The sequence below is a fragment of the Parasteatoda tepidariorum genome, chromosome 9 (genome assembly GCF_982258835.1).
Source record: "Parasteatoda tepidariorum strain Cologne lab strain chromosome 9, Ptep-v5.0, whole genome shotgun sequence".
NCBI lineage: Eukaryota > Metazoa > Arthropoda > Arachnida > Araneae > Theridiidae > Parasteatoda > Parasteatoda tepidariorum.
The window spans coordinates 103,551,239-103,839,596 of NC_141763.1; the positions used below are offsets into that span (position 1 = coordinate 103,551,239).

A 288,358-nucleotide genomic window follows, 5' to 3' on the forward strand; every position below is an offset into this window, starting at 1 on the left:
GATGTCGAGATGACCTGCTGTGCGGGTAGATGATCTAAAATTATCTGTGGATGTCGAGATGACCTGCGGTGCCAGCTGATGTGGGGGAAGGTTTCTGTGACCAGGCAAACAATCAAGTTCAGTTTTAAAATTTCATAAACTAATAAAAAAACGTATACCTGTTACAAGAACATTGTAGACCTGTTATAGAACCTATAGGTACACGGTACATGTTTAATTACAGGTCCATTATTATACATATATCATTATAGACCTGTATAGGCCTGTTACTAGAACATTATAGATCATATATACCAGGATGGGGAGCATGTCGAGGATCATTTAGGTGTCAGATAGACGACGTAATTAAATATAGCCATTTTTAAAGCCAGATAGACGCTACATTTTACTTGCTAATAGTGACTACTCAGCTATTATAACTATGGTCGATATTATCCGAGACAAAATTTTTGATGGTTTTCCTACGATGGACCAACATGAACAAGATGGTTGCTATCATAAGCACCCATCAAAAACCATTTAACTTCATGATGGTACCATCAAGACTGTACATCATTCCATATTAGGAATTGGAACAACTTTATGTGAAGCCAAGGAGTTTGATGGCCCAACAAAAACAATCTATCGTGAATCATCATATTTTAATGATTTCCATCTTAATATCCCATCAAAAACCATCTTATTCTTTGATGGAACCATCAAGACTAACTATCCATACAAATTTTTATATTGTTACGAACTTTACACATTACTAGAGCACTAATGTGTTACTTGAATATTGCAATTAATCATCCCCATGGAGTTAAAAAAAAGAGGAATCAAGGTTGACCTTAGAAAAAGATAGAAATTTTCTCATTGCCAAGATCTCTATGTATAGTTTCAAACAATGGTGGTCATTGTACGGAGTTTTACGTTGTTCCGAAATTTACGAGTCTGTTACAAATATTTAAGACAGTTTATTTAACATGTTATCTTTATCGTGTCTTTGTGTTATTTCATTAATAAATGTCGTGCGGTGATGCGTGATAATCTCCCATCTTTACTGATGGCATGCGTATGTAACATATCGCTAATCACGACGCGACAATCCCAATGTCCAACTGTTAAAACAAATATTCGATGGCTGTCTAGATTAAGACAGAAAAAATTCGGAATCATTTGCACAGCTCATATTTGGCAGCATAAAGTCACGATTTTAAGGTTTGGGTGATTCCATTTTAGTTATCTCCTTTCTGTACAATATCGTGCGTCATAAAAAAAAAATTCTTAAAAGCACCTTTTTTTTTTGAGATGGCGATAGTGTCATTTTATTGACTCATTTAAAAGGGAGTTAAGTATAATAAAATTTATTTCAGAAATATGCGCTTTACCATGACTACTAAATTTGCTCGGAGGTGAGTGGAACTTGTTTTTAATTCCATGGAATACAAATTAGAACAAATAGATAAACATTTAGAAAGAAAAAAAAATTTTTTTTCAAATTTCAAAACATTTATATTTATAAATGCTTATATAATTTTACAACACATTTATGTTCATTATGTTTTTAGTTAGTTTTCATGACATTAAAAGTCATTATTATAGATCATGAGTATAAACATTCATGTATATATACAAAATTTTCCAATATATTTGGGCTCAATAATTTCATGTTAAATTTATTTTTTTAATTATGACTAAAATATTTTTAATACAGTAAATATAAACATTCATGAATAAAAATTAATACTGTTGACTTTATTTTTATTACTATGAGTTTCAATCCCTACTTTCTTTCGCTCCCCAAGATTGCTTCTCAATAATTCTCGCTTTGCGGCAATAAATAGATAAATAAATCAATAGTTATTCCATTAAAATATTTTATTGCATTAACAAATATTTATTTCTGCATATTCAGTTTCCAATTCCATTTGGATAAATTTTTAAGTCAATAAATTTGCTCGTTTATCATCGCAACTTTATACGCAAGCTTGTTTTTCTTAAAATTTCTTATTTAATTTTTAGTAGCAGTAACCACTCATTATAAGTTTATAACCCAAGATTATTTAGAAATAGAGCAAACATTTAATTTCCACTTTTTCTTTCCAATTTTAAATATTTTTTAATTGTATAGGTTTATTGCATACAGTCATCGTACAAGTCACAGTATGTAACATAATATACAGTACACACAGTAAACAATCTGCACACAATATTAGGTATGCACATAGTACAGGTGACAGTCAACGTAAAACATATTGCAAAAAAGTAAATATATATCTTATCAAAAACTAAACATAAAAATATTTACTGTCTGATGAAAAATGACAAAATAAGTAAGCTAAAAATATATAATAGTTAAAAGTAGTTGAGTATTACTTTAACATACATTAAATGTTTTTGTAATCAAAACAGAATGGAATAAAAGTAATGTTCAAAAAGAGGTAAATAAATATTTTACTAGTTAATACCATAATTATTTTTATTAATGTTATGTTGACGACACTCAAAGATTTCTAAACATTCCGGTTAATTATTCAGGATAATAGTTAATTCCGTAAATAGACTAAGGAAACGATCATATAGTTTTATTGTCCAATCAGAATGTACCGTCGATAATGAACTAATTATATATTTTTTTTAAAAATATATTATCAAGAGATAATAAATAATTGCAAAATCAAAAAAAAATTTAAAAGAATAAAAATTTTATGATAATCAAAAAAATTATGATCAAGAGATCAAAAGATCACAAAAATTTGAAGGGGAAAATTTTTTTTATTGGACCAAAAAAGAGTAATGTTCCTGAAGATAGGTTACAATGTTAAGCTTTTTCTGTTGTGTTAATGAATGTTTATCGTGGAATATATTCAGGAGTGATACAAGAAATTTCGTGGAAGCCGGGGTGAAATTCGGGAACATAATAGGTCTTTGCGAATGAACTTTGAACGTTCCATACTATTTAAAATGTAACAAGGCACTGTGAATGAATGAGGCAGCGTTGGCTCATCGGAAAGAGGATATATATATATATATATATATATATATATATATATATATATATATATATATATATATATATATATATATATATATATATATATATATATATATATATATATATATATATATATATATATATATATATATATATATATATATATATATATATATATATACCAGTGGCTGTGTCACGCTGTCGTGCCACTGGTTCGATCCTTGGGCCGGGCAAGGTTGACTCAGCCTTTCACACAAGTTATAATTTTACTGTGTGAAAAACCATTTTGATGCATATCTGAGAACGTTATTTAAAAGGGAATACAAATATAGTATACTCTCGATAACCTGGTTATGTGAACAAAATTATTTTTCCCCTTGTCATCCATCTAATGTTATTTAGAATTCCAACGGTTTCGTCTCAAAACCCTGCTATGTCGAATTTTCGTCTGAAATAGAAAATGAATTTTTCTGAAAAATCGCAAAGTAAGTTCATTGCAATACAATTTTTTTTCTCTTTAATGCATAATTATTTTTTTCTTACTCTTAAAAATAAAATGATCATTGTTGTATTTAGACTTATAGTCAACTATCATTACATACATTTTTATGAGTAGTCATACTTACGTTTCATTATTCTACTTTTTAGAGTAGTATTTTAGAATTTATTTTTCAACTTTTTGGAACATATTTAGTTCTGAACTTGTTATCTCAAAACTCGTTATTTAGAAATTTTTTTGCGTTCTTTCAACTTCGAGATATTGAGAGTATACTGTATAGTGTGAAATATAGTAGTAAATATAATATATTGAAAATATTTTAGTCCTAGTTATCCATTTTTAAAATAATTTTTCAAGTATTTAAGTACTTTTTTTAAGCTTTTTTTAAGTACTTCTTTTAAGCTTTTATTAAATATTACGGCAACAAAAATGCTAGATTTTTACATTTCAAGTGTAAGATTGCCCTTCAACTTCGATACTTTTTTCATAAATTTATAAGATAATTTCACGTCTTAAACTACAATGAAAAAACTTATTCTAGTGTTGTTTTTATTATTGTTAGCATAAGTAGTGAAATTTCGTGCGTATAACATAAATATCTGTAGAATTCAGAATTCATTGCCATTTGCGATTTAGACCCCCACCTTTTATAAAGTGTCCAATAGGGGGCATTTTTTGTCAAAAAAATTGCATTTACATCTGAAATATGTCAGTACCAAATGTCAAAGTATAAAAATAATTTCAATCATTTTCATAAAAAAAGCAGCATAAAATCATAATTATCACTTCACCCCCACACCAAGTTATTATGACAGATGTTACAAAAAAAGTTTAATTCTAATTTTAATGTTTCGAGTATAAATTTCTGAAAAGCATCCTTTCACCAATATCTGTAAATTGAGCCATCGTAATATCAGTGGTCGGAAGTACTACGCTACTCTTTTTCGTAGTCTGTAAGGAGCTACTTCTTAAAAAAAAAGTAGTGTAGCGTGTAGTGCAATACAAGAAAAAAACAATAGTTTGTATCGGTTTCTGGCAACTACTTTCAAAGTTTAGTAAAGAAACAAAGTTCAAACGCAAAACATTTTTCGAATCTGATTTGTGCAAATCCTACGCAGGTCTTTCAACTCAAGCAATGCGAGTGCCTTTGTGGCAAAGCTTTAATAATATCTACGTTTGATGCTCCAGAAGAGCAGATTTTATTTATCTATTATTTTCATCTTGGTTGGCAGCAGTTATTTCTTTCATATTCTTAAGTTATTTCGTTCATTATCATTGGAAATCTTGTAAACAAAGGAATCATTAGAAATCTAACCATTTAAGAATGAAATAGAACGTGAAGATCCGATCATTAGTTAGATATAAAGTTATTCAGGGTGCTTCGTTTTTTTTTTTTTTTGTGCACTTAACTTAATTTCTTGGAAGATGTAAAAGAACATTAATCACTTAAATGGCTGATAATTTCTTAAATTAAATATTTACTGTCAAGAAGAGGAGTTTGAAGGTTAAAAGAACAAATTCGTAAAAAGTACTTTAGAAGAACAAACTGTCTCATGTAAAGATGAATATACATTTCTTAATAACTTCTCATGTTTAACTATGTCAATTTTTTAAATTCAAAACCATTTTGAACATTCGTGTGAATTATTTTCTCGAGTAAAGTATGCATGTCTTCTAAAAGTAGTAACTATATTTCGAAAGTAGTTTGTAGTCTCTACATTTAAAAAAAAAAGTAGTTGCAATTGTGATAAAGTAGTCGTAGTTAACTATAAAGAAAATGTAGTTTTTCCGACCGCTGGATAATATAAGGTAAATTTGCTGCAGCCTTAAAAAAGGTTTTAATTAGAGTCATTCAAGTTTCACCGCTTAATCTAGCTTACCGATAACATGGTTCGATTTAGCATCGTATTAAGGTTGCAGCAAGCATGAAATGATAAAATAGGGATACTACAATATTTTAAACAGCGTAGTTTTAAGCCTCGATGCTAAATAATTTATTTTATTTTTACATGCTTTTAGTTTCATCTTTGTTATTTTATTGATTGGAGTTTCATCAGCAAGTGTTGAAGGTAAATAAAATTTTGTTTAATTCTTTTAAGAACTATTTTTTTCCGAGAGTAAAATTTCTTTATATCTGTTTTACAACACTAAACTGTATTCAATAATCTGTTTAACGATTATTTAGTCTGTTTTATCCTGCTAAAACTAAAAATTCATTTTTTTGAAGATTGTTTTTTGCAACATTTTTGAAATAGTTTCATTGAATTAAATGAATCGTGTATGCAAAACGTTTGTTCAAAACTCTCTTAACAATTCAAAGAATTTAAAATTTGATTCTCAAAAAATTTATATAATTCCTTATAACATCTATAAGACTTAAATGGTCAAATTTAAACAGATTGATTTAAAAAGTTTTCGTTTAACTTATAGATGTATTGCTAAAACATTGTGATACTTGATGAAATAATTTTTGTATATTTTTCATATAAATTATAATAGCAGTTTACAAAGGCTAGCAGTGAAGAAATTCGAATTCTCTATAAGTTTTTCAAGGTGTTCAATCAGTTAAAGGCGAATTTTGAATAACTTAATAAATTGTTTTTATCTTCAATTTTTCTTTTTAATTAATGCTTCAGGAAGAAACACATATGAGACAAAAGTTTACGAGGGGAAAAAGCAAATTATCTTTATTTAAAAATTCGAGTTCATTTTATGAACGAGTTCTACTGTATAATTTTTTCAGTTATCAAAAAAGCGAAAGCTACTATTTTTGTTCATAATTTTTTTTTAATCTTTGCATATATCATTTATTTTATTTATTAATTTCTGATACTTCATAACATGACTGAATCTTTATGTATAGCAAGACGGAAAACACGAAAAATCTGAAAGATAATCATTTCCTCCTTTCGAGAAGAATCGAATATCCATAACATTTATTATAGGATAGTTTTCTTTCACGATATAGTGGTGGATATAGTTTATAATTTAGAACATCTATATGTTACTCCCCTAGAGCAGTGTTTCCCAAACTTATGACTTTTGTGTACCCTTTCTAAATTGCTCGTAACGCTGCGTACCACTAATAAAAAAAATTAGTGTATTTTTAGAATTAAAAAATTGCGCAAAATTTAAAAATTACAACTAGCCGTGACACTACTAAATATTAACTGTTAACTACGTAATACGTAATTGTAAATTTTCATGGCTAACTTTGTTTTTAAATAAAAAATTTTGAAATTTTCGTTTGTTGCAAGATATTTCGCATAAGAACGCGTACCCCCTCTAAACTGCTCCCGTACCCCTGGGGGTACGCGTACCACAGTTTGGGAAACACTGCCCTAGAGCAACGGTTCCCAATTTCTTTCGGCTGTGGAACTCTTAAATGATTAGCATTCTTCCAACGGAACCCCAACCTGAAGTGCGAGGGTTGTTTTTTAAGTAAGGGGCCGTTTGAAAATAAAAACCAAACGAAATAAAATTTTCAGGAAGCAAATTTATTTTCAGATTCTACATACGTTTCTATTTTTTTTCAGCATAGTTGCCAAGTTTGTTTAAACATTTATCATACCTTACAACTAAATTTAGAATACCCTCTTCATACAAACTTTCCGCCTGCTCCATTAAGGGCCGTTTTCACGTATTCTTCATCGTTGCAGTGATTACCACCAAAATGATGTTTGGAATATCGGAAAAGATGAAAATTACTTAGTGCAAGGTCTGGGCTGTAGGAAGGGGTGGTCCAAAACATCCCAACCAAAAGAGTCCAATAAAGCTGAGATCTGAGCTGCGGAGAAAGTCATTGTCATAGAGTAGCAAAATTCCCTACCAGCATGGCAAAAAAATTCGCTACTTCACAAATCTACCAGTATATGAATGCAGCAGACAGGTTTTTTGAGGACTAAAAACGCATCACTGACCATATCTCCTGCATGGCAAGCGATTTGTTGAATTTGAACATTTTAAAGACACAGAACTGATCGTACAGTTTACCTACTCAACTGCAACTGAGCGCAGTTGTTTCCGAGGAATGCCGTGACACGATGCAAGCACTCGTTGCGACGTACGCGTCACTAATTAAGATACAGAACAGAACTGCTTTTGCTTAAAAAACAACCCTCGTATAGCAAGACAATTGTGCGCGTTTTAACATATTAAAAACTAAAAATGATGTAATAAGAAGAATGGCATTTTTTCCACATTTTATCATTAATAATCTTGAATTAGGATTTATATTCGGCTGTTGTATTCACAGTCCTGTATCTGAATATAGTCTTGTTGTGAATTTGTTTTCGGTGTATGAATAGAAGCTGAAAATGATTAAAATAAGCCAAATTATGGTTTTCGTTGAAAAGAAAACTAAAAAAATTGCTATAAACGTTGAAAAATGCTAGTAAAGAAACATATTTCTTTATCAGCAATCTAGTTATTGTCATTTTTTTTAGATTTAAAAAGCTCGTTGGGTAGTACTAATGCAATATTTTATGCGTGTATGCCCTTTTCACAGCTCAGTGTGAGGTTCTATGTATTCCTATTTTAAAAAAATTATGTATTTGCTCTTTTCTTTTTCAAAAAAATTTGCTATTTCTATTTTATTAGCATTTTACTTTAAATAATTATCGTAAAGGCAACCACAATATTAAGTAAAATGGATAATTTTCTGAATCTAAATGTAAGAAAAGGTTTAAAAAAATATTTTAAAAAAAGTCCAAATTATGGGAACGCTTTTACCACCTCACCTTAGGATTCCAGAGAACACCATTTGGGAACAGCTGCACTTGAGTATGTTAATTAAATGGTTTTTCTTTCTTTTCCGTCTTGCTTTTAGCCCAGCTGCTTCACAACCACCATAAATTGTTTGTAATCGAAAAACTGTTTTAAAATATTATGATTTACTAGCTTTTTCATTTAACACAAAACAGGAAAAATGGTAGTAAAGCCTGGAAGTATTGTAAAGTTTAAAGTACCAATATTACCTGAAATTGAGAACTTCTCTAACCAGGAAGCGAAACTGGAAGACATTACAGATAGAGCACACCAGTAAGCATGTTTATTAATGTATTCCCCTATTTGACGGCACGTGTATAGATATTTACACGTGCCGTGTGTACAGGATTATAGTTATAGATTCGTGCTGTGTATGTGTGTATAGATATTAGGCACGTGTATGTATAAGCTTCATAGTATCAAGTGCAAACCAAAGATTGAGTGTAAAGATGGGAAACTCGCGAAAGTCGTAACAAAATTTGGCTCACTGCCAGCGATTCGTGTACGGCGGAGAAGTTTGTCTCCAGGGGCGCAGTGCAGCGCATGCGCAATATCATCCTTAGTTTTGTAAGGAGAGTTTGGAGAGAGAAGCACATAAGAAATCTATCAATGGCGGACGTTAATTTGACAATTATCCCTCACAAGTAAGTGCGCTTTGTATAACCTATCTTCTGTTGATTTTTTTCTCCTTGTTTTCAGTTTTGATAAAGATTGTAATCCTCTTATTTTCTTTCAATATTTTTCAGTGATTCTTCTGTGCGCAAAGCAAAGAATTATGATAGATGTGCTTACTGCAATGTAAATAGAGCGGGTTATCCAAATTTGAGATTGTTTCGCTTTCCTCAAAATATCGAAATGTAAGTAAATAGTTAAGCATTTTCGAAGATTTCGGTAAATTATCTTTCAATGATTGATTATATGAACCTATTAGATAAGACTGACTTAGAATTGTAACTAAATGTGTGACTAATTTATAGTGTCTGACTTTAATTTAATTTTATTTGGTTTCTAAATTCTGTATAATTCCATAAGTGCGTTTATCTTTTTTGGTCGGAATTAAATATTTACAAATGAAATTTATGTATATAAACTAAGTAAAAATGTAAATGTTGTTCAAGAAATGTGAAAAAGATCGATAAATCTGACATTTTAAATTTTTGAAAGTTCATTATATATATACGAAATTATTTAAATAGTGTTTAGTGTAAAAAGTGTTACTTTTTATTCATATAATATTTATAGAGTGGTTTATAGTAATTATATATTTTTTTCATCTGTTAGCTCTAAATGTCCAGTAAACAGTACCGTCTTTACTTATAGGCACACAGGGAAATGCCTGGGGACTCCTTTTTTTCAGAGGACCCTAGAGAATCGTACTTTTTTGAAAAATTGCATTAAAAGAAATTTAAGACTAAAAAACATTACCTTATATATTTTAAAAATTTTTTTTTTTCATAAAGTATGCATTTTTTTCTACAAATGGTGATTGCTTATCAAACACCAATAATTGGAGTAGTTTATCACCAAGAAAACTTAAAAAGTCAACCGAAAACTATTTTTCTTATTTTATTATATGAGGATTACAACTGGTTAGCGCATCAATTTTTTTTAAACTATGCATAGTTTAAAAGTACTTTATTTGAGTTTTTGTGGTAATCAAAATTAGTTAACATTTTTGCATTATACAGTCCCTGGCCAAATTATTAGACGCACTATAAGATTCTATGTAAAATCTCAATTACTCAGGTGATACTTTATTGTATTTACGCTACTGAAACCGGTTTGTACTTGTTTACATTTGTGTAGCAATTGGTTAAATTGGGCGATATGTAGTATAAATTCGACAAAATGTAATAAAAATACAGATTATTTATTGTATCAGGTACTATATTATTATATTATAATAATTAGGTTAAATTAATAGGCGCACTGTAGTTTTTTCATAATGACATGATTTGCACGAGTTTACATACTATACTTCTATAATTAAACATACGCGTTAATTTATTAATATAATGTATTTAATTATAAAAGTATTAATATACATCTTAATACTTTTATAATTAAACATACAAATGGAATTTTATTCAGGAGATTTTTCATTCACCTCCTATTTGTATTTATTTTTAACGTATTTCATTTCAATGTTAACCAACTGATACACTAACGTAAAGAAGTGGAAACTGGTTTCAGCTACGTAAAAACAATAAAGCTGTATAGTATTACCTGATAATTATAATTTTACATAGAATCTTAAAGTGCGTTTAATAATTTGGCCAGGGACTGTATCTTAAAAATGATTTATTTTTTGTATGTGAAGTTTTTTAGTTTGTTTTTAAACATTACGACACATTATAGATCTAAAATATTTTTGTGCCCTGGGCCCCAGCATGCTATGAAGATGATAACATAAATTTAATTGATTTTGTTACTTAATCACCCAATTTGTTATTAAATTTCCTTTCTAAATATTTTCCTTAAACACTGCCTGCTTTTTTAAAACTATTTAATAAAATATTAATACTTAAGAAAAATAATACAGATAATTTATTAATGCCATACATTTTAAGTTCCGTTCTCGAATTAGACAGCATTCTTATGTCATATTAGCACTTTAATCTTACTGTGTGATTTTTTTTAATAATATTAGGAGCAAGAAATGATTAGAGGCCAGCTAAATTGTATCATTACGGAATGTTGATACTGACAGACACAACAGACATTCTAAAATTAAAGATTATGTATCAGAAATAATGCAGACTTGTTCCTAGTGCAGTTAACCAATATTGCATCTTTTTAATTTTATGTTATTTTATTTCATGAACTTGCTCAAATATTTATTTATTGTATAAAATGTATGCAATTTTATTTGTGTGATTTTTATAGCATTGAAAAGTATATTCTTAAATATATAACCAAAAATAATTTTTTTAGATAAGTTTAATAAAGATAAAACAAATTCTGCAACAAGTGTCTCGTTTATTTTTTTAAAACTCTAAGTACATATAATTAAAAAATTTTAAATAGGTATAGCACATTTCTTATATATATACACACATGGAAAATTTAACAAATCGAAAAAGTTTCTTTTTCAAGGGGAAATGAATTCTACTCAATTTTTTAAAGTTTCAATGAATTTTTATATTTTAATAAAAATTACTTTTGTTAAATAAATATTTACTGCTATAAAATAAATTATAATCCTGCTAAATTTGTGAACTGAAAAATATTTGAAAGCAAAATCGATTATAATTCACGGAGAAAATATGAGTACAAAGAGAGAAAGTCAAATGATCTGCGCCCGTTCTTCAATCGCTCTTGTCGGTAGCTTTCCTGCATTACACCTTCAGCGCCCAATTTGGGGCGTTGAAGATCGTTACTACTTTGCATTGATAGTATAGGAAGTTTCCCTTCTTTACGCGAAGCGTATAAGTTCTTTGTGCAAACCATCAAGTATTGAGAATTAGTGACCAAGAGCCTGGTATTCTTTTTTTTTTGTATTGGGTACTAAATCAAAGAGATGTTATAAATTTAATTATTTACATTTAAGGAAATATTACTTTATTTCGAATGATAGTTATTAATGACTGAAGAGATATTTACATTTGATGAAGATTGTATACATGTAACGTATTTGTAATCATTTTATAAATCAACAAAAACTAAAAAAAATCATTTATTACATAAAAAAAAGCATTTGAAACACGTGAAAATTTGACAAGTTATTGATTATAAGAATGAAAAAGAAAAAAATATTTTAAAAACAAAACTGAAATTTTAAAAAAAACCTGTTAAATGCATATAAATTTTTATATTCTTCTATTTCGATGAATGGTTACAAACATATGTATTACTATTTCATGAAAAGTGGAAAAATACTTGATCATACGCAATGAATCATTTTAAAATTAGGAAAATCAATAATTATTCAGATCCGAGTTGAAAGAAATATTTAAAATACAATGTTGTAAAAAAACAACCAAAGCTTTTTATTTTAACTTTTTATTCTTCGAAAATTTATTATTTTCAATTAAAGTATTTGTCAAACATATTTATAACGATTTTAAGAATCAACATCTAAATACAAAAAAATACAATGGTTATAAAGATTACAATGGTATATACAATTGGGTATAATATAGCATACGTCACAGGTTGTGTTGTTCCTACTAAATTTAACCCATGAACGGCATTTTCTGCGAGCCTAACTTCAAGCCAAAAATAAACAAACGAAGTGTTCGATCGTTTAAATAGCTGCTCGCCAGATTTTATTGCATTATAAAGAAAAGTTATTGAAACTAAATACAACTAAATAAACAACAACAACTAAAACAAATAACAACAACTGCTAATAACAATAACTAAATAAACAACAACTAAATTCCATTCGTTTAGCATTGCGTCATATGTTGTTCCTACTAAATCGAAGTAGTTGTGTTTTTTTCATATTATACCCAATTAGTTATAAAGATTGTATAAAACGAAATTAGTAAAATATTTTTTTTTTCTTCTTCGCTATATTATGTAATTCGCGATCGCAACGAACTATAGGGGGCGTTGTTGTATGAGACGCATAACTGCGATTTCTATATGAACCGTCATTCAGTTACTCTGGAGACGTCGTTAATGTAGCGTGTAGCATTGCAACGTTCCTTCTTTAATGTGGCTTATTAAATTTAAAAAGGAAAAATGCTTGATCTTCTTTCTTGTACAACCGAAAACAAAATGGTATCTCTTTTTATTAGAGAAGGAACATCCAAAACACATCGGAAAAATATTTGTACTTTAACAGAAAAAAATATGTATATTCTTATAAGAGTTAAAACCTAATGCCCGAGAAACAGTATTACTAAATTTAATGATATAACATGAAAGGCCCATTTAAACTTTACATTCTATAGTTTTAAGAATCATATTAGTTCAAAAATTAAAATGAACAAAAAGTATACATAAGCCTCATAATTTTATGAAATTTAATTTTGTAAACAACGTTTTTTGACAACAATTTTTATCAAAAAATTTCAAGTTTCAATAAAAATCATTATTTAGAAACTAAGAAACGTAAAATAAAGAATGCTGACGAAACAAAAACAAAAAACAATTCTTTTTTGTCGCCATTTTTAGTGCTACGAATATTCGTCTTTGGGATTTGCCAAAAACAAAACAAGATGCAATTTTATTTTTTCTGGAGGGAAATATTTTACCGAAAAAACGAAAATGTACCAATTCCCACAACATAAAACTTTATCTTGGTAAACGTACGTTTTGGAAATGTTATTTCATTTGGAATCTTATTCATCAGAGTTCATATGGCGATATGATTGTTTTGAATCTATGCTAAACTCTATATCGGCTCATTTTCCACCGAAATCCGATTAACTATTTTGATTTTAAATAAAGTGTTTTATTTTACGAATTGTCGCAAAAATTTTAAGTGTAGATTGGCGGCACTTAAAAACCGCCAAATCTGTAGCGGCGGTGGCGTTAGTACCGAATTTTTATTCCATACTTTTCTGAATCATATTATTTCAAACATTGGAATATACAAGAAGTATACATAAAAACATAATGTTATACCATTTAATTTTTCAAAAGTATTTTGAGAACAATTTTTATCAAAAAATTATAAACTAAAAAACGGAAAATAAAGAATTCTTAGGATAAAAAAAACGATTTTAAGAATTCTTAACATTGAAATAAAAACTTTCATATTGTTTCTTTTTTTATTATTCTTATAGTTCTTAATCAGACGTAAAAACCATTCTGTAGAGAACCATCATCAAATGAAAAAAAAAATATTTACAAGCAAATTTTTTATTGTAAAAATCATTGCACTTACCTGATATATGATTCCCGGAGAATTCCAAAATGATAAGTTCCTTGTTTGAAAACTTTATTCTCAAATAATAGATACATAGTTTATACCTTCATTACTTTTAGATAACATACTACACAGCAAAATTTTATAATTGATATGAATTTGAATATGTAGCTAAAAACAGAATAGCTGAATTCTAGTTGAACTTATTCTTTCAAAATTAAAAAAAAACTTACCAAGAAAACGATTTAAATTAATTAAGAATCAGCACAAATGGCACTATTTCAAGTAACTTGGATAATTTTTTATTGTTGTTTTCCGAATTATATGGATACAGAAATATATACTATTCTATAACGAAGAAGAATATGCTATAACTATTACAATTCTGTATGTTCTGAATTCATATTTATTCACTGGAATGACGAAAGCAATGTTGACTTCACTTTAATTCGTAATGAATTGAAGACAGAAGAAATGCATTTTACCTTAATACACACATCTGTAACAGTATCCGAAATCGGAAGTCATCAGTTGCAAGTTTGTTGATAATAGAAATTAAAAATTATTGAGGAATTTTTCTTCAAATGTTTGGCGTGTTCTGTTCCTGAAAGATTTACTAATATTCTGGAGATTTTTTTCAAGTTCTTCGGCCTTTTCTTTAGGGAAATTTTGTTTCTTATTTGCTGCTAAGAAATGGCGTCTGATTCAGTCAATGACTTTGATGGAACTAAATGAAAACGTGATAAATTAATGTCCGATATTTACAGGCTCCCGCTAGACGGCGTACTCGAGCGTTGCGATCGCGAATTTATTTTCACTAGAGAAAACCGATTAAGTATTATACAACCATTTCAAACACGTTAAGAAAATTCAGCGTATTTTTTAAAATATTATAAAGAACGAAATTTTAATGTCATTCTAAAAATGGGATACCTGCAAGTGACGTAGTGTGGGCATCTCGTTGCTGATTGGTTGTTGAAACGCGGCTTTTGTTTACGTCAACAACTGTTCTTTCCATTCTATTTCGAGTAGGCCAAGCTCGTCTTGAACCAATTTTCTTAGGTGACGCTTTTTATATTCTGTCACAAAAATTTCAATTCTTTCACTACATATTTCTTACTTAACACAAAGAGCAGGCACGAAGGACGTAAACAAACTAATTATGGATCGGAGTTGCCAGGTACACAAACTAAAATATGTCACGGTTAAAATAAAATACATAAACAAATAATAAACCTAATTCAAGTCAAAGACGTCGATGATAAAGAATAACATTTCAACACATTCGATGTGCAATACGGAGCTGTATTTAATTCATTTCACGTTAACTAACATTCTAACTTATGTGGAGGACCTTAGCTCTACTTTAACACGCCATTTTGCCTATAAACAATCAACTGGCACTGACGTCATAAGTCACATGATCTTCTTCTTGAAGTGCAAGTATCCAATTCCGATACCAGTGATTTTACCAAGTGTATCTATCACCTGTGATACTTTGCCCAATAGCCACAATCTGAAAAAATTAAAGAGTGGTGACGAACTTTTCTCAAGAGTACTGAAAATTTCATAAAGTTAACTTCCAATTTAATTTTACAAAATCGGTTTTGAAGTTTTCACACTACTTTAAATTATTTTTATCTGATATGAGTATTATGCATATTTGTCAAAATTTAGTCAAGGCTTGAAGAGGAGATATTTAATAAAAGGTGATACTAACACCACCTATCTCGTTTTTGCACGTTTTGGACAAAATTAATATATAGAGTGTGTAAAATTGGATGGCACATTGGAGCTAAGCTGTTCAACTCAGAAATTGTTTGCTTTAATCAAGATTCATTGCTTAGTTGTGCATCATTCCTCGAAAATCATTGATGTACCCTGTATAACTTTTGATCTAATGATCTGATGTTCACGTTCTGGGACTCAATCTTAATGGCTCGAGGGGTTTACACTAATTAATAAGCGCAGACGATATTTTAAGTAGCAAAATCAGACACAAAAAATCTCAGGAAAAAAACAGCAGACATTTCTATTTTGCATGAAAATGTAAGAAAGTTTTGCGTGTAATTTACATGTGATGTAGTCAAGGCCACACTGAAAAAGGAGGAGAAGAGTACAGTGCCCGGGACTGCTGAGTGAACACCAAAATTTTTTTACAAAAAATATAGTGTTTATTAATTAGCCTTCTTAAAAGAAAATTGCAAAGAATTTCCTTATATCTTTATGAAAACTACTATTTTATATAATGCGCTATGTGCAATTCTATCTAAAAATTCTACAAAATATGAAAATAACGATTTTTGTGCACATTTTTGAGATTAGGGCCAGCAATATATTTTGCCTTGGTACTCGTAAAAACTTTTGTTCAGCCTTGAATATAGTTATATTCCTCTTTTGTGGGCCCACCATACAGAGTTGGCCGTTGATTACAGTAATCGATTACAACTGTAATTGATTACAGATAATTACAGCTATGTAATCAATTACTTGTAATCACGATTACAAGTAATCAATTACTTGTAATCGTGATTACAACTTTAAAAAAATTTTGATTACAGCTGTAATCATGATTACAATTTTGATTACAGTAATCAATTACTTGTAATCACGATTACAAGTAATCAATTACTTGTAATCGTGATTACAACTTTCTAAAAATTTTGATTACAGCTGTAATCATGATTACAATTTTGATTACAGTAATCAATTACTTGTAATCAAGATTACAAGTAATCACAACAAAAACGATTACAAGTAATTATGATTACAAGTAATCAAAATATATGATTACATGTAATCATGATTACATGTAATTTGATTACATGTAATTGTGATTACTTGTAATCAAACTATACGATTACAAGTTATTACGATTGTATACTATAGTCAAATTTTTTATGTAAGTATTCATGTGTTTACATATTTTTATGTACATAGAATGTACGCATGCATGAACGTACAATTTGCGATTCCTATACATACAATGTATGCACAAACGTTGTTTGTACGTTCAATATTCATAATTATATTGTTATATACTTAATGCAATGCGCATATGCTTAGTACATATAATTATGCATTTATGATACATGTACGCATGTATGTTAGTTTGTACAAAAAGGCAATGTTTTGTATCTTTGTATACATAGACAATGTATGTATGAACGTATATGAAAATAATGTTTATGCGTTTGCATGCTTTTATGTATTTAAGTGCATATATTGTATAAATTTACGATAATAGCACGTATATACAATGTACGTTTGTATATAAAATTTTACGTATTTGCGTACAATATGTAAGAATGTTATTTAAAGGTACAATATATGCACATAGTTGCGTAAATAAAATGCGTACATGTATACATGCATATTTATATGTACATCGATATATGTACATCGATATATGTGCACGCAAAGTATGTACAGTCCGCAAAAAAAAAAACGAATCACCCTGAATAACTTTCGTTCTAATGATCGGATTTTCACGAACTAAGTCTCAATCTTAATGGTTCCTGGGGGTGACCTCAAATATGCTAATTAATTAGTGCTAACTACTAATTAAGTTACGAAATCAGACACAAAAACGTACTTTCTCTGAATAAACATATATTTTTTTTTACATATTTGGAATCTAGACACTTGAATTAGGGGGGGTAGACAAAATTTTAAAAAAATTGGGTGGTAAATTGGGTAGCAATAAAGGTTTATATATTTGGCGATAGTCCAGAAAACCGCCAAAAAAAGTCGCCTGCGCAAATGAATATCTTAAGATAACCCATTGACTAATTCAAAAGAGGAATGCGTAATTTTACTAGGTTGCTAGGCAACCACGCTCTGACTGTAGAAAAAATTGAAATAATGTTTGTGATTGCTGGCAGAGGTTTAATTAATTGTTAATAGTAAATATCTCAAAGTTTCTAGGCAATAGACAATTTTTAAGCTGATTTCTGTCCAAAAAGCAAAAAAAAATTTTTTAATCCCCTTTGAAAAGAAAATTTGTATCGATTTATAAATTATTTATGATTTTCTAAGTTTTTAGAATTTAAATACATGAACTTTTTACCGATATTATATAGATTATGCTGTTTTTGCTATATTTATTCGAGGATTTCATACTAAAATTAAATTAACATAACTTATTATAGCTAAATACAAAATTTTAGGGATAATCATTTTTACAGCTTTAATCGAGTCTTCTAAGCAAGAAAGTTTGAAGAAAAAAAAAGTACTTGAAAAATAAAATGTAGATTGTATAGTAATTCTAATGCACATTTACAGGGTTTTCTATAATTTACGATATTTCTTTTTTCTATAACTCAAGGAATTGCTGAATGTTTAGCGGCATTTTAAAGACATTGAAATATGTTTTGTTTAAGAATAAGATATTGAAATAATATGCTGCATATTGTATGATTCTTTGTTTATAAAATCGATTCATTCTGGTAGATATTTAGGTTACATGGTTTTCTTTGGATAAAGATGATTAGCAAATAGCATCCTCGTGTTTCGATACATTCTGAAACTTACGTTCGCAAATTCACCATACAATGTCGCACAGCATATTCTTGAATTACGATAAGCTACATTTACCACCAAATACTGCTACTATGATTATTTATGTTTTATTATATATATCTGATACTCTGCTTTTAAACAGAGCTAGTAAGATCTTTAAGTTACTGAAATGGGGCCCAAAAACTTAAAAGATAAAATATTTTATTTCATTAACTCAAAATATCCGGTGTCAAAATTTTAATTTTTTAGTTAAATATAACTTTTACAATATTGATGCTCTTACGTTTTTAAAGACCACATGAATCCTGTTGAAATATTAAAATGCATATGTTTACTTTAACGAGTGTAAAATCCTTATCAAAATAATGATCAAGACCCAAATGTAAAACAGTATAATTGACGATAAAAGCTCAACTGGCTTCAAAACATATGAAGAGGGAAGTAAAAGTCGACATGTTTCGAGCGTTCAAATATAATCGCCCATTCTCAAGACTTGTCAGGCTAGAATGACTTGTGACTTTCACTATTGGACTCTCAAAACATGTGTACTTTTATTATCATCTATTATTTTTTTAGAGCAATGAAGTTTTCATATTTTCGATTTAGTTTCTTGGGATTATCCATCTAGTTACACAACATATTAAATTATTTCACTCGATATTAAAATAAGTTTTGAAAAGGTATTTTTTATGTATCGATGCCAAAGTTTATTCTATATATATTTTAGGGTATGCTATCGGAGTATTTTGATCGAGTTTATTTTTACACCCTTATTTGCTTAAAATTATTAAATAATTTGCTTAAAATAAATTATTCAAGCTATAAGATTTAATGCATTTATAGTATAATAGTAAACTGGGCTTCCATCGCATATTCTTAACCTTAATACCTGTATTATTAAATAAATGGAATAAGCTTAGATAAATAATAAAAGCTAATTTTTTCCTCGTTTTAATTTTCAAGGAATAATATGTTTCGATCAAACAGATTTCATTCTGGAAATAGCGAAATTATTGAGTAGGTCCCTTGGAGCAATATCATTCTTATCCTCTTTTGACGAAATATAGGAAAAATTAGTTTTCACAGTTCCTGTAAAAAGTATGTTAGCCTTCTTGCCACGGTTTCTTTTATTTATTTTTTTATTGAAATAAGTTCGGAAATTGCGTATTTTTTATAGCATTTTTTTAAAATCAGATGACTCTAAAATTGGCACGGCTTCGGAACCTTCTTACAAATTTCAATTTTTAGTATTTCCCACTTAACAAAATAAGGCATTTTCCTGATAACAAATTATACTACAATAATATATTGGGAATCGCGCTAAAGTAAAAAAAATAAACAAAATAGTTTAGTATATTATCAGGAAAAAAATCTACTTGGTATCATAAAGAAAGAGTAAAAGATATAATGAAATAATTAGTGAATCACACGTGATCAGATAATTAAAAATTTAATTTCACAACTAGGATGTTAGGACGGCATTTAAGATACTGAGATATTTTAAGACGCTTAAAAATTTGGCTGCGTATTCGACAGCTTTTTGTGTTCTGTATCTTTAAACTCTTTGTAGTGGCTTATAAAACATCAAAACTATTTTAGATAATCTATGTTGAAGTCAAAAGAAACAACAACAAAAAAAGACAATTAATAATTTATACTCTTTCTTCAAAAAAATAGTATGCTTAGTAAATAATCAGCTGTTTTGCATTAAATAATTTTAAACAGCGGAATGTTTTTAATTTCTTAACAAAGTTTTATTCTTAGCTAGCAGACAATAATTCTTTTTAAGAAAACTTGACTATAATTTAGAAAGGAACTTTACTTTAAAGAAAACCTAAATTAAAGAACTAAAAGAATTGATTAGTATATTAATAAAGAAATAATAAACGTGAAAGGGCAAAGAATAAGATTCTTAAAAATGTCAAAATTTACTTAAATAACTGGTAAAATAGTTCTGCGAAACATTTGTAAAACACTTCTAGAAATTTCTATTAAGATTAAGGCGATATAAGGTAAGCCAACCAGTGATGGAACACACCCCAGTGAAGGAACATTTCATAGATATTTTTTTAAAATAAGATTTTAAACGTTTTAATTTAGATTGATTTGTAACAGTAGCTTACTACCTAACAATAGGAAGTTATCTAACAATGCATTGAGTTACCTGGTCTTAGAGTCTTCTCTGGAAAAAATTTTGAATTTGTTAGTATCTGCTCAACGCCTTGTTTCTTTGACACAATTATAAGGTCAGTGGTGCTAGTTATCCGTTTAAAGTAAAATTAATTGCATATAATAATGCTTTTTTTCTCATTGTGAAAAAGTTGTTCAAAATATGGTTATTGAAGTTACGTTTTATTTATTTCAAGCATCATAACATAAGCAGGTACTGAGATTAGGGGGTACTTATTAACTGGATTACCAAACGATGAAAAACCAATGAATAAACAAGTGTTCCTTTATTGGGATATTTTCAAGTTAATGAAAATAAAAGAAAAATTTTAATCTTCTTGTACCTTTTGTCATATTATAAATCAAAATTATGTTAGAAATTAAAAAAACAACTTCTAACCAGTGAAGGAACAGGCATGTTCCTTCACTGGTTAGAATAGATTTCCCAGTGAATGAATAGTAGGAGTGAAATATGATTTTACATGGATAATTAGTAGTTCAGCGACATAGAGGACTCCTAAAATTCAGTTAAATGTTGTATGAATAGTTCCTGGTAACAACTGGTAACAACTGAAGGAATAGTAATACTGGTGAATGAATAGTAGGAGTGAAATATGATTTTACATGGATAATTAGTAGTTCAGCGACATAGAGGACTCCTAAAATTCAGTTAAATGTTGTATGAATAGTTCCTATAACAATTTCATTTAAATATGCAAATTTAGTTGCTAAATTTATTTAAAGAATTATAATAATAATTAATTTATTATTTATCTTTATAAATGTAGTGATTAGTTATTACATCATACCTTAGACACCTTAATAAACTATGTTTATTTACTAAATATAACAACTAAATATAATAATAAAAGCTTAAATGGAAAATTTCTTTGCAGGATTTTGTGCCAATAATTAGCTAAATTATTATCTTATTGCCGTCATTAATGTCCTAACGGGAACTGGTAGGAAAAATCCATTTAAAGACAATTATCTAGGTGAAAAATGGGTGAAGTTTTTTTAAGGCGACATCCACCGATAACTCAGTGCAATGAGACGATAATTTCAAAAGGCAAAACTTCCCTTAGAGAATAATATTTAAAATACTGGTTTTAAGAACTTCAGAAGAATCTTTAGGAGGGAAGTAGCCCTGGCATCCTTTTATAGAGTGATTGCATTTACAATGCGAATGAAACAAGAGTTGAATACTGCCCTTAAACGGGAAAACTCTTCGGCCTTAAAAATTATAAGGATTTATATTCTAAAGTACCTAGGAAAGAAAAAGTTCCTCCATTGGTTGTTTTTCCTTACAGAAGAAGTCGTTGAGATATTACAGAATCAGTCCCTGCTACATATTTCATTGGAAAAAGCTGTTCATGAAATGAAACGATGACTGCAGCAACATTTTACAAATATATTGCAAATGTTTCTACTCATGGCTAATTAAAAATGCAATCAAATTCCATATTTTGCTTCTTCTGGATAGGTATAAATCTCATATCAATTTGAAACTGAGCAAGTTTTGTTCCTCAAAACAAATTTTCTGGTTTAGTTTTCTACCTAATTCATGGAAATCTCTCGTTAGATCTTGAAAACAAAAGAATTGTAAAACAATATGTCTAGAAAATTTTGCATCCATTTTTAAATAAGATTTGAGGCATCAACTGATGAAGTTAAAATGCTTTTATGAAATGCGATATTTTTCCATTCGATGTAGAAAACGTTGACTGTAACAAATGCATGCAAAACAGACACCAAGAATTAATGAGCAAGACAACTTATCAACAAAACACATGCTTCGAGAGTAACGATGCGCTATTTCTTCAGAAGCTTGAGATGGAAATCTCACAAGTTATGTTGCAAATTTTTAAAGGAGCATTGACAGAAAAGTTTAATCTCCCAAATATCCAATAGCCTGTGCTTTTCTCAATATTGAAGAATTTATTTCAAAAAGAACAATTGTATAATCAAATTTTGGCTCTGAAGCTGAGACAACTAACATTAATAATGAAAGTATCTTGAAAACTGATTTTGAGATAAGTCCTCTTGAGGCATTATTAGTTGCAAAAACAATTGGTTTCATAAGTAACTACTAGATATAAGTCAATGAGAGATGGGTTTTACTCAAACTTCGAAACTCCTTATTCTCATTTATTATCCAGTGAGGAATTCTGGAAATGGAACTAGAAAATCAAAAGAAATTTCGAAATTACAAATTTCATTGGCCAAAAATTTGGAAAAAAGAGGAAGGTTAAATCAAAAGAAATAAATTACTCATGACGAAGAGAAAAAAAATACTTAAAAAGATTTTAAAAAAAGCTTTAAAAATATGGGGAAAAGAGTAAACAAAAAAATGATCGAATTATAATAATAAAAACATCATCGGATTACACAATGATAAACATTCATAATTTAGAACGGACTATTAAACTGTGAGAAAAAAATGAAAAACATTTTTTTTAAAATTATGTATTCAAACATATTTTACTTTCTATTCAATGACTGAAAAAAAAGTAATATTTTCCACATTAACTATGGTTAGATGTCGTAATTCCAAGAAAAATCTTGTTTTTAGACATTTGTGTGGCCTATGGACTCCTAACGAGCATCAAACTTTCTCAAAATTAAGTGTTCATTCACTGGAAAATTTAGTGTTTATTCACTGGTAAGAACTGTTCCTTCACTTGGTCATCTTACTACTTATTATTTAAAGCACCAAAAGCTTAAAACAATATTATGAAAGTTATCTAACTTTTTTTTTACATAATTTGCATTTAATAACAAATATGTCGACGCCATCATTTAGCTAAAATTACAAATTTTGAAATTTTTATGAATTTTTTTTAAAGGCAAGCTAAGCTTAAGTGTTCCTTCATTGTTTAGTTTACCCTATAAGACGTTGAGAAATTTGCGATGTTGTGAGAGATGTTTAAAAATGTTGACTACGTATTTTTATTAATATTTATAAAATATGTATTCAAGAAATTGATAAATATAGTATTCCAAATCTATGCATACGTATGCATATTATTGAAATTGTATCAGTTATTGAAAAACAAAATAAAAAAAATAAAAAATAATCAAATTAAATAAGCACAATCTGGTGTATTCTATCAGAAGCACGCTTTTTTAAAACTAGACATTTGTTGAATAAAGTGTTTTTTATTCAAAATTCTTTTCTAAATTGCAAATAAATTATTAAATGACTAAAAAAGAAACATCGTATTTTATAGTGTGAAAGAAATAAAAATAAAAAGATTAGCAAACGATTATTAGCGAAAAAAATATGAATGAAATTTTAGGCTACGCGCGCGAAGTCAAGTTCCTCTCAAGTTTATCACATTTTAATTTTAATCGCCCCAATTAGTTATTTCTTTATTGTCGCCAAATTAATTTTTTAAAAATAATTAATTTTAATTTTTCTCAGCTTCTAATAAATAAAAACAGTTGAAACTTTAGATTTTTCAATTGAAAAATATGTAGATTAATATGGTATAAAAAAATTCATACCTTATAATTCAATATTTTTTCATCCTCACTTTAATTAAATAATAAAAAATAATAAATAATTATTAAAAATTATTTTTTGCATGAAATTATCTTTGGGTAAATGAGTTTTATGAGTGGGCGCAATTTTTTTTTGAATTGCTTTATTAGTTTTGAAAATATAACTGAAAACGCAAAAAGCGAAATTAACATTAAGGGGTACGAACTTTGAATCGCTCTCCTGACTATGGGGACCACATTTCCCAGATTGCGGCTACCCCCTATATTTTGAAGATAAGAAATCCAAATATGTAAAAAAAAATACATGTTTATTCAGAGAAAGTACGTTTTTGTGTCTGATTTCGTAACTTAATTAATAGTTAGCACTAATTAATTAGCATATTTGAAGTCACCCCCAGGAACCATTAAGATTGACACTTAGTTCGTGAAAATCCGATCATTAGAACGAAAGTTATTCAGGGTGATTCGTTTTTTTTTTTGCGGACTGTACTTGTATAACTACATACTTTGTTAATGCTTATGCGCATGTAATGCATGGATATACAAAAAAATAGTTATATGCACAATGTATGCATGTGCATACAACGTATACATGTACATAATTGCAAGTAATGTACAAATACATGCGTACATTTAAATATATGTAATTACAATATAGACATACATTGTGCATACATTAAAAAAATTTATATGAGTAAAGTTATTAAAATTTGTTTTAAAATTTATTCTAAGGCATATGAAACTCGACCTCATATTTTTTAGAAAGCAAACGATAATTTTATTTGGAATTTCTAAATATTAATTCCACACATAAAATTTACCGTTTTTCTTACCATTTAAAAAATTTCTATGAATCATGCATTATTTCATAAAAAAAATAAATCTGTAAATTCAAACATTTCATGAAAATACCTGAAAATAATTTTTTATTCAGAGAATTTTAAAATGATATAGAACAATTAAAGCAGAAAACTAAATTTAAATATCGTTTGATTTTGTCATTTAACTTGCTTGAGTCATTAAAAGTTAACTTACATGCATTTTATTTATTGCATTGTACACATATTTAGACATAAATGTAATGTACAGTCCGCAAAAAAAAAAACGAATCACCCTGAATAACTTTCGTTCTAATGATCAGATTTTCACGAACTAAGTGTCAATCTTAATGGTTCCTGGGGGTGACCTCAAATATGCTAATTAATTAGTGCTAACTATTAATTAAGTTACGAAATCAGACACAAAAACGCACTTTCTCTGAATAAACATACATTTTTTTTCACATATTTGGATTTTTAACCTTCAAAATATAGGGGGTAGCCGCAATCTGGGAAAAATGGTCCCCATAGTTTGGTCAGGAGAGCGATCCAAAGTTCGTACCCCTTAATGTTAATTTAACTTTTTACGTTTTTAGTCATATTTCCAAAACTAATAAAGCAATTTAAATAAAATTGCACCCACTCATGAAACTCATTTACCCAAAGATTATTTCAAGAAAAAAATAATTTTTAATGATTATTAATTATTTTTTATTATTTAATTAAAGAGAGGATGAAAAGATTTTGAATTATAAGGTATGAATTTTTTTATACCATATTAATCTACATATTTTTCAATTGAAAAATCTAAAGTTTCAACTGTTTTTATTTATTAGAAGCTGAGAAAAATTAAAATTAATTATTTTTAAAAAAATAATTTGGCGACAATAAAGAAATGATTAAATGGGGCGATTAATATTAAAATGTGATAAACTTGCGAGGAACTTGACTTCGCGCGCGTAGTGTAAAATTTCATTCATATTTTTTTCGCTAATAATCGTTTGCTAATCTTTTCATTTTTATATCTTTCAAACAATAAAATACAATGTTTCCTTTTTAGTCGCTTAATAATTTATTTGCAATTTAGTTATATTCGAATAATTAATATTATTAATTTAATATTATTCGAATTATTCGATTAATATTATTCGAATAAAACATTTTGAATAAAAAACACTTTATTCAAGGAATGTCTAGTTTTATAAAATAGGATATGATATGATCTTCTGATAGAAAATGATTATACACCAGATTGTGCTTATTTAATGTGATTATTTTTTATTTTCTGATTTTGTTTTTCAATAACTGATACAATTTCAATAATATACATACGTATGCATAGATTTGGAATAATATGTTTATCAATTTCTTGAATATATATTTTATAAACATTAATAAAAATACGTAGTCAACTTTTTTAAGTATCTCTCACAACATCGCAAATTTCTCAACATCTTATAGAGTAAATTAACGAATGAAAGAACACTTAAGCTTAGCTTGCCTTTAAGAAAAAGTCATGAAAATTTCAAAATTTGTAATTTTAGCTAAATGATGGTGTCGACATATTTGTTATTAAATACAAATTATGTAAAAAAAATTAGATAACTTACATAATATTGTTTTAAGCTTTTGGTGGTTTAAATAATAAGTAGTAAGATAACCAATAAGTAGTAAGATAACCAAGTGAAGGAACAGTTCTTACCAGTGAATAAACACTAAATTTTCCAGTGAATGAACACTTAATTTAGAAAATGTTTGATGCTCGTTAGGAATCCATTGGCCACACAAATGTCTAAAAACAAGATTTTTCTCGGAATTACAACATATAACCACAGTTAACGCAGAAAATGTTACTTTTTTCCGTCATGGAATAGAAAGTAAAATATGTTTGAATACATAATTTTAAAAAAAAATGTGTTTCATTTTTTTTCTCACAGTTTAATAGTCCGTTCTAAATTATGAATGTTTATCATTGCGTAATCCGATGATGCTTTTATTATAATTATAATTAGATCACTTTTTTGTTTACTCTTTTGGTGGTTTATTATTTTTGGTGGTTTATTTTGGTGGGTTTGGTGGTTACATTTTTTAAGCTATTTTTTAATCTTTTTAAGTATTTTTTTTTTCTCTTCGTCATATTTTCTGCTTTAACTTTTTTTTCTCAGCTCTTTCAATCTCTTTAAATTTTCGTTCTTTTTCTGAAGTTAATGCAAAAAAGTAATTTTTTTCTTTTGATTTAACCCTCCTCTTTTTTCCAAATATTTGGCCAATGTAAATGTATCTTCGAAATTTCTTTTGATTTTCCAATACCATTTCTAGAATTCCTCACTGGATAATAAATGAGAAAAAGGAGTTTCGAAGTTTGAGTCAAATCCATCTCTCATTGACTTATATCTAGTGGGTCTTCAGCAGTACTTACCATTTACTTATGGAACCAATTGTTTTTGCAATTAACAATGCCTCAAGAGGACTTATCTCAAAATCAGTTTTCAAGATACTTTCATTATCAATGTTAGTTGTATCAGCTTCTGTGCCAAAATTTGATTAACCAAATGTTCATTTTGAAATAAATTCTTCAATATTGAGAAAAGCACAGGCTATTGGATATTTGGGAGATTAAACTTTTCTGTCGTCAATGTTCCTTTAAAAATTTGCAACATAACTTGTGAGATTTCCCTCTCAAGTGTCTGAAGAAATAGTGCATCGTAACTCTCGAAGCATGTATTTGGTTGATAAGTTGTCTTGCTCATTAACTCTTGGTGTCTGTTTTGCATGCATTTGTTAAAGTCAACGTTTTTTACATCGAATGGAAAAATATCGCATTTCATGAAAGCATTTTAATTTCATCAGTTGATGCCTCAAAATCTTATTTAAAAATGGATATAAAATTTTCTCGACATATTGCTTTACAATTCTTTTAAGATCTAACGGGAAATTTCCCAGAATTGGGTAGATAACTAAGCTAGAAAATTTGTTTTGATGAACATAACTTGCTCAGTTTCAAATTAATATGAGATTTATACCTATCCAAAACGAGCAAAATAGGGAATTTGATAGCATTTTTAATTAGGCGTGGGTAGAAACATTTGCAATATATTTGTAAAATGTTACTGCGGTCATTGTTTCATTTCATGAATCGCTTTTTCCAATGAAATATATAGCAGGGACTGATTCTGTAATATCTCAAAGAATTCTTCAGTAAGGAAAAACTACCAATGGAGGTAAATTTTCTTTCCTAGGAACTTAAGAATATAAATCCTTATAATTTTTAGGGCCAAGGATTTTTCCCGTTTAAGGGCAGTATTCAACTCTTGTTTCGTTCGCATTGTAAATGCAATCACTTTCTAAAAGGATGCCAGGGCTACTTCTCTCCTAAAGATTCATCTAAAGTTCTTAAAACCAGTATTTCGAATATTATTCTTTAAGGGAAGTTTTGCCTTTTGAAATTATCTTCGCATTGCACTGAGTTATCGGTGGATGTCGCCTTAAAAAGAAACTTCACCCATTTTTCACATGCATGATGGTTTTTCAATGGATTTTTCCTACCAGTTTCCGTCTGGACGTTAAAGACCGCAATAAGATAATAAATTAGCTAATTATTAGCACAAAGGCTTTTATAATTATTATTCAAGCTTTTATTATTATATTTAGTCAGTAAACATAGCTCATTAAGGTGTCTAAGGTATGATGTAATAACTAATCACTATATTTATAACGATAAATAATTAACAAATTATTATTATAATTCTTTAAATAAATTTAGCAATTAAATTTGCATTTTTAAATGAAATTGTTATAGGAACTATTCATACAACATTTAACTGAATTTAAGGTGTCTTCTATATCACAGAACTACTAATTATCCTTGTAAAATCATATTTCACACATACTGTTCATTCACTGGGAAATCTATTCCCAGTGAAGAAACATGCCTGTTCCTTCACTGGTTAGAAGTTGTTTTTTGTACTTTTAACATAATTTTGATGTATAATATGACTAAAAGTACAGGAAAATTAAAACTTTTCTTTTATTTTCATTAACTTGAAAAAATCCCAATAAAGGAACACTTGTTTGTTCATTGGTTTTTCATCGTTTGGTAATCCAGTTAATAAGCACCCCCTAATCTCAGTACTTGCTTATGTTATGATGCTTGAAATAAATACAACGTAACTTCAATAACCATATTTTGATTTCTATTTTTCAGAATAAGAAAAAAAGCATTATTATACGCAATTAATTGTACTTTAAACGGATAACTACCACCACTGACCTTATAATTGTGTCAAAGAAACAAGGCGTTGACTAGATACTAACAAATTCAAAACTTTTTCCAGTAAAGACTCTAAGACCAGGTAACTCAATGCGTTGTTAGATGACTTCCTATTGTTAGGTAGTAAGCTACTGTTACCAACCAATCTAAATTAAAACGTTTAAAATCTTATTTCTAAAAAATATCTATGAAATGCTCCTTCACTGGGGTGTGTTCCATCACTGGTTGGTTTACCCTACATCGTCTTAATCTTAAAAGAAATTTTCGGAAGTGTTTCGCAGAACTATTTTACCTATTATTTAAGTAAATTTTGACATTTTTAAGAATCTTATTCTTTACCCTTTTACGTTTATTATGTCTTCATTAATATACTAATCAATTTTTTCAGTTCTTTAATTTAGGTTTTCTTTAAAGTAAAGTTCCTTTCTAAATTATAGTCAAGTTTTCTTGAAAAGAATTATTGTCTGCTAGCTAAGAATAAAATCTTGTAAAGAAATTAAAAACATTCCGCTGCTTAAAATTATTTAATGCAAAACAGCTGATTATTTACTAAGCATACTATTTTTTTTTTGAAAAAACAGTACAAATTATTGATTGTCTTTCTTTTGTTTCTCGTGACTTCAACATAGATTATCTAAAATAGCGTTGATGTATTTTAAGTCAGTACAAAGAGTATAAAGATGCCGAACATAAAAAGCTGTCGAATTCGTAGCCAAAATTTTTAAGTGTCTTAAAATATCACAGTATCTTAAATGTCGTTCTAACATCTTAGTTGTGAAATTAAAATTTTAATTATTTGACCACGAGTGATTCACTTATTATTTCATTATATATTTTACTCTTTCTTTATGATACCAAGTAGATTTTTTTCCTGATAATATACTAAACTATTTTGTTTAATTTTTTACTTTAGCACGATTCCCAAGATATTATTGTAGTATAATTTGTTATCAGGAAAATGCCTTATTTCGTTAAGCAGGAAATACTAAAAATTGAAATTTGTAAGAAGATTCCGAAGCCGTGCCAATTTTAAAGTCATCTGATTTTAAAAAAATTCTATAAGAAATACGCAATTTCCGAACTCATTTTAATAAAAATAAATAAAAAAAACGTGGCAAGAAGGCGAACATACTTTTTACAGAAACTGTGAAAACTAATTTTTCCCATATTTCGTCAAAAGAGGATAAGAATAATATTGCTCCAAGGGACCTACTCAATAATTTCGCTACTTCCAGAATGAAATCTGTTTGATCGAAACATATTATTCCTTGAAAATTAAAACGAGGAAAAAATAAACTTTTATTATTTATCTAAGCTTATTCCATTTATTTAATGATAGCGGTATTAAGGTTAAGAATATCCGATGGAAGCCCCGTTTACTATTACAATATAAATGCATTAAATCATGTAGCTTGAATAATTTATTTTAAGCAAATTATTTAATAATTTAAGCAAATAAGGGTGTAAAAATAAACTCGATCAAAATACTCCGAAAGTATATATGTTGTGTAACTAAATGGATAATCCCAAGAAACTGAATCGAAAGTATAAAAATTTCATTGATTTAAAAAAATAATGGGTGATAATAAAAGTAGACATGTTTTGAGCGTCCAATAATGAAAGTCACAACTTATTCAAGCCTGACAAGTCTTGATCGAGAATGGGCGATTATATTTGAACGCTCAAAGCATGTCGACTTTTAGTTCCCTCTTCATACGTTTCGAAGTCAGTTGAGTTTGTATCGTCAATTATACTGTTTTACATTTGGGTCTTGATCAATATTTTGATAAGGATTTTACACTCGTTAAAGTAAACATATGCATTTTAATATTTAACAGGATTTATGTGGTCTTTAAAAGCGTAAGAGCATCAATATTGTAAAAGTTATATTTAACTTAAAAATTAAAATTTTAAGTTCATGAAATTAAATATTTTATCTTTTAAGTTTTTCAGTATCTTAAGGATCTTACTAGCTCTGTTTAAAAGGAGAGTATCAGATATATATAAGAAATCATAAATAATCATAGTAGCAGTATTTGGTGGTAAATGTAGCTTATCGTAATTGAAGAATATGCTGTGCGACATTGTATGGTGAATTTGCGAACGTAAGTTTCAGAATGCATCGAAACACGAGGATGCAATTTGCTAATCATCGTTATCCAAAGAAACCATGTAACCTAAATATCTAGCAGAATGAAGCGATTTTATAAACAACGAATCATACAATATGCAACATATTATTTCAATATCTTATTCATAAACATAACATATTTCAATGTCTTTAAAATGCCACTAAACATTCAGCAATTCCTTGAGTTATAAAAAAAAGAAATATCGTAAATTACAGAAAACCTTGTGAATGTGCATTAGAATTACTATACAATTTACATTTTATTTTTCAAGCACTTTTTTTCATCTTCAAACTTTCTTGCCTAGAAGACTCGATTAACCCTTTCGCGCTGACTGTCACAAATACGTGACAGCATAAAACAGTATCTACCAGGGTAAAAAGATAAAACTAGTAAACAAAGTAATTCTTTAGCAGTTTATTTGTGGGCGGGGTTATAATTGTTTGTTTTATTTAATTCACCATTACTTAGTTCAAAATAAAATTATTTAGTTATACTTTGAACTAGCATTGATTATATATATGATTAAACTAACAATAATTAAATTCAAGGCAGAGTAAGTCCGTGAAATTAGCAAAGCCTGCATTTAAGCTACCGTTTTTTATTTATTTACATCCTGATTCTGATTTTGTATGAATGCTTTCATGAATCACTGTCCCCAAGGGGTTAAAGCTGTAAAAATGATTATCCCTAAAATTTTGTATATAGCTGTAATAAGTTATGTCAATTTGATTTTAGTATGAAATACTCGAATAAATTTAGCAAAAACAGCATAATCTAAGCAATATCAGATAAAAAGTTCATGTATTTAAATTCTAACAACTTAGAAAATCATAAATAATTTATAAATCGATTCAAATTTTCTTTTCAAAGGACATTAAAATAATTTTTTTTTGCTTTTTAGACAGAAATCAGCTTAAAAATTGTCTATTGCCTCGAAACTTCGAGAGATTTTCTATTAACAATGAATTAAACCTCTCTGAGGAATCACAAAACATTATTTCAATTTTTTTACAGTCATAGTATGGTTGCCTAGCAACCTAGTAAAACTAAGCATTCCTCTTTTGAATTAGTCAATGGGTTATCTTAAAATATTCATTTGCGCAGGCGACTTTTTTTGGCGGTTTTCTGAGCTATCGCCAAATATATAAACCTTTATTGCTACCCAATTTACCACCCAATTTTTTCGAAATTTTGCCTACCCCCCCTAATTCAAGTGTCTAGATTCCAAATATGTAAAAAAAAGTATATGTTTATTCAGAGAAAGTACGTTTTTGTGTCTGATTTCGTAACTTAATTAATAGTTAGCACTAATTAATTAGCATATTTGAGGTCACCCCCAAGAACCATTAAGATTGACACTTAGTTCGTGAAAATCCGATCATTAGAACGAAAGTTATTCAGGGTGATTCGTTTTTTTTTTGCGGACTGTACATATGTATACGTGTAATGTGTGTACGCATGTACAATGTATGTACATACATTCATGTATTGTACGTGCATATATAGTACATATGGACATGCATACATGGAACATACGTATATTGTACATGTGTGGATACATTCATTGAACATATATATAGGGGATATGCATATGCATAGATAGGGATAGCATGCATGTACAAATGTAAAATTTGTACGAAAGAATTATGCCCAATATATTATATTTATGCACATATGTACTGTATATGTACACACATATGTACATTATATGAACATTATATGTTCATTTCATCATATGTACATTATATGAATATACATCTGTACGCTATATGTATATACATCTGTACGCTATATGTATATACATCTGTACAATATATGCATCTCAAATGTGTGTATGTACGTACGTTATGCATGTCGAATGCATGTATGAATATATGTGAAATATAAATACGCCAATACAAATGTACGTACAATCGTACACAAATGTATTATGCATATTTGGATACTTACATTGAGCATGAACATATTATGTACATGTACATAAATACACTGGACATGCATATCATGTACATGCATACATACATATATTGTACATCCTACAGATATACCTATATTGTACATGCATACATATATTGTACTGTTCATAAATAAATTGCACATACATGCATGGGACATACATTGTACAGACAATGTATGTATGTTCGTACAAACACAAGTACTTGTATATACATGCGTACATGAACATAGATATACAATTTACATACACAAATATTTGCATAAAATGCATATATTCATTGTGTATAAATGTACTTGTCTACATTGTTTGCACATACATACGTAATTATTATCTATATACATACGTGCATATATTTTATACCTACAATATAAATGTATGTACATGTGTGTGAAACTAAAATGTCTGAACATATGCACTAGATAAAATCATATGTACATACATTTTAGTTACATTCATTTGTACGTATACAAATACGTACAAAATGCAGTACATGTTAATACGTGCAAAATGTATCATTATAAAATACATTCTACTATCTACTGTAAAATATAATCATTTATAAGAATACAATAGTCTTGTAATCGTGTAATTAGATTACATGTAATCATAATTACATGTAATCAAATTACATGTAATCAAATTACATGTAATCATATATTTTGATTACTTGTAATCATAATTACTTGTAATCGTTTTTGTTGTGATTACTTGTAATCGCAATTACTTGTAATCATGATTACAAGTAATTGATTACTGTAATCAAAATTGTAATCATGATTACAGCTGTAATCAAAAATTTTGGAAAATTGTAATCATGATTACAAGTAATTGATTACTGTAATCGACTATGTAATCATGATTACAGCTGTAATCAAACTTTGTAATCACGATTACAAGTAATTGATTACTGTAATCAATATTGTAATCATGATTACAGCTGTAATCGAAATTTTTGAAAATTGTAATCATGATTACAAGTAATTGATTACTGTAATCAAAAAATGTAATCGATTACATTTTTGGCCAACTCTGCCACCATAGGCTCACATGAAAGGGGGAGTGGGGGGCAAAAGCCGGTCTTATCCCGAGAGTGGTGGAGGTTGTCTTAAAAGAATACTGGGCCAAATTTTTATTCTTTCGCTATTCTTAATATTCGTTTCGTCGAACTGGAGCTTTTGTTTCCCTTTTGGCGTGATCGTGGTGCACTCAATCTTGCGTGGCTCGGGACCTTATGCCTGTGGTCCACTTCTGCTTGGTACTACCGTGCTATGTGGGGTTGGTCTCGTGACGGCTGTCTTCATTGTAATTGGTGGTATGGGCCCCCTGGGCCTGGGTCACCGAAATTAATTCCCTTATGAACTTATAAGATGGTCTAAAATAATTTTTGTTACTGTAATGACCCATAAATAAGACTAGTTTAAAAACAATAAACTATTACAAATAGCAAAACAAACTTGTTTACTTTGACGCCGTGAATTAATTAACAACAGCATGCCATTCTTCTTAATGTAATGTAGTCTAAATCGGAGCTTGTTCACTATATAAACAGTTCGACGCAATCGAGGTCTCACTCCACTCTCATCTATATTCTTAACGTTTAATAAATAAATACAGATAATTCATTGGGCTTTAGATTTGACATTCATTCCCTCTCTCACTTATATTCTTAAAGTTTAATAAATAAATACGGATAATTCATTGGGCTTTAGATTTGACATTCATTCCCTCTCTCACTTATATTCTTAACGTTTAATAAATAAATACGGATAATTCATTGGGCTTTAGATTTGACATTCATTCCCTCTCTCACTTATATTCTTAAAGTTTAATAAATAAATACGGATAATTCATTGGGCTTTAGATTTGACATTCATTCCCTCTCTCACTTATATTCTTAAAGTTTAATAAATAAATACGGATAATTCATTGGGCTTTAGATTTGACATTCATTCCCTCTCTCACTTATATTCTTAAAGTTTAATAAATAAATACGGATAATTCATTGGGCTTTAGATTTGACATTCATTCCCTCTCTCACTTATATTCTTAACGTTTAATAAATAAATACGGATAATTCATTGGGCTTTAGATTTGACATTCATTCCCTCTCTCACTTATATTCTTAAAGTTTAATAAATAAATACGGATAATTCATTGGGCTTTAGATTTGACATTCATTCCCTCTCTCACTTATATTCTTAAAGTTTAATAAATAAATACGGATAATTCATTGGGCTTTAGATTTGACATTCATTCCCTCTCTCACTTATATTCTTAACGTTTAAGAAATAAATACAGATAATTCATTGGGCTTTAGATATGACATTCATTCCCACTCTCACTTACATTTTTAACGTTTAATAAATAAATATAGATAATTCATTTTGCTTTCATTTTCTTAACTACCAAATTTCTGAAATCTATAGAGCCGGAATCACAGAAAAGCTTCTTCAAAACCCTGAAGTGCAAACAACGATTGAAAGATGCAAAAACTTCTACGTTCCACTCGTCTGCAGTGACACTCCATATCGAAGTATGGATGGATCTTGCAACAATTTGAACCACCCCTACTGGGGGAAGGCCGTCACCGAACAGAGAAGGCTTCTTCCGCCCAATTATGAAGGTAGTTATAATAACTTCTAATTATAATGACTAATAGTTGGTGATTTTCCACAAACGCTACTGGAGCAGAATTTTTTGTAAATTTTAGATGCACGTATTAAATTTTTTTTTGGAGTATTGCGTTCAGGTTTCTCAAAAATAATATTTTATTAACTCAAAAATAGGTAAAAAAAATTTAAATAATCCTGTTCACATTCCTTAATTCTTTTTTAAAGTATTTAAGCCACGTGTCTCTTGCAAGACACATTTTAAGCCTAGTTAACCCTTTATTAGGCTATTTATTTCTAGTAAACGCATGCTAAAATATTTTTGGAATTTATATTTTTAAAAAACATTTATTTAGCTTATATGATGAGATTAATTTGAATTTTTTTTTCTTATTTTAATATTTTTTGCAGTTAGTGCAGGGTGTTTAAGTTTTGTCAACATTTTAAGACTTTCACTAAGAGAGAACATGTGCAAAAAGGCTTTTATGTAGAATTTTTAATCACTCACACCAAAATAAATTTGAATCAAATTTATAAAACAATGAATACATTAAAACATAAAACTTAGCTCCACCCATTTGGTGTTATAAAAAAAGTGAATAACTGGATGTTTTTTATTTATTTTCATTTATTTTTATTTCTAAAATAAATTTTATTGATACTACAAACAGCAAAAGGAATTGTACAGTAAAACTTTTCATACTTTCTCCAAGAACTGGCATAGTGTCACCAATTTAATTAAAACGTACTTCATCGAAGTTGAAGTTAATATAAAATAACAAACCCAATTAAAAATGTTGACAAAATGGGTGATAAGTATACTTACCTCGTTTTTAGAAAGAGGTAAACATGTAAGTTACATAATGTATAGCTCAGATGCAATTAAACTATCCTTTAAGCGTATAAGTCGGACACTGCGTCAGTTCACCAAAAAGAATTTTTTTAACATTAAAAGTAGTCATAAATTTTGCAATTTTATTCGTGTACACAACGACCTATAGGAAGTTTAGTTATTGGAGATTGCTAGAAGAACAACAGGATCATCAGTTGAACTGGAGACGTCTTCAGTGTAACGTTCCTTCTTTATTGTAGTTTATTAAACTTAAAAAAGAAAAATGTTTGATATTCTTTCTTATTCAAGCGAATACAAAATGGAATCGCTTTTTTTAGAGAAATAACATCCAAAGCACATCGGAAAAATATTTGTAAATAAACGGAAAAAAATATGTATCTTCTTATTAGAGTTGAAACCTAATGCTTGCGAAATCATTTTACTAAATTTAATGATATAACACGAAAGGCCTATTTAAACTTTACATTCCATAGTTTTATGAATCATATTACTTCAAACAATAAAATATGAACCGCGATGGCTCAGGGGACAGAGCGTTCGCCTTCCAATGACGTGAACCTGGTTCGAATCCCAGCCATAGCTGGTCGATACGAATTCCGCATCCGGCTTGCACCGACTACAGTACTGACGTGAAATACCCTCAGTGGTAGCCGGATCATGGGTTAGAGCTTCCTTGTAGTCAGGCTTACCGTGGGTGATCCTCGTGGTCTTCTTCTCCATGTAACGTAAATGCGGGTTAGTTCCATCAAAACAATCATCCACGAAGGCAAAGTTTCTCCTAATATTTGATCCAGGAGTTCCCTTGTCTTCTGGATTGAGTTCAAAATTACAAGGTTACGGAGTTGAGCATTAGTAGTCATAAACCCAAAAATTGAGTCGGCTTTTCAACGACTGTTACAAAATAAATATATAAAATGAAACATTAAAATTTGTAAAAAAATATGCATAAACCCATAATGTTATATCACTTAATTTCGTAAAAAAAGTTTTTGACAACAATTTTTATTAAAAAATTTTAAGCTTCAATAAAAAAATCATTATTTGTAAACTAAAACATGTAAAATAAAGAATGCTTACAAAAAAAAACAATTCTGAAAATGCATCACATTAAAATAAAAACTTTCATGTTAATTTTTTTATTCTTAATTAGACGTAGAAAACCATTCTATGGAGAACTATCATCAAATTAGAAGAAAAAAAATTATTTACAAATAAATTTTTTATTATGAAAATCATATTACTTACATGCTTTATAAATCCGGAGAATTCCAAAATGAAATGTTCTTCGCTTTAAAATTTTATTCTCGAATAATATATGCATAGATTATCACTTCATTACTTTAAGGTGGCATACCACACAATAAAATTTTATAATTGCAAAATCTCAATATGAATTTCAATATGTAACTTAAAAACGAAATAACTGAATTTTAGTTGAAATTAATCATTCCAAATTAAAAAACACTTACCAAGAAAATGATAAAAATTTATTAATAATCAACACAAATGATACTATTTCAAATAATTCGGATGATTCCTTATTGTTGCTTTCCAAATTATTTTGATACAGAAATATGTAACATTCTATGAAGAAGATTAATATTCTATAACTATTACAGTTCGGTACGTTCTCAAATCACATTTATTCATTGGAAGCAATGTTGACTTCACTTTAATTTATAATGAATTGAAGACAATAAAAATGCATTTTACCTTATTACACACATCTTTAACCGTATGCGATCATGAAATCGGAAGTTATCAGGTGCAAGTTCGTTGATAATAGAAATGAACAAATTATTGAGAATTTATTCTTCAAATGTTGGGAGCGTTCTGTTTACCAATGTTCTGGGTCGTTTTTTTTTCTCTTGCTAAGTTCTTCTGCCTTTTCCTTAGAAAAATTTTTCTTCTTATTTGCTGCTGAAAAAAATAATGGCTCCCTTCTCTACCAATGATTCTGATAAAATTAAATGAAAACTTAATAAATAAAAGCCGGAAAAAATCTTCCCCGCTAGAGGGCGTATTCAAGCGTTCCGATCGCGAATTCTTGATTTAGTACATTTGGTTTATAATGATGTTAACCACTACTATATGTAATAAATTTAAATGAAGATAATAGACTTGTAAATAGAGTAGTAAAGTTTCTAAGCGCTGTCAAAATTAATCTAAAGGAGACAATTTTAATTTTTTGTTTTGCTGTTTTCAATGAACGTGATTTACAATGATTTGTCTACCACTCTATACAAACGATTTCAATTAAGATGCTAGAACTGATAATATTTACATTTGAAAACTTTATATTTAATGTTTCAGCAAATGCTTTATTCTTATTTGAATAAATGCGATTTAAAATCATTTTGACTACCATTACATTTACATATTTGAAACATATGTATTGTAGGCTCTCTAAAAGTTTCCCTTCCTGGGTCTGTTGCTTAAAACAAAACCAGATGAAGAAACTTGAAGTAACCCAAAGTAAATTACTATCTACGAAACACAGCAATTTCCTTTACCCTTATCCTCTACGTGCCCTGGGCACTTAAGGCCTCCAGCATATCCCTCCAACGCCTCCTGTCTTTAGCAATAGATCTTGCTTCCTCCCAGCCAGATATTCCACATTCTTTTAATTCGCCCAAAAACATGCGCTGGATGGTAAGTTTGGGTCTTCCTCTTGTTCTCTTACCATCAGGGGCCCATGTAAGCGCAACAGTTGAAAATTTTTCTTTGGGCATTCTAAGGATATGTCCGAGCCAGCTCCATCTTCGTTTTTTAATTTCATCTTCGATTGTTTTTATTTTAGCTTTCTTTAATAGATTTTGATTTGATACTTTGTAAGGCCAGAAAATTTTAAAAATAAATCTTAAACATTTGTTTTGAAAGGTTTCTAATTTTTGTATTTCGATCTTAGTCTGTTTCCAGGTTTCTGCGCCATATAATAGTACTGCTCGAACAATAGCTTTGTAAACAACTATTTTTGTCTTTATTTCAATATTTGACTCTCTCCAAAATTTATGTAATCCCTTAAAACATGTTCTTGCTTTGATTATTCTCTGTCTAATATCTTCACTACTTCCACCTTTTTTATCTACAATAGAACCTAAATAGCTAAATGACTCTATGTCATCTATTTCGTGATTTTCGATTTTAATTTTGTCATTTTTCTTTTGATTTATTCTCATAACTTTAGTTTTCTTCTTGTTCATGAATAAACCTACACTATTTGAATATTTGTTGAATTTGTCTGTTTTGAGCTGAAGGTCTGTATATTTGGATGAAATAAGTACTATGTCATCAGCAAAATCAAGGTCTTCTAAAGTAGTTGTGAAATTCCACCTTATTCCTCTTTTTTCATCTTTCAAGCTGTTTCGCATAATCCAGTCTATCACCAGTATAAATAAAAATCCCGATAAAACACATCCCTGTCTCACGCCAGTTTTTACTGAAAAGAATTCAGTTAATTCTCCATTTACTTCTATACATGCTTTGCTGTTATCATACATATCTTTGATTATGTTAATATATTTTTCTGGTATATTATAAAGTGATAAAATTTCCCATAATTTCTCTCTCTTAACTGAATCAAAGGCTTTACTGAAATCAATAAAGTTTAAATATAAAGAGGTGTTAAATTCTAAGCTTTGCTCAATGATATTTCTAAGTGTGAAGATTTGCTGCATTGTTCCATTTCCACTGCGGAAACCTGCTTGTTCTTCTCTTAAAATTCTATAAATTTCATGTTTTAGTCTATTCAAAATTATTCTTCCAAATATTTTTCCCGGTATGGAAAGTAGGCTAATGCCCCTCCAATTTTCGCATTTTGTTAGATCGCCTTTCTTGGGAATTTTCACTATTACTGCTTCTTTCCATTGTTCTGGTATTCTTTCATTTCTCCAGATTTCATTGAAGAGCTTTTGCAACTGTCTTGTAGCGGTTTCAACATCTGTCTTAAGCATCTCTGCCACGATTCCATCTCTCCCTGCAGCCTTCTTTGGTTTTGTGGCCCTCAGGGCACTCTGTACCTCATCCAGCGAGATATCTTCCAAAGAAAAATCTACAGTAGATGCTACATTTAATGTAACATTTGGGAGTTGCTCAGAATTTTCAACATGGTGTGCGTTAAGCATATCTTCAAAATATTTTCTCCATCTTTCTTCGATTCTCTTATCCGTAGTAAGTAACTTATTGTTTTTGTCTCGTACTGCACATTGCGAATTTCGTTTATTTCCTATTATTTGTTTCACTTTCTGATAGAAAGTACTTATTTGTCCTTTTTGCGCTGCATCTTGAGCCTCAGTGGCAAGGTCTGTGAAATATTTCCTTTTGTCTTTTCTGGCTGACTTTTTTACTTCTCTATCAATTTGACTATACTGCTGTCTATACCGATTAAATAATCTTTCAGACTTTGTAGTTTCCATCTGTATTTTCTTTTTCCTTCTGCTTTCAATTAGTATTAATGTTTCTCCCGTAATCCATTCTTTGCTTTTCTTTCCTTTCTTTTTACCCAACACTTTTTCTGCTACGTCGCAATAAATGTTTTTGATATGTTCCCAAGTCTCTTCAACTTTTTCTTTTACCTCATTTTCTGATTGCTTAGTGTTGCCATGATTTTCTTCTTCCTTTAACAGCTCAAATCTGTTTTTCAACTCGATTGAAAATTCTTGTCTGCACTCTTTGGCTTTTAACTTAGCAATGTCATAGCTTATTCTTTTATGTCCCGTCTTCTTTGGTGATTTTCTTAATTTTAGTTTTAATATTGCAAGAATCAAGTAGTGATCTGATCCAACGTCGGCACCTCTCATCGCTCTTACGTCTCTTAGTGAGCTCCTGAACTTGTTATTAATTGCAATATGATCTATTTGATTCTTTGTTCTTCCGTCTGGTGAGGTCCATGTACATTTATGTATCTCTCTATGCTTGAATCTACTCCCACCTATGTTCAAACTATTTAGTTCGCACAGGGAAACAAACAGTTCTCCATCTTCGTTCCTCTCGCCCGGTGATTCGTTTCCCATGGAGGTTTCATCATCACTAATCCGTTTTCCAACTTTAGCATTAAGGTCTCCCATAAGAATTATCATGTCATGTTTTGGAACTCGATTTAAAAAACATTGTAGTTGATCGTAAAATGTCTCCTTTTCCTCCTTATCAACATCATTCGTTGGTGCATACACTTGAATAATTGATAGTTTAATATATTTTGAATAAAATCGTGCTCTTAAAATTCTTTCACTGATTGGTTCCCATTCCAAAAGACTCTTCGCTGTTTCTTTATTAATGATTAGCGCCACGCCTCTTTCGTGCTTTTCTTCAGCTCCTGAGTACAAAATGATTTGTTCACTTCCAGTTTCAATCTTGCCAAAACCTGTCCATCTAAGTTCTGATATTCCCAAGATATCCAATTGGTATCTATCCATTTCCATTGATACCTGTCTACTTTTTCCACATTGGTACATAGTTCTTACATTCCAAGCACCAATTCGTAACTTGTGTTTAGGTTTCATCAATGACTTCTTCCGCATCGAAGGCTCCAAATGGCTTTCCCTTCGACACTTCATAGGCGTGATTTCCTCATTCCAGGTTAGATAACTGTCATTTGGAATTTCACAAGTCATTGCTTCCGCCAAGAGAATTTGGCCCGATATGCTTTTGGTTTCTGTAGTCAGGGATGTTTTACGGGGTAGAGGGACTAGCCCTACGCCCAACCCTCCTCCTTTATCCAGGCTTGGGACTGGCGCACGGAATAGCCGAAGCTATCCATGTGGCGGAGAGCAATTAGAAACGACTTAAAGTTTGATACTATTAGTGAATATATTAATATACTAAAATCTACTTTTTACAGCAAATTCCAAAGAAAAAAAACCAGCCTTGCAATATCCTCATTTGAGACTTAATCACTGATAAGAAAAACTATAACCCCATAACTTCATTCCTCTTATCAGATGGTATACTATCCAAACATTACAAATAACCCCTAATTTAGATTTATCAAAAAACAAGACAAACTGCATACTCTGCCGGGAGGAGGGCAGAGAATATGCAGGGAGTCACTCCCTTAGAGCTTATAATAGTAATTTTATTGTAATTTTCTTTTAAATAGAAGTAAGACGATAGGTTCAAATTTATTGTCTTCAAATTTACTTTTCTCACACTGACCATTGTTTACAGCTTGTATCTCCGTTTGCCCAAGGACATTACTACAGTTGAAAGAGTGAGGTACTCTGTATGCAACTTCAAGTTGTCTGAAAATCACTTTTGATTAAATCTTTTACATTCTAAATAGTCACCATAGCAACCACAAAACTCTTCTCGTTACCATCTATAAACTGATATGCTCATCTTATTTTTTGATAATAAATAAATTATTTAACAAAAAATAAGATGAGCATAAGCACATATTATTTTACTCTTTGGTTATTTCAGTTTCCGTTCTTAAAAGCGCTATATGCTGAGCCACCACAGCTTGATTTGTCATGTGACATTTTTAGCTGCAATCATTGGTCGATTTCCTTGCGTTGCCATTCGGGGAGTTGTAATGAGGCTTTTTTTTATCGCCGTATAAGAGAAATATATATATATAGAAATAAATTATTTAACAAAAAATAAGATGAGCATAAGCACATAATATTTTACACTCTGGTTATTTCAGTTTCCGTTCTTAAAAGCGCTATATGTTGAGCCATCACAGCTTGATTTGGCATGTGACATTTTTTTATCGCCGTGTAAGAGAAATATATATTCGCGATCGCAACGAACTATAGGGGGCGTTGTTGTATGAGACTAATACCTGCGATTTCTATATGAACAGTCATTCATTTACTCTAGAGACGTCGTTAATGTAGTACGTAGCATTGCAACGTTCCTTCTTTATTGTGGCTAATTAAATTTAAAAAAGAAAAATGCTTGATATTCTTTCTTATGCAAACGAAAACAAAATGGTATCTCTTTTTATTAGAGAAAGAATATCCAAAACACATCGGAAAAATAGTTGAATTAACAGATTAACAGAAAACACAGAAAACAGAGAAGACAGAACATTAACACAGAAAACACAGAACATTAACAGAAAAAAATATGTATATTCTTATAAGAGTTAAAACCCTAATTTCCCGAGAAATAGTTTTACTAAATTTAATGATATAACATGAAAGGCCCATTTAAACTTTACATTCTATAGTTTTAAGAATCATATTACTTCAAAAATTAAAATGAACAAAAAGTGTACATAAGTCTCATCATTTTATGAAATTTAATTTTGTAAACAAAGTTTTTTGACAACAATTTTTATCAAAAAATTTCAAGTTTCAATAAAAATCATTATTTAGAAACTATGAAACGTAAAATAAAGAATACTGACTTTTGGAACTTGTATTGTTACTGAAGTTAGCATAAGCATATCGGGCAACAGAAGGAGAGATGATTTTGGTGTTCTATTAAGTTTGTTGACATTTTATATGATATTAAGAATACGAAATAAAGTTTAATTATTATTATACGTTTGTATTACGTTTCAGTTACTTAAGATTACGATAAATTAGATCCTGTATAAGCAGCGATTAAGAATCTTTATTGAGTAACAACAAAGTGGCGTCCGTTGATTTTGAACGAACTAAAATGTCTGACGACGAAGCGAAAGCAAAAGATGCAGAGGTTGCATTAGGAAACGACAAGGTTGAGAAATTGCGGAAAGAAAGAACAAATTTACGAAGAATATTTACCACGACTTGTAATAAGTTTGATACGAAAAAGAAAGAAGAAAAAGTCGAAGGTAAGGAGATTTCCTCAATATTTAATAAGTTAGCAGATAAAGCCGAGCTTTTATTCATAGTTGATCGTCAAATATCAGAATTAAGTGATTAATCAGATAAAGACTATGATGAAATCGAAACTTATAGAGAGCGCTTTATCGAAATAAAAACTGAGTACGAAGACTACTTTCTAGTAAATAAGAGTCATTCTGTACTATCTGATACAGAGCCAGGTGGGAAGTTGAGACTTCCAAAGATAGAATTAAAAGAATACGACTTAGTGCCACGTACTTGGGTTGCCTTTTGGGCACAATTTAGTCGCATTGACGAAGATGCAAGTATACGAGAGGAAGATAAATTTCAATATCTTCTTTCATCTTTGAAGCAGAGTTCAAAAGCTCGCAGTATTGTAGAAAGCTATCCACCTTCTAAGAACAATTACATTAAGGTTATCAAGCATCTCAAGTCAAGGTTTGGCAGACGTGATTTATTAATAGACGTGTTTATAAGGGATCTTTTAACCCTGGTAAACAACCGAGCCAACATTAAGCTTTCTGAATTGTACGATAAGCTCGGTTCATCTTTGAGAGCTCTAGAAACATTGGGCGTAACTACTCAAAACTATGCTGCCATGTTATACCCAGTTGTTGAATCGTGTCTTCCAAGTGATGTATTAAAGGCTTGGGATAGATTTTCATTAAACACTGAGGTGGAGGATGAAGAGACAGCTCAACTTACGAAAGAGAAATTGTTAGAAAAGTTGATGTCCTTTCTTCGTCTCGAGGTAGAAGGGGAAGAGCATCGGGCGTTAGCCGAAAAGGCTTTTGGACAGCCTTCAAAAAGTAAAAAGGAATCTTCTAGCAGAGAAGAACCAACAGCAATGACTTAAACATCTTCCTTTGAAAAGTTCAGTAAGATTGAGTGCATATTTTGCCAGAAAAGACATGCCAGTCAAGACTGTCATAAGGCTGCCTCAATGAAGCCAGAAGAAAGAAAATCAATTGTTCTACGTAAACGCTGTTGCTTGGTATGCTTGAAGATTGGACACTTGGCGAAAAATTGTCGCAGTAGCGTTCACTGTCTGGTGTGTGGAAGGCAACACTACGTAATTTTGTGTCCGGAACTGCCTAAAGAAAATAAGGTTCAAATTCCCGATGAATCAAGAGTGGAAATGAATACGTCTACGTTATTTACGAAACTTATGCCTCAAAGGGTAATATACTTGAAAACATTATTGCTACGTTTAAGAAATGGAAATCAAGAACGTTACGTTAGAGCTTTACTGGATGGCGGATCACAGCGATCATACTTAACCAAAAATTTAGTTAAAGAGTTACGATTAAATCCTTCAGAAACAGAGTTATTGTCCCAAGGATTATTTGGAGGTACGCAAACTTCCGAAGTCAGACATGGTCGCTACGACATCACTGTTGAGAGCATCAATAGAACTTTTTCATACAACATATTAGTTTTGGATCAGCCCAAGATTTGTTCATCTTTACCTCGCATACGTGACCTAAATCTGATACGAGAATTGAAGTCTCGAGGTATTGAGCTTACCGATGTTGGTCCAGAGATTCCTCCAATTGAGATGCTGATTGGTGCCGATTTTCTAGGAGGAATATTGACAGGAAGAATAGAATTTTTGCCGTCGGGAGTCACAGCCATAGAGACGAAGCTCGGATGGAGCGTTTTAGGCCAAGGATAGAAAAGCACTATAAATATGGTATCCTTAAGTATGCATCTTTCGGAAGTACACAAGCTATGAGACTTAGAGTCCTTGGTAAAGAAAAACAACTAAGGAGCTAGACGAAGAAACCGTAACCTTTTTCAAAGAGACAATTCAAAAATCTAGTGACAGGTATGAGGTAGCACTTCCATGGCTAACAGGACATCCTCCCCTGTATGAGGGATATGTCCAAGCTGAAGCAAGACTACGTACGGTCACTAAGCGTCTTTTGAAAGACAATAACTATGAACTGTATAAAAATGTTTTGCAGCAATGGAAGGATGACAACATCATAGAGGAAGTGACGGGAAGCGAAATATCAAGTTCTAGAGCTTGTCATTACCTACCACATCATCCTGTTATAAAATTGTCAAGCTCTACTACTAAGATCAAACCGGTCTTTGACGCATCATACAAACGTCTGGGGTATGCCTCTTTGAATGAATGTCTAAGCACAGGACCTAGTCTATTACATCAAATACCTCATCTAATAAGTAAATTCCGTTGTGGTGCCATTGGAGTGATTGCAGACATCAAGCTGTCTTTAATTCCCGAAGATAGAGACTACGTTAGGTTCCTTTGGTGGGAAGACAGGGAGCATGTTAAGCTGAAATTTTACAGACATTGCCGTGTTGTCTTTGGTGTTTCGTCAAGCCCATTTCTTCTGAACTCAACAATTAACTTCCATCTAGAGTCTCAGGAATTCCAAACAAAAAACCTAGAAAAAAGTATCAATCGTCTGAAAGAAGGATTTTATGTTGACAACTTAGTCACGAGTGTGGATACCTGCGAAGAACGGGAAGAACTGCAATCGCAAGCTATAGAAATAATGAGAAAAGGTTCCTTCGAATTAAGATGTTGGGCCTTCAATGGAATACAAGACCAGAAAGACCAGAGTGTACTTGTACTAAAATGGAATACGTATACGGATGAACTCTATTGTGCTGGTAGTCAAGCATTTTTCTCAGAAGATAAAGTCCTTTCAAAGAGAAAACTTCTTTCTATTGTCAACAGCATATACGACCCAATTGGATTTACATACATACTGACGAAACAAAAACAAAAAAACAATTCTTTTTTGTCGCCATTTTTAGTGCTACGAAAATTCGTCTTTGGGATTCGCCAAAAACGAAACAAGATGCAATTTTCTTTTTCAGGAGGGAAATATTTTACCGAAAAAACGAAAATGTACAGTCCACAAAAAAAAACGAATCACCCTGAATAACTTTCGTTCTAATGATCGGATTTTCACGAACTAAGTGTAAATCTTAATGGTTTCTAGGGGTGACCTCAAATATGCTAATTAATTAGTGCTAACTATTAATTAGATTACGAAATCAGACACAAAAACGTACTTTCTCTGAATAAACATATATTTTTTTTTTTTACATATTTGGAATCTAGACACTTGAATTAGGGGGGGGGGTAGACAAAATTTAAAAAAAATTGGGTGGTAAATTGGACCGCAATAAAGGTTTATATATTTGGCGATAGTCCAGGAAACCGCCAAAAAAAGTCGCCTGCGCAAATAAATATTTTAAGATAACCCATTAACTAATTCAAAAGAGGAGTGCTTAGTTTTACTAGGTTGCTACGCAACCAAGTTTTGATAGTAAAAAAATTGAAATAATGTTCAGTGATTGCTCGGAGAGGTTTAATTTATTGTTAATAGAAAATATCTCGAAGTTTCTTGGCAATAAACAATTTTTTTAGGGGATTTCTGTCCAAAAAGCAAAAAAAAAAAATTATTTTAATCTCCTTTGAAAAGTAAATTTGAATCGATTTATAAATTATTTATGATAGTTTTTAGAATTTAAATACATGAACTTTTTATCTGATATTATTTAGATTACACTGTTTTTACTATATTTATTCGAGGATTTTATACTAAAATCAAATGAACATAACTTATTATAGCTATATACAAAATTTTAGGAATAATCATTTTTACAGCTTTAATCGAGTCTTCTAGGCAAGAAAGTTTGAAGAAAAAAAAAGTGCTTGAGAAATAAAATGTAGATTGTATAATAATTCTAACGCACATTCACAACGTTTTCTATAATTTACGATATTTCTTTTTTCTATAACTCAAGGAATTGCTGAATGTTTAGTGGCTTTTTAAAAAGATTGAAATAGGTTATGTTTAAGAATAAGATATTGAAATAATATGTTGCATATTGTAGGATTCATTGTTTAAAAAATCGCTTCATTCTACTAGATATTTAGGTTACATCGTTTCCTTTGGATAAAGATGATTAGCAAATAGCATCCTCATGCTTCGATACATTCTGAAACTTATACGTTCGCAAATTCACCATAAAATGTCGCACAGCATATTCTTCATTTACGATAAGCTACATTTACCACCAAATACTGCTACTATGGTTATTTTTGTTTTCTTATATATATCTGATGCTCTCTTTTTAAACAGAGCTCGTAAGATCCTTAAGATACTGAAATGGGGGCACAAAAACTTAAAAGATAAAATATTTAATTTCATTGACTCAAAATATCTGGTATCAAAATGTTAATTTTTAAGTTAAATATAACTTTTACAATATTGGTGTTCTTACATTTTTAAAGACCATATGAATCCTGATAAAATATTAAAATGCATATGTTTACTTTAACGAGTGTAAAAGCCTTATCAAAATAATGATCAAGATCCAAATGTAAAGCAGTATAATTGACGATAAAAACTCAAATGGCTTCAAAACATATGAAGAGGGAAGTAAAAGTCGACATGTTTCGAGATTTCAAATATAATCGCCCATTCTCAAGACTTGTCAGGCTTGGATAACTTGTTACTTTTATTATTGGACGCTTAAAACATGTCTATTTTTATTATCATCTATTATTTTTTTTAAATCAATGAAGTTTTTATATTTTCGATTCAGTTTCTTGGGATTATCCATTTAGTGACACAACATATTAAATTATTTCACTCGATATTAAAATAAGTTTTACATATGTTATAGGCACAGGTTCTTAGATTGAAAAAATAATAACTCACAACTTCGTAAAAAAATCAATGCAGTAAGAAAAAAAAAATTTTTTTTTGCTGCAAGCCTTAACATTTTAATTTAAGGTCTTAAAAAAATTCCGTTTACAATTGAAATTTCAAAAGTCGAATGTGAAAATGGAATGTCCCCTAGTACCAGGAATTGAAATTAAATAGTTACAAGGACAACTTTTTTAAACAAGTTAGCTTTTCCGTCCTACTCGTTTTCCGTCCTACTCGTTGTTTGAAAAGGTATTTTTTATATATCGATTCCAAAGTTTATTCTACATATATTTCAGGGTATACTTTCGGAGTATTTCGATCGAGTTTAATTTTACACCTTTATTTGCTTAAAATTATTAAATAATTTACTTAAAATAAATTATTCAAGCTACATGATTTAATGCATTTATAGTATAATAATAAACGGAGCTTCCAACGCATATCCTTAACCTTAATACCACTATCATTAAATAAATGGAATAAGCTTAGATAAATAATAAAAGTTAATTTTTCCCTCGTTTTAATTTTCAAGGAATAATATGTTTCGATCAAACAGATTTCATTCTGGAAATAGCAAAATTATTGAGTAGGTCCCTTGGAGCAATATCATTCTTATCCTCTTTTGACGAAATATAGGAAAAATTAGTTTTCACAGTTTCTGTAAAAAGTATGTTAGCCTACTTGCCACGTTTTTTTTAAAAAATTTTTTATTAAAATAAGTTCGGAAATTGTGTATTTTTTATAGCACTTTTTTTAAAAATCAGATGACTCTAAAATTGGCACAGCTGCGGAATCCTTACAAATTTCAATTTTTAGTATTTCCCGCTTAACAAAATAAGGCATTTTCCTGATAATAAATTATACTACAATAATATCTCGGAAATCATGCTAAAGTAAAAAATTAAACAAAATAGTTTAGTATATTATCAGAAAAAAAATCTACTTGGTATCATAAAGAGTAAAAGATGTAATGAAATGATTAGTGAATCACACATGGTCAGATAATTAAAAATTTAATTTAACAACCAAGATAGTAGGACGACATTTAAGATACTGAAATATTTTAAGACACTAAAAAAATTGGCTACGTATTCCACAGCTGTTCGGTATCTTTATCCTCTTTGTAGTGACTTATAAAACATCAACACTATTTTAGATAATCTAAGTCACAAGAAACAAAAAAAAAGATAATCAATAATTTATATTCTTTTTTCAAAAAAAATAGTATGTTAAGTAAATAATCAGCTGTTTTGCCTTAAATAATTTTAAACAGCTGAATGTTTTTAATTTCTTAACAAGGTATTATTCTTAGCTAGCAGACAATAATTCTTTTAAAAAAACTTGACTATAATTTAAAAAGGAAACCTAAATTAAAGTTCTAAAAACATTTATTAGTATATTAATGAAGAAATAATAAACGTAAAATGGTAAAGAATAAGATTTTTAAAATGTTAAAATTTAATTAAATAGTTGGTAAAATAGTTCTGCGAAACACTTCCGGAAATTTCTTTTAAGATTAGGATGATATAGGGTAAACCAACAAATGAAGGAGCATTTCATAGATATTTCTTAGAAATAAGATTTTAAACGTTTTAATTTAGATTGATTGGTAACAGTAGCTTACTACCTAACAATAGGAAGTCATCTAACAATGCATTTAGTTACCTGGTCTTTGAGTCTTCTCTGGAAAAAGTTTTGAATTTGTTAGTATCTGTTCAACGCCTTGTTTCTTTGACAAAATTATAAGGTCAGTGTTTGTTGTTATCCGTTTAAACTACAATTAATTGCATATAATAATGCTTTTTTTTTCTCATTGTGAAAAAAAGAATTCAAAATATGGTCATTGAAGTTGCGTTTTATTTATTTTAAGCATCATAACATAAGCAAGTACTGAGATTAGGGGGTGTTTATTAACTGGATTACCGAACGATGAAAAACCAATGAATAAACAAGTGTTCCTTTACTGGGAATTTTTCAAGTTAATGAAAATAAGAGAAAATTTTAATTTTCTTGTACCTTTTGTCATATTATAAATCAAAATTATGTTAGAAATAAAAAAAAACAACTTCTAACCAGTGAAGGAACAGGCATGTTCCTTCACTGAGAATAGATTTCCCAGTGAATGAATAGTATGTGTGAAATATGATTTTACATGGATAATTAGTAGTTCAGCGACATAGAGGACTCCTAAAATTCAGTTAAATGTCGTATGAATAGTTCCTATAACAATTTCATTTAAATATGCAAATTTAATTGCTAAATTTATTTAAAGAATTATAATAATAATTAATTTATTATTTATCTTTATAAATCTAGTGATTAGTTATTACATCATACCTTAGACACCTTAATAAACTATGTTTATTAACTAAATATAACAACTAAATATAATAATAAAAGCTTGAATGGAAAATTTCCTCGCAGGATTTTGTGCCAATAATTAGCTAAATTATTATCTTATTGCCGTCTTTAATGTCCTAACGGGAACTGGTAGGAAAAATCTATTTAAAGACAATTATCTAGGTGAAAAATGGATGAAGTTTTTTTTAAGGCGACATCCACCGATAACTCAGTGCAATGCGAAGATAATTTCAAAAGGCAAAACTTCCCTTAGAGAATAATATTCGAAATACTGGTTTTAAGAACTTCAGAAGAATCTTTAGGAGGGAAGTAGCCCTGACTTCCTTTTATAAAGTGATTGCATTTACAATGCGAATGAAACAAGAGTTGAATACTGCCCTTAAACGGGAAAAATCATCGGCCTTAAAAATTATAAGGATTTATATTCTAAATTACCTAGGAAAGAAAAAGTACCTCCATTGGTAGTTTTTCCTTGCAGAAGAATTCGTTGAGATATTACAGAATCAGTCCCTGCTTTATATTTCATTGGAAAAAGCAATTCATGAAATGAAACGATGACCGCAGCAACATTTTACAAATGTATTGCAAATGTTTCTACCCATGGCTAATTAAAAATGCAATCAAATTCCATATTTTGCTTCTTCTGGATAGGTATAAATCTCATATCAATTTCATACTGAGCAAGTTTTGTTCCTCAAAACAAATTTTCTGGTTTAGTTTTCTACCTAATTCATGGAAAACTCTCGTTAGATCTTGAAAACAAAAGAATTTTAAAACAATATGTCTAGAAAGTTTTACATCCATTTTTAAATAAGATTGGAGGTATCAACTGATGAAGTTAAAATGCTTTTATGAAATGCGATATTTTTCCATTCCATGTAGAAAACGTTGAATGCAACAAATGCATGCAAAACAGACACCAAGAGTTAATGAGCAAGACAACTTATCAACAAAACACATGCTTTGAGAGTAACGATGCGCTATTTCTTCAGAAGCTTGAGAAGGAAATCTCACAAGTTATGCTGCAAATTTTTAAAGGAACATTGACAGAAAAGTTTAATCTCCCAAATATCCAATAGCCTGTGCTTTTTTAAATATTGAAGAATTTATTTCAAAAAGAACAATTGTATAATCAAATTTTGGCTCTGAAGCTGAGACAACTAACATTAATAATGAAAGTATCTTGAAAACTGATTTTGAGATAAGTCCTCTTGAGGCATTGTTAGTTGCAAAAACAATTGGTTTTATAAGTAACTACTAGATATAAGTCAATGAGAGATGGGTTTTACTCAAACTTCGAAACTCCTTTTTCTCATTTATTATCCAGTGAAGAATTCTGGAAATGGAACTGGAAAATCAAAAGAAATTTCGGAGATACATTTACATTGGCCCAAAATTTGGAAAAAAGAGGAAGGTTAAATCAAAAGAAAAAGAAATAAATTACTCATGACGAAGAGAAAAAAAAATACTTGAAAAGATTTTAAAAAAAAGCTTAAAAAATATGGGGAAAAGAGTAAACAAAAAAATGATCGAATTATAATAATAATAAAAACATCATCGGATTACACAATGATAAACATTCATAATTTAGAACGGACTATTAAACTGTGAGAAAAAAATGAAAAAAAATTTTTTTAAATTATGTATTCAAACATATTTTACTTTCCATTCCATGACTGAAAAAGTAATATTTTCCACATTAACTATGGTTATATGTCGTAATTCCAAGAAAAATCTTGTTTTTAGACATTTGTGTGGCCTATGGATTCCTAACGAGCATCAAACATTTTCAAAATTAAGTGTTCATTCACTGGAAAATTTAGTGTTTATTCACTGGTAAGAACTGTTCCTTCACTTGGTCATCTTACTACTTACTATTTGAACCACCAAAAGCTTAAAACAATATTACGTAACTTATCTAACTTTTTTTTACATAATTTGCATTTAATAACAAATATGTCGACGCCATCATTTAGCTAAAATTACAAATTTTGAAATTTTTATGAATTTTTTTTAAAGGCAAGCTAAGCTTAAGTGTTCCTTCATTGTTTAGTTTGCCCTATAACATGTTGAGAAATTTGCGATGTTGTGAGAGATGCTTAAAAATGTTGACTACGTATTTTTATTAATGCTTATAAAATATATATTCAAGAAATTGATAAATATATTATTCTAAATCTATGCATACGTATGTATATTATTGAAATTGTATCAGTTATTGAAAAACAAAATAAGAAAAATAAAAAAATAATCACTTTAAATAAGCACAATCTGGTGTATTCTATCAGAAGCACGCTTTTTTAAAACTAGACATTTGTTGAATAAAGTGTTTTTTATTCAAAATTCTTTACTAAATTGGAAATAAATTATTAAATGACTAAAAAAGAAACATCGTATTTTATAGTGTGAAAGAAATAAAAATAAAAAGATTAGCAAACGATTATTAGCGAAAAAAATATGAATGAAATTTTACGCTACGCGCGCGAAGTCAAGGTCCGCCCAAGTTTATCACATTTTAATATTAATCGCCCCAATCAGTTATTTCTCTATTGTCGCCAAATTATTTTTTTAAAAATAATTAATTTTAATTTTTCTCAGCTTCTAATAAATAAAAACAGTTGAAACTTTAGATTTTTCAATTGAAAAATATGTAGATTAATATGGTATAAAAAAATTCATACCTTATAATTCAATATTTTTTCATCCGCACTTTAATTAAATAATAAAAAATAATAAATAATTATTAAAAATTATTTTTTGCATGAAATTAGCTTTGGGTAAATGAGTTTTATGAGTGGGTGCAATTTTTTTTTTAATTGCTTCATTAGTTTTGAAAGTATGACTGAAAACGCAAAAAGCGAAATTAACATTAAGGGGTACGAACTTTGAATCGCTCTCCTGACCAAACTATGGGAACCACATTTCCCAGATTGCGGCTACCCCCTATATTTTGAAGATAAAAAATCCAAATATGTAAAAAAAAAATGCATGTTTATTCAGAGCAAGTACGTTTTTGTGTCTGATTTCGTAACTTAATTAATAGTTAGCACTAATTAATTAGCATATTTGAGGTCACCCTTAGGAACCATTAAGATTGACACTTAGTTCGTGAAAATCCAATCATTAGAACGAAAGTTATTCAGGGTGATTCGTTTTCTTTTTTTTTGCGGACTGTACCAATTCCTACAACATGAAACTTTATCTTGGTAAACGTACGTTTTGGAAATGTTATTTCATTTGGAATCTTATTTATCAGAGTTCATTTGGCGATATGATTGTTTTGAATCTATGCTAAACTCTATATCGGCTCATTTTCCACCGAAGTCCGATTGACTATTTTGATTTTAAATAAAGTGTTTTATTTTATGAACTGTCGCAAAAATTTTAAGTGTAGATTGGCGGCACTTAAAAACCGCCAAATCTGTAGCGGCGGTGGCGTTAATACGTAAGTACCGAATTTTTATTCCATACTTTTCTGAATCATATTACTTCAAACATTGGAATATACAAGAAGTATACATAATGTTATATCATTTAATTTTTCAAAAAAAAGTATTTTGAGAACAATTTTTATCAAAAAATTATAAACTAAAAACCGGAAAATAAAGAATTCTTAGGATAAAAAAACGATTTTAAGAATTCTTTACATTGAAATAAAAACTTTCATATTGTTTCTTTTTTTATTATTCTTATAGTTCTTAATCTGACGTAAAAAACCATTCTGTGGACAACCATCATCAAATGAAAAAAAAATATTTACAAGCAAATTTTTTATTGTAAAAATCATTGCACTTACCTGATTTATAATTCCCGGAGAATTCCAAGATGATAAGTTCCTTGTTTGAAAACTTTATTCTCAAATAATAGATACATAGTTTATCCCTTCATTACTTTTAGATAACTTATTACACAGCAAAATTTTATAATTGATGCGAATTTGAATATGTAGCTAAAAACAGAATAGCTGAATTCTAGTAGAACTTATTCTTTCAAAACTAAAAAATACTTACCAAGAAAATGATTAAAATTAATTAAGAATCAGCACAAATGGCACTATTTCAAGTAACTTGGATAATTTTTTATTGTTGTTTTCCGAATTATATGAATACAGAAATATATACTATTCTATAACGAAGAAGAATATGCTATAACTATTACAATTCTGTATCTTCTGAATTCATATTTATTCACTGGAATGATGAAAGCGATGTTGACTTCACTTTAATTCGTTATGAATTGAAGACAGAAGAAATGCATTTTACCTTAATACACACATCTGTAACAGTATCCGAAATCGGAAGTCATCAGTTGCAAGTTTGTTGATAATAGAAATTAAAAATTATTGAGGAATTTTTCTTCAAATGTTTGGCGTGTTCTGTTCCTGAAAGATTTACTAATATTCTGGAGATTTTTTTCAAGTTCTTCGGCCTTTTCCTTAGGGAAATTTTGTTTCTTATTTGCTGCTAAAAAATGGCGTCTGATTCAGTCAATGACTTTGATGGAACTAAATGAAAACGTGATAAATTAATGTCTGATATTTACAGGCTCCCGCTAGACGGCGTACTCGAGCGTTGCGATCGCGAATATAGATGTTAGTTTAATTTGTCTATATGCAAGTAGCGGTTAATATCATTTGGAAGTAATTTATCTGTGCAAAAACGGAACAAAAAGGAAAAAAGTTTTTTCTGTCACTTACGATATAAAATAAATTCTTCCGCAAAATCGAAAAGAATCGTCAGCTGTGTAAACGTTTTAAAATCCTCACCATTGAAGTTCGAAAGACCCGTAAGAGCTCTGCAGAACTTCCATTTGTTTCAGTCCTTTTATACCAAAAATTTTTTGACAAGATTGGATCTAGTGCATGAAAAATAAAATTTATTAAAAAGAATCCTTATCTTGAATATATCATCACGAGCACACAATGCTAACCAGTACTCGTAAAAAAAACCTATCACAGATGGTTGGTAATCTAATTCACACGTTATTTCCTTTTTGAGAAATCAGTTAAAATTAATGATCCGTAAATTTTCTTAATAATTGCACAATTTTTATTAATTGCCCTTTTTTTAATATTTGCCTTTTTACGATCTGCACGCTTCTCCTACACTAACTAGAAAGACTGAACCTATATTGCCTAAAAAGCAGACAAAATGATTGTTTTGTTTTTCCCAATGCCCACCTGAATAATGACCTAGGTCATACAGGCATCTGTAGGGCAGATTTGTTGGCCACTCTTTCAGGGGCAGCCTATTAGGTGGGCCAACGTTGCTCCCACAATAAGGACAGATAGTACAGAGAATGACAAAACATCCATGCCATTTCCGGGATTCAAATCCAGCACCTCTCTGATGCAAGACCAGTGGACTGGATTGTGAAAGAATGAAGAAATTTGTTTAAAATTAATATTTTTTATATTATTTACAGTTATATAACAACTTATTAGAAAATATTAATAATAAAAAAATTATATATTGTGCAAACAGTCACAAATTTCTAAGAAATTGCGTCATTATATACATCATTGTTTTTCTAATTGAAATTAAAAAGCATTCAAAATGACTTCCTTAGGCAATCTAGTGTTAAGGTAATAGTATTTTAATGATTTTGATATTATTATTATGTAATAATATCAAAATTTACATGTGTTAATACTCTAAGGATGGAGAAAAACTAACATGATTCGCATTACAGGGACCAATGGAATTCGGAAATCAGTAAATGGTAAGGATTTGCCATTGAGCAGACGCATATCTCTGTCTGTGAGAAATATCAGTAATTCGTCTACTTTAGTGTCTGCTCTCTTCACCTTCTTTGGACAATTCATCACTCATGACATGACTTTAACTCCAGCGATGACAGGTCTTTATCATTTTTCATCTTTTTCCAGCTAAAATGTTTCTTTTTGACTAATGAATGATATGATTTTAATGAATTTCGTGAAATAAAATCTTAATGAGCAGGTAAAAAACATGCCAATGGCGTACTTCAATCGAGAACGACTCATCTTTTGCAGTAAAAATAAATAAGTATAAGTAAAGTTAAAAAAAAATCTAAAAAACAGGGCTTAAAGGTAAGACAGAAAAGCGAGAAAAAAAAACATTTTTTTTCTCTCTTTTTTCGTAGTTTCGTTTTTATCTTGTTTTAGAAGGAGTAAAGTCTGCAGCGAATCGAAAAAACAACGAAAGTGCTTCACTATTGATTCAAAATTGGCTTGACAACTATTTTCCTTCTGTTGCTAATGCTATGAACATTATAATAGAATGTCAAAAAGATTATAAAACAAAACAAAATTTATTTTTGTAAAAAAAATTATTTTTGATTTGTGTAACTTACCCTACAAAGATGCCAAATATATAAAAATCTCAATTTTGATTTTTATTTTATTTTATTTTTTTTTTTTTGTTGTTGCTGTTGTCGCTCAAATTGCTTTTTCAATTGTAAGACAGAAATAAAAGTGACCAAGAGGACATATAGTTAAAACATGGAATCTGAGTTAAACTTGACCTCTTACGGTGCATAGCTTTAGTGGTTCACTTAGACAGGAGGTCAACTTAAAGAGGGGGAGGAGTTAATTTTTTCTTATATAAAGTTACTCTAACGTGTATAAAAATAACGTAAAGGTGAATGAAAAGCTTTTGCAAAGTGTTTGTTTTACGTTAAGCGTGACACTAACTTCATTTTTTACCCTTTAGAAACATAGTAATTAGAATAGATAATTTCACGCGAGCGCTATAAAGTCCAAATAGCGTTAACGTTATAGTTAGTAGGAACCATAAACCAGCGCAAAATCTCCCTATCAATAGTTTTCCTATAATTTTAACTCGTAAGGTGGTTTATGTTGGCTCTTGATATTATTTTAGCAATTCAATGAAATTCTAATATATAGCATTAAAATATATAGAGAAAATTTCCTAGAAAGTTTTTCATTATCTATAGCTAAACTTACAGAAAATTTAGAGTCCTAAGACATATTGTGCTTATTCCAGTTGTTAACATTTAAGATAGATACTTAGTTCATCTTATAAGTAGTTCTTCTATTAAAAAGGATAGATTTGGTACTTAATTTAAAACTCATTAAAAGAGTTGAACTTAAGCGTTCGGTAAATTTGACAGGTTTCACTGTAAACAGTGAGTGAAAACATCATTGCAACAATTCGTCTATTTCCAGTTACTCAGTAGTAGTAAAATTACGACAAGCAGTAATTAACAATAGATCTAATGCACATGGAGACCCTATTCTTAGTGAAAATTTTCATTAGCGAATTTATGTGTTATAAATATTAATAAGTTGTCGTAGACTAGAAAATTTTATTTTTCTATCAAAAATTAAAAATGGAAAGGAAATGTTCGATTACAAATGTTATCTTTTAGAGCTGTTTAAATATCATTTCAAAAAGTTCTCAGATTAATAGAGAGTAATATCATATAACTAGGAGGCTTCGCCCCCCTGCTCGCTGGCGCTCACCAACCCCCGGAACTGCTTTCACAGATCATTTCGGATTGCTTCGCAATCCAATGCTCGCTTTACTCGCTCATTGGATACGTTCTTAACGTCTAGTTTTTGTATACTTTTTTGAGTACTGAAGTTCTGAAAACTTTTCACTGTAGAAAATTCTAAACCTGTACATTTCAATATTAATTTGAAAATGCAAACAGTTCACATATTTTTCTTAATCACACAATTCTAAATTTCAGTTGTTGAGAAAAGTAACTGTTGTAAGTTTTGTTTTAAAGTCTTTCCCACCAGAGGGCTAAAGCCATGTGTTGTAAAGCAATATGAAATAGTAGTCTGCCACTGAAAGTCGGATGTAAAGCATCGGCTTTGATAAAGATAGTTTTGTATTTTTAATTCTCTGAAGGGCGCCACCTTAATAATATGGAATTTGTAAAATAAATGCATATATTTTTGATTGTTGATGAAGCCCATCATTTTGTGTTTTCATCAGTTTTCAGAAGCAGAACAGTTTTTTATTTTATCACAAAAAAATACAATGTATAAAAAACAAAGAAAAGAGCAAGAAAATGAGTATAGTCATAGAAAAAGTTAAAATTATAATATAGTATTTGTCAGTTAAAATAAAACTTTTTGTTTAAGTCATTGCTAACAATTCAAATTTCTCCGAGGCAATTCTAAAGTATAAATTAAGGTAGTATTGTTAAGTTGAAGCACAATATTTTTAATTTTGATGTCAACAATACAATTCAATTTTTCACAAAAACGATTGTTTCCATTGTTAAGTTCAATGTCAACAATTCAAATTTTTCTGAGGCAACTCTTAACCTCTAAATATATTTTTTTTATGTGCACAGTTCTAAATGTCGGTATTCAACCACAAAACAACTTAAAGTCCTCAAATTTAGCATAAGTTGTAAAATGTAATGAAAGAGGGTCATAGCAATAATGAAAGTAGAGGTAAAGTTAGTACTGTAAAATTAAAACAATATTTTTAATCAATGAGCCAAGTTCTTCAAGAAGCAGTTGTAGAAGTAGGTTGTTTATTTAAAACTTTTTATAGAATTTCTTTAAGAACACAATTGTTAATTTGGGCATTTGGCGATACAACACTTTTAGAATTGAAGGATTTGTTACGTCAAGCGCTCAGGTATCATAATTTTGATCTAGTTGCGCTTCTGTGTCATTATGATTTATGTTGCTAAGTTACCTTTCAAAAAATTCTATGGCTGGCAACAGCATTTTTATTTTTTATGTTGTTTATTTTTATTTCTTTTAGAATTCGTTATTTTTTTAGCGAAATGTTTTTTAACCTAACAGAATTCTTTGCCGACTGTTTTCTCTATGAATGAAGAAAATAAAGTAAATATTTAACTGTTGTGAAAAGAATTTTATTTAGTTGTACAAAATACTTCAGCCAAAATTTGGGAGCCACGTAAGAGAATTATATATATTAGATCAGAAACACATCATTAAAAATCAGAATGCTTTGGTGTTTTCAAAACAAAGCAAACGTTGCCACCTGCGGAAAAGAAATACAGCCAAAATTTGGGAGCCACGTAAGAGAATTATATATAATAGATAGATGTCCTAGTCAGTCTCTCTTATAAATGTAATTTGATGGCTTTTCCTTCTACAATAAAACACGCTTTTACGTGTCATGTTATTTTATAAAAATCTACTTGCTTTTGCATAATTTTTTTTAAATGTGCTGAAATAGTTATTAATTTACTCTTTATAATGAAAAATTGTTAAAAAGAAACACTGAAAAGTAGATTTTCGGATTTTTAGAAGAAATCCTTAGGAAAATTTGCCATAGAGAAACCTATGGTAATCTACGGCAACCTATGGCTACCATAGAAATTTGCATGGCAAGATACCATACGCCTATGGTTACCATAGAGATTTGCTTGGCACAACCCCATAAGCCTATGGCTACCATAGAAATTTGTATGGCAAGATACCATACACCTATGGTTACCATAGAAATTTGTATAGCAAGATACCATAGGCCACTGGTAACCATAGAGACATGTATGGCACTTATATGGCACGTCACCATTCTCCTATGGCAACCATAGAAATTCGTATGGCGGTATACCATAGGCCAATAGTAACCATAAAGATTTGTATGACAGTATATAATAGGGAAAAGCTGATCTAGATCCCTACCAACGAAACAACTCCTATGAAGTCCTCAAAAACATCTTCTAAAAGAAGGAAATGTCCATTTTTTCATCCCGAAGTTAATCAATTCAACATGTAATCCCACAAGGCATTCCTGGTGAGTCTGTTCCGGCCTCCGGGTGGCCAATTTTCCAATTTTTGAGTGTTTGAAATTCGATGTTCCATTGATCTAGGCTTAGAGTATCAGACCACCATATTAACGTGTCATCCACTACAAGTGGAATCTTTCGCTAACTTTGGCTACTTATTTTAATATTTTTTCGATCTCATTTTTGGTCAAAAACATTTTATTGTAAACGCCTATGCGATTATCTATCTGAATTTATTAAGTTTTTAATTTCCGGTGGTCTGGTACATTTATTGCCTGTATCTTTTCAAAATATGTCGCGATTGGGTATAGGTTTTCGCAATGTTAAATTTTACCACTTGTTAACGCTGACTTTGTACACTTTAATTAATATCTTACTGTATATATTTTTTCAAATTTTTATATTTCTTTCTCCCAACTGTTTCTGATTAAACGACATCTTACTTTTTATTTTATCCCCTCCCCCTGATTTTATATAAATTTTTAAAGTCACATCACTTTTCCATTATTAATGGTGTTCTATTCCCCTTAGTAATTTATAAACAATCTTCATGATGAAAAACGCAGTTAAGTGCTTAATCATCAAGCCAGATCCATCATTTCTTTAATAATTAAAATTTTTTAATTCTTCTAACTTGTTCGGTGACAATTTCATTTTATTGCTGTCATATATCAATATCAAAGTCAGTGTTTCCATTCTCATTAGTTTTTTATTTTAATTCCACTTAGGTTCTTGCAATGCCTTTTTACTATATCTTACATATGTTAGGGTTTTATGTTTTTATTTTGTGTTTAATTTTTGATAGCCATTAAATTGTTTTTTTTATCATGTCTCTGTGTTTTACTATCTTACAACTAACATTTCTTAAGTATCCACATATATTTGTACAATGTTCTGTTACATATTTATACATAGCTTAGGGTCATCATTTAACTAGATTTGCTGGATTACTTACTAGATTTGCTGTAGACTGGTTGACAATTGTTTTGCTTGAATATCATCAACGGGACAGTCCCTGGTCAAAAAATCATCTGCCGCTGTTACCAAAAATGCTTTTAACAATTTAATCTTTCCTTAAGTTTACAACTTTTTCGTCATAGCGATTCCCTATACCCAATTAATTTTTATTTACTATCCCTGACCAAGTGTCAATTTGTCAATAGCAATTATTAATTTTACCAATTTTAATCCTGTCTTAAACATGTTTTGTATTTACCAATGTTTCTATAGTGCGTTCTCTTTTCTAACTGTGCTTAACACAACTCAACATAAATTTCGAGTTTTATATCCCTCACTAGTAGGGGATCAACTAATTAAGCCTGTTTTCTATTCTTAGCTTTTCATAGTCTAATACCATCTTTTTTATAGATAAAATTTTGTTCACATGCCATCACTGGTTGCATCGTTACATATTCGGCTTTTGTCCCGTTTGGTCTATTTTAAACTAATTTCGCTTCGACCACCGGCCCCACTCTTTATCTTTTGAATTTTCATAGTACTCTATTGTTTTAGTAGACTGTTTAATTTTTAACTTAGTATCACATATCAAAATTTGAAAAATTTTCATACTCGCTTCGACCATCGGACCATTGTTTTCGCTTTCTTTTAGGTTCCTCAAACATCTGACGCTTATCTAACTAATTATGATACTAATCAATCAAATAAACTTATTTTATACTCGCTCCGACCTCCAGACCCACTTTCTATTTTCTTGTTTTTTACAGCTTTAACAAATATTGGTTGCCTGTACTCAATATATTTTGTCCCTAATCAACATAACCAATATTTTCCACACTCGCTCCGACCACCGGACCCATTTTCTAACGGTTAGTACTAACCGTTTAAAATTTATTTGAATAAGAACAGCAATCAGAAAGGATTCTGCAAGTAAAACAGGGGAAGTTAATCAAAGAAATTTTTAAAAAAAGCTTTCTGGATATATATTTATTCTACAATTATTAAGATTTGCATTTTTAATATCCATTGCGAAAGATTCTTGTAAGTAATTATTTTTCGATGTATGGTAAAATGTCAACGAGAAATGTTGCCATAGCTGTATGGCAAAGGTGTACCATAGCCTATGGAAAAATATTTCTTCATAAGCTGTAGCACATCTTAGTTTTATGGCAAAAATTTGTCATATAAAAAAATGCCATAGGATTATGGCAAAATTCTGCCATACACTTTTGCCATACGTATATGGCAAAAGTGTATGGCAGAATTGTGCCATAGGCAAAGCCCCATAGGAATATCCTACGCATTTTTTATGGCAAACCTATGGCAAATTTTCCTAAGGGAAACAAATTGGAAATTAGACAGTTAAAATAAAATTCTCATACTCTCTTTATTGATAATACATGCATATACTGAAAAAAGAAAAGAAAAATATCACCGTGAATAACTTTTGTTCTAATGATCAGATTTTCACTTTTTAGAAATCAATCTTCATGTTTCAAAGATATTAACTATCATCAGTTAACTATTAAAATTTAGTTACAGAACTAGACAACAAAAACCGCACTTTCTCGGAATTAATATACCTCTTTTTTTTCAATAAAATTGAGTTCTTGACCATCAAAATATAGGGAGTGGGTGAAATCTAGAAAATATGGTACACGGTCGAACACAGGAACACGGTCGAAAATTTAGGTTTTTATTTTATCATTTATCTAAAACTTTTTGACAAATTTAATTCACATTTTATTTCATATTACTTAAAATTATATAGTTTAAAATATTGTAAAAGTTTGTATGCATGCAAACTGCTCTACATTTATTAAATTAACTATTGAAATTCTAACTATTTTCTACATTTATTATAAAATAATACAAAATAGTAAGTAATAAGTTAAAATTATTTTTCTTTCCATGAAATGATCTTTGGAGAAACGAGTTTCAAAAGTAGGTACAAGAATTTTTAGAATCGCACGTTTAGTTTCAGATTTATAACCAAAAACACAAAAGTTGAGCCTTAAGGTTTCCTAGCTTACGGTCGATCTCCTGACTAAACAAATGAGACCTTATTTTCCAGATTTCTGTTCTTTATTCGTAAGAATGCAACCATTTGAATAAAAGTCATTCAGAGAGATAACTTTATATTGCCAATAAATACCAACATCATTGCAATATTATATTAAAATTTATTTTACAGAAAACGGTGTGCCACCCAGTTGCTGTGATCCATCAAAGAAAGGTGATCCATTTTGTGTGGTTGAAACCATACCACCTGATGATCCATTCTATGGACAATACAACGTGACCTGCCGAGCCATCGCAAGAGCTGCTCCATTTCCAAAATGCACTTTTGGTAAGGAATATATATATATATATATATATATATATATATATATAAATCCGTGTTAAAATTATCTATTGAAAAATTTTTTCTTTAATAATTTAAATAATTTTTCTATGTGCTAATCCATATTGTGCAAATCCGCGACTAAAATTATTTGCAAAACAGGCAATTTATCTTTCTCTTTTCTTTTTTATTTTTTTTTTATATTCTTTCTTAAATAAACATCTATCTTTTAAAACTATTTATGATCAATTTTTAAAATTATCCAGTATAATATTACCTTGCGCACATCCATTTCGGGCCCATCCTTGGTAACTAACAAATCAAAGCTCAGAATAACAAATCACTTCAGCAGTGCAGTAAGAACGACACTTTAAAACCCTCTTGTTACACTCAATTTGCGCTTTTGTTTTCATATTTTGTAATCTGGCAATCTTTCTGCGAAAACATTTTTAAATCATTCTTGAAATATTTTCTGTCCTTGTAAGTTGATCTGATTTTGCTACTCGCTTTATAGTCCCATTTAAATGTTTTTTTATTTTATTTTCTGTTTTTAGATGCTTTTTTACTTTTTACTTTTTGTGATCTTTTTTATTTGTTGTTATTTTTATAAAAAAAATTTTGAGTGCTCCTCACACTATTGTATTAATATATTTTGCTTTGGCTGTATTGATACAATATCAGAAAGCACTCTGTTTTACGGATATAATCGTGTGGGCTGAAGAAAAGTTTATATCTTTTTTTTTCGGTTTTATTTTTCCGGTTTTTTAAATGAAATTTCTTTTTTTTTTATATTATATATATATTTTATATAAGCTGTTGTTTGTTATTTTTTACTTATTATTCCCCCCCCCCTTTTTTTCATTTGTCTTTAATTTTTCTTTGTTTTATTCTTCATTTTGAACTATATATATATATATATATATATATATATATATGAGCAAAGAAGAATTATAAAATTTTTATACATAGAAATTTTTTTTAACTGGAACACGGAAAGATTCTCTTCAGAGCGCATTCCCTTACGATGATAAATGCGATATTTCAAAATAACGAGTAATTATCCTAAGACAAAAATTACTCTTTATAATCCGTCTATGTCGCTAAAAAATAAAAATGCAATTGAAAATGAGTTTGAGATCAAAGGAGGCAAAACAAAAATTTACTGACTTGGAGTAAAAGTTAAAATGTCTTAAAAATTGAGAGACTGCTCTAGCAGTTTAGAAAAATTTGCTAAGAAGAAAAAGATGTAAAATAGTGCTTATAGCTTAAATAGTATAAAATAATTTTTAAAAATAGCATATATGTACACCGAAGAGCCATTACATTATGACCACCCTCCATCTATAACAATGGGCTCGTCCAGGTTACATGGTTTCTCGCCCAGGAACAATGTTTTCATGGGGCACATTAGGACCCACAATCCTCATAGAACAATCCCTGACGTCTGTAAGCTACTTGAACATAGTTGCAGACCAGGTTCACCCAGTCATGGCAACAGTTTTTCCAGCAGGGGATGGTGTTTACCAACAGGATAATGCACCATGTCATGAGGGTCTAATCGTTATGGATTGATTCGAGGAGCATTCCAGTGACTTTCAAGTCATGTCTAGGCCCCCAAATTCACCTGACCTTAATCCAATAGAGCATTTGTGGTCCTACTTGGAAAATCGAATTCGTGCTACCACGCTACCCCCTCGAGGGAATTGCAGGACAAGTTGGTGGGCGCTTGGTACCAGATACCTCAGACTAACTATCAGCACCTTGTGGAATCAATGCCACGGCAGGTGCTAGCAGTTTTGAGTCAAATTTGCTGCCTATTGGACCATGGAAAATTTGATTTTTGTAATATATTAACATTTTCCAATAATTAATTAGTGTAGCCTTAAACTTTATTCATTGTAGTATTAAAAGTTCAATTGTGCAGTCATTTTAAATAAATACTTTTTTCTTCTTTTTTTTTTTGGAACTTCAGAAAAATATCTGTTTTTTAAACACCATCATTCCTACGCTCTAAGAGATTTGAAACTGAAGTTACCAATATATTGGAAACCATAAATTTATTATCGTACTAAAACAGCTGAATTAAAAAATAATTTGAAAACATTTAAAAAATCTACCTTTTAAAAGATATCGTCAGAAAGATGTACATAAAGTTTGTAGATTCAGCCCCCAGAACCTTATTTCAGTTATGATGTATAAAGAAAGTTAAATATAAAAATGTTGCATTTAAAACCTTTTCAATGGATTAAAAGCTGTCTTACTTATTTTTAACAATAATGTTAACCACTGAAATTGTAATAGTTTAGGTATCTTAAGCAATTTTGACTTTAATCAACCACTTTTTTTTTTTGAAAAATGTAAAGGCAAAACACAAATCATTTCATTGCTGTCATCATACGTGCCAACTTCCTTCGCTTTGCGTAAAATATTAATTTAATGGTAAAAGAAATTTCAGTACTTTTTAGTTTAGTATTTTTTATTTTAAGTAATTCTTAAAGCACTACATATCAAAAATTCAAAGTGTCTATGAAATGCAACTTTATTTCAGTTTTTTATATTTTTAAAGAGTAGGCGTAATTATTCTTATTCTTCAAGGTTTCTTATTTAAATCGATTCCAATTTATTAAAACTTTTGCTGAAGGCGGAGTAGTTGACATCCCTGAGTAATGCGTATGATAAACAAAATTGTCTTGGCATCTCTTGATTAAATTTTCTTATTAATTTTTCTGCGTCACAAAGCGTAAACTTGCAAAATCTTGTGCAACTCTTTTATGAAAAGTGTCTTATCTTTTTCGTTTTTTTTTAAATGCCTATTAATCTGAATTTAATTGTAGTATTAAGAAAATTTCACCGACAACCGAAGCATAAGTATTTATGCTAGAGAAAAATATATCATATGCTATTGAAATTCCCCTCTCCGAGACACCTTATCAGAAAAAAAATGGTATTGTACCAACAAGTATCAAAAAAGGCCCTTTTTTAGGTAAACTAGTCATACAAAATTAACATTTATTTGCATTTTGACATTCGTTATCACGTCGTGATCTTATAACAGTTTACACTTAACAACTTAACATCACAATTATAATGTGCACTTACGTTTTTAATTCACTTTAGCCGTCATAATATCTCTCCTTATTAGTAGCGAGTTGCTTACAGAAACATCTTTATTTGAAGAACACTACAACAATCTTAAGCTATACTCAGTTAAGAAAAGACCATTGCGGTACAGGATTAAAGTAGTAATCATCCTCTGCTGCATGCAGTTCCGTTTTATTTCGTTATCAAATTATGCAAACATGCTTTCAAAACAATATAAAAGTTTAACACGTCACACAGAAACATAACTCGTGCTCACTTTTACGATATATATCATAGAATTTTTAAAGATTGAATAAATAAATAAAAGTGAATTGAGTTTCTACCTTTTTTTAAAACATTTTAGTCACCTTGAAGAGGGAAAAAAACATTAACATTCAGTAAATAGTTTGAGAATTATAAATATAGTAAGTGGTAAAAAAATACAATGCTGTGGCCCTCAAAAAGGCAATTGCAGGACTGAAATTTGCCGTGCAGAATAATATATTTTTATTAATACGCTGAATGCCCCCCCCCTTAATTTTACATGTCTTGCCCGTCTGACCACACGGTAAATAACTACACACTAAATTTGCAAATATTAGACATATTTTTTTAAAAGGTTTAGCGTGACATATCTGATCGTTCGTTGTAGTGGAAGTGGGTGTCTTTGCATGAAATATCTGAAAAAAGTGGTGAATTATATAAGCCTACGAATTGTTTAGTGGTGGATAAAAGTCTACTGAATTGAATTTATTAAACCAAGAATCACAATTGATAAACTACCACTTGAAAATATTTATTCGCTGTCCGGAGCAAGTTTGCATCTCTGTGTATATAAATAAAACTATTTTTGTGTGTTCTATATTGCATTCATTTCTTCAAACCATTTCAATAACGATAATAATACAAAAAAAAATTAAAAATTTACTCGAATTATGTGTTTTTAATAATCTTGGCTTCGCCGGTCACCGGTGACCCCCATGGCATTCAACGTGTTAAGAACAAGCTAGTTATTTTTGTGAGCATTTTTTTTAATATTCCAATTTGTTTGAAAATTACATAATTTGCCATACATAATTACATAATACATTTTGTCATAATTTGCTTTCAATAACAACTTTTGCTTAAAAATAAATTTTGATGTTAGGTGGAAAAAGAGGAGTGGTTAACAAAAAGTCTTCTTTCATCGATGCTTCACATGTTTATGATAATACTGATGAACATTCAAAGGAATTGAGAACGAACGACGGAACAGGTGAGTCATTCAAATGGAAAAACTCTCTTTATTTTTTGCTGGTTTTTTGTGAGGAGGGAAATGAACCCTTTCTAAACTTTTCATCAACACTTTTTCTCGGTTATAGAAACAGATACATTTTATAACTGCTTAAAATTTCTCGGTAGTCATAGATATATTTATTAAAACAAACTATAATGAAAGGAATTATTAGTTTTTGCTGTCTCGATACTTTCAGGCGGAGAGAGTGTGAGCGAAATAACCTTTGATGGGTGTATAATTGAAATAACAGTGGTAATAGTCATCCATACTAGCTTTTTTTGTTTTTCAATAAACCTGAAAAAATGTAAGAATCGATATTCATATTTCTGATTGCTCCATGATGAATAGGACATGTTTTTCATTTTATTTTATAATCGTCGTTGAACAGCCGACCCAATTTTTTTTGAGGTTTAAGACTACTCATGCTCACCTCCATAGCCTTGTAATTTTGAACCTAATCCAGAAGACAAGGGAACTCCTGGATCAAGTATTGAGAGAAATTTGCCTTCGTGGAAGACTTTTTGATGGAACTAAACCGCATTTGCGAAGACCTCCCACGGTTAGCCTGACGGTAGGGGAACTTTAACCCATGATCTGTCTACCACTGAAGATATTTCACGTCAGTACTGTGGTCGGTGCAAGCCGGATGCGGAATTCGTATCGACCCGGGATCGAACCCCGGTTCACCTCATTGGAAGACGAAAGCCCTGTACCCTGATCCATCGCGGCTCAATAGGACATGTTGAATAATGTCGTTTTTTTCCATCACATCATTTTTATCAATAGAATAAAAGCATCTCAAATCTTAAAGTATCTTAACCATTATAAGCACTGAATAATTGAAAAATATTTAGTAATTCTCACTTATATCTTTAGCTACAGAATAACAAAGATTTAAAAACCTTTTAAAATGGCTCCTTACATACAATTGCAGTTATGGAAACATTTATTATCGCCAGTAAATATAGTAAGCAATGAACCAAACTTGCTTTATTGTTATTTAAATTGAGAAAAAAAAAATAATTCTCTAAAAAAAAAAAAAAGAATGAGTTTTATAAAAATCCCGTTAACGTAAAAAAAAATTATAAAAGTTACGTTAACTTAAATAGAAACGTAAATATCATGTCATTTCGTTAATCTGTATGCATAAATCACATCATCGTAGAAAACGTGAATTGATTATTAGTCAGCAATGACATTTATTGGCAAGCAATGACAAAACAAATCCAGCTGCTATTCTACAGCGAAAAAACTATTTTTATGCCTGACCGTTCGTAAAATTCTAAAGAAATGAATTCTATAAAAATAGCGTTATCATAACAAAAATGTATAAGTCAGGCCAACATAAAAAAAAAGGGTAAACATCATGTCATTATAAATAACGATAAGAAATTTAAAACGATTAGAAATATAACGTCATCATGAAAAACTTGAAAATCGCATCAAAATTTTTCTTAAAAATTCTGTGAGCTTATACTTTTTTTTTCTTTCTTTTCTGTAATCGTGATCACAAAAAGAAAAAAAATAGATAAAAATATTTATTAAAGGCAAAAGTACAGAAAAAGCTCTTTTGGAATTTTTAAAATTTATTCATAATAGTATTGCTGAAAATAAGATAACAGTAACTATATTTCTTGATATATCAAAAGCTTTCGATAATGTCAATCACACTCTTTTAATCAAAAAATTAGAATTTGCTGGTTTCAGAGGAATTATTTTAAATTGGTTTATTTCATATCTTTCAAACAGAGAATATAGAGTTAAAATCCGAAGTAGTTTTAGTAATTATATTTTTTCAAACCGTGGTGTTCCTCAAGGATCTATTCTAGGACCCTTATTGTTTATTATATTCATCAATGACTTTTGTCAACTCAAACTTTTTGGCAAGATAATAGCATATGCAGATCATTCCGAAATTTTGTATTCTTGCACTGATTTAAATCAACTAATTTTTAAAATTGAATCTGATTTACGCGTAATTTCAAAATGGTTTACATTAAATGACTTAAATTTAAATCTAAATAAAACTAAATATATTTATTTCAGTTTAAAAAAATCAGAATTAAACTTAAATTTAAAATTTCACTCTCTCTCCCCTGTAAAAGTACGAATGAAAATTGTCAATGCTACATTCTACGATCTGAAAATAATATCAAATATTTAGGACTATATATCGATTCTAATTTGAAATGGAAAACACATATTAACAATTTAGTTAAAAAATTGCGTTTTGTTTTAGTTACATTTTATCACCTTAATAAAAGTCATTTTAATTTTGTGAAAGCACTCTATTACTCCTGGTTTTTTCTCTAATGTGTCTGAAAGGAGACCAACTGAAATATATGAGATTCCCCACTTTACAAAATACATTTATTGATCAGTAAGGTCAGATTTAAGATCAGTAAGGATCACATCGGTAGAATGTAGGCCACTGCAGACTCAATGGAGGCCATTTTTGTGTTTCACAGGGTAACGAAGTGAGTGGAACAATCCATTGATGTTGATGTTGGCCTTCTTGGGTGACATTAAATTGTGGGGAATTCTTCCGACTTCACCTCCGAAATAAATGAACCTAACCATTTGAAATGGAACACCTAGATTGCAAACGACTTTTCTAAATACATTTATTGATTACAAAATAAGTAAAAACTAACATATTAGACTTTATTTATCGTAGATAAAAAAAAAATTGTGAAATTGAATAAGAGTAAGGTTTATTCAATTAAACACGTCTCAAAACTTTCGCTGCGAGCTACAATTTTTTTCTTCCAATTTTCATTCAAAACACTCAAAATGTAATAATTAAGATGTTAGTGTACTCTTCGTCCTAAGTAGTTTGATTTTCTTCCATATTTCTTCCGTTGTTTCAATAATCAAAATACATGGACGCAATAAAAATATATATATAATATCTGCATGTTGATTAGTTAATCAGCTGCTAAATCAATTTATTCGACTTCTTCTTCTTTATGAATAAAACTTAAACTCTGGATACACATTATATACAGTAATTGTAATCTAAAATCCTAATCAGTGAATAAGTTGTTCACCAATTTAGCTTTCAAACCATAAAAACCTATTTTAACAAAATATTCGATATAATATTTATTTTGTAAAAACAGTTTTGCCCAAATTTTAAATAACGACTCTCAGATTGTAGTCGACAAATCTGTTCTTAATTTTTAGATCCTTTCAAATGAATTTCCATTTTATCCCTTCTTCACACAGCATCGGGGCTAAAACATAATTTATTGTCGAAAACCAAAAAAAAGAGAAAGTTTGAAAAACTAGGCTGTTTAACTCAGAGGTGCTAATTTTTCGTAAATGATAAAATACAGGTAGTAACACATCATTAAATGTTCGCTTTTTTTTTTTTTTCGTTAAATTAAGTTATCCCCGGTTTGCACTATTTAACAATTATATATATTTTAAAATGCAGCTGGATGCTGGGGTTATCTCGGCGTTTGGCGCGAAGCTTCACTAACCGATTCATCGATTCTGTTTTGTCGTATTCTAGGAGGTCCCAAATATCTTTGAAGTTGTAGTATGTTGTAACAACAAATCAAGTCCTTAAGGAAGCAAATCTTTAGTTTTGAAGTGAAAATCATCTTTGGAATGGGGAGATCCCCTTGAGTAGAGTTGTATGATAAAGTTAATAGTATATTTTAAAATGCAAGTAAACATGCATATTTTAACTACTAATACTGTTAATGAATACTGGTAGTCACAAATAGTTCACTTCTTTTGAAGTAGAGGTTAACCCTTTCGCGCCGACTGTCACAAATACGTGACAGCATAAAACCGTATCAATCAGGGTAAAAAGATAAAACTGGTAATCAAAATAATTCTTTAGCAGTTTATTTGTGGGCGGAGTTATAATTGTTTGATTTATTTAATTCACCATTACTTTGTTCAAAATAAAACTATTTAGTTATACTTTGAATTAACATTGATTATATATATGATTAAACTAACAATAATTAAAGCAAAAGCAAAGTAAGTCTGTCAAATTAGCAGCGACTATATTTAGGTTACCGTTTTTTATTTAATTACAACTTGGTTCTGATTTTGTACGAATGCTTTTCTGAATCACCCGTCCCCAAGGGGTTAAGGGCCATTTAGGCCTCAGATGCCCAGTTCTACAACAACGAACGATGAAGTAGAGGTAAAAATGATATGTATACTCTCAATACTTTATATTGGCATCTCTGGTATAAATTTATTTCAACTCTACATTATTTTAATTACATCATGTGCAGTTATAAGAAACCAGAAATGCCGACTGCTCCGTTTTCTGGAAAAGTTTTAATGCATTAGTAGCGATTTAAATAGTAAAACTTGTAGAACTATGCCCACTTTTTATAAGAGGCTGTGATAGCCTGGTTGGTAGGGCGTTGGACCTATATCCAAGAGGTCGTATAGTTTCGATCCCCAACGGTCGAAAGACTTCCCGTGTAGTAAATGGTGACTGATGCAAGTTAAATCTGTCTGGTCACAAAAGTCTCTATGTTCCCATAACAAATTACAACTCTGAGAGTATTGAATTGGAGATGGCTCGTTCTCTGGTTCAGGTCAAAATTATGATCTGTGAATGAATGAATGGGTCCGCCCTATAAACGGGCTGTGAGGTGTGTGTGGCTGAAATCGTATTCTTGTCCATAGATGACGCCACTGAAAAACAACAAACTCACCCTCTGCCTTAAAATTTGCTTGGTTTTATTAATCAGGCTTGTTGATATTGGCAAGCAGCATTTACACGTTTAATGCCCTGGGGGTCACCAGTGACCGGCACTGAGTTTGTTGGTAGCCCCACGAGGGTCACCGGTGACCGGTGAAGCCAAGATAACAAATAATTCGAGTAAATTTTTTATTTTTTTGAATTATTATCGTTATTAAAATGGTTTGAAGAAATGAATGCAATATAGAACACACAAAAATAGTTTTATTTATATACACAGAGATGCAAACTTGCTCCGGACAGTGAATAAATATTTTCAAGTGGTAGTTTATTGATTGTGATTCTTGGTTTAATAAATTCAATTTAGTAGATTTTTATCCACCACTATTTCTAAACAATTCGTAGGGTTATATAATTCACCATTTTTTTTTTCAGATATGTCGCGCTAAACCTTTTAAGAACTAGCAAAATCTGTCTAATTTAGTTTATAGTTATTTATACCGTTTGGCCAAACGGGCAAGCCAAGTAAAATTAGCGTGGCATTCAACGTGTTAAAAACCCTTTTTAAAAGTGTCACCACAAAATGACTGCTATATAGTTGCATTTCACAAGATGTTTTTAATTTTTGATATGTAGTGGTGGAAAAATTACTTAAAATGAAAATTACTAAACTAAAAATAACTTTCGTTAAACTAGAAAATGTTTTTTTTTTCTTTTACAAAGTTTAGCAAGTCGGTATCTCTGAAAATCTCATGTTTTGAGTACTTATTCCTAAGTTTGAGATCGAATGAAAAGAAATATGCTTTCTAATAAAATCGGCATCAATTTTCGAACTTTTATAGGATGGTAAGCACTTTGATATTACGACCCACTAACTGATTCAGAAAATAGTTTTTTTAGTGGATGCGAAAGAAATGTAATATTTGATAAATTTTAACGGAAACAAATTTGCCTAATTTCAAGCAAGTCAGAAAATCGAATTGCAGAGTTGATACGCGGGACTAAAAACTAATTAATTAATTAATTTTTTTCTAGCATATTTTTTCAGTTTCCTGTTGACAAATGAATTTCTTTATTTAAATAAACTGGGCATCCCATTCATCATTAAATTACATACAGTAAAGTAAAAAATACATTAATTTGGCAAACATTGTGGTAGCCATAAAAAATCAAGCCGTTTGCATGTGAAATAATAAAACAATGAAGAAATTCAATATGACAAATTGAGGTTTTTACATAACATTAGAAATATTGATTGTAGACTTAAATTAAAACATGATTTGATATGTACAGTCCGCAAAAAAAAAAAAGATATCACCCTGAACAACTTTCGTTCTAATGATCGGATTTTCACGATCTAAGTGTCAATCTTAATGGTTCCCGGGGGTGACCTCAAATATGCTAATTAATTAGTGCTAACTATTAATTAAGTTACGAAATCAGACACAAAAACGTACTTTCTCTGAATAAACATGTATTTTTTTTTACATATTTGGAATTCTGACCCTTAAAATAGGGGGGGTAGACAAAATTTCGAAAAAAATGGGTTGTAAATTAGGTCGCAATAGGGATTTATATATCTGGCGATGGTTTAAAAATATGCCAAATTACCTCGCCATAGAAGGGGGAATAATTTATAACAACCATAAAGAAACTGAATGAATGACAAGATGGGAAAAGATAGTGCTTCTCGTTGCTAAGCAACCAAAAGAATTTTTCACGTTGCTTTCTGGGCTTTTTTTTCTTTTTTTTTTTAAATCTCCTTTAAAAAGGAAATTTAAATAAATTAAGAAATTATTTTTGATTCTCCAAGATTATAGAATGTTTGAATTTTTATCTGACATTATTTATTTTTGTAAAGCTGTTTTAATGTAATTTGTATGACAGTTTTGAATTAAAACCAAATTTTCATAAGTTATCATAAATTTATGAAGAGTTGTAGGGTTAAATGCTTTTGCCCCGCACTTCGAGTTTCTTAGGAAAGGAAAAAAAAGTGATCAAGCAAAGGTGGACCTGAAAAAAGATAGCTATTCTGATGCATAATCGCAAAATTTTATAGAAATCACGGTATTTATTTTCGATAAAATTGTAAAACTTAATAAATGTTATAAGGCATTTTAAAAGCATTTTGATATATATATATATATATATATATATATATATATATATATATATATATATATATATATATATATATATATATATATATATATATATATATATATATATATATATATATATATATATATATATATATATATATATATATATATATATATATATATATATATATATCATAATAAATAAAAACAAAAAAAACACGAGGAAAATTACGAAAAATAATAAGTTTTATTCATTGCGCATAAGCTGCAAGTAAATAGAACTCATAAAATAAGTAAATAAGTTCAAAATGTAGAAAAAACTTGGGAAAAATTACGGAACAATAAAAAAGGGGGAAGAAAAATAATAATAAAAAATAAAACAGCAAGAAACCGGAAAAAAAATTCTAAAAATATCCGGAAAATAAAAGATATAATCTTTTCATCAGCTTACACGATTATATCAGCAAAAAAATAGTACTTTCTATTATTGTATCAATATAGCCAAAGTAAAATATATCAATGCAATAGTTTGAGAAGCACTCAAAAAAATTTTACAAAAAAATTACAAACATAATGGAACACAATAAGTAGAAATATCAAGCGAAATCAGAAAATTAAGTATAAAGAAGAAACAGAATAAAACATGAAACGAAATCTATAAAGCGAGCTGCGAATTCAAATGAACTTATTACATGAACGTGAAATTTTTAAAGAATTATTTAAAATATTTTCGAAAAAGATTGCCACATTACAAAATATGAAACCAAAAGCGGAAATTGAGCTAAAAGCTTAAATAGAGGGGTTTTGTATTAAAGTGCGTTCTTACTGCAGTGTTTTGGTTAAACCTATTTTATATAATGTGATTATAATGCTTTTTGAATTTATTATTCTGTTTTTATCGGAGAAAATAGTAACTTCGTTAAATCATGAAAATTCTTGGAATTAGACATGAAAAGTTATGAATTTGAAAATCTAAAATGTAACAGATACCCTGTATTAAGGAAAATAAAATATTTCATTTGAAATCTATTTTTTTATTCAACATTATTTCATTTTATGCTTTGCAGAATATTAAAACGGTGCGGAGATCAAGGAGGTATGTAAATAGGAAAATATATTAAAATCCATATCTTAAGTTCAGAACCTTTTTTCATGGCACTTGTTAACCAAAATGCTGTAATGATATTGTCAGCATTTCAATTAAAAGAACTAATTCGTTCTGTTTAAAACTATCTCTATCACACGACTTTTTTTTTCCGAATGTCGCATACCTCCCTTAACTATATCCGTACTTCTTCAACTACGATTAAAATAAAACTTTATTTTAAGGAGCAAGTCAAGAATTTGTACTTCTTAATATTTGCAAATGATATTAAGTAAACTTAGTTTGCAGTAAAAAGAGTTGATGTTATTTACACACTCCTTTCGTTAGTTCTTTAAAAAACATGATTAAACGAAAATTAGGTTTATAATACCCTTAATTAAACAAGAGTAACAATTGTTACAGTTTTTACAATAATTTTTCAACTCTGACACTCTTTTCATGAGATAACTTCTTTTACCAACGATTTTGTCCCTTTTTTTTTGTTAGTTGAAACCAGCTTACGCATTCTTGTAATTTTTACATTTTATCTTTGAAATTTCAATCTCGAAAGACATGCATGAAGTGACGCCTAGTCCAAAGAATCTAAGTTAAATAGTTGTAAGGCCGATTATTACGAAAACAATTAACTACTCTGGTTCAATGAAACAATTACAGTAAAACTTGGGTAAGTTGACCACTTCATGTGCATTGTTTTAGTGGCCAACGTAGACAAGTGGTCAACTTATAGAAGGGGTGGGACATTGTTTACTTTTTCGTTTCCTACATGTTGCTATACATTAAAATTTTTTTTTTTACTTGACTTAAAAATTTGATTTAGCAAATGGCCAAATGAATATCTCAAGAAATGTGTTTAAACCTAAACGAACTTCAATTTGTTACACAGAAATAATTTTAATATTTAACTAACTTTTAAAAAAAAATTATTTTGTTATTTATGCATGTGAAGTGTTTAATAAAAATAATTTCTTAAAATATCAGAACACGAAAACATTGAAAACTTTAACAAAACAAAATTATTTTAACACTTTAAAATTTATTCTGTTATTACTACGCATACAAGCCTATTTGCTCACTATTGCAACTGGAAGAGCAACTTTTAACCTAACACACCTGTTTTCAATGAATGAATGAAAGAAATGGTCAAAAGCTGACTCCCTACAGTTTCCCCAGATGGTCAACTCACAAAAAGGTTTAGATTAGCTTTTTACACTATTTCACCAAACAAGTGAAATATTAACATACATTGCGAAATGACAGATTATTTTCTGAATTTTTTTTTTCTGGTCAATTTATGAGGGTTTTAGAACAGAATTTCATAATACTCCTAGACAAAATTAACTTATTTCAGTGGTCAACATACAAGATAGACAGGTGGTCAAGTTACAAAGGTTTTGCTTCTTTATTATGTAGGAAAATTTCCGTTCTTGATAATTGAGGTCAACTTATTCAGGTGTAAAACTTACAAGTGTGGTCAACTTGGCAGGTTTCACTGTATAAATAAATCATTAATATTCTTGTTTTTTTATTACGAAATATTAGGAGAAATTTGTATACATAATTTCTTCGAAACGTGTGTTAAAACTATGATTATAAGTTATTTAAGAAGAAAAAAGTCAAATGGAGTAAAAGAACAATTTTTGAGATGATGATTCTAAAAATAGCACATTTTTCAAATCTTTTTGCAATTTTTTATTTTAGTAGTTGTTTAACAAAACAAGGCATATCGAACATTTTCCTGATATAGCAATATTTTTTTGAACTGTGCAAAAGTTGAGAAATTATACAAACAACTTTTAAAGAAAATATTTTCAACTTTTTAAGACAAAAGGGTGACTTAAAAGGGTTAGCGCACAAGATTAACTTTGAATGTTGAATTAAAATTGCATGCCCGTAGTTTTTTGTTCATTTAAAAAACAAAACAATCTGTTAAATTTTTCCCCTGTGCGCACATACGCATTTACTTTTCATTACTCGAATAAATAAGAAGTAATAAAAAAAAAAATTAATAATTTATCTTCATTTTTCGTAAACAATAGTATTTTTAGTAAATAGTCAGCTGTTCTGCTTCGAATGATATTGAGTGTGATCAGTAGAATATTTTTAATTTCTTAACAAAATTTAATTCTCAGATAGCTGGCAATAATTTTAAGTTTTCTTTCAATAAGAACTTAGCAATAATTTAAAAAGTAATTTTATTTTAAAGAAAAACATAAATTAAAGTACTTAAACAATTGATTATATATTATTGGAAAAAAATATACATAATAGAATTTTTAAAAAAATTGCATTAAAATTCAATAAAAAAGTTAGAAAAATAATTCTGCGAAACACGCATAGACAGGTAATTTACAAATTTATTTTAAGATTAAGGCGATATATAAGATATAAAGAAGTTTTAAAAAACTCTACTCTAAACTCAGCTGCACGACAGCCCATGGAGGGCCAAGGCCTACTATGCCCATCTCAGTTTTCTGAACCTAGGGCTCTGGGGTGCAGGAGCAGATGTTCCGGTCAGGTGATCAGCCGAACTCGGAACCCCCAGTGTTTAGTTCCCAATCATGCTTGGTACTTATTTATCGACCCACTGAAGGGATGAAAGGCTGAGTCAGCCTTGCCCGGCCCGAGGAACGACAGGGCGAAGCGCTACCGCTCAGCCACCGGGGGAAGTTTTAAGATGATTAAAAATGTTGACTACGCATTCGTATTAATAATTATAAAATATATATTCAAGAAATTGATAAATATATTATTCCAAATCTATGCATACGTGTGTATATTATTGAAATTGTATCAGTTATTGAAAAAGAAAATCAAAAATTAAAAAATAATCACATTAAGTAAGCACAATCTGGTGCATAATCATATTCTATCAGAAGCACGCCTTTATAAAACTAGACATTCGTTGAATAAAGTGTTTTTTATTCAAAATGTTTTATTCATAATTTCTTTACTAAATTACAAATACATTATTAAATGACTAAAAAGAAACATCGTATTTTATAGTTTGAAAGAAATAAAAATAAAAAGATTAGCAAGCGATTATTAGGAAAAAAATATGAATGAAATTTTACACTACGCGCGCGAAGTCAAGTTCCTCGCAAGTTTATCACATTTTAATATTAATCGCCCCATTTAATCATTTTTTTATTGTCGCCAAATTATTTTTTTAAAAATAATTAATTTTAATTTTTTTCAGCTTCTAATAAATAAAAACAGTTGAAACTTTAGATTTTTCTATTGAAAAATATGTAGATTATTATGGTATAAAAAAATTCATACCTTATAATTCAAAATTTTTTCATCCTCAATTTAATTAAATAATAAAAAATAATTAATAATTATTAAAAATTATTTTTTTCATGAAATTATCTTTGGGTAAATGAATTTTATGAGTGGGTGCAATTTTTTTTGAATTGCTTCATTAGTTTTGAAAATATGACTGAAAACGCAAAAAGCGAAATTAACATTAAGGGGTACGAACTTTGGATCGCTCTCCTGACCAAACTATGGGGACCACATTTCCCAGATTGCGGCTACCCCCTATATTTTGAAGGTTAGGAATCCAAATATGTAAAAAAAAATACATGTTTATTCAGAGAAAGTACGTTTTTGTGTCTCATTTCGTAACTTAATTAATAGTTAGCACTAATTAATTAGCATATTTGAGGTCACCCCCGGGAACCATTAAGATTGACACTTAGATCGTGAAAATCCGATCATTATAACAAAAGTTATTCAGGGTGATATCTTTTTTTTTTTTTTGCTGACTGTACAATAATTGATTCTTGAAAAATGAAAAACATAATTGATGAATATAGGTAAAATGAAAGCAGAGAATGTTTCTGGCTTAAATATTCATAAGTTGAAATGAGAATCATAGTGGTAGTTACGATTGAATAACGAAATTATAAATAAATAAAAATGATTTTTAAGTTTCTACCACTTTTTTACATCTATAGTAGAGCATGGTATCCCTGAAGTTGCCATCTTCATAAGTTCAAATAAAAAATTTCACCCAAAATTCTTGGAATTTTGGAAAATTTCTTCCTTTAATACTAACACTAGTAAAAACATTTCGCAAAACTTAAAAAAAAGTGGAGATTAACGCAATAAGTAATAAACTTTCGATAAAAAAAATATTTACTTTTTTTTTAAAATTAACAATAATTTCATTTGTATGAAATGGAGCTTTATTTTGAGAATTGCTTAAACAATTAAAGCGCTAAGCAAATGAAAAAAAGATTGAAGGAAGTGAAAGTATCAAAATCAGAAAAATGAGGGTCACACCAAACCATCGAAGGTTAAATGTGAGGTAGGTAGGACATAAAAGGTGACTTGTAGGTCATAAAGAAGGGAGAAAGGAAGTGGATGATGACACGGTCACTAGATTCAGATCTAGGCCGCCTCTCTATTCATTTTATTTGATCAGAAGCCCCAGCGAAAGATCTAAATCAGTTCACTAACTTAAAGCAAACCATCGTGTTACTGAGTCATTTTTGTTATAAAGGACTTTTAATGAGGAAGCGAAGATAATACCAAATACTGTGCTTTCTGCAGAAGTTTTAATAAATGGGTAGCGAATTAAATAGTAAAACTTGTAGAATAAGAATAGTTATACCTACTCTTTAATAGTGTCTCCACGAGAAAACTTCAATGAAGTTCATAGATACCAACTTACTCCGTTTTGTCACAAATATTTTCAAATGGTAACAAAATTTAAGTTATTTTCATTTTAAGTCATTTTTCTGCTCAACCTATTGTAACGTATCAAGCTATATAAATAATGTTTCTTATAAAAAAAACTTTTATTCACAAACAGTAACAAATATGAAGTACCCGTAACAGTTAAAATATTATAAAACAAACTAGAAAAACCCGTAACGGGTTATATGAAAACTCAAATGCCAAAACTAAACTAATATCTAAAAAAACGAACAACTTTCTTTTGTTCAACAAAAAGTCTTCTAATTTTATCGTCCGTTTTTATTTTATCTCTTCATGTGTTTATTTTATTTTATTCATGCTTTTGCTAGCCCGTTATTTTTTGATATTTTTACTTTTATTCATGCTTTCGCTAGCCAATTATTTTTTAAATATTTTTAGACTTTATACTATCAAAAATTTAAGTATCCCATCAGATGCAATTTTTAATTTTTGCAAAAAGCGAAACAATTTGCATCCCTTAAAGTTGCATTTCGAATGATAGTTTGAATTATTTTATGTTGAGCTGGAAAAATTACTTAAAATGAAAAATACTAAATTAAAAATACTTAAATTTCGTTACCACTTGAAAATATTTTTTGACAAAATGGAGCAAGTAGTCATCCCTGTAAGTGTTTCGTTCTTGGTTTATTCCGTCTGATTCAAAATAATTTTGACTACCACTACATAGAAATAACTAAAACGTCGTCGAAGGATGTTGCAATCATTTTAGATCTACTATTAGATATTGACCTTACTGAGGACAAAACTAAATTCAGCTCTGCTTTCTTCCTTGGCAACATTGTGTAGACAAACCCCTCACAACGCTCTTTTAGTGTTAGCTCACTACACACACAAAATAACATACACAGATAAACGCAACAATTTATTGGCGCAGTAACCCGTAGGGGTAGCGGAACTTAGCGCAGAATACGAGCATTTATAACCGGGATTCCTCACTCTAACAGACGACTTAGTAATTAGTTACTGGTTAATTACTATTATTTCATAATGCATAGATATTTATATTATTTTTTATTTATGCTTATTACTTTGTAAATATCTCATATATCCTTGATTACATAATTCGTATAGAATTACGATCCCATATTTTTCGTATCATTATTATTGTTTGCCAATTGGAACTTTATTATAATTATTCGCTGACTAACCCTGATGTCACGACTCCTTTTCTTGGCTGCTCCCCCCCCCCCTCCATTTTATTTCCTCATCGTAATTCTCCCGACTCATTAAAACTGACGAATCGGTGAATGGTGTGCTGAGGTTCGCTGTATTTCCAACGGGAATTTTGGTGTCAATTTTATAACAATAAGAGAAGCTAATTGCACCACTGACATAAACAAATATTTGAAACACCATTTCTTATATTCAAGTAATTCTTTATGTATGTGGGCAATATTTTGTGGCTGGGCATTAATGGGGTAAATATGGAAAAAAAACGTTCCTTTAGGATGATACGAATAGACACGCAAGGCCATAAAATGCGAACACATATGTACTGTTCTGTTCGTTTTAACCTAGCTGGGCTCCTGAGGTCAATAATGGCCCTATTCTCCTTCATCCTGTGATGAGAACTTGAGCAAAAACAATAGACAGATTACATGAAATGCAACAATTAAATGGCACATATTAAGGAAGAGAAAAAAGAATGGCACTTTGCCATGGTGATAAGAAACATATAATTGAATGTATAGAAAAATACAATATATATATTTACAAGTAGGGGAACAATATTTACTAATTACAAAATACGAGAAGAAAAAAAAATTCATTAACAAAAAACTCTGTTAAAGTAGAGTCCTGGTTATTACCACCACTCGTGTCGGATTTATCTCACCCTGATCAGAGTTGTTCTTCCGCAGGGTTTCGACTGTCTGTGTGTTTTTTACTCAGTGCATGTTTTTAAGACTAGCGTACTGCTCAGGGCTGAAAGTCCTAGTGTTTTGATTTTATAGGGCACCTGGGCCGCGAAGCGGGCCCTATCCCATTCATCTGGAATTTTAGAACAGTTTTGGATGAGCAATGAGGTAAGCAGGCAATGGAGTTGCTTTTATGAATGTTTCAAGCTCTTTGCTTGAATAACTAAAAAGGAATCAAAAATAAATTGAGCAGCTTGCTCTAAACTGTGTTTGTTTGATTTTGGAGTTGTTCAGAATTGTATCAGCATGAGTAAACGTTATTTTCAGAAAAGTTGATGAAATTATTTGTTTTGATAGTTATGATATGAGGCGTTGGAGGTGAAATGTGCAGCTATTGGTCTGTGGTTTTTATCTTTGATATAATTTTCAAATTTAAAGATTTCATTAAAATTTGCTGCTTTACATTCTATGGCTTTATCGAAAAAATCTGCGTTTAGCTTGTATATATGCTGTGATAGAGTTGGTATTTTGAGGTCTGCATGTATATTGGTATTCCGGATGAACCATCTTGCACAGGTTATTTTTCTAAGGATCTTGTTTTGGTATTGGTTTAATTTCTTCAGTAGATGTTGAGGTATCGTTGTCCAGGCAGGTGAGGCATAGGTAAGTATTGGGCGGATCATTGCTGTATATAGTAGCTTCTTTAGTTTAAGTGACATATTCTGATTATATATTAATGGTTGTATGGCTATTATTGCTGCATTTGCTTGATCTATTGTGCTTTTGATGTGATCATTCCAGGTGAGTTTGCTATTGATTATAAGGCCAAAGATAATTTGCTTTTTTAACTAGCTCAGGGCTGAAACTTAACGGAAAAGTAGTTTCATCAAAACGGAAAAGAGTAAAAACTGGTAACAAGTAAATTTCACTTTTAGTTTTTTTTCGGGTATAATAAAACATCCATAACTACCAAATTTTTTCAACGGATACAATTTATATATCGAATTGCTTCTTCCTCGAGAAAAAAATTAGCACTAGTGAATTGTTTATTGTTAAGAATAGATTTACTCCTCCCGAAAATTATCTGTTATTGAAATAGTTCTGCTACCACAGAGATGCCAACTTCCTCCGGACAGCAAATAAATATTTTAAAGTGGTAATTTATCAATTGTGATTCTTGGTCTAATAAATTTAATTTAGTAGATTTTTATATACCACTATTTCTAAATAATTCGTAGGCTTATATAATTCACCACTTTATCAGTTCAAGTAGGATGACTGCCTGATATGTAGGTCGGTGATTCACGATCCTGATATTTCATTCAAAGGTGATGCTCTACTGATGTCCTCTTCTCCCTTGTGATGCCGGTTATGTTGAATTGATGCTGATTATCCTGAACTTTACAAGGTGAGTGATACTGATTTTGATCTCGTCAGATTCTGGAGTAGGAAGAGATAATACTGTCAACTAGCCATTTTGATGTCTGGATTTTGAGCCCGCCATTTTGTTTTTTCAAGTCATGCCGTATCATAAAACAGCTCGTGGTGGAAAGGTCTCATTCTCTGGTCGTAATTCACCGTCGCATTGCAAAGAATCCACGTCATTAGAAGAAATCATTGCTATCTGTGGGATATCAAAAAAATACTTTCCACCAGTTGAACATGAACATATTGACGATCTCGTAGAGTTTTACACTCAGTTTGATACAGAGGAACTGATTCGTTTAGATAAATTATTTAGCAAACTGCTCATTCAAATAAGATCAAGTTACCCTGGAGACTACGAATACAATTACTTCCTAAAACTGACAAATGCAGCTTATCACGTCAGATGGAAGAGGAAAATTCAAGCAGAAGAAAACATGGAGATGAATAAGAAATCCATCCAAGTCGAATCAATAATGACTGAAACTAATCCAAGCACTGGCGACATAACCATGGAAAATAAAGATGAGAACCTGAATACAACACCAAATACAGAAACTGACACGGACATCAATATCAACAATAATACAGAACCACCAACAAAGAAAAGAAAAAAGAAGAAGAAAAAGCAAAATGTAGTCAAAACAATTGTAGATAACTCTACACTCATGTCTACAAACAGCTGTCCTTCTTCTAGCCAACATAACTCAACACATGACGTCACTATCTTGCCGACAACAAAACCTAAGGAGGATACCGACAAAGTACGGGATCCGCCCAGCAAACCTGAAATAACACCGCAAGCTAGATTTATTAAGGTTTTGGTCCGCGGCCTGCCTGTGGACTTTGATACAGATGCCATCAATACAGAATTACAGAAAAACAACGTTGAAACCTTTAAAATAGTGCAGTTTAAGAAGAGAATGGGAGAGGCCTATCGGTTCCTTCCACTCTTTCTCATAATCCTAACATCAACGGCGAATCACCAAAAAATATTCGAAGTCAACAACATACAGCAGATTCCGATCAAAATCGAAAGATTTCGAGGAGGTCGAGGACCTACACAATGTTACAACTGCCAAAATTATGGACATACGCAAAGCCGCTGCAATGCGCCTGCAAGGTGTGTAAAATGCGCTGAAAACCACAGGACTCATGAATGCAACAAAGACAGAACAACACCTCCAAAATGCTGTAATTGTTACAAAAACCACACAGCCAACTATACTGGGTGCGAGACTCGCCCCAGCAGAAGGAGCCCTCGAGCAACATCAAATTCAACGCCTAAACTTGCTCACCGATTAGTGTCATTAATCAAAGAATTACAGGAATTGCTCAAAAATGAAGAAGTGCTACGTCTTCTGCGGGATATCATCGGGGAAACATCTCAATCACAGTGAGTTCTATTTTTATTTCCAAGACTCTCAAGTTAAATTCACTGAACTTTTCACAGTAGACTTTTACTTATGTTAAATTAAATTACATAAAATTTTATTTTCTGAAAATATAGCCAATTAATGCATATGTATTTATCAACTTATGCACGTTAAATTCTTTTGCAAATTCTATTGTATTTAAGGAACAATATTTCTCTGATAAAATATATTTACTGCATTTTCTCCAAATATGTTATTTTATCATGAATCAAGGTATAATTTATCTATATTCATCAATTATGTTCTTCATTTTTCAAAAATCAATTATTGTACACATCAAATCATGTTATATCTTTATTTTAAATTACCTTCTACAATCAATATTTCTAATGTTATGTAAAAACGTCAATTTGACATTTTGAATTTTTCATTGTTTTATTATTTCACAAGCGAACGGCTTGATTTTTTTTTATGGCTACCACAATGTATTCGAATGAACTTCAATGTATGTCACAATTAAATATGTGCTAGTTAAAATATTGAAATTTAATTAGTGAAATATGTATCAATTTATGTTAATATTTATTTATGTCAACTTACGTATATATATGTCAAATTATGTTTATATTTATATATGTCAACTTAGATTCGATGAATCAGATATTCAAATGTTATATTTACTCAAGCAAAGTGCTTGTTTTTCTATTAGCTACCACATCGACTGCTAAATTCAAAATGTTATTACTATAAATTTTCTGTAAATTTCTAGATGTATGGGATAGGGGCCGCTAAGAGGCCCAGGTGCCCAATTTTTGTAAATAAAAAAGAAAAAAGAAAGTTCAAGTAGGATCAAAACAATTGAAGATAATTCTACACTCATATCTGCAAACAGCTGTCCTTCTTCTAGCCAACATAATTCAACAGATGACGTCACTATCTTGCCGACAACAAAACCTAAGGAGGATACCGACAAAGTACGGGATCCGCCCAGCAAACCTGAAATAACACTGCAAGCCAGATATATTAAGGTTTTGGTCCGGGGCCTGCCTGTGGACTTTGATACAGATGCCATCAATACAGAATTACAGAAAAACAGTATTGAAACCTTTAAAATTGTGCAGTTTAAGAAAAGAATGGGAGAGGCCTGTCGGCTCCTTCCACTTTTTCTCATAATCCTAACATCAACGGCGAATCACCAAAGAATATTCGAAGTCAACAACATACAGCAGATCCCGATCAAAATCGAACGATTTCGAGGAGGTAGAGGACCTATACAATGTTACAACTGCCAAAATTATGGACATACACAAAGCCACTGCAATGCACCTGCAAGGTGTGTAAAATGTGCTGAAAACCACAGGTCACATGAATGCAACAAAGACAGAACTACATCTCCAAAATGCTGTAATTGTTACAAAAGCCACACAGCCAACTATACTGGGTGCGAGACCCGTCCCAGCAGAAGGAGCCCTCGAACAACATCATATTCGACGCCTAAACTTGCTCATCGATTAGTGTCATTAATCAAAGAATTACAGGAATTGCTCAAAAATGAAGAAGTGCTCCGTCTTCTGCGGGCGATCATCGGGGAAACATCTCAATCCCAGTGAGTTCTACTTTTATTTTCAAGACTCTCAAGTTAAATTCACTGAACTTTTCACATCAGACTTTTACTTAAGTTAAATTAAATGACATTAAGAATTATTTTCTGATAATATAACCAATTTATGCATACATATATATCAACTTTGCATGTTAAATTCTTTTGAAAATTCTATTGTATTTAATGAGCAATACTTCTCTGATAAAATATATTCACTGCATTTTCTCCAAATATGTTATTTCATCATGTATCAAGGTATGATTTATCTATATTCATCAATTATGCCTTTCATTTTTCAAAAATCAATTACTGTACATATCAAATCATGTTTTATCTTTATTTTTAATTTAAGTCTACAATCAATATTTCTAGTGTTAAGTCAATTTGTCATATTAAATTTCATTGTTTTATTATTTCACAGGCAAACGGCTTAATTTTTTTTATGGTTACCACAATGTATTCGAATGAACTTCAAGTATGTCACAATTAAATATGTGCTAGTTAAAATATAGAAATTTAATTAGTGAAATATGTATCAATTTATGTTATTATTTATGTCAACTTATGTATATATATGTCAAATTATGTTTATATTTATATATATCAACTTAGATTCGATGAATCAGATATTCAAATGTTATATTTACTCAAGCAAAGTGCTTGTTTTTCTATTAGCTACCACATCGACTGCTAAATTCAAAATGTTATTACTATAAATTTTCTGTAAATTTCTAGATGTATGGGATAGGGGCCGCTAAGTGGCCCAGGTGCCCAATTTTTGTAAATAAAGTAAGTAAAGTTCAAGTAGTTAAATAGCCGATCGGCAAATCACGAGCTAGCATCCAGGAAGCCACACCTTCTTAGCTTTTTGTAATTGCAGCTTGCTGTGATATTTTTCTTTAACAGATTCTCTTAGGAGCGGATTGTGCCAGAATCTTCATCATAGATCTATCCAACATCCGATGAATCGGTTAAAGCCGCTGTGTACAGAGCTACATGTAGTTTCTAACGTTCTAAGTAGTTAAGTCATGCTATACATTTTAAAAAGCGAGCAAAAAATAGTCAAATATTTGCAATATTTAGTTTGTAGTTATTTACCGTTATTTGAATTATTTTGGCATCTCTGCTACCAGTGTTCTCTCTTTTCCGTCTCGCTTTCACGCCTGCAACTGTTGTAGTTAACTCATTCCTTGCTGAAGAGGCGGATTTCTTCGTATTGATTTATATTTTGAAAAAAGTGGTGTGTTACTTATATTTAAATGGATAATTTAGAGCGTTAATCACCACTTTAGTTTTTAAAAAATTGGGATTTTCATTAATGTTAGTGGATGGACTCTCTTAAATGATTTCTAAGAAATTTCAGTTCTTTCTAATCTTTATTGATTTGTAATAAAAAGGAGTGTTATCGGTTTCGAATGGGTTAGAAGACGCAAATTCAAATACAACCTTATTCGTTACGTACCATTGTACAGAGAGCGCCAACAAAAGGGCCACCCTCAATTACTTTTAATCTAATGATCGGATCTTCACGTTCTGGGATTCAATCTTATTGGCTCGAGGGGGGTGACTTCAAATTAACTAATTAATTAGTGAATACGATATTTTTAGTTACGAAATAAGACACAAAAATGTACTTTCTCTGAATAAACATAAGGACACAAGAAGATGGAAAGTAACACCATCATCAATATTTTAATTATACATTCACACATCCATTTTTACAATCATGAGTAACAACATAACATTTTTTCTAAAGTAGAAAGTAACTTAAAGTTTTACCCATTAAACTGATTGGGGTAAAACGGGTGTCTCTTCTTACGTCATCTCACTTGGTAAGAGTCAGAACGATGATTATTGTTATTGTTTTTACGGATAGAGAGGTAGCGCCATCTGTTGCTACGAATTAACTATCCGTTACACATACCTTTTTTATGCTGAATCTCATAATATAAGGGATAGTCTCAATCTGGAAAATAGGGTCACCATAGTTCGACCAGTTCCAAAGTTTCGACCCCTTTTCATTTTAAAAAATGAACTTTTTATATGGCAATAAAATTCTAAGTTTGAGCTAAATTGGTCAAAAAATTACTGGGAAATTGAATTTCAAAAACGTCAGATATTTAAAATTCGATTTTGTAAACTCTTAGTAGTTGCATCCGTTTTTTTTTCTAACTGAAAAAAAAAACTTTGAGTGCTGATGATTAAGCTTATTTCATCTTCTGTAAAATCAGTCAGTTTTGAAGCCATTGATGTTTAAAAAGATTTAAAAATAAATCGACTTTTTAAAAATAAGAGATTCCACTAACGAGACTCAACTTAAAAACAACGTCTTACTAACTTGATTAATTAATATTTTATTTTATCTTATCACCGTTGTTAAACATTTGACCCAATTCTGAGTCTACGACTATCAAGTAGTATCAAGCTCATTAGACTTGTAATTTTAAGCCCTACCCAGAAGACGAAGGAATTCCTCTGGATCAAGCATTAGGACAAACTAGACTTTGTGGAGGAATTTTAATGGAACTAACCCGCATTTACGTTACATAATGGATTGAAAAACCTCCCATGGTTAGTCCGACAGCAAAAGGATTTTATCCCTTTATCCGTCTGCTATTGAGGATATTTTACGTCCGCACGGTGACAGCCAGGAGCAAAATTCGTATGAACTAGCCGCCGCTGATATTCGAACCTGGGTCACCTCAAAAATTCAATTTATGTGAAAAAAGGGTAAGAAATTACAATTATACTTAAAATTGTTCAAAATTCAATTTTTAATATCAAACAAAATAATAGAATATTATTGACTCGTTCAGCTTCTCTTAAAGAATAACAGAAAAGGCTAAACGCAAAATGCATCCGATTTCTTTATCTAATATCTTTGAATACCAAACCCCTCTCCAACAAATTTGAAATCGCATAATGAAACTTAATTGGTTACTAAACTTTCTTACTTCTTGATTTCAGAAATTGCATCATTATCGCATGGTTGCATTTGGCGTTAAAAATTTCAATTTTCAATGTACCTTTATAAATGAGCTGCCAATTTTTAGGCGATGGACTTTCTATCAGTTCTTTTACTAATCGAAGTTTGGAAGCTTTTCCTCGTTCATTATATAGCATCATAGTTTGAACCCAACTCAAAAGACAATAAAACTTCTTAATCAGAAAACGGAACAAATTGCCCTATCTGAAGGACTTTTTAAGTGAAGCTTAACCGTTCGCATTGGAAAATACTTAAAGCAAGAGCCATGGAAATTTCTCACCGTTAACCAGATGGAAAAATTTATGAAATAAAAACTACACGTTGTTATAATGTTACCATAAGAGCCCGAAGTCTGGTCAATTATAGATATTACCGGTAAAACCTGTCTTTCACCACAATGTCTAGGTTCGAAGTATGTTTTATTATGAATCCATTTCGTCCTATTATTTGCCGAGACACTTTGATGAAAGCAAGGGTTTGCAAGTAAAATATTGGATATACCAGACTAACATTGAACTATCGTTTGTATGTACTAAATAATTTGCTTTGTATTACTATCTGTTTATTTTTCTTAGGTAAATTAAGGAGTCAAGATACAAAGTTTGGGAAATTGTTACCGAAGAATCACAGAAAAGAAACGTTATATTGCCCAGTTCCTAACATTGAGAAATGCTTTGAAGGAGGTATGAATAAATTTTTCTTCGCAACGAATTTGTGAAACTTAAAATATGGAGAAGGAATGCAATCTAGAAAATATGGTCTTAATAGTTTGGCGAAGAGAACGATTTGAACCCTTTCACTTAATGTGCGCCCTCTCAAAGAGATCATGTTTTAATATTTTTATTTCTATTCGACTGAATCATTTAAAATATTGCAACATGCAATTACACAGAATAACAGGCTAGTCCAAAAAATGTGTATACCTTTCAATTTAAAATATTTCAACAATAAGTAAATTCAATAATGTACTAAATAATTTAATATCTTTTTACTTAGAATTTTTTTCTTCGAATGAACTATTTTTACAACTTTGAACACAAACTGTGTGATTTGCTAAGAAAGTTTAGGAGACGTGGGGAAATGAGTAAAAAGAAAAATTGGAAAATTAAGGGTATAAAGCAAAAATAAAGGAAAATATGAAATGAGAGGGAAAAAGCAATGAGGAAGAAAGTGATAAAACCAGTAGAGGATTATAAAAGAAAGGATATAAGAAACAAGTGTAAAGAGGTTGGACCCCAGGGTCTAAGGTATAGAAATTAAATTATGCTTCTAAACATTAGGAAAGACAAGAAACGTTATTAACTAAATTATTAGACTTTTTTAAAGTGGGAAATGATTTTCAGAGATCAAGGTTGGTAAATGAAGGACAATGACATTTTAGCAAAAGAAAATTTGAACTTAAGACTATGGACATACGTGTCATGTTCTTTAAGGATACGTTTGCCCAATATACGATAGACCACAATGACAAGTATGTCACAAGTAACCACAATGACAAGTAACCACAATTATGATCTTGAAGGATGGTGAAATTTAATTTGTTTACAAGAGATGCAACTACTTTAAACTCAAAATCATAACAATTTTTGGCACTGATTTTCATATAATAAGGTAGAATAATCAAATTGCTAACTACTACGTAAGAGGAATTTCCACCACCCCAGGTAGCTTTCATTCTAATCATAGATTTGAGTTTTCTTTTGCTAAAGTCATTAAACACTTCTCTCCATTTACCGACCTTGAATTTTGGGAATCATTCCATATTTAAAAATAATTTTACCAATTTATCCATTGATCTTTCTTGCTACTCCTAATGATTTGAAATCTAATTTAATTTCTAAATCTTTCCCACTCCACCCCCTTACACTCGCCTTTTGTTTCCCTTCTTTAATTTTCTTGTTGAAGATTGTTGAAAATGCCAACATATTTTTTGTAAAAGGCAAATTATGTAAAAAAAAATGGGAAGGAATGTACAAAGCCTTTTTTTATGTTTTTGGTATTTAGATAATAAGCAGTACGATAACCAAGTGAATGAACAACTCTTTCTTGTGAAAAATTCCGCAGTTAGACAACATTTGATATTCTGACTAAGTTATAACTTTTACAATGCTGAAAAAATTTTGCACTAGGTCAGGAAATGTCTAATCCATGGAATGACCAAATGTTAATCTTACGCTATGTCATATAATGTATGTAGATATCAAAAAAAAAGTTGATTAAAAAAAAGAAATATTTAAATTTTTTTTTTAAACTTCGTTATTTCGTAAACTAAGTCAATTCTAGAATAACAAGAACAAGTTATGGAAAATTGATTACAATATTTTCAAAATTTCAATTCCAAAAATTTTTTCTTCGTGTGGAATCAATTTTTAGTTCAGACCTTGTGGGCCACTAATTTTCTGTGTGCATACTCCATTTTGTTTTCAAAATTTCATTTTTCCTCATACATCTCGAGCTTTTCTAACTACTCTGGAATATCAGCTTCGTCAAGATTTGTCTTTTAAAATTTACCCCAGTATATGCTGAGTTATAAATGGATGTTGTCTTAAGAAAAAGGCTTCGTCTTCTACTATTCATCTCATCCATTTTCTGTAAATAAATTATTCCTTTTTGCGAGTTATTCTTCATAATTTTGTTGCCTTTTGGAATATTGAACTGCCTTGATGATTCTAGAAAAAAAATTTCTTTAGTACCTAAACCCATACCTGCCAACTTTCACTCTTTCCGAGAATGGATTTTCAGAGTGGTTGTAAAACAATAAACGAAAAACAATCTGACTCAAAAATATATTTATATTTTGATCCCGTTGAAATTCGCTTGGGCAAGGATTACTATGCTTTCATATATTTATTGTAATTATTTATATGTAGTGGTGGTCAAAATCATTTATAATTACCATTATAATTCAAAAAGTTAATAACCTGAGTATTGCTACCACTTTAAATATGAAAATGAAATCTTCCGGAAAATCCGAAAGAGTTGGCAGGTATGTCTAAACTTCTCATACTTTTTTCGCTGTATATTTGGCGAATTTTTTATCGAAAAAAGAATAATATTATCTTGTTTTTGAAAGAAAACATTTATAGACAAATACAAAAATCATTTAAATATTTGTTTTATTTACTTTAGATGTGTCTTATAATAATTTTAAAAACAAATTTAAGCTTAAGTACTTATTCATTATAAAGGACCATGTTGACTTTTCAGAGTTTTTGACTTCTTAGTTAGTGTAAACTGTTACATAATTATTATTTGATATCTGCTTCCTAATTTAAACGGGTAATTTATTTTTAAAAATAATGCAATTGCGTTGTCATCATTATGAAAACAATGAATGGACAAAATTGTTATTTCTTATTGATATTTAAATTATTTTAATATATTTGAAGTGCAAGTAAACGCGTTTTTTAATTAGCTTAACCCAGACTTAATGTAGTTAACTACCCCATTTAAAGATAATTTATAAATATAAACGAACTTATAATTATTTTTATTACATGAATTTGGCTACTGAATTGGTTTATTATGATGAAATTATTTTGACAATTGCTTATGCTACTCTTAACGCACAATATTTGGTTCCTTCTGTTTTACAGAATTATGTTAAAGGTATATAAAGCTGTTCTTTCACTAGGAAAGAAACATTCCTCTTCAGTTACTTTTCCTTTACATTTAATAGAACTTAGAGACATAATATGAAAATCTTTTATATTTTTCTTTTATTTTCAGCAGTGAAAATTTCCCTGTGAACAAAAGATCGTTGGTTTTTGAGGACATGCTTCGCCAGTAAATAAACGTCCTTTAAACTCAAAATTTACTTATTCTGCAATAAATAAAAATTTAAAAAAAAGAACATACAGGTAAATAGCTTCAACTTTATTTAATTTCGCTAAAATCTATTAAAGACTATCTATTGTAGTAAAAACAAGAATCTATATAACATTCAGCTTATAATTTTAGCAGAAAAACAAATTCTCCATTTTTTTTTTCAAGCGTAGACAATGCGACCAGGTAATTCCACACAGTGTGAAATATGACTTCCTGTTGGAATTAGCTACTGTTTCCAAAAAATCTGAAGAAAAACTTTTGAAATATTATTTTTAAAAAAGCTATTCATTCACTGGCTGGTTTACCCTAAAGGAGTTAAGCATTTCAATTTACTTCTCGATTGTTATCAAAAAAACGTTGGTTATAAAAAGGTTCGTTATTACAGGAGATGACCGAACAAATCAACACTCCATGTTAATCACACTTCAAACCATGTATCTTAGGTTGCATAACAAAATAGCGGACTCCCTCCATCAGCTGAATCCAAATTGGAACGATGACAAACTTTATCAAGAGTCCAGGTTTGTATGATTTACTTTTTCCACGAAACAATTCATGGAGTATAAACTCTTACCAGACTGTACAAACGTTTGTACAGTAAAATAACATTTTCATTACTATACATTGCAAACAATATAAGTATAAGTATACTGATTTTCTATTCTCTGAAATTTACCTCATTTCATGCAGTACAAATACTATAACAATAAAATAATATTTCCTGATCCCTCCCCTCATTGTAAGTAATGTAAATATGAATTCGAAAATTCCGTATTTATTTAGGGGTGTCGGTAGGGCTAAAACCGACCATTTTCAATGTACCTTTTCTAAGAAACTTCTTATGATATCGCTTTGAAATTTATTATTTTTTGGGGGGGAGGGGGGGTATTTGAGATTATATCAGTTGTATGCTATGATAATGTTTTAGCGTTAACAGAAATACTTTTTTAAGTTATAAAGGATTTTTTGCTCAAAAATGATTAAACTTTTATAAAAATTTATAAGGTCTAAGTTCATAATTTAAACAAAAAGTTCTGCCAAAGATATGTATTAACAGTTATCAGAGTATAAACATTCATAAGCAATTTCTTGATTAGATGCTGAGAAAAGGTACATCGTAAAAGATCAGTTTTAGCATTATTGGTATATATGCCCAACTGACAGCATTTTTAAACATATTTTTCTTTCATTTTATTCATTATAATGTATTTTACGAAAATAGCTGACAAATTAAAATTTTTATGGCTTGAACATTTTTTTAAAGTGACTAACCAGGATTGCTACGACCCGTAAAAGAATAGTAATTTGTAGCAAAGTTTTCTCAAATCTTCTGAAAAAGGATTCACTTTAGCTTCTATACGAGATTTTGAATCTAAGGTTTTTGGCACCCATGCGGCAGGTACGAATAGCCCTCTTCAAAGAAGATTTTTCACCTAGTGGCAGTGACAGTAACCCCTTCTTTTACATTTAGTCCATTCATCGAAACAAGTGACGTAAATCTTTAATATGTTTGCTTAAATTACTTGAACGTAACGGTCGTTAAAATCATTTTATATCAAATTTATTAAAACAGGAATCGAGTTTGAATGATCTACGAGATCACTGTAAAAATACGATCTTCCGATAACCCATTCCTGGTAACTTACACTTTTCTCAAATAGAGATTTAAAAAATAATAAATGCTTTCACTTTAAATATTAAAACAAAAAATTTCCGAAAATCCGGAAGAATCGTTAGTTGAGGCTGCTTAAGACCCAATACTAAAGTATGGGACATTACCGGTTATTTACTGCATTTTTGTTCTTTTTTGGAGAATAGAAATTACCTAGTATTCCCTACAGTGATGTTTTTACGCTTTAGAGCCCTCTCTGCATTTGTTTATTAATGCCAACCCTGATGTTTTTTTTTTTTTAAACTTAAGGATCGCTATGCAGTTGACCGATCTGTGCTACCTTATCCTTGCGTTTTTCTTCCCTCTTCTGATATCATTAGCATCAAATATTAAGTTTTTAAATAAATTAATATGGAACCGAATAGTTGAGACATTCACTTAAAAATGTGGACATTTTCTGTATTGCAGTTACTTAAGATGCAATTATTTTGTAGGCGGATAGTCATTGCTTTGCATCAATATATCATCTATGAGGACTACTTGCCGTTTCTCATTGGTTCGGATAACATGGTGAGGTACGATCTCTACCCCAATTTCCAAGACGGATCTCTCTACAATGATGAAGTGGATCCTTCCATGCTGGTAGAATTCAGTGGAGCGGCGTTCCGTGCTCACAGCACTGTGTCTCAGTATGTGAGTGGATTCATGCCGCTATTGAAATTTCGCAATACCTACTCCAATGTGCAACTGATACACAACGGTTGGATGAATCCCTTGTTGACGGGCGCCTGCGAATTGCCATCGGAAAAAAATGACGAGTTTCAAGCGGAAGATATCTCTGATTATTTGTATAAGTATGGAAATAATATGCAACCTAATGATTAAAATATACAAATTGGAAAAACAATCGACATCTTTCAAGCTCTCAAAAACAAGTGCCCATTTTCCACACTTCCCAGACATAAATGAGAAGAAAAAATTATTTGAAACATAAAACGTAAAGTTGTCAAAAAAAATATAGAAAAAAAAAAGGTGAGAAACAAAACTAGAAAAAATCACAGTATCCTAGAGAGAAAAAGAGAACAAGGAAAACCACAATGGCCGAGAGAGGCAAATCGGGAAAAAGGGAATTTCCACGCACTGTGGTGATGAGAAAAGGACATTCATGTGAGCAAAACAAGATTCCAACAATGTACAGTAATTGATGATTTCTCGCATTCTTGATAACAGACTTATCTATCAGGTTTTTTTTAGGTTAAAATTTAGACTTAAGGAATGCGATAGATATGTCCGTTATCAAGAATACTGCAAACAAGCAAAGTACGCGCCTATGCTGCGTTAAACGAGCAACATCCATTGCACGAGCAACTTCACGTTTTATAATTCAAATCACTTTTATTTCTTCTCATTCACGTCTAGAAAGTGGATGCCTGTTTTAAAGCGCTTGATACGTGAGGACTGTTATTTCCAATTTGTATATTATTGAAGTGAATGAAGTTTTTCATCGATTAATATCTTCAGTTTCTTGGGATTATCTATTTCATATGTAAGCTATTAATGATTATCTTTATTTGTTTTAAAACTGAGAAATCGAGAAAGCAGATTTGGAAGTACGTTAGATTAATTTATAAATGCATTGTCTCGCTAAACACGTCACGCGTTTACATTGAAATCTCTTTCAGGCCACCGCTGTACAAAGCGTATTCTGCTAAGTACTCCCACCGATATTTTAGTTGTATCCGTTGCTTCGCATCTGTTTCTCATCTCTCCACTTTACACGATCAGTTTGAATCTTTGCCTAGTAAAGAGGAGTATAACTTTACCCCTTATTCGTCGAAATTTCAAAAAAGGAAAACTTATTTCTTAGTGAGTCAAATAGCAGCAAACAAGAAAGTTTTTACGAGGCTCACAATAATTTTCTTAGTGTATCATTTTTGTATTACTTTTATAACAATTCAATAGTTTTGTTACTTCCTGTGAAATATCTTTTCGAATACATACACGTGGGACGGGTGACGCTGCAGTCAACGTGTGTTAAATGAGTTTTAACAAACACTTGTACGCACCTGGAAAAATGAGAAGAAAAAAATTTTTTATTAATATTAATCTGAAAATTTTTATTTCATTATGCAACCGGATTCTAAAAATAGAAGCTGATGTGGAAGTTCGTAGCTGTTTATTACAATTTTGATATCAGATTCCGGGTGCGTTTAAGAAACATAATTAAAAAATTGCAGTAATGTTAAATTAAGTGATAATTTGAAGTTTAAAAAAAATCGAAAAAATGCGGAACAGGCCTGAAAGGTAAAGAGGGAAAACTGGCATTTTATTTACAGTTGATTTCTGGGAAGGCACACATTTTGTCTCGGGTAAGAAATTGGTCCTGTCATAACTGTTAGACTCTTCCCGAAAACAAGCCAATAATGAAAGATTTGAATTTTCTAATTTATGTTGCTAGGGGTCCCGGTGAAACGTATGGTGGAGATATGACTGCAACAGACATACAGAGAGGAAGAGACATCGGCCTGCCATCCTATACTCAAATGCTACATTTCTGCTTCAACGGATTACAAATAAACGATTATTCCCAATTGTGGAATTCAGGTTTAATGACTGGAAGGAGCGTTCGAGAACTAATGGATCTTTACGAGTAAGTTCTTCATACCTTTTGCTCTGCTTTTCTTCCAAGCTGTAGTAGCAGTGGTTAAAAATCATTCAAAATGAAATGCATAAATTCAAGAATGAAACTGTTAATGCTTTAAATACCAAAATAAAATGCGAAAAAATAGGCAGTTATGGAGTAGAGATGAACACCAATCATCAGTAATACTGTAAAGTCTCACATCTTGAAATGATATTTTGCGTAGCAGCCGACCCAATTCTGAGTTTATGATTATCAAAGTACATCTCCGTAGCCTTGTAATTTTGAACCTAACGCAGAAGACAAGGGAGCTACTGAACCAAGCATTGGAACAAACTAGCCTTCGTGGAGAATTTTTTGATGGAACTAACCCGCACTTACGTGACGCGAGTGCTATCGCTGGGATTTAATCCTGGGTCACCTACCCAATGGGAAACTAATCATTGCATCTTGAAATGATAAAAGAAATTGCAGAAGCAAAATTTCTGTTCTATATACGGTTAGTTTACTTTGATTAATTTTGCCCGCATTTAAAATCTTTTCTGTAAATTAATAGAAATTTTTATGTATGCTTAAGTTGTTTGTATTTGAACAAATCTGTTTGTTGGATAAAATCATTCTAAATTAAATTAATTAAATCTATATTAATAAAAAAATATGAAATTTACTACCATTCTAAATATTAAAATAAAAATGTTCCGATAAATGGGAACAAGTTATACGACCTGATATCCCTGTAAAGGCAAGTAAACTATTCGTAATCATCACTTTTTTTGTCATTTATAAACAGAATGATTGCTTGTGTAATTTCTTGCGATGTTAAAAATTGCGCTTTGACGTTTCATTTCTTATGAATAAGTTATAAAATGTAATAAGTTTTGAAGGAAATTTGTAAGGAAAATTTGTTTCTCTTTCTGAAAAGAAGTTGGAAAGAAAATGTTCTTTTACCAGTTTTTTCATATCTTGAAGTTGTCTGAAAACAATTTCATTAAAATTTTTGGAGTGATAAGGGTTAAATCATTTTTGTAAAACTTACTTTCTGCCGAAGCAGCATCGTTTATCTTTTTAATTGATGTAAAAAGCGTCTTTTCGAAAAAAATTCACATTTTATCTAATTTTAGGGATACTAAAAATGTAAGAAATGGTCAAAACTCATTTTTTTAAATTATTTAATCGCAACTATACCACCTTTCATACTTCGTAAATTATTCATATTTAAAGAGAAAGCATTTTTTACGTGTTTTGATAGTGAGCTGAAGAAAATATGCTAAAAAACTTTGCTTATTTCAATCTCTTTTAATAGTTTTTTGTTTGTTATAAATGACCCTGTTATGAAATTTTAGTTGTCCGTGGCATCCTTATTATTAAGAGTTAACTACTACATTAATTTTTTACCTGATTAGATATGAATATGAAAATAGTTATTAAATAAATACAACTCTTAATATTCTTTTGATAAAATAGACAGTAGGAGACCAACTGCTCCGCTTTCTGCAAAAGCTTTAATAAATTGGTGGCGAATTAAATTGTAAAACTTGTAGATTAGGGAGATTCTTTAAAAGAGTCGTCACGGAGAGGGGGGGGGGAGAGAACTCCAGAGTCATATTATTGGTCAAGCCTTTTACCTTTTCATCTCAATGTGTGAAGTAGTGGCGTAATTTTTATTATGAGTTTCGAAAACAGAAAGAAAAATTAAAGGAAAAATAATCATAGAAAAAAGTAAAAATAATTTGAACTATTTGCTGCATTTGCAACAACGCCATTGGCTGAATCGCGGCACCAGTAAGAATTCAGAGTTATGAACAGTTAGATAAACGACGGCAGCGCCAATCGCTTGAAGAGTTAATTACCTCGGCCTCGTAATAAACAGCAAGCTCACTTGGAATGACCATATCAAAAATATCATAGATAATGCAGCAACAATAATAATACAACCACTCATCTACAACCAGAATGTTTCATTAAAACTAAGAAAACGACTGCTGTATTCATCAATGATCAGACCAATTCTCACACATGCTTCAGCTGCCTGGATACCGAAACATCTCATGAAAAAACTCAACCAATGCCAGAACAATATGCTCAGAAAAATCACCTGTGCCAGACGATTCTTCAGAAATGCAAAGATTCACAAAGACCTTAAGATTTCCATTCTATCACAATATATTTATAAATTAAATGCAGATTTCTTCGACAAGGTCAAAAATTGTAGTGCAGCAAATTTTAACCAGATACTTAACTCTTTGAAAATTAAAAATACAGATCAAAAACATCTCACTTTACACCAGACGCCTCATATCACAATCATCAAAATAAATAAAAACCTCAATAAATTAGTCACATATCCACTCATAGCGTCAGATTCAACTACAATGATACTCGATCAAGCGTTTCCCCACGTTGACCATCAATCCCCATTCAAAGCCCCACAGCAAGCTGCTTCTTTTAATTTACTCAAGCAAGGTGCTTGAATCCTGTTAACAGCTACCACATAGACCACAAAGAACTAATTCGAAATAGAAAAATGCATGATGGATGGAATCCAGCTCTCAATTCAAGACAAGCTTGCAGAGTTATAATTTAAATTTATAAATTAAACTATAAGTATCAATATAAAAGTTTGAAAATAGTGATGAATAGTAATATTTCGCAGGTTCTTTTTCAGACCTTTCAATGTGAAATGATTTCACCATAAACCTTTCTTGGCATAAACGATTTTATTTAGATGCGTACTTATGCCACGGAACAAACATGAAGTATATAGAAAATAATAGTAATTAATCACATAATCAATGAAACTTCGCGCTCCATCATAGAACATTCCAGTCTTCTCTCACCAAGCTAGCGAACAGTCCCCAGCTTCTTTTTTTTTTCTCAAGTTTTTTTTGTATCTCGCAGCGCCATCTATTGTCGAGGATTCTTACAAGTCCCCCCAAAGGAAGCACATTCGTCACCTTAGAGACAATGCTGCTGAGAGAGAGAGAGAAAACCTGAAAAATACAATAAAAAAAAACAGCAACCCAGCTTCTATTCAGGTGATGAAATTCAAGTGAGAGCTCCAAAATATGCAGCTCCCAAAAATCATAAATATATATATAAGTATATAAAAAAAACTATATTCCTTGTGATAAATAAAAACATAAATACAAACAATTCAAAATATTACAAAAAAAAATTATTTATTTATATATTTTTTTCTTTTACACGTTATCAATGTAAAAAAAACACTTTTTTTTTTTTTTTTTTAAACAGCCCTGACATTTAAGTTTTGTTCCGAGTTTAAGACAAATATATATACATGATTTCTTTAGGAATTAACTGTTAACCTTGATAATGCGTCGGCATTTCCATGTGAACTGCCCTTACGGTATGTTAAAGTCATATTATAGCGTTGTAATGCTAAGGCCCACCGAGAGAGTTTAGCCCCATGAAGGGTACTTCGGGTCAGGTAAGTAAGGGGATTATGGTCTGATACAATTTGTACCTTGGCACCGAAAATCCAAGTATCAAACTTTTTCAAGGCTTCGATGACACAAAACGCTTCCCTCTCAATGGTTGACCATCGTTGTTGGCAAGGATTTAGTTTTTTGCTAAAAAATGCGATGGGCATCTCTTTTCCTTGTTCATTATTTTGAGCTAAACATGCTCCAATTGCAAACGCAGACGCATCAGTATAGAGTTGAAAGGGTTTATCGATGTCTGGAGTATGTAGTGATGGCATTTTAATCAGCTCTTGTTTAAGTTTGTTGAAGGATGCTTCTGCTTTCGAGTCCCATGAAATATTATTTGGAACATTCTTTTTAGTAAGGTTCGTTAAAGGTAGAACTATTTCAGAAAAATTTTGGATATATTCTCTATAATAGCTCACCAGCCCTAATAGACTTCTAACTTCCTTTTTGGTGGTAGGCTTAGACAAATTTTGGATGACTTCTACTTTTTCAGGATCTGGAGAGTGAGTGCCAGAACCTATTATATGGCCTAAGAACTTCACGTGACTCTTTCCGAAATCACACTTTTCTAGATTTGCGGTTAGACCAACACTTCGCAGAGTTTGAACCACCTGGTCGATGTGGTAGAGATGTTCATCCCAAGATCTAGAAAATATCGCCACATCATCAATATATGAGCGACAGTAGCGTCTATGGCGAGCTAGTACTTTATCCATGGATTTCTGAAAGGTACTTCCAGCATTCTTTAAACCGAACGGAAGGACCTTCCATTGGTAATGGCCAGCATGAGTGACAAATGCTGTATATGGTTTGGCGCTTTCCTTCATCGGGATTTGCCAGTACCCTTTCGTTAAATCGATTACTGTTATAAAGTGGGCTTTACCTATTTCAAAAAGTAGGTCTTTTGCGATCTTCATTGGATATGCGTCAGGAACTGTGAAGCTATTCAGAAGTCTAAAGTCAATGCACAGTCTAACGCTACCATCCTTTTTTGCAACGCATACCACAGGATGTGCCCATTCACTGTCACTGGGCTCTATTAGATCCCATTCTAGTAATTCTTTAACTTGGCGATCAACTTCGTCTTGTAGCGAAATAGGGACACGATAGGGTTTTAATCTCTTCGGACTGCAGTCTGCTGTAACTTTTATGTCATGACCATCGACATGGGCTTGACCTGGTTTGCTACTAAAAACATCGGTGTATGATTTTAACACATTGAATAGTTCCTTTCGCTGGTAATATTTTAGGTCACCTTTCATATTTTGCAAGTGGGTCCATAAGTCTTCAGTAGATTTGTCCATAAGATCCGCTGGTGCATAGTGGATATCTCCAAAGTCTTCATCTTGGTCGAAAATGATACCAATATGATCCACTCGAACAATATAAGGCCTTAATTTATTTATGTGGAGTTCCCTTATACTCCCGTTTTCCATTTCGACTTTGGCAGAGTGAGGTCTGGTAAGTTCGATTACAGTAGCTGGTCCTTGCCAAGTACTGAGCAATTTGTGAGATGACGATGGGATTAGCACGAGGACTTTGTCCCCAACATTCAAAGTCTTATCCTTAGACCGTAAGTTGTATCTTGATGTGTATCCGTCTTGAGAGATTTTGGAGTTTTCAGCTGCAATGTCATGAGCTTTTCTTATTTTTCCGATAAGATCATGTAGGTAAGTTTCAATTGAGCGGGATGCAGTGACTGGAACGCTACGTTCGCCTGTCCAGATCTCTTTCAATAAGGATAAAGGTCCCGGTGGCAGTCTTCCATACACCATCTGGAAGGGAGACAAACCAGTGGTGCTATGTGGCACTTCCCTGTAGGCAAACAGAAGATAGGGAAGGTGTAGGTCCCAATTTCTTCCATGTTCCTGGATATTTTTATTCATCATTTCTTTTAAAGTCCTATTCCATCTTTCGACAGCACCCATACTCTCGGGGTGTCCGGGAGTGGAAAATCGGGGACATACGCCAAGTAAATCTTCAAAAGATCGTGTGAGTTTGGCTGTGAAATTAGTTCCCTGATCGGAACAAATCATTTTCGGAAATCCGGTTTGAGAAAAAATCTTCATCAGGACGTTGCATGTGGTCTTTGCACTTATTTCTCTAACAGGGATGGCTTCTGCCCATCTAGTGCATAAATCAATTGCACATATCACAAACCGATGACCTCTTCTGGATGGTGGTTCTAACGGTCCAATGCAATCAACACTCCATACTTCAAAGGGTGTTTCTGGTCTGACGATAGGTTGGATTGGAATTCTATCTTTATATGTGATTGTTCTCTTCAATTGACATTCCTTGCAGCTTTCACAGAACTTCTTAACGTCTTGTTTGATAGTAGGCCAGAAGAATGAATATTTAATTCGTTGAGTTGTCTTTTTCTCACCGAGGTGACCAGCAAGAGGAATTTCATGAGCCATTCTCAGAACTTCTGTTCTTTTCTCTAAGGGTAACACAACTTGTTTGATGTTTTCGCCACAAATATTCTCCGAGTGAAGTAGAATTTCGTTTTGAACTGTATAAGCATTTTTGTTCCTTTTCGCCCATTCAAAGCATTTTGCTAGACTCTCATCTTGTTCTTGAAGAGTCTTAAAATCCAATTTAGTGTCATTTTCCATTCTTGCATTCTTAATGTCTTTTTGTGAAATTTGGGTAATGACAGCACAATTTGAAGTATTTTCTTTCAATGGTGATGGTTCGTCGCTAGAGTCTTCCCCCTCTGAAGAGGTATTCCATTGAAGATTACTGTGACAAAGCTCAATATTTTCACACAGTATCTCATAAGCTGAAGAACTTAGCAGCAAATCGGTTACCAGCTTCTTTGAAACAGCACAGGTGATAGGTACACTACCATGAAGTTCGTCATTTATTTTCATTTGGAAAATTTTCAGTGGAGTGACTTCGCTTTCTCCGAAAGCAGAAGATATCTCTATTTTACTTTCTCCTTCAGAAGGTATGTCGGCGACTAACTTCTCGCGGACTACCGATATCTGGGCTCCTGTGTCTACAATGCCATTTAGAACCACGTTTCCGCATTTAACTCTGACGAGTTTTAAATCATCTATGTTTCCAGATATATCCACGGATTTTGAGACAGGAATAGAGATCTTGGCAGTTAGCACTTCTGGTTTTTCTTTTTCTAAAGGGAGTGGTGACGATTGGATTAGATTGTTTTGGGCAGTTGTAGGAGTGTTTCTAGGTTGCCGATTTTTAAGGCAAAATCTGGATGTATGGCCTTCTCTTCCGCAAGTATAACAAGATAGTTTGGAAAACGACCTCTGTAGTTCATCACTCTTACGGGGTGTATATGCGCTTGATGAGCCCTGTTTGTAGAATGATTTGTTTCTTGAATTTCTTTCTGAAGGTGGGGAACGAGGTCGCCACTTTTCATTAGTTTTGTCTTTTGAGGGAATTCCAGTTGTTTTCCTTGAATCATTACGTACACTGTCATATTCGTCAAGCTTATCCGCTAATTTGGTTGGAGAAACGAAATTTGCCCACTCATCAAGAAGGTGGTCTCTTACTTCATGAGGTACCTTTTTCTTAAGTTGATCAGTGATAATGAGATTTTTTAAACTGGCAAAGTCTTTGATTTCAAGTCCATCAATCCACTCTTCGAAATAATTCGTGATTTCATAACAAAAATCCCTCCACGATTTTTCAGCGCTTTTCTGGTGCATCACAAACTTTTTTCTAAAACTTTCAGGATTCAATTTAAATCTCTTTAATAAAATGGTCTTAATGTATTCGTAGTCTTCAAATTTTTCTTCAGATTCTCTACCAATTAGTTGAATGATTTCAGAAGGCAATAAAGTTAATAAACATGACACCCAGTCTTTAGAATCAATCCCTGTTCTTTTAGCCTGTCTTTCAAATAAAGATAAATAAATCACGATATCATCATCCCTTAACTTGAATTTAGGAATGAGCTTAATTAAGTCAACGTTATGTTGTCCGTTTCCATTGGGCGATGAAGTTTGAGTTAGTTGAGTACGGGATTCAATTTCAAGTTTTTTCAACTCAAATTCCATTTGTTCTCTTTTCTGCTGAGCTTCGATTTCGTCCTTCCTTCGCTGTTCCTCAATTTCTTCCTTCCTTCGCTGTTCCTCAATTTCTTCCTTCCTTCGCTGTTCCTCAATCTCTTCCTTCCTTCGCTGTTCCTCAATTTCTTCCTTCCTTTTCCTCTCTTCCACAATTGAGAAAAACATTTCTCTGGCAAACGCTTCATCATATGTGTCATTTTGTGTTATTTTGTTTTTTAGTGTTATAATTTTCATACTTGGATCCACATCAATTTCTAATTCGGTGGCCAACGTTATCAAATCCTCCTTTTTACCCTTTCCCAAAAATGCCATGGCTTAAATTTAATAATTCTCAATCATAAAAAAAAATTAACGGAAAAAATTGACTACTTCCTAATTAATATTCCAATAATTTCTTAAAAGAAAACACATAAATGAACATCATTCACAAATCTATAGAAAATGTCTATTTTTGACAACCTCAAAACGAAATTAACAACCTCAAAATACTGAGAATACTTTGTAATATTCAGTTATCTACTTGTTATATAATAAACCTTATATAATAAACCCTAACACTTATGAACATTTTAAATCAATACTTTGTTTACACTAGATATAATATATACTTTCCTACAAGTTCACAAATTCAAAACATAAAAATTATTTTAACCAAAATAATTATTCTTAGAACAAAAATCAAATTCTACGTGAGAATGAAAACTTTAACTGAATATTTTAAATCATTAAATGTGATAAGAAATTCATAAATAACTTTCGTATAAATTTCTCTTTAAAATGTACGAAAACAAAATATATCATATGTATAAAAAAAATTCAACAATGATACAATTCAATATCAAAATAATCAAATAGAATAAAACAAACTCAATTTTGTATTTTTTTCTTATTAAAAGACACTTGCCTCTTCTTTCAGAAATAAAAAAAAACATTTTATACAAAAATAAAAGAACCAAAACAATCGTTTTAGAATGAGACTTCCAAGGTTGGTTGACGCCAAATTATATTCCGTTATTCGATACAACCTATGCTTTTTTTTGTTTGGTTTAATAAATCTTAGTTGATATAAATAATAGATCATTCAGCATTCTTTATTTTTCGAAATACGATTGCAATGTTATATTTTATGCTGCTTCCAAAAATTTCCAAAACAGAATTTAAAAACCACAATAAATTCAATTTTATCAAATAAAATTTTCAATTACGATACCACGCTATATGTTGTGCACTTGCGTGCTTCCAACAATTTCTAAAACAGAACTTAAAAACCACAATAAATTCAATATAATGAAATAAAATTTTCAATTATTTGGGACGAAAACCAAAACAACAAGAACAACCAAATTCTTTTTAGAAATATGCTATCTACGTACTCTGGCGAGTAAAAGAATTCACTTTAGAACACTGGCGTGTTCGTACTCTGACGAGTAAACTAAATTAATGTTCCATGTCGGAACACAAACATTTAATTTCCATTTTGTATAATTTTCGCCCAAATAATTATAATTACTTATTTATGGGAGCATACATTTACATATATAAAGTGAGCTCTCACCTGGTTTTTGGTTCTGCATCATCTTCGGCGGCTGCGCCAGTAATTATTCGCAGGTTCTTTTTCAGACCTTTCAATGTGAAATGATTTCACCATAAACCTTTCTTGGCATAAACGATTTTATTTAGATGCGTACTTATGCCACGGAACAAACATGAAGTATATAGAAAATAATAGTAATTAATCACATAATCAATGAAACTTCGCGCTCCATCATAGAACATTCCAGTCTTCTCTCACCAAGCTAGCGAACAGTCCCCAGCTTCTTTTTTTTTTCTCAAGTTTTTTTTGTATCTCGCAGCGCCATCTATTGTCGAGGATTCTTACATGAATGAATTGAATTTATCTGATAAAATAGCATCGCTGGTGAAAAAGTGGGCTAGGGGTCTGATTTTGGAATCTTCAGTTAGCTTTTCTACTTTTAAAATAGTGTTGTATTTGTATCTTTAATTTAAAATCTCTATGTCTATCTTTGTTTCGAATAAAAAATGGGACTCCACGCGTTTTTCTCAGTTATTTATTTTGGAAGACATTAATTTTTTTAGAATTTTCATTACTGTATTGGCAAAATTCAGGGGCATTTATAAGTATCAGTAATTATAGGTTTGATATATGGGAGGTATATGGATCGTTTGTTGTTATGTGAGATTTTGGAGTCGGGACTTAGTAATTTATTGTATATTCCAGTGGCTTTAGCTGTTATCTTCTCAACATGATCATTCCAGTTAAAATATTTATTTATTGTTTGGCCCAGATAAGTGGCCTTATCAACAATAGGAATATCATTTCTAAAGAAAGTTAATTTATTATTAATAGTAAGTCGTCTATACTTTTTAATAATGAGAAGGTTTGATTCTTGGGCATTCATTCCGAAAAATTCCAGTTTGAACATCAGGTTTCAAAATCAGGTATTTTTGTTTATAGTTTATTAGTAGCATTTGCATAACTGCCAACTTTTAATCCCTTCCATAATGATTTTTCCCAGTGGTAATAATATGTAATTAAAATTTCAATTTCAAGCAAAAAGATACGTGGCATTTGAAAATGCTTAAGACGACGACAATGATGGTAACACATATTAATATTATATGCTTAATTTTCTTAAGAATAGTGGTGATCAAAATTATTTAAAAATTAAGTTTATAAAAGAAAAAATAGTATATATTTACTACCACTATTTTACTGAAAATAAAATTTGTAAAAGTTGGCAGGTATGCATTTGTAACAGATCTAGATTCGGCTATAATCCCTGTGTGGGGAGAATAGAATTCGACAAAAGGTACATCAAGATTGAATCAAGTTAACTTGTAAACTAGTGAATATATATCTTATATACCAGTGAATTGATGTTTAATAATCGTAGTGGTAGTTACGCCACAATACTCCCCTACCAGAATTTTATCAGGATAGAATTCGAGGAACGGATACCGCTAGTTGCTGTATTTGTGAAAGACCGGGAGAGCTGGATTAAGGTCACCAGCTTTTAAGCTTTAGCCATGAGAGCTATATTAAGTTCATAGTTGTGTGTGTGGTCACTCCTGTGTTGCTATTAGCAGTCGAGTATGTGCAGAAACCAGTTGTGTGTAAATGAGACTGAGAAGCAACAGCGTGAGGAGGACGATGACGCAGTCTCAATTAGCAAGTCAACTATTCAACGTGAACCATCCATCGAAGTAGGCTTGATCATATCACGTCCTTAGGTCACCAATGTGGGGAGAATAGAAATCGACAATGCCAACCTTCATTTTTCAAAAGGTACCTCAAGATTAAATCAAGTTAGCATGTCTTATAAGCGACTGAATTGATATTTAATAATCTTAGTGGTAGTTACGCCACACCCTGTATCATCCGCAAAATATGCAGTGAGGCTGTTCTAGTCATTTCTACGGGTGGGAAAATCATAGGTGTAAATTATGTATAATATTGGGCAGACCCCGGCTCTTATTATTCTATTGGATAAGAAAATATCGTTCATTTTAATTTTAAAAGATCTGCTTTTTAAGTAGTTGTTTATGAGAAAAATTAAGGCAGTTGGAATATTTAAGTTTATTAATTTATAAATTTATTTATGACTTTAGGTAGGCTTCAGTAACGTCTAACATTAGGAAGGCCGAAATATGTTTATTTCTAATCCCCGGCCCAATAAACTCAAAAATTCGCGTTATGTTATAACGAGCCCCCTTCTGAAAACCTATTGAGGTGGGGTTTAAGTCTGTTATATATGAAGAGTTCAAATATTTCACGAAGTGTTGATAATAAGCTAATAGGCCTGCAATTATGGGGCATAACTGGATCTTTAAGAGGTTTGGGTATAATGATAGCTTCTTTCCATTGTTTTTGGGAAATAGCAATTTTTAAGACATGAAATTATTATTATTGTAATGTGGTGAATATAATTATCAGGAATCGCTTCGATCATTTTGTTGGTAAATTTATCTCCACCCGGTGCTTTTTTTAAGTTTAGGTTTTTTGTTTTTATGATGTTTAGTCATAGTTTCAAACCGTTCCTGTGTTGTCTTTCTTTTTATCATTAAAATATCACCCCATTATGGGGCATCGATTGTCGGCGCCTAATATTTTGAATTTCTGGCCAGACGGTCAAGTGGTTAGCGTGCCTAACTGCGAGGCCAATGACTGCGGATTCGAATCCCGCTTTGGGCTTAGATGTTTCTCTCTATGTGTTATCATCTGTTGTGTGTGACCCAACATATGAACGTGTATTTGTGGCAGTGTGGCGTGGGTAGTGTTGCTCGCCTCCGTGACTTAGGTTCACAGGTGCCCACTGGGTAACGTTAAAGGAGCATCTTCCAAGGTGAAGAAGGAAACGCTCAGTACCAACCGTTATAGAGAAAAAAATATTTTGAATTTATAAGTCGGTGCTTTTTGCATTTTTAGTCGCCCGTGTTCTAGTTAAATCAAGGCTCGCCATAAACGAGTTCGTCTGTATTTCGCTTTTTGTTTTATTTATCTTTAACAATTTTTAAATGATTTTCAGTGATGTGCGTGATGTTGATTTGCTTATGGGAATATTGAGAGAAATACGTGATGACAGATCAGTATTCAGTCCTACTGCCATCTGCATAACCGCCATCCAGTTCTATCGTCTGAAGTTTGGTGACAGTTTCTTCTTCACGCACACCAACGGAAGAAATCCTTTCAAAAGAGGTATTCCTTCGTTTTTCTTTTTAAAAAAAAAACTAATATCTTGAACATTTAGTTTCTACTCTTTCCACTGTCTTGGCTTCTCCTGAGACGGCATCGCGAATCATCGTTTTTAATGTTTTAAAATGAGTTTTAAAATATTTGTATTTTTATATTTACGAAGACTGAGAGACAGTTTGAAAATAAAAATTTAATTAAAAAAAAAATAGTGCGCGTAAGAAGTTAAACTTCGTAATGTGAAAATGAAAATAGGAAGGGGTAGAAATTGATTTTGAGTGCAATCATATTGTTTCTTTGAGACAAGCTTTATCAACATTGTTTACAATTCACAACTGATCGCATCTTTTAATTATCATTTTCGAGTGGAGAAATATCCAAATCTATTACATTTATAATGGGATTATGATAACTAAGATACGAAATGTTTCAAACTGAAGACTCGGGAAATCGCAAAGATATATATGGAAAAATGCACGGCGAGTATGATGGGAAAAAACTTTTACTCCAACCATTACTAATTATTTATCTTCTGGGAAAATCACGTGACCTTTAATCTGAGTTAGAACAAAATATTGAATTTGACGAAATGTTGAATGCAATGCATTGAAATTTAACTTTTTTTTTTAATTTGGTAGAAATATATACAATAACGTAATTTTTTTGGGCTACAAAATTTTCGATTCCGCTACTTTTTAATCTTAAATTCTGGCAACACTCTGATTTGTTTTTCTTAAACTAATGTCATCCCCTCGGCATTGCTATTTTAATACACTCTCCATTGTCTCATTTATCGTCCCCTGAATTATGAGGTTTTCATCATTCACATTCTGTCATCCGGATGCTTGCATCATGTTGACCTTTGTTTACTTCTCTTAACATGTTTACATTCTCAGTTATGGAGCCAAAGATGTGTAACCAGTTAGGATTGATGATTTCAACAGCAGAGAGAGCTGTACTCGTTCCTTCAGCACTCGGTCTACTCTCTCGCCAATTGACTAGCCTGCGTTTTGCTGTTTATTATTTGAGCTAGCAAAATTATAACTGAAAAAAAAATCCTTTCACTAAAGCAATACGTGTGAGATAAAAAAAATAACCTAGCTCTACTATGTACGCAATAATACAACAAGTCAGAAATAAAAATACAACTAAACAAGCGATTTCTTTGGATATCAATTACCATGTGTCTTCTTGCAGAAATCAAAATCTAAATTATTTTTAACGAAATCACCGTAATATTTACTAGAATCAAATAATTGAATTTTATAAATCCTAAAAAATTTGAGTTCATCCTCTTATATACCTTTGTGTTTCTGTGAATACAAAATGAAATGTTCGTAGGATTAGTGACAACAAACTAATAGTGATATTCTAACCGGAACTTTTTCTGAAGAGTTTCCGGTTGCTTGTTTATGCTTTCATTTCATTATTGAAATTATCATCCGTAGTATAAATTATTATTTTATTTTCCTTTATTTAGAACAGCTGGAAACTTTAAGGACTTATTCAATGGCTCGTCTCATTTGTGAAACAACTAGAGTGGAAAAAGTACGCAAGAATCCTTTTATGATTCCTTCTGGGAAGTTAGTATTATTTTTTTTTCTTATATAAAAATATAAATGTGCATAGATTCTAACTTATCAACTATTTGGAATGCTAAAAAATGTAAATAATAACGTTTTTTTTATACTTTCTCTTCAAAATGGTTTAGACAAATAGGAAAATTCTAAATTTATAAATTGAATACCAGTAAGTCAGCCAGAAAAAAATACTAAGAAGGATAGCAAAAACCAGATGGTTCGTAAGAAACGACACAATACACCCCAAAATAGATGCAATAGACAAACATATACTTAAATTAAATATCGAATTCTTTGAAAAGGCCACCTCTTGTTCTGTTTGCAAATAAATTAATTCTATGCTAAAATTTAACAGGAAACAAATAGCGACATACTTTTGTAGTGATATTCCCGACATCAATAGCATGTACATAAACATAGCTCAAGTTAAACCTCATATTTATCTGCATACACAGTCAGAGCCATACTTCATTTGCATTCCACAAAGTTCAAGTTAAGGATGAATGCGTTGAATGCCATGGGGGTCACCGGTGATCGGGGCTGAGTTTGTTCCTAGCGCCATGGGGGGGTCACCGGTCACCAGCAAAGCCAAAATTATTAGAAACGCATAATTCGAGTAAATTTTTAATTTTTTTATATTATTATCGTTACTAAAATGGTTTGAAGAAATGAATGCAATATAGAATACACAAAAATAGTTTTATTTATATAGACAGAGATGACAACTTGCACCGGACAGCGAATAAATATTTTCAAGTGGTCGTTTATTTATTGTGATTTTTGGTTTAATAAATTCAATTTAGTAGATTTTATCCACCATTATTTTTAAACAATTCGCAGGCTTATATAATTCACCACTTTTTCCAGATATATTATGCTAGGACGGGATAAAGAATAAGATGATAAAACTATTACCAAACAACTACATCTGCAAAATCACGCATATTTTTAATGTCTGCCTTGCTCATAATTACTACCCGCAAATCTGGAAAAACGCATCAGTCATTCTATTTCTCAAGAAAAATAAGAACCCAAGCTGCCCTGAGAGTTATCGCCCAATCAGTCTACTTAACATACTTGGAAAAATATATGAAAAAATCATCTACAATAGAATAAAACCACTTCTTACAGCCCTCCCCGACGAACAGTATGGATTCCGACAAAAACTAGATACCACCAAACAGTTACTCCGAATAATAGACTATACTGGCAGAGCAATCATAAATAAAGAAACAATAGCCTTCCTGATGATCGACATATCCAAAGCATTTGATAAAGTATGGCACACTGGTACAATATATAAGCTCATACAGCTGAATTTTCCACCCGGCATAATCAAACTCCTATCCTGCTATCTTTCTAATAGAACATTTCAAATCACCATCAAAAACAAAAAATCCACAAAGAGAAACATCACAGCCGGAGTACCACAGGGCAGCATTCTGGGACCGATATTATACATATTATACACTTATGATTTTCCTATAAACAAAGCCGATTATAACAGCATAACAGCCTATTACGCAGACGATACCGGTATTATTATTAAAACCAGAAACCCAAATCATGCTCTTCAAAAACTACAAGACCATATAGACGAAATAGAAGACTGGTGCTTAAAATGGAAAACTGCAGTAAATGCTGGAAAATCACAAATATTAATTATACAAAAAAGAAGAATTAAAATACTTCCACAACTTCAACAAAAAATGTTCAACATACCAATACCAATAGTTAAAAAAGCAAATTATCTTGGCCTTATAATCAATAGCAAACTCACCTGGAATGATCACATCAAAAGCACAATAGATAAAGCAAATGCAGCAATAATAGCCATACAACCATTAATATATAATCAGAATATGTCACTTAAACTAAAGAAGCTACTATATACAGCAATGATCCGCCCAATACTTACCTATGCCTCACCTGCCTGGACAACGATACCTCAACATCTACTGAAGAAATTAAACCAATGCCAAAACAAGATCCTTAGAAAAATAACCTGTGCAAGATGGTTCGTCCGGAATACCAATATACATGCAGACCTAAAAATACCAACTCTATCACAGCATATATACAAGCTAAACGCAGATTTTTTCGATAAAGCCATAGAATGTAAAGCAGCAAATTTTAATGAAATCTTTAAATTTGAAAATTATATCAAAGATAAAAACTACAGACCAATAGCTGCATATTTCACCTCCGACGCCTCATATCATAACTATCAAAACAAATAATTTCATCAACCTTTCTGAAAATAACGTTTACTCATGCTGATACAATTCTGAACAACTCCAAAATCAAACAAACACAGTTTAGAGCAAGCTGCTCAATTTATTTTTGATTCCTTTTTAGTTATTCAAGCAAAGAGCTTGAAACATTCATAAAAGCAACTCCATTGCCTGCTTACCTCATTGCTCAACCAAAACTGTTCAAAAATTCCTGATGAATGGGATAGGGGCCGCTTCGCGGCCCAGGTGCCCAGTAAAATCTAAACACTAGGACTAGGACAGATATATTATGCTGGTCAAAACAAATTTGATGCCATGTCGTTCAAAGTGATCCTGAAAACGATTCTACAGGTATGATTTCTTTCTTAGTGAATTGATAAAGTTATATTTGATCTACAACAACGATTGTTGTGTCCAGATATTGCAGCGACAAAGTTTTGTGCCACAAAATGTGATGCCTATTTGAAAACAGACTTATTTGTTTACTACCGCCATTGGGGCGTATTACGCTAACTTCTACAATTTGTGTTTACGATTTGGATTGCAAATTTCAGTTTCAATAGTGCTTACGTCAACAATTATAGTGGGCGTCTCACGAAAACTTGAAATAAATTAATAGTGTGATTTATGACTACAAAAGCTGATTATTTGTGATTATTTGCAAACATTTGTGCATTCTGAAACTTTTATTTATCCTGGTCACGGCACCAAATAGAGCTTCATAGTGCGAGTTGCACTAAGACAATTTTGTTTTCTTGTCAGCATAAAGTTTATGCTGAACCACAATTTTATTTGCAGGTTATAATTTTTAAGTAAGTGCAGATAAATTTACTTTATAAACTTTATAATTATTTCTGTGCATACAATAACACTATAATGTCTAATACAATCCAAATCAGTGAAAGTGCTGTTCCCAGCTGGGTAATGGACACTATGGATATACTAAAGCAACAACTTCAACAACAAACCGAACTCAACAAAACTCTATCTCAGCAAATAAATGATATCAAAACAGTTTTTGAAACTAAGATGACCACACTGCAAGAAAGTATGGATAAGATCCAAGCTGAAAATGATGAATTAAAAAAAGAAAATAGACATCTACAAAAAATCAACAAACTGAATGCAGAGTCAGAAATAATAATCCCAACCAATCCCACGATATCCATAGCCACTCCAGTAAAGAAAAACAAAAATCGAAGGAAATCATCAACAAAAGCCAATACGAATAACAACCAACAAAAAACAATCAGTGACGAAGGAAAACAACAAGCAGTTACAAAAAGAACCAGATCATCCAGTTCGGAGGAAGATGAACCCACCAACAAAAAATTTCCCAATGCAAAAAATTTTATTCCAATTCAAAAACAACAAACCAACACCACAGCAGCTCAAGATGGAGCCACCATAGGGCAGACATCAATAGCGACCACCTCTAAGGAATGCCAGCATGGGGAACCGCCCGCTACATCCGAACCTAGGAGAAACCAACTGAACCAGCCTAATGACGTCATTGAAGAAGCAATGGAAGAAACAACAGATTTTCAATACCAGAGAGCAAGCAAACCCAGGATTCCACCGATAATAATAAAAGATAACAGCGTACAATGGCTAAGCCTAAAGAAGAAGCTTCAAGACCAGCAAATAACCAGTTTTGAAGGTAAACACACAGGAGAATATTTAAAATTACATTTTTTCGAAATTGATATGAGACGTCGTGCCATAGATATACTAGATGACTTACAGATAAAATACCATACTTTCCAATTAAATGAAGAAAAGCCAATCAGAGTTGTCATTAAAAGTATTCCGGTAGAAATTACAGAAGAACAAGTGAAGCAAAACTTCATATTATATGGATTCACTCCGAAAAAAGTTACGCAGATGACAAAATTTACTGAGCGAGGCAGGACAAAATTACCTCTACATATTATCACATTAGACAAAACGGAACAAAATAAAGATATCTTCTACCTAACCCGATTCATGGATCTTGTTGTCTCAGTAACGAGTTACAAAGGGCGCCGAGGACTCACACAGTGTCATAGATGTCAACAATATAACCACGTCCAGGCCAGCTGCAGACATACACCTAAATGTTTGAAGTGCGGTCAGGAGCACCTAACTCATCTCTGTCAGAAAACCAAAGATACTCCAGCTACATGTGCCAACTGTGGTGGGCCACATCCGGCCAACTACAAACAGTGCCCAAAATATCCGACTCTCAAGATCAACAGCTTCAACAATCAAAACAACATAATTACTCCTGGCAGCACAAACAGCTATGCAAAAATCGTAAAATCAGCATATCAACCAAATACCAGCAATAATCTACAAACAGACATAACCATCATCAAGGAAGCAAAATCACTACTATCAGAGCTCAAGCTCTTTGTGAACTTTTTACAAAGCAACGAAAGCTTTAACATGTTCAAGAAAATCCAAAAAGCAGTTTACTTAGAAGAACAAGAAGCAATAGATTCAGAATACTAAGATCAACACTGAAACCAACCATCAATATTTATTTTTGGAACGCTAATGGTATAATCGAAAAACAACATGAACTAAAAAACTTTATAATAGAACACAATCTTGATATATTCATAATAACAGAAACTCATCTAAATGCAACCCAAAATCTTAAAATAGCCAACTATACAATCTACAGATGTGATAGAAGGTACAGAGGGGGCGGCGTAGCACTTCTAGCAAAAACCAACTTATTAACAACAGAATATAACTCAAAAGATGATAATGGATATGAGCAAATTTCTATTTTATTAAGCTACAGAAACAAGAACATCAAAATCACAGGAATTTATAATTCTCTAAAAAATAAATTAACAGATAATGATATGAACCTCCTATTTCCAGCCACCCTAGATACAATAGTAGCAGGTGACTTTAATTCCAAACATCCAATATGGGGCTGCAACAACTTCAATCACAGTGGTTCAAAATTGAAAGATCTTATAAGCAAATATCAATTAACAGTAGCAGCACCAACAACTCCAACTTACATTCCAAATCGGATTAACCATAGTCCGGACATACTAGACTTCGCAATAACAAACATGCATGTTCCTATGCTCGCCTGCGCTCATAATCATTTGTCATCAGATCATCTGCCAGTTCAACTGCTCGTTGGGGAAACCATAGAACAATCTGAGAAACCAAATTATAAAACTGACTGGAACCGTTTTCAAAATACTCTTACAATCAATGGAACAGACCTACCATCCTTGGAAAATGAAACTGCAATAGAAAACTATATACAGCAAATCCAGAATGAAATAACAGATGCTTTTAAAAACGCTTCCACAGAAACCAAGTATATTGCCCATCATTACAGATTACCACCTGAAATAAAGAATATAATAAGATTAAGGAACTCGCACAGGAAATGGTACCAAAGAACTTACGACCCAGCACACCTGGACGCAATAAAACAACTCAATAACCAGATTAAAAAACACAGTAAAAATATAAAAAACAACTGTGGCAGGCAAAAATCGCCTCCCTCTGCACTACCGACAACTCTATATGGAAAATGGCCAAGAAACTGAAAACAACTCCTCAAATAGACAGACCAATAAATGGACCATCAGGCACAGCTTACTCAATATCAGAAAAAATCGAAATATTCGCAGATTCACTTCAAAATCAATTTTCACCAAATATCAACTCTGACCAAAATCATCACAATAACATCACAGAAGAAGTTAATAATTTTCGAACTGAACACCTCATCCCAGAAACAATAAATTCAACCAATAATCAGGAAGTTAGCTGCATCATACAAAAACTGAAAAACAATAAAGCTCCAGGTGAGGACGGGATAAAGAATAAGATGATAAAACTATTACCAAACAATTACATCTGCAAAATCACGCATATTTTTAATGTCTGCCTTGCTCATAATTACTACCCACAAATCTGGAAAAACGCATCAGTCATTCTATTTCTCAAGAAAAATAAGAACCCAAGCTGCCCTGAGAGTTATCGCCCAATCAGTCTACTTAACATACTTGGAAAAATATACGAAAAAATCATCTACAATAGAATAAAACCACTTCTTACAGCCCTCCCCGACGAACAGTATGGATTCCGACAAAAACTAGATACCACCAAACAGTTACTCCGAATAATAGACTATACTGGCAGAGCAATCATAAATAAAGAAACAATAGCCTTCCTGATGATCGACATATCCAAAGCATTTGATAAAGTATGGCACACTCGTACAATATATAAACTCATACAGCTGAATTTTCCACCCGGCGTAATCAAACTCTTATCCTGCTATCTTTCTAATAGAACATTTCAAATCACCATCAAAAACAAAAAATCCACAAAGAGAAACATCACAGCCGGAGTACCACAGGGCAGCATTCTGGGACCGATATTATACATATTATACACTTATGATTTTCCTATAAACAAAGCCGATTATAACAGCATAACAGCCTATTACGCAGACGATACCGGTATTATTATTAAAACCAGAAACCCAAATCATGCTCTTCAAAAACTACAAGACCATATAGACGAAATAGAAGACTGGTGCTTAAAATGGAAAACTGCAGTAAATGCTGGAAAAGCACAAATATTAATTATACAAAAAAGAAGAATTAAAATACTTCCACAACTTCAACCAAAAATGTTCAACATACCAATAGTTAAAAAAGCAAATTATCTTGGCCTTATAATCAATAGCAAACTCACCTGGAATGATCACATCAAAAGCACAATAGATAAAGCAAATGCAGCAATAATAGCCATACAACCATTAATATATAATCAGAATATGTCACTTAAACTAAAGAAACTACTATATACAGCAATGATCCGCCCAATACTTACCTATGCCTCACCTGCCTGGACAACGATACCTCAACATCTACTGAAGAAATTAAACCAATGCCAAAACAAGATCCTTAGAAAAATAACCTGTGCAAGATGGTTCGTCCGGAATACCAATATACATGCAGACCTAAAAATACCAACTCTATCACAGCATATATACAAGCTAAACGCAGATTTTTTCGATAAAGCCATAGAATGTAAAGCAGCAAATTTTAATGAAATCTTTAAATTTGAAAATTATATCAAAGATAAAAACTACAGACCAATAGCTGCACATTTCACCTCCGACGCCTCATATCATAACTATCAAAACAAATAATTTCATCAACCTTTCTGAAAATAACGTTTACTCATGCTGATACAATTCTGAACAACTCCAAAATCAAACAAACACAGTTTAGAGCAAGTTGCCCAATTTATTTTTGATTCCTTTTTAGTTATTCAAGCAAAGAGCTTGAAACATTCATAAAAGCAACTCCACTGCCTGCTTACCTCATTGCTCAACCAAAACTGTTCAAAAATTCCAGATGAATGGGATAGGGGCCGCTTCGCGGCCCAGGTGCCCAGTAAAATCTAAACACTAGGACTAGCAGATATATTATGCTAAACCTTTTAAAAATACTAGCAAAATCTGTCTAATATTTGCAAATTTAGTTTGTAATTATTTACCTTTCGGCCAGACGGGCAAGCCATGTGAAATTAGCGTGGCATTCAACTTGTTAATACAGTTCAGTTCGCTAATTTATCCTTCCCAAAACATTTTAAACTTGGAAGAAGAAAACCCATGGGGTAAGGTACTCTACGAGGGTTGCTGTTTATATTTCTGGCCTAATAATGAAAAAACAAATATGAAGGATCGAAATTGGTTTTATTGTTTTTCAAAATATTCTCCATGTAATATTCACGTTCATGTAATATTTTACTGATGCTAGTCATACTAATGTCCAAAGACGCCTCTATCTCACGATATATCACATGACGATCTTGCTTCATCAGTTCCAGGGCTAAAGAGAATACAAGGGCTAGTTCACTCCGCTCTTAGAGCTGAAGCTACGATTTCCCTCCTCATGACGTCACTGTGTCCACAGATCTCGGAGATCGCAAGCAAAGATATGATAACTTTGCATCTTTCTCTTTGTAAAAATAAGTTAGACTTTTTCTGGTTATTAGCCTTCAAACTTTACGTAATTAACACATTATTTCCGTTCATAAACATAGTTCAAAAAAAAACTTTCTTGGTTATTATATTAAAAAAATACCATTTTAAACTTATAAAAATATTTTGTTAGTTGGTGAAAATGACACGATAAATACTTTATTTTAAAAAGTTCAGTTTCAACTTTAACTATTAAGAAAAATGAAGGCATATATCGACACTTTTTTTTATCTACATATTCTTTTATAAAGATAAGTTAAGTTAAATTTAGAATCCCTGATTTTAAAATATGTTGTTCACAGCAATTTGTTCATACTTAATCATTAGGAAACATCAACCTTAAACGCTAATTACTGAAGCAAAATGATAATTTAGGTCCATAATGACATTAAAAATTTTACAATTGTTTATAGACATTTAAATTTACGATGATATAATTTATAGATATTTAAATTGAAGAGAATATAATTTTTAAAAAAAATCATAAATATTTAGAATAACTACATTAAAAAATATGTTATGAAATCAGGAGAATTCCAACTATATACTATATATTTTATTTATACTTCTTACTTACATTTTAATTTTCTTTGACTTTATCTATTTTTTAATTCTTTTCACCTGCCTTTCTTTATGAAGTAACGAGGCGGTTTCTATTTAGATAATGAATTTTTATAAAAGTTCTTTACAACAGAATAAACGTATTGCTGTTTTATATCAACTTTGTCATTTCGGAATCCATTCTTTACATAGTTGTTCATTTACTTTAGGGAACACGCGAAAAATTATACTTTTTCCTTTTATTTTTATATCAGAATTTTTGCAAGTTGCAATCGCGCAAACTGGCATTTCGATAATAGTTTTAAATTCTTGTAAATTAACTGCAAAAACTGTGGAAAGTCATTATAGAAAATAACAAATGTCTTAGAATATCTCGCAAAAAGAAATGATCCAATATTAGTTAGAGCTAGTACGGCCAAACGCTCCGTTCTTGAAGTAAAAGTGCGAGCTTAGCGCCAAAGTGACGTCACTAGAGTGACGTCGGAGGATCGGCGGTGCCAGAGATACTTCAAAGGAGTGAACCAGCCCTTCTATTCTCTTTAGCCCTGCATCAGTTCACGCACCGCATCGATCTTTTCTGGCACAACAACGGATTTTGGACGACCTGCACGGGATTCGTCCTGGATCGAACATCGACCACGATTAAATTCGTTATACCAATTTTTTACAGTGCTGTAGGATGGCGCTTTATCGCTGAATAAAGAATTAAGTTCATCGAAGCACTCTTGTCTTGACAATCCACGTCGAAAGTTATGAAAAATAATGGCACGAAAATGTTCACGATTCAATTCCATTTTTTGAAAGAGAAGAACTTTTCAATTTACTGTCAACAACACAAATGAAGCTATACACCAACACACACACGAGGATAATCTTACAGAACACTTCAAGGAACACATTTTCAAGGCTCGCTTTAACAATATTCGAATATTTTTTAAATTTTTTTTAATTAATAATATCGGAACTTACGAAATAGAAATTTTAAATGAGTCATTTATTCAACGAAAATGAATGAATACTGTATTTATGAAGTATATTCTCTCCCATATATCTCTGAATTTAAGTTAATAAATATTATGCTTATAAATTAAATGCTTATAGAATGACAATTATTCAGTATAAATTAATAGTTGCTTGTAAATATAATGCTATTCATTTATTTAATAACATTTTAGTATTTTATTGCTGCACTAGTTATTATAATGTGTTGGTTTGCTAGTATATTATATGATGTACTTATAAATCATATGCTAGTAATTTATTCAATTTAATCTTAATCATAAATTAAATGTTAGTCATTTATTAAATTTAATTAATTAGAACTCGATAGGTGAAAACTGAAATTACACTGAAAAAAAAACAATTAAACGTACAGATTTTTCAGTCACTTGACAGACAGTCACTTGCCCAGAACAGCAGCTGACCGATACTCTGTTAGTTAGAGAAAAACATGTCTAATAGGATGTATTGAGCCGCGATCGCTCAGGGATTCGCGCCTTCCAATGAGGTGAACCGGGATTCGATCCCGGTGATGGCTGGTCGATAGGAATTCCGCATCCGGCTTGCGCCGACCACAGTGCCGACGTGAAATATCCTCAGTGGTAGACGGATCATGGGTTAGAGTCCCCTTGCCGTCAGGTTAGCCGTGGGAAGTTTTCGTGGTCTTCCTCTCCATGTAATGCAAATGCGGGTTAGTTCCATCAAAAAGATCTCCACGAAGGCAAATTTCTCTCAATACTTGATTCAGGAGTTCCCTTGTCTTCTGGATTGGGTTCAAGATTACAAGGCTACGGAGTTGAACATTAGAACCCAAATAATGGGCCAGCTGTTCAACGAGGGTTGTAAAATAATAGGATGTATTGCCGCACAATTCTGGCATCGGTGATGGCCATACAGTTATCAGGATCATTTGTCTGAGGCACCCACTCTTACAACAAGGCATCCATGAGTTCGATGGAGGTAGTCTTCGGGCTGCAATTGAGTGTCCCATACGTGTTCGGTGGAATTAAAGTCAGCGGACATCGCAGGCCTCACCAATCGTTGAATATCCTCCCATTGGAGGTATTCGTCCACACACTGAGCCCTATGTGAACAGGCGTTTTCATCCATAATGATGACATTTCATCCATTGCTCCCCGGTCTTAAATAGGGTGCAAGAATCTCGTACCTGTCAGAGTTCCTCTGCCGAACACAGGAAAGTCGGTATGCCAGTCGGCCAAGATACCTGCCCAGAGCATTTCAACCCTAGTGATCCTTCTCGACAATGTTAAAAAAACCGATATCAAATGAGGTACCTCTATACAAACACGATCACAGCATGACGACATTACAGGCCACTGCGTTGCAGAGGTGTCAGCGAAGAGCTTTATCATCTCCCACCTAATTTGCATACAGGCGTACTAATTTTGTTCTTTTTTAACAAAAAAGAATGACGTTTCTCCTTTTAATTGCGTAGATACCAGTAATTTATTAAGTTTAAATATGGGATACTAGAAATGTATTCAATTTAAATGAAATGTATTAAATTATTTTCAGCAATCCTCTGGTGTTGTGCAGATCATTCTCTCGAATGGATTTCATGGCTTGGAAAGATTAAAAAGTGTGAATTTCTGGACCAAAATGAACATCCAAATTTAAAGGATTCTATTTAAACGATTCATATTCCATTTAAAATAAATGTTATCATTGGTGAAATTTTATATGCAATATATTCTATAATCAAAATTTTTGTAATTAAATTAATTTTTTTAGATTGCTTGTAAAAAAATTCAACCAAAAAAAATTTACACAATACAAAAAAAAAGAGAAAGTCAACAATTCGAACGAGTTTCATTTCCATATATCAGAATATTTTTTAATGGTTTTAATCACTTTTTCCTCAGATTTATGTCGATAATGTTTCTTCAGACTATGACATCGTTTTATTTTATCTTTTAAATGTTAGTTTACATTACTCTAATGCTTATATTTGACACTATTTACAAAGAATCTATAATCTAAATGAAGAACTGTCATTACAAAATACTGTGGTAAATTGATTGAAGTATCATCTCTTTCCCAGTGGCACGAAATATAAGCAAACAAAAAATACTTTAGAAGCATAAAGAGAAACACAACGAGAAAAATACGTTTTCTTCCAATAGAAAAGTAAGTTAAGAAATTTTTTTTATTCTTATTTGACCAAAATTAAATTAACTGGAAGAAATTTGTTACTTTAATTGCAATTTATTTTGTAATTTTACAATAAAAGTAAATGACACTGTGAAGAAAATAAATTCCTATAGTTTCACCCTCTGCTCACTCCCAAACTTAAAAACTGTAACTGCCTTTCTTTCGGATCCCATCGTCATCTGAGTCATTTGATACCACTATAGTTCAGACCAGCTTTGCATAAATAGTGCCTATAATACAGTATCTATTGGACATCTATACCTTTTTCCACAATACCTATATGAATTAAATAACACAGGCGTCAATAATTGTTTGGCACTATTTTTATGGATCTCTGAAACAAAATGGGTCCTAGTCGGTCACGAAATACATAAAAATCAATGAAATAGGTCAAATAACGATTATCATTTTTTAAATTTAAATTTCATTAATATTTTGCGCTCCACTGACGGTGACATCAAAAGTCACCACTTTAAAACTTAAAATTTTAATTAACAACATTATTTTATAAATTTTAAATATTATACAGAAATATTGTACTATGTATTTGAAATAACTAAGAATTTACATTACTTCAAACGACATAAAGTATTCGGAGTGCAAAATCGTCTTTCAATGACTTACGACACAATAAAGGAGCCATTCTGAAAGTAAAATTACAAATAGTCAATTTAATAATTTAAAGATGATACAGAAATAAAATTGTAAAATGAGTTAAAATGTCTCACCGTTAAAATACATAGCTAAAAACTTGATTTATGGTGATTAAAAAGACATATCTGAATTGAAATAATTTACACTTAAAATTTGAAAATCATATTGGATGTTTACTCTTTCATGCTTATGAGTCCTCAGTAGCTTGAAATTTCAGTTGTTTATTGCCTAGGCATCGCGAAAAAAGAATTTCATTGGTTGTGTGAAAATTTACTTATTTATGCATTAGAGTTCATCATAACATACATTTAAAATTTGAAAAGGATTGGAAAATTTGAAAAAGTCTGAAATGCATTTTATTATATATTTGCTTAAGTTATCTTTCGCAATAAAATTTACGTAGTATTTACGGTTTGCAATTCTAAAAAAAATAATTCGTACCACTATCTGAAACGCACTAAAATATAACTTAATTTTGTACAACGACTATTAGCAATTTATTAAAGTAATAACTAAATTTTCGATTTTAAACACAGTTCAAAATTTCAGTTTTAGTTAAGTTAAAAGTAATCATTAAAATAAACTAAATACAAGCGTAAAATTATGTTGGTAAAAGTTATTTTCCTTAAAAAATTATAAAACCAATCTCGATCTATATATATCTTTGTGTGTGTGTATTTAAAAATGAGTAATAAAATTAATTTTTCAAAACTCTCCTAGTATCTTTTACGCAGTTTATTTAAAGAAATTGTGAAAGATTATCCATTCAGCCATCAGGAAGTAAACATTGCGTTCTGAGAGAAAGTAAATATTTGACATCTAGACTGAAAAGGTAATGTGCTGAGAGTAAAATTATTTAAAAAAGTGAACCATTTTTCATAATAATATTTTTTCTAATTTTGATATTTCTTTGTGTGACCAATCTTTCTTCTGCCTTTAATGTAAGCAATTTTTTTTATCTAGGATTGCATTAGTAATATTAAAATGTAATTTATATTAATTAAAGTGGTTATGAGGAAATGAGCTTTAAACTTCGTACGCTCTTTTTGAGGAATCCAAATTTTGCTTAGTTAAAACGGGAGCCATTTAGGCATGATTTTCAAAATTTTACCAAAACATTTGTTCACGGAAACACTTCTATCCTTTATAATATTCATAACCTATACTAGCCGGACTGTGTAGGGGTCTTGTGTTTGAATCCCGGACAAAGCGTGCATGTTCTTTCATTCTCTGTACTACCTGTTGTGGGAACCTAATAGGGTGCGCTTGAAAGAGTGGCAAAAAAATCTACCCTAATACACTAGCCTGAGCGGACGAAACTCAGGAGTCATTTTAAGAAAAAAGAAACCTTTTCCATATTAATTCTATGAAGATTGTTTACGTGACTCTACTGCTTAAAATAAATTTTAGAACGCATTTTTTTTTTTACTTTTTAGAACATGTTTGTTTCTGAACTTGTTATCTCGAAAATTCACCATCTCGAAATTTTTTTAGCGTCTTTTCAACTGTGAGATATCGAGAGTATATCAAATACGTTAACTTAATAACCCTGGCCGATTATTAGTAAATAACACGACCCTTAATACGGTTATTTAACAAACACTGGTAAAAAAAAATCTCGAATGTTTTAAACTATAAACGTCCATTGGTTCAACTGTACTTAAAATGTACTCTTTCACATGATATGAAAATTGCTAATATTACTAACAAAACTTTAGCTTAGAATATTTCCATACTCTCAGGAGCTGATTACCGAAAAGCTAGAGCTTCCACTCCGAATTTTAAAATAAACTTTAGAGGACCCCAAAATGACTGAAAAATCGTTGTGTTTCGGATAATCGTCTTTGTTTTTTTGGTTTTTAATTTCTTGAAAGAAAATTTGCTAAATCATACGAATAGTCGTACTAATAAAGAAACGTTGGAGCAGGCTTCTATTTCAGGCTTCTACAATATAAGCATCAGAGGAAATCGAAGATATGATATGTGTTATACAGTTTAGAACTTACTTTTTAGAAATTTATGATTACACTATTTGAAATTCAAATATTTAGCTTATTTGCTAAATTATGCCAGAAACTTGACAAAAAATTCATTGCTTTCCGTTTTACTTTCACCCATGCACAAGTAATTGCTGAGCTCCGTAACGAAATGGTACTTCCATTTCAGATTAAACCTCGTAGATTGAAACAAATGCCTGTATGTCATAAAAGATTCTGTGCCATTTTTGGAAACAATATTTGTAGCGTAGCATTAGTAAGTTTCAATTTAATGTGCATAGAATTTACGAAAACTTTTTCCAAACCAAAAAAGAGACCGCGAAATGAGCTTTCCCTAACTCCAGAGGCTGCATACTCTGAAAAAAATACCTATTGAAATTTTTCTTAACCTTTTAAAGTTTCATAAAATAGTAAAATTTCTAAATTACTTAAATCAGGTTTATTTTACACATTTCATTTTAGTAGAACGTTGCACATCATAAAATTCTATTTTGAGGAGCGTTAAAAGAAACAATGAAATACTGTATGTAATGAGCATCACGACTGTAATTATTCACGACTCTTATTTAGATCATTAATTTTATTTCGAAGGAAAGTGCACCAAATGACGCGTGCATTTTAATTCAGTGCTAAAGTTTGCATTGTACTGTTTAAATGCTCACGACAGCATTTAATTTGAAACTGTTTTGAAATCAGAAGGATTCATAGTTTTCTGTTAAAGGTATCATTTGGACAAAACAGTTGAATATGATGCGTTTCTCATGTGTAAGGTATGTGACTATTTTTTAATGTTTCATTTCAATGTATATTTCTTAATGTTTCGTTATATATGAATGCTTTTATTTAATGAACTCATTACCCGTTGATAATTCGTATATTCAACACTTTGTAGTGAAGAAAAAACTGCCTACATGAAGAAAGTGGATATTTCCCATTGTTAGCTACCACTTTAAGTTAAAAAAATTTGCAATCGAATGCTTTTTGATCGAGATAAAATATTAATCACGAAAAGGCACATTTATCCTATGTGCATCAGACCGATCCTCCGCTATGCATCCCCGGCCTGGAGGACGCTTACAAATGCACAAAGAAAGAGACTCAGGGTCTTCTAACACAAAATCCTAAGACGAATCACTGGGGTTCCCTGGTTTGTCAGAAATAACACCCCTTATAATGACCTCAAAATAGACGAGTGCCTTTTTAAACTCAATGCATCCTTTTTTAAAAGTGCCAAAGATTGTTCAACTTGCGAGTTCAATAAGTTGTTAGATATCGATTTTATTGATAATAATAAGAATTTGAGTCCGATAACCGCTTTTTTCTTAAGCGACTGTGTTCTCTCTAAGCATTTCGGATAACTATCCCCACTGCCCTAGACGAACTGAGCACTCTGCACCAATGAAGTTAAAGTTGTCGTTCTGACTGGGTAATTTGGGTATAATGTTAGAGGGTGGTCCCCGACTCTCTGGGATGAGGAGAGTTACTTGAAGACAGTATTCCATGCAAAGCAAGTCTTTCATGTCTGATAATTTATTCTGAAAGTTCGAAATTATTATACATAGATTGCTAGCATGTGGTGGTGAACCTGTCGGAACAGAGTACAAATTCAGAAATTTTTTTCCTTAATTTCATTTAAAGATTGTAACGTTGTTGGTTATTCTTGATGCTATAACAGAAACCTTGCTTTATTATTTCAGTTTCTGTCGGATTGCTACGTTGATCTCATCATTAATCTTATTCATTACAGGTATTATTTTTCTCTTTATACTCTGATAAATGTTGTTTTTAGATAAAAATGTCCTCTAAAGGAGGTCAAGTAAATACACATCGGTACTTTTGTACCACTTTTTTATTGCTCCATTATTACTAATATACTAAAAATTCGTTTGAAAGGATCGTACATACTACAACTTCAAAGATATTTAGGACCTCCTAGAATACGACAGAATCGATGAATCGGTTAGTAGCGCTTTGCCCCAAACGCCGAAATGAAAGGATCGTTTTTTTTTCTTCTTCTGTTTATCATCGCAAATTTGTTTTTTAAAACTTATAAAGTAGCTCCGCTCACCAGCCCAAGCTTTCATTCACCATTGTTTTTTTCCCCTGAAAAGTCAATATTTCCGTACTTGAATCTAGAGAATGCAAATTATATGACTCAATATGTTAAAAGAAATAATTAAATTTATTAACGAGACTTTTACAATTCAAGCGAGGGAGCCGCGATGGCTCAGGGGATAGAGCGTTCGGTTTCCAATGAAGTGAACCAGGGTTCGATCCCGGCAATGGCTGGTCAAAGTCTAACGATCAATGGAACAGGCAATATCTAATACAAAGGGAAAATTCTAGTGAAAAGCATATTCATTGTAATAATTTTCAAACAAATTGGAATTTAAAAAAAAAAAAGTCTAGTTAAATTCATAAATAAATCTAATTGCATTTCAATAGTTGAATTCGAGCGGGAAGTAGATTAACTCACATGGCATTTTTTACTATATTTTTAAATAGTCAATAATTCTCGAATGTTAAATTCTTTATCCTTCTGTTCATTCCATTGTAATTTCTCGGTGAAGAACTAAAGATTATGATATTTTAACATAGAGAGATTTTTTTTCTCTGCGCATTATTTTCCCTCCAAACACGTGTAAATGATAAAAAATATTTCGCAACAAATTAAGCAAGAATTGCGTGAAAGGTTTTAGGTGCTCTCGCAAGAAAGCTTATAAATTATTTGCTTAAAAAAAGCTTTGCCATCTTCTAACACAATTTTAGGCAAAATATTTTTGTTATTTATAGGAGCGTTTGGGGGAGAGAAAATATGCCAGTAGTTGTAGTCACTAGCAAATAAACTAAAAACTTCGAATTATAGGAACAAAAAAAACTAATTTCTTATACCCCTCAGAAGAAATGAAACGATTCGGAGAATCATGGAGAGGTTCTGAAGCAGAAAGAGGTCTTATTCATTATCCCTTCCGTTTCCATAAATATTCGCCAAATTCTATTGACAGCAGGGATGCTTTATTTATTGTGATTAAATAGGTGCTTTGGTAGTTAGTACACCTAACATACAACTATAAGTACAATGGTCATCCCCCTTCGAAGCACTTCACTGGGCATCCTTCAAACATTCATCTTTGTACATATAAATCCGTCATTCAGCATTTTTCAATTGTTTTTTTCGTCCACCGTTCTGCTTCTTATTTAACGCAGCGCATTAATCATTTAAAATATAATTCCAGATGGAGAAAAAGTTGTAGCACCTGGTAATTTAGTTCATAAGTTACAGACAACAATGCCTGAAATTGAATATTATGCAAAATTACAAATTCGTCTAGAAGATATTGCTGATGAATCAAACATGTAAGTACAAAGCTTTATGAGCAACTTTTAACTGCAGCCACATTCGATTACCAGTTAAAAATATAAGCGCAAATCGCACAAACGTCAAATACTAAACTATCTATGGCTTCATCAAGCGTGAAGACGTTTTTAGTTGTTTTCATAAAGTTTAAATGGGTAACGCTTGCGTTTTAGCAGTTAGTCCAGCGAATTTACTTCAACTGACAAAAATTTTCGAAAGCTGCAACTTATCATATTGTTTTGTAACATTTAAAATTAATAAAACAAAATTCACTTCTGTAATGTTTAATTATTATTTCTGATTCGGAAGTTGAATTTTTTTTTCTCTAAAACTATCTTTTATAGATTTGAATAAAAGAAGATAAATGAACCTTTTGGATAAGGCTGGTACAATATGGTATACCGTAAGCAAAGAATTAAATGAAAAAAGAAAACGCAATAAACACAAGAAAACTATAGAAGTAAACAAGCTTTAGATTGCCAGACGCTATAAGTATGATGGCGAACAAGGAAAATCACCAGTGCCTTGCCAAATATTGCTCACTATCCAAATCCGTTACCGATCCGCTCACTTCGGTGACTAGCTCCTCATTAGTGGTGACTCCCTGACGTCACCGAGCCAGTTGCGGTGATCCAAATCACCTCGATTGCGGTCCCCCTAATGCTCTTATATTGAAGTGTTAATTTTTTGCATTTAATTGAAGTTTTCCTTGAAATACAAGTTAAGAAATATTTTACCCACTAGGAAAATGGTTATTGTTCTAGATATATCATGTCCACACACTTTTTAACTATATCAATTTAAACACCAAAATCACAAATAAAAAGTTCTAAGAGTCTTGAAAAATCTGACTAACAGATGCATTAAAAAAAATCGCCACGCCGAGATCAAATTTAAAAAAATCAGTCGATAATTTTTTTGGAGCTTCATGAAGTTCATTATTTTGCTTTTTTTTTTTTTTTGGTTCCTTTTTTTTTTTGATAACGTGTAATATTCTGAGAAATAGTGATGTGAAGGCAAAGTGCATTACATTCGAACAAAAAGCAGTAAGATTTTAACACTGGCAGAAGATGGGGAAAGAGGGAAGAAATCTTGTGTGAGAAAACTTCCCCTGCTCCATTAAATATCCTAAACTTGATTTGAAAGCTGTGACTAAATGACAGGAAGAAATGAGCAAAAAATAAGCTATAAATAACAGAGTTATACCCTTTAAATATTTTATTCTTCATTACTAACAGTACTTTATACAAATAAATTACAAAAAAACATGTTTTTTTCTGATTTTTCATGGCGTTACCGCCTTAGTGTTTTTCCTTACATAGTTCTATCTTTCAATTACAGTTCTTATAAAATGTACTTTAGCTTATTTGAAAGTGGAAGATACATCTTCACTCTCTGAAAAATGAAGAGGGAAGGATTTCTAATATATAGCATTTATATGCAATTTTGGTTATTTTTTCATGAAAATGGGACGTCATTGATTTTCCTTTTCCGCGTATTAAATAGATACATTTACAAACAAGATGATACAGTTAATTTTTTTTAAAAATGACGATTCTGTTTTGAAATAAGCTAAATAAAACAATGCAGGTTTTACAGTTTGAATGGCTATATCTAGTAAAAGCATCAATAGCCCAGGAAAATGCTGGGTTACACAACTTGTCCTAATAATGGACTTCAAAAGAAAGTTTAAAAAAGTATGATGCTGTGGTGTAGCCAAGATTTTTAAGGCACAAAACGCCTAAAACAGAATTTTTCGCTTACTTAACTCTGAAAAATAAGCAATGAAAAAGAGAATTTGTCCATAACTAGGGGTCGATGTACTACTAATAAAGCAAAACAAAACTTTGGGGTGTTGTAGCTTTATTTAGATAAACCCCGTAAAATATACTTGCATTTCACTTTCAAAGAAATGATGTTGATCTTGGAAATTTTCCACTAGGAATGGAAAAAAATTTTAAGAGTTCAAAACTTGCACAATATTCCTTGCAATCAAAAAACGCATTGAAAATCCTAAATATCTGGGAGTGTTCCTAGACCCAGAACTGAGATTTACTAAACATATTAAAATCACGGCAAATAACGGTCCAAAGAAATTAAACGTCCACCGAAAACTTTGTGGCACAAACTGGGGCTCGAGATCATCAACATTAAAAAATACTTACTGCACCGTCATCAGGCCAGTACTTGAGTATTGCTCCCCCATTTCGGCACATGCGGCTAAATTTGTTAAAGACACTTTGGACTCAGTCCAACATAGAGCATCAAAAATCATCATTGGTGCAGTGTTCTCCACTAACAACATCAAGGTCGAACTTGAAAGCGGTCTTGTTTCCCTTTAAAACAGACGGAAACTCGCCACTCTAAAATTCACCAACAAAATCAGAAGCCACAATAGAGATCATATTGCTCGCAGAGTTTTTGATACTTGGACAGGTAGGTCAAGGCTTCAGAGATCATCAACGCTGCAATTTGACGGAGACAGGCCGTCTAGAACCATGCTCAAAGAATGAACCAACCCGAGTACTATTACAAAAAGGTGAAGACACTGTTCATTCACTTTCTAGGGAAAACAGCGTAATAGTCTACACAGATGGTTTCTCTGATATTGACTGTAATAGATATTGACTGAGGTGGTGCTGGTATCTCCATCACTTACCCCTCAGGAAATGACGTCAAACTCAAAATACCCACTGGCCAAATTGCTTCGAACTTCACTAGCGAATTAATTGCTATAAAAGAGGCTCTTACCCATTGTCGCTCCCATTCTCTAAAAGACCCAATAAAAGAAATTGTGATTTTCTCAGACTCAAAATCAGCACTCGAAGCCATACATAACGGTAAGACATCAATAACGCAAGAAATTAATACCCTTCTCCATTTACTAAATATCCGTTGCACTCTCCAGTGGATCCCAGCTCATGTTGGAATCGAGGGGAATGAATGCGTAGATGCCCTTGCAAAGGAAGCACGCGAAGATCAACCTCGAGCAGTCACCTGTGCAGATGCGAATACTGTCGCCAGGCGAAGGATATACAACCAGCTTTTTAGCAAAGCAACAATCCCGGATCTAAACTGCCCTAGAAACCTCTTCTCTGCAATAGCTAGTTTACGTACTGGACATTTCAAAGGTATGTGGTAGATATCACGCACCAATAAAAAATCCTATCCCATCTGCAAGTACTGTCCTCATTTGCAACTAACTCCAGACCATGTTTTTGACTGCCAGGTCATTGTCGGCCCCCTCTTTCAACTTGGAGCACCCCGATCGAAATTCTCCATGGCCATCAGGCTCCAGAACTTGCAAATCTTGTTATCAAGACTTTTGGAGGACTCTAATCTTTGCACTAGCACTGTATGCATAGACACGACAACAACAATCAAAAAGTACAACTATCACGCATTGTCTGAGGTTTAAAATAATGGTTCTTAAGAAATTTTGCTTACAGGATAAGTTAGGACAAAAAAATATATGGTCTCAAAAATTTTGCTCTCTATTCAGGCCGAACGAAATTTTTTTAGATGCGAAAAAGTTCTTTGTGTATCTAAGAAAAAAGAAAAAAACTCCTTTAAAATTATAATAAAATATGTTTAATCCATTTTTATTTTATTCTATTTTGTTAATGATTTGACGTCTTTTTTTAATTTGAAACCTTTACCTATTTAAAAATTGTTTTAGTACTGAAATAATATCTAGATAAATTTTCTACACACTGTAAAATATTTTGATTTATAGGGGTAAGGAAAACTTTTATGTAACCCATCTCTCTTTCGGAAGTAAATGTTTTGGATGATTTTGTTTGGCAAAACTGTTGCCATAGTGTGAAAAATCATGCTTGAAATTGTTAGAAATGATGTTCTTTTTAACATATGCAAAATCAGAATCGACCGAAATGAGCATAAAAAGTTAATAAATTCTTTCTGACATATATACCAGTAATTTTGAAATTATTCTATAAAATTGATATATTTATATAAGTTATATAATATTTTTAACTGTCGAAGTGGACCGTGATAGTCTGATTGGAAGGGTGCTGGACTCATGTTCGTAAGAACGGGAGTTCGAATCCAGCCAACCGAAGACTCCCCGTATAGTAAACGGTGACTGGTGCACGTTAAATCTATCGGGACGCAAAGTCAACCGTGTTCCCATAACAAATTATACATCTGGGTGTGCTGTACTGGAAATTGATCATTCTCTGGTTCAGATCAAAATTTCTATCTGTGGATGAATGAAAAAGAACACCTCCTCTAAATGCTTCAAGAAGTATCTTTCAAACAGATTTGCAATGTAAAATCTTCCAAAACATTGACTGCTAAAAGAAAATTTTTTTACATGCAGTTAGTAAAGAAATGTTTTCGTAACTCTCTCTCCAGTCCAGAAGATCATGTCGCATCAGCAAGTCATAGACCATGTCTCCATCACTCATCAGTTGCCTCACAGAGGCACCAATGCAATCCAAAAGATGAGATTGGAGTAGTGATGGCCGAGCAATGACAATAGTCATAAGACTTTTCTTTCGCTCTGAAGGTCAAACACTTTATATGGCCGGTTCTAAGTCTTGACAAAGCTGTTTGTGCAAATCTAGGACAAGTGCACTGCAGGGATAACCTGGGGCATTTGGCGGCATGCCAATCATGATCTGGCGGTTGCTTCCACGCTGAATTTACCCTAGCTAACTTCAGGGAGTGAACCTCAGACACTAGTAATTTAGAGGAAGGGGGAGTAGCAAGTTCACTCCCTTCCTTGGCAAGCCGATTAGCAATCTCATTCCCATAAATACCCACATGGGAAGGGATTGATGCAATCTAAATACCACCTCTGTACTCTGTTGCCACCTTTTTAGTGTTCGGTAACGAAAACTTGCAATGACAAGAAGATAAAATGCTTGTTTAAAATCAATAATAAAGTTATTTTAGGGTATAAATTACAGTAACAACTAAATAAGGAATGCGTTCACTCAACAATTTCTAAAACAAAATTAGTTTCTAAATTAAATATACACACCGCACATAAAGAAAATCAAAACAGATTCGAATTAGGGTTAATAAGCAGAAGCAGATAAATATTAAAATCATAATATTATAAAATTATTAATGCGAATACAGTTATCTTTACACATCTCTGGAACATACGTGCCTTTTGCAAAAGTGCCTTTTGCAACCGAAGTTTAGCAGCGTGCGAGATGACAACAATCTTTCACCTTTTAGTTGCTCGATAATTAACAATCTACGGTTGCCATCCGTACGTCAAAAGTGGTATTTTAAAATTATACCGGGGAGCAAATTTTTCGTTGCATTTATTCAAATACTTGATTTCACCTCATTCGGGTTTAGGAATTCAAATTTGGAATTAGTTTCGCTCGGAAATGTACCGAATTTTTTCAAAATGATTTTATTGGGCTACTTTATTTATTTTCTGAATGTACGAGTTTATAAAGAATGCATGTATTTACATCGATGCATATATGCTAGTGTGATCCTTTGAAATCAACGCTGAAGACAGAAAACACATGACCTTAACGTATTGTATCCTAAATTGAAAATTATTATCACCTTCATCCCCCCCCCACTTTCTACATAGCAGAGAAGTAGGGACACTAGCGTGAATTTTTAAAAAAGGCTGACTGATTCAGATTGTATTATTAATTGGCGTAAAAACAGTAGCTTGATGAGAGAAACCCTTTGAAATGTACATGAATGCCAGATTCAGTGCTAACTTGAAGTAAGGTTCACGCAATGTTTTTCAACGTTTTTTTTTAATCGGACGGTTATAATACAACAGTTTTTACAGCTATTGCAAAAATTAATACCTACATAACTTATTTGACACCCGGGGATTAAATGGTAACTCCGGTGGTTCACTTTAATCAGCGTAGTCAGACACTCAATTTAGTTTAGTTTATAGTTAACTCAATTGCCGATAACTTTGAAGGCTAGCGTGTATTTTTCAATGAGAACTGTTTTAAACAATAACACGCGTAATGTAATCTCTTTTCCAGGTACAAAAGATACCATTTGGTGAACAGTCAATCTACCCAAAAAGTTCTAGAAAAATGCAAACAATTTCATCAACCAGTTCTGTGTGGTCATGCCTATTACAGAAATTACGATGGGTTATGCAACAATTTGAGACAGCCTACGTGGGGAAAAGCCATAACAGAACAAAGCAGACTTCTTCCCGCCAATTATGAAGGTGAATTCCCTATTTTTATGATATTATATATATGTTTATGATATTATTAACGCATTAGATATTAACCCCTTGAGATACGAAGACGTCTGGGAGATGTCATTTGTTTCTCATGTCAAAACAATAATTGACGTGTCTCAGACATCTTCAACACAGAGATGTCAACTTGCACTGGACAGCAAATAAATATTTTAAAGTGGTAGTTTAAGGATTGTGATTCTTGGTTTAATAAATTCAATTTAGTAGATTTTAATCCACCATTATTTCTAAATAATTCGTAGGCTGATATAATTCACCACTTTATAGTAGTTATGTCATGCTATACCTTTTAAAAAGCAAGCAAAAATTGTCAAACATTTGCAAAATTTAGTTTGTAGTTATTTATCGTTTTTTTTTATTATTATTTGGCATCTCAGTCAACGATTTGTTGCGAGTTGTTGTTTACAGTGCAAACAAAGATCATTTCTATATCAAGAAATGATATGCAACAATATTTCAAAAAGATTAAGAAAGATATGAAATTGATAGCAGAGAGGGTCACAATCTGGAATAATTTAAAACTGTTTCATAAGGTTATCATAAATTGAATGGATTTTAAAGTATCTACCCTATACAGTGAAATCTGTCCACTTGACCATCCTTGTGATTTGACCTCGATTATCAAGAACATAATTTATCGTATAAAGCAGTAGTAGCAACGTCCTATAAAAAAATTAAAAAGCGGTAGTTTCGAAAGATTATTTGACCTATAATTAGAGAAGAAACAGTTTGATTCTAAACTTTCAGACTAAACTTTATTTTGAAACATAACACCGTATTGCTGTTTTGTAATTATTTAAATAGTTAATATTCCATGGTAATTAAAATATTACTTTTTATTTAGTGATAAATGTCGTAGTGGGTCTCTTAAAATTCCGACAGGACTGTGCGGTGGCCAGGTAGCTAACTTCACATCAGAAAAGTCCTGGGTTCGAATCCTGAGCAAGGCAGGGATGATCTTTCATTCTCCCCACTATCTGTCCTTACTGTGGGAGCAAGGCAGGCCCACCTAATAGGGTGCCCCTGAAGGAGTGGACAACAAATCTGCTTTACGGATACCTAAATGGCGATTGTCAATCGGGTGAGAATCGGAAAAAAATGTTCTTTTTTAAATATTGGAGAAATTACCGAAAATTCTGAAAGCTTTAATAGTCTACCACTCTATAAAATATTTTAATCATTGGCAGCCTTGACTTATATATTCCCTTCCAGGTTTTAAGATTCAGTCAAGTTAATAATAAATCATCCATTACGAATCATTCACTTCGTTGCTACGTAAGGAGTGTTGGAAAGAAACCATACATTTCAATTATTTTATTTAAAAATAAATACCCACAGCACAAAATTTACAATTAACAAAATTAGAAAGGGAAGGTGATGGCATAAGAGTCTTAAGCGAATGAAATCTTAGTCTCAACTGCTGAGTTCAACAAACTGATGAAAGATGGCACTGTAGGAGGAGGTTACAGCTATAATTACTTTTCATACTATGCAAAACAATGTTCAATCAACGCATGCAATTTAAACAATTAATACAAAATAACTGCCTAAAATTGCAACGTCATAATTGGAGTCAAATTTTTGGCACTCACTAATTTCTTAGACGGTAAAAATTCAGTATAATAACATTTAATGTAACACAAATTTTTAATTTAACAACAATAAAGCACTAAATAACATTTTTTAAGTTCTTTAGTTACCAAAAATTAATTATTTCAAAAGCATCTATTGATCAGGAATTTCAGTCATTAAAACAGTTAACAACATCGCAGAAGTTCCGCAGTTCGCATCATAAATACAGGAAGGGAGGAAGAGAGGCAATTTGAAGTGGATGGTTCTCAGCAACGAAACATGTTATTTTTCTTCCGCTGGAAGGTGAAATGAGACTCGGCTTGTCTGTGTCAGATGGAGTCCAAGTGCTGAGTTATTTACCTCCTATATGAATTTATTATCCGTGCACCAGCAAAGGTGTTGACTTCAACGCATTTAATTGTTGTAAAAATTGCCAAGGTAGATATGAATTGGGGGGGGGAATGAGTTGACATGAATAATGACTTGCAGCTTCAGACGGGTTGTACCCCAGTTGTGATCCCGAATAAATAAAAGCAACGTTTTAAAAATGAATACTTACAAAAAGTAATATTTATTGTATAGCTGTTTACGGAATATACATAATTATTTACAAAATATATTCGAGAAAACCCTGTCCGCAAGAAAAAACGCTGTACTTGATGATGAAATCAAATATTTCTTTAAAAATGTATGCGTCACAATGTCTTTGAATAAGGAAGCACTGCAATGTGCTCATGAATGTGAAGTCTTTCACACATGAACCACGGAGTCCCGGTTCTACACAAAATTTTGTTTTTCATGGTCTTCTTTTATGTGCAACGCTGGTGATGCTCCAGACACTGTAGGTATAAAGGGTTCTTTTTATTGCTAAGACCAGCTGCGATGGGTGACCTTGAATTGACTATAATCCCGGAAAGGCGCCTTCAACCCAATTATGCTGGAGATATGTGCGATCCAGTTTAATGTATTTGTAAGTGTGACACCATGGCTTCGTCGACTATCGGGGTTGATTCCCTAAATAAGGTGATGTTTGTATTTTTCTTTTATAAGATTTTCTTAGAATTAATAACGCAGATTTGGTGGCATCCATTTTTCTCACCCATCTGCAATAGTTTGATTTTCTTAACAGCTACATTTAGTCATTCTTAGGATGTCATCAGCTTAAAAGGCTGATTGTTATTTCCTGCGAGTTTGGGAGCCCTGTAAGTAAGAAATGACCCTCGTATGGAAGACTCACTCATTCATTTTGGTATCGTTTACTTTGATGCTGAATTAGTTCAATAGCTATTCAGTAAAAGAATTAAGTATTCAGGGATTTCGTTCATGGCGCTGGTGTCAAACACGATCTGAATTTCTTTCCACCGTCTTATCTATAACATTTTATAACTCTTGGTAGGCATGATTCTTTGTTTCAACCGAAAGCAAGTTAGGTATAGAATTGGTTTACTTTTCGGTACATCTCTAACATTTTTTAAATTTCTTTTAGGAATGAAGGGATTGAGAAAATCTGTCTCTGGTCAAGATTTACCCTCTCCCCGTCACATTTCTCTGCAATCAGGAAGTCAGAGTAATTTCTCAAATAGTGTATCAGCATTATTCACGTTCTTTGGACAGTTCTTAACACATGATGTTGTGCTCACCCCTGTTATGACAGGCAAGTCTTTCTAAATATTATGCTACATTATAATTATTTTTATAATGAATGGTTATGATTTGGATAAATTTAAAAAGTTAAAGCAAAATGAAGAGATTTATTTTAATAATTCACCTCTATGCTTAATATTTTCAAATGAATATGTCTAGTCACGAAATCTGATGTACCGAGGACCAAAAAGTGCCACTTTAATGACAAAATAGATGATAAAATGGCAGTAAGCAGATAAATTTTGATGGTGACGATGAACCAAGGATCAGATTTTAAATTGAGAACTAATATCAAGAAATTTCTAACTTCTTTATTTCAATATTGTTCCCACGTTTTAAGGTTTCTAAAGACTGTACGAGCTTGAAGATAAAATGCAAGTAACGAATATTTATTTAGATTTTCCAATTGTTTAGTAAGTATTATGTTTGAATTAAGTATGTTTAACGTGAATTATTTGTAATTTTAAAAAACCGCCAAATTTAGAGATCAAAAGCATTATTTGGTGAAACTATTGAAACTGATGTGCTCAAGCTGTCGTAGCCTTTATGATTAAAGGTAAGCTTTGCCATGAGTAGAATATCAATGATATTTAAATAAGAAAATGTCTATAAACAGAAGAGAAATATAAAAAAACCGTGGACCAACAGACAGAATTCCAACCTCTCTGAGGCAATGACAATCATCTCCTATGGATATATTTAATGCGAAAACTTTCGGAAGAGAACAACAATATCGGATTCTTAAATTTTCAAAAATTTTACGTTCCTGCACTCCTTAATGGATTTGATTTTTTTAAAAAGTGACATCAAAGTGAAATTATGACATTTTTACAATAATTAATTATAAATTATCCACCATCATGCAAGTGATAGTCCTGTACTAATTTTGCAACTTATAGAATGATTTTACTGATGATTTTCTTTTCCGTCTTTCTTGTCCTACAATAATATTCTTAGAATTTACCTGTTAGGGAATATCTGAAATATTTTATAATCAATCCTTTATTCTGAAATTCACAGTAGTATCGTGTTATTGTTTCATGAAACAGAAAATGGCAACGTTCTGAAGTGTTGTGGTCCCCAAAGGACGACCCACCCCAGCTGTTCTGCCGCATTCGATTATCCTACTGCTGATCCCTTCTTCTCACGCATCAATGTCACGTGCCAAAACTTTGTAAGAGCTGCTCCATTCCCGAAATGCGATCTCGGTAAGTATCACTTCGCCATCTTGGATTTGAGGATGAAATTTTAATTTTTAAGTTGGCGAGAATTTCTTATAAGAATCTTAGTAGTTTATTACATACCATTTTTCATTCGAAAATTTTTTTTATTACATACCATTTTTCCTTTTTTAAAAAAATCTTTATTACATACCATTTTTCCTTTATAAATTTTTTTTATTACATACCATTTTTTTTCCTAAATTTTATTGCTTACCATTTTTTTTTAAATTTTTATTACCTACCATTTTACTTTTTTAAAAATAAAATAAGAGATATTTTCTGTGAATTTAAAAACAGGTAAATGTTTTATGTTAAGTGACCTTTTTTAATTAATTGATATGATGAATCATTAATTCATCATATCAGATTCGTACTGACATCATTTTGTCGGAAAAAATCAATATAGAATTTTAAGCAGTATATTTCAAAAATGCTGATGGAGTGACGGTCCGGACAGTTATGCGTGTTTATTAATATTACAGTTTTTTTTAACCACAATTTAAATTAAAACTTAAGAATGATGTTATGTAATAAGTGTCCTTGATTTATTTAGAGGTGCAAACTTGTTCCACTTCGTGAGCAATTTTTTTTCCCAAAGGGTGTCACAAAATTTTAACAAGGTTTAAATTAAATAGAAAAACACAGTTTTTTTTTTTCAATTGGGTACTTGCAAGTGACGTAGTGTGGGTATGAAACGTGGCATTTGTTTACGTTAGACTATTCTTTACAACTATTCTTTCCATAGACGTTACAAATATTTAAAATCTTTCACTATATATTTATTACTTAACACAAAGACAGGCACGAAGCCGCGTAAACAAACTATGCTTTAAGTGGCCAGGTACACAAAACAAAAATATATGGTTACAACAAAATATACAATAAAATATGTAAACAAATAATAAATCTAAGTTAAATAAAAGAAGTAGGCGAGAAAGAATTATATTTCAGCACATTTGAAGGGCGATACGGCGTTGTATTTAATAAACTTCGTGTTAATTAGCATTCTAACTTATGTGGAGAAACTTAGCTCAGCTTTAATATGTCATTTTGCTTATAAATGACGAGTTGGCCCTGACGTCATAAGTCACATGTGTGGGTATCCGTGATCTTTTTGTTGAAGTACGTGTACCCAATTATATATAATTTTTAGTTGAAACATTTATGACATAGGATAGGGTTATGTATGGAATTTCACCTGTGCACTCTTTTGTTGAAATTTTCCATGACCATTTTGCATAATTTCGTTGATGCAAAATTGAATTTACTCATTCAACGCACAGATGGATGTCAACTTGTTGACGTACTTAAAATAACCCCCAAAGAAAGAACTCCATTGGTGGTAAATCACGTGATCTAGGAAGACAATTCTGATAAACCAAAAAATGTCGCACGCAATAATTGGATTGTTTCATTCGACAACGCGTTGATTCTCAATTGGGTATAATATGAAAAAAACACAACTACTTCGATTTAGTAGGAACAACATATGACGCAATGCTAAACGAATGGAATTTAGTTGTTGTTTATTTAGTTATTGTTATTAGTAGTTGTTGTTATTTGTTTTAGTTGTTGTTGTTTATTTAGTTGTATTTAGTTTCAATAACTTTTCTTTTAATGCAATAAAATCTGGCGAGCAGCTATTTAAACGATCGAACACTTCGTTTGTTTATTTGTGGCTTGAAGTTAGGCTCGCAGAAAATGCCGTTCATGGGTTAAATTTAGTAGGAACAACACAACCTGTGACGTAGGCTATAGTATACCCAATTGTAGTGCTGCATTTTTTTAACTATCAACTGTTTTCTTTTTCTGGTCGCCAACAATTAAAAAATTAATTTTCTACTTAATTAAAATCCTTGTGTTAGTTTCGGGACATCATTTAAGTTCCACAATTATAATTTTTATGCATGATTTATTCCATTGCTTGATTCAATTCATTTGTGATATTTAAATAGCACAAACTTACATAGAAAGCATCGTTTCTTTTTCAGTTAATGAGACTTTAAAATGTTAGGGAGCAAAACTGTACGAGCTTCAATTTATATTATTACAGTTGAAGTGGTTCTATGTGACGCGATTGTTGAAGAGCTGAATGGTTGTTAGTTAATTTGAGTAAATTAGCTTCAGAGTCTATCATAGGAAATAAATTATCTATCTTACCTTCATTTATTATACTCAAGTTGAAATGTATAAAACCATTAGAGTTAGTAAAACTGTTCGAACGTTCCCACTCTTGGTCTTCTTTAAAGAGGGATTATTCGTCGACTGTTTCTTGCACATGTAAAATTCATCCACTTCAAAAACACTTAAGTTAGTATTTTTATCTGCTGAATGATATACAGTGGTGGCCAAAAGTGTGGACATTTTTTGAAAGTTTCATGTTTTTCAAATTTGTGTGCTTTTGCAGAATATATTAATTTTCACTTAAATACAAACGTTTAGATGTCAAATTGAAGGTAATTCAATGTAGATTTTAATAACAAAAACAGAATTAAAATATCTATATTACAAAAAAATTTATGCTCATTTTAGTAGAACAAACAAACCCAAATCGTTTTGAATAAGGACGTGTTTCGTAATAAAAGCGTACTAGCCAATCACAAACACTGTTCTTAAGACCAATCAAATGTTTGTAACTATAGTTTAGGTTATTTGGATGATAAAAGAGTTATTGTTGTGGAAATATTTTGCGGAATGATGCATACTAGCACAATTAAATAGAGTATTGCTGTTTTTGAATATTTAAAGTCCTTTTTTTAATTAAACTAATTTTAAACAATGTCATCAGCAAGAAAAACTAATTGGACATCTACAAAAAGAAGACGAATTGTCATATCGAGAGAAAATGGCCTTTCTTATGCTGAAATTGCAAGACAAGTTAGTGGTTCAGTGACTTGTTCTGGTGTACGAAAGTTCTGTTTACGTTATGAAAAAACGAAATCAGTGGAAAATAAAGCCAAATCAGGCCGAAACAAATGCACAATTGCTAATGCCGATAGAAAAATTAAACGGCTATGCCTTCAAGATAGAAAAATTTCATCAGATGCCATTAGATGTGAAATGAATGCAGCGGGTATTGCAGCAAGTTCAAGAACAATAAGAAGAAGGTTATCAGAATTTGGACTACAAGCTAGAATTCTAAGGAAAAAACCGTATTTAAATCAAAAGCAAAGCGAAAAACGAGTTAAATGGGCAAAAGAACACATCAAATGGCCAGAAAATCAATGAAAGCAAGTAATCTGGAGCGATGAGAGTAAAATATCGCTGTTTGGTAGTGATGGTAGAAAATACGCGAGACGTAGAGTAAGTGAAGCACTTCATCCTGATTGCATTGAAGCAACTACAAAAAACCCAACAAATGTCATGATTTGGGCATGTATGTCTGCAGATGGTGTAGGCTAAATTCAAGTGATTGATGGCATCCTGAATGCCAAAAAATACATCGAAACTGCCCTGAAACCAAAATTGATACCTTCCATCAGGGATCTCTTCCCCAACAACGCACCATTTATTTTTCAGCAGAATTCAGCTCCATGCCACACAGCAAAAGTATGCAAAGCATGGTTTCAAAATAAAGGCATAGATATATTACCATGGCCAGGAAACAGTCCTGATCTTAATCCAATTGAAAATTTGGGGCGACGTTTGAAAATTCTTGTACGAAAAAACCGTCCATCCAATAAAAGACAACTTATTGAAGCTATAATTGATTCTTGGCACCATGTGATTACGAAAAATGAACTCCAAACACTCGTTCACTCGATGAAAAAACGCTGTGAAGCTGTCTTAAAAATTAAGGGTTATCCTACTAAGTATTGATTGTGTAAGTATCACTTTAAAAAAATGCAAATCTAAGATAGATCTTACTATTAGTTGCATAACTTTTTTTGTAATACTGTATTCATTATTAAATTTTACATTAAATTACCTTCAATTTGATATAGATGAACGTTTGTATTTAAGTGAAAATTAGTATATTCTACAAGCACACAAAGTTGAAAAACATGAAACTTTCAAAAAATGTCCACACTTTTGGCCACCACTGTAATTAGTATAGCATAGATAGTATAGTATAGTATAGTTCATACAGTTAATTCTGCCTAAATAAAGATCTTCCAACGAGAAATCTCATTTGTTTCAAAACTGTCACTTAAAACATTCTTTCTTTAATCTTTCATTAGGCTATATTTCTTAAACTCCAGAGACTCAGCGTCCGATATATTGTACACCATTTGGTACAATTTTATCACTTAAAAAAATAATATTGTGTAAAAAAAAAATTGTGTTTGTATGCTCTTAAAAAGTGATTGTCTTCGTAAAATTTTATTGGATTTGTGTACACTCGTGGGTCGGAGTTTTTAATGACCGTGAAAAATTATGAGAAAGGTGAGAAGTTTGATTTGAGTAACCTTTATTTGGACAGTTTTACGGCGTGTCACTATTTTATTACTTGAGTCCTCTGAGTTTTGTTCCATGACAAAATGCGAAGAAATACATCATAGAAATATCCTAAAATGTGCACAGAAACTGCTCAAATCTAAAATGCATCGTTTTTACGTAATAATTAAAAAAGTTAAATTTTAATTTTAAAAAAATTAATTGAATTTTTCAAAAAATATTTTAACGCATTTATGAGTTTTATCTTTGCCCTGTTACGGTTGGGTATAGAATAAAAATGAAAAGTTGCAAAAATGATAACAATTTAGAAAGAAAAAAAAACTAAAAAATTAATGGCCGGGTGAAACATATAGTTAGTACATTTTTGAAGTGGTGACGCAAAACATTTATGACCCATGAGGAATAGTAATTTTTCTTCTTCAAAAAACAAGTTCCAGAAGATAACAAGTATATTCAAAAAAACATACCTTCTTATCCATAGAAGCTACCTGAGTTTAGGATGAAACAAACAGAAAAATCCTTGGCTAGTGAAAATGAATTAGTCCAGTTCTTTTTTTGAAAAAAATCATTGTTGTTTTATTGGAGAAAAACATGTTAAACAAATCATCATGTTGAGGCACATCATGTAAGGAATCATCAATGGCACATCCTAAAATTGTGGTAACTAGTGATAACTGGAACAGGAGTTAGAAAATGACTGTGAAGGATTTCCATCACTGGCGGTAGTTGGTCAGCGGATCATCTTAAAAGCTGGAGATTTATCAGGAAAATTCTTTAGTAGGCATTAATCCGAGACAATGAAAAGGACAGCAGCTGGACAGCATGGCGGTAGATGAGTTAGTTACAGAGAACAATACAACAAATAAAGATGTCGCAAGGAAGCCATTCTTCCAAAAAGCTTCTCCACCTTAGGGAGGTGGGAGCAAAAATATCAAAACTCCGTTAAGCGGAGGGCAGCAAATTCTTTGACCATCAAATTATCGAAAAGCCTCTCGTCTTTCGCGCTCTTCCTTTTTATAAGATACAAAAACTTAAAGTTGAAGTTGTAGTGCATGTTGTGCAAGTTAAAGTTAAATTATCTAAAAATCACGAGTTGAGACGAAAAATTGATTATACGTTAAAAGTTACGGTTGAGAAACACAACATACACGCGGAGATGAAAGATGCCGACAACCAGTGGAATTCTCAGAAAAAAAGGGTGGTATGTTCTCGAAAGAAAGGGGCTCTTCAAGGAGCTGGTAAGGAATTTTAGGGGGAGAATGTCCAAATTGCGCTACCGCTTAAGGGGCTAAAGAAAGATGATGAAATAAAAAAATGTATTACAAAATTATAAATTAAGTCAAAAGAATTAGTATTATTGATTAAAAAAAACAGGATATTTAGAAAATTAGGCTGTGACCTAATGTCACAATCTTCTTTCATTTAGAAATGTGTACATTTCTAATTAAAAGTCTTATTTTCTACCATAATTTAAAGCTTGAATAGCAGGAGGATATTGAGTTTTATTTTTTTTTATGTCGTAATCTCAAGACATTCTGTTTTTTTAGATAAAAGGGGAATAATCAATAAGAAAACCTCATTCATCGATGCTTCGAATGTTTACGACAATAGTGATGATGCATCTTATCGACTTAGGACAAACGATGGAACAGGTAAACAACAAGAAAGCAAACTAAACATCACAAATGAGTATCAAAAGAAATTTCGAAATGAAAATTTAAAGCAATCTATTTCCGAGATCGAGCCGACCGGCCTATGTAGGGATTACGGAACCTTGCATCAGAAAGGTTCTGGGTTTGAATCCCGGGCAAGGCATGGATAATCTTTCCTTCTCTGTGCTATTTGTCCTTACTGTGGGAACAACGTTGGCCCACCTAATATGGTGCCCCTGAAAGAGTGGTCAACAAATATGCCCTTCAGGTGCCAGTATGATCTAGGTCATTCTCCAAGTGGGCATTGGAGAAAAAAAAATTTCCGAGATCGAGTCAACCAACTTAATTGAGACATCCTAGCGAAAATATCTACTTGAAGTAGTTAACCATTAGATTTTAAGAGAGCAGCTAATTCATAGTTAACAGATACTTATTATATGATTGAAATCTGTAAAATCTAACTATTTTTTTTAAAATTTATTACTGTTTTAGAAACTTAGAAAAAAAAATTGGCCTTGACAATTAAGCATATTGAAGCAATTTGTATTTTTGCTTATTCTTAATTCTTTTTAATATTTTTTATTCCAGTTACCATATACAATCTGGGGAGAAGACCGGTTCCATGTCTTGACCCTCCCTCCTTTCCTCTCCTCGTCTTCACAGTTGTATATTTTATATCCGTCGTTGAACAGACGTCCCAATTTTGGGTTTACGACTACTAATGCTCAACTCCGCCGTCTTGTAATTTTGAATCAATCCAGAAGACAAGGAAACTTCTGGATGAGTACTCCCAGAGGTATTGACTTGTTATGGGAACATGGAGCACTTTGCCACTCGACAGATTTAACGTGCATCAGTCACCGTGTACTACACGGGGAGACTTCGGCCGGCGAGGATCGAACCCACGAACTCTTGGACATGGGCCCAGTGCCCTACCAACCAGGCTATCCCGGCTTCTCACAGTTGTACAGGAATGTACTACGATATTTTCCCCTCTCTTAATACTTATTTGTATTTAATTGTCAAAAATATTTTTTGTTTTTTTAAATTACCACGACGCTTTCTTTTAAAACTATTTATTGAATGTACTTTTCAGTTCCATATAGTTTCTTAACTTAAAAGTTTTTTTTGAAAATCAAGACAGAAACTAACGTACTTCCTTCTTCTATGAATCTCTACACGCTAATGAAGAAAGCATGCGAAGTGCTGCCTTAGGTAGAGAGTTCTGGCTCTACGCCACCTGTAGCCCATTTCCATCGCCAATTACTTTTATTTAGGTTTGTAGAAAAACGTTTCAAGAACTATTAACAGAATAAACAAGTGATCGGATAACTACAAACAACGTTGTCGTCGGTATAGATCCTGATTAGCTGTTGAAACGCGGCATTTGTTTAAGTTAGCAACTGTTTTTTTCCATTCTGTTTCGAGAACAAACGGAATCATTCTTTCACGAAGAAAGATTTGATTTATTTCTTACTTAACACACAGAAGGTACATGGAGCCATGTAGAACATAAACAAACTAATTAGGCAGCAAAATTGCCAGATACTCAAAACAAAAATAATCACCGTCACAGTAAAATACATAAACAAATTATTAATACAAGTTAAACGAAAGACGTAGACAAGAATGATTTATATTTTAAAAAATTTGAAATGAAATTTGCAATTCTGTATTAACTTCCACTAATGGACATTCTCAAGAACGCTCCCAAAAATTCACAAAAATATGCTAATCGGGAGATGCGAACGAAAACCTTATTAGTGAAATATATTTATCCTCGAAAAACTTACTAATCAAGTTTTCGTGTGCATATCTGAATTCATATACGGGATTTTATCGCATCTTGTAAAATATAAATTTTTAATAAAAAATCTATAAATTGTTTTTTTTTTTTTTTGTTTAAATTAATTTTACGAATATTTTTTTTCTGAAGGTAGACTGAGAACACAATACACATTATTTGGAACATTGATGCCAAAGAATCAAGATGTCAATGCAACGTTTTGCCCTTTTGAAGTCATGTCTCAATGCTTTGAAGGTGGTAAGTTTCGTCAATGAATTCATTGTTAAAATATACATTTTCATTTTTTTTTTACGAATATGCTTTAAAATTTTGTAACGGCATTGTCTCCCTTCCTCGTATTTTGTCAATCGATTTTATTTCAGGGGACGATCGAATAAATCAGCACACCATGTTAACGAGTCTTCAGACCCTATTTGTTCGAATACACAACAGAATTGCAAACTATCTTTTCAAACTGAACTCTTGGTGGGACGATGAAACTATCTTTCAAGAGGCAAGGTTATACTTAACTTTTATACCTGTTAATAGATGCCTTTTTTAAAAAAATATTAATACATTTTCCAACCGTTAATAGATGCGGTGGTTTTAAAATTGTTAAAACGTTCCCTATCCGTTACTAAACACATTATTTTAAAAATGCTAATAAACTTCTGACCTGTTACTAAACGAATATTTTTAAAACTGTGGATAATTTTTTTTCCGCATTAATAAACGCATAATTTTAAACCTGTTAATAAATTTTCTACCCGTCAATAGACAGGTGTTTTTTAACTGTTAATAATTTTTTATACATTTCACTAAACGCGTACTTTTTAAAATACTAACTGTTTCTCAACGCATATTTTTAAAACTGTAAATAAATTTTCTGCATCTTAATGTACGCCTAATTTTTAACATATTAATAAATTGTCGACCATTTAATAAACACGCACTTTTAAAAGTGTTAATAGATAAACCTAATAATCAATGTTAATAATAATTATACTATTTAATATACTATTACTAAAATCGTACTTTTATACCTGTTAACAAGCATGTTCATTGAAATTGGGGCTGCACTTCAACTCTTCTCATAAGTGAGCTTCTTATCACACACGCTATTAGACAATTTATTGTTTTACCCTCATTGAAACATTTGTGGACGTTCCAAGAGATGCAGAAAATGTAAATTATTTGAGTAGAATTCCACATCAACAGAAGTGATTTTCGAAAAATGTCGCCAAATGCATGTACACGAATACGCAATTTTAAATATTATGTAATTTAGCTATTCTGAAAATACTTTTTTTCTTTTGACTTAATAGCACTGTGATCTGTATGTAGCTTTTAAATTATATATTTACTTAATATGTAAAAATAATACAATCAAGAACATGTAGATCCGCATATATATGGCGAAATATATGACAGCGTCATTCAAGTCAAATCTCATAGTATTGTGAGTATTTAATTTTATTGATTACTATTTTTATGTGTCATTTTATATAAGTGTTATGTTAGACTACATGAGTGTTATGTGAGAGTACATGAATTTAAACATTTTTTATATATTTTACCCCCAAGTAGTTAGATACTTTTATTAAATTAAAGTTAGATTATTTTCAATAATTATTTATTTTGCGTGATTTGTATGATTAAAATAGTTTTGAAACTGAGATTTAATGCAGTATTGAATTGTCCTTTGATGAGACATTTTTTTAAGTTTATGTCTTTTCCTAAATAATTATTGAACTTATTCATCATTGTATTTCATTTGACCATAATATAAGCCTGTTTGTTCCTACTTTAGGTGCAAATCAACGTTTCAAATATTCTATTCTTTTACTCAGTTAAAAACAGAGGTATGTGTACCTAAAATTATTAAGCCCCTGGTAGTATAATTGATATCTCTTTGTGTGTACAAATGATTTATGAGTGCAATGATGAAAACATTACAAATGATTTATCTTATTATGCCTTATGACAGTTAAATAGTAATTCGGAACTGTACAATATTTTTTTCAATATACTTCAGCTGTGAAGAGGTAACAGAAACTATGCAAAATTACAAACGGTACCGAAATAATTCAAATTACAAACAATCAAGATAAGCTCAATTTTTCTTAACTTCGCAGCTAGATTATAAAGTACGCATTTTTGTTTAAACTGTATATGTAAAGGATGTTTCATAAAGACAGCTCTTCATATAGCTGACAGGCTTAATTGCAGTATTAAAAAAAAAGGAATTGAAAGACGGTTATTAGGATTCACGCTTCAACCTCCAATTAAAATTGTTTTGACATTTCTCACATGTGCTTTCTTCTACTGTAATTTGTCAGGGAGATATAGCTTGTTTCATTCCTTGCGACCCTTGATGTTCTCATTTTTGATAAGTAACACCTTCACGCCGCTTCGACTATATTAAATACTATATATATATAATAAATAAATAAATACAAGAAAACACTAAGAAAGTTAAGAAAAACAATAAGTAACATATGCAGCTTTAGCGCTTAATATTATCTACTATTAACTTTCTTTCATTCTCCTTCTGTTTTCGTTTTTATTTCCAGTCTTTAGGACGTTACGTGTGTTTAGGATGTTGCTCTTTGAGCCTATTTTTATGGAATTAAACAATTATCACAATTTAGCGCCTGGTAAAAAATGTGTTCAATATTTAAATTATTCTTCATGTTGTACCCGGTACGGAGAGTCTAAATCAGAGGGGAACTTCGGATCGACATCCTGCTACTCTGAAAGCAAAAGCGAAAGCAAACGATTTTTTGAATTGCATTCTATTCCCGAAACTTTACCTTCCTATAAAGCGTGTGATGATAAAAGATGCAAAACTTGCCCTAATATTGACAAAAAACATACTGTTCCTTATAACGTTAGCTCCAAATCTTTTTGTAAAATTAAAAATGTTATTTATATGTTAACCTGTAGTTTCTGTAATATGAAATATGTTGGACAAACTAGTAACTCACTTAACATTCGAATTAAGCAACACCGTTCTGATATTAACAGTAATAAGGCTATCAATAACCTGGAATTGAATCATTTTAGAGTACATAAATTTAACAGAGTCAAAATTAATATCTTAGATATTATAGAGGATTTAGATTTAAGACTACAGAAAGAAAATTACTACATGCTTCTATACAAAACAATTCTGCCGTATGGGCTAAACGATACCTTCCAACATACACAGATTAACTACAATAACTCATCAACTTATTCACTTTTTCATATTAAAGATAAGCGTACAAATCGAGGTAAACGGGGTTCAAGAAGTAATAGAAACTCTTTTAATAGTGACAAATTAAATATAAAATTTCTTTCTAATATGGAAAAAGACTTTAATAAACAATATAGTATTAAACCAATTAAAGATTTTGTCTTCTCCCTTAAGAATTATAAAACATATAAGTTCTGCGATCTTATTATTAACTTTTCTTTCATTAATTTACATTTCTAAATTCTTTGTTTCGATCTTATAAAAGCCAAAATGAGCAAAATTTTGCCTAATAATAAGAAAAGTTTAGATAATTTATATTTCGTTATTAACTTTCAAAATCCTATTTTCGATAAGATCAAATTTCACAACATTTTTGAAAATTTTAAAGCTTTATTTCCATTAAAAGATTTTAACATTATTAAAAGTTTTAAATATAACAAATCACTTGGTAGAACCATTTTTAACTATAATGATATAAGCAAAAATTTAGGGAGTATTAATATATCCGATTATGAATGTCACTGTGAGGAGGATAAATATTTTGATTTTGTTGATAAACATCATAAACATATTATCACTGGTAATTTAAATATTATAGAAAACTTGGAACTTAGAAATTTAATGATAAAAGGCACAAAATTTAGACCCATTTACCATATATCAATCAATAAGATTCTAAAATACTTTCTTAATGATCTCAATAGTTTTTGTTTAAAGATATCAAATAGATTCTCTTTACCTTTAGGTATGCTAACAGAATGGAAATGGGAAGTTTATTATTACTTTAAAAACTTTATTTTCAATAATAAGGATAATTTAAATAAGAATAACAATTCAACAAATTTTTCTAATATTGTTCAATCAATTAAGCAACTTCAAAAAAATTTTGTAATTACTCCCTAGACAAAGCTAACAATAATTATGCTATATTCTGTAAAAAATTCTATGCTGAACTTTTAAATACGGAATTAAAAAATAGTAAAAATTTTGAACTTAGTAATTTCAATAATAATATTGCCATTAAAAAAATTTTAGCTTTTTACAAGAGATTAAAAATTAAAATTAGCAATATACAATTTCCTTACTTAATTATCAGTCCTAAATTTCATAAAATTCCAGTAAAATTTAGAACTATCACATGTGGGTCTAATACTTATTTAACTAAACCTGGCACCATTTTCTCTAACTACTTAAATAAGATTATTAACTATATTACTAAAGAAGGTTTCTCTTGGATAATCACTAATAATCAACCGATTTTAGATTTCATTAAACATAATAAAATTAATTCTATTGCGACTTTTGATTTCCAGGATCTTTTCAATAGCATTCCCCTTTCTAAACTAAAAGATGTCCTTTTGAATTATTACCATGATTTTAAAAATATCCTTTGTTGCGATTTTGATTATTGGGAAATTCTGATTAATTTTTGTCTTTTTAGTAATTATCTTTACAATGGAAGGGATATCTTTCTTCAAATTAATGGAATACCACAGGGATTTAATTATTCATCTCTCTTAGCTAACTTATTTTTGCATTATTATGAAAAAAATTTTACTCTGAGTATTAAATTTGTTTTTAGATATATTGATGACTTAATTATCTTTAATTTCCAAGATTTTACTGTTTTATTGAGTGATATATACCCTGAGGAATTAATCTTACTTCGTAATCATGATGATAATATTAATTTCAATTTTTTGGATTTGGGTATTATGAAAGTTGAAAATATCTGCTTTGTTGATTTATACGATAAAAGAAATGATTTTAATTTTAATATTAATAAACTAGTTACTTGGAATTCTAATGTTTCCAGGAGCATCTATTTAAATACCACTTTTAATGAAATGAACAGAATTAAAAGAATATGTAGTAATATTTATTTATCCAAAATACAAATCGATAAACTCTTTCAAAATCTGATAAAAAACAATGGATACCCAACTAATGTAATAAAATTTTATATAAAATCATTGAATTAATCGTATATTTTGGTGGATATATTTTCTAAACATTTTTTTTTGTTAATTTTTAAGATTTTCCCATGTGCAAATCCATTTCAGGCCAAAATTCATTGCCAAAATTATTTACTAAATAATTTCTTTGTTAATTTATGTAATTTTTCCATGTGCAAATCCATTTCGGGCAAATCCGTGGCTATAATTATGTACTAAAATTTTTTCTTTGTTAATCTTTCCATGTGCAAATCCATTTCGGGCAAATCCGTGGTTAGAATTATTTACTAAAAATTCCTTTGCTAAATAATTTCCCTTGTTAATCTATACAGTTTTTCCATGTGCAAATCCATTTCGGGCAAATCCGTGGATAAACTGTTTGCTAAAAATTTCTTTATTAATTTATACAATTCCATGTGCAAATCCATTTCGGGCAAGTCCGTGGTTAAAATTATCTGCTAAAATTTTTCTTTGTTAATTTTTCCACGTGCAAATCCATTTCGGGCAAATCTGTGTTAGAAATTATCTATTAAAATTTTTTCTTTGATAATTTAAATAATTTTTCTATGTGCTAATCCATATCGTGCAAATCCGCGGCTAAAATTATTTGCAAAGCAGGCAATTTATGTTTCTCTTTTCTATTTTATATTTTTTCTTAAATAAACATCTATCTTCTAAAATTATTTATGATCAATTTTTAAAATTATCCAGTATAATATTACCTTGTGCACATCCATTTCGGGCCCATCCTTGGTAACTAACAAATCAAAACTCAGAATAACAAATCACTTCAGCAGTGCAGTAAGAACGACACTTTAGAAACCTTTTGTTACACTCAATTTGCGCTTTTGTTTTCATCTTTTGTTTTCATATTTTGTAATCTGGCAATCTTTCTGCGAAAACATTTTTAAATCATTCTTGAAAAATAACTGTCCATGTAAGTTGTTATGATTTTGCTACTCGCTTTATAGTCCCCCCTTTTTAATGTTTTTTCTTTTTATTTTATTTTTTCTTTTTATTTTATTTTATTATCTGTTTTTACATGTTATATTGACTTTTTATGATCTATTTTTATGTTGTTATTTTATAAAAATTTTTTTTTGAGTGCTCCTCACACTATTGTATTAATATATTTTGCTTTGGCTTTATTGATACAATATCAGAAAGCACTCTGTTTTGCGGATATAATCGTGTGGGCTGAAGAAAAGATTATATCTTTTTTTTCCGACTTTTTTTCCGGTTTTTTAATTAACATTTCACTTTTTTTTTTTTTAAATAAAATGTTTGTTGTTTTTTTACTTATTATTTCCCACCCCCCTTTTTTTCATATGTCTATAATTTTTCTTTGTTTTATTCTTCATTTTGAACTTATATATATATATATATATATATATATATATATATATATATATATATATATATATATATACACCGAAGAGTCATTACATTATGACCACACTCCATCTATAACAATGGGCTCGCCCAGGTTTTCATGGTTTCTCGCCCAGGAACAATGTTTTCATGGGCCACATTAGGACTCATAATCCTCATAGAACAATCCTTGACGTCTGTAAGCTACTTGAACATAGTTGCAGACCAGGTTCACCCATTCATGGCAACAGTTTTTCCTGCGGGGGATGGTGTTTACCAACAGGATAATGCACCGTGTCATAAGGGTCGAATCGTCGAGGAACATTCCAGTGACTTTCAAGTCATCACTTGGCCCCCAAATTCACCTGAACTTAATCCAATAGAACATTTGTGGTCCTACTTGGAAAACCAAATTCATGCTGCCACGCTACCCCCTCACAATTTGAGGGAATTGCAGGACCAGATGGTGAACGCTTGGTACCGGATACCTCAGACTACCTATCAGCACCTTGTGGAATCAATTCCAAGGCGGGTGCTAGCAGTTTTGAAGACTAAATGTGGTCCTACATGTTATTAGCAGGGTGGCTCTTCGGTGTATATTGAAAGTGATCTTTCCAGAGCACCTTGTTTAGTGGTAATCATCAGATCAACGCAAATCAGATTTAGTAAATCAATTCTAAGGTAGAAAAAAAAATCTCCCAATTAAATGAAATATTTTTTATGAGAAAAGTGTAAAAATTTCACTATAAGTTCATAATAATACATAACAAAACTTCATATGACTCTTAATATTTTGAAATTTTTCAAAAGAACAGCAAAGTCTCGTAAATTTTTCATATCTTCAAAAATTGCCGTATAAAATCAAATGACCACTCAAAAGTTGAGCATTGAATAAAATATTACTCGTGAATTTTTTCGGAATTTTTCAGCAATATTCTCACTTCTTGCAACAGCTGCAAAAATTATGAAATTTTACAAAATTTTTAAGAAAATACCGAATTTTTAAAAAATGTCAGAAGAAAATATAGCACTTTAAAAACGTTGTGTATTTATACTAATATATTACTCATTAATTGTTTTAATATTTTTCAGGTTCCTCTTTACTCAGTAACGGGCACAGGAGGGTTTTTTTTTATTATTTATTTTTTTTAGCTTTTTTCATATTAATAATACTATTGTGAGTTTTATAAATTACAACCATGAGTAAACTAGAGGGAGAAAACTAAAGAGTACACAATAGCTTTACGAAAGTTGGCTGATTTGCATTTGATATAAAATCACAGGAAAGTTCGTCTAAAGAGAGAGGTTTTTTTCGTGAACAGCAAACTGTAATATGAATGGGTTCAGGTTCTATTCATTTGCTAGTCTGTGAAAAGTTATTTAAAAAGACTCATAGGTAAAAAACGAATCTAGCTTTAGGCGAAACACAAGTTTAGAAATTTCAAGAAAACGAGCTAAATTAAAACATTTTAGTTATAAAAGAAATCAAAGAAGCGCATTCTGAAAACTTCAAATGCGACGGGCTCACCATATGGGCTCAAAGGATTTCCATCGCCATTCTTCGGACAAATGATGCCCAGAGATCATTGATAAAAACTGGCTTTCTCAAATTTTTAATTTCAGAAATACAGCGAAATTTGCAGGGTTGCGGTCAAACATACAATTTTATGCTCATTGGGGTTGATTCATTCCACTGCAGCGCTACGAATTTACGTTTTGCAGTTTTACTTAGCAACTCTTATTCAGCACATTCAAATTTTATAAGGATCGTCTTATTTTTAGGAGAATTTTATTTATTTATAATAACTAGTGGAGCAGCGCCATCTGTAACTTTTAATGAATGCGCATGCGCACAATGAACCGAGAAGAAGAACGTATGTAACCATCTATAAAGGAACATCATCGTCATAACGTGAAATAAGGTTTTTAAATTTTAGCGAATCGTTATTATCAACTAACATTTATCAAATTCATAACAACCAGTGTAGATAACAGAACAAATGGACAGTGAGCAAATATATAAAATGGTATAACGACGGTCATGGCCTGTAAGCTTTAAAACTTTTAACTAAAAACTTTTAATAATAAACTTCGGATAAAAACTTTCGTAAAATTTATTTTTAAAAAAAAATTCAGTTCCGGCACTACCGATGACAAACTTCCAAGTTACAGTTAAATATCAAAATAACAGTTAAAGTTAAGTGTCTAAACAATTAACTTTAAATTAAAAATTATTTTGGTAGCTGTGAAGAAAAACATAAAACATTTTTCCCCTCTAGATTCTGCTCCCACTAGAAAACGCCAGATTGTATAAAGAAAAAAAAAACCTGCTCCAAATGTGACCTAATGTGTGAAGGGTATGTACCTAATCACTTCTTTTTCTTCTCTGATTAACAGGCGAATATCAATTGGGATATATCAGTTGATTGTCTACAAAGAATATTTACCGTATCTAATTGGACCTGATTACCTGGAAATTTACGACCTGCATGTCCATCCCAGTGGCAGATCCCTTTACAACGATGAAGTAAATCCATCTATAATAGCTGAGTTCAGTACAGCAGCATTTCGAGTTCACAGTATGACCTCCACTTGCATCAGCAGCTACATGCCACGACTGAAATTCCGTGACACATATTCAAATCTCAGGCTACTGCATGAGGGACAACTTGACCCCTTATTGGCTGGATCGTCTGAAGTTCCTTCCGAGCAGAACGATTCTTTTTCAGTGGATGATGTTTCGAAATTTACATACAAGTACGTATCTATCTAAATATAGGGTGTTCCATAATCATCACCTTTAATGCATATTTTTGGAATCTCAAACTAAAAATACTTTTAGATCTTAAGTAATTATTGGGTCGTCCAGAAATTTCATGCCGATTTTCGATAGCCGGAACACTCCACCAAAGCTTTAAAACGTCTTTAAAAAGTTTAAATACGTCATCAAAATAAGGTACACAAAATTCAAACTCACCTAAGACTTGATGAATGAAGCGTTGGAAAGTTGCGGCAGCATTTGATAATCCAAACGGCATATACAAAAACTCGAACAATCCAAACGGAGTTGTTACCGCAGTCTTTGGCACGTCTTCCCTGCGTACCGGAATCTGATAATACGCTTTTTCCAGGTTCAAGATAGAAAATATCCTTTTACCTTCCAAAACCTGAAAACAGTCTTGCATGTGGAGAACAGGGTACCTATCTGGCACGGTCACACCATTAAGACGACGAAAATCACCACACAGTCGCCAGTCGCCATTCTTTTTTAGAACCATGTGTAACGGACTTGCCCAACAGCTTTTGGAAGGCTGATAAACCCCTGATGCTACCAGAAATTCAAACTCTTGTTTTGCAGCTTTCAACTTATCTGACGATAAACGTCGAGGTTTCGAGAAAATAGGAGGTCCTTTTGTCTGTATCCAATGTTCTACTCCATGCTTAACTTTTTTTGGCGTGACACCTGACCTAATCAGAGCAGGAAACGGAATTTAGAGTTCTCTAAAATTACCTCTACCGTTGAAGCAATCTCAGCATACCGGGTACCTCTTGTTTGCAACTTGGTCAAAGAATCAATAACTGTAGCATTTTTGACGGCTACTAATAAACCAAAATTGCGTAAGAAGTCAGCTCCGATAATTGGATGAGGCACGGCAGCAATGATAAAAGGCCAGCTGAACTCTCTTCTGACCCCAAGGTCTAATTTCAACAGGCTTTGGCCAAGCGTTGGAATGGTCGTACCGTTTGCGGCGAACAATTTCATCTGTAAAGAATGGTCACTAGATGCATAGGCAGAACGGGGTATCACAGAGACGTCAGCTCCTGTATCAATGAGATAACGTGAGGATGTAGACTTGTCCGTCAGATAAAGCCGCTGAATCGTCACCCTTTTGACTGGATGACGGCCTCAGCAGTTTTCCGGTTGGAACGAACATGGAGGTCGGCATTTTGTCACTCGCTGCTTGAATATTTTATGATACCAGCAATACTGTGAATTTGCAGATTATCGGCTTCGGCAAGTAGAGCGTTTCTGACTAGTACTCCTTGACCGGTCACTTGTACGGGCTTCCAACCGTGAGAGACGAGCTGTGATCTCTGTCAATAAAGACCGTAAATCCGTCTGATCTGTCGAACCAGCAACTACGCTGACTGACTGTGCGTTAGTTGTCGTAGCCATAATACCATCCGCCATCTCCGCCAGCTTGTCCAGGTTATCGTTGAAAATCGACAAAATCTGTTGAACATTAGTAGGCAACCTCTGCAAATATAAAAATTTAAGAAGCTCATCGTTAATTCTCGTGCCGGCTTTATTCCGCATTTCCAAAAGCAGTCTTGAAGGACGGTAGTCGCCAAGTTGCATCCCCGAAATCAAATCCCTTAAGCGTTGAGCTTCAGATTCAGCATATTGAGCTCACAATCTTTTTTTTTAAGTGCGGTGAAAGGCTCATCCATGCTGAACTGATAATAATATCGCTGATAATCGCCAGTTCCTCCGGTTGTAGAGCAGAAACTACGTGGTGAAATTTCGATTTTCGTTACTCCAGCAAGAGTGAACTGACTTTCAATTTGTCTAAACCACAATCCTGGAATAAGTCTCCAATAAGGTGGCGGCTTTACAGTGACACGAGCAATTTGTTGATCAGCAGTTTCCGTAGATTCGGGCATTTTTTGCATTAATCCAAAATGGATAAGTCCAACAATAGAAGCAATTTGTACTCACGGCTTGCCAAAAATTTTGAAACTTGAAATGTACCAGCATTTCTCCGTAATCCATCAACTAGTAGAATTTCTCAAATGCAGTTTGCAAAAACAGAAATATACGTATTCGTTCACAGGTCACCAATTGTATAAGTTTCGGTGATGGGAATGTAAGACGTCCTCTTTAATAGTAAAAGATAACAAACCATCAAGAAACTCACAAACTCCAATTACAGGTTATTCGTTAAAAACATTTAAAAGTTGTTATTAAAAAAACAATTTAAACTTAAACTTTCGATTGTAAACATCTCATACTGCAGATGGGCGTCACCGGGTAGAAACGGAATATCGGTATGAAGTCTCGGACGCTGCACAACAACCCTCTCGCAGGCAAACTGTCATCTCCTTAAGTACTGGACATCAGCCTCTTCACTCCCTGCCTTGGCCGCCGGTTGTGCTCCTCCGCTGGTATTCATCCGGAGCAGAAACTATTCCGGTTCGTCCTCCTACCTTACGTCTTCGATCCAATACTCGATCTCTCTACCTCGGCTTTTCATGCTATCTCAGTTGTCGCAACCAACAGCCTCTACAGGCTATAAACCCTAAAAATTGATACCAAGAATCTATAATTATAAAGTGAAGATTTCGTCTCTCATATGTCCCGCAGCGGACTGATCATTAAGACACGGTTCCCAGCATATCACCGAAGTCAAGCATCACTGACTACGGTCAGTGTGCGGGTGGGTGACCACTTGGATCAGTCTGCGTAGGGACCGAGGATGTGCGGTATTGGTCCTCGTTAAACTGTGCTACCGTAAAGTGCTCGACTTCGCGCGCAGGTCGTCGGGCTACCGAAGCGGGGGTGCCATCCCCTCCGCAGAGGATCAAAATTGTGATGGCATGTCTTCGGATCATCCTCCGGGATGTTTCTCAGACCGTCGCCAATAGCCCATTGTGCTGCTCTAGTGCGACGTAAATTAACAACAACATCGTCTCTCATAACTCCAGAACAGTTTGAGTCTTGAAATTCGAGCAATGTTTGAGAGTTTTAGCTCCTGATTATAAAAATGATTCACAAACACTTTCCAGACTCCCTGGTGCAACTTTTGGTTCTGACTTGATCAGTACGGATTTGCAAAGAGGAAGGGACGCTGGATTAGCAACATACGTAGATATGGTGAAAATGTGTTCCAAAGGAAGAATCAGATTAATGGATTTTTGGGATTTGCACCGTTTTAAGCTAATGAGCAAACGAAATATTCTTGCACTTGAAGATATGTATGAGTAAGTGGTTTAATTCAAATTAGTATTAAATTAATAATTATTCCACAAAAATTTAGGTACCTAAATACCTTCGGAGACAATGTATAGATTTATGAGTGTATTATATATTAAAACATGGTATAAATACAAAACAATATGGGGGGAAATTTTCAAAAAATATGGGGGCAAACTAATAAAAAAAAGACCAAAACTTTATCTTTTCTCAAAATCACATAACTTGGTTAAAGTTTATTATTTTGTCACTATTTTTGCTTTATAACACTCATAAGAATTCAATTTAGGGAACAAACTAAGCATTAGACATAATATTATAATATTTAGATATTTTATAGCAAATGTGGAAACTTATTTCTTATTTGGTAAAAAAAAAACTAAAAATTGCAATTGGTTATTTTTATTTTTGCTGTATAATATAAAATAATATTTTAATCCACTAGTATATAGTCTATTCCCTAAGCATATGTAAAGAAATCTTTTATGCAAAATTTCAAGTATTTTGAACAGAAGTATTTTAAGAGATTGCATTTTGAATAAAAGAAAATAACCCAAAAATTAGTTTTGAGAAAAAGTACAGAAAAGACAGTTATCAATTTAATAACTAATATAGTTTTTTTTTTTTTTTTAAATAATCACAACTTCTGTTCTATTTGACGTAGAAATAATGTCCATCGTTTTACTTTATATAAAAAACAGAAAAATGATATTTTCGTCAAAACTGACCTAAAAACGGTAATTAGGTATCTAAGAAAGGTTATAATACTTTGCATGCACAAAATTAAACTTATGAATTCGACAATTTATAGTGCTTCTAGCGCACTGAACAAAACAACCACAGTTTAGGCAAGCGTTAGTTATAATTTGAAGCTATATAAACCGTCTTCCCTTAAAGAATTATCTGGGTTTCAGAACGGATAAACAATTTAAATACTTTAAAAGTTATTAAACATTTTTAAGAAGCATCAATTCAATAAGAGTTTTCCACCTAGATTTTTTTAAAAATTACTGATTTTCAAACTTTTATGAATTTAATTGAAGTAACTTTATTAATTATTAAAAATTAGATCATAAACAAATTTCCATTTCTACAAAATTGGGCATTTGTCTTCAGGTTAGCATTATCGGTATTGAAGTTAAATGCTATGAACTATTTTCTTTAAATATGAATAATTTACAATGTAAGTCGTGGTGGTAGTTACGATTTAATAATGAAACAGATTAAATAAATGAAAAGGAATTTAGCTTCTACCACCGCCCGTGGCCTTTTTGTGATTTGTTTAATTACTTTTGCATTTGCATATGCAGGCATTATAATGTGGTTAATAGTAAGGCAATGGCAAACTTCTGATGTTGGGGCCCTTGGCAACTGCCCCTGCCTTAATCAGGCTCTGCTGGTAACTAACATTAATAATTAGTAGTTATGAATAATAATGAATGATTACTATTAACTCTAACTGTTAATAATAATTTATAGCATTTATTGGTGTTTTGTGTCTAAATTTAGAGCTAATTATTTGTACCCTAATTGTTCATTTATCTAAAACTACGGAACTTGGCTAATAAACATTGGTATGATTTTCAGAGACGTCCGTGATGTTGATTTGATCAGTGGAATTTACAGAGAGTTTCCGGTTGCAAATGGTGAAGTGGGTCCCACTGCTGCTTGCATCGTTGCCACTCAATTCCATCGACTCAAATTTGGTGACAGTTTCTTCGTTACGCACAGAAATGGAAGATATCCTCTCACTCCAGGTAGGCAACTTTCCGTATCTCCTTATTTTGTTGCTGTTGTTTTTTTTTTTTATATTAAAAGTATATATACAATTTGATCTTGATTCATATTTGTTTTGATCACAACTAGAAATAATCTTTGTAAATATTAAAAAACTAACCGCCACCTTTCAAAATTATCTTGCACAACATATAAACTTTAATAATAACCAAGTCAACTGTATTTAAGCATTATAATTCCTTAATTTATAACCGTCGTTGAACAGCCGATCCAATTTTCTGGGTTTGCGACTGCTCGTGTTCAACTCCGTTTCCGTCTTTACCTCTGCAATAAAAGTCTCTATTCCCGGGACCTTAATGGATACAGTCACAACATGAACAGACCATATAAGAGATATTCTATTTCAGAAAAGGTTAACCTTGCTTTTGCTCTGATGGACGAAAGGAAATTAATGTAGGACTTATGTGTAATATTTTCCATTGTATAACCAGCGCTTAACAGTTCATCCAATTCTAAGTGTATGACCATCAATGTTCAACTCCGTACCTTGTAATTTTGAACTAAATCCAGAAGACAAGGGAACTCCTGGATCAAGTATGGGGAGAAATTTGCCTTCGTGGAGGACTTTTTGAGGGAAATAACCCGCATTTGCGCTACATGGAGAGGAAGACCACGAAAACCTCCCATGGTTACCCTCATATTAAGGGGACTCTAACCCATGATCCGTCTACCACTGAGGATATTTTACGTAAGGACTGCGGTCGGTGCGAAATTCGTATCGACCAGCCATCGTGGAGATTCGAACCCGGTCCACCGACAGCCATTAAATCACACAAATACCATAACTTTATTTCAGCACAGTAGGCAGCAGAAGTATTAAAATTATTTTCATCCATATGGTTAAATAAGATGCATACCCTCCAACTGCTACGGAATTTCCGTAGTTTCAGAAATCCTCTTTTCAGACGGTAGCAAAATTAATGTCTTAATATTTTTAAAAAAAATTAATTTTAGCGTAACTTGTCCACTATTACTTATGAAAGTGCAGGCCATATGGCTAGATTCTTAAGTTCTGATAAAAGTTTTATGAGAGATCCATTTGCTTTACAAATTTCTACTTTGGTTCGCTACCACTAGAAAGAATTATTTTCAAAATCCTCATAAGTTGGAGGGTATGAAGATGGAAAACTCATCCTAATGCTCCATTACGTGCTGTACTACTTCCTCGCGCACCTCTCGAGCCGTTAAAGAAATGTTCTCAATTCTTAAAACAAAATGTGTTGAAGAAACGACGAAATTGATTTGCCTGAATAGATAATTGATTTGCCAGAACTCGCTCTATCTCCAGAGCCCCCACAACTCAAAAAATCACATTAAAAAAAAGTTTGGGCTCGGCCGGGATTATAAACCTTAAACTATCCAGTATAATATTATTACTTTGCGCACTAATGTTTTGAGAGAGGTTTAATTAATTGTTGATAGAAAATATCTCGAAGTTTCTAGGCAATAGACAGCTTTTAAGCTGACTTCTGTCCAAAAAGCAAAAAAAAAAAATTTTTTTTTAATCCCCTTTGAAAAGAAAACTTGAATCGATTTATAAATTATTTATGATTTTCTAAATTTTTAGAATTTAACTACATGAACTTTTTATCTGATATTATTTAGATTATGCTGTTTATGCTATATTTATTCGAGGATTTCATACTAAAATCAAATTAACATAACTTATTATAGCTATATACAAAATTTTAGGGATAATCATTTTTACAGCTTTATTCGAGTTTTCTAGGCAAGAAAGTTTGAAGGAAAAAAAAGTGCTTGAAAAATAAAATGTAGATTGTATAGTAATTCTAATGCACATTCACAAGGTTTTCTATAATTTACGATATTTCTATTTTTCTATAACTCAAGGAATTGCTGAATGTTTAGTGGTATTTTAAAAACATTGAAATATGTTATGTTTAAGAATAAGATATTGAAATAACATGATGCATATTGTATGAATCATTGTTTAAAAAATTGCTTCATTCTGCTAGATATTTAGGTTACATGGTTTTCTTTGGATAAAGATGATTATTAGCAAATAGCATCCTCATGTTTCGATACATTCTGTAACTTACGTTCGCAAATTCACCATAAAATGTCGCACAGCATATTCTTAAACTACCATAAGCTACATTTACCACCAAATACTGCTACTATGATTATTTTTGTTTTCTTACATATATCTGATACGATACTCTCTTTTTAAACAGAGCTCGTAAGGTCCTTAAGATACTGAAATGAGGGCACGAAAACTTAAAAGATAAAATATTTAATTACATTAACTCAAAATATCTGGTCTCAAAATTTTAATTTTAAAGTTAAATATAAATTTTACAATATTGATGCTCTTACGTTTTTAAAGACCACGTAAATCCTGCTAAAATATGAAAATGCATATGTTTACTTTAACGAGTGTAAAATCCTTATCAAAATAAGGTCAAGACCCAAATGTAAAACAGTAGAATTGACGATAAAAACTCAACTGGCTTCAAAAAATATGAAGAGGGAAGTAAAAGTCGAAATGTTTCGATCGTTCAGATATAATCGCCCATTCTCAAAACTTGTCAAGCTTGAATAACTTGTGACTTTTATTATTGGATGCTCAAAACATGTTTATTTTCAGTATCATCTATTATTTTTTAAATCAATGAAGTTCTTATATTTTCGATTTAGTTTCTTGGGATTATCTATTTAGTGACACAACATATTAAATTATTTCACTCGATATTAAAATAAGTTTTACATAAGTTGTAGGCACAGGTTCTTAGATTGAAAAAATAATAATTCACTACTTTGTAAAAAAAATCAATGCCGCACAATTTGATTTTTTTTTTTTTTTTTTTTTTTTGCTGCAAGCCTTAACATTTTAATTTTAGGACATTAAAAAATTCTATTTACAATTGAAATTTCAAAAGTCGAATGTGAAAATGGAATGTCCCCTAGCACCAGGAATCGAAATTAAATAGTTACAAGGACAACTATTTCAAACAAGCTAGCGTTTTCGTTCTACTCGAAGTTGTTTGAAAAGGTATTTTTTATATATCGATTCCAAAGTTTATTCTAAATATATTTTATGGTATTCTTTCGGAGTATTTTTACTTAGTTTATTTTTACCCCCTTATTTGCTTAAAATTATTAAATGATTTGCTTAAAATAAATTATTCAAGTTATGATTTAATGCATTTTTAGTATAATAGTAAACGGGGCTTCCATCGCATATCCTTAACCTTTATACCGCTATCATTAAATAAATGGAATAAGCTTAGATAAATGATAAAAGTTAATTTTTTCCTCGTTTTAATTTTAAAGGAAATACGTTTCGATCAAACAGATTTCATTCTGGAAATAGCGAAATTATTGAGTAAGTCCCTTGGAGCAATATCATTCTTACCCTCTTTTGGCGAAATATAGGAAAAAGTGATTTTCACAGTTTCTGTAGAAAGTATGCTAGCCTTCTTGAAAGTATGCTTCTTCTTCAGCCTTTTTTTTCTCTCTTTTTTTTTTTTTTTTTTTTTTTTTTGTCTTTCTTTATCAAAATAAGTTTGGAAATCATATAATTAATTTTATAAAATCAGATGATTCTAAAATTGGCACGGCTTCGGAATCTTCTTACAATTTTAAATTTTTAATATTTCCAAGTATTCCATTTAGTATTACTTAACAAAATAAGGCATTTTTCCTGATAACAAATTATACTACAATAATATCTAGAGAATCATGCTAAAGTAAAATATTAAACAAAATAGTTTAGTACATTATCTGGAAAAAAACCTACATGGAATCATAAAGAAAGAGTAAAAGATGTAATGAAATAATTAGTGAATCACACGTGGCCAGATAATTAAAAATTTAATTTCATAACTAAGATGTTAGGACGACATTTAAGATACTGAGATATTTTAACACGCTTAAAAATATTGGCTACGTATTCGACAGCTTTCTATGTTCGGTATCGTTATACTCTTCGTAGTGATTTCTTAAACATCAGCACTATTTTAGATAATCTATGTTGAAGTCACAAGAAACAAAACAAAAGAAAGACAATCAATGATTCATATACTTTTTTTCGAAAAAAATAATATGCTTAGTAAATAATTAGCTGTTTTGCATTAAATAATTTAAAACAGCGGGATGTTTTTAATTTCTTAACAAGGTTTTTTTTCTTAGCTAGCGGACAATAATTCTTTTTAAAAAAAACTTGACTATAATTTAAAAAGGAACTTTACTTTAAAGAAAACCTAAATTCAAGTACTAAAAAAATTGATTAGTATATTAATGAAGAAATAATAAGCGTAGTAGGGAAAAGAATAATATTTTTAAAAATTTTAAAACTTAATTAAATAGTTTGTGAAATGATTCAGCGAAACACTTCCGGACAGGTGATTAAAAAATTACTTTTAAGATTAAGACGACAAGTAAGATGTTGAGAAATTTGCGATGATGTGAGATATGCTTAAATATGTTTACTACGTATTTTTATTAATATTTATAAAAAAAAAATTCAAGAAATTTATAAATATTTTTATTCCTAATCTATTTATACGTATGTATACTATTGAAATTGTATCAGTTATTGAGGAAAAAAAAAACTAAAAAATATCGCATTAAATAAGCACAATATGGTGTATAATCATATTCGATCAGAAGCCTGCTTTTATAAAACTCGACATTCGTTGAATAAAATGTTTTTTATTCAAAATGTTTTATTCAAATTTCTTTACTAAATTGCAAATAGAATTTTAGACGACTAAAAAAGAAACATCGTATTTTATAGTTTTTTAAAAAAAGAAAAAGATTAGCAAACGATTATTAGCAAAAAAAATATGAATGGAATTTTATGCTACGCGCGCTAAGTAAAGTTCCTTGTAAGTTTATCACATTTTAATATTAATCGCCCCATTTAATCATTTTTTATCTGTCGCCAAATTATTTTCTTTAAAATAATTAATTTTAATTTTTCTATTCTTCTAATAAATAAAAACAGTTTAAACTTTAGATTTTTCAATTGAAAAATATGTAGATTAATATGGTATAAAAAAAATACATACCTTATAATTCAACATTTTTTCATCCTCACATAAATTGAATAATAAATAATTACTAAAAATTATTTTTTTCATGAAATAACCTTTGTGTAAATGAGTTTCATGAGTAGGTGAAATTTTTTTTTTTAATTACTTCATTAGTTCTTAAAATATGACTGAAAACTCTAACAGCGAAATTAACATTAAGGGGTCCAAACTTTGAATCGATCTCCTGACCAAACTATGGGGACCACATTTCCAAGATCACGGCTACCCTATATTTTGATGATAAGGAACCTAAATATGCAAAAAAAAAATTTATGTTTATTCAGAGAAAGTACGTTATTGGGTCTGATTTCGTTACTTAATTAATAGTTATCACTAATTAATTATCATATTTGAGGTCACCCCCAGGAACCATTAAGATTGACACTTAGTTCGTGAAAATCCGAACGAAAGTTATTCAGGGTGATATCTTTTTTTTTTTTTTTTTTGCGGACTGTACATATATCGATGTACATATAAATGTACATGCATGCATTTTATTTACGCAACTATGTGCATATATTGTTCCTTTAAACAACATTCTTACATATTGTACGTAAATTCGTACAATTTTATATACATACGTACATTGCATATACGTGCTATTATCGTAAATTTATACAATGTATGTACTTAAGTACATAAAAACATGCAAACTTATAAACATTATTTTCATATACGTTCATACATATATTGTCTATGTATACAAAGATACAAAACATTGCATTTTCGTTCAAACTAACATACATGCGTACATGTTTCATAAATGCACAATTATATGTACTAAGCATATACGTATTGAATTAAGTATATTACAATATAATTATGTATATTGTGAGTACAACGTTTGTGCATACATCGTATAGGAATCACAAATTGTACGTTCATGCGTGCGTACATTCTATGTACATAAAAATATGCAAACTCATACATACTTACATAATGAATTTGCATATAGTATACAATCGTAATAACTTGTAATCGTATAGTTTGATTACATGTAATCATATATCATGATTACTAGTAATCACGATTATAAGTATTGATTACTGTAATTAATATTGTAATCATGATTACAGCCGTAATCAAAATTTTTGAAAATTGTAATCATGATTACAAGTAATTGATTACTGTAATCGACTATGTAATCATGATTACAGCTGTAATCAAACTTTGTAATCATGATTTCATGTAATTGATTACTGTAATTGAAAAATGTAATCGATTACATTTTCGCTCTACTCTGATGTAATCAAAAATTTTGATTACTTGTAATCGTGGTTACAAGTAATTGATTACACAGCTGTAATCAATAACAGTTGTAATCAACGGCCAACTCTGATCGGTGCAACATCACCAAATTAACATTTGACACTACGCTCATGCTTTTTAAAACGTGTTTCTGGAGGGACTTAATAAATCCTATAAAGAAATAAAATAGTTTTGAAAAACAATTTATCTATGAGTCTGTACAAAAAAGTAAGAAATAAAAGATTGCGGGTAAAAATCGAGTCCATACAGTCTTTCCAGGTATTATGTTCATTTTATATAAAGTTTATCTTTAAATGTGTTACAAGAATTTTTAAGGAAAGGAGATGGATAGTAGTTGGTTCATTTGGATTTATTATTCTTATTCAAAAACCTTTTCATCTGCTATTTTTTTAAATTTTATAAGAAATTCTTACAACATATTTTATGATAAACTTTATATTATATGAGCATAATACCAGGAAAATTAGCTGAGACTACATAAACTCGATTTTTATAAGTTGCGCGCAATACTTCATTAATTACTTTTTCGTGCAGAACCATAGACAACTTGTTTATTTTTTTACGAAAAAAAACTTTTAAGTCATATTATTTAATTTTTTTTAATATTTTTATTAATAGATCAGTTAGCGGAGCTTCAAAAATGGTCTCTGGCTCGATTGTTATGTGAAACAACTAGATTAAATCAGATACGTCTGAAGCCATTTACCTTGCCTAACATTAGGTCAGTAAAAATTTAATTCTGAAACAGTCTTAAAATAAACCTGGTAACGTCGCTTTTCTATGTACAAACTTTTTCTTTCTACAGTAGGGAACCGATTATCCGGAACGATCGGGACCATTGCTATTCCGGATAACTGATTTTTCCGGTTTTCTGAATCGCTACAAAAAGCCGTTTGTTTATTGTTAAACCCAACAAAAAAAATGTTTTTTTGGAAATAATCTTAAAAAGAAGAATAAACGATGAAGGAATACACTAATAATTATTTCCAAAATGATGGTAAGGTAAACATCTTTCGAAAAAGAAAAAAAAATCCTAAAATCTTATGAGGAAAAAAAATTTTTTTTTAAAAAATGGCTAAAAAATTTATCGAATTTCGTTCCGGTTTTTTGGTTTTCTGATTTCCGGATAACGGGTTCTGTACTGTATTTTAATCTGGTCGAAAGCAGATTTTATTGCCATTGTCAATGTAAGAGGGCAGTTAGTGACCGAATGGCATTCGAAAAAACTCGTAATGTTCGCCAGTTTTGCAAATGTCAGACAAGAATGGTATTAAACGCTGATTTAACATTCATTTTACAATTAGAACGTTTTCTTAAGGTGCGTTTAATCAGATATTTTATTGGGTGCGGGTCTATTTTGGTGACGGAGTTACTTATCATACATCTCTACGAGCTTAAATAAAATGAAAAACTTTCTGGGAACACAAAACGTCAATTAAAAACCTTTCTGCAGGCTCTTGTAACTAATTTCAACCCTTCCGTCGCCATGGAAATTCTCATCATGGAGAATTTTTTTTAAAAATCTAGTTTTTTTTTTTTTTTTTTTTTAAATGTTCTAGTTTTATAGAACTCTACATTGGTTCATACTACAGAGAGAAGCAAAAAAAAATTCAAAAATTTTATGTGTAAAAATACTTTTTAAATAATTGGAAGAAAAAAAAATACCTGAAATTTGAACAAGAATATATGAAGCATTTATCAACAGAATGTTATCAACGTTTTAATAAACATATCGATGTAAGTACTTTGTTTAAATTGTGTGAATCTCAACGTGCGTTTTTTAAATCGCGTGAATACCAATCTCGATGTTTGATTTTCAAGTAGTGTTGATACGAATCACGATGTTTCGACTATTAAGAGTTAAATTCCCTGACAATTCCAGGTTCTCCCTGACCTGTGGGAGCCCTGCATATTATACAAGTCTGCTTCTTCTATAACATTAGATAAAGAGCTCACTAGAAATTTAATTCAGTTAAATTTAAAAAAAATTTGTAATATACAATTTCTAACAATGTCTGTTGCATTTCAGAAATCCTTTGGTGCATTGTAGATCATTTCCACCAATGAATTTTGAAGCATGGAAAGATACCTATTGATGCAAATAAAAATCTGAAATCTGAGCATTTATTACTCTCTCTTTTAGGTTCAAAAATAAACAATGAATTTTAACACTATCAGGGTGCGCAGTCAAATTTTTCAGCAAAAAATAGGCACATTTGAAGTACTTTTTAAGCACTCAAAAAAAATATTATAATTAGGATATGCGCACTAATAAATTTTTTTCCTTCATAGTGTTGAAAGTTCATATATATATTTAACAAAATAGTTTTCTAAGTTACATGACCATGATAAAATAACTTGTTTCTTACAAAGAATTTTTTTTCGTGATTATATTAGCCACCATAAAAACAATTTATGGGCAATTTTAAATACATTCAATACTGAGTGAATCATTAAATTTATAATTACTTTACACAATCATGTAAAAAAATTTTTATTCAAAATTATAAATAATTAATTTAACTATTATTTAAAAAGATTATCTCTCTTGCAAAATGCAGCAGAGTTGCTCATGAGAATGCATGAATCCTTCCCACCGAATCCAACTCAGTATTCGAACCTGCAAGTACTTGATAAAATGATTGGCGCTTTCATACGCTACAGGGTATGTCGAAATAGATTGTGGTTGAATGAATCGTGAAAACGTTGAATAGAACATGGAAACCACGCTTTTTGTGTAATTCGAAGCAAAAAGTGATATGGTTAAGAAAAAAAATCTCATTTTGGAAAAGGGAAAATTAAGCACTTTTTAAAAACACCAAATGGAAAAAGCACCTAAAAGGGCTTTTAAAAACGAAAGTAAAAAATAAGCACCTTTAAGAACTTTTTAAAAACGCTAAGCACCCTGACTATGTTATTATCTATATCTATTGCACCATAAACATTTTAAAATAAGAAATAAAAATAAATTTTTACCACAAAAATTGAACCAATAGCTTATTCTCAAAACACAGATTTATGACGCAGGAAATGTGCAAGCATAAAAATTTCCAGATATTGAAGATATTTTACAAAATTGCTTTTAGAAAGTGACACAAAAAATCATCAATAAGTCATATAAAATTTATTAGACAATACATATATCATTAAAAAGAGCAATATGGTTTTAAAAACATAAATAGAATTATAGAACAAACAAAAATGTATGAAATTCTTATATAAATGAAACATAATCCAGTGTGTGATACAGTTTCAGTAAAGGATGAAAACTAGAAATAAACAAAACAAAGGTAATTGGAATGACATAAGTGAACGAAAAAAAAAATGACTTTGTTTAAAGGACAAAATATCAAACAAAGAACAATTAATCTCAAGCAGTTTAAATTTAACTTGAAGGACAGTATAATTTTCAAAACTCAATATTTAAGGAAGAAAAGAAAAAAGGGAGAATAAATTGGAAAGTTATGTTTTTAGAAAAGTCTGAGAATACTTTTGGTGAAATATATTAAATTAATCACAGCTAGGATTGGGCATTTTAAAACAACTGAGACTTTTGTAAAGGCTGTTTCTCCAAGGCAAGCTTTCTCTTTTAGTAAATAATATGCTATTTTTATAACTATTATTCATGACTGTTAGGTCAAGCTTTGTCTATCTTAAGTCTTTGCTAATCATGAAAATAGTGCAAAATGTCAATAAGAAAAACAATTTTGTGAAAAACTTAGTGCTAAGTTTAATAATTTTCTGAACATTTAAGATATCCGACCGTTCTAAAACTCGGCTAATTCTTTAAGGCAAGATAGTCCATTTAGTGTTTAAAATTATTACTTTGCTTCGAGTAAAAGACACTTAAACCGTAGTTATCGATTTTTTCCAAAAGGAAAGAGCTTTGAAAAACACCTTAAGAAAAAAGTTAGAAACAGAAATTTCAGAAGTATTAAAAAAAACTACAACTAATGTAGCCATAATATATTTTTTTAAAACTCAGATTACTATAGTTGCTTTGATTGGTATAACCAATTCAAGACTGGAATTGAAAATTGTGACAACTTCCTTGATTTTCTAACAGAAAAGAAACTGACAATTGGTTCATTTGTTCCGATACAGATAGTTAACTTTTCGTAAAGATTATGCCAAATTTAAAACTAGGCATTCTTTTTTGCCCAGTCTCATAATATGTCCAGTGTGATTGCTTTAAACAGAACAACGATTGACTTTAGCAATTACTGCAAAAACTAAAAGCTTAAGGTTAAACTCAGAAAAAAAATTAACATTATAAAACTAATGCCTGAAAAAAAAGTCTTTTAACTTTAAAATATATTTCATTCAAAGATTTAAGCTTTATCAATTAGAAATTATTGATTAGCATGCATGATTCAACAAATTTTAAATATCTAATTATAAAATCCTTGCAAGTTCATAAAAATATACATTATGATTTCCATTTTTTTAAAAAGGCAAAAAATGTAGTGTAGTTTACCTTTAAGCGAGATGAGTAATACAAAAATAATTCAAAAATAAGTACAGTTTTTTATAATAGGCAATTAATGTAACATAATAGTTGATAGATGCTTGAGTCTTTTAGAAAATTTCCCCAAACATGAGTTCTTTATTAAAATATATCTTCAATTGTAAAGTTCTAAGTATACCATACAAGACTACTAGATATAATTACAATAACAAAAATTTCAGAATAATTAATTTATGTAAACCAGTTTATCCGTTGGCTTATGTAAATAAACCAAAGGAATAGCTTCCAACAAAATATGTATTTTTAAAACAAACAGGGCTGCTCATCAAACTGATAATGGTGGGGGAAGTTTTAATAACAATGAAAATACTTTAATAATTTTCCACAAGTCTGGTAGCAGAAGTCTCACAGTACTGTAGCAAATTACTTTTTCTTTAAGATTTAAAAGGAAAAAAAATTACTAAAAATCCTAAGAGGAAGCAAGAAAAAAATCAAAAAAAATTTTTTCACATAAAATAATTACTTTTTTTTTAAAAAAAAAAATTTAAAAAAAAATCATTTTACAAATATATTGTTTAGTTATAGAATGGATCTTTATATGAATATTTTTAAGTATTATATAGCATCAAATTCAAATTAAATCAAAAAATTTTGTGCCTAATTACTGTGCAAATTATAATCAATACACAAAAAGATTAAGCCTAATTTTTATCATAATTTTAAGCCTGATGTTTATTTAGTCAGACTGGGTTACAAGCAAATTTGAAGCTGCTAACTGACTCAAAAAATTCTGACTACCATAAGCAAGTATCTTACTAAGAATGAGTACATAAATTAAAGATTACAAAAATTATTTTATCTGTACTAAAAATTACTTAAAAGGTAAAGTAATACACTTATATTTAAAGTAAATACTGAAATAAGGTGAATGAATGCAGCTGCTTCCAAAAAATTAAACTTCATTTTAAACATATTTTAGTTTTGACAACAAACATAAGAACAAAAAATAAAATATTTTTAAGTCAAAATTAAGTCCCCTCTACACTATAGTAATAAAAAACATTTCTGAAAGTACAACAGTAAAACAATTTTAATTTAAGTTAAACACAATTACCTGTCAAATCATTAAACAAAACATTCAATACTTCAATCTTTGGTATGCTTGCTTCTATGGCTGTATATTAAGTTTGCGTTTTTCAGACAAATTAGACTAGTTTAAAATAAATTAGACTATTAGCATTCTGTATTAGCGTAAAATCTATAAGCTGTATGTATTCTGAAACATTTATATTACTAGACATCTTAAGTGATAGGTATAATTAAACAAAAAATTTGGTAAAAATATTTATGGATAATTTTATCAGTTGAAATTATATTATCAAACAGAATTTAAAGTAATTAAAAATAAAAAAAACTAACAAGTTACAATGCATCTTTAAATAATATAAGTATTACGACTTGTTTTCAGCACATTCAGAGGAGCCAATTTTCAAAAATAGCTTTTTATAATCAGAAGTACACTAAAACATATAACGTTAACAAAATTCAAACTAGTGCAATTCAAGGTGTTTTTACAGTTTAATCTTATATAGGTACATACTTCATGTTAATATTACGCATGAATTTATTATTAAATATAAAAAAGTAACACTGAACTATAATTTTTCTGAATGAAAGTTGCAAACAACAAAATTTCATAACTCTCAGTAGTTAAGGAGAAGAAAGAAAAAAAAAAACTTAGCGTTAACAGAGTATGAAAATTTTGAAAAACCCTAATTTTCATAAATCAAAAGCAAGTAACCTTGACAATGAAATCGAAATAACTATGAACAAATTGTAATAGTTGAGACCACTGCACATTTAAGTATAAGAAAACAGAATATTTCTCATCAGCTAGCATGTATTTAAAAATAAAACAAAAGACTTGATTTAAGTTTAAATTCATACTTAGCATCATCAAAAATTAACTGTAAATTCCAATTTTATCTATTTTCCTTCTTTTTTTGAAAATGTTAAGTTTAATCTTTAACATTATGTTAGTTAGAAATAGAATCATTTCCCTAATACAAAAGTTAATCTTTACAAACGTTGGTAAAAAGTGTAAAATTTTTAAAAATTGTAAAGTGTTGACAAATAAAAATGATTTTAAAACTATTAATGCTCAATTCATTTTTATCAGCTACACGCAGAAGACATCCTTTTTTAATAGTGGAGAAAAAACTTAAGTTTTGAGAGATTAAGTCAAATAAAATAATTACCGATTCACATTTAAAATAGAGTAGTCCATAAGAAAATATATAAAATTCATACTAAAATAATATTTAATAAAATTATTTAGAAATACTATTCATTAGCAACAAAAAAATAAAAAGACTTTTCATATCTCTAGATTTTTTCACCAATGTATAATAATGTAAATTGGACATTGTTTGGTTTCATGTACAAATTTTAAATAACTTTTCAATTAAAATAAAGTACATTGAAGTAAAAAAATAAGATCTATTAGTATGTAGACAGGCATTAAATGGTTTAATTTTAAATGGACGGTTCATTCAATCAATTGCTTTAAAAACAAGCATCATTTAAAATACATCAAAAAATTTAAGTAAATCTTTCTATTAATAACAGGCTGAATAACCATAACTAACAAATACATATTACAAGGCACGTAAGGCATCAAAAGTAAGAAGGGTCGATGGGTCGTTCCATGTCAGTTCATCCAGCTATGGCAACCATCGTCTCAGATTTTGATCTCAAAAATATTAATAATACTGCAATTAGTAAAAAGGTTTGAAAGTTATAAGGATTTATGTGCCTCACAAAATGTCGTTATTCTGATTCATACATCAACGGCTATGATTAGCTGTAATTCCTCTAATATTTATCACAGAAAAAAAAACCTTTTTTTTTCAGTCAGAATAAAGTAATTTGTCAAACATAGTTTTAGACAAATAAGTAACCTAGTTCTAATTTGATTTTTTTTTTTTTTTTTTATCATTGGAGTTTATTAACTCCAGCAGCTGATTTCATGCAATTCCCTTTAATTTCAAAAAGATTTTGGTTAAAAATAGTTAGTTGAAAGTGCATACTAATATCCGATTAAATAAAAATTTAGATGGTCAGTTCACAGACACTTTTTTTTTAAAAAAATTTTGAAATTGATAATAGATTTCTTTCTATATGCCAAAGAAATAAAGATTTCTTAAAAACATCAAAATTTCTGTTGATAAGTTTTTAAAAAATTAAAAACTTGACATAATGTTGGTAATTAAAAAAATATATATATTAACTTAAAAACTTTCAATACTATTCAGGCATCTGTGTGTTACAGGTAGAAGAATATTTTTCACACTGTCTACACACTAAAATATTTCCCTCATCATTGAGCTTGTTTGTTCTTCCTATTGCGGTATTAATGCCTAACTAAACGCCAATAATATGTGGGGGGAAAAAAGAGCTATTTCTTCTTTAATAATATGAAAGGGATGAGCTTTTTATAATTTTAATGTGGCTGATGAAAAAAAAAATGCCTTTTATATTACAGAGGTGATTGTGAGCCAAACTCAAAAATCTTCAAAGTTTCTTGAGTAAAATAATTAGTGACGCATTTCAAAAAATTAATGCCTTTATAAATATAAATCATTGATATTTTCAAAGCACAGAATTCTAAATAAATTTCATGCAGCATAATTTAAATGAATAATTACGTATAAGTTTACTTTTATCTCTAATCACATTTATTATTCTACCAGAAACAAATATTTTCAAATAAAAGAGATACCAAGTATAAATATTCTAATATTTTTAAATAAAATATAATAAATATTCTTATATTTAAAAAATATAGATATAGTTTTTTTTTTGTTTTAGAGTTTCAGTTAAAAAGAGTTTTTTAAAAAAAGAGTTAGAGATTTCGTGTAACTTCTGGACCTTGGATTTCCGGAAACTTCCGGATCGCGGTTCGCAAAAAATACAAAAATCCGGATTTTTTCCGGAGCATAATCATTACAGCATTCATACAACATGTTTGCATTTGATGATTCTGTAATGGTCTTAGCAAGCGTGCTTACAAAACAAGCCTTTGCGAACAGTTCCCCCTATTTCATCACAATTTCTATGGCTAAAGACATAAAAATTTAATTTTGCACCCTATAAATCAAGAATATGGTATAACAAGTTTTTAAAAAAAAAAATTTTATTGATAAGTTCAGCATGCGTAACATACAGAGTGGAAACTAAGTAGATTCATGGTGCTTTACGTATAACACAACTGTGTGTCAAGTGTAACAATCGTGGGTCCAATGATAGCTTTTTGCTTCATTTTAAAGTATAAAAAAAATATTTAACAACATTTTGATACATTGTAATACTGATGTAAAAGTTGCTCCACATATGTGAGGAATATAGTTATTTTCTAAATTGCTTTTAAATTAAACAAGTTCTATACACCCAGAAGAAATTCTAAAATCTTCTAAAAAGGAATCGAATGCTGCACAATACTTGGGTTTCAAGAAAAAAAACTCCTTTAGAATACCAAATTAATATTTTTAAAAATTTGAAAAATGTTATTCAATTCTGTTGTTCTGAAGGAAAAGAAAGGAAATTCTGTTGAACTGAAGAAAAAAAAAGATTTACAAACAATCTAGTATCTGCAGATAAGAAAAATGAGTTGACCTTGTTGGGGGGGTTGGAGAGACAGAAGTTACGTAAAAACAAAATTGGGCAAACATAATTACAATAAAAGAATTACAGAAAATACACAGACTATGAGATAAAATAAAAACAAATTACCAACAGAAGACAATTCGTGATGTAAAATCTTTTTATTTAACAGTGTTTTAAGTGAGTTTCTTGAGTTAAGTGAGGAGAAACTAATTACCATAAAATCACTGAGAGAAATAAAGGGATAAAATTAAGAATAAATATTCATAAGGTATTCAATTACATTTTAAGAATCAAATAAAATGTTAGAACTGAAAACAAAGGATGTAGTGATTTTCTCTTGGTAATATGTTTTATAAATTCTGAATTTCACCTCCTTTTTTTCTTCTTCTCTTAGTGAAGATAGGAGTGGACACTGATCGAAAAAAATTTTTTAATGGATACTTTTTTATTATTTGGTATAGCACTCTATTCTTTCAGAAAAGGAATGGTTAATCTTTCATTGACCAAAGGTATAGGATTCTATGTCTAACGAAAATGATGAACGAATTTCAGATTTTTCTTTTTTTCTCTCTCCCTTAAAAAAGGACACAAAAAAATTGAGTTTATTTCATAATTTATTACCTTACTTTGTTTTTCCCATAATTTTATACAACTTTAGTTACAATCAATCCATAAAAATCACCTATTTAGAAATACTTTTAATGCATGGAAATTCATAAAAAAAAATTGTGTGAATCAAAATGGCGGCAAACAAGCAATTTTCACAAAAATATAAATACCTATAACTTTTGAACCCATTTATTAATGCAAAATGATGTTATCATTGGTATTTTTGAGATCAGCTTCAAAAATTCTTTAAGTGTACAAATTTTTATTAAAACGTGAGATGGCGGGTTGCCATTTTTGAAAAATTCTGATGATTTGACATGGAATGACCCAAATGCAATTTCTGTAAGAGCAGGGATCAACACTACCATTCAAAACACATTTTCACACATTATAAAAACATTCACAGATCATCAGGTAAAAAGTGATGAATTATCACAAAACACTTATGAATTTAAAAAACGAATACACCAATTTCATAATCCACTGCTAGTAGTAAAAGGAATTGCAACTAACCTCCATGAAGAGCATAGAGTGGAATAAAATGTTAAGTGACATTTTGAGAAAGTCAACTTTGAACTGTCAATTCAGCAAGGTAACATCATTCTAAGCTCTTTAACCTCAATTAAAAAGATTTAGAATGAAATAATATTTTAATAACTTTGAGAAGGTCAGCATTATAAATTATACATTGGAATACATATACATTGGAATTCCACTTCAGGCTTTTCAATGACAATGGAAGAGTTTAGAGTGGAATAACAAGCTATGTGACATTTTAGTAACTTCGACAAAGTCAGAAAATGCAAGAAAACATTAAAAATATATTTATGAAACTTCTCCTTTAATTGATAGCTGCAATATTATAGTTGCACAGTTATACATTGCATAATAAACAAATGTTCATTAGACCATGATTTATTCTTTAACTCTAAATATAAATGACAGTCAATATGCTTTCAAAATGCACTAGACATGGCAAACTGCCAAAATTGAAGATCTTGAGATTTTTCCGCACGAATAATATAAAGGTGTGGCATAATAGACACATTTTTTTATCAATAATTAATAAAAAAATAAAAAAGTAATAAGATATTTTAAAAAAATTAATTAGAAATGTGAATTAAACAAAAACATTGTTTATGCTGAATTAATAATGATGTATTACAAATTAAACAAAAAAGGAAAACAAAAGTAAAATCATATTATAGATATAAGTTAGTAAATTGCTACGTGATAAAACTGTATTGATTACAGAATTCTTAATTCAATATAATCATAATACATATTCAAAAGTGAAAAAACAAATGTGAACAATTTTATGAAAATGTTTTCTCATTTCCAATATAAAAATCACATATTTTGTTAAAATTTGTATTTTAAATTAATACTTTTTTCATCAAAAGATTTTAAAAAAAAGAGTTAATAATTTTGAAATGAAAAATATACATCTTAACACTTATGAGAAAAGTAAATTAATATGTGTTCAATCAACTTATTACTTTCACAATTATTTGAATGAAGTATCAAACTAAATTGTTTTTAAATTAAATGATGAATGAGACTAAATAAATTTTCATAATTTCAAAAAATATTAAATTTGTTATAGCAATAAAATATCAGGAAAATGAAAGGACTTTTCTCAATAAAATGAATGAAAAATACTGAAAACTCAAAATGTCACTTTTCATGTTCTTCCACTAAGCTCTAATAATTCATAAAAATGATTTTTGAATTTTGTTTTAAAAAATATCGACACATCAAAGAGTGACGACACCATCATCTTCAGATGCTGCAGGTTTCTCCGGCGTGTCCTGACACATAGATTGAGTATGGTCCCTGATCTCATCCTCTTCATAGTGATCATCATCACTAGGTAGAGATTGATTGGAATGTTGAGAGCCATGCGACATTTGCGAAGAATGACCTACAGAACCACGCCGAGGGAAACCAACATTTGATTGATTTGCAGGCCGGATCGTGATAATTAAATTTGAAGAATTAGCTACCATCATATCAGTTACTTGGTCTAAAGTTTTTCCAGCTACCTCAATTCCATTTACTTCTAAAACTTCATCATTAACAGCTAAGAGACCAGTGCTCTCTGCGAGACCTCCAGGCACCAATCGGGAGATAAATATCCCAGGTACTTTTTCTAACCCATGGGGCGTGACTCTCACACTCGTACCATCCCTGATGTAAAAACCCAATGGCTTATCAGAGCCATGTTTCACAAGTCTTACCCTACGACACGTCTCTGGAACTACGTCGACATCAATGATTGAAGACACTTGCCTGAAATCTTCGGGAAGGCTGATCGAAATATGAGGACGGTTTTTAGGCACCACAGATGGCAATAAGTATTGACCCAGAAATTTTTTCTTTTTACTTGTTCTTCCGTATCCATTCAACTCTTCACAGCTCTCTCCTGAAGAAATAAAACATTTTAATAAATTTGAAAATGGCTAGACATTAAGAATTTTATAAAATCACAAAAAATAAAAACAAATTCAAACTTCCTCAACTACTAATTATCTGCACCATTATAAAAATAATTTAAATAATCTGTACATTTACAAACAAATATGAACGTCTTTACGTTTATACTTAATGAGCAGTATCCTCTAAAAATAATTGGATATTAATAAATTATTCCTATGACATTTCATTTTTTTTAAAACAAGAAATACATTATAATTTGTCAAATGTAGCACAATATAGGTTTCAAAATATTTTAAAGCAATAATTTTTATTGTATAACTTTTTTGTTATGTCTTCTTAAAACTTAAACTAAAGTTTTTATGGAATATTTAAATTTTATTTTAGGTCAAATTATACCTTCACTAATTAGTTAAGAAATTAAGGGAAAAATATATTTCTCTAAAATTTAAAGCACATTAATACTTAATCATATGAAAATTATTGGATTTCATATGGATACTATGTAGGGAAAAATCTAACACGTGGGTTTGAATGTAACCCATTAATAACTATTAATATTTTCTTTAGATATTTTATGATTTTTTTACTATGAGAGATAAATAGCGTAGAATACTTATGTATTTCTAAAAATATAAATTATAATAACATTTTCACAATTAAGGTAAAAAAAAGCCTTGCATTTGGATACCTGCCGTTTTCAGGATCAGGACCATTGAAGTCCCCTCCCTTCAAAAAAAATTCTTTCATGACACAGTCCTCAGTAATAACAAAACATATTTAAATACATAGCTTTTAGAAAATGATAAAAGAAATTTTTCAGCACAAAAAATATGAAAATGACAGATTCTCATTTTTACTAAATAAAGAAACAAAAGCAAAATTGTCTTCCGTATTAAATACTATTGGATAATAAATTAGGTTTGTTGGTTAATAATATAATACAACCAAGTGAGAAAGAGAATATTAAATAGCTGAATAATTTAGTCTCATAAAATAAAACAAATACAATTATAGAATTAAATGAAGAACATTAGGTAGGTATAGCATATAAGAAACTTTTCAGGAGAAATTCTGTCACTGGTATGATGAGCCCCGTGGCAGAATTTTTTCGGTCTTTCTGCGACTAAACTCTCTAGCAGTAATATCTTTCTGCAAGATGTTTTCAATAATAACAAAGATGTATGCATTTTCAATAATAACATTAAGGGAACAAAAATGTGTTTACAACAAAACAATCTAATTATTTTAAGTGAATATGAAATAATTTTTTTATTCTAATATTATAGGGGATATTCTCGCATTTTATTGGGGAGGGGAGAACGCCAATTATTTCCTTTATCACATTTTATAAATCATCACATTAAAAAAAGAAAAATCATGAAATCGGTAGCAGTAATCACCGAAAAACAGATCTACAACGAAATCATGCCAATCGAGACTCTTTAGAAGGGGTTACTCAAATGTCTGTTACATTTCAAAATTTGATTGTTGTAATAAATAATATCGTAAACAAATAATGGGTTTTAAAAACAATGTGGACATCAATAGCAATAACTGCCACACAAAAAAATCAATAGAATCATTGCCTGAAATATATTTGGAAATCTAAAAGCCATGTGTGGAAATCAATGTCAATAACTGACAAAAATACATTCAAAATGGATTTACGATATTGGTGTAAATTGAGGGCTTCAAAAAGTGATTATTAAAATGCGTGATTCAAATTTTATGTGCAAATTTCTGCAGAAAAGCAAACCAAAAAATTTTACTTCCCAACAGAAAAATCTTTTTGCAAGAACTATGTAACGTTTTGTGACAATGGCACCATGTCGCTGCGATTCTGCCATGGGGTTGAGAGATAATCCTGGCCTTGACTCCCTTACTACATAATCCAGAGTTATCTTGTCATGATTTGTTTGCGTTTTGAAACAATGAAGAGGTGAGCAAATTGGGAAAACTATATAAAAGCTTATACTCAACTAACAGAAAATGGTTAAAAAATTAAAAAATCCATTAATTGTGTTCATGGGTGACACTCCAAAAACATTTTTTAAGACTGAACTTGTTTTTCGACCCATTAACACAGAGTAGCGCTATTTTGAATATTTTTTTCAGAAATTTATATCAGACTTTTTATGAGAATGGTAAACATATTAAAGTAAAGAAAGATAACTTTTTCCTTCATTTCATTATATTTTTTACAGTATTAAAAAAAAGGGAGAAAAAAAAGAAAAAGAAAAAAACATTTTTTCACCTATTGCTAAAATACACTACTAATTTTTTCTTGGAGCTATGCATATTTCTACTTAATTTACACTTCATCATCATTAATACTTTGTCATACGTCTATAAATTTGATACTTTAAGAAAATAATCTTAGTTTAACTTTGCCCACTATCTCAAAGTGTTGGGGGGGGGGGAATACAAACTCAAGCAGATTCAGATTTAAGACTATTTTGTTTAGACAAGATGTTGAAAATCGATCTATCATATTCTTTCATTATGGTGTGAGATCCTTACTTGATCATTTTGCAATAATTATTAAAAACAATGTTTTCATAAATAGCATTAATTTCTTTATTTTAACAGAAAATAATAATTACATTCTTAAAGAAAAAGTTAAATTTGTAAATAAAAATTTAATTTGAAAATAAATATTTATTGGAGGCCTCAAGACTGATTTCAGTGGCATCTGTTATTACATTTTTAAAGAAGGAACAATTACCCTTTTTTATAGAAGAAACATTTACCCTTTTTTTGGATGATTAATCTAAGAAGAGGCCAAGCAGAGTTAATGGCTCGAGCTAAATTATCATCATTATTGATGGGTAAAAGATCTCCATGGATTGGATCAGTGTAGCATATAGTGAATGGTATTTCGTGAAGCTTGTGGAATTTTTCAACCAAATTTGAAAAATCTTCAAACGTTGAAAGTTGAGATCGATCCAACACAAAACGTCTAAACTCAGCATCTAGCTACAAAGAAGAAGGAAGACAAATTATTAAACAATCAAAGACAATTTACTTCTGAACTAAGAAATGATTTGATGTTCCGTTTTGAAAGCAATTGAAGGAGAATTAAAAGTTTCCTTTTAACCAGTAATAATCCAATAAATAATCCATCATTTGTTTAGTATTTCTGTTCCGTACTACATTAAAATGTTTATGCCAAATAGCAAAAAGTAGAAAATTAAATTTGGAAATTTATTTTTAATTTTCTATTTTTTGCTCATTTAATTTGAAAATTAAGAATTAAAAAAAAATTAACAGCAATGTATTGAACATATTATGAAAAGGTCATGGGTCATTTTCTCAATTGAACTTTTGCATCCTTAAACAATATTCTTAAAATAATTTGTATATACAGTACAGAACCCGTTATCCGGAAATCAGAAAACCGGAAAACCAAAAAACCGGAACGAAATTCGATAAATTTTCCCGCATTTTTTATTAAAAAATGTTTTTTTCCTCATAAGATTTTAGGATTTTTCTTTCTTTTTTGAAAGATGTTTACCTTACAATCATTTTGGAAATAATCATTAGAGTATTACTTCATCGTTTTTTCTTCTTTTTAAGATTATTTCCAAATTATTTTTTTTTAGTTGGGTTTAACAATATAAAAAAAAAAACGGCTTTTTGTAGCGAATCAGAAAACCGGAAAAATCAGTTATCCGGAATAGCGATGGTCCCAATCGTTCCGGATAATCGGTTCCCTACTGTATTATTCTACATAACATTTTGTATGTGCCCCTTACCTTTTGTGTAATTAACGTGTCAAGAACAAAAAGTGCCAATAAAACACTGCAGGTGGCTTTAGCTGAATGGAAAATAATTTTCAGGAAATAACAGACACTCTTCTCCACAGAACAACTAAGTTTAATTACAATTTTTAAAATTCAATTTGTATTCAAATTTTTAATTTTAATTTTGCATCTTTCCTTATAAAATAACATGCTTTGAAGTGTAGAAAATTGTTTACCTCATAATTCAAAGTTTTTATTAACTATTATTAAATAAAGTTTCTTTCTTTTTTTAATTTCTAATGGCAAAAGAAAATGACAAACTCTTACAAAAACAGTGAATAAAATTATTAAATAAAGTAATAAAAAATATTTAATAAAATTTATTTTTGCATGGAATTATCTTTGGATAAGCGAATTTTATAATTGCGTGCAAAATTTTTCAATTCATTTAAAAAGTTCTTGAGGTATGGCAAAATATGCAAAAAGTAAAATTAACATTAAAAAGTTTAAGCTTTGAGCCTCTATGCTGATCTTAAGTAATGGGGCCATTATGGGCCAGATTCCCCCTATATTTTGGGGGCCAGAAATTTGAATCAAAAAATTATATGTTCATTCAGAAAATATGTTTTTGTGTCCTATATCGTAACTTAAAATATTATCTGCACTAATTAGCATATTTGTGGTCACCCCTGAAACACTTAAGATTGAGTACAACAATATGTGAAGACCCAATCATTAGATCAAAAGTTATACCGGGTGGTGTGTTATTATTTATTCAGTAATTTTTATTGCGCACTGTACAATCCTATTTCAAGAGGTGATGGTATAAAAATTTGATTTTTCTCGGTTTCTAAGTGTATTTGTAAACAATACATTATTAAAAAAATTTTGTTGCATTGATTTTTTCAACTTTTCATTTCTATATTTTTCTAATATCTATTGTCATTCACTTCTTGAAGTGAATGTTAATAGAATAAAATAATGTTTACTTGGCATTTCTTTCTCACCAAATTTTTAAAACATGACGTTTAATACACCTAATAATCATCAATATATGAACACTGCAGAGAAAAACAAGTAATTTATAATTAACGTAAAATTAAATCCGAAAATAACAACTTGGGATTATTAAAATTTTAAGCATTTAATAATCATGACATTTCCGATACTAAAATAAAAGGTTTTATTATTTATTTGCTTAGCATAAAGGAAAAGATATCCAATTCAAATAAGTTATAATAGTTGAATTCCAAGCGTAACAGAGGGGAAAACACACAAGTATTTTATTCTAAAAAATATATTAAATATATCTGAAAACAAAATATTGTGCAAGAATATACTACTTTAAGGTGCAATGTTTAATTAATTGGCATAAAACAAGAGCATCATAATCAAACTGCAAGTTAATTTAAAGTGCTTGTAACAGAGGGGACTAAATAAAATCCCACATTTTTTACATGCACTGTTATTTACTCTAAATTCTGTTGATTTGAACCATCCTAAACATTATTTGTAATTTTTATTTTTAAATTATCGTATTTCAAGGTAAAATAAATTATTATAAGACTTTAAAAATTTAAAACACATTATCAAGTTGAAATAATGCACTGTAGCAGAGGACATCTTACAAATTTGACAAATAGTTAACCTTTTCCAGGGGGCTGTGACAGCAGTTGTCACATCTGATCTTGGGGTTTCGCTGGCGGGCATGTGACACTTTCAGCTTAAGAATAGGATAAGGAATCTCCTCAGTTAAGACAGAAGATCAAGTTACAGGGGGATGTGTCTGATTCTATTAGTCACTAGGGGAGGTCTCACCTTTTTAAGCTAAGGGGAGAAAAGTTTCTTTGCCTTTCCCACCTACCTCCTTCAAACGTCTATTCCAAGTTTAGGTACTTTTTTGTTCGTCTGCCGTTTTCTTACTACCTTTTTAGTCAGTTTTAAGTAAATTAAATCAAATTGAAATAAAATATCAAAGCATTATTATAGTTTATAATTTTTTTAAGAAATCTTAAAAATTTATAAAATAAAAAGAATTTATTTGCTAACATAATTTTTAATCGAAATGATCTTGCTTTCTTAAAAAGAGAGGATCTTTCAAATTAGCTGGGAGCTAGGGCAAAATTATCCTCATTTAACTAGCTGTTTTATTTCACTATTATTATCAATAATAATAAAAATAATAAATAAATAAATGACTGATGAGTGAAGAGAAGATTTATTATTTATTGAAGCAGAGCTCATTCTAGGCAGAAAAAAGGGCAGGGTGCAAATGTTTAAAGAAAGGGCATTATTATTCTTAAAGGGCAATAATTTCTTTCTATGAACTTTTCACGTTCTATGAAAGAACATTGTCATTTAGTGAAAGAAATTTTTTTTACTTTACTAACAGTAGCAAAACAATCATATTTACTAATTTTTATTAATAAATTAACATATATATCGATTTATTGACCTAATTAACTTAGTAATTTATTTAAAATGCTTGCATATATTAATAAAATAATAAATGTATGTTTTTAAGTGTCTGTAGTTATGATTTAATAACTAAATTGATTAATAATAATTATGATTTAATGATAGTGGAAGCAATTGCAAACTTTCTAAGACAAGTGCAACAAGGGGGTGTGGTGGCTATTTTTCCTTTCCTATATTTTCCCTTTTTCTATGTATTGACAGCAATGACAAACTAAATAAAAAGAGTTGAAAATTTAAGGAATCCATTGTACAGTTTGGAGAAAAAATAAAGAAGGGTCGAGGAAAGAAAGGGTTTAGAGTCTATTACATCAGGGGCAACAGGGTGGATTCTTTTGACTAAAAGGGCAACAGGGTGCTGCGCCCTGTTTACCCTGCCTAGAATGAGCTCTGATTGAAGTGACTGGTATTTTTCATAAGTTGATAGATGAAAAAGATGAAAATAAAATAATTCAGCCAAAGAGTTAATATCAAATTAAATTTCCTATATTTTCTTCCATCGGCTATGACTTAAATCCCTTCACTAATAACTCAGACTCAAGAGACCTGTCTACAAAAATATGACATTACAACGATTTATGCTCTTTTCCAAGATTTCTATAATCTTTTGATAAGATATTAAATTTTCAGCAATGTTACAAATATTTGTGTAAAATATTGTTATTTATAATGTTTAATATATATTTATAATTAACTAAATTAAGACCACGAAAAAGAACCCCTTATGCATATAAGAATAGAATCAAAGAAAAATCGATTTTACTCGCGAAAAAAAAAAAAGGTTTTTCTGCAATATGACCCAATTTCACTGCATGATAACTCAGGAAAAACTGATTTCACACTTAAAACATGTTATACTGATATAAATAACGCCTGAAACTGGTATAAATAACGCCAGCAATACCAAACTGAAATTTTCAAAACTGAATTACCTGTTGAAACAATATCTCAAGGAACAAAGTTTTTTTTAACTATTCCTCAAATGCGTAATAATATTTTTACATTTTAAACAGTAAAATGATTAAATGTTTAATAATAATACGTTGCAAGTATTAATGTAAAACAGTGAGCAATGACATACCACAATTACAATAATTTTAAAGTAAATATATGATAAAAAATGTTTTGTAAGAACACTTTTCCTCCCCATGCCTGACGGAAAGCATGCCGCGATGCCGAAATGCAGTGGGAGAAAAGGAGCATCAGCCGCTCCTTCCTTAATGGAGGTGGAAGAAAAAGCGCTAGTACCATGCAAGCCCCGCTCTCGTAGCAATCTACGGAAAAGAGGAGCTCTTCTGCTTGCTGTCTCATACGAATAGGTAGCACATGTTTAGTCAGAGAGTGCGGTATGTTAAGCCTAACCAGTTGCTTACGCCTATCAAAGCGAGCTTTATTTTAGCTGAGTTTCTTAAAATGAAACAATGAGGCTCTCCCTTTATAAACTTTACAGGAAGTCGAAATTCAAACATTATGGTAAATTAATTCTATCAGACCTTTATTCTTTTTATGAAAAAAATTTTCCCTACGAGATCTTTTTCTGTATCAGCTAGTCGAAAATGTTATTATGAAAATAGCTTTTAGTGCTAGTACTGTTAAATGCATGTTTTTATTGAATTCAAGTTAAGATTTAACTATGGACAACGATTTTTTATGGATTTTTAAATTTTTAAGCTCAAACTTTTAGAACACAGTGTTTTCACTACAGCGCGAGAATCTCGCATATTTTTTTATATTCTCGCATTAAAAAATGATAACCGCGAGAAATTTGCGCATTCTATAAACCTATTTCAAAATTCGCGAATTTCTCGCATTTTGAAAAAAATTTCTCATTTGCACCATTTAGAATAAAATCTGTTTCACTTTTCTTCCTGGATCTTTTATTATTTTCAAAATCTGCCCCATTATCTAGCTTCCCTATTTACCAGTATTGTTCAGAACCTTTAAGAACAACTGAACACCATCCTTCCGAACAACGGAACCTCTTTCAGAACGCATTTCTCTGCAACCACGTGTTTACCGTAGGTAAGGTTTCTTCATGTAAGATGTTCAAATTTTTTGCTCGCTAATGTAAGAGGGACAAATACCTTGTAAAGCCAATATCTTCTACTCCGAAACGGACAAATGAAAATGAAACAAATGTGGGTAGAAACGATCAAAACGAAACAAATACGCATTTGAGCAACCTAATGAGAATAGCTGATGAAAAAGTAGATGTAGAACATTTTCCATTTGATGATGCTGCAAAAATATTCAATGCTTTAAAAATTAGAAGATATTAAAAATGCATTATGATTAAAGAAATGATTTTTTTTTTCAAGTCTCTTGGTGTTTTTTTTTTTTTTTTTTAATTTTTGAAGTCTCACTTAACTTTTTGAAATCTTACCCTGTTTTTGAGAAAGGGTGAGAAATTCTCCCCCATTTTTTTTCTGAGATGAAAACACTGGAACAGCAAACATTTTTTTGAATATATGAGAAAAAATATATAGAAATTTACTACTCATAAATGATTTTTATTTGTAGTAACAATTTTAGAAAATATTTTTTTATTTCACCATATCTATGAGTTGATTTTTTAACATAATACTTAATTTTCACAAATTATTTCTAAATTTTAACAAAATAGGTATACCTCTCAAAAAAACCTAGACAGACCCCTAATCAATGTCAAAAGTGACACTTCGGTTGCTTAAAGTTGGAGTTGGCAGCACTGCTATAATATCTGACATGTGAACCCATGTTACATAGTTGTCAGGGGTCTGTCTAGGTTTTTCTGAGAGGTACCTATTTTGTGAAAATTTAGACATAAAAATCATATTAAAAAATCAACATAAAAATATGGATTTATCATTTCTATACTACAATAAAATTTAATACAAAAATAAAATTAAAAAATTTTTTTTTTGTGAAACTACTCTTTTTTCTAAAGTTGAATTTGTGAAGGTACAGCTAAACGGTGGTAAATTTGGCCTGGTCAGACCCCCGGTTGTAGTTATATTTGAAAAGGCTTTATTCCACTAGGCCATGTTAAAAAAACAGCACGCACATTGTCTGTTTCTATTTCAATTTCAGTTATTTGAACAACAAAATTAACTACCCTATTTTTTCCTTTAACTTTTACACTTGCAAAACTACCTATTGCAACATCAACAGAGGAAGAACTTGGAACTTCTGTATATTCATTCATACTGGTATCTCTTCCTATTCAATAAATTTTTCTCCTTTTTGAGTGGATACAGATGCATATGAAATTAGGTACTTCCTTTGAATTCTTACACAATGGATTTGTCGTATATTTAATCTTACCTTTACCCTTACCTTAACCTTTTAATATCTTCTTTTCGATAATGGATTACTTACACCCTATTGCATACAGTGTTTTCATCTCAGAAAAAAAATGGGTGAGAATTTCTCACCCTTTCTCAAAAAGTTAAGTGAGATTTCAAAAAGTTAAGTGAGATTTCAAAAATTAAAAAAAAAAAAAAAAAAACACAAAGAGACTTGAAAAAAAAAATCATTTCTTTAATTATAATGCATTTTTAACATCTTCTAATCTTTAAAGCATTGAATATTTTTGCTGCATCATCATATGGAAAATGTTCTACATCTACTTTCTCATCAGCTATTCTCATAAGGTTGCTCAAATGCGTATTTGTTTCGTTTTGATTGTTTCTATTCACATTTGTTTAATTTTCATTTGTCCATTTCGGAGTAGAAGATATTGGCTTCACAAGGTATTTGTCCATCTTACATTAACGAGCAAAAAATTTGAACGTCTTACATGAAGAAACCTTACCTACGGTAAACACGTGGTTGCAGAGAAATGCGCTCTGAAAGAGGTTCCGTGGTTCGGAAGGATGGTGTTCTGTTGTTCTTAAAGGTTCTGAACAATACTAGTAAATAGGGAAGCTAGATAATGGGGCAGATGTTGAAAATAATAAAAGATCCAGGAAGAAAAGTGAAACGGATTTTATTCTAAATGACGCAAATGAGAAATGTGTTTCAAAGTGCGAGAAATTCACGAATTTTGAAATTGGTTTATAGAATGAGCGAATTTCTCGCGGTAATCATTTTTTAATGCGAGAATATAAAAAAATATGCACGATTCTCGCGTTCTTGCGCTGTATTGAAAACACTGGCATATGAATTTTGCACATACAGCAAATGATTTAGCATCGTCTGGTAAAGACTCCCATTTTCCTGCCATCATAAATCTCTTTAGGGTATCTCCTATCCCATCAACAGCACCTTTTACGTGACTTGTTGCAAAAAAAATGTCAATTTATTCCAATGTAGGCCATTTCTTTTTGAGTTTATGAAATAGGATTTCATTGAAAGTGTGGATTGCATAACTATACATAAATTTCGAAAAACCTTGAAAATAAATTTCTAATTAAATTTTTAAAGTAATAAAATAGCATTTTATAGGCATAAACTTGATCAATTTACGAAGTATATTTTTGTTTTAAATTCCCAAAGTAAACTTCTTGATGTTAATTAAAAAAACAGTTTAAGCTGTCAAAAACCAAAGCTGAAGACATGAAAATTATCTAAGCTTAGGAGTCTAGCAGTAAAAAGGAAGCATACAGGTGACAAATTCCTTAGCATTAAAACGGGTAGAGGCACAAGCTAATGCAAAAGAATAGGAATCTTCCTCTGGTACGGCTCTTACTTGCCTCCTAAGTAAGCAGTCTTCCTAAGATGTCAGCATGATTGGTATACAGTGATTGAAAAAACAGTTCAAACTACATTTAAAATTGCGAATTTTAGTGTGCTACCTACATTAAAAACTTACAATAAAAGCAATAGAAATATAATATATAAATATCTTTAAAAATAGCTTGATATAGAATGCATTAACACACATTTTTTTCTACTAATGAAATTGTAGTTCAAAACTTTTGAAAATTAAACCAAATGGAAACCTTTTCGACAAAAATGTTTTATTTTTAATAATTTTGACATTCATGAGGGAAACAGAATAACTTGTGAACATTGTTGACATTAATCAATATAATAACATATATAAATATCAAATGAAATATTTGTCAGGAAACAATATGATTATTAAACAGTAAATATACGTAAATGGAGAGTCGAAACTTAACAAAAACAAACTGGATTTTCCGAGCTACTTTTAACAAAAAGGGCATTTTATATTTATTCAAGACAAGCAATAAAATATATTGGTAGAACAAAAGGGACAGCAAACACTACACATAAAATTACTTTTACATAGATTGATAACGCAATTATGACATTTGTTTCAAACAAATAGACGGAAAGTGACAGGTGTCATGTGGCATAACACAACTTCTAACCAAACAAGAGCAAGATCTGATTCGTACCAAAAATTATTTTAGTACATAATGTTTGGTGCGAAAAGGGTGGCTGATATCTTCCGAAGCCATTTAATTAAAAAATAATAATTGCATTAAACTCACCTTGCTTTTAATCTCTAAACGACTCTTCTCAGGGCGAGGAGTAGGTTTCTCAGTTTTCAACATCTTTTCAAAATAAACCCGATTTTTTAAACATTCAAAAATAATAAAAAAAAAGGAGTTAAGCTGGACGAAATAGAAGTCCTAAAAACTTTCCATAAACAAATTAAAAAACATTTTCGCCATAAACCGACATATCAACTATACCTCCTTTTTAACATATATGACGTCATCAAGTTAATAATCAGCCAACCGTAACATCATAACAATGAGGAGATTCCTGTAATGAGTTACAAAATAATGATTGGCTGCGATTATGACAAACTTCAAGGAAATAATTGAAATTTCATCGAAGCAAACTGCTTAAAAGCAAAATTTTCCATTTGCGTGAATCATAAAAATATGTAGTTATGGGGAAACTTGCCGGTTTACAATCTATTAACATTAACGCAAATACAGGCACACCACCGAATGGAAAGGAAATCTTCACTGCTCCGAAATTATGCGTATTCGAGATATTTTAGCCGCTTGTGAAGATATTAATAACTAAACATTATATGGCAACAATAAATTAAAACTAAAGGGGAGTGATGGTTTCACTTTTGAATTTGTTTTGTTTGGACTGAGTATGTTTTTAAAATAAGAAAACAGCTGGAATTTTTAACGTTTAACTTTTCTCCCATGTCACACGTATTAAACATGGCATCCATAATCGCAAATAAATTACTTTGTCCGTCAGAAATTTGTAATTATTTACATTAATTTTCCTTGCTTTTTAATAAGAGGTTATTCTACTATTTTTATTACGCAAATGCCTAAAAAATGAGTAAATCTTTAAGAAATAGCCAAACTAAGCAAAGATCTTCATCAACAAATTATATTTCATTACATTTCAACAAGGCGGATGAAGAACAATTAGAAATAAGTTATGGGGATAAAGTTGATGTCGAGGAGAAATCTAATGAGCAGGAGATAGTTTCAAAAAATGTTTCGAGTCGAGAAAAATTGCCAAATTCTGATGGGTCAAAAGATAGTGGTGATAATGCTTCTTCTGCTACAGCTAATGATGATTTTGAAGAGTTATCATTTCTAAAAAGCAAACTATCTTCTAAAGATTCAAATCGAGATTCAGTTGTTAAAGAATATTGGTCCCGATTAAGTAAAAGAAGTAGTTTAGATTCAGATTTGGCGATTTCAGATAAGAATCCTGATCAAAATGAAGGTTGGATGTTTTTTAAAGATATTAAAGGTAAATTAACGAAAACCTTAGAAGAACGTAAACAGCTAAAGGATGGTACTAGAGGTAAAATTGTTAGTTCTGAATCTTTAGGCAGTTTTACCAAAGAAGATTATGACCGTTTATCAACTGAAGGAGATAAAGAAAGGGATAAAAGCCTTCAGCTTAGCCCTGCTATTGAAGTTTTGGATGGAGATAAATTAGACTCAGAATTTGAAAGTTATGTTGAAGGGGAATTACAAAGGGTGAGAAATGAGATACTTTCTCCTAAAGGGGATAAGTTACCTTCATCTGACAGTTTTATTGAAAGTACTCCTCAAACTATGACCAGTCAAGCTGTTAGTGAAATTCATCGCCTTGTTGTTCCGAAACCTTCAGTAAAAGAACCTGCTTCCCAGATATCAGATAAAGTGTTCAATGATGAATATAATAACAGAAATTACCTACTTGAAATTGCCAATGTTATTAAGAACTTCTGTACCTCAGTGAAACTGTATTGGAATAGTTTATTGTCTCGTTTATTAATTGCTGTGTTTGCTCTTTGCCTTGTTCCTGTTCCTTCATGGTTTTCTGGGTTTATTGCTGGTGCATTTTTATCAGGCTATATTGTGTACCAGTTACTGAAAAATAGTAAACCTAAAGAAAAATTAATCATTCCAGAATTCAATCAAACCCCTAATGTTGAAGAAGCTGAAGAAACTATTATTTATAAAGTAAGCTTTACTGTATTTAGGCTAAGTTTATTTTTCAGGAAGATTATTTAGTTGCAGGTAATTAGAACTAATCACATGAGAAAATCATGCTAAATAATTGCCAATTTTTATATTATTTTTTTTTTTTTTGGTAACTAGGCACTAGCAGACGAATAAACTAAAGGAAAAAAATGTTTAAAAATGACACTGAAAGGGACCAACTCAAAAGGTATAATTTGTAGCCACCTTCAGCAAGCAGCACATTTTTAAAAAATGTTGTAAGTTTAAAGCTCTGGGGCGATTCCATGGTACAAATGATATCATAGAAATTTTTAATAGCATTTCGGCATTAATTAGTTTTAATTAATTAGTTTTTTTTTATTAATTATTTCAGATATATGTTCAAAAATTGTAGTTTTTAAGTATTTTTCAATAATAACAAATATAAGTGTTAAAATTTTAATATCGCTATTATTTGGAACATCAGTCATAAGCTTTTCCTATGTTTTCCACTTCCTTTATGTTATTTCCGAAGTACTTTCCATCTTTCCTGTAATTTTAAGTTTATTTTTAAAAAAATTTAAAAATAATCCCATTATTGATTATTGAAAAACTAGAATTTTAAATTAAAAATATATTTATTTCCATGTTATGTTTAACAATTTATATTTTAATTCTAAATAAAACATTTATAATTTCCCTAGCTTTTCTGATATGTATAATAATAGTAGACTATTAAAAAGTATCAAAATTTTTTTAGAAGTTTTTTTAATATTTATTGATTGATAAAAAAGAGGTTAAATAAGAGAACCTATCAATGTGTGACGTCAGTCACTAAGGAGTATCCCTTTCCAGGGGTCTGTCCAGACATTTTGTGAAAGGTCCATTTTTGTAAAATTGTGAAAAAATTACTCGTAATTTGTAAATGTAAAATAAACGTTAAGTCACATTCTTTCAACCAGGCCTGCTTTTGTGAATGTGAATTTGTACAAATAGGGTCCTGTTTTTGCGAAAAACTTTTTCAAGGAGCTTTTAAATTGTAAATAAATAGAAGATTATGCTCAACACTGTAAAATTATAATAAAAAAAAATAAACAGAAATTGCGGCTACTTAAAGATGCAACATACAAATATTTGGTATTTAGCCTATGCTGCTGAACACAGAATATTCATTTCGAACTAATATAGGAAGAAGCGTCTGACGAAGGCAAAACTTAGTTCGTTTACGTTTGTTTTTCTCCCCCTTTCCTGGGAAGGGTTTATTCGATTAACAAAACAATAATGAAGAAGATAACAAATTTGTGAAGAGTCCGATTAAAAATAAATTATTTTATGAAGGATCAGTTTTTAAGTTTTAAAATATTGTGTGAAGGGTCCGTTTTTGTGAAAAGATATTTTAAATTTCTTCTAAACAGACCCCTGCTTTCATGTCTTGGCAAAGATACTTTTTGCAAATAGGTACCAATGTGAAAAAATTCTCCTTATCCAATTTTAATTCATTAAAAAAAGGGGTTTTTTTTAGCCATATCTTAGTTTTTTTTTATTAAAAACTCATTAGTTCGCTTTTTTTAAAACTGAGAATTCCGTAAGGCAATCTGTATCAGAATAATCGCCAAGCCGGGCAGCAGTCCGTGAGAAATGTAAAAAAATATCTCAGAAAGGAACCAATTCAAACGGTACCTATAACTCGTAGCCACCCGTGGGTAAACATCTACATATTTGTTTTTTTTTAAATCCACAAGTTTAAAATTTATCATGATAGGGAAATATCCCCAGTAATTCTCTTTCCCAAAGAAAAGTATGGAACTGGTTTGACAGTACTTTTAATGATGATTAAGTTAATGTTACTCATATTCAAAAATTATTAAATAGTAGTCCAATTTTTAACTTAATATCTTTGGTAGAAATTTTGAGAAATGGGCATTTGATGTATTGAATTCACATTTATGTGTGCATTTTTTATAATCTTGTCTTATTATTATATTGTATTCATTTTTCAAAAAAAAAGAATAAAATTAAAAAGTGCATGAACTATTAATATTGTGTTTTGAAGGGATGGATGAATGAACTTCCCTGTGACATTGTGTATAATCCAGAGACTTATCATGTGAATTGCACTCGCTCGATCTACGTCCGTCTCGATGGCTCCTATCTAAGAGTTTCCTATCCACAAACCAACATTCCCAAGCGTGCCATGTACAATGAGCCTCGCTATGACAGGCAGTTTATTCATCAGCAACATTATGATATAACTTCGGCTACTGTTGAATTGTTACCTGTTGGACTAGCTAGAAAAAGGTAAGCATGAGCATACAGTATCACCTCTGAAAACTAGACTCGTGAAAAAAAAAGTTTTCTTTCTAAATCGATATTTAGTTGGAAAAAATGTCTGAACGATTCACGTCATTTTCAGATAGTTTTTCAGCTATTCAGGGCTGATTGTGCTCCGGAAAAAACCCGGATTTCCGGAATTTTTGCTAACAGTGATCCGGAAGTTTCCAGAGATCGAAGGTCCAGACGTTTCAAAAAATCACTGATCACAGAAGTTTCCGGAAAACAAATTTTCAAAGGTGGATCTTAAAACCACACTTTATTTTATTTGTTTGTAAGGGAGAGCCAGAGAGATACTTTATAAGCTCATATTCATGATTAATTTTCATTTTTTATCAGTAAATAGTTGTTATAATCATAAACTCAAGAAAGAAAGACATATTTGTAAGTTTTAATTACTTCTTCAGGTATGTGTAAATGGTATAGGTATGTGTAAAATTTTAAATATTTTTAAGTGAACTGAGAAATATTGAGAAAAGGGAAAAAGATCTTGTTTAAATTTTATTCAATTAAACTGTTCTTTTTTCTTTTTTTTTAACTCATGAATTTTCCGGAATTTTGACTTGGGCTCAAAATCAGCCCTGGCTATTTCCACATATTTGTTTCGAATTTCAATGCTATTACCACACACACATTTCGAATTTACAGTTATCTTCTTTTGTATACTCAATTCACGATGATTTTATCGCAAATACTCATTGTTTGCCGATTTTTGGTTTTGATTGTGATCATTTAGGCTACATTCATATGCAAAATCTTTTTAAAATTTACGATCAATTCATGTGATTTTGTTGATCCCTTTCTTGCAGTATTGCTACAAGTTTCCACAAAAATTGTAAAATCCCTTCTTTTTTTTTCAAATATAATAAATTATAGAATGTGTAAATATTTCAAGCAACAAATTTATTGTCTATGTAGGTGATAGTTCTGACATTTGACAATGGCTCCTACACTGGAGTGAACCTTAAAGATATGTATATTTAATTAAAAATTTGGGAAGAATTTGTTTAATTAATATAGAATAATAGAAACTACTGATGAGAATACGTTTTTGTAGAGAAGTATGTGATGATTCATGAAAAGAATAAGAATGATCAAAAAGGTAACAGCATTTAAAGATACATCAGGCAAAGAACAAAACTGAAGAATTTCAGCAAAGTGTAAGTTTGAAGAAAAAAAACGTAGATAGTAGTATAATATTTTTTTGAAGTCTGAGATTTTTGAAGTAAATACAAGCTTGACGTTTTTAAAACACAATTTTCCATATCCCGAAACTTATAGCATTTGAATTAATGCACTATATCGAAGTTTGACTATATTTGTTTTTAATTACGTCTAATTTGTCTCCTATTGTACAACTCTAAAGTAATGAAACTGAGCAGGATTTTGATGAACTTTTGTGGGTTTTTTTAAAAATATTTTAAATTTTTATTCCAGAGACCTTAATGAGTTTTATCACCGTTGTTGAACATCCGACCCAATTTTGAGTTTTTCGATTACCAAAGTTCAACTCGTAGCCTTGTAATTTTGAACCTAATCCAGAAGACAAGGAAATTCTTCGATCAAGTATGGATAGAAAATTGCCTTCGTGGAGGTCTTTTTTAGGGAATTAACCCTCATTTATGTTACATGGAGAGGGGGAAAAATTAAATTATAATAATGGTAGAGAATAATATTAAGAAAGGATGTTATAAACAAATATTACAAGTTTGTGCTTTGTTTGCTCAAGTTTAGTATTACAAACTGTTATGTTGATTAATAATTGTTGTTGATACATGACAAAATAAGACCATTTTTTATTTTAAATTACAAGATTGTAATCTTTATTTTACTATAATATGAATTCCTTTTTTTTATGTAGATTGTGGAGTAAGAAATATCCCATTTGTTTGACTGTATCAAATCCGAAACAATCCATTCCATCAAGTGGTACTAAAGATGCAAATGATTCTAACTCAACTCCCAAACCTTCTACTAAAAAAGATTCACCTGTGAAAAAACTGACACCACGCACCAACGAAAACAACGAAGTCATCTTAATCCTCTTTTCTCGCACCGACAGAGATAAGGATCTGTGGTACTACAGATTTAAAAAAGCATCGAGAATAAAACTATTAAAAAACCATTCCCCATTATCATCCCCAGACCTTACTCATAGCGAAATTCATAATTTAGAAAATAAGAGAACAATATCTGCAGAGTTAGATTCTTTACAAATAGACTCGTTAGAAAATGAAGATTTTGTGGATCTGTCCATGTCAAAGCAACAAAAGTTTGAGTTGTACATGTCACGCTTATTAGCTCCTCTGCGCTCAGACCCATTTCTGGTGAACCTCAAAGATAAAAAGAGCGGAAGTGCAAAATCTACATCCCTGAATAGTATGTCATGGCTAAATGTATTGATCGGGCGTTTATTTTTTGATTTTTTGACGGAAGATATGTGGGCCCAGTGTGTAGCTGAGAAGATTCGAAAAAAGTTGAGTAAACTGAAGGTATGAATTTTCTTTCTTAATTTATTTAATTGTAAACATTACACGAAGAGGCTATTGTTTCCAAATAGTTATAGCAATCCTTAGCGGTAAATAACTGATCTCAGATTTTTTTTTTTTAAATATTTCTGTAATAAAAAAATCAATTTATGAATTTAAAGTTTGCTTTGATGAATTGTCAAAACATATTTATATTGCATTATTTTTAATTTGCATTCATTTTAACTGGCAAACAACCTTAAAAAGGTATTAAATATATTTTCCTATTTGTATATATGATGGCAGACTTTTCTTCTGTTTCCTCTGACTATTAAAACTTTTGAAGAATAGATAATTGGAATTATATAATCTATGCTTAATTTATTTTCGTTTTTATTCTTTAACAGGATGTAAAAATTCTTGAAATTTTATATATATTTATATGTGTGTCATATATATATGCTGAACAAGAGGATTCACTTTCTTTTTTCTTCGCAAAGTTAAGCATAAAACATATTATTTTTCAATTATCTTTTTCCTTCTATTTGAATTAAGTATAAAAGACTACCTGTTTTCTTAAGGAAATTAAGCAACAAATTAATATCATTCTGTAAAATATACTAATACTCTTTCAGCTGCCTGTTTTCTTAACAGAGTTAAGCATAAAAGACATCAATCTGGGAACTGCATTGCCCAAAATTCATAGAGCATCTGAACCTACTATTGATCACAGAGGCATCTGGATTGATATTGATGTCTCATACAATGGCTCATTCCAAATGACCTTGGAAACAAAACTCAATCTGCTGAGGTATAGGTGTGATCCAGGTGACCTTTCCTTATCTGAAGTGTCCAGAGAAAGTATTAATCAAGATCTTAGGTATGCTTTTTCAACATCCCAGATTATTTGCATGAAGATCAATTGAACATTCACAATCTTAAAATAGGATCATAATTAATTTAATAAGGAATACATTAGAGATACAAAATTTTATGATATTTTATTCGCTTTTGGTTAATGGAAATATTTGATTAAATGTAATACTGACTTTTCAATTGTACTTATACACACCCTTTAGTAGAAACCAGCACAGCATTTACAAATTATTTTCCACTTCAGATTTTAGATTGAGAATGAGTTAAAATGGTATTTGCGTAATCAACCATTTTCACCAGCATCAATGCCAGAGTATCTTTAAAATTTATTTTGATATATTAATTGATTATAAGAAATTGACAAAATACAAATATAACTTATTGAAAAAAAATGCTTAAATTTAGCCCACTGACGGTTTTGCATGTAAAAAGTCGTAATTTAACCCTCAGTCTTCTCCGCATAGCAAAACCGGTTTTCCCATATTATTAGATAGAGAAATAGTGTATAGGGAAGAAACATTCTCCCAATTTTGCCCTTTTACTAAACCGCCAGTGGGTTAAACCATTTCCAAATTTATTTTTCAACTCAGGTAAAAATGGCTGCAAGGATAATATGTAAGGACCATTAAAATTAACGATTAAAAAAGAAGAAGAAAAAATAGTTTTTTTGAAGAAAAAAAATTATACTGGAAAAAAAACCATTTTCAATTTTCTGGGTATTGCTTTTGACTACTAAGTATTTATGATTGTATAGTATTGAAGAAACCAGGGTTGGGGTTTTGGACGTCCTAAACTGGTTTTGGACATGACACGTGGGTTTTACTGTCTTAAACTGTCCTAAACTGAGTAAAACTGTCCAAAACCTTGAACTGTGGTAAAAGGTTAAAATTCTGTATGTGTAACCATTGTACACATCATAATTACATATATCAATAAATATTTTACATTTTTATACAATTTACTTTAACTTATTAAAGGAAATTAATATTATGTAATAGGAAAAAGTTTATAATTTTTGAAGTTCCACAATTCATTGAACAACAAAAGTGAATACTTTATCCTTTAAATATAAATATGCTTTTAATACTGATAAATTATGTTTTTGCATAAGGATAAATAATGCAATATTAAAAATAATAATAATTTTTTTAAAAAAATAATAAATTTTTTTAAAAATTAACTTTTTACTTATCACAATATTTTTTTTAAAAAATTTTATAATTTCTGCATCACAGGATGATAAAAATGTCATCTATTTTTAAATTTTTTTTTTTAATATAAATATATTAGTTTAAATTGGAAATACAAAATAACTGAAAAATGTATTAACAGTTTTGAGGGGCATAACATCAGTTTCAGTTACTGACACTGGTGATGTATCACCACTATGCTCAAAGAAATGAACATGAATGAAATAAAAGTATTCTTAAATAGTACTATAGATAAATAAACCTGTTTATGACTAACCAATCACTTAGTCCCTAATAGCTTAATCTGTATGGCAAGGTCAAACTTCACCAACAAAACTATAGTAATAATGAACAATGATATTCAAGGTCAAGCTAAAGGGATCATAGAAAGTCTAGACAATCTGACTGGTTCTAGACAGGGTTCTCATTTCCTTTAAGTTTTACAAAGAGAAAAAATAGTTAGATCTAGTTTAAATTAGAATTTTTAAAGTATTTTTCTTTGTTGTTAATTTATGCATAAAGTTGAAGGTTAAAAACATTTGCTTATTGATTTATTTTTTGAAAACAAATTAAAGTTAAATATTGAAAATGAACAAAGGTGGCAGACCAGCAGATGTTGTGTGGGAACATTTTCTCTGAGTGGAGAATAAAGATAAACCAAAAAGCAAATTTGCAAAATGTAAATATTGTGGAAATATTCAACTGGCGAAAGTGGAAAGAATGAAAAAACACATTATGTCTTGTCAGCTGCAAAAGACAGACAAGAACACTAATGAGTGTAATTCTGAAGCAGTGGACAATGATTTTATCAAAGATATAAATTATTGCGAAATCATAAGTGAATCTAGGCAAAAGAGGACGAGACTTAAAACTCAGCAAATCTTAGATTCTCATATCATAAAAATCAGCAAGAGTACTACAGAAAGCTTAGATTTACTTGTTGCAACATTTTTTTATGCCAACAATTTAGCCTTTACGGTAGTTGAACATCACACTTTTAATGAATTGATTTCAGCCCTACGTCCAGGATGTACTCCACCAAATCGTAAAGCACTTTCTGGAGAGCTTTTAGACCAAGTATCTGCAGAAGTAATGAGTAAAACAAAGAAAAATATTGCAGGAAAACAAGTCACTCTGGTGGAAGATGGTTGGAGTAACATTCATAATGATCCAATTATAGCAACTTGCATCCATAGTGAGGGAAGATCTTATTTTCTAGATTCCGTAGAAACAGGTACTGTAACTAAAAATGCAGAATTTCACAAAAAAGTGATACAAGATGCCATCACTAAAGCGAAAGAGGACTTCAATTGCCATGAAAAAGCTGTAGTAATAGATAATGCCAGGGTAATGGAAAAAGCAAAGGATCTTTTGTTGGAGAATGACAGTAATCTAGTAGTATATGGATGCAGTGCTCATTATCTAAACCTATTAGGACAGCACATTACCCCAAGTCAAGTTATACAAAACATAATGAAAGTGCAGAAATATTTTCGGAATCATCACATACCAAGTGTATTGTTGAAAGAAATGGTAAATACAGTGAAATCTCAACTGCCATGGGATACAAGATGGAAGAGCCAGTTGGTTTGTATTGAAACTTACCAGAAAAACAGACAAGCCTATCAGCATATAATTGAGGAAGATGAGCAGCTTATTGATAGGGACATAGAAAATCTGATAAATAATTACAATTTGTTTAAACAATCTAAAGATTTAATGTTGCAACTAAAACCTATTGGTGATACACTAGACCGATTGCAAAGTGACACTGCAACTTTAGATGAAGCATGCCATGTATGGTTAACACTTATTAAAGAAGACAATTTACAGCCCCATCTTCAAGAAGTTTCAAAGCGAATGGCTCAAGCAATGCAGGCATTTCATTACTTGACCTATTTATTAAACCCTAAATAAAAAGGAGAAGGCTTGTCAGATATGCAAAAAGAAAGTGCTCGGTCATATTTAACTGACAAATTCCCTGAATGCATTTCTCTTTTGATTGCATATGAAGCTGAAGCGGCACCATTTCCGAAAACTTACTTCACAGAAGCTGGGAGAACCATTGAACCAGTGACATGGTGGACGGCTATTGAAAAATCAATATCATTTGGGGAATATTCCGAAGACATTTTGAAATTCATCACTCTTCTACTCTCATGCCCAGCAAGCTCAGCATCAATTGAAAGGATGTTTTCAAACTTTGGAGTATTTCACTCAAAACTTAGAAACCGTTTTGGTGTGAATACAGCAGCTAAATTAGTTATGTGCTATCGAATGTTAAGAGGACCAATTGAATTTGATTACTGATTAATCTTCCTTTGTTTAATGTTTTAATTGAAGAGTCAAACAATATTAATGAAGTATTATACTTTTAAAAACAAATACTCTCTAGTAGATTTAAATATCAATATGCTATTAGTTACATGTTTATTTTACCTTTTAAGTAATATTCAGATAAAATTGTGACATAATTTGAGTAAAAGGGTTTTGGACAGGACAGTTTAAACCGTGGATTAATCCACTCTGTCCTAAACCTTGCCAACCCTGGAAGAAACTTTAAATATGCGCAAATCAGAACACCGTAAATTACAGTTCTATTAACTGCTTCTTTCAAAATGATATGATATTATTTTGTCATTTACAATTCATACATTTTTATCTTATTTCTTTATTAGGCTTAGTATGAGCATACGTTTTTTCTTCTTTTGGGTAAAGCCAAAGTATCATTGTATAGAATTTTTATGTATTACTTTATTATATTTAATTGTTGCAAATTCTGCTAAATTCAGTACTAAGTCCAATATCCGGAAAGGTCTCTTTTCCGTATACTTTTTAACAATCAAAATAAACAAAATTCTTTACCCTATTCAAACAAAACAATTTACCGGATATGTAGAAAAATTACAGGATATGTTTTTAAAAAAAGTAAGCAGGAATGAGATTCCACCTCTATATAATTTTTACAGAATTCCAATTTTTGTTGAATTTTAATCCGATTGCTGCTATAATATGAAGGAAAAAAATTGGACATCACAAAAACGAAGTCTGGCGTGTCCCTACAACCCAAAAAAAATCATGTGATTTTTTCTAACGTCTCGCATAAAAGAATTATAACCGCCAAAAATCTTGCACTTAATTTAAGAGTGTGCAAAAATTTCACATTTTAGAAAGAAATTGCAGATTTGAGAAGAAATTGTCATGGCTAAAGCAGGTCATTAAGTGATAATTCAAAAGCATGCAGATTGTAAAAATATTACATTAAAAATGAAATCAAAATTTTATAAATTATGTGGAAATCCCAAAGTGTTAAAACTGCAATTGGCAAAAAAATCATCACAAATTGAGTGCATCAAAAAGTAATTCTACAAATGTGTGATTCAAAATGTCTTGTATATGATAGTCTAGCATTAAAAAAACTATGAAAATCCGTAGCAATAACAGACAAATATGGGATCATAAATCCAATTCGGATTGCGGGTAAACCGTCAATAATTGAATACGAAATGGGTGATTAGAAGTTTACCAAACGAAATAATATTGTATTGAAATTTTCAAAACCAAGTGAAAATCCAATTTAATAACTATACCGAAAAAACTATAATCAAAACCATGCGGATTCACTGTGGAATCGTCGCTAATCAAGTGGATCGAGATATTATTACTAACCGAAATTCGCGATTAGGAATCTGCATTATTTTATAATGGAATATTAAAATATCAAGATTTTAAAAAACATTTGGATATCTGTAACAAATGCAGCAAAAAATAAAGCAACCACGTGGATTTATTTGTTGTTGATTGAAAATGACGTTAACTATCAACTATTCATTATTTTTTATTGAATAAGGATCTATGATTGTTTGTTTACTTTGAAGACCAATTATCCAGCAAAATCTATTTTCCAGACTTGCCGAATTCCAGATATGGACCTTTCCACTGTATATGTTAGATCAAGCTGAATTTTTACAATAATCTCTGTCATTGCCTTGAAGCCACATGCAATTTTGAATATTTGTGGATAGGTCTGCTACAGTTAGACTCCGTAAATTTCGCTACTAGGCTTATTCATGATTTTCTTAAATAATTGAATTTCTTTTTCTCTATAAATAATAATTTTAGATATGCTGAAATACTCCTGTTCTTTTAATGAAACTGGTGTTTTTCATAACTACCAAAGGGTACCTTATGCCCAAACTTACCTGGGGTTATGGGATGGGGTACCTGCCAAAATACTTCAGTAGCCACTAGAGCCCCTCTAGTCATTTTAGGTATAAGTTTTTATTAATATGTGCCTATAAGGTTAAAACATTAATTATTAAATAAGCATTTAAAATGGATCAAATTTTGAAAAGTCAAATGCTCAATATTTTCAGTAATATTTTTTTTTTTTTTTGAATTACAGAGCAACTAAGTATGTTTTTGTGTCTGATTTCATAACGTAAAATATCACCTGCAATAGTTAATTAACATATTTGAAGTCATCCTCTTGAACCATTAAGAATGAGTCCTAGAATGTAAAAATCCTATGATTAACCAAAAGATGTTCTAAGTGGTCCTTTTTACTTCTTCCCTGCACTGAACACTTATGAAACATTTTTATTATTTCAATGGAAAGGAACGTATTTTCTCAGTAGTTTTTTATGTATTTTATTTCTTAGAGGAAGTATAAAAGCATTAAACAATTTACTAAATAGCAAGTGTTTGATAATTTCCTGGCACTTCTTAAATATTCGCTGTCAAGAAAGGTGTGAAAAATTAAGGGTTTTAAAAGAACAAATTTGTAAAAAATGCTTTAGAATAACAAACTTTTTCATGTTAACTTAAGTAAATATTTTTTAATAATTCTTCATGTTTAAAATTTTTTAATTCAAAACCGTTGTGAACATGAGTGTTATTCAATTTCTCGAACAAATTTCTCCCCTGTAAAAATAGTGAAATAGTGACTACATTTCAGAAGTATAGTTGTATTTAGCTACAAAAATAATGTCAAACATGTCATTTCTAATGAGGAAAAAAATTTAATGGATAAAAAAAATTTTCTTTAAATTTCATAAATATTACTTTTGTGCATAAAAATGGCAGCCTTTTATTTATCTTCTATGTAGGAAAAGAAGAAAAAAATATTAAGCATTAATAATAAAAAAACTACACATTGAGAAAAAAATTTCAGATATAAGATTCTTCCTGCAATCACATGTCTGTAATATTAGCCTATAAGTAAGTGTTAGCCTATTGTACAAGCACTGAGATTAAGTTCATACAAATTATCATTTAGGTTTAAATTTCGAAGTTGGTATGTTGTTGGCAAAGTATGAAGTGTTTAATAATAATTCTTTTTTTTTTTTCAAATGATGATTCTTACGTCTTAAAATGACAGGTCTTCAACTGATAATTCTTAAAACGATTATTTTCTTAAACACAAATAATAGGTCAGGTAACAAATACAGGTGTACAAAAAATACTACTCACGAGGGTATCAAAATAGATTGATCACATTGTGATGGCTTCAAAATATACCCGAAATAGTAACTCGGAAGTATATGCAGTAAAGGGCTTGCAGTGCACCCTAGTGTAGAAAACACCATCCATATATAGAGATATTATTTGAATTGTTATGCATATTATACTATTTTATTCATCTATTTTATTTATTCATGTTTTATATATCTGAGTTTATTCATCTGTTTTAAATCATTTATACGAAATGTATACTTAAACGTACTTAAAATTGATTGATTTGTAATTCGTTAATTTCTTTCGAACAACAAAAGTTTAGTCATTTGACATCATACAACCAGCAAAAACAGTTCTTTTTTTTTAAAAAATAGCAGCTTGATTTTTGTTAATTTTAAATGCATTTTTCTGACTCTTGTATTTTTGTAAATATAACTTCTTACAAATGTTGAACTCATAAGATGAATATTATTCAGGTCTCCAGTTTACAACAACAGTGATGAAGAGGATAGTGCTGAATCATCAAGTGATGAAGATTTTCCTGCTCCAGAACCTCCGGATGTAGCTGAAGAAAGGTTATTATTGTTCATTGATCCCTTCCTTGTAATTCTCATCATCTCATTGTTAAAGAACTCTTTTCAGTAAACAAAGCATACAAGTTTCTCTTTTGTTGTTGTTGTCAGCCATTAAGGCAGAGGGGGTGCAATTGTTCTTGTTTTCCTGTGACGCCATCTATGGCCAAGAATTCAACTTATGACTCACCCATTTATAGGGCGGACCCATTCATACATCCATTCATCCACAGATCATAATTTTGACTTGAACCAGAGAACCACCAATCTCAAATTCAGTACCCCCAGAGGTATTGATTTGTTATTAGAACACGGAGGGCTTTGTGACCCAACAGATTAAACGTGCACAGTTAAACTGTCACCATTTACTGAGTCTTGGACCCACTGAATTAGAACTCCCGTTCTCGCAAACGTGAGTCCAGCGCCCTGCCAACCAAGCTATCCCAGCCACAAGTTTCTCTAACAAACATATGAAACAAAATTTTAATGTGAAGTGTGAAAAAAAAACTTTTTTTTAAATTTATACTATTTAAATTTTTTGCTTTTATTTATATTTTAGTGAACATTGCCAAAAAAATTTTTCAAATAGAACATTTATAATTGAAAATAATGTGAGTTTTTTTAGAAGAAAAGAAAAAGAAACAACTATTTTTTACTGAGAAAATTAGTTTAAAATATCTTTTATGTTAGGGAAACAGGTAGCATTTAAATTTAAAGGAAAAAACTTTTCATTTTGCAGTCTCTACTATCCCCAGTGTATTTTATTTTTTAAGTATTCTCACATTTCATTTTTTAAAAAAAAATTTTAAGTCTGTTTTTTTTTTAATTTCTTGACTGTTTTATTTCTCACTCTTGCTTTGTTCAAGGACATTGGATTGGGACCTTAGATAATCTGTTATTTTTTGCTACTCTCTTATGTTAATTTTTGATACCAATACAAAAGCACACATGTAATAGAATTATTTGAGCAACACAAATAATATTGAAACAAAAAAAAGGAAAATCATTAAGTTTATAACTTTTAAGCTAAAGAACTGCTTTTAATTTGTATACTGTGTTTTTCCAGTCTATTCAGTCTATCTAATAAATAAAGTCCTGATTTTAATTTCAAAATTATGGATGTGTATTCATTGTTTAATTTTTCCCCTAAATTCACGCTAGTTTTAAAAAAAATTTTTAAGTGTAGTTTAAAATGGATTTTTAAAGATAATTATATACTAGAATTATTTTTTTAATAATTTAAACAAAATACTCAATTTTTTTTTATCTCAACTTTTTAAAAATAATTTATTTATTATAGAATAATAGGGATCATAATTCAATTTTTGCTTTTACTCAGGATCACTAATTGATCTTCTAATGTTCTGATGAATTCTTGATATTCTGGTTGTTTAAAAAGAGGAATAATTATGATATCCAAATGAGGATAGGGTATATGTTGTGCTATGTTTGGATGAAGTTAAACTTCATGAATAAAACATGTAAAAAGATTCAGTTCTATCAACAAGAACCTTCCTCAGGGCCAAAACACAAAAAGACAAATGAAATGTGTGTCTCGTTAATTTTCTACTGCTGTTTTGTGTTGGCATTTGTCATACTCTGAGGAAGGTTTTTATCTAAGTACTGAAGCTATATCATGCCCATTTCTATACTTTTATACTTGCTTTGTTCGTGTATTTTTAAAAAATAATTATTCATGTGTGCTAGGTTAATCCTTTATGTTATATGTCATATTTTGGTATGAAAAAAATCTCTGTGTTCAATTCTGTTGCCAGTGTTTAAGTGTACTTCCCTCCTCAATTTTCATTGCTAATTAAATGATCATTAACTCACACTATAAGGTGTGGTATATATAAAAAAAAAAATTTCATTTTTAAGTCTTTCGTACTAAATTCTACTTAACTCATTTTCATCCCAATAAAGCCACGAAATTAAGGATATAAAATGAGAAAAACCATCTATATTTTTCACAATAAAAAGAAGAGGAAAAACATCATTGGTTTTGTTTTTTAACTTATTATCTATTCACATTTTTGAATTGAATTATTTTTTAGTTCAAATCAAGCAGTAGGCGGGAGTGCAGGAAAGAAGTTCCTGAGACTTGTTGACAGATTTGCTCAATCAACATACTTCCAACATGCTGCCAAAAACAAGTATATAAAACGAGCTATGGAAGATATTTCTAATACGCCATTAGTCTTAACTGTAGAAGTCCAATGGCTTGCAGGAACTCTTGCTATAAACATACCTCCAATGCCAACAGATAGATTATGGTGAGTGTTGTAATAAATTGAGAGGTTTATCTGTTTTTAATGTATCCAAATATTGTTTTCCTAAACTTTCAAAATCTGTTTTTAAGCATAAATAAATATGAAGTATCTATGACCATTCACAGTTTTTAATATGGACCTGCCAAACTCGCAATTTGTAATGATAATAAAAACTCCCTTTTGAGAAAAAAAAATAGCAGCACATTTGTGATTTAATTAATTGGTTATTTTATTCACTTTAGTTACTGATTTGACTTAAAAATATAATGAGTGAATGATTTCAGAAATGAATATACCTAATACATTTTTGGCCGGTATTGAATGTCTTACTTATTCAAGACTAATTCAAACAACATAATAAAATAAATTTTTGGTTGGGGGAGAAAGAAAGTGTTCAAAAAATAGATTGATTGGTTGATCATTGATTTTAAACAGTTGAGAAAAACTCAAATTGAAATTTTATTCTGGCCATTTGCTTTGCCTCTTAAAACCAAATCGTACTACTCTTGTAATATTATGTACCTGAATTAAATAAGTCTTAAAAGCAAATGAGAAAATCAACTGTGAATTGAAGAATTTTAAAATTATAGAAAGAGTTAATATATGAATTAACTAAGCAACAACTGAATAAACTAATCAGCCAATGGATCAATCTGTTAAGTAATAAATGACCGAATTGATGAATCAGTGAAACAATAAGAATGAGATTAAGACATTAATAAGATGTAATATTTTCAAAAGATACATTCAATGATAACAATCTTAGCTCCTACAACCTTATCCCGCTTAAGGGTGAGATGTAAGCCACTACAAAATCATAGTTAAGAACCCTCGGTTTTAATTGCTGCTTCTATGTTAAAAAAAAACTTCCCAATTTGACTTTCAGGTCTTTTTGTTTTCATTTTGCAGATAGCTGTAATCACAAAATAAAACTTGTTTAAAATATAAATATTTTGAAAAAATGAATTACCATATATCCTAATATATAAGTAATACCCTAAAAATGAAAATGATGAAAGTGGAATAGTTATTGATTGTGAAATATCGATTAATTATAAACAGATAGGTATGAATATCAAATTATACCGCTTTAAAATGCTATTTTTGATGTGTTATATCGATTTAATTTTGCATTTTCCCTCATCATATTTTCTTTACTTATAAAGGTTTTTTTAGAAACAATACTTGAAATTACATTCAGGAAAAATAATAAAATTTCAGATAATTTATTCAAGAGTATTTTGAAAAATATACCTTTTAAAACATAAAGCTGCAAATTCCACTTGAATAACACAGCATTTGTTAATGCATTTTTATTTGAGGAGTTAGAATATACCTCATATCAGGTCATAGCATATCAGAAGAGAACAATGCGAGATATTTTTAACTTGAGAAAATTTTGTATTTGCTGGGGTGAATTCCAAGAGGTGGAGACATTTGACTTCAGATTGTGGTATTTAATTTAGGGGTGCACAACCTGAGCAAAATTAAAAATAATAATAATAATTCTTTTTTTTTTTTTTTTTTAAATTTGAAATTGTGCATTTAAGTTTTTGATGTACCAATCTCAATCAATGTAGTTTTATGATCGCTTTTTTATGGTTTATGCTATGGATTCACACATACTTTTGAAAATCCCAATATTTTTAATACGACAGTATTTTGATACATGAATTTTAGTTATCACTTTTGCCGCTCTACGTGTGTGCTGATTTCGTCATAAATCCAATTACTTTTCATTAATTATTGCTACCCATTTTCACATAGTTTTTGAAATATTGATTTTTTTAAAATATGCTTTAACGTCTTGAAAGTTATAAAACGCTTTATTTGCGCAATCTTTATTGCAAATCTAAATGACTTTTGATTATTTTTTTTACACTATTCCACATGGTTTTTAAAATTTGGATATTTTTAGCACAATATTATTATGAATCGCGAGTGACAAATCACTAATTTAGATAACAATTTTTTAACTGACTTTATTTGTGCCAATTTTATCTCAAATTATTTATCAAACATTATTTTGGCAATTACTACTACACATTTCTACATGGTTTTGAAAGTCCCTTTATTTTTTATACGCTATTGCGACACTTTAGTTTTTAGTCCCACATTTAAATACATCACTTTTTGACTCGTTTTATGTATTCCAATTTCATCGTAAATATAAAGAGATTTTAATAGTTTTTTAGGTTGTTATTACTGCACTTTTTCCTGCCATTCAAAAAAATCCTTGTATTTTGAATACTTTAGTTTCACGGCACGAGAGTTTTGAATTGCACATTAAAATAATCACTTTCTGCATGCTCTATTTGTTCCAATTTTAACATAAATAGAGCAACTCAATATATATAAAGGTTTTTTTGCCCATTATTATTGCATTTTTACTTGAGATTTTGAATATCCTGATATTTTAACACAATGTTACAACTCATGATATTCAATTCTATTTTAAATTTCTTTTTGTTACTTAAAAAGTAATTACATATCTTAGCAAAATCAACACCTTCTCAGAGAGAATATAAAAAACAAGATGTGTAAATTTGTCTTAAACCTGGTTTCTTTTGTAGAAAAATAATTCAATACACATGCATATTTCTTTAGTCTCATGAGCATGTTAAGCAACACATACCCAACCTATTCTTTTTTGTTGCCACAATTTAAAAATCACATATCATGATTCATATTTTACGCATTTTGAAAATCATACGTTTCGATTCTTCTCACAATTTAAAAGACATATATCGTAATCCGTATTTACGCGATCTAAAAATCACAAGTTGCGATTCGTATTTTGGCATTTAAAAAATCATATGTTGTTACTCTTCTTGCAATTCAAAAATCACACAATGAGATTCATATTAAAAACCATATATTGCTATTCATATTCGCGCTTTTTAAAAATCATACATTGTGAATCATCTTCTCGCTATATAAAAATCACTTATCTTCATTCACAAATCGTGTGATTATCATTACAAATGTTATTATCGTGTTATTATCATTACAAATATCTTCATTCTCACGAATTCACATTCACACGATTTAAAAATCATGCGTCACATTTTTAATTCAAGCAATTTAAAAATCACACATAGAAATTTGTATTCAAGCGATTTAAAAATAACGCATCAGTATTTGTATTCATGCGATTTAAAGATCGGGAAAGGACGAGCTCCATTTGGGGCAAATTCCCAAACTGATTAAGTTATTTGCTCTAAGTTTAATACTGCTCGCAACTGCAACTTCTGTCGAAAAACTGTTTTCCAAAATGAATTCTGCATGTTTAAAATTAAGGACCAGCCTTTAAACAAAATCATTAAATTTTCATTTAATGGCCTGAAAAAGCTACCACATGATCAAGTTTATAAAATTATCGCACTATTTAAAAATTTTGCCTAATTGCAGAATAACCATTAAGAAATTTTTTAAACCGTTTTCTACCCATGTGGAAAATTTTATATCATTTATGATAATATGCTGGGAAATGATTTGTATAACATTTAATTATAACTGTAAAAAAATGTAATCAAGAAAAGTATCATAAAGTAATGTAAATTTTAATTAATTGTAAATATATATGTATATGTATTAATAGTAAGTGTCATGTTAAAAAGGTATTGGTCATAAAGAGTTGTAGTTTTTATAGTTTTTTTTTGTTATTAAGGAAAATAGTTCCTTCAAAATTAATGTTTTCTTTCCTCTCTCAGCCCCTGTCTCTTATAATTTATTTAAAATAAATGTTTTTAAGTTCACTCCTCATTAAATGTTGAATCTTATTTTGAGCTGAAAGGGTTTTGTTTTTATTTTAATCATTTTTAACCCTATAAACTTTCTTTAAATCAAGATATTTAATTATTGCATTTATTTTAATAACTAGATTATTTATTTTTTTAAATTTAATTGTATGAACAAATTTTTTAATGTTAAAATTTATGTTTGAATGGAATTTTGTATTATGTAATGTGATTAAAAAAACTTGAATTTTCCCATAGTTCAATTTATCTGAATTTTTTTTCTTTCTAATAAATTGATTCTGATTTTATTTTAGAAGTAACCAGTTTTGCAGTTTCTAATTTTAAGCATTTAAAAGTATTTAATTTTATGCAAACATATTACAAGGTTAACGTATAAAAAGTATTCAGTGCCTAGATCAATGATGTTTATATAACAATTACTAGCTACAATTACTGTCTGTCTAAATACTTTGACATGCAGCCCTACGTTGTTCAATCTGCTGTGCACGTAGCTGTTTACTGAAAAAAGTTGTGCACCCCTAGTTTAATTGGTAAAGATTTTTATCAATAATCGCCGTAAATTAAAACATTGTATACTTACCTTTTGTTCAATTTACTTTTATTTACAGGTATGGATTTCGCACTAACCCTTATTTATCTATCGTGGCTCGTCCAAAGCTTGGCCATCACGCTGTCACTTTAACGCATATTACAGAATGGATAGAAAGAAAGCTAGTATTAGAGTTTCAGGTAAAATATATTTTTTATTCTATAGTACTTTAAATATTAAAGAAAATAGTTTATATTGAAACAGTCTTATTGTAAGAAGCCACAGCATAATGAAGTAATCTCTTTTACCTTTGTATTTTTCAAAATTTTTGTTTATGTAAAAACTGTTACAATTTTAGTGGTTTATACTTCTGTCAAAAATAGAGAGGGAATTTTTTTCACATCTGTGGAGTTGGTAGTTGAAATGTTCAATTCCAACTCCATGAGAGCTCGACTCAACTTACATTCGATTAAATTTTTATAGAATACTTGTAAATAACTATCAATGTAAACTATAGATATTTATTTTTTATGTACAATTGGAAGGGTATTTAATTAAGATTAAATTTTATATTTATTGGAAATAAATGTTTAGAAAAATATGTTTGTACAAAATGCTAAATTTGTACATAAACCATTTATAAGATATCAATATCTCCCACAATCTCTGTTCTGACGCATAGATGACGACACTGTTGACGATTCATGTGATTTCTAGATAATAGCATCTTTCAAACAATATATATCGAAATTTCTTTACATTCTGATTAACAGATTTTCTAAGTTTTGTTAAAATGGATGAAGAATTTTCTGTGTGGATTAAATATTTTTTTATGGGAAAATATACTGAATCCAAACAGTGCCTTGCCATCAGACTTAATGTTGGAGATTCTCTTGGTCTTCCTCTTCGTGTAACGCAAATGTGGGTTAGTTCCATCTAAAAGTTGTCCTCGAAGGCAAATTTCTCCCCATACTAGATCCAGGAGTCTTTTGGATCGAGTTCAAAAATTACAAGGTTACTAGTTGAACATTAGTAGTCCTAAACCCAAATTTGGATTGGCTGTTCAAAGACAGTTATAAAAATAAAAAAAATGGATGAACCTACACACTGGAATCTAAAAGATTATAAGTTGAGTGGACACGGGTCAAAAGCAATAAAAAACTCAAAGTTATTAATATTTTGGATGGATAAAAAATTACAGTATTGAATCAATTAAGTGCAGAAATCAAGAAGAAAAAGCGCTGATAATCATGTTTAAAACGATGGTTAAATTGTAAATAATACTTTTTTAATTTCCTTAAATAACTTCTATGAATTTATTTTTTTCTCCTTTTTCAGAAATTACTTGTCATGCCAAATATGGATGATTTGATCATACCCATCTTGCAGCCTGATTTAGACCTTCCAAAATCGTAAAATGTTTTGGACTGTATGTTTTCTAGTCTTTGTAAGGTGATTTTTACAAGGAAAAATGTTTTTATATCCATTTATTTCTGTTGTTACGATAAAGAAGCTTTAAATTTGTGATAAAAAAATGAATACTTTAATCCACCCACTGTAACGAGTGGTAGCTTTAAATTATATATATATATTTGGTACTTAAAGGCATATTTGATAAGTTTGCTATTCATAGATGACTCTACTCTAAAATGTTCGGGAAAATAAATTATGAGCTTAGTAATAAACATATATACGCTTTTAATGTGTTGAACGGAAAACTCTAAATAAATTATATATATTGACGAGTGGTGCAAAATGTTTTAATGGTTGGTGTGTTGAAATCTTGTTTCCTATTAATAGTTAAAATTAATACAAATCTAGATGTCAAAATTTTTTTGATAATTGAAGATCAAGGGAGAAGATCCATTTTTTCTGAAAATTTAAATTTATTCATCACCTATTGCATTTTGAGGATAACTAAGTTTTGACAAATTGATAAAAATCGATCCTTCCCAAGAGTTATTACGCAATGAAGATGGTCCATGCTGGAAAAAAATAGCTCCTATGATATTAAGAAATAATTTTTCTCAGAATCAGCTTTTATGGACATAAACCAATCATCCCCCTTTATCTTCAATTTATTTTTTTGTTAAATGTATTATTTTTAGTATTTCTTGTTAACTTATTTTTGTTAGATTACTTAATTAGCAAATGAAAAATGCTACTTATTTTATATATATATATATATATATATATATATATATATATATATATATATATATATATATATATTATGATTTCTATTAATTACTGGAATTTACGTTTGTTTTTAAAATTTTCACTAAAGTAGCAAAGACTATACACATAAGAATTTTGAAGTTATTATTTAAGACTTGAAAAAAATTGTTGTTGAAATTTAATGAATCTACTGAAAAAGGTGAGAATGAAATCATCAAAATCTGTTTGATTGCTTGATGAAAAGGAAATTAATTTAAAGGCAATTATTAAGTTCAAGTTACGGCAGGCAATTAAATTAGTTTTAATATTTTCTTCCTTATGAATTTCAGTTTACAATCTCCCTTTCTCAAAGTAAAGTTTTGAACCCCTAATGCATATTTTTTTCTTGCAAGGATTTAAAAAATATACACTAAAGGTGCTCATTACAAAACATCCTGGAAAAAAGTATTTTTTAAATATGCCAAAAACCAGATATGATTTTTGTCTTTTTCCTCCTGATAACTAAATTAATGGCTTGTTTAACATTATGTTTACAAACATGCATAAGTACACAAAATAAAAACATGTGTTCAGAAAAAATATTTTTTAACGATTAAAAGATAAGTTTTAATGATTTCTCAAATTCTTTCTTCTTTAAAAAAATAAAAACATAATAGAGATTTTTTTTTCTATTTCTATTTTTCCTTATTATGACTTTAAGATTATTGAATTAATGACTTATTCTGATGTATCATTATTTTGCTTTTTTAGTACTTCGAGAAATATCTTAAAATAAAGCTTGCACACGAAGTTTGCATTAAAGTTTGATGATTACAAAAAATTTTGAAAATATTCTTTTATTCTTAAGCATGTGAAATTCTTTTTTTCAATCAGTAATATTTAAAGTTTAAAAAATCCTTATATTTTTAATGAGTAAAAATATTAATCCTTACTTTATCTATAAAATATATCTGAAATAAAAGGTGTGTTTTTATTTATATAATTGAAACTATTTTGTTTACAAATGTGTAGAATCTAAACAATGAAAAAAAATTTAACTTAGGGCAGTGGTAATTATCAAGCTGTGTATTAGAAGATACAAAATAACTTTGAGAAAGCATTTATATTAAGGTTTGTGAATTAGCATTGGAATGTAGAACAAATTTTTTTATATTTCTTATGGGAAAGTGAGGTTTTTAATCATAAATTTTTGTAGAAAAACTTGTCTTTTATGAAGGTAGGATGGCAAATGTGTTTTATTGGTAATTGATAAATGAATGATGTGACTTTTTTTTCTTTTTTGTTGTCCTTAAAGCAACTGATAATGCTTTTGCCAAAATAGTTATCAAATTTTTCTCTGTTAAAGTATATTTTATAATAAAAAAATAAATAAAATTTATCTATTTTATAAAAATATAAAAAGTCGGTTTCACTTTATCTAACAAAGCAAATTACATACTTAAGTGATATTTTCATTTATTGTTTTAAAAGTAAAAATTATTTTAAAGTACTAAAAAATTTAAACTTTAATTGCTGAAAATATCTGTATAAATAAAAAATAATTCTGAAAAAATATTTATATTTTTTAAAAAATGTGATCATATTTTGAACAATATATCAGCCAATAGGTTGTTCAAATGTTTATTTTTAATAGTTCATAATAATTAAAGTGTACCCTCCAGCTGTTATGGAATTTCATTATCACCTACAAAAGAATTTTTCCCTTATAGCACTAAAACTACATGTAAATATTTTTATTCTTCCTTTAATAAATTTAATTTAAGAAACATTTTAGTCATGTAAATTTGGTTGGGGCAAAAATAAGTTATTTGGACAAAATTGAGATATAAATATTTTCCTTGCAACATATTACAAACTTATTTCAGAAGTTGTCTTGCTCTCTCTGTACAAAAAAAAAAAAAAAAAAAAAAAAAAAAAAAAAAAAAGGAAGTTAAAAGGAAAAGATTTTCCATCAGAATTCTGTTTTGGCCCATAGATTGAAAGGCACTTGAGAATGGTGCAAAACACTTTCTTGCTGCACAAGAATGGCCACCACGTTAACCAGATTAGAATTAGATTTGAAAGATTTGTCATCCCAAGGTGAGTTGCAAACCGTAGTTATGTGATAGGTGATTGCATTTAGGCTTAATCTAATTTGCATGATGGTCATAGGCAGCTGTTAAGTTAATGATGTTTAGTTGTTATATTTTAATAAACCATGTATAAAATGCAAGATATCATTTAGTAGTGTTTTAAGTTTTGTTTTAATATTTCTGCTTTGGTTCATTACCACTGGGAATCCAAATAAAATGAATGTTGGAGGGTGTTTCTGAAATATATTTTTAGTTGTCTTATTTTAAAGATTTTTCATAAAAGTTGCAATGATTTCATTTTCTATTTCAAAGGTGTTGAAATCTCAATTTTCATTTTATACTGCTTAAAGTAACAATATTAAATACTAAACAAGTTTTTCCAGAAAACTTTTTAATTTTTAAAATTCGCAACAGTTTGAGAAGCTATGAAAATGTCAGAAAAATATCAAAATCTAAAAGTGTGTGATTTAAAGGAAAAAAAGTGTTATTACAGTGGAGCGTATGAAAGTGACATTTTAGTGTGAATTCTAGTAAATTAGCTTAAAGGTATATACATTGACAATCAAAAATAAAGGTTAAGCTTCGCTTTTAATTCTTGCATGTAAATCTCAATTGGTAAAACTTATCACTCTCCTAAACTTATAATAATTTTCCCTCTCATAAGTCTTTTAATTTGCTGAAAAACTTCTAAGGTATTTTGACGACTGTTTGTTGCCAAATGCACTTAGAATCTTTTTCCACACTGAGAGCAACCAAAAATTGTCACAGAGATGTGGGAAATTTCTAGGACTTAGCAAAAATGTTATATAACTTAATAAGATATTTTGATAACAAGCCATCTTTCAAAAGTATCACCTAAAACCTTCTTCCTCTTGGCTCCTCTACTGTATTTATTAAAATAATATTGGAATAAAGAATAGTTTGGAAGAAGAAAAATTTATAAATACTTTTATTTCTTTTGAATCTTGTAAACATAATATATGCTATAATTCTTTTTATATGCTATATAGGGGAAAGTTGGACAAAACGGGATACCATTATTGTTTTTATTTACTACAGAAAATCTGTTAAAGAGAACTACTACACATTAATTTTTTTATAGCTACATCACTTATTGAAGCACAGAAAAAACATAGTTCAAACTAATTTTAATGACTGTGAAATAGGAAAAAAAATCATTTACAAACTTTTACATATCCCGTTTTAGCATACCTGGGTCGGACAAAACGGGATAGGGTTTACAATGTTTAATTTTTTGTATAAAACTTACTAAAAACATAATTAATTGACAGAAAACTGTAAAGCAAAATTTCTAAAAATTGTATTTATGGGATTTTATTGCTTCTAACATTTTTATATAAACTGTTGTTTTATAATTAAGTACACAAAAATTCTGATGCTACATAAGTTTTTAAAGATTTCATCAGTTTTCAACCATGAACACTTATTCCATGATTTTCACTGTCGAGATGCGCCTGGTGCCCTTAAGAGGGATTTCTTAGCAGTCCTTTCTTCAATTCTCTTGGTTCATTTGTGTAGTTTAATCATACTTTTTTTTCTTCCATTTATAATTCACTTTTAAATGGAGATGATTTTATTACTACAGTTTTCTTCTCTCTCTTATCAGTCATTTTTTCTGGGAGCAGTCCTTTTACTTGAGGTACATGTACAACACACTTTGGAAAGATGGAAAAGGGTATCTTAGGTCGATAACAAGAGAGTAATAATCCTAAAACTGCACACATCAGTCTGGTGTTCAATGCCTTGAAGTTCTTGCTGTTAAATCAGTGGTGACAGACAATGCAAACAGGTGATCTGGGAAGATTGTAAGGACTTATACCAGTTTTACTAAACCCTTTAATGGTAGTTTCTGCAACGACTGCCCGTGAGTAGGCTGCGTTGAACAGTTTTGTAACCTCATAAATTATATTGCACCTACCTGGATGGTTGAACAGCCACTTTCGAACTTCTTGTTCATAATACTCGCTCAGTGGAGTCATGAAACTGATCTCCAGGGACTGAAGGCGATGAGTTGTATGTGGGGGGAAGGAAATTTTCTTCCCTGTGTTAAAATTATGCTTAATATTGTTTCTCTCAGCTAACTCAAATGCTAGCATTCGTATGCCCGTTAGAATTATACCAAATAATCTCTCTTCTAGAGTCAATACATGCTCACTCGTTTTTTCTTGTTCAGCATTGAATACTGTCTCTTATCTGTCCAACTTTTTCACTGCTGCCAATCCAGTGGTCAATGTATTTGTACGACCCTTTTTTACCTTTCTTTCAATATAGTAATAATAATATAGTAAAAGTATTAGGCCAACAAATAAGTAGGTGGATAAAACGGGATATAAAAAAACTCTATCCCGTTTTATACAACTCATAAGTATCCCGTTTTGTCAGACTCAGACACTTTTCAAATCAAACATGGCTTCTGCCTAAACGTAAAAGAAAAATTAGATTGACTAGACGAGAATACTCATTAATAAATGCTTCATCAAATGTAATACTCACCTGAATTATAATCCTATATATATAGGCAGTACATTGTGAAAAACAACGCACGTAATTGTGGAGAGCGGCAAAAAAAATGGAGTAAAAAAGTTCTGAGACCTACAACTTTCTATCAACTAGTGATCTCGAGACGGTACGCACTGAAAATGATATAATCACAGTCAAATAACAAGTTTCTGTCACCGTCCGCTAGATAGCTGCAATAGTCTGGTCCCTAGGCGAGATATCCCGTTTTATCCAACTCTCCCCTATATCCAACCCTGTGAAAAAGAGCTCACTTTCAACATATTTTATGTAATTTTGTTTGCCAATTGATTCTATAGAATATTTTCTATTTTCTCCCCTCTTTATAAAAATCAGTCATTATTCTTATTATTTGACTTCTTTCTGTTTCTCTTGTTAAGAAAATTTAAGTGCTTTTTGGTAAGAAAAAATATTTCTTTTTACTCAAAACTAATCTTTTAAGTAACCAAAAAGAAATGAGTTTAGATTAGCTGAGAGTAAACTATGAAATTTCAAATGCTGAAATTTTTTTTTCAAGGCATGCATAACTAAATAGCCATTCGAAACATCCAAAGAGAATTTGCCATGAAGAGTTTATCTTGTGGTATAGTGTCCTCTTAATGTGTTATGTCCTTTATGTTTTTTCACTTTTAAATTTATTTAAAAAAATTTATGCATTGAAATAACCAGTAAGAAATTATTTGCTTTTCAAGTAAAGCATTTCAAAACCAATTAACATCAACTTGGCACAGTTTGTTAGTACATATAATTAAATACAGGGTGTTCTGCTAGTGATTGCCCTTAATATGCATTTTCAAAAGCCTTTTTAAGAATGACCTCAAAAATACAATTAATTAGTTTCTTATTCACAAAAAACAAGCATTAAAAAAAAAAGTTAAGATTTAAAAGAGAAATGAACAGATTAAAATTATCAAATACCAGTTTATTTGCATAGTGGGATAGAAATATGTTCGCCTTTGCTTTGGATCCACCTGAATTCAGATGATTTAAATTACTCTATTGTTTTTTAATATTAATTGGTCAGAATAGATAAAATCGAATCATCTTAGAGTTTTCTTTGTTCTCAAAAAATATATATTGACGATTACTGACATAATCTGAATTAGATGTATAAAAAGAGAATTATAATTTAATTGAAAAGAAATATGAATGCAATATTGGTCTTTATCAGGAGCTTTTTCTGAGAATAACTGATTTTCTGTGTTGTTTTAAGTCAAATTTTGTAGTGCTTTCTGGAATTTGACTTTGTTTTACAGTTTTTTATGTTACATCTTCATTTTTTCAAGTTTTTTTTTTTTTTTTATCTAAGAATATAATTGGAGTTAGCTCATTTTCTAGTATGTTGGACTACCATTTAATTAATTTAATGACATTTACCTTGTTTTGGTTCTGTGTATATTTTTCTTCATTCTACGGGTTTAATATTTATTTGGTGATCAGTGTTGGTCTATTATTATTGCAGTATAACTAAATTGTTATGTTCAATAAACATTCTGGGTGTTGGTGAGCCCTGACCTATGTTTCATGAATGTTCTTCAGGTATTTAAAAATGTTTTGTACTTTAGTTGTTCCAATGAAAGTTGAATTATTGAACTCCCAATTATTGAGGGTATCCCATTGCAGATAAAATAAACTTTACTCCAGTGACTTGTGGACTTTTTGACATTAACTTTAAGTTTATTATAAAATTAAAGTTTTGAGCATGTTTAGCTCTAACATTTCATATGAATTTAATAATGAAGTCTCATGCCATTAAAGTTTAAATATTCCACGCTGCATTTTTTACCACAGATGAATACTTTCATATGTTTATGCAAATATGAGTCTAAAATCTGGATTTAAATTTTTATAAATATATGCATGCCAATATATATATAATATATCTCTCTCAATATATATATATATATTGAGAGAGATCTCCAATAAATAAATAAAATCTCTTCCAAATATTCTTTTCTCAGAAACCAAAAAAAATTTAAAATTTTTTTTTAAATTACATTACGATAATTAGGGAACTACAGTAATAATAATAAATTAAAAATAGCCCATTTAAGTTCAGAAAAATTCTATAAATGTTCATATGAGTAAAAGATTTTTAATATTTAATTTTTTAATATATATATATATATATATATATATATATATATATATATATATATATATATATATATATATATATATATATATATATATATATATATATATATATATATATATATATATATATATATATATATATATATATGCATATTTTAGTTTAAAATAACTGATGGAGGAGTTATAGCACACTAATGAAACGAATTCTTGTAAAATAAAAAATATTTAAATTTTTCTATGTGTCTGTCAAGTGTTTGCTTTTGCTGAATAAAATGTATTATAAAAGATAATCATCATTTACTTTTGAAAATTTAAAAAAGAATTTTGTATTTTGAAGATTTCTTACTTCAAAAACAATAAAAAATATCATTGTTTGTTTTTGTTCATAAAATTTTTTTCAAACATTTCATATTACATAATTTAGATTAAAACCAAAATAGTTTCATTATTAATAGCTGACTGGGCATTCCTTATTTGATGTGTATTTATACTCCAGTATTTTTAAAAAAAATCAAATTCTTGTTTCAAAACTTTATTCATTTGCATTTTTTGAATTGTTTCTATTTCTTTTAACCCCGCTTTAAAGAATTATCTTTATTTATGATTCCCTCTATATAAAAAAAAGTTCGACCTTAAAATACCCTTGAGTAATTGGGATTTGATGGTTCTTTATTGGAAATTTACATTTATTTTTTTGTTTTTCCTTTCAAATTTTATTATTTCTATTTTGAATGTGAACTATTAATTTTTAGTGTTAGGGTGCAATAAAGGTGTAATATCTTCTTTAGAGGTTGTATATTTCTTAATTATTATTATTATTAGAGTTTATTTTATACAATTATTATATTATTTAATCTGAAGCTGTTAACTAAATGTGAGTGTATCCTATGTATTTACTGTGATACTTTTCTTAAATGTGAGAAATAATTTTATGGTTGGCACATTTTGAAACAACTTGTGTTAAAACACCATTAAGTTACTTTGCAATTGATTGTATATGTGCAATTACAGTTTATACTATTAAACAACATGACTTCTTTATTAATAGAAAGTTTGTTTTTTCTGTTATTTTTCTTTTTCTTCATAGTCTGTCCACTGCTTATAATTTAAAGCAGGTTCTTATTGCTTTTTAATGGTATTTTGATTAAAAAAATCTTTTAAAGTATTAGTGTAAAATCTTTTTTGATAATAGGTTCACTAGACAAAACAAATTGGGCCCTTATCTGTCCATGTGCAGGCAGGCAGAACTAGCTGCATGTTTATTTTTCCTTTCTGACTAAAATTAATCTAGCATTAGCCCTTCCATGCGCATAAGATACCAGTGTCCTTTTTAATATTTTTTTTTCTCAGTCTCTAATGACAAGCAAGTATTTTTTGGTATTTTCTAATTATAAACTACAGTCTAATAGTTACTTAAAAAATGTTTAAATTATATTGAAATTTTCTTTCAGATAATGTATCCGATATATCGGAATTATATTTGTACTAAAATATAAAATTAAAAAAAATAGTTCGAAATTTTTTTTTTATTCATATTCAAAACTTTTTCAATAATTGATTTTGTAAATAAAAAAAATTTCAATGATGCACAACTGTTACTCTGAGATCTAAATAAGTGAAATTTTAAAAATTATTGTTTGAAAGTTATCCAGATCTGGACATTTATGACAGAAAAACTGCATTTCATAACCATAAATTATTAAAATACTAAGTCCCATATCCATTTATGAAGGGCCTTTTTTCTGGACACTTTTTAACAATCAATCAAAATAAAAAGAACTCATTTTTTCCCCTCATCATTTTTTTTTTTTTTTTAAACATTTGCGACTTGTTGATAGGAATTCTCCGTTTTCAGCTTTTTCTTTTTACCTAAATTCCGATTTTTGTTCGATTTTAAATTTCAGTTACAGCGTGAAAAAAAAATCGCTTGTTTTGTTCACGTCTCGCATAAAAAGGATTTTTACCTCCAAGAATCAGGCTTTTCATTTCTGAGTGCGCAAAAATGTCACATTTTTAAAAAAAATTGCAAATTTGAGATTGTCTAGCGGGTCATTCATTGATTATTCAAAGAGCGTGATTCGGAATTTACGGATCGCAATAATATTCCATTAAAAATGAAATCGACATTGTTAAAAACTACGTGGAAATACCAAACAGTTGAATGCGCTTTTCGAAAATTCCCATTTATGATAATGTTGCCTTAAAAAAAACTATGAAAATCGGTTACAATAACTGACAAAAATGCGATCGTAAATTCACGTGCGATTGCGGGTGAATCGTCAATAATTGAGTGTGAATTGCGCGATTAGAAGTTTACCGATCAAAATAAAATCGTATTAAAACATTTAGATTTTAAAAACGAGGTGAAAATTCGTTTTAGTAGGTATCGAAAAGAAAAAAAGATCGGAAAAATCACACGAATTCACTGTAGAATCGTGGCTAATATAGAGTAGAGTGAGAAATTATTACTAACTGAAATGCGTAATTCGGAATTTGCATCGAGATTTTAACCATGTACGTGAAAGTCGAACAAAATAACGCAAAACACGTGGATTTATTCGTTGTTTATTGAAATGGACGTTGATTATAGTCTATTTTTTCTCGAATTGGGATGTTTCGATATTTATTTATCTCAAGGACCTATTATCCTGAAAAATCTATTTTCCGGACTTGCTGATATCCGACGATTCTGGATATGGAACTTTCGACTGAATAATATTTTGACTTAAATTATTACAAAAGAAAAAAAAGTATGAAAAATATGTTTAATAAACATTTCGGATCGAAGGGTTAAACTAAAAATTTGCAAATCAAATCACACTTAGGAAAAAGGAAGGAACGGTTAAAAAAAAAAAAAAAACACAAAATAAGGAGCTGTGATCGCATTTGTGCACAAGTACGTCATTTTCTCGCCGCATCTTTTAGCGTAAAGACATTTTGAAACATCGTAACTTCGCCCAATCCTTGTTTTTTTTTAATACTCGCTCGAATACGCCATCTGGGGAGAAGACCGATTTCGTGATATGACCCTTCCCTCTCCTTGGTTTTATATGAATGTACTACGATATTTTCCCCCTTTCTTAATATTTTTCGTATTTACTTGTCAAAAATATTCTTTAAAATTTCTACGACGTTTTTTTTTTTTTTTTAGATTTTAGTTCAATATAGTTTTTAGTTCAATGAAAGCATACAATCACAGCGAGCCAATCACAGGCCTGTTGTAGGGACCTTGGAGTTACGAGAAAAGTGGTGTCCATTCTGATGAAACAGTCGCCGACCTGGTGAAGGCCATAACGCCGTCTCAAGACCATTATTTCAGACTTCTTGCCAAAAGGGATAGCGACACTGCTGTTTCACAACCTATATGCAGGAACAATCATTTCACAGATAACAATCGCCCGAAGACTTAACACAAATCACCTGTATGCCAGGAGCCCTGCAGTCCCTTTGACACAAAGCATAACACCTGTCTTGGACAGAGGATGTTTGGAGACGGGTTCTCTTCAGTGATTCAGTCTCGAAAGCGACTCGAGATTTGTTCTAATCTAGAATGAACCCGGAGTCGATATCGGACCTCTAACTTTGTCGAAAAAGACCATTATTGCGAGGTGGTCTGGTCAAACTTCTTGGCAGACGAGTATATCGACCTTCATATGTTCGATAGAGGTACTCTGCAGACCTTCAGATCCGTGGTACACAGACGAGAACCTTGCACCCTAAGCGGGACTTTTCCGCGGAGCTTATCGACCAAATTTCATCTTTATGGATTATGCCTGTCCACACAGGGCTCAGTTGATGGACGAATGCCTCTCATCGGAGGATATTCAACGATTAAAGTGGTCTGCGATGTCCCCTGATTTGTATGGGACTCCTTCAGAAACTCAATTGCAGCTCGAAGACCCACTCCAACGTTCATCGATGAGCTCAAGGGTGCAGGAAATGTATTCGTTTGCCACAGGTATTGATAGGGAGACTATTTTTGGAGTCTTATCGAGGCAGCCCTGGATAGAAATAGAAAAAATGAAATCATTAAAAGCAGTTTTCGTTGATGGAAATTGAAAGAAAATATTAAATTAGGTTCTGGTCTTTTAAAACTGTAATTTCACTTTTCTGGTTTGATGCTGACATTTCCCCCCAATTAAATAGAAAACTGTTCTGGAGTAGTGGGTGATCGTAACCGATTGCTGTAATCACTGTGAAAAAAGGTATACACTCCCAGGGTGAGTTGGGAAACTTTATATAGTAATCGCCGTACCTTCCAATGAACGTCTGACTCAGCCATAATCGTTTCAGGAGATTAAGTTGCCGCGTGGCCATAAATGAAGTCGTGACCGTATTTAACAATGTTGAAAGGGTGAGAAAGAGGTATCCGTTGGCTGTGGACAGGGTTCGAACTAAGCACTTTGTAGTGACATGCTGTAACCAACATAAAAGAGGGGTATACTTCGACTGAGTTAGCAAGCGTTATATAGTACACTCTTCCTTCATTAAACGAAAAAATCTGACTTGTTATCAGTCGTTTCGCAAGATAAAGTGGGTGCCCATAAGTGAAGTTACCACATGTGGGAAAGAAATGTTCGTTGGCTGTCAGCAGAGTTCTAACCAAGGACTTTTGTGCCCCTTTAACCACCACGGATAAGGGTACACACACCCGATTAAGATGAGTTAGGAAACTTCATGTAATAATCGCCATTCTCTAAAGTGTAGGTCATACTGACTTAATTTTTGGTAAGGATTCCAAAAGCGTGTAACAAAGGAGGAAATTGTAAAAAACCTTTCTTTTTTTCCCAAAAAAGAATTGATACACACAAATAGCTTTTAATGACTCTTTACAGCTATTTACAGTTAACTAAGCACTTTGTTGTTTTCATTTAAATAGCAATATGTTTTTATACTAAATAAGTTACAAAAATTTCATAAAATAAATTTTTCCCATGATTGAAAAAGGAAGAGGATCTGCAGCTAGGTAAATGAATTTTAGACAAAAAAAATACTTAAGTGAACTTCAAGCTGACCTAAATATACAAATCTTAGGATTTGAAAAGCAATGCTGCTTAAAAATTCGAAGTAAGAGGTTGAAAGGGGTAAAATCAGGAATATTTCAATGCACCATGCAAACCAGATTATTTATTACTTTGATCTGATATTTTTGAAGAATTATTATGAGTTCTATATCACCGTTTAACTCATATTAATGTTAGTTTTTCTGTTCATGATTTCAATTCTGTGCTGCATCTGCCTTGTTCAATCTCTTGCGAAAAGGCAACATTTTGTAATGATTATGCTCGGCTAATTTGATATTTTTTTAGTTTTGACTATCACTGCGGTAGTATTTAACTATCACAGTAATCTGATTTCAGATCCAGGATGTTTATAGTTTTGATATATTATGAGGAGCAAGATTATGTCCTGTTTCTTTAAATGTGTTTAAGAAAGCTTAAAGTTGTTTGTCGAGTTGTAAGAATTATAGAGTGAAAACAAAGTATAAAACCCTTTTTTCTATGATACTATTCCTGATTTCTACTATAGACTTTGTTTTCACTTGCCTTGATCTAAATCTCTTTATTTTTTCACGTTTTGCTTTGCTATCTGTGAGCAAATTTGTTTGCCATTAGCTTCATTTCCACTTGTTTTTTCATCTTTTCTATTATTTGTGAATTGCGCTGATGAAGAGTGTGTAGCAAGCTCAAAACACTTGTCATTTGCATTTTAAAGGATTACAAAATATTGAAGTTCTATTAATAAAATTATTTTATTGGGACTATTTATCCTCTTTTCATTTTCTGACTCGCACCGATTTTGAAACGTGCTTTTTCTTCTTTCAAGCAGGGCTTGCTGAACCGGTTAAAAATTTCTTTCCTGGCTAAAAAGAACAACAAAAATTGAGGCAAATATTAACAGAGAAAAGGACCAAAAGATTCCTTGCATCACTTTTGTTTACGTACAAATCAAATATAGCAAAGCTTTATGGCCGTGTTGCGAATGTGGTTGAAAGAGCCCTAGTATTGAACATTTGAATGGAGGAGACTGCTTGCCTGTCCTTGGCCATTTTTCTTTCCAGTTCCTTTTTCTTTTGAGCTTCTTTGAACCTTCTGCGCAAAATCGGGAAATAAATCACAAGGTAGACACATCCAAGAAAATCGATGCCGTCCACCAAGGATATGCCGATCCACATGCCTAGGTAGCCACCCACGTTGCTGAAGAACTCAATATCCTGAAATCAAACGCATGTTGTTTATTATTATTTGAAATGTTATTATAGTTTGTCTAAAATAAGAAATCCTTCAGACATTCGTTTGGACCTGTGGCGGTGACTATGGTAACGAGGTATGATTATTTCAAGTAGGGGTGCGGGGTCACTGTTTTGGAGTGATGTCGGCGGGAGAAAGGGTATCTTTTTCTTCGGTCTATTGTTATAGTCCTAGAGTGAAGCTACCCTCCCTAAAATGCGCCATTCTTGTTTCCATAGCACCAGACGGCCTCAGACTTTGTGGCGGAAGGAGTTCTTAGCTTAGACAGACTATAAGTAGAAGTATATTTGCATGAAGGTAAATATGATCTTAGCACGAAAGTGACGTGCAAAGTATAAGACAGCTAAATAACTTATAGGATTTTCACTTAATAAGATCTCGTGCTAAGATCGTTACGGCTCGAAGGACTCGTTTCCGTTCACATTTACTCATTTAAAATTACAAACTAGTTTAAGATGATCAAAATAATATTTCGTTCATTATTAAATTAAATAAATAAAACCACTTAAAGTAGTGGCTTTTAATGAGAAATATCCGTTTTATTTGACTCTTTATTTGTTGAATGATTCCGTTTCATGGAAGAAGTTTTATTCTGATTCCGTTGAAACTGAAATTGATAATTTTTTTCTTCTCTGATAGCCACCTTAAAATCACAATTAAACTAAAAGTTTTGTTTTATATATATATATATATTTTATACATCTTTAAAAATATATTTATAGAATTCTGCATTGTAAGCCAAGTTTTTGCCTTAACTTGGAGGCGTCTGTTATAAACATTTGTCAACTCTTGTTTCCTGCGGCAATTAAACAAGTTTTGATGTTTCCTATGCCACCTTCTTCAGTAGTTATTCGTTTGACTTCGAAAGCGTTTTTTTTTTCTCGCTGATTTATTTATTTACTACCTCTAATATGTATGCTGTTTTTTTTTTTTTTTGTTTTTTTTTGTCTAGGACTCATAAAAATGGATCTAGGACGGAAGATCCTGCATACTGAAGGACGGATAATGTTTAATAATTAAATACTTTAGCTATCACTTTTTACCTTTAGAATCTATTTAGCACTATATTCTATCTAAATTATACCTTTAATGAAAAAAAATATTTTGTTTTGTTTCTTACAATATGATATAAAACATAATTTTATGATATAAATCCCAGCATCGCAGTAAATAATCAATTATATTCGCTGTTTGGAATTACTTGAAATCTCAGATCATATGATTGTTCGTAATCATGATTTCTTTTCAACACAATTACGCAGTATTCGTTAACTAAAATAGCCAGCACTGTTATCATAATTACAAGGATAACCGATTATCATTATTTGTTACCAACTCAATTGGCGGACATTCCCCTATGTTAGATTTAACAAAATTTGAAACTAACCTGCATTCTTGGATCGTTGCTCGTCTTAAGCAACCGAAACTTGGTGAATGAAACAGTCAAGTTGATTCGAGATCGACTGCGGAAAAAGAATCATCAATAAGTTTTACAATCATATACATTTATTTTAAGTTTTCTTAATAATCAGTTAGCTTAAAGTAATATTCAAGTAGCAGTCAATTTTAAATTTCCTCTAACTTGGCTACCACAACTGCATGGTCCCGAGTTATCTCCTTTACCATTCATTTGATTACAATGAAATTTGGCACACTGATAGTTGAAAACACGAGGAATATCACTATCGATATTAGAATATTCTTCTCGAACCATTTCGAAAGAGGTGTGCGAAAAGTGGAATTGTTTTTATAGGTTTAGCATTACACTTTGTTTCAATTCAAGCTTCAAAAAGCAAAGCACTCCCGCAACAGTCAGCTGTGGGCCCGAAGCGTCATTGTGGTTAAGTCTTCACAATTTCGCGACCAACGACGTGACTGTGGCCAGCACTGAGCACAGGTTGCCTTTTCTTCCCACACAAGCTGATACAAATTGATCTGACGCTGGATGGGCTTAATGCCACCTCTGGGGATCGAACACCAGTTCTTCACAATGCAGTTGAGTGCCGTAACCACTGAGCCATAGCTGCTCAAGCTGCAGGTAACTGGTTTTTTTCTCAATAATTTAAAAAAGAAAAGCTATTTGATGAATTTATGCTGTAATTGCCAATTATTCTTCTTTAGTGATTCGGTAGCCCTGGGTGGGCCCAAATCTTCTCCAGGAATCTTTACTCTTGGCTTCTACTCTACAGTTCTTACCAGTGGTGTAGTTTTAATATATGTTCGAGGGGGGTTATCGGTCATCTCCTTCTAATATACAGTGGTGGCCAAAAGTGTGGACACTTTTTGAAAGTTTCATGTTTTTCAACTTTGTGTGCTTGTAGAATATATTAATTTTCACTTAAATACAAACGTTTTTATATCAAATTGAAGGTAATTTAATGTAGAATTTAATATTAAATACAGTATTACAATATCTGTATTACAAAAAAAGTTATGCAACTATAAGTAAGATCTATCTTAGATATGCATTTTTTTAAAGTGATACTTACACAATCAATACTTAGTAGGATAACCCTTATTTTTTAAGACAGCTTCACAGCGTCTTTTCATCGAGTGAACGAGTGTTTGGAGTTCATCTTTCGTAATCACATGGTGCCAAGAATCAATTATAGCTTCAATAAGTTGTCGTTTATTGGATGGACGTTTTTTTCGTACAAGAATTTTCAAACGTCGCCACAAATTTTCAATTGGATTGAGATCAGGGCTGTTTCCTGGCCATGGTAATATATCTATGCCTTTATTTTGAAAGCATGCATTGCATACTCTTGCTGTGTGGTATGGAGCTGAATCCTGCTGAAAAATAAATGGTGCGTTGTTGGAGAAGAGATCCCTGATTGAAGGTATCAATTTTGGTTTCAGGGCAGTTTCGATGCATTTTTTGGCATTCAGGATGCTATCAATCACTTGAATTTGGCTCACACCATCTGCAGACATGCATGCCCAAATCATGACATTTGTTGGATTTTTCGTAGTTGCTTCAATGCAATCAGGATGAAGCGCTTCACCTACTCTACGTCTCACGTATTTTCTACCATTTCTTCCAAAGAGCGATATTTTACTCTCATCACTCCAGATTACTTGCTTCCATTGATTTTCTGATCATTTAATGTGTTCTTTTGCCAACTTACCTCGTTTTTCGCGTTGCTTTTGATTTAAATATGGTTTTTTCCTTGGAATTCTAGCTTGTAGTCCAAATCCTGATAGCCTTCTTCTTATTGTTCTTGAACTTACTGCAATACCAGCTGCATTCATTTCACATCTAATGGCATCTGATGACATTTTTCTATCTTGAAGGCATAGACATTTAATTTTTCTATCGGTAGTAGCACTTGTGCATTTTTTTCGGCCTGATTTGGCATCCTGAGTGCCAAAAAATACATCGAAACTGTCCCGAAACCAAAATTGATACCTTCTATCAGAGATCTCTTCCCCAACAACGCACCATTTATTTTTCAGCAGGATTCAGCTCGATGCCACTCAGCAAAAGTATGCAAAACATGCTTTCAAAATAAAGGCATAGATATATTACCATGGCCAGGAAACAGCCCTGATCTCAATCCAATTGAAAATTTGGGGCGACGTTTGAAAATTCTTGCACGAAAGAAACGTCCATCCAATAAAAGACAATTTATTGAAGCTATAACTGATTCTTGGCACCATGTTATTACGAAAGATGAACTCCAAACACTCGTTCACTCGATGAAAAGACGCTGTGAAGCTGTCTTAAAAAATAAGGGTTATCCTACTAAGTATTGATTGTGTAAGTATCACTTTAAAAAAATGCAAATCTAAGATAGATCTTACTTATAGTTGCATAACTTTTTTTGTAATACAGATATTGTAATACTGTATTTATTATTAAATTCTACATTAAATTACCTTCAATTTGATATAAAAACGTTTGTATTTAAGTGAAAATTAATATATTCTACAAGCAAAGTTGAAAAACATGAAACTTTCAAAAAGTGTCCACACTTTTGGCCACCACTGTATATATATGTGTGTAAAATGATGCAGTTGGACCGAGCAGGAAAACAGACAAAGGATTTTAATGAAATCAAAGTAACTTTTATTTAACCGAACTTTACTTTTTACTTTAACCGAAAATGTCTCTATTTTTGCTCCAAATTTGAAAAATTTGGTGCAAAAAATTAACTTAAGTTTCCATAGTTATTGATTTAGATGCAAAAGACCACATATATCGAGTGTGATGATCAATTACTAACGTTAAATATTTTTTGGTAGAATTGTAATAATTAAAACCACCTACACTATCGATTGCAATTATTTCAAAATGTTTGTCAACTAGGGGCATTTCCTGAAGTAATCCAAATCTTTTCTGCCTAGGTTTTTTATTTACTTGACAAGTACGACAGTGTTTATTAAAATTTGTAATGTCAGAAGTAATATTTTCCCAATAATAAACAGGAGTAAGTAAATTAATAGTTTTTTGAATTCCCGGATGGCCAAATTTTTTATGAGTAATTTTAAGTAATTTATGCAGTAAAGAAAATGGAACAACAATTTTGGTAAAACCCTTTTTCCGTAAACACAAAACATTATCTATTTCAATAAAATTTCCAGTTAAATTATCATTTTGTTAGGCTTCGCGAATTTCGTCTAATTGCAAAAGATGTGAAGAATGGCTTACATTATTTAAATCAATATCACTATTGTGTTCAATATTGTCAGGAATATCTCGGGATAACATGTCAGCTTCAAAGTTCAAGGTGCCTTTTGTGTATTTTATATCATAATCATACATACTTAATAGTAAAGACCAGCGGAACAATCTACCTTTCAGATTTTTAACATTTTTTAACCAAACTAAAGCCGAATGATCTGTATGTATGGTAAATTTATTTCCAAATAAATAATGATAAAATTTGTTTAATGCATCAACAATAGCAAGACATTCCAGTTCTGTGATTGCATAATTTTTCTCATAATCTCTAAGAGGTGAGAATGGAATGCTATTGGATGTAAAACACCTGAAACATCTGGCTGTTTTAAAATTACTCCAACACCGCTTTGACTTGCGTCAACAAAAATATGACATGGTAATTTAGGATTAAATATTTTCAAAATTGGTTTACAAACTAAAGCATTTTTAAAATTTCGAATGCTTCTTGACATTTGGGAGTTCAACACGAGGGTGTATTTTTCTTTAAGAGATTATTTAAAGGTGCTCTAATTTTAGCATAATTATTTATAAATTTATTATACACATTTATTGAACCTAAAAATCGTTGAAGAGATTTAACATTAGTTGGAGGTTTCAAGTTTTTAATTGCTTCAATGTTGTTGTTATCAGGAGTTATTACACCATTACATATTTCATAACCCAAAAATTGAATTTTAGTTTACAAAAAAGAACATTTAGAAGCTTTTAATTTTAAGTTTTCAAATCTACATATTTCAAAAATTTCCTTTAGATGATTTAAATGTTCTTTAAAACTATTAGAATAAATAATGATATCATCAAAATAATTAGCTGCAATTGAAACTTTATGTTTAAAGAGTATTCTACGTATTGTTCTTTGAAAAATACTAGGGGCGTTCTTCCACCCAAATGGCAGTCTTAACCATTCGTATAACCCACTATTGGTGACAAAAGCAAGTTTTTCAGTGTCCTCAGGGTTGATTGGAATTTGCCAATAACCACTTCCCATATCTAGCCTACTAAAATAAACACTGTTCCCTAATTTATTTAAAGAGGTAATGTTTCTGCATCCGATTTAGTAATTTGATTTAATTTTCTGAAGTCTATACACAATCTACTTTTTTTGTTTTCATCTTTTTTATAAGCTAGAGTGACTGGAGCAGAATAGGGAGAAGAGCTTTCTTTAATTATGTTATGCTTTAAAAATTCTTCAATTTGTTTATCTATTTCCTCTTGTTGTTTTGAGGAAGTTTTGTATGCTCGTAAGGATACTGGTAAGTCTGATGTTAATCTTACCCTTTGAGGTTCAATTCTTATTGTCCCTACATCATATTTATCTTTAGCGAAAATATCTTAAAAATCTTCTAAAATTTCCTGAAGTTGGAAATTTTTTTCATCATCTCGAATTTGCATAATTCCGTCAACATGATTTTGACAATGTTGGCCACCATTATCACATTTAGTCTCAAGAACATTTGAAAATTCAAGATTATTTTCAGTTTTGCTATTTAAATCTTTATTTTTAATCCCATTTTTCTTATTTTTCCTTAAATTCACTTTGTTTACATTTTTATTTTTGTTTATTCTCACGTCAAAAATTTTCTTTTCTTTAACAATTTCATTTTGTTTATTATTATTTGATTTAACATTCTCTCTTTTATTTTTACATTCTTCATTTTTATCTTTATTCTCATTATTGGTATTTTTATTGCAATTATTAACCTGGTTTTCAGGAGAAATGTGTAAAGACAAGTTTCTTTTATAATCCGAAAAAGTGATCAGTTTTCTCCGATTTTGCATTACGATTCGTTTAACACAATCTATCACAAATCCAAACCCATTACATTCCTTTAAACCCAATATGGCATAAAGTAGATCAGTATTTAAAATATAAAATTCCACTGACCTAGCTATATTTCCAATTTTTAAATTTAAAGTACAAATGTAGTTAAGTTGCAAAATACCTTTTGTTTGTTTTACATTAACAAAGTTCTTTCTTTCTTTTCGGACATTTAGTTTTTCAAAAAGTTTAGTTGGGATGATATTTAAAGTACTACCTGTATCAATATTTAACAGGATAGTTTTATTTGTCAAAATCGGGTATTTGTCACTTTTATAGTTTTCATAAGTATTTTGTATGTATCCGGATACTATTAATTGTCAGTTTTGTGGTTGGTCACTTTCTTGTTTAGGCTGGGTTTGATTCTCAGCCATAAAAGAATTAGGTTTGTTTATACAATTTTGGCCCCAATGATAAGCATTGGTTATACCAAGCTTATCACAGTATTTACATGGCTTAGGAGGCAACTCCTGAGAAGTCTGGGCGAAATGACTAGTTTATTTTTATGAAACTTTTCGTTTTGAATTCTAGGTCTAAATTGGGATTGTTGGTTATTACTTTGACTTGGCCGGGAAAATTTTTGATTTTGTCGAGGATTATAATTTGGATTACCTGAGTTGTTAATGAATGGCCGCCTTGGTATCCAGCCTTGATATTGTGGCCTCTACCCATTAAATTTGAATTTTTGTTTAGTTTCAGTTTGGGGTAAGACCGTAGGTACATCATGTATTATTTTTGAAACAATTGTGAGCCATTCAATTGGGGTTTTGGGTTCTTTTAAAACCAAAAGTGTTTTAATTTGGGGAGGCGAACCTATAGATAGACCCTCAATTATATGATCATTACTTAAATTTATTTTTCGACCTAACTCTACCTTTTCAGTAAAATATGAATTTTAGGTCCTTAGCTTGGCCAGAAAATTTTAAATTTTGAAAATCGTTAGATGCAAAGGGAGGTGAAAAATAATGCTCTTGAAAAATTTCAACTATTTCTTGATATGAATTACAATTAAGGCAGTTATTAATATACAATTTCAAAGCTGAACCTTTAATGAATTTTTAAAAATTTCTAACTTTCCAATCGTCATTAAATTTAGCATCTAGAGTTTGTTTTTCGAAATGTTTGAGCCAGGATGTGAATTGAACACCAATGTCAGGCTCAAAGACTAGTATGTCTGGTTTATACTGTACACTTTGATCCATAGTTAATTTTTGGAAATTATCATTCAATTCATTTTCAGAATTATCTGTATTGCTTTTGGCATTTTCATGCATTTTAAATTTGTAATTTTTGCCGCTCCGTAAGGGCATTCAAATAACCAAAATAAATTTTAACAATTAAATATTGCATTTAGAAGTAAATTAAATCTCATAGTTGCTTATTTATCGTTACCTTACGATAAACACTAAAACAAAATTTAAATTTTACAAAAATATTCAATTGGTCCTATTTCATAACACAATTAAAACGAAACTAAATATCCTATAACATTTTTATGCTAGTCATGTTAAATCAATGTTTTAAAATGAAATTCCTCAAAGAAGAAGTAAATTTCAATAACAGTAAATAAGTTTTTAAAATGCAAAAATAAACAATGAAAATAAGATCATTGAATAAAAATTAATTATCATTTCAAATGAAATAACAAGAATGAAAAAAAAATTCAAAAATTATAATAATTTAAACACCAATTCGTAATTTATGAGAAATTGTTCGCCATGAATTATTATCAAATCATTAACTTTTTGGCTTTCAACTGCCATAGAGACACGGGGAAAAATTGTTCACCATGAATTAATTATTTCACATATTCACTTTTTTGATGAACCACGCGAATAGGTAGAGACACTATCACACTTAGACACGTGAATAATATTCACCAACAGCCAGCAAGCAAGTACGAACTCAGCGCAGCAAAACACCGGCTGTAAATCCGCAAAAGGCTTTCCCTGATTGTTGATTCAGACAGGGTGGGTGAAACTGAACGACGAAATCCAATCTCCAGCGGTAATTCCCACAACAGCAATTGGTAGAGGAAATTTCTGGACACATTAAGTAGAAAAATCCCGAAATTCTCTTCTTATAATTTTTCAGATCAGATTCTTTTATTCAGAATTAGAAAGGATAATCCACGAGCAATATCTGTTTCAAGAGCCATGTCAGTTCAGCATTCAGGCATCGTCAATTCAGCATCAACTTCATGATTTGTATCAATTGTATTTTTATTTTCATTTTTGAATTATATTTAGAAGAAGCATATTTATTTATATTCATCCTGCGCCCGTTACATCAGGTCTTATAATCCTGCTCGGCTTGTAAAATGATGCAGTTGGACCGAGCAGGAAAACAGACACAGGATTTTAATGAAATCAGAGTAACTTTTATTTGATCATTCTTAGTTGAGTGGAGAGCGAAAAGTGATGTTTACTCCATCAGCGAACAGTCTTTCTGGTAGGAAAAACCTTGCAAAGAAAAATCCGAAAATGTCTCTATTTAGGGAAAAGAGGGAAATCTCAGAAATTACTATTGGTTAATTAAATCACGTGATCTATCACGTGACTCCCACAAAGCTTAAAAGGAAAAATATCTTTATTTAAATTTATGCATAGTTGGGCCAAAAAAAGATTTTGAAACAGGATGTGGTTTTTTAAAAGTATGATAAAGTGCTTTGATTTAAAGAATTAAGTTGTAATAAATGAGGAGTTGTTTTATAACGAAGAAACTAACATAAAAAGATTAATAGAAGCATTTTATGTTACATTATATTTATATATATATATATATACATACACACTATCTACCAAGAAGTATTTGGACACCTATGCAAATGACTATATCTGCGGTCCTGAGATACGTCACGCCCTCCACCGGTATATATCGTGTAGGGAACAACATCGGCATTAGTCCCATGCAAGATGCCTAATGCACCATTTTGAATGACAATGTGCTTCCTACGTTGTGGCAGTTTTACGGAGTTGACCCCTGTTACATCCAGGACGACAATGCCAGCTGTCATGTTGCGAGGGTCACCAAGGCTTGGTATGGTGCCAATTGGGTTAATCGAATGGACTGGCCTGCCCAGATCTGAAACCTATCGAAAACCTCTGGGACCAGTTGGATCGCCGAATTAAGGGGTATACTACCCGTCCAAAATCGGTGAAGGAACTTACATGTCTTCTCCAAGCCGAGTGCAAAAAATACCACTAGCCATCACACAAGGACTTGTGGAAAGTATGCCCGGAGGGTTCACGCTATAATTACCTCTTGTGGAGGCTCTACCAACTATTGATTATGAATAAAGTTTGTTTTTCTTTTCAATCACACGTGTCCAAATACTTGGTAGATAGTGTGTATATATATATATATATATATATATATATATATATATATATATATATATATATATATATATAATAAATAAATACAAGAAAACACTAAGAAAGTTAAGAAAAACAATAAGTTTCATTTATTGCGCTTAAGCTGCAAGTAAACAGCACTCATTAGATAAGTTCAAAATGAAGAATAAAACAAAGAAAAATTATAGACATATGAAAAAAAAAGGGGGGTGGAGAAATAATAAGTAAAAAAATAACAAACAACATTTTATTAAAAAAAAAATGAAATGTTAATTAAAAAACCGGAAAAAAAGCCGGAAAAAAATATATATAGTGTGTGTGTATGTCTATGTGTAACCACTTTAATCATCCTGTGTAGGGACCGAGGGTGCGCGGTATCGTGCTCGACTTCACGCACAGGTCATCGGGCTACCAAAGCAGGGGAGCCATCCTCTATGCAGAGGATCAAAATTGTGATGGCATGTCTTCGGATCATCCTCAGGGATATTTCCCAGACAGTCTCCAATAGCCCATTGTGCAGCTCTAGTGCGACGTAAATAAAGCACTTGCCTGCCAACATATATATATATATATAGTCCCTGGCAAATTATTCGACGCACTATAAGATTCTATGTAAAATATTAATTATTAGGTGATACTGTACAGTTTTATTGTTTTTACGTGATTGAAACCGGTTTCCACTTGTTTACGTTCGTGTATTAATTGGTTAAATTAGACGATATATAATATAAATTCGGTGATTGGATAAATTAGACTACCGTAAACCGGGGCGAGTCTACCCATCCAGGGGCGAGTCTACCCATTTTAGTTTTATTTAATTTTTACTATTTTAAATTGCAAATAAAAAAATTTTTACCGACGGAGGACTTAGTTCAGAGTCTAAGGAAAATGGCGCTGTAGTAGTTTGATCCGTTTTTATTTATTTGGTGTCTTTTTAACCGACCTGTTCAAACGTCTTTTGAGAGATTTGTATTGAAAATCAGCAAACTTTTAGTTGGTGCTCCTTAAGTATATTATTATTATTGCTATTTTCACTTTGGTTAAGGGATAAACTTATCTAAGACTAAGATTACATTAATTTTATATGAAAAAAACCAAAAAGAATGTAAGTTTTGCTGTTGTAAACAAAAAGCCAGAATTCGCGGGGCGAGTCTACCCATTCGTATTTAGTTTTAATAAAGCATAATAATATAATTTAGAACTTTGTTTATATTAAAATTAAGTCATTTTAAATGAATTTGAGTATATTATTTTAATTCTGCATTGATAAATTTATCATTAATAAGAAAATTTATAGGTTAAATTTAAATGTAAATATAAAATATGTTTATTTTACCTATTTTTTCAATTTTTATATTGCAAAATTAACTTTTTTTATTTAATGCAAGTTAAATAAATTATTATTTATAAATTATTATTACCTCCCAAAAGAATGGGAAAAGGATTTTTCATGATTCCCAATGTTTGAATTTCGATTTTGTTAATAATCTATAATTATTATTATTTATTAATTACTTAATTGTAAATTTATATTAATTTTAATTTATTTTTATCAACAATAATCAGAAAAAAATGTTATTTTATAATGTTAATGAGTATAAAAACAAAACTGTGATCAAAATGTGATAATCGATCAAATACTCAATTTGTGTTATTTTATGAATAAAAAAATGGAATATATAATAAAGTTATGAATCTTCGAGGCAGATGAATCTTTCTTCATAAATATCCTATATAGTAACTAAAACAACAATTTAATAGTAAAATTTGATTATTTGCAATGTTAACATTCATTTTAGTAGAATGGGTAGACTCGCCCAATACGAGAGATTTGTCAGCAGTTCTATAAAAATATACAGTAACAGCGTAACTGTTAATATTTTCTAAAATCGATTTCACAGCTTTAAAGAGGGATAAATAGCGATTCCGAAACACCTATTAAAAGCCTTTTTTCTTTAATATTTACAAAAGTTTGACCACTTGAAAGTTGACAAACTGAAAAAATGAGTAGACTCGCCCCGGTTTACGGTATATATAAATATAGAATATTTATTATATCAGGTATTATATTATAATAATTCGACCAAATTATTAGATTATATACATTTGTATATTCTAAACGTTTAAATTACAAAAAGTGAATAATGAAAACTGTTTTATATCTACATTATTCAAAGTAATGTTTAATTTCGGAGAAGGTTTTGTCCCCCGAACCCTCCCCATAACTGCTGTTCTTTGTACACAGTCTCAACCAAGTCGATCCATCTTGGGGAGGGAATCTTTGGCCAAAAGGACTTTATTACATCATCGATGCATTATTGATTGACGAACAGCTGATTTTATTTTATTTTAACCGTCGTTGAACAGCCGACCCAATTTTATGAATTTACAACTACTAATGTTCAATTCCATAGCCTTGTCATTTTGAACCCAATCCTGAAGACAAGGGAACTCCTGGATCGAGTATTGGGAGAAGTTTTGCCATCGTGGAGGACTTTTTGATGGAGCTAACCAGCATTTGCGTTTCATGGAGAGGAAGACCACGAGAACCTCCCATGGATAGCCTAACGGCAAGGGGACTCTAACCCATGATCCGTCTACTACTGAAGATATTTCACGTCAGCACTGTGGTCGGTGCAAGCCGGATGCGGAATTCATATCGACTGGGATTCGAACCCGGTTCACCTCATTGGAAGACGAACGCTCTATCCTCTGAGCCATCGCGGCTCAGCTGATTTAATTTGTTAGATTTCGAAGAATTTTACAATATCATCTTCTTTAAAAATTTTGGAAAGCCCATGTATTGTGTCTTTATTTACATGAACCCCTTCCAACGTTTAAAAGTTCCCGGAGCATCCCTAACGGGGGCTAGATCAGGTGAGATCTTGATTTTTAAAGATTAGTCAAAACTGAAAGCATCATTTTCGAGCTGAATAACTTTTCTTTTAGTAAATTGAACTTACAACAAGTGTTTTTATGAATTTAATGAAAAGAAAGGACTAAATAAAGAATTCAAATCGGCGAAAATTCCTCCAGATAATTTGGTGAAGGGCTATAAGAAAGGACTTTTCGCAATTATATATACAATCATGTTTAACCATAAAATATTATTTATGTATAAAAATATTAGCATTCTAAAATTATTACTGATTTCGAAGCTAGAAAATGTACATGGGTGGTTGGGTACGAAGACCGACTGATTCCTACTTACACATCTGCTTCTCGAGTTAATTCTAGTTTTCGGTTCATCGCCAAGTACGAATCCTATACTATAACCCATATTACATTAGTGAAGCTCTAACGTAAAGTTGTTTTCTTCTTAAAATCTAACAAAATTTGAGAAATACTTACCTGCACCATTTACTTGGGTTCAAAGGAAAATGCGTGCACTGAAAGAAAAGAAAGACTCAGTTCAATTATTGCATGATATCTTTTGCAATATTTTTTTTTATATAAAAGCGTTTTTTTTGAACGATTTTTATTTAATAAATTAAGCAATTTGAATTTATTCGGTACAAGGATTTTACATGTATAATAGCAACAACAAAAAAAATCTTATCGTTTGATTATAGAGTTATTTTTAAAAAACAGAAATAACTCTATAATCTAAAAATATATTTTGAAGTGATACACAGGATGATTTAGCACAGCGGTTAGAAACTTGGAGATTAAAAGAATTGAGAATTGCACAGCTACCCATGGCAAGAAATAGGCCGCTGTTATGAATTGGTTGTTCATACGCATTTGAAAACGGTACTGTTAGCAGATTATGCACAGTAGTTACTTAACTCATAGAAGGAAACTTGTATATTTTAAATATTTCTTCATCACATACAGTACCATCTCGATACAGCAAACAACTGAAAATAATTACTTAGAATACAGCTTAACAAAATATAGTACATCATCACCAGACACAACAACATAATGCAGTGTTTCCCAAAGTGTGGTACGCGTACCCCCCAGGGGTACGGGAACAGTTTAGCGGGGACAGTTTACGGGAACAGTTTAGCTCGTTCTTATGCGAAATATCTTACAACAAAGGAAAATTTCAAAAAATTTTATTTAAAAACAAAGCTAGCCATGAAAATTTATTTTTACGTATTTTTCTATTGGCTATTTTTTGCAGTTAATAATTAGTGGTGTCAACAGAAAGTAGTGATTTTTAACTTAAGTGCAATTTTTTTTAAAGTAAAAAATACATTCATTTTTTTTATTAGTGGTACGCAGCGTTACGAAAAGTTTAGGAAGGGTACACAAAAGTCATAAGTTTGGGAAACACTACATAGTGAATTGACATCTGCTTTCAAGAATCTTGTCCCTCGTGTCCCTTAGAATTCGAACTAGCTATTAAGTATTTCGAGAACGAATACTCGCGGTGGAACAACGGCCAAGAGTCTATTCCCCGCGTCGAATTCTCAAAAGGTCTACCATTTACCATCACTTACCAGCATAATAACACCTGCTCTGCACCTCTTCGTGGTACGAGGGAGTAACACCAAATTTGGTGGCAAACGCAGACAGCTCATCTGGATCGAGCTCACATTAGAGATTTTAAGAAAGAAAAAAAAATTTTTTTTCGAAGTCTAAAATGTACAGTGCTCACTAAATTATAAGTCCAAAGCCAGATTCGAAGGTTGTCTTTAGACGTGCCAAGGAAAACCAATCAGTTACTTTTGAAAGTGCTAACTCTTGATTTAATATGGAAAGCGATTCAGAGATCGAATCTGCACCAGAGGATTTTAACGATTCATTTGAGGAATCGCAACGAGAATGGGTTAAGGAAGCAGCAGTGCTAAACGAAGAGTTTAGGAGATTTACCACGGAGCATGTGGGTAAGAAATTTACAACACAAAGTATTTTAACAATAACCAAAATCGCTTCGAGATAGCACAACATCGTGTAACGGCAGACCGAGGTGCTGTCCTACACTAAAAGCCTGCAAATAGAAGCACAAAGTGCGTTGAATGAGATAATCAATACGAAAATAAAGAAAGCGAGTAAGACATTCTCGGAGGCAGTAAAGACTACTACTACTTCAACTGCTAAAAGAGATCACGTTGTTTTCGTGAAGCCGAAAAAACCAAGTTCGTCTGACGAGACTGAACGATTCGTTAAAGAGCATATTAAGCCCGAGGAGCTCAGAGTGGGAGTGAAAAAGTTCAGAAAAATAAGAGATGTAGGCTTGATGATCCAACTGGAGTCCAAAAGTGATGCAGGGTTAAGTCCCCCTATTTGTCTTGCATAATTGCCCTTAATGATATGCACGAATGACGTTAAAAGAAAATATCTGTTGCCAACACACGACCGAAACTTAATTCTGTTAATTTTAAGTGTTCAGAGGAGTAACAAACCACTCCAACAGGTACATTTACTAATCCAATATTTTTTTGTGCTTAATTTTGCGTTTTTTTTTTTAATTATTTATTGTTAAAAATTGCAATTAAACAGTTCAAGGTTTAGCTTTTACATCACAGTGGCGACTCACTTGAAAAGTTTCCGAATTAAGTAAGTAATTATAACTCTGCTAATTCTGAAGCATGTTTTGACAATAATTATTAGAAAACTTAAATTTTACTTAAGTTAATTTAGATAAATAAAATCGCATGCGCATGAACCATTAGCCCTATAATAGAAAAGCGTCTCCTTAAATGAAATTTCTAGCCATTTAGTAATTATAGAAACTGGTGTATTGAATCACCCTGTGTTCTAAATGATTCGTTTTTACACTGTGATCATTTTTTCTTTGAATGAACTGTGTAAAAACCAGTTGCTGCAAAAATGCAGATTGCTTTGACGCATCTCTATCACTAATCTTTAAAATTGAAACACTCTGTTTCATGAGTGCCGCAGTGGACTGATCGTTAAGACACGGTTCCCAGCAGATCACCGAAGTCAAGCATCAATGGCTGCGGTCAGTGTGTGAGTGGGTGACCACTTGGATCAGTCTGCGTAGGGACCGAGGGTGTGCTGTATCTACCGTAAAGTGCTCGACTTCGCGTGCAGGTCGTCGGGCTACCGATGCGGGGGTGCCATCCCCTCCGCAGAGGATCAAAATTGTGATGGCATGTCTTCGGATCGTCCTCAGAGATGTTTCCCAGACCGTCGCCAATAGCCCATTATGCAGCTCTAGTGCGACGTAAATGAACAACAACAAGAAAGATGTCATTACGTTAGGGGTACTAAGCTGCGCAGTGGTTGAAAATACAAAATATGTCATTACGTTTGGACTACTAAGACCAATAGTAACCGACCTACCCCCGAAGGAGTTTGCGGATAAGGGTTTCACCCGTTTGCACGTGACTAAACACTACCAAACTACAGAAAAGTGAAAGTACTAAATTAAAAAGATTAAAACACATAGGATAAATCCCAAAATCGAAAAAGTAAAATAAAAATAAAACAGAATAAAGATTAAAAGTGCTTAAAACATCAAAGTGGATAAAATCAACCGACAATAAAAGTGTCAAAAATACAGGTAAAAACATATAAAAGTAAGGTCAAGTAAAACATCAAATGGTAAAATATGAAAAATCACATTAAAAATAAAAGGACTAAAATAAGCCCAATAGAATAAATAAAATAGTCGACTAAAAGTTCAAGTGTCTCCCTTTCAAGGCTAAGTGCCCCTAAGATTAAAATGTTCTAAGGTAAACCAAAGGTTTCACTGAGGTGATAACACTCAAAGATGACCTCAGGTAAGACAGAGGGTGCTGAACTTGACCAAGAGCAAGATTTCATTTTGAATGTCCTATGTATAAGAAAGATGCCAGTTTAAGGGGAGAATAAAGTCATGGAAACGGCAAGTGCCGGAGTAAAATCCTAAAAGCAGAAATTTAAAACCAGAAAACCTAAAAGCCGAAAGTTTAAAAATAAAACCAGATAAAATTAGTCAGGTGTGCTCGCAGGGGCAAGCAGATCATCGAGGGTATATTTAAGAATTTCGATGATTTTCTCCCTGCAGTCAATATCAGCATAAAGTTGATGTTGAGTGTATTGATCCCATTTTCTGCCACGGATCCTCTGGAATTTGGGACAAAATTTTGGGCTACTAAGGGATATTTATGGTAACCCATGCTGAGGCCTGTTCTTTCTAGGAGGTGTTGCGCCAATAGCCCATTGTGCAGCTCTAGTGCGACGTAAATGAACTACTACTACTGTTTCATGAATATAAGATTACATAAATAATAAATATTAGAAAATAAATATTAGAATAATATTTAATAAAACATCACTTTTTTCCAGTAAATACCCATCACAAAACTAACAGAAAAAAGTAACTTTAATTTCGGTTATCTTTCACGACCTTCCTGTGGAAATTTTAGCTCGTTGGTACTTTTGTTTGTTTGGCGGGATGCCGGCTATCCCAGGATTTTGGTTTGTTTCTACTTTCTAGAGTCCGTCGAGTAGATCTTCTCATTTTGAATCAATATTAACTATTAGAAACAAGTCGTGGTGGCCCAAGGGAGTTGGTAAATTGCCTCCTCAATCTCAGGTATGGCTGTGGCCGATACGCACTCCGGCTCATAGTGAAACATCCTCAGTAGAAGACGGATCATGGGTTAGAGTCCCCTGACCTCCGGGCTAACCGTGGTAGGTTTTATTTCATATAACGCAAAATGCAGATTAGTTCCATCAAAAAGTCTTCCACGAATTCAACAAAACTTGATCCAGGAGTTCCCTTGTCTTCTGGATTGGGTTCGAAATTACAAGGCTACGTAGATGAACAATTGGTAATCGTAAACTAAAAATTGAGTAGGTTGTTCAACTACGATAATAAAATAAAATTGTTATTAAAAGTGACTCACTTAGTATTTTCTGTTACTATGATGATCGGAATCAGTACAAATTCAGAGACCTCCTCAGACACAAAAGCTTTAAATAAAGTGATTTTTTTTTCCTCACTCATTAGCTTAGAAGAAAGAAAATTCATGTATCCGATAAAAAAAAAATTCAATTCAACTCTTCCTAACTTTTTCAGTTATTTATAATTAAAAGAAAATGATACATTTTGCTTATTATTATCATTTTAACATTCACATTTTGAATGAAAATCCGTTAGACTGAAATAATGAAGTACGTCATAAAGTAACTTGAATCGAACTTCTTAAAATATTTCACAGCTATTAAAAACTCCAACCGACGAAAACGAGTCCAATTATATTTTCATAATGCGAGTCCCTTTGTCAAAACAGAAGGAATCTTAATGATAAAATGGTATGACATATGTTGTCCAATAGGATTGGATCCAGCGGTTCCCAATTTTTTAGGACACCGCAAACATGTAAATAAAATTTATTAGACGAAAGTCTGCCAATTATGTGAAAAATCCTCTCTTCTAATAATAGGTTTTATGTCAAATAGTTTAAATCTCAGGCCTGGAATGATATCTATAGTCTAGTTCTGAATTTGCTTTTGGTCCATATATTATGAATAAAATAATGCTGAATTAAGGTTTTCGAAAAAAAGAACTCTTATAAACATTGTGAATCAGAGGAGCATAATTCGTTATTCTCGAATTGGGTTGTTTTTATTTCGAATTAAAAAGTTCGACAAGAAATACTGATGCATTTTTTTTAAAATAAATTTAATCATTTCTTTTCTGACATTTGACTTAAATAATTTCATTAAAGTAACAAAACTGTCAAAGAAAATAGGGTTCATAGTTTTGATATAAATATAATTACGAGTTTCAAAAATCATTACTGATTTTAAAAATTTTTTTAAATTCTCGGAACCCTTTGGATTCCGCGAAACACCGTTTGGAAACCGCTGATAACTTCGTAGCTGCTTTCCAGTTTCGACAGTTTTTTTACCGATGGTTTGCCCATCATCAGAAATAATATAAAAATAACTTACCCAAATTGGATTATCCTTCACATAATTCACTTCGTATGAACGAGAGCTAAAATAAAAATTATTTTTAGTACAATTAAAGAGATATATTATTTAGCAAAGAAATTGTGAGTGTGAAAAAAATAACACAACTTTATAAGAAAGTCGAGAATGAGTCGCTTGATATTAAAAGGGCATCTATAAAATAAAAAAATGCTTGCTCTCACAGAGCAACTGGGTGTTCTGTTATGACCATCCTTAATGTATATTTTTTTAGAATCTTTATCAGAAACGATGTAAAATAACGTTTAAAGTCACATAGAAATTTTTAAGCAGAGAAAAATAATAACGTTATCGAAATCAAATTACTCTTTATAGAAGAAAGCGGGTCTGAAAATATGAAAAGTTTGATTTGGCGTCAGGCAATCCAATTAGCTCTGATGCTTTCAGTTCCACCTTCCTCATTTGATTCGATAGATTTTGATAGCGTTTTTGTTTATTTCTCGCTTGAATATAATGACCCCTAATGTACCATGCTTAAACTGAGAAAGAACAAACACTCTAAATAACTTATGATCTAACGAAGGGATATTCACATACTAGGATTTAATCTTGAAGGTTCGAAGGCTGAACTAGAAATGTCCCAATTAATTAGTGATGATATTTTAAGCTACGAAGTCTGACAACAAAAAGTGTGCCTTCTTTAAAGAAAAATAAACATCCTTTTTTTCCCGACAGATTTGGATTCCTGACCTTTAAAATAGTAAGGGTAGTCATTATCTGAAAAATATGAACCTGATATTTCAGCCGAACAGCAGTTTGTTGTCCCTTAAGGTTAATTTCACTTTTTGAGTATTTCGCTCTATCTTGGAAACTTTTTAAGCAGAATAAATTTTTTTGCATAGAATTATAAAATTTGTTTGTCCAAAAATAATTCCTTGTAAAAAATAATCTTTAATCATTATTTTATTTAATAATAGTCGGAAGCAAATGACTAATGACAAATTTTACATCAGTTTAAATTATGTAATTTTAAATGACAAAACACAAATATTGAAAAAAATTCATCGAATGGGAGTTTTAAAAATACGACTTTCTAAAAATTGGATAACTCAGAAACTTTTCGATCCAATCTTGTATTTTGTCATTAAAAATTAAATGCTTTAAAAGGATGTAAAAATTTGTGATTCAAAAATGTTTCGACTATTATTTAATAAAACAGTAAATAATTATTAAACATTTTTTCAAACAATTCAACGAATGTTATAATTGTATGCAGAATTTTTTTTAATTCGCTTACACATGTTCTCGAGGCATAACGAATCATGTAAAAAGTTTAATTGTGCCAAAATTTATAAGTTTTGTTTTTTGTGTTGAAAATATAAATGACGAGTCAGTTTATACTTCACAATAAAATCTGCAATAAGATGCATAAAAAAAAGATAATTATCTTAAAAAACAAAAATTAGAATGAATCACGTTCTAAATTGTTCTTAATGACTTTTGTTACTTATTAATGACAGTTAGGCAAACTTCCTCTTTGTTTCAGAAAAATATCTTATTGTAAAAAATGCGCATCATTTAAAGTTTGTGCAAAATATTCTTCGCCACGGTGATGCTGAACTAAAACTAAAATTTTTAAGCAAATTGAATTTTCATAAAATTTTTATTGTACTGAAGATGTTCTAATATGACTCATTAAATATCTTAAGTTATTTCTATGTAGTGGTGGATCAAGTTCTTTTATTTCTAATTCCTTAAAATACTTATACATAAAGTCTATTACCACTAGAATATATATTATCTGAAATTCCTTGGTAGTTAGATGGTGTGAAAATAGTGTTAAAAATGAATTGAAAATGTTAAAGATTTCAGAAGTGTAAAAAATGCTTACAAACATGGGTTGTTGCAAGTTTCGGAGCAATTGCTCTCGATGCCAAACGGGATTCTTTCATTTTCTGAAAATAAACTAGTTTTAAATACTAGAAAAATAATTGCGATTTCACATTCTTATCAATAAATTTTAAAATTTGCAGAGGTTTTAGGAACCGGCAATAAATTACGACCGAAAAAGAAAGCTTTTGAACACCCTATGTCTGAAAATAAAGCCATGAGCTTGTAACTTGTATCGAATACTTAGGTTTTCATAGGCAATAACATCGGAAAATTTTGTAAATTTAGCTTAAATGTAAACATTTTTATGTACAATTTTTTTTTCCTTACGTTTTCTGTAAAAATACTCAGTAAAATTTTTAGAATTAATTGCGAAATATTTTAAAATTTGAAAAGAAATCGTTAAGAATTGCGCACGATAGTTCTTTCCTACTTCACATGTGCGAAAAATATTTAAAATTTTTCATAATTTTGTTACGAATCGTACCTGAGCAATACATTTTTAAGGAAAGCTCTGAATAAGGAGTTTTGCACAAATATCACTTCGTATCATAAATCAAATTTTAATAACAAATAATGGCACAATAAGTTTTATAGCACAAAATAACATTCACGGAAAACCCCTTACCATTCAAGGACTGTTTTCAAATTTTACGAAAACTACTTAGAAAATTGCAAGAAGTTTTTTTTAAATTTTCCAGATATTCAAATTGGTCTTTTTTTTCGTAAGTTACTATTTACGATTTAAACCAAAGTAAATAATAAAATATTACTATATATTTTTATTTTAAAATATGTAGTAAATATTAAAATATTTTATTAATTAATTATAAAAGTAAATATTTTCCACGCACGCATAGCAGGTAAGGACTATTTTAAATGTGCAATGTTTAGCGAATATTTTTCAAATGATATTAATTATATTGTTAAATATCGAAATTAATCTATATTGTAAAATACAGGTATTTTTTGACAATGCATCGAGATAATAAAATTCTGCACTCGTCAGTTAAAGGGACTAATATATATATATATTTTTTTTTTGTCAACAATGCGGAAAAGCTGTCATGAACACAAATGATCTCCATAATTGATACGTACCTATGAATATTTTCAATCTATGTGTATAGTTTTACACGGTGGACAAAAAAAAAAAATCCTTATTTTTTTTCCACGTTGTCAACAAAAAATTGGAATATCAATCGAGTGAGCAGTCATAAACGTGAAGGCATTGTTTTGCATTTTTGTTTTGATTATGCTTCTGAATTATGGCATGTTCAATAATAATTTAGAGCTATGTTTTAATTTTAACACAGAACTTTTCCATGGAGGTGGTCTTGCATTAAGCGTAAGTATTAATATATTTAAAAAAAATTCTAATATTTTGTAAATTTTTACAAAATTATTTAAATTTTGACATCACTTAATCTCTCTCTCCCTCTCTTTGCTATTTTTGACATTAACTCAAGCGCGAGCTTATGTAATAAATAACTCATCTCGAGTAAGATAAATAAATTTTCCTTCAACAATGGATACATAGTCAATATTTAAAGCAAAAATATTTATAAAATTAATTTTAATTAAAATTGTACGAAAGTTGTTGCAACTTAAATAATAAAATTTACAATAACTAATAAAGTTTGCAATTTGAAATAATTAAATTATTGCATAAATTAAGTTTGCAATCAACGAATTGGAAAGACATCAGCCTTAGTTGCATGTTATTTCGAATCTATGTATAAACATTATTTTGTCTTAAAATATATGCTTACCATCTTCACAGAGTCGTTCGTTGTGTGAAAAAGTGACGCTATATGGGATGCATTGATTGCGTTTCAGTAAGTATTGAATGATGCAGTAATCGGTGCACTCCTAAAAATAAATGAAACAAACATGAAATATGTAGTTATCGATACAATTGAAATATATGGGTTAAAATTCTTAAAAAAATCTGTAGATATATGAGAACCGTGCAAAAATTTTATTTTTTGTGGCAAATGCTTTATCAAAAGTATTAAGCATCTCTCCGCCATAATGTGTTAAATACTTTAAAATTTATGACATTTTTGGGGTAAAGATCTCTAGAGCATAACGATGAAATTTATTTCAAAATTTATGGAAAAATTTTACTGGAACTGAACTTCTAAAAATATTTGAAACTTTTGTTAGCGTTTTAACAAAGTGGAATACTTATGGTAACTAAAATATTAAAAATGAGCACCTTTGATTGCATACACTGTCAATATGTACAGGGCATATGAAATAAAATTTTCAAAACTGAGTTTAAAAAGTTTATACAAAATTTAAAAATAACAGATATTGACATGTTCCATAAACTTGCAATGGATTGCCATTATGTGGGGCCGATGAAAGGAAAAATTCGGCAAAAAGTCGATGCTATGAATGGCAGCCATCGTTTCGAGATGAGTAACGTTAGTTTTGTGAGAGGGGGAGATTTCCGTATCGTGATCTGTGGCAACTTTCGGGCAGCGACGAACTAATAAATACATCACAGAAAAGAACCCATTCGAAAGGTTTAACACGTAGCCACCCCCGAGCAAATATCTACATGTTTTTTCTTTTTAAAAAAATTGCCAGTTTAAAATCTATTTGGGATCTTGGCGATTGTAGTTGGCCGCGATAGTTCCCCTGATAGGAAGAAGGAGGCTATTGTATATACATTATCAAAACCTATAGAGCTCTTTAAAGGAGAAAGGAATGGTTGGAAATGGTAGCTATCGGTAGGAAAGAACCCTACAGAAATATATGGTTCTTGAATTTGACAACAGTATGATATGGTTATCAGACTGAATGAAGACACCTCATTAAGGTTGCGGCAAATTTTAACGATATTTGCTTAAGGTGACGATATTATGGCTCAAAGTTGAACCAATTTGTCTGAGAACATATTTAATTGAAAAAGCTCGTAGTAAATAAAATAAATTTCAAGGTAGTAAATATTAATAATAAAGACTTACTGATACAGACTATAGCGATAAATTTGGACTTACCTGGGCCGTGAGAGGACCATGTCCTCCGTTTTCCTTCCACGTTTTTAGGTAATCAGTACAATTTGTATCATAAGGCGGAGGCATCAATCGGTTCTCAGTCTGTAAAATGAATAACATTCTCAATTGAACTCTGAAGCCAGCTTCATAAAACTTAAATTCTTTGTTTCAAATCAATTTTAAGGCACATCCGTCTGCACGACGAAAATGCGCCATTTCACAGTCAGCAATGATGTCATTTTACGGACATCACCTGCAACCAAATGACTGCGGAATGGGCTATCAGTACTTGACCAAAAAGCCAACCTCCAAAACTCATGCAATTTCTGTAGCCTAAAAATCCTAAACTAACTTGCATTAAGTTAATAGGATGCATCAGTCCTTACTCTTCGAAACTCCAATTTTCCAAAACTATCAATGTGTCTCTATAAGGGTCGCCAAGCCTCCAAAATTATCCAAGACGACAAAAATGTCGTCAAGTCAAGTTTTTCTTAAGAAATACATGAGATATTATCTCCAAATGACATAAAATTACGCGAATTTCGTGCAAATTTTCTAGTTAAACTGTTTATTTAGGGTTCGTCTGAGACATTTAGCTTCATATAAAAAAGGAATATTTACAAAATTAGACACATACTTATAATTTTGTAACAATGCAAAACAGCTCATCATTACAGGGTTCTCATGTGGAACAATTGAGGAAGTTCTAATCTTTGCATTCATTGTAGCCAGTTACCAACTTCTACGGATTCTTTGTAGTAAGAACTGTTTTAATGGTGAAAATTCCTCTTTTTAATAAAGTTTCAATTATAAATCACCAGCTTCAAATGACGAATATACTTATCAAGCAATTCAAATTTTTCATATAATCTTACCTGAGGTTAAAGGCACATATGTTTATGAATCATTTGTTGGTTGAATACAGTGATATGCCGACTCTCCGGAATTTACCATAAAAAATTTTTACATTTAATGTGGTAGCAAAATTTTTGTATTCATGCTTCATTCCTGTTTTAATAAATTTGATTTAATATACTTTTAACTACATTTTTAAACATACACAAAGAGGACCAGCTATGTTTGGTAAGTGATCTAAGTGCCTGCCTACAATATCACTTCAATAATTATTTCACTACCACTGGAAATAAAGGTTTTTGGAAGAGCGTAAACGTTTGAATACCCAAATGGGTCGCGGGACAATGAATTGGTAACTTGAGTGTTATGAACGACTCAGAAACGATAGTGGTATTACCAGGACGACTGGGTCATCACTGTAACAGAGTCACAGACAAGGTAGTTGCCGGACTATATCTATCGCTTATATAACCTTTCCTTTGTCATTTTTTTTTTCAATCTCGTGTAAATAGTTGGATATGTTTTCTCGATTATTTTCTATTTTTTGAGATCTGCGTAAATGTTAATATTACTTCATTTTAATCTCAATTATGCGTAATATTATCATAGGACTCATGACTTACTTCCCACATGACACTCTCCCACTTCCCGATGTCCGCTTCTTGATAGCTCTCAACCCTGAACACAAATTATTCATTAATTGTGGTGATTCTCGAGTAGTTAAAAAAGTGATAATCCATTTTGCAACGGAATAAATATCTATGGCGGTTGTAATCCGAAGTTTCAAATGTAGCGATATTTGTGCGAAGCTGCTTATATCGTTACATGGGTAAGTTTCTAAACCAATAGGTATTCGTGGATTGCTTTATAACGCGATTGAAATTGTTTCTAAAATTATGATTACTTGAAATACCGACTACAATTGTAATTCAAGCGATGATCCCCATTGCATTTTAAGACAGTATATCCCAAAATGTTTTCTCTTCATTTTAACACGGGTATTATCATCTCGCTGCAAGTATTATTTTGATAGGCTGACATACCACGTCAGTTATTTGTGCTATGTACTTGGTTCCAGCTATGAGTCTGTATCCCCTGAAAAAGGGATTTTCTTCCTTCTTTCTGTCGTGAATAGACACGTAGATTGACGGAGTGACTGCGTAATCAGAATACTCATCGGGTTCTACTTGAATTTCTATCACCGTAGCTGAAATAAAAACACAGTCTCTGTGTGATAAACAAGTAAAGCAAAATGTATAAACACTTAGGGAAAAAAAAATTTTTTTTCGAAGAAAACGAAACAAAATAATTAAAGCTAAATTTTTTATTTTATTGATCTTTAGAGACCGATAGTATATGTTATTTTAGTATTGGCTTTAAACAGCCAACCCAATCTCAATGATCTATAGAAATTTATGAAGTGGTATCGAATTTACTTTTGAATCTAACATAATGTTTCAGTTTTTACTATTCCGACTCAAGGCGTATTAGAAATTTACATAACATTTTCCCTGTCATTCTTCGGCTCGTCAAATTCGTGACAGGATCTTCAAATAAAGTAGAACTATGTGAAGCTATAGCGGTGCATTTATGTGAGCAAAGTTTGATCAGTTATGCCTCATTTCTCCAAAAAAAAAATAATAATAATAAATCAGTTTTGAAATATGGAGGGGGGGGGGGAATGAACCTTTAGAATACAGCAAGCCAGATAATCCTACTCTTTTTGGAAATCTTTGTAAATTGAAGAAAATATAATGAAAATATCACACAGAAACGTTGGATGTTTGGTTTGGTTGGATGTTTGTTCTTGAAGCGCAACTATTTTTCAATTCCTACTATTAGTTCTCACTCTCCCTATAATATATTTATATACAGTCGACTCGTGTTATAACGACCCTGTGATAGAACGACCAACAGGATATAATGACCCTGTGAAGGAGTCCCAATTCACATCCATAAAATATAACGTTATTTTACTCTTGCTATAACGACCGTAAAAAAGGTCAACTCCTAATATAACGACCCTCTCTGAATTTGAACATCGCTCTTTTCTAACTTCCTATTTGAAAGTGGGGTTGAATGGTTGACCTTGAACAAGCACACATATGTTAAGTCCTGTTAACATGTCACTTCAACAAATTAATGCACATCAAAAAATTAAAGTCTTCGTCTAATGAAGCCTCGTTTATGCTACTGTAAATTATGTACATAAAAAAATTCGTTATATATACCGCAAATTATGTACATCAAAAAATTAATTCATTAAAAACTAGATTTTTTTTGTCATACTATGTTTTTTAATCTGTACTTTAAAATAAAATTCTTAATTGTTAACAGTTGTAATTCAATTGTTAAAATGTCATTATGTTTTATTCATGTATGCATCCTATCCTTTTTTGGTTTATAACATGTATACCACAAATAGTATATGCATGCATTATGACGTTTAAAGCCATTATGTGACCGATTTTCAAAGGAAATTTGTTCATTTTGATATAGCGACCATTTGATATAACGACCAGATTGGGGCAGTCCCGATGGGGTCGTTATAACGCGAGTCAACTGTATTTTGTTTAAATTTTCAATCGTTCGTAAAATACTTTTTATTCATCCACTCAAATACATTTTTTTAAACTTGCATGACGCATGATGTTAATACAGTTTTTTGCGAATATAAATTCATTCATTAAATGTAATTAATTAGTTTTAGGGGGGAGAAAAAAATTTCTCTTATATACGATATTTAGCAGGATATAAATTTAGGAATAAATGCCGTCAGTGGCGAAGCGCTGTAGATCGTTGGAAAAAATGAATTTATTAAATTTAATTAATCTATTAATATTTGAAAAAACTGTATATACATATTTATATTAACTGTAATTATTTAATAAAAAGTAACTAAAGTAAAAATTTTCTCTGTTGACCTAAGTAGGAATTGAATTAAAAAAAAAAATTATGTATTACTTGGTACACGGTGAATTTATTTTTAGATCGTTTCGTTCTAACAAAACAAGCGAAGAGCTGTACAGTAAAAGTTACAAAAATAAACTTCTGTTTATTTATTAATTTTTTTCTAAAACGCTACGCAATTACAAAAGTTAAATTTTTGATTAGAGTTGAAATCTTTTAGGATATTCAAACCATCAAAAAAGTATATCAGACTAAATTCTTTCTAAAGTTTTAGACAAAAGAAAAAATAAATAATAATGTTTATTTTTTTCCATTTTACCTTTGTTCCGCATAATTTACTTGTTTAAACAGCAGAAAAACATGTTCATTGCTGTGTAGGCTAGTCATTTTAACTCGTTGTAAACATGCAATTTTTTATATCTTCAATATTAGCGTGTTGATAAAGACATGTCGTCATAGCGGTTAAACTCGTTATATTGAGCTTCTACAGTAGATTTTTTTATTTTTATGTATAAGCCATTTTTTGCGGCTGGACATTAATTGGGAAAACGGAAATATTTTTATTGAATGCCGGGCGGGCATTTCATACGGAGCAAGCACTTACACTCAGTTCTTCCCATTTGCACGGACTTCTCATCAGGCTTACCTACCGCTGAGTTAATCGTGTAGCAAAAGGTAGCTCCATAATCTTGATTCAAATTCGATATAGTTGGAACTTCATGGTAAGGCTCTCTAAAAATAAAAAAAGATTGTAAGATTCGTGTCAACAAAGTTCATTCCAGAAATGCGGAATTTGATCCCAAAAATTTAATTAAATGAAATGAATGAAAAATTGTAATTTTTTAATGCGAGGATTTCAATGAAGAATCGACACAGTTTTAATCTCAAGATTCGTATCAGGTGTTGGCAAATATTGTAAAAATAGAGTTGAAATTTCCATCCAAATATTCGAACCTGAGATAGACACGGTTTGCTTGTACCAGAGCTGTGAAGTTGGAATGAGGAACAAAGGATTCGAATCAGAAATAGGAATGGTGATATGAAGTTGAAGTTCTAATCGCAAGATTTGAATGAAAAATAAAAATAATGAACTTGCAATGCAAAAAAATACAGAAGAACTTACATAATTTTCTAACTTTTATCATACATTACGTAAAGAATTCTCCATGCAATTCGATAAGTTTATCTTTTCCTTAGAAAAATAGAGTCCTGAGAGCGAAACACATTTAATATTTAAAAAATTCCAGCATATCTTTTGCAACATTTTTATTTCTGTGGGAGAAGTTTCCTGGTGGCAATGAATCAAAGAGTTGAACTTATTCTAACAACTGAGCACTTTTGATCCTTTTTCCGATTCATCTTGAGACATTGTGGTGAAAAGCATTTCTGCAATCGGATTACCATTAGACTGATTATTTTGCATTTTACACATACTATTTAAATTATTTATAATTCATGGTGGTCTGTTTTTTTTCTCCGGACAAAACTTAAAATAAAGAATTACTAATTAAAGCATAACCGCAAGAGAAAACTTCTGTATTTATGGTCAAAACCAAGTAGAGAAATCAGAACATGAATATCACTGACGGAGATTAATAAAAACTTACTTGCAAGGCTGATCCCCGGAATCTAAACGCTGCACGCAGGAAATAATGATGCTTGTACTGTGTCCCAACTCCTTTGCTATCTTCCATATGTTTCTGCTCTTCAACGCTTTCTCGCCCACCCGGGGCTTACAAATCTACAACAACAATAATGAAGTGCCTTTAAGTACGTCGTTTAGAGGAAGATGAATTGTATACAACTATGGCTAAATATACTTATCTTGACGCAAAAACACTTTTCCTGGAGCACTCTTTCTTAGCTCCTTTTTTTCCCTCTCCTGAGCCACCCTCATCATTTCTTTGCATTCATCTTTAATTTTCATTGTGAAACCGAAAATTCATAGATAAATGCAATTTATTCCCACGAAGACTCGAAATCAACTTCTTCTTCTTCTTTTTCTTTTCTTCTTTTTTTTTGTAATTTAGAAAGTAAATATTGATAAAGAAATAAACTCTCATTCGAGGAGTGTTATTGAGGAAAATTGAAGAGCCATCGTGATAAAATAATAATAATATGTCATATTCTTTATGTCACTTTGAATTCGGCTCTGAAGACAAGTATTAAGATTCTCAGTGACTTGTCGGAGAAAAGTTTTGGGCAGTTAAGCAGTATCTTTCCGTTACAAGCAGGAGCAAACCCTAAACATTTTCTCACCTTTTCTGACGACAACAGGACTCAAACTTTCGATTTAACGACCATTGAGAAAAGTTTTTGTACGCCGTATGGTTTTATGCTAACTAAACCTTTTTCATTTTTAGGTGCACATACTTCTGTCACATTTTGTTAAGTACGAATGCAATTATTTGCTATTCTCAAGAAAAGAGTAGTGAAGAGGTAACTAGTCGGTTAGTGTGAACAATAATATTATAATATAAAATAAAAAGATATAATATAAAAAGATAATTATTTTTTTAAAAATTACGTCTGGTATTTTTGATTAAGCTTTTTTTTATGTTGAAGGAAGGCCTAAGATAATCAGGGTAGTCACATTCTGATAAAATTTTTATAAAGTGTTAGAAAAAAATCGATTCTATAAAGTGACTGCGACGAGATTCGACAATGTTTGAACAAACTGAGCAATCCCGCTCCCCACCCGGTCCAAAAATATAAATGATTTATGAACAAAATCCAATTATGACTTATAGATCTGTTACTCGACAGTTATTTAACTAACAAAATATTAAGGTAAATGATGAAAAATCAAATAAAAGGAAAACATATGCGAGAGACCCTACTAGGGTCCATTTTTCTCCCTATTGACTGTGCTGATTTTCCCAAGCTCGTAGAAAATAACAACATGATATCAACCATTTATGCTGACATCACAGCCATCCTAAGTAGATCCCAAATATAGCTGTTAGGACAATCAAAAACATCATTCCCACTGTAGAATATGGGTAAGCAAAATTGAATCCTTTCCCGAATCCGCGTTATGAATTATAAGAATTTTTTAGAGAAGAAAAATCTTAACATAACCTTATTTGGAATGGCCATCCCGCCGATTGCTGATAAAGCCATGTCACTGGGTGTAACGCTTACAAATATATTAAATTGGAACTCACATATCTCCAGAATTCGCGCTTTTCAGTCGACCGAATCGGGCGCTTTTCAGTCGACCCATCAAGACTGGCCCTGAGACAGCCACCCACACATAAGAGAAGACTCAAAATAAAATTTTACGTAGAATCACCGGGACAATGTCGTTCATACATACGAATGATTTTTTTTAAAAAAAAGTACTTACACATTGAGTAATCAATGAGCACATTTCAAGCATTTTCAAACATGTAAAAAATTGCGAAACATGCAATTATAAAGATAAATTCGACTTTATCAAAGACAGCATTTTCCATTTCAGACTGGGCTTTCTCACATAAATTTTGTAAATAATTATGTATATGTTACCGTTAAAGTATGAAATCCGTTATTTTATAGAATACCTAGTTATTCCATGAAATAACTGATCGCGTCCGTTAATGTGTAAAACTCTCTTGTATTTCATGGTTTAACTAGTTATTTCATAGAATAACTATCTGCAGCCCGTTAAAGTGTAAAATAGTGGTTCTTGTGGTGTTTACCGTCCGTATCCCAGTGCCTGAAGTTGACAGAGGAGAAGGTGATGCCAAATCTATTTTAGCTATCATCATAAAAATAACGGAAGAAGGATTTTTCCAATTGGGCACAAGAAATGGCAACATAAAACAATTATATTCCCGATCCCAGTTCAGTGTCTGCGAACAAAAATGAATTAAAATCGAAGAAGTACCGGATGTAGAAATATCGCTCCGGTCGGTTGCTACAGCTCAAAGTTTAGGTACTGGTCAGGGATTTAAAAAATGTTCGTGTAAAATCCAGTGTGTCAACAAAAAATGTTTTTGTTTTAGAAATAATGTTCTTTGTAATTCCAAATGTCATTTTAGTAATCCTTGTTGTAACAAATGATTTTATGGTACGTTTCCATTAATACCATTTATACGCTGCATAAATTCGATAAATTGCTTCCTTTTCATTTTAATTGTCTATCATTAGTTTATTTATAGAATACCTAGTCATTTCATTTTAGATAAATTGTTTATTTTACACTTTAACTGTCTCTTATTAGTTAATTTATAGAATACCTAGTTATTTCATAGAATAACTAGTTAAAGTGTCAAATTAATAACAAATTACACACTTTAACGGACACGATCAGTTATTTCATGTAATAACTAGGTATTCTATGAAATAACTGCATTATATACTTTAACGGTAACATATATACTGTAAATATTCAGTTTCGAAATTCAATGAATTATGCGGGAACACACCTGGGGGGAGGGGAGCAACCCGTCTGTCCCATTACTTTATCTTTATTCATGTTAACTCCCATCTAATTCCCAGTGACGGACTGAAAATAGCGCCCTTCACCTAATTTTGGAAAATGAAGCTAAAATAAAAGAAAAATAACAGTAACCTTCTTTTTTTTAGCCGTGACGGCTCAGGGGATAGAGCGTTCGCCTTCTAGTGAAGTGAATCGTTTTCTAATCCCAGCTATGGCTGGTCGATACGAATTCCGCCTCCGGCTTGCACCGACCGCAGAGCTGCCGTAAAATACCCTCAGTGGTAGACGGATCATGGGTTAGATTCCCTTTGCCGTTAGGCTAACCGTGGTAGGTTTTCGTGGTTTCCCTCTTCCTGTTACACAAATGCGGATTAGTTCCATTAAACTCCACAAAGGCAAATTTCTCCCCATACATGATCCAGGAGTTCCCTTGTCTTCTGGATTGGGTTCAAAAAGACAAGGCTACGGAGTTGAAAAATGAGTAGTCGTCAACCCAAAAAGTTGTGCCAGCTGATCAACGACGGTTTTAGAATTTAAAAAAAAAAAAAAAAAAAAAAGAACTTTTTTTTTCCTTTGAATTATCTCGCTGGTGTAGTCATAACGCTGTATAAAATTGCTTTTTATATTTTAAATTACACTATTTCTACCAGAAAATTATAAAATCTAACCCGAAGTGTTGATTTAAAAAACATATGAACAAGATAAATAACGCATTCCAAGTTATACAAGAAAATCGTTAATTAGATCACCTCAAGTATTCTATAATAAATATTTAAAATATGTCATATTTTTAATGAGCATAATCTTTTATGGCATAAAAATATAAAAGCATAAACATTAAAATTTATATTTTTTTCGTATTTTAGAAGACGCAAACAGCTTTAGATTCTTCAAAATCAACTGTTTTCGCGGTTTCATTTTAGATAGAAATTATTGCCAAAGAATTCTAAGTTACATATAAGTAGAGTTGTACGCTTTTCGGTTGTAAACTTTGTCATGTTTTAACATAGGAATTAGAGTAATAATTCTCAACGTATTTTACCCCACGCATATCTTTCATCATCGTTAGAAGATCACTTCCCTGCCCCAGTCTAAAATCTGAAAATGCAAATATTATATATTTATTTAGTTTTAGAATATTTTCTGAAAATTTAAAAAAAAAATTATGCAAAATGCTATTAAAGAGCGAATAAAAGAATTGTAAGCTTTCATCTGCTGAAACTTAAGACCTAATATCCTAAATAAAAATAGTTAAGTAACTAAGTATTTACGTTAAAAAGTAAAAATGAATCTTTATATTTATTCGAATCGGTATTTAAATTATATTATTTATAGAATTAGTATTTAAAATGGACTTTTTTTTAATACCTATATGAAAGATTTAACTATAGGAAACTTATCTTTTCTTAAGATTTAGTTGGGGCTTAATGGATCTAAATTTTATTTGAGTGCACTACTCTAATATGTACAGTGCGTGACCACCCTGAATAACTTTTGATGGAAACTTGTAAGACTCAATCTTAATGGGGGGTGACCTCAAAAATGCCAATAAATTATTACAGACGATATTTTAAATTATGAAATCAAATTACTTTCTCTGAATAAACACACCTTTTTTTCAGGTAGATTCAGATTTCTGACTCCCCAAAATATAGGGAATGGCCGCAATCTGAGAAATAGTGTTCCAATAATAGGGTAGAGACAGTAGTCCTTTGGGACCTTTTAATAATTTTATTTTTTGCTCATCTCAGCATATCTCCAGAACTTTTTGAGCGAATTTAAAATTTTTTGCACACAATTATAGTTTTCGAGAAATCAAATTTTAAATGCATGACTTTTTTAAGCTCGATTTCTCAGAAACCATTCGACAAATTTCTATCAAATTTTGTGTTTCGCCATGTAAAATTACATTCTTTAAAATGATGTCGAAAAATTGTATACCTTGCAATTCATTTTCTTTTTACTGTTATTAACCTTTTCGTGACTGGTAAGCCATGAATGTATTCGTACGGAATCAGAATGGAAAAAGAAAAGAAAAAGTGGTTGCTTAAGTTTGGCATGGCTCCTTTTTTATAATTTTAATTTTTTTTCTTCTTCTTTTTTTTCTTTTGCTTTCACTTTAATTATAACATATCTAATGAATGATAATTCAAAGTGTAACTATATAATTTTTATTTTGAATTAAATAGGGATATAAAGTAAAAATCAAACTATTATTCCCCCCCCCCAAATGAACTGATATAGAAATATTTTGCCAACCAGTTTTATTTTTTTCCAACTGAATTACCGCTACTCTGAGAATGCATATATGACTCGCTCATCTCGAAGAGGTTAAATAACATAATAAAAAAATAATAAATGTATACTAAAAGATATTTTTTGCATATCTTTGCATAAACGAATTTTATAATTGTGTGCAAAAGCTTTTCAACTCATTTGATAAGTTCTCGAGATATGGCAAAATGCTCAAAAATTAAAATTAACAACTCTTAATTTAATTCATCAGTGCAGTTTGACAAATTAATATCAAATTTCAGCTGAGATACTTATTATTCAACTGCTATAAAAATTCTAATTCCAAATGTAATCAGTATTTTGAATTAAGAAAGAAAAAAAAAACTCTAAAAATATATTAAAGCATTAGTTTTACCTAAATTTGCAATTTTTCATGAAATAATTTAAACTAATAAGTGCGTAGCTGAAAATTTTTTTATTTAAATGAAATATTTTTTAAAAATAACCTAATTTAACAAGTAAACGCCCTGACGTCTTACTAATTAACCTACATTTTTTATTGCAGAAAGCTTCATCACTGTGTTGTCTTAGTGAATGTGAGACAAACCACAATCATTATTTGCAACAATCACTATACATATATTGTATAAAAATTAGGGGAGAATGATGTCAATTGCAACATTTTTTACTTAACTATTTTTAACTAACAAAAAATCCAATATATTATTAGTATTAATTGACAGACGAGTAAAGTAGACTATCCTCTACTAGAAAAAAAATTAAACACCTGATTTTAAATATTATTATATTAGTTATTAACAATTTTTGACAGTCGTGCACTAGTTACAATTGTCCCCACTTACGGGGTCAATTGTAACAGTTCATAAATTCAACTAAAACATAGTTAATTATGCATATTATCATAGTTGTGATATATTTTTTTATTGATCAAAATAGTAGTGATATTTTAGGAGTAAAAATAATAATGAGCAGAGACCTAAAGGGTTAAACTTTTAACTTTAAGGGGTTAAAAATTTTAATTTATGCTGTGAAAGGGGACAAATGAAATAATGCACATGCAACATAATATAAATGCTATAGGAAACTATTGGTGGTTCTTAAAGAGTTAAGTAATGGTTTGTAAACATAAGATTATTTATTTTCAGCTGTTACAATCGTCCCTTTACTTATTGTTACAATTGTCCCCAAGACGCCATTTCAGCTTCATTTGTTAAAAACAATGCTAGTTAATTAGCAAAACTAATCTTTTTTTATTGAAATATTAATTAAGGTGTCCACTTACATATTCGGTTACTAATTTTTATTTGTTTAAACAAAATTACTTTGTTACAATAAAATATTCTAATACCAAAAAAAAATACTTGCGTGACGTGAAAATATCTTTTGTGATGTAACTCTTTCAAAAGTACATAAAAATGGTTGCCATCAGGGGTGTACATGCAGATTTGTTAAATACACCTTGTCCACCACCTAGGAGCCAAATCTAGAACCCGACACTCGAAATTTTTGCTCTGTTACAATCGTACCCTGTTACAATTGACCCCACTCTCCCCTATACATATCGTATGAAAATTATTTATATGTTATTATAAAAGTATTATACTATGATTCGCATATTTATATGCGAAATAAGTCTTACCAGACTTTCAATACTGGCAATAACGTGATTTTACTTAAACCATTAAAATTTTCCTTTTTTTTAACCTTTAAATGAATCTTATATTTAGTTACTTACTTGTAAAATTTAAAAAACATCCAATTTTCAGAGAATTTCCAGAAATAAAAACTGGTAGATAGCTATATATTATTCATTTGAGATTTTTTCTCTTTAGGTAGTATGTTTTTATCCTTATTCATTTATTTTTTTAAAAATATTTTTATAAACGGCTCCGTTACTAACCTAAATATAAATTCATTAAAACAATCAATATATACGGAATAACTTCTTAGGGATCTGTTTTCACGAATCGAAGATGAGAAAAAAGGATTTAAAAAAAAGGTAGCAAATATCTTTCTAGCAATAAATCTTTTATTAATTCTTAATTTCTTTTAAAATTTAAACTTTGAAATACTTGAAATTTAAAAATACTTACAGCCATAACATTTAAAATATCGTAATGATTCCAGTCGGACCTATTTCATTAAATGAAACTATTTAAAAATATTAATTTAATACTGAATGTCGAACATTTCTGCGAATTGAAATAAAATCCTATTTCAGACTGTAGAGCAACATAAGAAGAACACTCATATAATGCATAAAAAAGAAATATATTTTGCACATACCTGTGGGTAGGGTCTGCCTTGATCGGGACAAAAATGATCATATTTCTGACAGAACTCCGTTTCATTTTCAAAATCAGTTGTTTCCATCCACGGTTCTTTGCAGTACGCACTTCGTCGATAGCTAAGAACAATACTTACTGTTTACTTTTGCCTTCACAAACATAAATACGCGAAATTTATGTTTGGAAAATTTTATATGCATGAAATACTTATTGTAACATGGGCGGGGTAGTCTGGTTTGTGAGAACGGGTTCTCGAATCAAGCCGGCCGAAGACTCCCCGTGTAGTAAATGGTGACTAGTGCACGTTATATCTGTAGGGTCACAAAATCCTCCATGTTTCCATAACAAATCGATACCTCTGGGGGTACTGGATTGGAGACGGATCGTCCTCTGGTTCGGGTCAAAATGACGATCTGTGGATGAATGTATGAATGGTTTCGCCCTATAAACGGGTGTGGCGTATGGCTGTGATAGTAATTGAATTCTTGGCCATAGACGGCACTACTGGAAAACAAGAACAATCACACCCCCTCGCCTTAATATCCAACGACAGCAACAACTTATTGTTACATGGTTCTTGATTAAAAACTTCCAGGCTACAAAAATATTAAGAGGGGTGCCGACCTATTTCAAGGACACAAAAATAGGTGCCCATTTTCACGACTTGCCAGGCGTGAATGAGGAAATCAAAAATGATTTGAAGCATAAAATGTCAAAGAAAAATTAAAAAATAACGATGTAAAACAAAACTGGAAGACCGTGGTAGCCAAGGGTGAAACAGAAAAATGAAGATGAAAAACAAAATTAAAAAAACCGCTGTGACCGAGAGTTGCAAATCAGAGCAAAATGCATTTCCACGAGCTATGAAGGTCGGAGAGGAGCTCATATCGTTCATAAAGGAATCGGCATTTATATGAATGAAACAAGATTCCAGGGAATCAAGATATAGATCAGATGTGACAGGGGTTAAACTATTTTTATCACTGTCGAAATTGAATTTTTGTCCAAGATTCCAACAATGCAATGGATGACTCATCACATGCTTGATAATGAATATACTTTTATTTTAAAGCATGCCTGGTTTGTTAGATGTACCCAAGATATCGCTCTGGCAAAGCTGCTAATATTGCCAGTGAGACCTTTTTTAAAGCTGTCTTTAGGTTTCTAGACTTAAAAAAAGTATAAATATAAGCATCTCACCGGTTGGCGTTGCAAATTGTGATGGCTGGTTGCTCGACGTAAAATGGATTGAGGTAGAGCTCGTTCTTGAGAGTGGGATAGGTCATGTAGAACTCTGTGAAGTCTCTGGCCTGATAGATCAGACCGAATACACTGAAGAAGAAGACGGCCATCACAAACACCTTCTTTTTGAGGGACGTTGATTCGGCGACGTCAGCAAAACTGGCGATGTAAGATCGAGCGAACACCGTTTTCACGTATTCTTTGTATTCCTCGCTCTCTGTTAAGTTCTTCTTCATTTCCACTTCGTCATCTCGCTGCAAAAAAAGTTTATTGTCATCATTCTTTCGGCAATAAAGTATGCCAAGATGATTGTTAATCAATTATACAGACTTGAAGAAATTATTTTGCAATAGCAATTATATGAAATTTTGGACTGATAATTAAATAAGAAAATTTTAATCTCTAATATAAAGCCATAATATTTTTAATGATCATATTATTATTTAAATGACTAAGCTTTAAATTTTTACTTTTTTTTTAACTCCGTATTTGAAAGTTCAACATAGAATTTTTATACAGAAGATTTAATAATGATTGTTAGCTTTGCTTAAATTTTCCTTATTATTGAAAACAAAGTTTTTAAAGTAATAATAAACAGCCCAATTCCATTCTGTTAACAAAATATTTTAACAAAAACTATTGAGAATATTAAGAAAATATTTTAGAATTTTATTAATTGATGTATAGTAAATGGGTCTAAATTTTGTGCCTTTTATCATTAAATACCTAAGTTTTAAGTTTTCTATAATATTTAAACTACCCGCAATAATATGTTTATCAACAAAATCAAAATATTTCTCTTCTTCACAGTGACATTCATAATCGGATATATTAATTTTCCTTAAATTTTTGCTTAATTAAATTAATTAAATAAATGTCATTATTATTAAATATAGGTCTACGAAGAGATTTATTATGTTTAAGGCTTTTTATTATATTAAAATTTTGAAATGGAAACAATTTTTTTTAATTTTTAAAAATATTATGAAATTTGATCTTATCGAAAGTAGGGTTTTGAAAGTTAATAACGAAATACATATTATCTAAATTTTTCTTTTTATTTGGGGAAATTTTACTCATTTTGGCTTTTACAAGATCGAAACAAAGAATTTTGAAGTGTAAATGAATAAAAGAAAAGTAATAATAAGATCTTGACGCATCAATGCTAAGGGAGAAAACAAAATCTTTAATATTATAATGTTTATTAAAAATATTTTTTCATATTAGAAATAAAATTTAAATTTAGTTTGTCACTATAACGAGAGTTATTACTGTATAATATATTAAAATTTTTCACTGCATATTTTACTTTAAATAATTCTATAAAGGCAATCAAAATATCAAATAAAAAGGATTATTGATTGGATTTAAATATAAATTGAAAGTTTCAAAAACCATTATTGGTTTTTTTTTAAAAAAAAAAGTCGTAATTCTTGGAATCCCATTTAACTGTTGCACCACGAGAACAGAATTTAATGACCGGATAGAATAAAACTGACTGTTCGTAAAAGTACTTTTATTTGCTAAAATTATCATAGATTTTCTTCCAATATACCTGCAGAAGAGGACAACTAAAAAAACGTACAATTCAGTGCTTTTTCACGCCACATTGGCTTAAGTAAGCAAACAAATGTAGCGCTACTTAAAAACTGCATTTTTTATGTTTGTCCTATAATTTAATTTGATGGGATTACTCTACAAAGATGATTTATGTTTAAGTTGGAGATTTTGTTATTTATTCATAAATATTGTTCATGAATTGTCCTCATCACTCTGTTGGATTCGTCACTGTCAAGCGACTCTGCTGTAAACAATTTGGATGAATTGAAGTTCAATTCCTGGGGGAGTTTTATGTTAATTTCGGGTTTTCTAATAGTATTGTCAAAAATAACATTTAAATAGACTCAGAGTTTCGGTCTCAATTTAATGATTTGACGACCCACTTACTGGGTGCGCAAAGTGGGTCACCAAATCATAATTATTAAATTACGACAAAAGCATTTTTCCCCTCCTTTTAGGAACACAATTACCATTTAAAAAAAACTTTAAACGAACAAAAAATTAAGATAATTTATGTATATTAAATTGCCAGTTTAAATGCGCGCGAACAGCCAGTCCATACTGCTGAGGTGTTTCTGGCGGTGTAAGATGTGATTTCCGGTCACGGATTGCAGTACAATTTCGAATTCTTATGATGCTCTTTAACACCCCTTATTGCTGTGACTATTATATACTATATTATAGTTACTACATTTAAAGTTATATACCATATATACTATGATCTAACGGTTGTTGTTAAAGTTGTTACACCGTGTATTATTGTTTACAGTTCAAGTTATTAAAGGGACTATTGTCACTGCACGCGAAAAAATCGCGGATGCGTAAATGTGAACAAGAATTTAATTGGCGTGTTTTTAGCGCGTAAATATATTTGACCAACAGGTATTTTCATTCGCAATAGCAAATTTTTCGCATGCAGTGAAAACGGTTTCTAATACGTAAGAATATGCAAACAAATAGCAATCAGTTATTTCCTCACTTTTCTCAATCTTCGAAACTGGGATCCTTTGAGGGCTTCAAACAGATTTCGACTCACTTCATTTGAGTCACTATCCATGGTTGTCATCTACTGAAACATAAACATCATTAAAAATTACGAAAAAGGAAATGGTAGCTTTGTCGAATGGATGGTGTTTTCTACACTGGGGAACACTGCCAGCTCCATACCGACTATACTTCCGGTATATTTTAAAGCCATTTGGCTCACAACATGATCATTGTGTTTTGAGATTCTTGCAAACGTGGTATTTGAATTTGAATTGTGTTTACTATGTTAACAATATTTGTGTTTACAATGTTAAAGGCGCTAACGTAAGATGAAGCACAGCTTGCAACAAGAACAAAAAGTGATAAACAAATGGAAAGAGGCCAAATCAGGACTGCTAAAAAAGCGAGTTACTCAAAATCTAGCACCTTTTTTAACAATATATCTATAAATAACTAAAACAAATTTTCACTTTCAAACTCACCAGAACTACTTAATAACATTAATATTTTATGAAATACGGCAGATTTCAGCTCAGAAATTATCTAATTTACTTCTTTTATTGAAAACAAAATTATTCGTTTGAAAATATCGCCTCGCAGAATAAGCTGTGGTAAGCAGTTGCAAACTTTTTAACCGGAACTAGAGCAGGTATTGAGCTCGAGATAGATATTGTTTACATTTATATTGAAAACACCATACATTGTGTATTTTTAAAAAAAATCAAAGAAGTGTGCAGAAAAATGATATAAAATAATCACTGAAAAACAGAAAAGAGATCTAAATATCTTGAACGGACTCATTAAATTGAAAAAGTTATAACTGTATTTGTCACTAAATAATTTATGTATTCCTCATTTAACGGTATTTAACAGTAATATTTATGAATCATACTTTTTATTATTATTCTCTATTAATATTACGGTTTTGTTATTATTCTAAATAAAATGCTTAAAATTAAAATTGTTGTTTCTTTATTATATGATAAATTATCTGCGTGATATTACATATTAGTATGCAACATTTTACGATAACGATGTGAAGTTATTTTACTATTATTAAACTCTTAATAATAAGCTACACTGGTGAAATGAATGAAAAGAATTTGCACATTTTATAGAATTTCATGAAAAGAATTGAACTGAATCTAAAACCACTGCTTCTAGACAAAAATGCAAATCTTGTACATAAAATACGTAAGCGTACGCGTGTAGAGGCTATATAAGTGCGCGTAAGTTAGCCAGTAGAGCCAGTAAAGGCTATATAAGTGCGCGTAAGCTAAGACGCATTTCGTTCTCTAGAACAGTGTTCCCCAATCCCCGGTCCGCGGACCGGTACCGATCCGTGGATCAAATGGTACCGGGCCGCCCATTTCATTGAAACTGAATTTATACCCCAAATTAAAAATATCTGTGTTCCATTAAAATTTTATTTATTTTTAAAAAAAGGGGGCCCCCGAAAGTAGTGACATAAATTTTTGTAATGTATCATTGTCTCCGATTATACCCCCAGATGGAACCGTCTCATTGCAAAGAAACAATCTTAGGGTTCTCCTTGATTTAATGTTCTAGTAAGTTAAAATGCTAAATCACGTTATATTTATTTTTTGGTGTAACTGTATTTTGTTTTGAAGACATGTTTAAATACAATTAAATTAGTCCAGCAGTAGACTGATCGTTAAGACACGGTTCCCAGCAGATCACTGAAATCAAGCATCACTGGCTACGGTCAGTGTGTGGGTGGGTGATCACTTGGATCAGTCTGCGTAGGGACCGAGGGTGTGCAGTATTGGTCCTCGTTAAACTGTGCTACCGTAAAGTGCTCAACTTCGCTCGCAGGCCGAAGCGGGGGTGCCATCCCCTCCGCAGAGGATCAAAATTGTGATGGCATGTCTTCGGATCATCCTCCGGGATGTTTCCCAGACCGTCGCCAATAGCCCAATGTGCAGCTCTAGTGCGACGTAAATTAACAACAACAACAATTAAATTAGAATTAATATGATGTAAATTAATATTAATATGTGTAATTAAAATATTATGTATTAATATTAAGATATGTAATTAAAATATTATGTATTAAAATTAATGTATGCCACTAAAAATTATCTAAAATATAAACAATCAACGTCCCCCTCAACTGCGGGCCGTGGTAAAATTATCAAACGTTGACAGGTCCGCGGTGATAAAAAGGTTGGGGAACACTGCTCTAGAACACCTCAGAGAATTTCTTGGTGTTATTTTGCAGTGATGGGTTAATTTCAAACTGTAAAAATGAATAACCACCAAAGCTTAGATGATGGATCGAATTGTGGGAAGGCTAGAAGCAGGCTCAGGTCATACGTACAGAGTTCAATCTAACGCCCTGTTGTGTAATTTATGGAAACAGAATTCCATCCATCGAGAGCCCCGAGAAGATCGCCATTTATCTTGAATACTGATTTATATTTGACAGTTATTTTGTATAAGTATTGTATTCTAATTAAGTATACTCAACCTGAATTATTATTTAACTACAGTATACTCTCGATATCTCAAAGCTGAAAGGACGTTGAAAAAACTTCGAGATAACTGTTATAATTATTTATTATGTGCATGATTATATTTCCCATATATATATTATTCTTGTAATGTAACTAATATTCAGTGGCAACACATAGTTTATCTGAGTGCTTTGGCAACAGTATGGTTTGTTGTCGTTTTTTTTGGCTTGAAAAATCGGTGAAATGTGTTCCTGTATGTAGTATGTAATTCCTCTGGGGAGTAGACAGCTTCATAGTTATACTATTTTGACGCTATAGACAGATTTTGTTTAGTACTTGCCTTGCGTTAACGCAACAATTTCCTATCCCTCAGCAATGTGTTGAAAAATTTTGGCACATGAGCTGAGAAAGCTCAAATAGCGTTATCTTAGGAATTATAGGAAACCGCAATGCTATGCAAAATCTCTCTATTCTCATAATTTATTTAATTGAAACAAGTATAACCATAAAATATACAATAGAAATGGAATGAGTAATCCACTATAAATATCTAAGGATTTTTATTCTGGATTTCAGGAAAGGCCAACTTTTTTTAGGTAAGAGTATCACTTCCTACTTTTCTAACATGCCTTCAAAATATGTTAATTATAGTATGATTATGAGATTTTTACGCATTTAATTCATGTAAAATATAGAATAGAGGAGATTTGTTTACGTTTGCAACTATTCTTCCCACTTTATTTCGAGTAAGACAAGCCCATCAGGCATCCATTCTCTTAAATAATACATTTTATATGCGTACACAAAGATTCTTTCACAAACATTTCAATCCCTTCACTATATATACAAGGACTGGCATGAAGCCAAGTGGAGCATAAACAATATAATTGAGCATCAAAGTTTCCAGGTACACAAAACAGAAATATATCACGGTAACAATAAAATGCATAAACAAATTATAAATCTAAGGTAAATAAAAGACATCGAAGAGAAAGAATTACATTTCAACAGATTCGATGTGCGATACAGCGCTGTATTTCATTCACTTTACGTTAATTAACATTCTAACTTTTGTGGAGAAACTTAGCTCAACTCTTAACACGCTATTTTGCTTATAAGCGATCAGCTGACGTCATAGATCACATATGTCGGTATACGTGGTCCTCTTCTTCTTGGAGAGCAATTGAATCGAGTCTCACTCGCACGTTTCCCAGTAAGATCACTGGGCAGTGGTCAATGAGCTCACTCCTTTAACCTGCGAAGGAATCGAGGTTATTTTTGTCCTCGTTATACCACCACATCCCCTCTGCTCTGTGATATCGGATCATCCTCAGAGATATTTCACATAGTGCGATACTACAATGACTCATTTAGGCACGGCTTAGCAGAATCTCCCACCGAAGCATGAAAATAGAAATCCCGTTGTAACCCTAGGTTTGTATTGTGTCTCTGGGTTTATGAGTCATTACCAATGGCCGTACATGGACTTAGGTGCGCCCTATCTTACACTTAATACAATATTTTTAAAATTATGAAGACAACAATAACTGTCAAAACTGTTTTTAAAGCCTTGGAGATTCGTTGTGATAACCACCGAAAAAAGCAATCAAAATACTAAATTGATTTAGATTTGGTGAGTTCAAAAATTTTAATGCGCCATTCAAAATTTCTGATCTTTGCAACAAAAAAACGTATACGTGTATATACATATATATATTTCAGGTTCAGGTCCTACAGCGGGCCTAAGGTTGTGCACCCCTATAAGTGTTATTATTTCTAAATCGTGTGCCTTCAAACATCATGCCCAACCCCCCTCCCCGCTCCGTTATTTAAGACACTGGTCATTACACTGTATAGCTCACGCAAACCCTTAACTGTATGTTAAATTCCTGATTTAGGGACATTTACTTGAAATATTCATTTATCATCATTTTTAATGTTTTGATTATTATTTCAAACATAAGGCTTGTTGTTGTTGCTTATCCTCACTGTCTGACGGGATCCACGAGTTCGTTGACTGAAAGGAAGTCGAAGACTTGTAGGAGAGGATTGCTAAAGAGATCCTCCTTATTAGAGAGTCCCATGCAATCCAAGAGGTGCTCAGGAGAAGCCTGATGAATTTGGCCCTTGGTGACTGTTGCACGCCTGTAATTACCTAGTAACGAGATTAAGTAAAGGAACTTAGTTGTCTCTGCATGGCAACACTTTAGTTAGTAGTCGTTTGTAAATAAAGGTAGATGTTGTTCTTTTTCAAAATATACTGAAGTTGTGTTTTAATTACGTTTACGAGAATTAATATCTGGTGCCGAAATACTCATACGAATCAGCGACTTGGAACTACGCCAAAATTTATTACGAATTACGCCAAAGGTTTTTTACGAAACTATTACTATTGCGAACTTTTACTATTGCGAATTTTGATCTCCACGAAAGAAAAATGGCGACGAAAGAAGAACAAGTGTCGCAATTGAAGAGGAAACGAAAAACTATTCGAAGCAACATAACTCGTGTCTCAACTGAGATTGACAACATGACAGACGATACTTTGAATGAAGATATGGAATATGCGGTAAGTCGTTTAACAACTATTTTAAATGAAATGAAAACGATTGATAATGAAATGCATGTTCTTTTTACGGATGACGAATATGAAAATGACATTACTCAATGTGAAACTTTTACAGAAAATGCTGAGCGCGCAATTTTTAAAGCCCAAAAATACATCCAAAATAAATTATCGCCAACTATTAACGCTAGCTATAATCTTAATTTGGGCACTGAAAATGTCACTTTGGCGACTAATTCGGTTACTAATCCATCACTTGCTGGTCAGATAACACCTGTTAGCCCAACGTACACAGTGAAACTACCGACGATTAAATTAGAACCATTTGGCGGTGAAATTGAAAATTGGCAAAGTTTTTGGGAACAATTCCAATCTTCTGTAGACTCCAATCCAAACCTTTCAACTATTGACAAACATGTGTTCTTAAGAGGTTATTTGCAAGACGAACCAAGACGTTTAGTTGATGGTATCAGTATTGTTGCTGCCACATATGAAACCACTAAAAAGCTACTAATGGATAGATATGGGGACAAAAATAGAATTATCCAAGCACATTTGGACTTTCTGGAAAATCTAACACCAGTACGCAACTCATCGGCAACAGCCTTAAATGAAACCTACATTGAATGTAATAGAAGATTGCAGGCCTTACGCGCACTTGGTGAAGACATTGACAGTTACGGTCGTGTATTAGCTCCAAAATTACTACGAGCGTTTCCAGACGACATTTGTAAACAGTGGATCATTCATGCCCAAAGAGAAAAATTGGCCGAAGGAAACATTACGAAAATGATGGAGTTCTTATCACAAGAAGTACAAGGAGCAGTAACTACGTCAAAAATAAAAGGTGACGTTATTGAACCGTTTACTCCAACTACTGCCTTTAACGTAAATAATAAGTCCACTTCTGTACACAGGAAAAAGAATTATACCCCATTTTGCCCCTTTTGTGAATCTTCTGGTCATTGGGCTCAGAAATGCGAAACCATAACTGACTATGACACTCGCATAGCAAAGTTAAAAGGCTCTAACCGTTGTTTCTTATGTACTAATAGAGGACACAGAATGACAAATTGCCCTCGAAAAGATACTGCTCGCTGTACAAAATGCAAGAAGAAACACCACGTATCCATTTGTTCATCTGCACTAAACACTGCGATCCAAAATAGTGAGGTTCATCACATCAACATACCTAAAACTAGCTTTACCCATTTACAAACTGCACGCGTGTATATTACTGGACCCACAGGTCTTACGAAGTTAACCCGATGCATTTTGGATGGAGGTAGCCAGACAAGCTTTGTCGATGCAAACCTCATTGACAAACTGAAACTCCCAATTGTAAGCACTGAGCAACTAAATGTACATGTTTTTGAATCTCCCAGTACTTCACGAAACATGCGACGATGTGTGCAACTTTCACTTTCAAGTTTATGGAACAAAAACTCTGTTTCTATAACAGCTTTCGAAAGTTCCAACAGATATACCTCACACCCTGCTGCCCCTGCGGACGTTGTTCGATTTGCTCGAAGCCGAAAACTAACACTTGCAGACCCTCCAGGAGACGACAACTTACCCATCGAATTGCTCATTGGTGGTGATTATTATTGGCATGTGGTCACTACGGAACCCCCGATTAAAGTTACAGAATCTCTTGCCATAGTACCCTCTATTTTTGGATGGATCCTTAATGGGTCACGAACACACACAACCATCAAACATGATTCATCAGTTCACCATGTTTCTGTTCAAATTTCTGGTGATTGTTTGGATGACGAAGTGCGTTGCTTGTGGGAGTTGGATAGTATTGGTATCAAAGACACTCAAATCAGGAACAAAACTGTTCGAGAAAATGAAATTATGAGAGAATTTCACGAAAACTACCAAACTGAGGGAAATCGTAGAGTTGTGTCTCTGCCTAGGAAGCCTACAAAATCAATTTTGTCTACTAACATAGCTACTACCGAAAAACGTTTGAAGTCTCTCCAGAAGCGACTTGCATCTAATGATGCTATGAAGAAAGAATACGATAGTTGTATGCTAAACTACATTGTAGAAGGACACGTTGAAGTTTGTGAGCTAGAACCTTCAAATTCAAACACTGTATTTTACCTACCCCATCATGCTGTCAAAAAAGTGAAACTTAACGAGGCCAAATGGAGGATTGTTTTCGATGCATCATCACATGATCCAGGAATGCCTTCACTGAATGATACTTTAGAAATCGGTCCAAATCTTTTACCTGAAACGATTGGTTGTCTACTCAGACTGCGAATGCACAAATTTGCAGTCACAGGTGACGGAAAAAAGGCCTTTCTACAACTAAGCCTACATGAAAGAGATAGAGATTCCACAAGATTTTTCTGGTACAGACTAGCACAGGACAAAACTAACCCATCTTTCACGGACGAAATAATTACTTACAGATTTACTCGTCTACCTTTCGGACTAGCATGCAGCCCCTTTTTGTTATGTGCTGCAACACGTGAAGTGGCTTCAAAGCACGTGAATGAATTCCCGATTGCTGCTCCCATGATCGATAAACATCTTTACATGGACGATTTTGTTGCTAGTGTTGAAACAGAATCTGAAATCACCACACTGCATAAAGAAGTCAAAGAATTGATGCAATTGATTGAAATTCCAATGGAGAAATGGACTACAAACTCAACATTGCTTCAGAACCAATTACGAGATCAAGATGAAGGATTCAAAACAACTGTTAAAGTTTTAGGAATAGAGTGGAATACAGAAACTGACACCCTCGGAAATACTTTCAAAACCTCTCTCTGCGCTGTTCAAGACAAACCACTTACAAAGAGATGGCTACTCCACTGTATTGCTAGCTTCTACGATCCTTTAGGACTGTTTTCTCCATTTGTAATTTTTGGAAAAATTCTGTTTCAAGACACATGGATTCTAGGAATTAAATGGGACGAAATACTGCCCTCTAATTTGGCAACTTCATGGAATGCTGCTATTGGAGAACTTGATGACGTTTGCTCCTTTCAAATTCCTCGATTTATAGGCGTTTCATCACACGTTCCCTTTACTATTCATGTGTTTTGCGACGCATCTGAACGAGCCTATGGAGCAGTTTTATACACAGTTAGTTCTCATGGTGATCAAGCAAACGTGCATTTAGTGTGTAGTCGCAACAGACTTGCACCTATCAAGAAAGTCACCTTGCCCCGCTTGGAACTGCTAGCGGCTCTGATGGGAGCTCGATTGTTGCGATACTTCTGTGCTGAAACTAATATTCCTATTTCCAATGCAATATTGTGGAGTGATTCCCAAGTAGTTTTGGGTTGGATTCGCAGTGACCCAAATAAATGGAAGACATTTGTTTGCAATCGAGTAACGGAAATTGTTTCTCATACTAATCCTTCCCAATGGAGACATTGCCCTGGAAAGGACAATCCTGGTGATATATTATCAAGAGGTACTTCACTATCAACGCTAAGACATCTAGAAATCTGGTGGCACGGTCCTAAGTGGTTAATCAAACCTGAAAACTGGCCTGATTCTAAAAACACTTATGAAGATTACACTCACAACTTAGAATTAAAGAAGAAGAAAGTGCAGACTCTTTACACTGTCTCTACTCTGCCAATTATCAATGCTGGAAACTACAGCTCTTACTTTAAATTGTTACGCGTGACATCTTGGATTTTTCGCTTTATTCACAACTGCAAAACACAAGAAAAGATGGTTGGTGAATTGAATGCCACGGAACTGAATCAAGCTTGCAACTATTGGATACAAACCGTTCAGAAGGAATCTTTTCCTTTAGAATATGAAGCCTTGTCGAAATCAAAGTCACTTCCCAAGAACTCAAAAATAGAAAAACTCAACCCACTTTTTGACAACAACATAATACGTCTTGGAGGCCGACTGCAATTTTCTGACTTATCAGAATCGGAAAAACATCCCATCTTATTGGAAGGTTCTCACCCTTTTACAAGCCTGCTCATACGCCACACACACTTAAAAATGCACCATCTAGGAATTAGGATTGTGCTTTCTCAGCTTCGTTCTAAATGGTGGATATTAAGAGCAAGACAAGCCATTAAAAAGGTCATACACACTTGCCTTCCTTGCAAGATACTGAAGCAAAAGCGTGGTGAACAGATAGAAGCTCCATTACCCGCTGAAAGAATTCAAAAGTCGACCCCATTTGAAACAACTGGAATTGACTTTGCCGGACCCCTCTATGTTAAAAACGAAAAATTGGTTACAAAGGCCTACATAGTCATATTTACGTGTGCTGTAACTCGAGCCATCCACTTGGAAGTAGTGTCTAATTTAAGCACTGATGTTTTCTTACTTGCGCTACAACGGTTCGTATCTCGACGTTCCCTTCCTCATACTGTGTACACAGATAACGCCACAACATTCGGCGCTGCAGACAAGGAGTTGAGGTCCTTGTGGAACATCATATCCTCTTCCAAGGTACACCAGTTTTATGCTCATCACAACATGACATGGAAATTCATCGCCCCACGTGCGGCTTGGTGGGGAGGGTTTTGGGAGAGAATGATTGGTACCATCAAACAATGTCTGCGGAAGACCCTTGGTAAAGCTTGCTTAGACACTACCAGTCTGGTCACGGTTCTATGCGATATCGAAGCCGCCGTGAACAGCAGACCAATTGTTCATGAATATGGTATTACAGATGATCCGGACGAAGCACTGACACCCTCTCACTTTCTGATAGGAAAACGACTCACAACTATCCCTTCTGGCCCATCGAGTTCGGACTCTGATTTAACACGCATATGGAGAAGTCGTCAACAATTAATGGACTCCTTTTGGAAAAGATGGCAGAAGGAGTATTTGATGGACTTGAGAACATTTCACCATGTGAGGAACCCATCTAAAGGTACTGTAATCCGGGTCGGAGATGTGGTCTTGTTGCAGGAGGACGTCAGACCTCGGCACACCTGGAGGAAAGCACGCGTCGAGTCAGTAATCTTAGGCCGTGACAACAAAGCCCGTACATGCATACTGCGTGTAAATGGAGGGACAATTTCCCGACCCGTGCAGCTGGTCATCCCCCTGGAGGTCGACCAGGGCGGGGAGGATGTTGCACGCCTGTAATTACCTAGTAACGAGATTAAGTAAAGGAACTTAGTTGTCTCTGCATGGCAACACTTTAGTTAGTAGTCGTTTGTAAATAAAGGTAGATGTTGTTCTTTTTCAAAATATACTGAAGTTGTGTTTTAATTACGTTTACGAGAATTAATAGTGACGAAGGTTTTCCAGCCCTCGTTGAAAGTGAGGCACTTGATGTGACCGCTAGAAAGCCTTGATAGAACAAGTCCGGAAGAATTTAATTTTGAATAATTATTAAAGAGTCAGTATCAATGAATGTAGATTTTGAATGTGTTGATTTTTACATCTATATTAGGATTCATAAAAGTTATCATTTAATTGAATTTTCAATTATCTGGAGCTGAACATAGTAATTGGTTATAATCATAATTACAAGGGATCGTTAGTTAGAAGCAAAAAAGGTAGTAAGCATGATGACTTATAATTTTGATTACCATTATAATCTGCCCAACTCTTCTCACGTGTAAATGATCTGTGTTAAAAAGAGTTGAAAGTTTACATATGATGATGACACCCATAATCATATTTATAGTAATCATTAGATTTGATTACAACTAATGACGTTAGCAAATTATAACGAGTAATGATGGCAGTTAATCTTGATTACCTCTATAATCGAAAAATATAAAAGCTTGTTGTCAATCATATGTTGCCCAACTTTGCTAACCATCACTCATATAACACGTAATCCTGATTCTAAAAAATTATTATATTATGATTGCAATTTTAATCATAATTTTTAGTGAGTATCAGTTACGATTGCGTGCAATAACAACAAACGGTTCATAAAAATAACGACTAACGATTGCAAATAATTATGATTACCTCCAGTCTTCATTACCTCAATAATCTCGAGTACAAGTATTTAAATCATTTTCATTTTGCCCATCTCAGCTAACCACTCACATTACACGTAATCATGATTTTAAATAATCATGTAGTATTTAGATTACAATAATAATAACAATTATCAGTGATCAGTAGGACTTATTATTTTATTATTCATTACTGATCGTTCATTAGTATGATCACTCATAATGATGTCAAAATAATTATTATATTCATCATAAGTACTTGTTATTCATCCTATTTCCCTCAACTTTCTTTACTTGTTATAATTTCAATTACTCTTAATTGTGATTCTAAGCAATCGTACATTATGATTACAAGTACACTACAAATAATCATTATTTGCGAGTACAATAATTAGCGACTAAAAATTATTAATAATTATATGATTAAATTTATTAATAATTACTTGAGTAATATTAATTGCCAGTCATTAGATACATTTTGATCATCTCTGTCAATCATTAATATTTTCTTATCCAATAAATCAAAATAAACTTACTTTTACGCAGTATTACCAACAAAACGACTCTGTATTAAAATCAGAAAAAAACATTTATATTTTAAAAGAAAAAAAAGTATTTCTGAAAATAAAAATCCCACAAACGAAATTCGTTATTTTTATTTATAACATATTTTATTACTTTTATACAACAAAAGATAAATAAATAAATAATAATGAAAAGCACGTTTCTTTCCTTTTGATTTAAAAAGTCGAATTTTGTTATTTGTCTTTTGCTTCCACAAAGGAAAAAAAAATGATAATCCTATTGATCACTTCAATTGGAAGTTTAAAAACTTTAGGTAAAAGGAAATAATTTTTCTATAAGTACCTGTTACTGCATGATGGAACTTCACACTCTTTTTGTTACCCTTTAAGTAACTGTTTGTTAATGCGTTATTTCCATTTATCGACTCGCTTTACAATAGAACACGATCTTTTTAAAAATGGTATATGTTCTTTTTACTTAATAAACATATGTGTATTCCTGTAGTATTAAAATAGAGGAAATCTTTTCTACTTGTAATTTCTTTATTGTTATTTATGTTTGAAGATTTTTGTCTTCTTAGTCTTAAAATATAGGAAAACTCAGCATTCACAATTTTTTTTGTTCCTTAAATAATTCGACCTCTTGAAGCACTGGAACTACCAAGATGGTCGGTCTTAGCAATTACGAAGATTATAATAATCTAATGACGCTATATTATTAAATATTGACGATGTGTACAATACACGTCCACACGCATTTAAATTTATTGGTATTCAAATAGTATCGAAGGAAAGTATATTTTATAAATAAAACTCTATTGAATGAACTATGGGGTCCATAAGGAATCCTCTCCAGTTTAGAATAATCAGCTCTTATTATCAGGCTTGAAAGTAAGAAGGGTAAAAACTGAACCATAAGGAATAAAATAACTCTTAATGAGTCACCATTATTTACTTTTTCTAAAGGTGTTATGGTCGACAAAAAAAAATCGAGGCAGTCATAAATATTTTTCTCACACATAAGACAAGTTCGAATGTTTTTTGCTCTGATATACATAAACTTCAAGCCCGCTAACAATCAGATTCAATCATTATTTCAAGCATAATAAATTTTTGGTGATCTTGAAAAAAATAAAAAAATATCTTTGAAAAGAATATATTTTTGATTAAAACTTTTCGTTAGAATTTTTTATTAACTATTGAATAGTTAAATTAAGCCTTGTTTTTTAAAAGGAACATATTTTAATGACACTCATTAATCCATGAGTTACAAGGGTCAAAAATCTGCCAGTGAGGTAAAACTAGATATAATATTAAATGCCGCTAATAATAATGTGAAGCAAAGGAAAATTCTGCCTTCGAATAAAAATAAATAAAACGCCAAATTTTTATCTCGTTGGCAAGTTTTTTTATTCTGGACGCAGCTCGAAATGCGCATTTAAGAAAATGGGCACGGAAATAAAAATGCGCCTTTTCAATGTTCAATCTAAATTTGAAGAAGAATTTTGTATTTACTTTTTAAAACACTAAACGTAATCACTACGGGGCAACGTTCTTGACTCGGGGTCAGGGGTGGCTGAGTAAAATTACAGATGTAACTTCGTATTCAGAATACTAAAGTGGTTTTTAAAAAAAATTCCAAGTTCGTACTGTGTCAATTTAATACCACTATTATAAATTTTTATAACCCGTGATAATATAAAAAAAAAAAGTTGACTGAAGACAATTAATATCGTTTGAAAAAGACTTAATTTGAAAGAAGAAAAAAATTTGTTCAGTGATTTAGGCAAACGAATGACATGAGATAGCGACTTTAATTGATTCTATTTGGTTTAGTTTATTTACTAAAAAAGAAAAAGAAAAAAAAACTATTTTTGTAAGAGAAGTTAAAGAAACGAAGGCCATTTTTTTAAAACACGCGTTTCGGACTGTGGCCAGAAATTAAAAAAAATTCGCCAACGATCTGCTTTCTTTAAAACTTTCGCAAGACATTGGCGCTCCGTATTTAGACATAAAATGAAATGAAAATAATATTTGGAAAACTAAACTGAGACTGTCATGACGATTCTGTAAATTATGTTTAATATTTTATTTCTTAATTTTTAGTACAAAACCATAAAATATTTTTTCTTAATTCTTTCTCTTTTTTGTGATTTGCTATTTCATAACAAATCCTTATGTTAAAATGAGTTGTAGTAACTTACGCCACTTTGAATCAAACGCGTTAGTTATTCAACTTTGTGCCATATTTGTTTATTTGGTGATCTGTGACAGGATATCCATGAATTGACTCAAACTAAAATATTCCACAATAAAAAGAGTCATTAAAAAATATATATTACTTTTCTCAAGCTAAATTAAAATCTGTGATTTTATGCTCAGCACGCAATATTATTCGACTTTATTTTCAAATCGATAGTTTCCAATGAATTGCAATTCATTTTTGTTATTTCCCTCTACTTTTTTGTTTGCATGTTTCATTTTACGTAAGTTTATTCTTAATCGATTATAGCTAGTAGATTACAGGTGAATAATAATTAATCTTATAATCATTTGCTATTTCATCAGAGTACAATGCTATCAAAATGAAGTGCATTTAAAAATGTAAGTTTTCTACGGAATTTCCATTTAAAAAGTCACGCATGCGCCATGCTGATATGATATTCAAAGTCGGTGATAAAGTCATCTGGGACAATCGAGGTTTACGATTGAAGCGTCTTTGGATCAAATCCCAGAGACACAGACGCTGCCGCAAAATTCTGCAGAGTTAGGGCTCTATTGTCATTGGACTTCTTTGCGGAAAGTTTAAAAATCAACAATATTACTTCCTACTAAGAGTTAATCAACAATCCACATTAACCACACAATCCACATCCCAATCAACATTAACTATTGAATCCATGTGAAAAGCCTGCCCTGCGTGTTGATTACATTATACTATTTACAATTATAACCTTTTTTTTTTTTTACCAAAAGTGATAAATTATACGAATTCTTTCTTAATAACAACATACACAGAGATAAACAAATCAAAGTGAGTCAGGAAAAAAAAATGCTTACAATGACTCAGATAAGAACAACATTTTACTTTTAAAATGCAGAAACATTTGTTAGCAATAGCATAAATTAATAACAGTAACTCTTACAATAATATTCATACTATTTGTCTGATTGATTATCATAATATAAAATTACTAGTGAGCTGCTGCGCCCCCTGCTCGCTAACACTCGCCAACCCCCGAAAGCTGCTACGCAATCTTATATGGTTTGCTTCGCAAACCAAGCTCGCTTCGCTCACTACTAACTTAGGTACACCGCCACTACACAAAATTCTAAGAATTCAAAACAATCATTCAAATCCATATAAGAATATTTTTTTTAAAAAAAAATTACATCTTTTTAGTAAATACTAAGTCATTAAAATAAATTTGAATTCAAATAAATGACATGTAATTCGTTAAACCTATTAGAAATGCGCTATAGTATAAAATCTTAAGCGTAACAGCACGACTGAGACTCATTTTTCAATGAATAACTAATAACAATAATAAAACAAATAAATTCGTGATATAAATCAAAAATCGTCAAATAAATTCGTAATATATAAATTCGTGAAAAAAAGCGCTTTCGACAAAATACTAAAATAGAGATCTATCGACAAAGACTATTCACTTCTGCCTAGCTTAAGGTTATTTCAGTTTCCGTTCTTAAAAGCGCTATATGTTGAGCCACCTCAGCTAGATTTGGCATGTGACATTTTTAGCCGCAATCATTGGTCGATTTTCCAGCGTTGCCATTCGGGGAGTTGTAATGAGGCTTTTTTTGTCACCGTGTAAGAGAAATATATACAGTCAATTCGCTATAACTCGAAGTACGATAACTCGAATATTACTATAACTCGATTTTTTTATGAGGTCCCGACCCTTTTATCTTCAATTTCATGTTAATTATTCTCGATTACTCGAATTTTACTCCCTTTAACTCGATTTTTTTTGGATCTTTTAAAGCAGAAAAAAACAACAAACTTGGAGCTGATATCTTGCCCCTTCCTTCGCAACACACACACAATGTCTTTCGCACTCTTCATGGAGAAGATAAAGCTGTCCCTCTTGAAGTATGTGAACAGTGGTTAAATGAAACGTTACCAAATTTACTTAAAGGATACAATTAAAAATGATGTTTTCAATGTTGATGAAATGGGTTTATTTTTTAAATGTCTTCCAAATAAGACAAGGATGTTTAAGGATGAAAACTGCTCAGGGGGTAAAATGAGCAAGGAACGTTTGACTGTCCTAGTTGGAGGAAATGCGTTTGGGACAGAGAAATTGCCCTTAGTTGTTATCGGAAAATACCGAAATCTCCGATGTTTCAAGAATGCAAAAACGTATCCTTTGGATTACAAGTCTAACAAAAAGTTTTGGATAACATCAGTTTTATTTGAAGACTATATGTCAGAAAATTGGATCGGAAATTCTTCGCTAAAAAAAGAGAAGTGATACTCTTTATGGATAAATGCACAGCGCATAGTGATCTACCTAATTTGAAAGCAGTAAACTTGTAGTTTCTCCCGCCAAACACAACAGCAAAGTTGCAGCCGATGGACCATTGTGTCATGAAGTGCTTCAAACAGTCTTATCGTAAATGGCTTGTCAGAAAATGATCTTAAATATTGTAAGTATTTAGAAGATTTGTAATTAATATATAAGCATTTATTAAATAATCCGACAGTATTTTGAAAGTCCAAAACCGAAACTAACGATAAGTCGAACTTCCGATATGTCGAAGTTTTTCGTCAGTCCTATTAGATTCGAGTTATCGCGAATTCACTGTATATAGATTGCATAAATAAATGAATCCATCCATGTCAAATTTTTGAATGCTAGTATAGTCTTATATTCATGTACTCTACGGTTATTTCAGAAAAAGAGAAAAAGTTATTTTTGAAACTTACAACTGGTATATTTGATACACGGATCATTAATTGAAATTGAGTAACCATTTTACTTACACTTGTCAAATTTATATCTTGGAGACATTGTCTTCTTCAAGCTACACATTGGATTATTATCTAATTCTTTACGCAAATTTTATAAACAGAGTACAGTTTCTGTATACACCATTAAAGCGATTCGCGTTGATATTTATACATAAAAACGATACACTTATGCTAAAAGGTTCAACATAAAACGAAAGGTGTTAGTTCTAGTGAGTACAAGGGATGATTATTGAGTTCCATAGCCAGTATGGGATTTGACACATTCATGAAATAAGACAGAAGATCATCTAATGAATAATGTAGGCTATTTTTATTTGTTTTTGCTCTATTTCGTCTTGGTAATAGCAACATCTTTCCATTTTGACCGGTGAGCCAAGTTTTATTAAATCATAAAGGATCTCACCTGTGGTAGGGCACCAAACACTTAACATCAGCTTTTACTTTTTTCCCGGTCTTTTTGGAATGTATTTAAGTTATTCATCCTTGTTGAATTTACACTAAAGTCAAACTAATGATAGAGCCAGGAGCGCTGGGATCTCACAAAGATTTTCGCTATTCGGTAAATTCTTTCTGGCTATTCGGCATATTTACGAAATTTCCCCTTCACTTTTTTTTTTCCAGAAAACAAATAAAATTAGTCAATATTGTACATTTGAGCCGCGGTGGCTCAGGGGATATAGCGCTCGTCTCTCTCTCTCTCTATGGGGTTGCCCAGGTTCGAACTCCAGTGGTGGTTAGTCGATGCGAATTTTTCTCCCGGCACGCACCGACTACAGTGCTGACGTAAAACTTCCTCAGTGGTAGACGGATTATGCAGGTTAGTCCCATTACAAGGCTACCGAGTTGATGGTCATACACTCAGAATTAGGTCAAATGTTCAACGACGGTTATAAAATAAAAAGCCTTACATTCATTTTCTTCTCAGCCCTTAGAACATTCTCTTCTAGGATTCATAACATGGTTAAACTTTTCTGAAATAGAATTTCTTTAAGGTTTATTTCTTAACAGACAAGTAGCCATTATGGTCCATTTCCCCGGGAATAAAGACTTTTATTGCAAGACAGCACTTCTTAGATTTTTTTGATGTCAAAAGTTGACGCCGCAAAATGAACTTACTGATATTTTTCATCTACATCATAAAATGCTGCTTTCATCTCCAATTTTTTTTAAGACTATCATTTCTACCGTTATCCATAATTGGAATAGTTGTATTAACTTAGATTGCTCTATAAATTTGGCAACTATCCGCCAAAAAAGTACGAATTTTGTTCGTTTGAAGTTAGGGCTAGTTTGAAGTACTGTTTTCTGCAGATATTCATTGTTAGTCAAATGAGAGTTATTTGAATACCAAATTTATTACTGATTCGAAAAAAAAACACTTC

General features: G+C 31.0%; 6 protein-coding genes and 2 long non-coding RNA genes across 9 annotated transcripts; 5 read left to right on the plus strand and 3 right to left on the minus strand.

Annotated features, from left to right (window-relative positions):
• The first annotated feature begins 1,160 nt into the window (after nucleotides 1-1,160).
• On the plus strand, nucleotides 1,161-124,410 carry LOC107451827 (peroxidase). The gene is made up of 14 exons (XM_087152542.1): nucleotides 1,161-1,394; nucleotides 5,496-5,545; nucleotides 8,399-8,516; nucleotides 35,862-36,058; nucleotides 57,428-57,595; nucleotides 64,617-64,772; nucleotides 68,995-69,102; nucleotides 91,555-91,662; nucleotides 95,193-95,328; nucleotides 96,914-97,273; nucleotides 98,878-99,069; nucleotides 111,100-111,269; nucleotides 112,744-112,846; nucleotides 124,196-124,410. Exons 1-14 carry the CDS (start codon nucleotides 1,360-1,362, stop codon nucleotides 124,254-124,256), a joined length of 1,962 nt encoding a protein of 653 aa, XP_087008668.1. The 5' UTR covers nucleotides 1,161-1,359; the 3' UTR covers nucleotides 124,257-124,410.
• Nucleotides 8,769-11,034, plus strand: LOC147805183 (uncharacterized). Its single transcript, XR_015429016.1, has 3 exons — nucleotides 8,769-8,887; nucleotides 8,990-9,100; nucleotides 10,894-11,034. It is a non-coding gene; the product is annotated as an uncharacterized LOC147805183 (long non-coding RNA).
• Nucleotides 124,411-124,979: 569 nt separating the features above from the next.
• On the minus strand, nucleotides 124,980-125,666 carry LOC139426667 (uncharacterized). The gene is made up of 3 exons (XR_011637899.2): nucleotides 125,560-125,666; nucleotides 125,405-125,475; nucleotides 124,980-125,107 (listed from the first exon to the last, which is right to left on the minus strand). It is a non-coding gene; the product is annotated as an uncharacterized LOC139426667 (long non-coding RNA).
• A 2,415-nt stretch (nucleotides 125,667-128,081) lies between these two features.
• LOC107456874 (peroxidase) lies at nucleotides 128,082-172,128 on the plus strand. The gene is made up of 14 exons (XM_087152541.1): nucleotides 128,082-128,252; nucleotides 129,180-129,229; nucleotides 130,719-130,839; nucleotides 136,843-137,036; nucleotides 140,131-140,298; nucleotides 141,338-141,496; nucleotides 147,457-147,561; nucleotides 149,498-149,605; nucleotides 149,731-149,866; nucleotides 158,309-158,668; nucleotides 161,699-161,893; nucleotides 163,473-163,642; nucleotides 170,627-170,729; nucleotides 172,038-172,128. Exons 1-14 carry the CDS (start codon nucleotides 128,230-128,232, stop codon nucleotides 172,102-172,104), a joined length of 1,959 nt encoding a protein of 652 aa, XP_087008667.1. The 5' UTR covers nucleotides 128,082-128,229; the 3' UTR covers nucleotides 172,105-172,128.
• Nucleotides 172,129-178,653: 6,525 nt separating this feature from the next.
• On the minus strand, nucleotides 178,654-194,096 carry par-6 (partitioning defective protein 6). The gene is made up of 3 exons (XM_016074847.5): nucleotides 193,849-194,096; nucleotides 184,940-185,165; nucleotides 178,654-182,175 (listed from the first exon to the last, which is right to left on the minus strand). The coding sequence occupies exons 1-3, from the start codon at nucleotides 193,909-193,911 to the stop codon at nucleotides 181,508-181,510; spliced, it is 957 nt and encodes a 318-aa protein (XP_015930333.1). The 5' UTR covers nucleotides 193,912-194,096; the 3' UTR covers nucleotides 178,654-181,507.
• Nucleotides 194,097-194,403: 307 nt separating this feature from the next.
• Nucleotides 194,404-216,973, plus strand: LOC107456876 (testis-expressed protein 2). The gene is made up of 8 exons (XM_016074846.5): nucleotides 194,404-195,795; nucleotides 197,828-198,072; nucleotides 199,967-200,597; nucleotides 201,209-201,453; nucleotides 208,573-208,671; nucleotides 210,723-210,941; nucleotides 215,308-215,428; nucleotides 216,567-216,973. The coding sequence occupies exons 1-8, from the start codon at nucleotides 194,668-194,670 to the stop codon at nucleotides 216,642-216,644; spliced, it is 2,766 nt and encodes a 921-aa protein (XP_015930332.3). The 5' UTR covers nucleotides 194,404-194,667; the 3' UTR covers nucleotides 216,645-216,973.
• A 12,867-nt stretch (nucleotides 216,974-229,840) lies between these two features.
• LOC107456880 (acid-sensing ion channel 1A) lies at nucleotides 229,841-274,432 on the minus strand. Of its 2 annotated transcripts, XM_071186166.2 has the most exons (15): nucleotides 273,962-274,432; nucleotides 270,476-270,562; nucleotides 267,895-268,190; nucleotides 266,693-266,813; nucleotides 259,332-259,465; nucleotides 258,329-258,456; nucleotides 255,858-256,021; nucleotides 253,963-254,061; nucleotides 252,724-252,823; nucleotides 250,953-251,016; nucleotides 249,083-249,128; nucleotides 243,575-243,612; nucleotides 231,752-231,827; nucleotides 230,059-230,327; nucleotides 229,841-229,976 (listed from the first exon to the last, which is right to left on the minus strand). In XM_071186166.2, exons 2-14 carry the CDS (start codon nucleotides 270,560-270,562, stop codon nucleotides 230,079-230,081), a joined length of 1,602 nt encoding a protein of 533 aa, XP_071042267.1. In that variant the 5' UTR covers nucleotides 273,962-274,432; the 3' UTR covers nucleotides 229,841-229,976; nucleotides 230,059-230,078. The 2 variants fall into 2 exon arrangements, with proteins under 2 accessions (XP_071042267.1, XP_042903218.2); XM_043047284.3 differs by having other exon boundaries at nucleotides 229,841-230,327; nucleotides 273,962-274,429.
• Nucleotides 274,433-275,397: 965 nt separating this feature from the next.
• Nucleotides 275,398-280,626, plus strand: LOC122269635 (uncharacterized). The gene has a single exon (XM_087151556.1). It carries the CDS (start codon nucleotides 275,398-275,400, stop codon nucleotides 280,624-280,626), a length of 5,229 nt encoding a protein of 1,742 aa, XP_087007682.1.
• Nucleotides 280,627-288,358: the final 7,732 nt, after the last annotated feature.

What these genes read in the sequence shown, in the direction of transcription:
- LOC107451827 (XM_087152542.1), top strand. Translation starts at nt 1,360, where the DNA reads ATGCGCTTTACCATGACTACTAAATTTGCTCGGAG. An exon ending in GAACTAATGGATCTTTACGA is followed by an intron (nt 99,070 to 111,099) that starts GTAAGTTCTTCA and finishes AATGATTTTCAG; the next exon opens with TGATGTGCGTGATGTTGATT. An exon ending in TTTATGATTCCTTCTGGGAA is followed by an intron (nt 112,847 to 124,195) that starts GTTAGTATTATT and finishes AATTATTTTCAG; the next exon opens with CAATCCTCTGGTGTTGTGCA.
- LOC107456874 (XM_087152541.1), top strand. Translation starts at nt 128,230, where the DNA reads ATGATGCGTTTCTCATGTGTAAG. An exon ending in TCTTCCCGCCAATTATGAAG is followed by an intron (nt 137,037 to 140,130) that starts GTGAATTCCCTA and finishes AATTTCTTTTAG; the next exon opens with GAATGAAGGGATTGAGAAAA. An exon ending in ACTATCTTTCAAGAGGCAAG is followed by an intron (nt 149,867 to 158,308) that starts GTTATACTTAAC and finishes TCTGATTAACAG; the next exon opens with GCGAATATCAATTGGGATAT.
- par-6 (XM_016074847.5), bottom strand. Translation starts at nt 193,911, where the DNA reads ATGTTGAAAACTGAGAAACCTACTCCTCGCCCTGAGAAGAGTCGTTTA. An exon ending in GTTTAGAGATTAAAAGCAAG is followed by an intron (nt 185,166 to 193,848) that starts GTGAGTTTAATG and finishes TCTTCTTTGTAG; the next exon opens with CTAGATGCTGAGTTTAGACG. An exon ending in ATTAATCATCCAAAAAAAGG is followed by an intron (nt 182,176 to 184,939) that starts GTAAATGTTTCT and finishes TTATTTCTTCAG; the next exon opens with GAGAGAGCTGTGAAGAGTTG.
- LOC107456876 (XM_016074846.5), top strand. Translation starts at nt 194,668, where the DNA reads ATGAGTAAATCTTTAAGAAATAGCCAAACTAAGCAAAGATCTTCATCA. An exon ending in CCGGATGTAGCTGAAGAAAG is followed by an intron (nt 208,672 to 210,722) that starts GTTATTATTGTT and finishes ATTATTTTTTAG; the next exon opens with TTCAAATCAAGCAGTAGGCG. An exon ending in ATGCCAACAGATAGATTATG is followed by an intron (nt 210,942 to 215,307) that starts GTGAGTGTTGTA and finishes TTTTATTTACAG; the next exon opens with GTATGGATTTCGCACTAACC.
- LOC107456880 (XM_071186166.2), bottom strand. Translation starts at nt 270,562, where the DNA reads ATGACAACCATGGATAGTGACTCAAATGAAGTGAGTCGAAATCTGTTT. An exon ending in CGAACGACTCTGTGAAGATG is followed by an intron (nt 251,017 to 252,723) that starts GTAAGCATATAT and finishes GTTTATTTTCAG; the next exon opens with AAAATGAAAGAATCCCGTTT. An exon ending in AACCCAAGTAAATGGTGCAG is followed by an intron (nt 231,828 to 243,574) that starts GTAAGTATTTCT and finishes CTTTTTCCGCAG; the next exon opens with TCGATCTCGAATCAACTTGA.
- LOC122269635 (XM_087151556.1), top strand. Translation starts at nt 275,398, where the DNA reads ATGGCGACGAAAGAAGAACAAGTGTCGCAATTGAAGAGGAAACGAAAA.